A 227,196-nucleotide genomic window follows, 5' to 3' on the forward strand; every position below is an offset into this window, starting at 1 on the left:
GGAATTGCTGCATCATAGGGTAGGTATGTGTTTAGCTGGACTAGATAATGCTGAATACTTTTCTGAAGTGGTTCTACCAACTTACATTTCCACCTGCAATGTAGGAGAGTTTGTGCTCCACATCCTTGTCAGCACTCGGTATTGTTGATCTTTCTTAATTTTGACCATTCTGGTGGCACCCAGGAATTTGAATCCAAGGGTCTTGTCTTCATATCAGGGCTCCTCTTACTCTGAGCACCCCTGAGATCAGGTTTGAATTTCTGTAGGCTGGAATGTTCTCCATTGTGGCCCAAGACCCACAATACACAATCCAGAAGGTAAACATCAGAGGAAGTTCCTGCCCATGGTTCTGTGTCCAAGGGAGCTCTCACAGAGGGAAAGGCATCAGCCCTGGAGGGGCAGCCCAGTGCAGTGGCAAAGAACTCAGGCTCTGGAATGGGGCAGCCAAGGTTCAGACCCCAGCTCTGCCACTGCTGGGCTATGTGATCTTGGTTAGTTGATCTGTGCCTCAGGGTAAAACATTAGTACTTACCTACCTTATAGGGTTACTGAGAGAATTAAAAGAATAGGTACATATGAAACAATTACAGTGACACATGAGAGATGCTATGTAAATGATGACTACTGTTTCTGTCATTGGCCTGGGAAGGTAAGTCTATAGGCAGATGAAATCTGGCTCAGCCCCCTGTATTAAGGCTCAGTGATTTATGAAATGCCAGAACATAATTCAGTCTGATTGAGGGAGGAAAAAAGGCAACATGTTGACCAAAGGCAGTTCTTCCCTGGGCTCCAGCAAGAAGTCATCTTCCACTGATACGGAACTTCAACTTATCTCAGGCACCCCAGGTGCTGCAGCCAATGACACCTGAGGAGAAAATGAAATGGAATCGTGCAGGTAAAGCTCTTAGCTCAGAGCTGGACGCACAGCAAGTGTTGGCAAGCAACTGCCCCTCAATGCAGACACAGAACTGTGTATGTACCCATATAGCTGCCAGGAGGAATGTCATGGAGGACACTGGTCTGGGATTCTGGATCCCTGGGCATTGGCCTGAGACCTGTCACCAGCTTCATGTGACCTGAGGCCTAGGTATTTTCTTGTGAACTAGAAATTGGAAGAAATCACAGTTCTCAGCCAAAGTCCTAAAGAGGTGGTGATGGGCAGGGGTTCTTCCCAGAGATGGTAAAGAAGAAAGACCTTCCCTCATAGCAGCCCCTGTCAAATGAGCTGCTCCAACCCCTAACCAGGCCTTCTGATGGGTAGTCAATAGTGTCAAAAGAATAGGAAAAACAATTTCTCCCTCTCACCATCTGTCCACCTAACAACCTCACCTACTCTGCCCTGTGCCAAGCCCATACTACAGAGAGGGCAGACACGGCCCTGCTCTGGCACTCCCAGTCTCGTTGTCCTCCATTAATGCCACTTCATCCATCCAGGAGCTTCAAAACCCTGAAGAAACCTTATGGTTCTGTAAATGGGTCAACTCTATAGTGCAATGACCCCACCAGCCACCAGGTGGAGAAAGCTCCTTTTTTTGGTGGGACATAGTAAACCAGCCTCAGGACCCTACGATTTGTTTGTTTGTTTGTTTGTTTATTTTATTTTGGCTGCATTGAGTCTTTGTTGCTGCGCGCGGACTTTCTCTAGTTGCAGCGAGCGAGGGCTACTCTTCGTTGTGGGGCACCGGCTTCTCACTGTCGTGGCTTCTTTTTGTTGTGGTGCACGGGCTCTAGGCATGCAGGCTTCAGTAGTTGTGGCACGTGGGCTTAGTAGTTGTGGCTTGCGGGCTCTAGAGCTTAGGCTCAGTAGTTTTGGCACACGGGCTTAGTTGCTCCACGGCATGTGGGATCTTCCCGTACTAGGGCTCAAACCTGTGTCCCCTGCATTGGCAGGCGCATTCTTAAACATTGCACCACCAGGGAAGCCCCAGGACCTGCTGTTTGAATTAATGCCAAAGAGCATAGGATGACTTTTCCTGAGCCCCTGTATTTGATATTTCATTTAGCTCTCAAGACTACTTGGAAAGCTTCAATTTAACAGGAGAAACTCAGAGGCAAAGTCTTGCAAAGCTTACACAACTAAGACATAGCATGGCGAGATAATGACCCCCCATGCTCCTAAGTCTTAGCATAACTTACCAGGTGTCCCTCTGGAAGATACCTCTGAGGACTGTAATTTAGTCACCTGCCTGGGAGTACACCTGATGTCTAGCCAGCTTATCAGCATTTCTTTTACTCTTTTTGCTTGAGTAATATCTCTGCTCCATTCTTAGACCCTGTGGTTCTGAGAGACTAAAACTACTCCCTGTTTGCAGGGATGAACCTGTGGCCCAGACCTGGGCAATCAGAATCATAAGTCTGGAGCTGTTAGTAGCCATCTTTGCTAACACATAAGGATAGTCTGCCTGATAATTAAGTCAGCACAGAGGAAAACAGAGCTGAGAGATGAGAAGAGACTGATTTTTAATGAGCACCTGGATCCAACCATGCCTGAAGCTAATACTCTTGGGACTTTTTAGTTATGGGTCAGTCAGTTTAAATTGACTTTCTATCATTACAACCAAGAGTTCTGCCTAATATACGCTCAGCTCCCCTTATCAACCTAGAGATTTCTACTCATCCTGAGAAGCTTTTTCAACTCACCCCAAGGCTGAGTTGGCTGCCCTTCTGTGCTCCCAGATGCCCTGTGCCCCCTCTAGCATTACTTTTAATATTCTGTGTTATGATCTGTTTAATTCCCTGTCTCCTCTTTTAAACCAGAAACCCTCGGAGGTCAGGAACTGGGTCTTATGCATTACCCTGGGTCCCTGGTGCTCAGCATAGGACTGTGATTATCTTAATAACTGCTTGGTGATTGAGTAAATTAATGGATAAGTGAATAAAAGTGGATATGGGTTGGTGTGGACCATTGCTGGAATTTTCCACAAATTTTTTTTTTTTTTTTTTTTTGGCTGTGCTGGGTCTTGCTTGTGGCATGTGGTATCCAGTTCCCTGACCAGGGATCGAACCTGGGCCCCCTGCACTGGGAGCACAGAGACTTAGCTACTGGACACCAGGCAAGTCCCTACACAAAAACTTCTTGAAGGAGCTGAGTCTCTAGTGATTATCAGGGTCAAAGGAACCAGGCTGCTGGGTGGGAAGAAAGTGAAAGGACACAGAAGTTATGGGGTATAGTAGATTGTTTCAATAATGGTCTCTCATGATTCTTTGCCTCCCTGGGTCTGTGCCCTTTTGCAGTGTGACTTTGTCACTCTAGGCATCAACATGGGGAGTCCATTTCCCAACCCCTTGAATCTAAGCTGGCCTCGAGATTTGCTTTGCTCAGAGAATGCAGTAATGTGACATTGTGCAACTTTCAAGGCTAGGACTTCGGCCGTGCAGCTTCCACTCCTGCCACCGTGCAAAGAATTCTGGGCTAGACTGCATGGAAGTGAGAGACCACGTGGAGAGAGAAGCCAGCAGTCTGTTCCACATATATGAAGGAGACCATCTTAGACTGTCCAGTCTAAGTGGAGTCACCAGCATAGGCGATCTCAGGAGGTACCAGCAGAACTGCCAGGCTGAGCCCAGCTAATCCACAGAATCATGAGGAATAATAATGTTTTAAATCACTAAGTTTTGGGATGGTTTATTGCACAGTAAAGGATCACAGAATCACCAAGTATCCATACCTTGTTTTGCCCTCCTCTATCTATTTATCTGTCTTCCTATAATAGGATTTTCCTGGAGGAGCCTCACCCTCAGCTCCTGTGGTCTGGGTGGGGATGACCTCTACCCTCCTGGCTTCTGCTAGAAGCTTTGGGAAAAAGTTGCCAAATAGGAGGGTCTTGAGCCCAGAGCTGTTGGTAACCTTCTTTGTCACCTCTTGGGGAGCATCTGCTGGAGAAAGGAGCCCTCAGGGAGAAAAGAGAAGAGAGAATGAGTCATGATCTAGCTGTTCCTGAAGACTGTCCACCCCTGGACTTTAAAATGCAAAAGCCAATCAATTCACTGTTTTGCTTAAGCCCATTAGAGTTGGGATATCTGTAACTTGCACCTGAGGGCCAGGAAGTTGGATAGGAGCTGAGCAGTTCCTGGCAGAGGGCTGTTAGGGTAGGAGAGAGGTCTCTGGAGTGTATGGGAAAGGGAATTTATTTTTCCTCAGTGCCTACTATATGCCAGGATCCTGGAATGAGACACAATCCCTGTCCTAGAGGACCTAATGGGTACAAGTGACTCATTACAATTGTGATAAAATGCTGGGAAGGAAAATGCCCATACAGCCAGAGCATATAATAGGGGGACTGAGACTGAACTGGGGGTGGGGCAAGGGAGATCTCCCTAAGGAAGTGACATTCACGCTGAGACTGGAAGGTTTGAATAGGAATTAGGCTGTGGGTGACAGGGGAGAGGTGCCGGGGAGGGGTACGTGATGTGATGTTCCAGGCAGAGGGAACAGCATGTGCCAAGGCATTGAGGCAAGAAGATGCTTGTCACCTTGAAGGAGGGAGAGTGTGTCACCAGGTAAGGGGAGAGACTAGCAGGAGCCACGTCCCTGAGGATGTATCAAGATTTTCAGCAGAAAGCAGCAAAAATAAACTCTAGCTAGTTTAAGTTCAAGGAACTACCAAGAGCACTAAAGAACTGGGCTCAGGCTATATAGACAGCATCCTGCCCGTATCACATCACAGAACAGGTACAGAGAGGACAACGTTGTCCCCACCAGTACTAAGCACTGGACACTGCTGCCTGTGTCCCTAGTCCAGCTAGCTCAGACATGGGACAAGATTTCACTGCCCTGTGCCCAGGAGCTCAGTCTTGTCACCACAGCCCCCACCAGAGAACATTCCTCCTGGGGCTCCCAAGCCCCACTTGTGGGTATCACTGGCTCTCTGGAGTGGATGGCTCAAATTGGCAGAACGTGGGCCTTAGCTGGAAGAGAAACTGGGGGAATAGCTAGCATTTTCTGCTCCTGTTCTAAGAGGTGAACTCTGCCACAGAAAATGGAGGTATTGCCCAAACCTTAGAAAAGGGTTCAGATGACAAACACCAGAGTAAGATCTGATCTTATGGTGGTTCTAAAATATGTCCATGCTTTTTTTAAAATAGTCCTCTCTTCAGGAAGTCAAGTTTAATTTCCTCTCCCCCACCCCAAGTGGGCTATAATTAGTGACTAACTTCTGACAATTAGAATAACGTAGGAATGACGGAGTATGACTCTGAGAGTAAATCATAAAAGACATGCAGTCAGTCTTTCTTGGATCATCAGCTCTGAAGAAAAACAGCTGACATGTCCTGAGGACATGTCATGTCCTGAGGACTCAAGCAGCCCTGTGGAAAGGCTCACATGGAGAGAAGTGAAGGGCTCCTGCCAACAGTCAGCCAAATGTTTGTTATTTTAAGCCATTAAGTTTGGGGTTAATTTGTTATGCAGTCACAGATAATTAATACAGGTCTTCATTCTAAAAGTAATGGGAAACCATTGAAAGGTTTTAAACAAATTGGAGCAGTGACATGAATTTGCTGACATGTAAACAGATGAGTAGTATGGCCTAAGAGCCAACAGAGGATGGTGGAGACACAAAAGGGAGAGGAGAAATTTCTACTGAGGAGGATATTTATTAGGAACCTCTTATTTATAAAGAGTTTTGAGGAAAAAGAAGTCAAATTAGGGACAAATTAGGGACTGGTGGCACAGTGGTTAAGAATCACCTGCCAATGCAGGGGACGCGTGTTTGATCCCTGGTCCGGGAAGATCCTGCATGCAACAGAGCAACAAAGCCCATGCGCCCCAACTACTGAGTCCACGTGCCTCAACTACTGAAGCCCACATGCCTAGAGCCCATGCTCTGCAACAAGAGAAGTCACCACAATGAGAACCACGTGCACCACAACAAGGAGTAGCCCCTGCTTGCCACAACTAGAGAAAGCCTGTGTACAGTAACGAAGACCCAACACAGCCAAAAATAAATAAATAAAAGTAAATAAAATTTTTTTAAAAGTCAAATTAACTTAAGAAAAAAGTATTTGGCTCACATAAATGAAATGCTCAAAGAGGTAATGGCTTCAGGCATGGCTGGATCCAGGCATACTTCATCTTTTGGCCCTCTTGTTTCCTCTGTTGGCTTCACTCACAGGCAGGCTTACTCAAACAGCTCTAGGCTTCCATATTCATACTTCAGTAACCTCTGAGAGTGTTAGTTTCCCATTAGTTCCAATAAAAGGCCCAGATTGGCTCTTACTGGCCCTGTTTGAGTCGCATGCATGCTCACCCCAACCCAGTCACAATAGGCTGGGATGGAATATTCTCATTGTCCAGGTCCAGGGGCACATGCCCATCACAGGAGCCAGGAAGAAGTGTTGGCTCTACCCAAACATCTCATGAATTCAGAGTAAGAGAGGGCCAGGACCTCAAAGAAAATTAAGAGGCTGTTTCCAAAGAGAAGAAAAGGGTTTAAATGTCCAGATCAGCATGGTCAGGAAATGTCTCAGAGAAGAAGGAATGCTTGAGAGGAGTTCAGAAAGCTGAATGGCAGGCATCTGGTGGGATAGCTGGAGGGAGGGAAGGAGGGACAAGAAGGACTCAGGAAGGACAATCCCAGCAACAAGAACAGCAAGTGCAAAGGCACCAAGGTGTGAAAAATCGGACCTGTTCAAAAGGGCTTGCCTGGAGCTCAGTGCAGCTGGAAAACAGAGAGGGGAGATGGGACAGGAGAGAGCAGTAGACACCAGTTTTGAAGGGTCCTGAGTGCCAGGCTGAGGAGCTGGGGTTGCTAGTGGGTGTTGGGGAGAGAGTAGTTGAAGCTGAGGAGTGACTTGGTTAGGTCTGTGTTTTAAATAAGTCATTGTGGGGCTGATGAGGAAATTGGTGATACAGAGGCTATTATGTGCTTGCCCAATGCTCAGGCACTCCTTTTTAATAGACCCAGGTTTTGGGGGCTTCACTGGTGGTGCAGTGGTTAAGAATCGCCTGCCAATGCAGGGGACACAGGTTCGAGCCCTGGTCCGGGAAGATCGCACATGCCACGAAGTAACTAAGCCCATGCACCACAACTACTGAGCCCACGTGCCACAACTACTGAAGCTGGTGCACCTAGAGCCTGTGCTCCACAAGAAGAGAAGCCACCACAATGAGAAGCCCGCATACCGCAACAAAGAGTAGCCCCCACTCGCCGCAACTAGAGAAAGCCAGCGTGCAGCAATGAAGATCCAACGCAGCAAAAACTAAATAAAATAAAATTTTAAAAAAATATTTAAAAAATAAAATAGACCCAGGTTTTGTTAGGGGAGACAATGTGTCCACCAGAATGAATGTATGTACTTCCCAGCCTCCTTTGCAGCTAGGCATGGCCATGTGTCACTGTCTGGTCAAAGAGATAACATCAGAAGTTTCTTGGTGCAGATTCAACTCTTTGGGTCTTCTTCCTTCCTCCTGCCTGAACACAAATGTGATGGAAGGAGTTGAAGGTACCATTTTGCAACCATGAGGGAAAAGTCTAGAGAATTGAAGAGACCACAATCCTAATGACTTCAGAACCACCTTCACCCACCTCCAGACTTGGGGCTAAGTGGGGGATGAATAAACCCTCATTTTGTTTAAGCCCTTGTCATTTAGGTTTTCTATTATTTGCGTTGAAACAAAATCCTACACGGTCTAGGTAGTAATCAGGCAAGGTAGGAAAGGGTGAGGGTCCCTCTGGGACTTGTTTCCTAATTCCCTTCAGACCACCAACCCTCTAACCCTTCCTGCCCAGACTCTGCCACTTTCCAGCTATCCTGGCCTCCTCTTTTCTCCAAACAAATGTTCATTCCAAGACCTAGAGGGTGTACACCCAAGTCTATAAAGACCTGAGTCTGGCAAACCATGAAAACTCCCAGACATTCTGTGTCCTAATAAGCCAGGACACAGGCTCACAGTATCTGAGACCAGGAATGAGGGACCAGGGGTGCTGCTGAGATTCGGGGAAGTAGCAGGACTAGCCCAGAGAGAGCCTCAGATCCCTCGTAGCCCATTCCCCTCCATCGCACTTGGTCCAAGGGGGCCTTCCTGAGAGCACTCCCAGACTGCCAACATCAAGGGCAGGCTCCCTGCTTCCACCACCAAGGGCCTGGGCAGCCTGCAATTCCTGGCTTTGCTGTCACCAGAGTAGAAATTGGATGTAGATTCTCCCACTGGGTGGGGAATGAGGAGATATGAGGGCTGGAGGAGAGTCACAGTCCCTCCCTTTTGGTCACAGGAGTGTATTTCCCATACCTTGGAGCGGGTCCTATCTAGGCCCATAGTTGCTAGTATTAGTATTGGCTACTCTTTCCTGAATACGGGCTGTGTGCATGACAGTTTAGACACATCGTTATCACACTGAGTCCTCACAGAAGAGCTGTTACTCCCATTTTACGGAAAATGAAACTGAGGCTTAATGTTAAGTGACTTATCCAAGGTCACAAAGGTTTCAGCATTCAAACCCTCATCTGTCTGGCTCTAACACCCAGCCTTTCACCACTCAGTTTCTCTCAGTGTCACCTCCATTTTGCAAGCCACGCCAGACCTCCCCAGAGCCTGTGGGAGAAACCAGAAGAGAAAAGGGTTGGAAAAAATGGCAAAGTAATAATAACTGTCAATTCTGAGTAGCAACTGTATGCTATTACCCTGTGTGCTTTTTCTATGTTTTAAAACGTCCTCAAAATAAAAATTGTTTTAAAAGAAAGAAATGAAGGAAAGAAGCAGAAAGCGCAGGACTGGGTCAGAGGCTGGGGACAGGCCTGTGCTGGAGTGGAGCCTGGTCAGGGGCTCAGGGCAGCCCTTCTGCACAAGAGCCCCAGTGTTCACTGGGCCCGGCTGCCATCCAAGAACAACAAGGTCGGCACCAGGCAGTGTCTACCCCCTCCCCACGACTCTGCTCCCAGGCAGGTGGGGGGTAGGGCCTGGCCTCAGGAGTCCCTCCTAGCCCAGCCTTGCAATCCAAGATTCCAGAGCCTGCCAACCCCTGCCTTGTGCCTGGTACTTCATAAGTGCCCCATCAATACTTGACCAAATGGGCAGAGGGAGCAACACCCAGACCTATCACCCACAAACACACTCACCTTCAGGTGAATCTCCACCTTTCTGGGCCACAGTTAAGGATGGGGGCAGAAAGTAGGCTGATGTGTTAGCACCAACCAGCCCAGCTCTGCGGAGAGTCACCCTGAGCTCTCCCTCCCCTTTTTGTTCCCAAAAGAGGAGGGTTCAAGTCTCACTTCCATTGTTCACTTGCTATGTGACTTAGGGCAAGTCATTCCATCTGCCTGAGCTTCTGTTTTCTCACCAGCAAAAGGGAGCTAAGGATTCCTACCCCCATTTGGCTTGAGGGAAGAATCAAAGATACAATGAATGGATAACACCTAGCCTAGCCTGTTTCCTGGCATACAGTGGGAACTCAGCCAAGGTGAGGACTTCTTCCTTACTTCCTGTTCTGGTGAAACCCATTCTCTTAATTCATTCATTTCCTCCAAAACCCCTGAGGAAAAAGAAGTAGGGGGACTTCCCTGGTGGCGCAGTGGTTAAGAATCCGCCTGCCAATGCAGGGGACACGGTTCAAGCCTTGGTCCGGGAAGATCCCACATGCTGCAGAGCGAGTAAACCCGTGTGTCACAACTATTGAGCCTGTGCTCTAGAGCCCACGAGGCACAACTACTGAAGCCTGTGCACCTAGAGCCTGTGCTCCACAAGAAGTGAAGCCACCACAATGAGAAGCCCGCACACTGCAACAAAGAGTAGCCCCCACTTGTCACAACTAGAGAAAGCCTGTGCACAGCAACAAAGACCCAACACAGCCAAAAATAAATTAATTAATTTAAAAAAAGAGGAAGTAGGGGTGAGCCCAATTTTCTGGATAAAGAAACTGAGGCAGAGACAGTTAAAGACAGGATCACAGGATGGCAGGCTGCTGGGCCTCTGTTAGGAGTGTGGTGTGTGTGTGTGTGTGTGTGTGTGTGTGTGTGTGCTTGAAAGTCTTTGAGAGAGATTGCAAATGTAACTGGTGATAGATTGTTTGCAAGAGAGTGAGACCATGAAGGCAAGACAGGTTTGGATGTTTCTCCCAGACCCCCTCCGCATGTCTCCTTCTGTTCTCTGTTTACTTATCTATCTTTCCCCATTACAATGTCAGCCCCTTTATCCCGGAGACTTAGAACAGTGTATGCCGTATAATGAACCTTCAATAAACGTTTGGTAAATGAGTGAATGAATGAATGAACGACCTTGTGAGAGATGGTCAGACCCTGCAGAGGGTCAGAGTGAGAGGTTGTGTGTTTGGGAGGGGGGCTGGACAAATGTGTGCAGATGTGGGGGGTAGGGGCAGGATTGTCAGTCTGAAGGACTTGGGCATCTCAGGGGACAGAGATTGCACAACTTGGACTATGGAAGCCTTATTTTGCTTTTGGCTCAGGTAAACCTGGGAAGTGCCTGGAAGCTGAATGAAAGCTATGTGGCAGCTCACCCCACCCCACCAATAACCACATTCACTGAGGAGCCAGCAGAGGACCAGCGGTGGGGAGCTGAGTCTCTCCAGGAGTCCAGGAGGTCTGGTGAGGCCCTCTCTGGGCAGGAGGCTCCCACTTGCTGGGCATACCCAGTGCCAGGAGCCTCATCTTTCCAGGGTGCTCCAGTAAGGAAGGAGGGGAATCAGGACGTTTTTAAAAGATAACAAACTATTTTCTTGGAACTCTGCTCAGTATTCTGTAATAATCTAAATGGGAAAAAAAATTGAAAAAGAATCGATACATGTATATGTATAACTGAGTCACTTTGCTGTACACTTGAAACTAACACAACTTTGTTAATTAACTATGTTCCAATATAAAGTAAAAATAAATAAAATAAAATAAAAAATTGGGCTTCCCTGGTGGCGCAGTGGTTGAGAGTCCGCCTACCGATGCAGGGGACATGGGTTCATGCCCTAGTCCGGGAAGATCCCACATGCCGCGGAGCGGCTGGGCCCGTGAGCCATGGCCTCTGAGCCTGCGCGTCCAGAGTCTATGCTCCGCAACAGGAGAGGCCACAACAGTGAAAGGCCCGCGTACCGCAAAAAAATAAATAAATAAAATAAATAAATAAATAAAATAAAATAAAAAATAAAAAGATAACCAACTATTTTCTGATTTATCTTTGGGAGGAGACCATTCTTTTGTTTGAGAAGGAAAAGGAAAAATATAACTTTAATGGGCCTTTTAGTTATGCAAAGGAAAAGCCTCTATCTTATTGAGAGTAAGGGCAGAGAGGGCTAGACTTCTCCGCATAACAAAGGAAAAGGAAGCTGCTTCCCCTAGGGCAGTGTCTCCACCAGCCAGAGCACTGACCAGGAGGCGTGCAAGAGACCCCAGTTGAAGGGTTTCCTTTCTCCTCCAGAAGCCTTCAGAGGAGCACGGGGCTTGGACTTAATGTGAGGGTTGGGTAGAGGTCAAGGGTCGGCTAACCTAGGACATGCTCAGCAGAGCTGTGGGTGCAGGTGAGACAGACCTGAGCCTAGAGGAGCGTGGTAGAGCTATTCCGGGTGCACCTATTGTGTACCAGGCACTTGAGATATAATGGTATGGCCTGCAGGCAGTTCCTGCCTTCTATTTACAGAATTAACTGTTTAGTTACAATTTTGGAACATGTGATGAGGAATTAACAAGTCCTAAATAATCACAGCTAACATTACAAAGCAAGTGCTGTATGTCAGGTAGTGTTCTAAAGGCTTACACATAAGAACATATCTACTTTATTTTTTCTTTTTATTGAGGTATAGTTGCTATACAATCGAATATATATATATATGCCACATCTTTTTTATCCATTCATCTGTTGATGGACGATGCTTAGGTTGCTTCCATATCTTGGCAATTGTAAATAATGCTGCTATGAACATTGGGGTGCATGTACCTTTTCAAATTAGTATTTTCATTTTTTTCCATATACACCCAGGAGTAGAATTGCTGGGTCATATGGTAGTTCTATTTTTAGTTTTTTGAGAAATCTCCATACTGTTTTCCACAGTGGCTGCACCAATTTACATTCTCACCAACAGTGTGTGAGGGAAACATGTCTACTTTTTGCAACCACTTCTTGAGGATGATACTATCATTATACCTGTTTTACTGATGAGAAAACGAAGACACGGGGTTGGAGTAACTTGACAAGGCCACGTGTGATGGTGCTGAGATTTGAGTCCTGCAATTAGTGATCTGAATCACTTCACTCTCTGCTTCTTTCCCCATGCTCACAGGAGAGAAGACGTGTAAGAGGAACTGGCAAGTTAAGAGGGCTTCTCTGGGGACATGAGCTGAGACCTAAGATTGAGGTGGAACTATCCAGACCTAGAGCGGAAAGCTCATCCCAGGAAGTGGAACCACATGTGCAAGGCCCAGAGGTAGGGTGGGAGCAAGGAAGAAGTGAATGAAGGCTTCATCTGGAGGCGTGGGCGGGGCCAGGTCATGCTAAGAATCTCTATAGGAAACTATTGGGAAGTTTTAAAGAGATGGTTGTGGTCGGTACAGCCAGATTTGTATTTTAAATATCACTCTGAAGGTTGTGAGGAGAACGGATGGGGGTGGGGGCAGAGGGGGTGGTCTGTATGACGATTGCGCAGAAGACAGAGGAGCCAGGTTAAGCCAAGGTCTGTGGAGGTGGCAGCTCTGGACTGCTGGGTCTTGTTCCCTGGGAGGTGAAAAGCAGGGGATGGAGCGATGGACTAGAACTTGGAAGCCAGGCCTGGGTGGGGCAAAAGAGGCGGAGTCTGAAGGGGTGTGCCCAGCCGGGATTGGGCTGGCCTCCTAGGGTGCTCGGCGCATTTGGGTTTGAGGAGTGGCCTCCAGGTGAGCGAGACGCTGTGCCACCCGCTGTCAGGAGCTGGTCTAGGCCAGGCGGGACCAGAGATGGGCGGGGCGCTGGGCCTTTGCAGGCCAAGCAGCTGTCAGGATAGAGCTGGTCCAGGAGGGGCGGGGCCCGAAGTAGGTGAAACCCGAGGTGGGCGGGGCGTTGCACGCGGCTGTCGCGGGTGCTTTCCTGGCTCTCTGGCCGGGGGCTGAGCAGCTCCAGAGCGGAGTCTTCGGTCTCCCTGGGCGCGGGGGTAGGGGCTGGCGGGAGCTGGGACCGGGGCCACGGAGGACCCAGGTGAGTCGGAACCTTGTGCCGGGAGCGGGGCCATCTAGAGGTTCGAGGTGAGCTGGGACCCTGTGCAGGCCCAGGCCGCGCTCCCAGCCGCCAGGGGGCGAGCGGCGGCGGGGCTCCGGGAGCTGACCCCTCCCAGCACTGGGAACCTGGGCGTCCGCTCGGCGAGGGGGTGAAGGGGACGGTAAATCAGTAACCCGCAGCGCACACAAGGGCCTTTTGTCCCGCTCCGTCCAAAGAGCACCCTGGCCGCGGAGCTGGTTACTCATTGCCCACCGGGGCGGGGGCGGGCCAGCTGTCCCTGCAGCTCCCTTCAGGACCCGCTGACAGGCACTTCCCCTCAAGGTGGCCGGGTAGGGGTGGAGGAGGAACAGCGCGCTGGTCCCTCTGCTGCTGGACCGTGTGCGCGCCCCGAATAGAGATGAGCAAGTTGAGGCTCCGAGAGGTGCAGTCATTTGCCCAGGCTCCCCAAGCGCTTGAGTGCGAGAGGCTGGAGAACACAGGACTCCTTGATGCCAGAGTCAGGCCCTTCGACCCCACGTGCAGGGCAGTCAGTCGGTCAGCTGCGGGCAGGTGACCCGACTAAGGTTCTGAGGTCAGGGTAGCCTGGGGGTGGGAATAAAATCCCTGGGCCTCTCACTCCACTCCCAACCCAGAGAACTGCCCTCCCTGCAGAGCAGAGCAGAGTGAGGGGATTTCACAGAGACGGGGCAATGGAAACCGGGGGTGGGCACAGAGACAGTGGCATCTGAACCAGCTGGAGAAGTGGGGACAGAGAGGTATGGGCAAGAGAGAAGACATGCCCGGTTTGGAAAGCCAATGGCTTCCCAGTGCTGAAGAAGCTGACTGTGCAGCCAATGAGATTGACAAAGGCAGGGAGGGAGGCCTTGGATGCTGGATAAACAGTGTGGACTGGATCCTGCTGCACACAGGCAGCCATTAATGGCTTGTAAGCTGGTGGGTGTTGGGGGGTGGGGGGCGGAACATGGCAGACTTGTAATTTTTAAAACACTGCTGGAGAACCCAGGGAGACGTTTGCAAAGGCCCAAGCTAGAGATGACCATAGCGTGCTCTGGGTTCAGGCAGGGAAGGTGAGATGGACTAGAGGGGGATTGGACAGGTTGTGCTCCAGCTGTAGGGGCAACCCAGGGAAGAAGCAGTTCAAAGGGGGAGATAATGGCTTTGGCCAGGACAGGCTAAGTGTCCCCTGCCTCAGAACCAGAGCTGGACAGGGGGGCAGTGGCTGAGGAGAGAGTGTGCAGTGGAATTCCTGGGCAAGGTGGATCCAGAGACACCAGTGCCACCTGACTGTTACCCAGCCCCAGGTGACAGCCAGTAAGCCCCTGGGACTACACTAGTCACCCTCTTCCCCTGCCAGCTGAGGCTCAGTTTTGAGTGTTCCTTTCAGAGGATGGAGACATCGTTGGTGGCATTTGGAGGAGGGTAACTAGATGGGGTGGGAGTGTACATCACACCTGACAGGAACAGCACCCGCAGCGGAGGTGACTGGCCGAGAGCTGAACAAGGGTGACAGTCATGGGGACGGGGAAGGGGAAGAAAACATTCCAACATTCTGTGTGCCCAGCCCTACATACATTCTCTTTTCTCCTCAAAGCAGTCCTGTGAGGACAGCAGCCCAGAGAAGGACAGGGACTTGCAAGTTGGTAAGAGTCAGGATTTGAAGTTGACTCTGTCAGACACTGGAGTCTACATTCTTTACAAGAGCTTGTGTGCCTCTGACGGAGCTGTGGGGACACAAAAAAACAGAGGTAACCCCAGAATGCAATTCTGGTTCAGAATGAGGAAGAGCTTTTGCTTGCCGTAGAATGTACTGCCTTGTTAGTAGTGAGCACCCTGCCACTGCAGGTATCCAAAGCTGGTCATGGAAATGTCAGCAATGCTGTAAGGAGTGGGGGTCAGATCAGATAACATCCAGATGCTGAAGTTTGGCCTTGTATTATATTTCAGATTTTTTTCAGTAATAAATTCATTTATTCAGCAAAAAATAAATTATGTGTGCTGAGAGAGAGCAGAATACGTGTCTCCATTCTCTGCTTCCTTCCAAGGAAAGAATCCCAAGCCTGCCCTTTTTGTGAACTTGTGCTGGGGTCTCAGCAGGACCCAAGGAGAGCAGGAAGCCCAGCCCCAGCTCCGCACCACACAACCTACTGTGGGGAGGCCTTGGGCTCTGACAACAGCAGAGCTGGTTCTAGTCTCTGCCCTGACGCTGCCTAGCAGGGGCTTGAACAAGTCAGCATTTCTTGTCTCAGTTTCCTCATCTGCAAGATAGCGGCGTAGCGCCAACAAAGGTGCACGTCTAGCAGGAGTTCTTCGCCCTTTCTGTTTCAGGAAGGCAGTCAGTGGGAGGCCCAGCCTGGGTCCCTGCGAGCAGCAAGAAGGAGATGCGGCTGCTGTTGGCCCTGTTGGGGGTCCTGCTGGGGGCACCTGGGGCTCCAGCTTTGTCCCTTGAGGCCTCTGAGGAAGCGGAGCTGGGTATGGCCTCTAAGATGGGAGAGGGTGGCAGGGGTGGGAAGAGTGGGCATCAGGAGGGGGCTGCTGGCTGAGCAAGGCTGGAGAGGATCCTGGCCCAGGCTCTGAGGAGGTGGCAGCAGGGCAGGACCAACCACTGAGACTCAGTGTCTGGCTCCCAGCAAGCATCCACCTATCTCTGTGTCCACAAGAGAGACTGGACTTGCAGGGTGCAGGGCCCTGAGGTGGGCCGCAGAGCTGGTGGTGAGCCCCTTGGCTGTGTGTGTGTGTGTGTGTGTGTGTGTGTGTGTGTGTGTGTGTTCTGTGCACTGGGTGTGTGGCTTGGGAGGCCCAGCCAGCATGTGTGGTGTATGTACTGTGAGTGTGATATGCCCCAGAGGTGTAGGTGTGTGCCCTACATGTGGCACCTGTAGCATGTGCCTGTGTGTGTATGTGTTTCTTGGGACAGTGGCATGTCCTGTCCAGCATGTGTGCCATGCACCATGTGTGTGATATGCACCAGAGGCATGGCATTTGCCCTGCACATACCGTCTGTGGTTGTGCATGTAGTTCTGTGTATGTGGAAGAGCAGCGGTGTCCAGCATGTGTCGAGGGGTTGCTCCTGCCATGAGTGTGCAGCATGTTCTCTGTATGCAGGGGGCTGACTCAGCTCACTGACCTCTGCCCTCGGCCCACAGAGCCCTGCCTGGCCCCCAGCCCAGAGCAGCAAGAGCAGGAGCTGACTGTGGCGCTTGGGCAGCCTGTGCGGTTATGCTGTGGGTGGGCTGAGCGCAGTGGCCACTGGTACAAGGAGGGCAGTCGCCTGGCACCTGCTGGCCGGGTACGAGGCTGGAGAGGCCGCTTGGAGATCGCCAGCTTCCTACCCGAAGACGCTGGCCGATACCTCTGCCTGACACGAGGCTCCATGCTTGTCTTGCACAATGTCACCTTGGTTGTGGATGGTAAGGGGGTCTGGCAGTGGCTAAGGGGTCCCTGGGGAGAGAAACTCTGTCCTGGGCCTCAAATGCCTCCCTCTGTCCCTGACATAGACTCCATGACCTCCAGCAATGGTGATGAGGACCCCAAGACCCACAGAGGCCCCTCGAATGAGCACATTTACCCCCAGCAAGGTCAGTGTGACTCCTCAAGGACTCATTCCCCTGTCTTCCAGCTGGTCACTGAGAAGAGATCTGTGTGTAAACAGGTGGTCCTCCTGAGGGCACTGAGTTCTCCCTTCCCCTCCCCGCCAGCACCCTACTGGACACACCCCCAGCGCATGGAGAAGAAACTGCATGCAGTGCCTGCCGGGAACACCATCAAGTTCCGCTGTCCAGCTGCAGGCAACCCCATGCCCACCATCCGCTGGCTCAAGGATGGACAGGACTTCCATGGGGAGCATCGCATTGGAGGCATTCGGGTGAGTCTCCGGGTTCCCCCACCGGTCCCCTCAAGTCAAACCCACAGTACTTTCTCTACTGAGAAAGGCAGCTGCAGGGCCCCAGAAGGAGCACTAGACTGTGGACTTGGACAGCTCTGGTTCAAGTTCCCACTCTGGCACTCTCTGGCAAGTGACTTAACCTCTCGACCTTAGCAACTCCATGTGTAAAGTGGGAAGGATCACTGACCAGCAGGTATTAATATGTTTTAGCAGCTCATTCTCATAAGACCCTACAGGGTCAGTTCCAGGCTGTAGTCTCAGAGGAAGCTGAGACTCAGAGAGGGCAAAAACTGGTTCAAGGGGGCACAGCTCAGAAGAAGTAGAGCTAAAACTCAAGGACTCGAACTCACGGCTCAGATACTTCTTGGGGCCTTCTCCTTTGTTCCAAGGTCCCTAGCCTTGGCGTGGCCTCCCCAGGGCCTAGAGAGCTTGAGAAGACCCCTGCGGGCAGAATATAGCCTCCTCATGCTCTGGTCCCCTGGATGGGCATGGTTCGGTGGCCCCTCATGGACACTTCTCCTGCTCCCAGCTGCGCCACCAGCACTGGAGCCTGGTGATGGAAAGCGTGGTGCCCTCGGACCGTGGCACATACACCTGCCTTGTGGAGAACTCTTTGGGCAGCATCCGCTACAGCTATCTGCTGGACGTGCTGGGTGAGCGGGCGGGCGGGCGGGCGGGCAAGGCGGTGTCAGGGTGGGAGCCCTGACCCTGCCCTCAGGTGGGACCCAGTCTGGCAGGCAAGATGGACTTTTAGATGACTCACTCAAGCTACTCAAATTATCCAGGTGGGTCCAAGAGAAGCACAGGGGATAATGTGGGCTTGGAGGAGCAGGGTTGGGCTGAGGAGAAACATGGGAAAGACATCAAGGCAGAGGGCACAGGCTGAGTAAAGGCCCTAGGCATAAAGAACACAATGCATTTGTGGGGACGTGTATGCCTAGAGTGTGGCATTTAAGCAGAGAGCCAGGCCTGGAGGGTTTTTGAGTGCTAGGCTGAGAAGTTGTCCTTGACCCCAAAGGCAATGGGGAGCCATGGAAGGTTTAAACAGTGTAAGAAGGGGATGAACGAGGTCTGAGCTGAGTATCAGGAAGGTCCCTCCCTTGAGCTGGGGGGGAGGCTGGAGGCAGGTGACCAGGGTGCTTCTGTGGGTGCCTGGTCAGGGCTGACGGCCCGGCCCCGCCCCAGAGCGGTCCCCGCACCGGCCCATCCTGCAGGCGGGGCTCCCAGCCAACACCACAGCTGTAGTGGGCAGCGACGTGGAGCTGCTCTGCAAGGTGTACAGCGACGCCCAGCCCCACATCCAGTGGCTGAAGCACATTGTCATCAACGGCAGCAGCTTCGGTGCCGATGGCTTCCCCTATGTGCAAGTCTTAAAGGTCCAGTCCCTGCCAGCACCTGACTCTACCATTCTCCCACGGGTGGTAGGGAGTGGTCCCCAGCTCCCTTCCTGGCCGCAGTGTGGCCCCAGGCCCTTCTGTGACCCCTGAATGTGTCCCCCTTCCCCAGACAGCAGACATCAATAGCTCGGAGGTGGAGGTCCTATACCTTCGGAATGTGTCTGCTGAGGATGCAGGCGAGTACACCTGCCTGGCGGGCAATTCCATCGGCCTTTCCTACCAGTCAGCCTGGCTCACGGTGCTGACAGGTGAGCTCCTGAGGGGGCCAGGAGAGGCTGCGGGATTCTGCTGTGGTTCCACAGTGAGCTGTGACCTGTTGGGTAGATAGTCTTCCTTGGCCTGTGGGGTCTGGATTTGGGATGTGGTGTGTGGATTTGTGTGTTTGATTCTGCTTGTAGCAGTCCCTCTATGCGTGTCCACATGTGACTGTCCGTGTGACTCTCTGGGGTGTTGGTATGAGGGATGGGGTGTAAATGCAGTTTCCTTGGTGTGTGTCCCTATGTATGTTGGGAGCTATGAGGGCCTCAGTTAGAGGGAATGGGGCCAGCCATCTGATCACTGACTGGTCAGTTTCTGTCTGTCTGTATGTCTCCCTGTGGGCAGAGGAGGATCTCATGTGGTCGGCAACAGCGCCTGAGGCCAGGTACACGGACATCATCCTGTACACATCAGGCTCTCTGGCTTTGATGGTGCTCCTGCTTCTGGCCGGGCTGTATCGCAGGCAGGTGCTCCTCGGCCGGCACCCCCGGCAGCCTGCCACTGTGCAGAAATTGTCCCGCTTCCCTCTGGCCCGACAGGTACCAACCATGCTGTCCCCCACCTCTGTGTCCCCGTCGTGAGGCTCTGGGCCTGCTTTCCTGCCTCAGCTGGGCTTCAGCAGACAGACCAAGTCTCTCACTTTGCAGTTCTCCCTGGAGTCAGGCTCCTCAGCCAAGTCAAGCTCGTCCCTGGTGCGGGGTGTCCGTCTCTCCTCCAGCGGCCCCCCCTTGCTTGCGGGCCTCGTGAATCTAGACCTACCTCTTGACCCACTGTGGGAGTTCCCCCGGGACAGGTATGCGGTGCTGAGTGACGGTGGGGATCAGACTCTGGGCAGGAATGATGCCCTGACGGCTGAGGCCTCATCTCTCTCATCTCCAGGCTGGTCCTGGGAAAGCCCCTGGGCGAGGGCTGCTTCGGGCAGGTGGTGTGTGCAGAGGCCTTTGGTATGGACCCCATCCGGCCTGACCAAGCCAGCACTGTGGCCGTCAAGATGCTTAAGGGTGAGTGTGGCAGCCTGGGGGAGATCCAGTGGCCTTGGGAGTAACAGACGGGGCTCTCAGTGCTAGCGGGTGCGCACTGAGGGCCAAGAGAGGCCACCCAATCCCACCCGAGGGCCTGGGGCCCAACTCTGCTACTGACCCTGGCAAGTCATTTCTGAGCTTCAGTTTCCTTACGTGTCACGTGGAGTAAATAATAGTCCCTGCCTCCCAGCCCAAGGTTTGTGGGAAGTGCCTGGTGCCTAAAGTCTTAACCACTGGGATGATGATGACTACAAGGGTTTAGGGTGATGGGTTTGATACCCCGTGTCAGCCTTGGCCTCAAATAACCTTGTCAGCCTTGAAGGCCTCCACCTCATTCCCCCACGATTCCCCCACAAATTGCACCCTCAGCCTCCCCCGGGCCCTGTCGCCCTGTGTTCACCACTGTCTCAGAGAACAGCCCAGGCAGCAATCCCAAGGGGCTCAGAGCATACCTAGGACCCACCATCGGGGCCTCTTGCTGCTGTTCCCCAGCCCCCTCTTCAAGAGCAGCCCAAACCGCTGTTCTGCTCCCCCCGGCCCCTCCTCTCTGCACAGCTGGGGCCACCTGGCACTTTCTGGGAGGCAGGGATTGAGAAATGTGCATTGTGAGGTCTGGTGGGGAGGGTATGTCATTGGCCCAGGGCCACAGGTCAGCCCCAGGGGCTCAGCCCCTGGTCCTTAGCCTTCTCAAAAGAAGCTGGAGCAGTGTCTTCCTGGCCTCCCCGTCTGCACCCCCTGGCAGCTCCCTGAATTCCCAGGCCAGATGGACGCCAGGCCTTGGTCAGACAGACCTCAGGTCTCCAGCCCACTTCCCGCCCCCAGGAATTCTCACCCCATTCAGGGAGTAACACCAAGCCCTCCAGACAGAGCTTCCTTCCTGTTCAGAGCTCTTCCCTCTCTCTCCTGTTTCCTGGTCCCACTCACTGGCAGGCCTACGACTTTTTTTTTTTTTAATTAATTAATTTATTTATTTATTTTTGGCTGTGTTGGGTCTTCGTTTCTGTGCGAGGCCTCTCTCCAGTTGCGGCAAGCGGGGGCCACTGTTCATCGCAGTGCACGGGCCTCTCACTGTCGCGGCCTCTCCCGTTGCGGAGCACAGGCTCCAGACGCACAGGCTCAGTAGTTGTGGCTCACGGGCTTAGTTGCTTCGCGGCATGTGGGATCTTCCCAGACCAGAGCTCAAACCTGTGTCCCCTGCGTTGGCAGGCAGATTCCCAACCACTGCGCCACCAGGGAAGCCCAGGCCTACCACTTTTAGATCCTTGATCTTGTTGCATCCTTGCAACTGCTATGAGAGTAGGGCACGATCCATTGTCCCGTTTCATACAAGATAATCCTGAGGTTCAGAGAGGTTAAGAGATTGTTTCAAGGCCACACAGCCTAGCAGGAATTCAGGCCCAGACCTTCCTGACTCATGAGTCCAGGACTCCGTGTCCTGTCCCCAACCCAAAGTCTCGCTTATGTAGTCACCCTGGCTGTCATCCTTACAGACAATGCCTCCGACAAGGATTTGGCAGACCTGGTCTCTGAGATGGAGGTGATGAAGCTGATTGGCCGACACAAGAACATTATCAACCTGCTGGGTGTCTGCACCCAGGAAGGTGGGGTGGGGCAGGGCTAGGGACGGGGACGGTTGGGATGCAGAGCCACAGCCTCAGTAGCTTCCCTGTCCCCCCTCGCCTCTGTAGGGCCCCTGTACGTGATTGTGGAGTGTGCCGCCAAGGGAAACCTGCGGGAGTTCCTGCGGGCCCGCCGCCCCCCAGGCCCTGACCTCAGCCCTGACGGGCCTCGGAGCAGCGAGGGGCCACTCTCCTTCCCTGCCCTGGTCTCCTGTGCCTACCAGGTGGCCCGGGGCATGCAGTACCTGGAGTCGCGGAAGGTACAGGCAGCGGGCAGCACTCTGGACCACTCCAACTGCCCCATCCCCACACTTTCATGCCCTGCATTAAATGCCCCAACTTCTCCCTCCCCTTTTTCATTAGCCTGTGTCCCTCAGTCCTTCTGTACGCAGTTGAAACTGCATATCCCCATTCCTTCCTCACATACTCCCTACCACACAGGTAGGAAGAGGCAGTGCAGGAGAGAGGGTGTGGGCCCTGAAGTTAGTTGGCTTAGGTTTCCTCTCTGTGACTCTTGACTTCCTCTTCTGTAAAATGGGTGGATGATCCCTACCCCGAGGGTTACTGTGAGGTCCTGTGTGCCCAGCTTCCTGCTCTGTCCTCATAAACCCAAGACCCCTGCCCTGCCCCCAGTGCATCCACCGGGATCTGGCTGCCCGCAACGTGCTGGTGACCGAGGACAATGTGATGAAGATTGCTGACTTTGGGCTGGCCCGCGGCATCCACCACATTGACTACTACAAGAAAACTAGCAACGTAAGGGAGGCAGGGCAGAACTCAGTAGGGGCAGGGCACCGGGACCTGTGGGACTTAGCAGCAATGTGCCCTCTTCTCCCCTCCAGGGCCGCCTGCCTGTCAAGTGGATGGCACCTGAGGCCTTGTTTGACAGAGTCTACACACACCAGAGTGACGTGTGGGTCCTAGAAGCTGGGGCCCGGGGTGTCTGCAGGCGATCACAGAAAGGGCAAAGCTCTTGCCCAGGGTCGCACAGCCCTGGGACCTGAATGGGACTAGACTCTAAAAGAAACCCTAATCCTGACCCCCATGGTGGATCATAGCTGTGGGGTCCCCCGTCCTAGTCCCAGGGGTAGGGAGTGAAGCTGTGCCCTGCTGAGCCTGGGTTCTGCCTCCAGGTGGTCATTTGGGATCCTGCTGTGGGAGATCTTTACCCTCGGGGGCTCCCCATACCCTGGCATCCCAGTGGAGGAGCTGTTCTCGCTGCTACGAGAGGGGCATCGGATGGACCGGCCCCCACACTGCCCCCCAGAGCTGTGAGGCCTCACCCCACTCTCCCCCACTTTCCAGTCCTTACCCTCTGCCCTGACCTTGACCTCAGGGCCTGGCCATAGAGAGTGGTTAGCACTAACACTGTCACCACCTCCTCCTCAGCCCAGCAGGGAGGTCCTGGCCTGGTACCCTTCCACTGAATGGCCTCACTTACCCCACATCAAACCCTACCCCTTCCTCACACCCCCCACCCAGGGCCATGAGGTCCCTGCTCACCCAGGCCTGAGGCTCCTTCTGACCCTCCCCCACACTTCTCCCAGGTACGGGCTGATGCGTGAGTGCTGGCACGCAGCACCCTCTCAGAGGCCCACTTTCAAGCAGCTGGTAGAGGCACTGGACAAAGTCCTGCTGGCCGTCTCTGAGGAGGTACTGTGCCCCTATTGTCCCATGACCCCCCTGTGCCCACTGCCCTCTGGGCCTTGTCCCACCTGACCACCAGGGCTGACCAGCACTGTTCCCCATAGTACCTCGACCTCCGCCTAACCTTTGGACCCTACTCCCCTGCTGGCGGGGACGCCAGCAGCACCTGCTCCTCCAGCGACTCTGTCTTCAGCCACGACCCCCTGCCCCTGGGGCCCAGCCCCTTCTCCTTCCCTGGGGTGCAGACATGAGAGCGGCACAAAGTTGTATGGGCAGGCCGGCCATCAGCCTTGGGCCTCCTGGCTAAGCTGCAAGCTGGTGGTGCTTGACCTTGGCACCCCCAGGCCCTGACCTAAAGGTACTGTCCCAGATCTCTGGTTCTGCTTTGGGGAGGTCTGTCTTTGGTCCTGGGGTCCCCAGTTGAGACTCCTGCTCTGGCCTCTGGGTCTCAAGCCAGAGTTCAACCCCAGTCTCAAGGCCTTGCCCTTGCCTTGGAGTCATGGCCCCAGTGTTCTAATGGCTTGTTAAGGTTCTGCTTGGCCTCCTGGGCCTGGGCACTCGGTCCTTGTTCCAGGGCTTTGGTTGGTCCTGGCTGTAGGGCTGTCCTAAATCTCCCCACTTCCCTACACCAAGAAAGGTCTTGGGCCTCTGAACCCCATGTCCCCAGGCCTCCCCTGCCTCCCCTCTGCTGCTTATCCCAGCATCTCGGCGGAAGGAGCACTGGCCCCTTTGCTAGCTGAGAGGCTGGAAGCCTGCCAAAACACAGAAGCAAATGGCCTTTTATAAATTATTTTTTTTTGCAATAAACCACTGTGTGCCTGCCTGGTGTCTTCCCTGCAGCGGGTGGAGGGGGAACAGGGTGGAGAGATCCCCGCGCTGGGAGTTTTGCCTGGGTGACACAGACTGAGAGCTCCATGCCCAGCCCTGGGTTTACATCCACCTCCAGCTGCGTCAGGGTGGACCCAGGAGCCTGTGTGAACCTCTGTCTTAGTCTGTCTGTCTTACCAGCACCATCTTGTATATGTGAGAGTGTGAACGAGTGCTAACAGGCAGCAGAGTCCACACGGCACCATCCACTTGGCAGGACTCCTGTACCCTCTGCATATGCGTATGTGTGTGCGTACCCTGGGACTGTCCCCAAGGGAGCTGGCAGCACCCCTCCCCCATCTGCTCAGCATTAACCAAGCTGACCGTTAACACAGCGTGAAAGCCTGAAACTCAGCTTCGAGGCTGCTGCCCGCTCCCACGCTCTGCGGCTCAGGCTGGGGGCTTGTGGGGGCTGTGCCCGCCCCGCCCCACCCTGGCCAGTCTCCCAGGCAACAGCTGGTTGCCGCCTGGCTGGGCTGCAGCTGTCTCTGCCTGCCTGGTCCTTGCCTGGGGAGACCATCATGGCCCTGTTCTCAAACACCCTCTGGGGGGTGGAGGGATCAGCTTCCCAGGGCTCTGAGCCTGGAACCTTCTCCAGCCCCATCCCAGTGGTTACTGCTGCTCTTCAGCCCCTGAATCACAAGGAAGAGGTACCAGACCCAGTGCCTGGTGTTCTCTTCTGCCCTGCCCTGCTGGAACAGGGGTGCCCATCCAGGACACATCATTTGTGGAAGCTGCCTGGATTGCCCCCATGGCCTCTCAGCGGGTGGTGGCTGAAAATACATACAGAGTCAGAAGGGACTGGATATAAGGATTTGGGACTGGGGCCATCCTGGAATACTGAGCAGCAGCTCATGGCCATGCTTCTCTTCCTACTCCAGGTCTCCTGACACACCCATTGTGCCCTCTTTGCTTCACCGTGTCCCAAATTGAACTACTCATTTTCCCCCCAAAACTGTACCTCCTCCAGGACGCTCCATCTCAGAGGAAGCACCAGGCCTAAAACCAGGGAGTCATCCCTGACCACTTCCTTTCCTTTAAGAGCCCTGTTCCCTAATGGATGGAGAGAACACTGGACTTGGAGCCAGGAAGTTCAAAGCCTGCCACTTCCAGTGTCCCAAGGCCAGTGCTCTCACTTCTTTGATTGTCACTTTCTTTGCCTATATGAATGGGGTGCTCCTGCCTTGCCTACCTCCCAGGGCTTAGGGTTTAGGATGAAATAGGTCTTGGATGAGCACATGTTTAGGGAAGGACGCCCTGAAGAGTTCACATGGGTCATGCCAAGTGTTTCGCTAAGAACAGGTGCTTGGGGCTTCCCTGGTGGCGCAGTGGTTAAGAATCCGCCTGCCAATGCAGGGGACACGGGTCTGAGCCCTGGCCCGGGAAGATCCCACATGCCGCGGAGCAGCTAAGCCCGTGCACCACAACTACTGAAGACCGTGTGCCTAGAGCCCATGCTCTGCAACAAGAGAAGCCACCGCAATGAGAAGCCCGTGCACCGCAACGGAGACCCAACACAGCCAAAAATAAATAAATAAATTAATTAATTAATTAATTTTAAAAAACCAAACAGGTGCTTGGCCTTTGCGGCGGCCCTGAATGTCCCCCTCCCCGCCCAAGGTCTCCTCCATCCCCTTCCCTCCCATTCCCTTGCGGGTGGCTCTACAGGCAGCTTCCAAAAGCAGCTCTTGGCTTATGCTCCCCCTGCACTCAAGAACCCCCTCTGGCTCCCTGGAGTCCCCCAAACTTTCTGACTGAGCCCCAGTCCCCACTGGGGTCACTGGCCAGTGACTGTGTTCTTCACCAGCCTAGCCCATCACAGGAGAGGCAGATCCCTCACAGCCTGCCTGGGGAGGAAAAGGGTTGGGAGGCTAGAGCAGTGTGTAAGGACAAGAGGGTGACAAATGAGAACCCCCACTTTCCACTTTCCCACTGTGAGCCCACTGCTGTGCCAGGCTCAGCCACCCACCACTCTCCCTCACCACAGCCTCACCAGATAAAGATTTGTATCCCCAATTTAATGGTAGAGAAACAGGATGTGATGGGCACAGGGTCACAAGGGTTAGGGTCTAAGGAAGGAGATGAGTTGATCTCCCAACCCCAGGTTCCCGGCAGGTCCTGTATACATGGGAGATGCATCAGAGTGACAGGAGCAGCTGCCGCCTGGTAGATCCTGGGGTCCAAGAGGGGCTCAGCTGCCCACCCTGTGCCCCCTCCCTGCTAGCATCCCTGGCAGGCACGTGCTTACTGGGGCCTTTCCACATTCCTCACAGCTCATGTCAGAATGAGACAGATGCTACTAATTCCCCTGTGCAAGCTTTGCTGCTCCATCTCCCCTCCCCCAGGCCTGCTCTGGGCATCATGGCAGCATGTGGAGCCTGACCCCCTTGGTCTGCCTGGGTTCTGAGCAGCTTCCTAGCTAGTGTCACCCGCCTCAGGAGCCTTTCCGAAAAGCACTGGGTCACCTCCGGACTCTACCACTTGCTGGCTGCTTGTGTCACTCAAGGCTCTGGTGGGAGCAACAGATAGACAGCCACTCAGATGTCAGAAGCCAGAGCCAAGGGGCAAGAGGCTGCTGGGAGGGAATCAGCGCCTGGGAGGGAGGGGCAAGCTGGCCACAGTGTGTGTGTGTTGCTGTGACTGAAGTTACCCTCTCTGAGCCTGAAACACAGGAATGACAACATGCCTTGAGGAGTGGTTGTAAATGTTCAGTCAAAAATGGCTGTTGCATGGGGATTAGGAGGGAATGGCCCCCAGGCCTGGGTTGCCATGATCTCATGCCCTTTTCATGGTAGCACTTCCCAGGAAGGCATTCTTGTCCCCATTGCCCAGATGAGGACACTGAGGCTCAGGAGGAAGTGACTGGCCCAAGGTTACATGGGGGCAAATGGGAGAGTTGGTGCTTGGGACCAGGTGCCTATCCCACTGCGAGGATCATTCCCAGAGCCCTGGTGGCCCAGCCATTCTGAGGACCAGGAGAAGCTCTGGATTTCCATGAAGAAGAGGATACCTGTTGATGGAATATTCATGCACACTGGTGGATGGTCATTCGTGACACCCAAGCACAGAGTTGCTTGGTCCAGCACTTTGCACTCCAGCCCTATGGCCTCCATCCCTGCCACCTCAGGGGCCTCACATGGGCTGTTCCTTCTGGGGGACACTCCTCTTCACCCCCTCACCTGGCTAAGCCCCACGTGCCCTTTAGATCTCACTTAAACCTCATTTCTGGGGTCAGCCTCCCAAGGGCCCCTTCCAAGTTGGGCGCCCCCTTCATGCTGAGCCCTCCTATTCAGAGGCTCTCATTGCTATAGAGAAGGATGCCCACAAGAGTCTCCTCCCCACAAAGTGTGATCCCCAGGAAGCAACCACTGTTTTGGTAGTTTTTTTTGTTTTTGTGTTCTTAAAATAAATTTATTTACTTTATTTATTTTTGCCCACGTTGGGTCTTCGTTGCTGTGCACGGGCTTTCTCTAGTTGTGGCAAGCGGGGGCTACTCTTTGTTGCGGTGCCCAGGATTCCCATTGCAGTGGCTTCTCTTGTTGGGAGCACGGGCTCTAGGCGCGCGGGCTTCAGTAGTTGTGGTACGCAGGCTCAGTAGTGGTGCACAGACTTAGTTGCTCCGCAGCATGTCGGATCTGCCCGGACCAGGCCTCAAACCTGTGTCCCCTGCATTGACAGGCGATTCTTAACCACTGAACCACCAGGGAAGCCCGCTTTGGTAGTTTTTTAATCAGTAGTTCTAAAATTTTAGCATGTATCAGAATTACCTGTAGGGGTTGGATTGCTGGGTCCCACCCCAGAATTTTGTATTTGGTAGGTTTGAGGTAAAGCCTGGAAATCTGCATTTCTAGCAAGTTCCCCAGGGATGCAGATGCTGGGCTGGGGCCACACTTTGAGAACCACTTTTTTTTTTTTTTCGGTACACGGGCCTCTCACTGTTGTGGCCTCTCCCATTGCGGAGCACAGGCTCCGGACGCGCAGGCTCAGCGGCCATGGCTCATGGGCCCAGCCGCTCCGCGGCATGTGGGATCCTCCCAGACCAGGGCACGAACCCGTGTCCCCTGCATCGGCAGGCGGACTCTCAACCACTGCGCCACCAGGGAAGCCCTGAGAACCACTTTTTAAAGAGGCATTCCGTGTTCATGGTTTAAATAATTGAAACAAAAACTTCAATGGCACAAAAAGTTTTCAATGAAAAACTACCCCCTTGTACCTACTCTCTCTCTCTGCTCCCCAGGGAAAACTGCCCCCATTTTCCAAGTCGTCTTGCATTGCCCCCCTTCCCCTGCCCATGTTCATGTAGCCCTTGATCCAGGTTAGCGGTTACTGTCCTTGCCCTCCCAACTCCCACTCAGGGCAGCACCAGGCAGAAGTGAGGCAAAGTAAAGAGTTGAACAAAGGGAGGGATGGAGGAGACCCACTCTCAGGTACAGACACACTCAGGTGTGCGCTGCCACTGCCCGCCCCTTCCCACACTCCGGAACCCTAACTGGGAGCCCCCCTCCTACCCTGCCACCTGCTGTTGGATTTAGCCTAATCCCAGAGTATGTGTGTGAGGCAGCTGCAGCTCTCTCTGGGGGGAGAGGGCCCCCCTCCAGAGGAAATCTCCTTTTATTCTCTTGCTACCGAAATCTGACCTTCATCGGCACCTGGGCCCCAAGGCTGGGGCCTGTCCGCAAGAAGTGGCTAAGGAGATGGCGTGAAATTGCCAACAGCTGAACTCACCCTGCCTCTCCCTGCTTCCTCTCCTACCCAGTCGCAGCTCACATGCCACAGCACCAGCCCCTTCCAGGCCCCCTAGTGCCAACCTCATGTTCTTGTGCTGGTACTTGGGGCCCAGCCTGACCTGGCCCTACTGATCGCACCCGCTGACCCTGCGGCATATGGCTGTGGGCTTCTCGCAGCTTTTGAACCTCCAGACCATCCTTGTTCCCCTCAGGGCTTGGCTCAGCTATCACCTCCTCCAGGAAGCCCACGCTAATCTCACAGCACTGCCTAGGCATTCTGCCTCTATGCACAACTGGAATGACCCATTTATGGCTCTCTCTGTCTCACTCAGGGCAGGGGCCTCATGGGCTCCCCCTTTAAGTCAGGTCCAGTGCAGGGCAGGCCCACAAAGTTTTCTCAAACGACTGAATGACCTGGTAAGGGCGATGATAAGGCTCCTGGTCAGGGAGGTCCTTTCCTTTAACAGCTGAGACCCCTAGGAAATCAGGTCCCAGGAGAGGAGGGTTGGCTCAAAAGGCTGAGATGGCCAGACCCATATTGGACAGCACAGCTCTACAACCTTGTAAAAGGGGTAGCCCTTGGATCCTGGGGGACTGAGATTATTGTAATTGCTGGGGGACCCACTGCATGTGCTGAGGAAGGCTTCACCTCACATAGCTGAGCTTCTGCCTCTATGGTGTGGCCCCTTCCAAGCCACCCCCTGAAGGCAGACAGGCTAGAAATAAATGATGGATAACATGGAATTCTCTAGAGCAGCACTGTTCAGGAGAACCGTCTGCAGTGATGGAAATATCCTCTATCTGTGCTGTCCAATATGGTAGCCACTGGCCATGCATGGCTATTGAGCACTTGAAATGTGGCTTGTGTGACTGAGGGACACAAGCCATTATTGTAATTAATTTAAATATAAGTTTAAGGAGCTGTGTATTGACAGGACAGCTCTAGAGCCTTCACAAAGGGGCTCTAAGTGTTCTGATGGGGAATTTGCTCTGCGTTACACTACTGAGGGGAAAATTCAAGATGAAGCAGCACATGCGTGTCCCTGTGAAACATGTACCTGCAGTTGTAGGGATGCAATCGCTTGGGAAGGGTGGGCAGGTGGTCACCATGGCTGCTTCTGGGGAGGGGAACTAGGTGGCTGGGGTCAAGGAGGGAGGAGACCTTTGTTTCTTTTGATTTTTGTACCTGATACGTGTATTATTTATCTACAAAAATTGAAATTTGAAATTTTTTTGAAAAAAAAAAGAGGTAATTCCCTGGCAGTCCTGTGGTTAGGATTCTGTGCTTTCACTGCTGTGGGCCCAGTTTCGATCCCTGGTTGGGGAACTAAGATCCTGCAAGTTGCACGGCGTAGCCAAAAAAATTAATTAATTAAAAGAAAAGAAAAGAAAAAATACCAGAGAAGAAAAGTATCCCCTCTGAGTACACACCAGTTTCCAAGGCTGCCTGGCCCAAACCTCAGGCTGCCCCAGAGCCAGTTTCAGAGTTTCCAGGGCCCAGCACCCTCCTACACAGCCACACTGTCCTCCTGCCACTTCACACACCAGCCCAGGCTGAACCCAGGCCCACGGGACGAAGCCTGAACTGACCCCTGCCCACTCCCCAAACTCCTCGCATACCCCTCCCCCATCGATTCTCCACCTCCAGTGACCTTCTTTCTGTTTTTCCACCACCCCAAGTTCATGAGAATCTCCGGGCCTTTTACTTGCAGGTCTCTGCTTGGAATGCTAGTCCACTGGTGTTTCTGGCTAGCTGTCAGAACAAAGGTCATCAGGACTTCCCTGGTGGTCCAGTGGTAAAGAATCCGCCTTCCAATGCAGGGGACGCGGGTTTGATCCTTGGTCAGGAAACTAAGATCTCACATGCCATGGGGCAACTAAGCCTGCTCACCACAACTACTGAGCTCTTGAGCCTCAACTGGAGAGCCTGTGTGCCACAGCTACAGAGCCCACATGCCCTGGAGCCTGTGCACTACAGCTAAAGAAGAGAAAACCTGCATGCCACAACTAGAGAGTAGCCTGCATACCTCAACGAAGAGCTTGCACACCGCAACGAAATATTCCACATGCCTCATCGAAGATCCTGCGTGCCGCAACTAAGACCCGACACAGCCAAAAATAAATAAATAATAAATAATTTTTTTTTAAAAAGTCAAACACAAAAAAGTGATATAGGGCTTCCCTGGTGGCGCAGTGGTTGAGAATCCGCCTGCCAATGCAGGGGACACGGGTTTGAGCCCCGGTCCGGGAAGATCCCACATGCTGCAGAGCAACTAAGCCCGTGCACCACAACTACGGAGCCTGCGCTCTAGAGCCTGAGAGCCACAACTACTGAGCCCGCGTGCCGCAGCTACTGAAGCTTGCGTGCCTAGAGCTCGTGCTTCACAACAAGAGAAGCCACCGCAGTGAGAAGCCCGTACACTGCAACGAAGAGTAGCCCGGCTCGCCTCAACCAGAGGAAGCCCACGTGCAGCAACAAAGACCCAATGTAGCCAAAAATAAATATTTTTAAAAGTGATATAAATTATTAAAGAAAAAAAGAATGAAAGTCATCTCCTAAGAGTGGACTCTCCTGACCGCTCTGGCCAAAGTACCCCCCGCCCCCGTTATTCCATATTTTAGCCCCTTGTTTGTCTTCTTCTGTAATTATCTTATTTGCTCACTCTTTACTGGTTGCCACCTCACTAGAAGGCGGGCTCTGAGAAGCCGAGGGACTGTCCCATTCACAGTTGTACCTGAATGTCGACAACGGGGCCTGGCGCATGGTAAGTGCTCCCTAAATGTTCACAGAATGAATACGTGTTGAATGAATTTCTCAGATTCAAAATTTAAATTCCAGGCTGGTGAGCTGATCTCAAAGAGGCTTCCCAGCCCCTTTAGGAGCTAAGACAGTGCCCCCCAAAATACACACATAGTCTTGGACCACAGTGATGAGCCCTACAGTGTCCACCGAGGGATGGTCGACCCTCCTCTCACCCTCTGATGTGGGGCTGGGAACCCCAAGAGGGCTCAGGACCATCACTGCCCTTACAGCACCTAGGCGCCTACAGGGTGTCTGCCTATAAGCCAGCATTCTCCCACACTGTGTCAGGACAGCATGGGGCACCTAAGAAGGGCCTACAAATCCACAAGGAAAAGACACCTCAAAATACTACAGGGACTTCCCAGGTGATCCAGAGGTTAAGACTCTGTGCTTCCACTGACCGGGTTCGATCCCTGGTCAGAGAACTAAGATCCCAGCAGCTGCACGGTGTGGCCAAAAATTAAAAAAAAATTTTATGGTGAGGGTATGATGAGGTGATTGAATGACAAGGAAATCAGAGGTTAGCTAGCTTATGAAGAGACCCTGAAACTCAAGAATTATGCAAGAGATGCTCTCCTTTTTCACTTATCAGACTGGTAAAAGTTAGCAAGCTAGAGAATGCCAGGTGTTGACAGGGATATGGGGGGCCCACCTGGACTGTGGGTGCAGCTATCCCAGAGCCACCTGGGAGCTTTCAGCTAATTATATAAACGAATGTTCTATGATCTAGCAATTTTTCCCTGAATATATACCACCCCCTTTCCCAAATCCTCACACGGGACCACATGGGGAAGTTTGGAGGAGGGGTTGGAGGCAATCTGGAGTCCATCACTGGGAGATGGATGGACTACATATGCAGAAGACCCAGTGGATGCGCAGCCATGTGAAGGGACCTCAGAAGCCTAGTGCTGAGTGGAAAGGGTAAGAAATGTAGTGAGCTCAAAAGCATAAAGCCATTTGCACAAAAGAAATGATGACACAGAGAACACACATGTTACAAGAACACACACAAAACCATTAGCAAGGCTGCCTGGGGCGCAGGGAGATAAGAGTGGGGAATGAGGCCCAAAGGCAATTGAAAAGCAAACAAAGGAATGAAGCCCCGAAATGAAGCCCAGGAGCAATGTACACCCAGGGCAGGGGTCAGTGATGCTTTCCAGAGGAGGTGACGTGGGTGACCAAGCTGAAGAAGAAACCACAGAAGAGGGCTGGGAGGCACAGTAAATCAACAAACATTTATTGAGCACCTACTGTATACCAGGTGCCATTCTAGTCAGTGGTTATACCCTGTGATGAAGACAAGCCCCTGCCCTGAGGAGCTGGAAATCTAGAGGTGGGGACAGACATTAAATAAACACCCATGGGCTTCCCTGGTGGCACAGTGGTTGAGAGCCCGCCTGCCGATGCAGGGGACACGGGTTCGTGCCCCGGTCCGGGAAGATCCCACATGCCGCGGAGTGGCTAGGCCCGTAAGCCATGGCGGCTGAGCCTGTGTGTCCGGAGCCTGTGCTCCGCAACGGAAGAGGCCACAACAGTGAGAGGCCCGCGTACCGAAAAAAACAAAAAAAAAAAACACCCAGGAAAGCGTTGACTATAATTAACACAGACTCTGAAGATCGATTGGCTGCAGCTGTGAATGTCTACCATGGGGACTGATCCTGGTCCGACCCAGGGAAGGGCTCCATTAGGAAGTGATATGTGAGTTGAGGGAGGGGAGCATTTGGCCTTGTGATGACTGTACGGAAAAGCATTCCAGGCAGAGGGAACTGTCTGCACAGAGGTTTGGAGGCAGGCAGGAGTGGGGAGAATCTGAGCCACTCCAGTTCAGCCAGGGGACAGAGCACAGACAGAGTGAGGGAGGACATGCTGCCGGATGAGGCCACACCACAGAGTGCCTTGCAGGCTTCGGATTTCACTCCCAGAGGAGTGTAGAGACCAGAGAGTGAGGGGCTGCTAGCGCAGATGTGGGGAGATGGGCGAGTGGACTTTTAGTTCCTGGTTAGAGCTGGAAACTGGGACAGCACCCCCAAAGGACACACGTGGTCTCCCAAGGTGACGGAAGTAATGAGTCCCAGAGCATCCACAGAGGGACTGTCCATTTCCCCTCCCATCCTCTGGCCTGGGACCAGCACCATCCTGCACAGCCACATTGCAGGCCCCCATGGTGGCCAGGCGATGGAAAGAAGTGGAAATTGAAGGATGTCTTTAGAATAAGAGGGCTTGCTAACGGTGGCGGGGGGGAGAGGAAGGTGGTCAAGAACTTGGAGGTTCTTGGGCAATGGCCAGGAGCTGGGTGAACAGGCTGGGTCCCTGTGAGTGTTTCAGGGGCCTGACAATGGGCTGCATGGAGGAGGGTGAGGCACACAATGGTGAAAATCTAAGTCAGACTAATGTAACCTGCTTGACCCTGAAAAAAATCAAACGGGAGCCAGTACCACCCCAACTCTCCCGTCCTGTGACTTGCATCCCAACCACCCCTTGGGCCCTTGGCCTCCTCCTCTCCTTTCCTCACTCACCTCTTCTTTCCTCTTTGGTCTCTGCACCCTGGGAGGGGTCTCCAGAGCAGGGAACAGGGTGGAGGGGACACGCTGTGGTGATGGTGCCACCTCCTGGAAGCCACAAGAAGTGTAGCATCCCACTTCAGCCTCGTGTTCGGTGTGGCTGGGACCTTGGGCTGTACCCATAGAGGTTTCAGGTGGGAATCCTGTGAAGAGATGACTTTCCTTGCTGGTGATCACGTCATTCCTGGAGGACTGTTCAGTTCTGGGTGCTCCATTTTTCAGAGCGGTGCTGATATGCCCTCTCTACCCTACCCAGGGGAACCGCTGTAACCGCCCCTGCTCAAAACCCTCCCACTGCCCTCGGAACTGGGGTAAGGATTTGACCCTGGCCTTAGGCATGCCTTGTTCCTATTAGCTTCAATCCCTACCTGTTCCCCTCCCCCAACACATGCAGCTCCATCCCTTTACACAGGTTTGTTCTCTCTTCCCTACCGGTTTTCCAAACTCTACTCCTCTTTCAGGTCTCAAACTCTCCATTCCTCTCCCCACCCACTAGAACTTCCAGCACCTCCACATTAACTACGCAAAGAGAGGAGGGAAGAGTGTTTCAGTCTATGGGAACAGCATTTGCAAAGGTCTAAGGTGGCTTCAAGGAGATGGGAAGGGCCAGAGACCAGAGAAGGTGACAGAGCTGGTAGGGCTATAGCAACTGACCACACATGGCTCACGGGCAGTGGTGAGGGGCTGAGTCCCCAGCGAGCAGTGGGAGGACAAGATCTTCAGCAGCAAAGGACATGATCAGATGTGTGTTTGGAAAGGTCAACACGAGGTTGCCCAGTGAGAAAGGCACTGGAAAGGCTAGAGTGGGTGTTAGGAGAACAGGTAGGGGCTACATAGGTGATAGCTGATGGGAGCTTGGTCCCCTGAGCCCCTACTTTTTGCTGGCCGGGTCCTGAGCTGGGCCTCCCAGTCATTGATTCCAGCCTCCCTAATGGGACCCCGACTTACCCCAGTTGTGTTCCATACCAGCTCTGACTGCCAGCTGTGATACCCTCCCCACTTCTCATCCCTGGTGTTATGTCCCCAAACACTGCCTGTCCCCTGGAGCCAGCACCTGTGCCTTGTGGGGGCTGCCATCTCATTTAGAGGAAGACAGGATGCTTGAGCTCAAAGTTGGGGAGTCAGTAGTGAGCAACAGAGGTGGGATTTGAAGTGAGGTCTGTCTGCCTTCTCCACCATACTAGGTGTCCTAGCAGGGCTTTGTCACCTGATGGCTGTGTGACTTTGGGTGGATCACTTTACCTTTCTCTGCTTTGGTGTCCTCTTCTATAAAATAGGGGCAATCATAGCAAACTTCCCAACAGGATTTGTGAAGAGTATATGGAAAAAATGCCCATAAGGGGTCCAGCACCAGACACACAGTAGGTGATCAATACATGGTTGCTGTTCACGTGAATACAGTCCCAGGAACTTAACATGCTTACTGGGGAAATGTACTTCAGGGTCCCGAATCAGGGGGAGGACAAAGGGAGCTCAGGAGAGATGGGAAGGGAGGAGAAAACAGAGGGATCATCTGGAGCTAGATGGCCCTGATTTCCAAGCACAGAGCAGGTGTCAAGGGTACCAGCTCTGAAAAGGCTTGAATGACACAGCGCAGAACCACCAAAAGTTCTACAGTTAGAAAAGGCACAGCCAGTGTCCTAAACCTGGGTGGGATGATTTCTCCTCCACAGGTGATAGCACTGACACTGGAGGCCTGACGGAGCCTAGACAGCAGAGCACTGGCAGCAGGGAGCAAATTCTCAGGTTTCAGAAAGCCCAAGTCTAAGTAGCCCTTTTCAGGCCAAAGAATCTCCCTTATGTAATTTCCCATCTCGTCACACGGTGGCGATAGTGCACCACTGGGAAAATCATCTTTACCTGCTGTCTCTGGGCCAAAACAATAGCTAAGTACCAATGCCTGCTAGATGCCTCTAAGAGCTCTGGGAAAATCCCTACAAATCTCTATGAGGTAGAGTCTATTCATATCTCCAACTTACAGGTGGAAATGTAGGCTCACAGAAGTCCAGTAGGACCCATATGATCACCCGACCAGGATTTGAACTCTGGTCTGTATGTCTCCCAGTCTGCCTGCAGCAGTTGCCTGTCCTAGGATGGCAGCTCCTGGTTCTCTCTCCTGCCCCATCACTGAGCAGTGCTGCCTTTGTGGAGTAGACTGCCCTGGGAGTAGAATATTAGACAGGACAAGGAGGACTTTCACTTCAGCTATTTCTTGTTTACCTTGTTTACCTCACTTACGTAGCTTCTGCATTGAAGGTGAGGTGATGGGACAGTTCCCATCCCTGGCATAGAGAGGAGCTAGGCTGAGGGACGAGGCAACTAACACTGAGCACCTCCTCTGTGCCAGGCACTATGCCGACATTCATTCCTACATGAATTCAGCACACAGTAATGAAGAACCCACTGTGTGCTTGTCACAGGTGACACAGTACTCCCAAGCTTTTGGCACACAGCAGTAAATACTTACATATTTATTTTATATGTAAAGATATGTTTTTAAATATTTATACTGTAAATGAGCCCTCAGTTTAACAAATATTTATTGAATGAAACACCTGCCTTCAGCCTTAGGCACCAGTGAGACATTCAGGTAGCAAGTTTGGAGCTGAAGGACAAATCCAAGCTAGAGACTGAGGCTCAGAAATTACTGGCATTTAGGAGATGCCAGTGACCAGATGGGATCCCTCAGGGAGTCTGGGTAAACAATCAGCAAAGACAGGAAAAAGAGGAGGCATGCCCATGATGGGGCGGCACAGAGAAGGGCTTGGGAAAGAGGTAGGAAGGGACCAGACAAGAGTGGGAGCTCCAGGAAATCTTGTCGGTTCCAAAAGGGTCAACAGAGTCAAATGCTGCAAAGTGGAGCAACAAAGATTATGAAATACCACCGGTTTGGGCCAGAGTGGGACTGCTGGTGATCTGAAGCCAGACTTAAGTGGGATGAGGAGGGAGATGAGAAAGGGAGGCCAGGGTCAGTGGAGGCAAAAAAAAAGGCAGAGTCTGGCTGTAGAGGCGTTGAAATCTTTCTCTTAACAGGGGAAGAGACTACACGGTTTGTGGGCTGCCAGGAAGGAGCAAAAAGACAGGAAGGCTTGGAGCTCCAGGGGAGCAAAAGGAGAAAGATGCACAAAAGCGGGAGGAAGCATCAGGGCGGGACCCAAAGCCCAAGAGGAAGGCTGGTCCAGTCCTCTTTTCTATCTCTGAGCGATGGGGCAGGGCTAGGGGCAAATTCTGATAAATAGGCGTAAAAGGCAACCGCTGGCTGGAACTGGGTTATGCCAGACATTGAAAGCCTTTTCCCAGCGCGGCCCCACGCATAACACAACCTTTTCTGAGGCTCCACGCAGGCAGAGCAGATCGCCCAGCCCACCTCCTGGCCTCTGGTGATTGGCCCGCGGGAGACACCTGACCGAGCCGGCCAATCAGAGGCGCTCTCCCAGGAATGAGGTCCCACGTGTGGGGCAGAGCGGAAGATGAGCTGTTGTGGGACCCCGGGGCTGTGCGGGTGGCGTGGGTACAGCCATTCTCAGCCCCTGCGGAACTCAGAAGTTGAGGCCCGGCCTCCCCCAACTCCGCCCGGTTCCTGCCTATCCGACTGCTACGACCCCAAGTCCTTTTTGCTGAATCTCCTTCTCTCCTGCCAGCTACTGCGGCTAAGCCGCGGTATGGTCATCCCTGTACCACTGCCTTGACTGGTCCAAAGTGGTGATTTGGCGGAAGACAGACCCAAGTTCCAGTCATCGTGTGACCTACGACAGGTGTTTAACATTGCTGACGCTCATCTGTAGAATGGGATTCTTAATGCCTACTGAGGTGTTTTTGTGAGGATTGTAAAGCCCAGTGCCTGTACACCGTGAGCTCCCAAAAACATAGGTTATATTTTTTATGATTGTTGATATGCCTACCTTTCAGGAATTCACAATCCTCATTATTTTTTATTCCTCTTCTCTTATTAGAATGTAAACTGCTTGTCCATGGGAATGTGCCTGTATGCCTTTTTAGTCTTCCAACTCCATTATTCCTTCACTTGGTCTGACAAGGGTAAATTTAACCTACAGAAACAGTAGCGGGACAAAGTATACAAAATCATGGAATATATAGCACGGAAAATCTCAGCAGTTAGCTGGGGATATTCATAATGCAACAGTGATGTACTGGAAAAAAACATCTTAGAAAACTGCCAAGTACCAGCTCTGTGGGCTCAGGCAGATCTTGACCTCTCTGAGCCTCGTGAGAACAATAATCATGACTGTAACAACTGCAGGACTCGCCATGTGCTAGACACTATTTGAAGCTCATATTAACATTTCAACAACATCACTTGACAGAGGACACACAAGCACAGAGAGGTTCTATTACTTCCTTAAGTTCACACAGCTATTAAGCGGTAGAGCAGCGGTTCAAGTGAGGCTTCTGGGCCAGAGGCTGTACCCATAACTTCACTGTGTGCTACCTCTCAGGCACCAGCACAGGCAGCTGGCACACTGAAGACCCACTACACAGAACTATGGAGAGGGCTAGGGCTAACAGGGCAAAGTCTTCTGCATCCAGGAACCAAAGGAGGCCAGTATGGCTGAAGGGTGTAGAGGCAGGGGAACAGGGTAGACAATGAGCCTGGACTTGCAGGCAGGTTCACATCTTGCACGGTGTTCTAGGCCACAGTGAGGAGCTGGTGTCAGCACAGTGGAAGCATGTGACTAGGTGTTCCGAGGGCATTTCAGACCCCTTGTTGCCACAGACCTGAGATGCAGAAGGCAGCAAGGGCCTCTCTCTTACTGTTAGCTTCAGTCCCTGCCCAGCCTGGAGATCCAGGGCCTATCATATCCCTAAGTCACCTGGCTGTCCTCCAGGGTCCCCTCCCTGGGCAGGGCTAGAGATGCCACCACCTTGAGGCCCCCTCAACTCCTCCTCTCTGGTCTCTTGATTGCCTTAGGCTCATTAATATGACTAATTAGATAGGCCTTCTGAAATCACCTGCATCCTCCCATTGGCTACTATACAAACCCTGAGATGCCCTATTATTTAAGGCCTCTGCAAGTATCCCTGGGGCTTATTATGAACTCTAGACACATCAACTGACTCTCCAGGCAAGGGGCCCAGGATTTGTGGGAGCAGGGAAGCGCTTTTGTTGACTGTCATGCCTTAGTTGTTCATCTCATTGGTTCTGTCTTATCACTGACTCCTCTGGAAACTCCCTGGCATTCTCCTCAGGAAATGTTGCCTGTGGTCAGGGGCCCTGGGCTATGGCTTCCCTCCTGCCTCTGCCAGCCTGGGGCCCAAGGCCAACTTCACATGCACCCTCTCTAGCACTTCCCCCCTTGACCTTTCATCTGATAACCTTTTCACCCTAGAACCCTGGAGGGGATCCAATCATGAGTGGAGGGTGCCCACTGGTTAGGCCCAAGACTGGGCTCCAGCCCCACGGTCACTCAGCTGTCCTCAGCTTCCTTGAGCCTGCAGCCCCTCCCTTCCCCTTCACTTCCTATCTCTGGAGAAAACAGAGGTACTGGGTGGGACCTCTCTCAATTTCCTTCCCTTCCCACTTAAAACATAGCTGAGGCCCCTTGCCTTTCCCTACATGTCCTCTGCTCTGTGGTCCATCCATCCACCTATGACCCCATTCATACACCCTGCACCTCCTTGACCTCAGTGACTTCTCATTATTGTACCCTCAACTTTCCCCTCTCAACTGGCTTCTTCCCAAAAGCATTGTACTTATTCGAGGATTTATTCATTCAATCCACAAATACTTATCAAGCATCTACTCTGCACCAGTCCTTGTTCTGGGCATTGGGAACAGAGCAGTGAACAAGTCCTAACTTCTTGGTACTTCCATTCTAGACAGTGAGAAAGATGGAGGTGTGGACCAAAAAAAAAAATTAGGCAATTAAGACTTTGTAAGTTGGGGGGAGGGATATATTGGGGGTTTGGGATTGACATGTACACACTGCTATATTTAAAATAAAATGCCTCTCCATAAAAAAAAGAAGACTTTGTAGTACTGGCATAAAGATAGATCTATTGATCAATGGAATATATTGAGAAATGAAAAAGAAACCCATGCTTCTATGGTCAATTGATTTTTTGACAAGGGTGCCAAGACCATTATTCAAGAGGAAAAGATGGTCTCTTAAAAAAATGGTGCTGGAACAACTGGATATCCACATGCAAAAGAATGTGAAGTTTGATCCCTATCTCACACTATAGTAAAGTAACTCAAAATAGACCAAAGTCCTAAATATAAGGGCTAAAACTATAAAAGTTTAAGGAGAAAGCATAGGGATAAATTTTCATGACCTGGGTTAAGCAATGCTTTCTAAGATATTACCAAAAGCACAGCAACAAAAGAAAAAAATAGATAAATTGGACTTCTTCAAAATTAAAAGCCTTTGTATTTCAAAGGATACTATCAAGAAAGTGAAAACGGGGCTTCCCTGGTGGCGCAGTGGTTGGGGGTCCACCTGCCGATGCAGGGGACACGGGTTCGTGCCCTGGTCCGGGGGGATCCCACATGCCGCGGAGCGGCTGGGCTGGTGAGCCATGGCCGCTGCGCCTGCGCGTCCGGAGCCTGTGCTCCGCAACAGGAGAGGCCACAAACTGTGAGAGGCCCGCGTACCGCAAAAAAAAAGAAAAGAAAAGAAAGTGAAAACACAACCTACAGAATGGGAAAAAATATTTGTAAATCTTATATCCAAAAAGGACTTGTATCCAGAATACGTAAAGCATCCTTATAACTCAACAACTAAAAAAGACATTACCCAATTTAAAAAAATGTGCAAAGAGGGGACTTCCCTGGTGATCCAGTGGTTAAGAATCCGCCTTCCAGTGCGAGGGATGCGGGTTTGATCCCTAGTCAGGGAACTAAGATCCCACGTGCCGCAACTACTGAGCACACAGGCCACAACTAGAGAGAAGCCTGCACACCGCAATGAGGAGCCTGCGCTCCGCAGTGGAGGATCCCACAAGCCGCAAAAAAGATCCCGCATGCCGCAACCAAGACCCAACACAACCAAAAATTTTTTTAAATGGGTTCTCTTTAAAAAATAATAATAAAAGATCAAAAAATGTGCAAAGAATCTGGATAGACATGTCTTTTTAAAAAATAATTTATGTTTTTTGGCTGCGGTTGGGTCTTTACTGCTGCACGCGGGCTTTCTCTAGTTGCAGCAAGCAGGGGCTACTCTTCATTGCGGTGCACATGCTTCTCATTGTGGCAGCTTCTCTTGTTGTGGAGCTCTGGCTCTAGGTGCGCGGGCTTCAGTAGTTGTGATGCGTGGGCTCAGTAGTTGTGGCGCACCGGCTTAGTTGCTCAGCGGCATGTGGGATATTCCTGGACCGGGTCTTGATCCTGTGTCCCCTGCATGGGCAAGCAAATTCTTAACCACTGTGCCACCAAGGAAGTCCCTGGATAGACATGTCTTAAAAGAAGATATACAAATGGCCAATAAACACAAGAAAATGTGTTCAACATCACTAGTTGTTAGGGAAATGCACACTGACTGCTAATGGGTACAAGGGTTCTCTTTAAATGATGAAAATGCTCTGGAATTAGATAGTGGTGATGGCTGCACAACTTTGTGAGTATATTAGAAACCACTGGGGAATTCTCTGGCAGTCCAGTGGTTAGGACTCTGTCCATGAAAAAATTTGTACACAAATGTTCATAGCAACATTGTTCATAGTAGCCCCAAAGTGAAACCATCACTGATAAACGAAACATCAACTGATAAGTGAAATGTATATCCATAGAATACAGTATTATTCAGCGATAAAAAGGAATGCAGTACTGCTACATGCCACAACATGGATGAGTCTGGAAAACATCATGCTCAGTGAAAGAAACCAGACATAAAAGACCACATACTGTATGATTCCATGTATATGACATATCCAAAACAGGCAGATCTGTAGAGACAGAGAGTAGATGAGTGGTTGTCAGGGCCTGGGGGGAGGGAGGGAATGGGGAATGACCAACTGCTAATGGGTACAAGGTTTTTCTTTAAGTGATGCAAATGCTCTGGAATTAGATAGTGGTGATGGCTGCACAACTTTGTGAGTATATTAGAAACCACTGGGGAATTCCCTGGCGGTCCAATGGTTAGGACTCTGCCCTCTCACTGCTAAGGGGCTGGGATTTACTCCCTGGTCTGGGAACTAAGATCCCACAAATGCAAGGTGTGGCCAAAAAAAATTTTTTTTTTAGTTAATTAAAAAAAAAAGAAAGAAACCACTGGATTGTACATTTAATTTTATTTTTTAAATTTTATTTTTTGGCTGCGCCACATGGCTTGTGGGATCTTAGTTCCCTGACCAGGGATTGAACCCCGGCCCCCTGCAGTGGAAGCTCAGAGTCCTAACCACTGAATCGCCAGGGAATTCCCAGATTGTACACTTTAGAAGGGTGAAGTTCATGGTATATGAATTGTATCTCAATAAAAAGAAAATAAAGAAATAAGTGGGGAAAAATCAGATCATTTCAGAGAATGGTAATTGCTATAAGTTACCTCAACAGGAAGATGTAATAGAGTGACCTTGGGTCAATTAGGGGTCCTCAAGGTGAGGGAGAAGCCAAGTGAGCCTGTCTGAAGAGGGACTCTTGAACTGATAGATGGAAAGAGCCCTGGCAGAGCTGGGAGCGGAATCTTCCAGACATAGGAACACAGGCCCTGAGGTGGAATGGTTTACACAAGACCAAGTCCCTTCTGCCTTTAAAAAAAGCCCTCCCTCCTAGCCCCTCTCCAACAGTTGCTGCCTCCTGTTCTACACAGATACATGTTTTCCAGTCATGGTTTTTGCCTAAGGTCTTCACCTGGGGGATGTGAAGACTTTCCAGATTGTTCCGAGCATAGTTGGAGTTAAGGGTACAAATTCCCAGACCTTTAACTTGCATCTGAACTCCTTGATCTGCCTGAGAAAACACCTCTCTCTAGTTCTTTCAGATGGCTTCCCACTCATGAGAGAAAAGCCACATCTCACCCAGATGAATCTCCCTGAATGGGCACCTCTGGAGAGGAAGGTGCTGGAGAGCCCTCAGAGCTTCCCAAGGACTTACTTCACCCAGTAAACTCAGGGCAAGGCTTTGGCCTTGTCTGTCAGTCCTAGAATTAGAACCCAGCAGGGGGATGGTTGTCATGGGGAGACATATTAACATGCTGGTTTTAATTGAGAAGTGGAGTCAAATCTTTTCCGATTGAAAGTCAGTCTGAGTGCTGCTTCAGCAACACATATGCTAAAATTGGAACACCACAGAAAAGATTAGCACGGCCTTTGTGCAAGGATGATATGCAAATTCATAAAGCATTCCATATTCTTATATTAAAAAAAAAGTCAGTCAGTTGGCTGAGGGATTTGATGATGGGGCCTGGTTTTGGCATTTCAGACACATGAGAGACATTTTCTATAAATTGATAGAGTTGAATCTACAGCCCCAAGGTTTTGATTAAGATATATTTAAAGCACACATGTAGTACACCAAAATTTATATTATTTGCAATATATGACTTAAAATTAGATATCGACTTTCAAAGATGAGTGGGTATATACATATTCTCTTAAAATTATTTTCTTATAAGTTTATTTACTTATTTATTTTTGGCTGCATTTGGTCTCTGTTGCTGCGTGCAGGCTTTCTCTAGTTGCAGCGAGCGGGGGCTACTCTTCTGTGGGCTTCTCGTTGCAGTGTCTTCTCTTGTTGTGGAGCACGGGCTCTAAGCATGTGGGCTTCAGTGGTTGTGGCACATGGGTTCAGTAGTTGTGGCGCACGGGCTTAGTTGCTCCGTGGCATGTGGGATTTTCCCCGACCAGGGCTCGAACCCGTGTCCCCTGCATTGGCAGGCAGATTCTCAACCACTGTGCCACCAGGGAAGCCCCTCTTGAAATTCTTTAAAGGGGTACTTGATCAAAAAATTTGGAAGACTGGGCAGTCCAGTGGTTAAGACTCCGCACTTCCGCTGCAGGGGACCCAGGTTTGATCCCTGGTTGGGGAACTAAGATCCTTCATGCTGCTCCACATGGCCAAAAAAAAAAAAAAAAAGAAAAAAATTGGAAGACCATCCACTTTACTAAACCCTTACCCCAGAGTCTCATCCCTGCCTTTATATTACCTGAGCTCCTTTTAGTATTTATTGAATGACTACTGGGTATAAACTCTGAGCCACCCCATCACTTGCCAGAGCAGGACCTTTTATAAGCCACTGCTTCTTTCTCAACCTCTGTTTTCATCTGTAAAATAGGATAATATCCTCTTTTTGCAGGGAGAAGATGGGTGGTTGGGTGTAAAATGGTAACCCTTAGGCAGGCAGAAGGTAGAGCCACTCTCCTGGCCACAGGCTACAGACCTCCCCCTTCCTCTGACTGCATCCCCCCAGAACCCAGCATTCTTCAACTTCCCCTTCTTCCCCTGGGAATCAGTATGTTCAGAAGTGCTCCTCTGGAGGCTAAGGGTACATCTGAAAAATCAAGTGCCCAGAGAAGGAGAGGTTTGGGGTTGGGGAGGGAAGACTGACCTGTCGGGCTGGGAAGTCTGGTGGCATCTGAAGGAGGTGTCTTGTGAGCAGCTGCTCTGTGTAGGCCCTGCCTACATTCACATATTTAATCTGCACAACCACCCCATTTGTGAGGCTCAGGGAGAGGATGGGACTTGCTGGTAAGCGGCCCCGGCTGCAATTTGAACCGACATCTATCTAACTCCAGGTCCTATAGGCTCTCTTACACTTTCTGAAACTGTTGTCTGGCACAGAGACTTGTGTGTTCCTCAAACATCCCTGAATCCTTTTAGAGATGGTTTTACACAATCATTTAGTCCACAATTTGAGCTATAATTCTTCTGTCTTTTGGAGACACAGACTTAGAGAAGAGGGGAGGGGATAGATGAAGCATTAGGAAATGTTTCTCCAGCACTTACCCTGATCCTCACAGTCCTGGGCTTGGTCACTGGAGGTCAGAGAAGCATATGCGCTCTGTCTTGTATAAGGGGCTCACCAACTGGCTGGGACCAGAAATGTAAAGCCAATAGTTACTGCAGGGGCTCATTCAGGAAAAAATGACTGCCTGTAAGGGTGGAATCAGGGGAGACTGCCAGGAGGAGGAATCTTCTAAACTGGGCCCTGAAGGATGAGTAGGAGTTTGCATGACAGGGGAAAAGGCAGAGTGACCAGCATGAGTGCAGGCTGGATGGGATGTGGCCTGTCCTGGCACAGTGAGTATACTGGGCAGCTGGGGAAGTGATGAGGGCAGGAGGGCAGGGATTAGTGGCCACTACACACAGGGCTTTCAAAAAAGAATGTCTGAGAGACAGAACAGTTGAAGGTGAAAATTTGAGTCCCTGGGGTGGGGGCTAGGGCCGGGGCTAGAGGGTCAGATTAGCTGACATTTTGGGTAGGAAGGAAACTACTGGAGGGCTGCATGGCTTCAAATGTGGCCAAACCTTCCTCGATCTTAAGTTCCTGATCCAGTTCTGGGGAAACCACTCGGTGAGAGAGAAAGAAAACAATTCTTGGACCCATCACAGGGATGGTTGTGGTGTTTACCAGATTAGTTTGGGACTAATCACCAAAGGCCTCCAAACCTGGCTGTTTCATCAGAAAGCAGATGCTGCTCCTGTCCAGTGAGGATGAAGAGCTTGCACTGGGAGTTGGGGTTGGGAGTTTGACTTTGAATAGGTCACGTTTCCTATCTGGAATATGGGGCTAACAAGAGTGCCCATTTCAGGATTAAATGAGAGAGTGTCTTACAGAGTAGCTGGCACAGAAGAGAAGTCACACTGTTATTATAACCTAACAGTCCTAGCATATCCTAAGTTAAGGCCCTTGTGTTTCTAGAGGAGGTATCAATCTCTTCTGGACACTGCTGGCAGAGTGAGCTTTCAACTGCACAAGTGAGATTCTTAACCTGCTTCTTAACCTTCCATGGCTCCCTGCTGCCTTCCAGATAAAGCCTGAATTCTTTAACTTGACCAAGAAAGCCCTCCACTGTCAGGCCCCTGTGGCTTTCCCCATCTTCATCTGAGGCCTCTTATTGCACTCATCACCTCTACTGCTCCCGCCACGCACTACCCTCTGGTCACACTGAACTGTGGTCAATTCCTCCAAAGCAAGGTATTTCTCTGGGCTCTTCTGCTGGAATCTCTAGCTCATCCCCTTCTTTCCAAACTATTCCTGTGAGTCCTTCTGGACTCCCTCTGGATGTCACTTCTGTGGAAGCCCTTCCCTGACTGTCCCTGAGGCCACCCCAGCTCCCCCAGCAGCTCTCTGGTTTCTCTCTCAGTACTCAGCTCTCTACCTTGTTACTTATTCTCTGCCTTTCCCACAAGGCTCTGAGGGGGAGCTCAATAATTATCTGCTGAATTAATGAATGAAAGGGGGGGCAGTTGTAAGAAAAAAGAAGTACACTGGTGGAATGTCTCGACAGGTATCTCTTTCAGCAGGTTAGGAGTAACAGTAATTTACAGATGAAGAAACTGAGGCTAAGGTAATCTCACTTTGCCTGCCACTCAAATTCCTGAGCACCTGTGGGCAAGACACTGTGCTGGGCCTTCTCACAGACAGTATCTGGAAGGTGTGCTGGCTAAGAGCAAGGGATTTGAGGCTGATCACACCAGATGACAGGATGCTGAGACCTTGCAGAAGGGCTTAATCTTTTGGACCTCATTTCTTCACAGGGCTGCTAAAGGGTTAAAGGAACTCATGTGTGTCAAGTGCAAGTGCCCAGCATGGTGTCCAGTACACAGCATAGACTCAGAGAGTATTATTGATGCTAATCTCTGTCTTAAGGATGGGAGGCGCAGGCCCAGAAAATTTCCCTGTGCTGAGACAAGGAAGGCCAGCCACAGCCAGCCCTATCCCTTCTTCCCCCACTTCAGAAGCCAGTGTCCTTGTGAGAATATTAGGTCCTGTGGGTTCCCTCAGCCCAGATCTGGCACACATGAGGTGCTTGGCCAGTGCCTGCTGGATTGGGGAGGCTCCAGTAGGGGCTGCTGTGAATGAGACCTCTGCAGCCATATTCCACTCTAAGAGGCAGGAAGGGACACTTGAGTCATTCCAGGAAAGTCCAAGAGATTTTCTCTGGGATTCCAGTCTTTTCCCCGAGACCATCAGTAAGCTGTTCATCCCCAGCTGCCTGTCCCCCTTTAGCCCCTACTCCTATTCCGTGGGGCCTGGGAGGTTGGAGAGCAGGGTTCCTATATGGCAGGGATGTGTAGAGGTCAGCCCTGGGGGGAACCACTGTCCTGGCCCCTCTTCACACCTTAGCACCTTTATTTAACTGTTTCTTCCTAAGGCCTGGGGCTTCCTAAGGCAGGCATCTCATCCTTTGTTTACCCAGCACCCAGCAATACTGCCTGGAATGCAGGAAATGGTTACCGAATGAAGCGGTGAAACACATTTCAGCATTCATCAAGTGCTTAGTCTGTATAGGCCCCTAACACTTACTTTCACCTTGCAGGATCCTCACAGCCACCCTGTGCATTGGAAGCCATAGGTGAGGAAACTGAGGCCTGGGGCTGTTAATCGACTGGCTCAAGGCCATACAGTGGCAGCTCACAGGCCCTCAGGATGGTCGTGGGAAAGTAAAGTGTTGAGAGTAACCTTAATGAATTGGGGCAACTGGCAGGGGGTAACTGTCAGTCAGAAATGATTGGCTCAAATTATTAGGTGTGAAGAAGGAACCAGTCAGAGCTCCCCCACTGAACTGCCTAGAAGGGATTAGCAGGAGTCACTCCTTAGTAGAACAAAGGGCAGGTCCCTGTAGGGCAGTACCCTGGGGTGTAGACCCAGCTCTTCTCTGGCTGATCCTAGCACACAGAACACTGTCAACTTGATTTCGCACCTGGGAACAGTCAGGGTACCTCATCTCTTCAACAGAAGGAGGCCCTCTGGGGTCACAGTGCTCCCCTCATCACTCTGGTTCCAGGGGGCGCCTTCCTTCAAGACAGCCTGCTGCTCTCTTGACAGGAACTGCATCCCAGCACTTAGGTGTGGTAAGGACCTGTTGTGTATCTCCTTGGCTGGTCTGTGGGCCTTGGAGGACAGGAGGCTAAGGGTATCCTGAGCTCCAAGCCAACTGGGGCCAGTTTTGGGGTGAAGGTTGGAGAAGGCCGAAGGAAGAAATTTAGAGAGCTCCGCGCCAAAGCCAAAACCGCGCAGAGCAACGCCAAAAGTGGCCTTTCTCCCAGGTGGTCTCACGGTTAACAGATAGAAGGATGGCGGGTAAACACTCCACTGGGGCAATAATTATGCACATTTACTAAGCCCTGGGAGGAATGGTAGTCACGTGGCTCTCGAGGGCGCCGCCCTCAGCTTTGAGATGGAGTTAACTCTAATCACAGAAGGCTTTCTGGAGGAGGCGGAATTTTTATGGCGGTCGATTGTGGTTTTCTCTGAATAGCGAGGATGAGTTTAGCACTCTAGGGACCAGATAGGTCCCGAGGTGAGCTTTTTGTCGGGGAGCAAGCCTGGGGCGGGGGTCGGAGTTGGATCGGGTTAGGGGAAGGACCTGGGGGGGTCGGCGTCGCGGGGTCAGGTTGTTTGCGTTCCCCCGCTTGCCTTCACGTTGTCTTTTGTGATTGGACGCGCTGCAGCCGCGCTAGGCCGGTGCTACGGGGCCCCGGGCACTGGGTGCAGGCCTCGAGGTGCCTGGCGCCCGAGAGCAGAGCGCCCCAGGCCAGGGATTAGGCCAGCAGGCTTGGCGGGGCCAGCCCGGCGGTCCGCCCTCCCAGCGCTGTTCCGCCGGGGTCCCGATGCTCAGCCCGCGGGGGTGAGGCGCGCGCTCCCCGGGGAGCAGGGTTGCTGAGCAGGCGGCCTGCGCCGGGCGGAGGTGGCACGAGAGGGCCATCTGCCTGGGTGCAGAGAACTGCAGCGTCCGCGGTGCGAAGCGCGACCCCTCCGGGCCCCCAGCTCGCGTCCACTGCCCCGCGCGCACTCATCTACTGACGCCGGCCCGCGCCCCCGGCCCAAGTCCCAGTGCCAGGCCCAGACCCGGACTAGGCGCGGGAGGCGGTGCAGGGATTGATTAGTGGACCCCTCCCCCAGCACTCCCCTCGCCCCGCCCGAGGCTGCGAGGACCCCTGGGCCCGGGGGTGGTGAGGGAGCTTCGTCCCCGCGGTGCCCGGGCTGGGGACTCGATCTCACTGGGCGGGGGCCGCACCGCGGCAGGCCGAGGGGGGGGCGCGCTGTCAGAGCCCCCCCGGGCGGGGGGGGGGGGGGGGGGGGCGGTGGGCTCAGCGCGGGGGTCGCCCGGCCTCATCCCCCCTGCCGAGGCCACGGCTGGGCGGGCAGTGCCCGGGCCGGTAACCCGACCCGACCCAGCTCCCGGGAGCCGCTCACCCCGCACGGCCGGGCAGGGGGAGGGAGAGGAATGGGGGGGAGGGGGAAGGGAAGGGGTGGTGGGTGAGGGGCTGTGGGGACCGCAGGGCCGAGTCCCCGGCCTGTCTGCGCTGCTCTAGGGTGGCTGCCTTTGGTGCCTGGACGAGCCAGCCCCCTGCCTCGCGGGCGTCGGGCCTGCGGCAGAAAGGAGCCCTGGGGCTGTACAGGCTTGGCTCGGGGAGGCAGACCCGAGCTGCTGCCTCCATTTTGTTTCCTGCTCAGCTTGGTCTGTAGTGGTGGTGGTGTGGGCTTGGGGTGCGGCCGGGCAGGGGGTTCACCTGCGGCCGCGCCTGCTCGGGGTTTGAGGCCTCGAAGACCCCAGCCCCAGCCCCCAGGTGAGCCCCGCGGTAAGAGGGGGGTTGCCTTGGCCTCGGGCCGAGCGGAGCGGGCTGAGGGCAGGTGCCCAGTGGATGGGGAACCAGGGCTGTAACCTAAGATGGAGGCCGGGACTGACGCGGGCCCGAGCGGGGCTGGCGGGGCGGTCGGACAGGCCTCAGCCCGGCCAGGTGCCGCCGGGGCTGGGGCTCGAGACCGGTAGGGTGCTGGAACCGTGTGCAGCCCGGGGCCGGCGCAGCTCCCTGAGGTAGGTGAGGGGATCGGAGTGCCACCCACGACGCCCGCAGGCCCCGACACTCCGGCGAGGCGCGCGAGGCCCCTGGGGAGCCCGCCTCAGGCCCCGCCCGGGCAGCCGGGCCGGCCCGTAGGCCCGGGCCGCGAGCTGGCGCGCAGGGGGAGGAGAGGGGGCGGCAGCGGCGGCTCCGCTGATTGGGCGGCGCGCTCGCGAGCCCGACTTCACCCGCCCTGAACCCCGAAGAGTGAGGCAAAGGAGCGCGCGCCTTGGGGGAAGGGGTGCGCGCGCACTCGGGGCCCCAGCCGCACGCGGGCCGGCGCGAGGCGCTCGGTCGCTCGCGCCGCCGCGGGGGCGCGCGCGGTGGGGGTGTGAGGAGGAGGAGGCGGCGGCGGAATAGGCCGGGGCAGGTCGCATTCGCTGCCTTCTACCCTGAAGAGAGACGCGGGGGGAGGGGGGTGCGGTGAGCGGCTCCGCGCTCTCCCCACTGCTCCGCTCGCGCCCCAGTGTAATGAGGGTCACCCCCTCCCCCCAGCCGGCCCGGGAGGGGGCACGGGGCACGGTAACTAGTGCGCTGGGGTGGGCGGCGGGCAGGAGCGAGCGGTGGGGGGAGGCGGGCGGGCGGGGAAGATGGTGGTGGCCGTGAGGTGAGGGGCGCGGGGGAGGGCCGGGCGCGGCACAGGGTTGGTGGCCGGCGGCGTTGCAGCCGCAGGCCCCCTCCCCCTCCATCACTACCAGCCGGGCTCAGGCCTAGCCGGCCGGGACGCCGCGAACTTCCTCCCCGCGCGGCCAGTGCCCCGCCGGCCTCCCGCGCGCACCTCGGCCTCCGCCTCCCTTCAGGTAGCCGGCTGGGGGGCACGGGGCCGGCTGCCCTCCTGCAGCAAACTTTGCTTGTTGCTGAATATTGATGAGTGAGATCGGCTCGGCCAGGTGGTGCTGCCGGCGCTGCGGGAAGGAGCGCGGCCCGGGCAGGCGGCGGCGGCGTCGGCAGCAGCCATGTTTGTCAAGCTGTAGCAGCTGCTGCTGTCCTGACTCGGCTTCACTGGCTGCCTCCGTTTCTCCCCCTGCCGCGTTCCAGCCTCTGGGCCTTGCAGCCCTGGACCGAGCAGGCCTGCAGTCAGAAAGGCGAGCTTCGGGGTGCACCCGCTTCGGCCGACTCGCCTGCGGCCAGAGCACGGCCGCTGCAAAGGCTCCGGCGCCGGCTGGGGCGCAGGGTGCAGCGCTATTGTGACCGCTGCGCCCGAGCGAGCCAGAAAGGATGGGGGGGATAACCTTTTTGTGCAGCGTCCCGGAGCCCCCCTCGAACCCTACAGCCCCCTCCCTTCGGGAGATCCGGCCACAGGACCCCCAGCGGGGGAATGGAAGGACTATTGCTGTTTGAGATTTGGAAATTTCTACTGCCAAAGGGATTTTAATTTTAGATCAGCCCAACTGTCCACCAGTCTGCAGTGCAGAAAAAAGGGACGGCTGTTTCCATGTGGCAAGATCTGCCTATCTCCGGGAAGATGGAGTTTGCGGAGTCTCTCCGAGGCCATTTTTCCATCGTCAGCTGGGGAACTTTTTCCGCCCATGGAAGTGCAGTAGAACTAGGCTTCGAGGCCACTAGGCCTCTTGAAGTGGCTGCCATTTTGAAGATAAGAGCCAAATGGCCTATTAACTCAGATTAATTGCTGTGTTTTTGGATTCCAGGTTGATGCTGACCCAGGATGGATCAGACCTGTGAACTACCTAGAAGAAATTGTCTGCTGCCCTTTTCCAATCCAGTGAATTTAGATGCCCCTGAAGACAAGGACAGCCCTTTCGGTAATGGTCAATCCAATTTTTCTGAGCCACTTAATGGGTGTACTATGCAGTTATCGACTGCCAGTGGAACATCCCAAAATGCTTATGGACAAGATTCTCCATCTTGTTACATTCCACTGCGGAGACTACAGGATTTGGCCTCCATGATCAATGTAGAGTATTTAAATGGGTCTGCTGATGGATCAGAATCCTTTCAAGACCCTGAAAAAAGTGATTCAAGAGCTCAGTCGCCAGTTGTTTGCACTTCCTTGAGTCCTGGTGGTCCAACAGCACTTGCTATGAAACAGGAACCCTCTTGTAATAACTCCCCTGAACTCCAGGTAAAAGTAACAAAGACTATCAAGAATGGCTTTCTGCACTTTGAGAATTTTACTTGTGTGGACGATGCAGATGTAGATTCTGAAATGGACCCAGAACAGCCAGTCACAGAGGATGAGAGTATAGAGGAGATCTTTGAGGAAACTCAGACCAATGCCACCTGCAATTATGAGCCTAAATCAGAGAATGGTGTAGACGTGGCCATGGGAAATGAACAAGACAGCACACCAGACAGTAGACACGGTGCAGTCAAATCGCCATTCTTGCCATTAGCTCCTCAAACTGAAACACAGAAAAATAAGCAAAGAAATGAAGTGGACGGCAGCAATGAAAAAGCAGCCCTTCTCCCAGCCCCCCTTTCACTAGGAGATACAACCATTACCATAGAAGAGCAATTAAACTCGATAAATTTATCTTTTCAGGATGATCCAGACTCCAGTACCAGTACATTAGGAAACATGCTAGAATTACCTGGAACTTCATCATCATCTACTTCACAGGAATTGCCATTTGTAAGCAGTTTTTGGTACAACTTAAATATATACATAAATGTATATATACAGGCAACTTAAAGGGAAACTATAAAAACCAGTTATAACTAATTGGTTTTTTGTTGTTTATCAGTTCACAGATGAAAGCCTATTGCTAACGATAAGCTCTTTGGGGAAATTTTACTTTGATTTAAAAAATCATCTTCTATTATATGAGTTTGGTTCTTTTTTGATTTTTCCCAATTAACTCTCCATTGAGGACTGGCTAAGAGTTAAACTTTAAGGGCATTTGATTGAGTTCAGATTTAAATGTTCAAGGTGGAGGTATACATTTGTTTAGCTTTTTCTTTTTTAAGTGAGCCTGGCTTTGGCTTGCTGGTATCATGAGTACAGGTGAACCAGTTAATTACCTGGAGTCCTGTTTCTGCGTAAGGCATGGCTTATATTTTTAGTTGATGGGGTGACTTTTGCTGCAGGTCGAAGTGCATTTGGGGTAAACATTCAGAGTAGCTAAGATGAGAAGGCCTTCTTGGACATCAGTCAGAATTTAAATTGGGCTGATTTTCCTGAACTACCTGTTGTACAGCATCCTATGCTTCAGGTACCTGCCACCATTAAAACCTTTCCAAGTTTTAAATTTTGAAGTGTATAAAAATGTGTGGTATGGGTGTATGTGTATAGAAATGGAAAAAAATGTAATTTGAGTTACTCATTAGTGCTACATACTATTGTTAGATAGTGGTAAATGATAAAGTTTTTTTAAAAGTTTGATCTTACGCAGAATTTTTTGACTATTCCTAGTTAGCTAAATGATCAGTTGACTTCTCTTAGCTTCAGTTTAATTACCTTTAAAATCTGATTGTTTTAACTTGATTGTTAAAAGATTCCTTTCAGCTTTAAATATTTGATTCTGATTTTGTTTCTGTCCAGACACATTGTCATGGTCACCTGTAATGTCACCAAAGAGGATCCCATTTCCTCCCAACATACTGCTGAAATACTATGTAAAGATTTAATCAGAGAAAATTTTATGGTGTGTGATGATAGTTATGAGTGCATTAAACATTCATTTTACTGTATAGCCCTGCTGTTCTTTAAAGTTAGAGTGAGAATGTGGGTGTGTCACTTTTGTTTCTGTTGATTCATATCTTAAATATGCTTTAGTACTCCTTGATTTCTTAGCTTGCAGTTGCAGATTTAAAAAATTTGTTTTGGTAGTAATCTAGAGTCTGTAGTGTCCGAGGTATTTTTCAGGGTAGATAGGCTGTATTGGCAGCCTATTGGCAGCTCAGACAAATCCTTCTTCATGGGTTCATGTTGAAATTTATTTTACATGTATATAGTTTTGTCTTTTGAACTACATAAAAAAACTTAGATCTGAAGGTGGAGATACATATTTCTCTAGAAGCATACAAATATAAATCTATCAAAGAAATGTCAGTGGAGTATAGGTTCTATTAAAAACAGTTGAAAATACTGGAGCCTATAGAAAGTATGTTATGCATCTAAAATGAGAGTTAACAAACTTATATAAATGTAGAAAAACTTTTTTCAGGTAGAAAATCTAAATTGCTTAAAGATTATGGACTTGAAGAAGCAAGTATCTTTATTCTTTTTTTTGCCCCCCCCACCCAGCTCTGCTGCTCGTGGCTTGCGAGAGCTTAGTTCCCGGACTGGGGACTGAACCCGGGCCACGGCAGTGAAAGTGCCAAGTCCTAACCACTGGACCGCCAGGGAATTCCCATCTTTATTCTTTCATTCCGGTTGTAGATGAAATCTATTGCTTTGATTTTCGCTTTTGATGTGTGTATATATATATTTTTTGCCTTTGATATTTTTTAACTGAGGATTTAAAGCGAAATCAATCTCAAAATGCAGATGTAGTTGAACAATAAACCACACACTTGATGTTTTGAGACTATTCACAGTTGATTGGTTGATGTGGCAGGTACAGAGTGCTTACTCTGTATTAGATCCTGTGTTCAGGGCTAGAAATTAGAAAATCTTTTGCAAATGCTATTTGTCTTTTTTTCTGTCTGTAATATTGTGATAGAATGAGATTCTCCTGGCGAGATTAAGAGTAGTTATTAGGGTTTTAAGCCCTCTGTCTGGAATTAGGGAAAGACACATAGTTCAGCATCATATTGCCAGTTGTTTTGTACAACTAGCTATCAGCAGACTTTTCGCCTCCTGTCATAAACGAGCAGCCTCTTCAGTTTACCTTCATGTCCTTCAGTTTTTTCTGTGTACAGTGATGTGAAATGGTTGTCATTACAGTTAATAATCCTGACCTGGTGCTTTTATATTTAATTGTGTTGATACTGTCTAATTTCTGCCTATGTACATATACAATGTACAGTGCTTTGTACATTGTAGATACTTGGAAAAAATCTTCAAGGAAGGTTGGTCCCCAGAGCTCCAAGTTAAAGCAGTCAATAACTTACAGTTTATTAAGTGCTTTGGTCTGTGTTATCTTATTGGGTCTTCATAGCCTTGTAGTAAAAACAGATGTCATAGAAGACATAGATCAACCTTCAAGGCACTTGATGTTATTGGAGACAAGACTGAAACCCTTGAAACCGTAGAATTATCTGAGTACTCTTGGTTTTCTTTAGTGACTTTTGAAGGTCTCTGACACTCTTGCCTGGGCCTGAAGTGACTCATGGTTTTCTCACTAGGCTTATTGCAGCAGTTGTTTGTTTGCTACTCTTCCTCACTTAGATATTTTATGGAGATAAATATGAATAGAGTTAATTTATGCTATGGTGGTATTCATGAATTTGGGGATCCTCAAAGTTCTTAGGATGTAGCCAGCCTCCAGGATGGTCTGACATACATTTTATATTAGTGATCCTCTTTATCTAAAGACTGCTAAAAATGAATACACTCAAAATGAGGACTAAAATTTCATAAGTAAATAAGGAGAAAAAGGTTTATTTAGGATTTTATATTAAAAAGTAAAATTAAGAATTATAAAAGTAAGTTTTATTTATTTATTTTTGAAAAGACACATATATATATCTTTTAAATATTATTTTTTATTTATTTATTTTTGGCTGCCTTGGGTCTTCGTTGCTGCGCGCGGGCTTTCTCTAGTTGCCGTGAGTGGGGACTATTTTTGCGGTGTGCGGGCTTTTTGCGGTGGCTTCTCGTTGCGGAGCACAGGCTCTAGGCACGTGAGCTTCAGTAGTTGTGGCACATGGACTCAGTAGTTGTGGCTCGTGGGCTCTAGAGCGCAGGCTCAGTTGTGGTGCATGGGCTTAGTTTCTCCGCAGCATGTGGTATCTTCGTGGACCAGGGCTGGAACCCGTGTCCCCTGCATTGGTAGGCAGATTCCCAACCACTGCGCCACCAGGGAAGTCCTTAAAAGTAAGTTTTAAACCTTTATCAAAATTTTGATTATGGGACTTCCCAGGTGGTCCAGTGGCTAAGACTCCGTGCTCCCAATGCAGGGAGCCTGGGTTTGATCCCTGACTAGATCCCACATGCTGCAACTAAGAGCCCGCACACGGCAACGAAGATCCCACATGCCGCAACTTAAGACCTGGTGCAGCCAAATAAATAAATACTAAAAAAAAATTTTTTTTATTATGATGGCAACTATTTGTTATAATAAGGCAAGAATCAAATAGATTTTTAAAAATTTTGTCCAGCAAAATTGTACCATAGGAGATGGCATACTTTATTTTGCTTCATTTTCTCATTATGATCATAAGGAGGATAAATTTTTAAAAATATTTAAGGACTTAATCAGTTTTACTGAGGTTTTTGTTTTAAGAATATCCATTATGGAAAATTTCAGGTGTATACCGAAAAAGAGAAAATAGTTGAATTTCCATGTGCTCCTCACTTAGCTTCAAGAATTACTGATATTGGGACTTCCCTGGTGGATCAGTGGTTAAGACTCCGCGCTTCCGCTGCAGGGGGTACAGGTTCGATCCCTGGTTGAGGAAGTTCCACATCCCGCGAGGTGCAGCTACACCCCTCCCCCTGCAATAAAAAAGAATCACTGATATTTTGCCAGTCTTGTTCTATCCTCTCTCCACTGTGTCATTCACTAACATTTCTTAACCCTTTGATGTTCATATCACTCTTTGAAGCTCCTGTCCTGTATCCTTATCAGTTGTCACTTGTTTACTGGTTGACCTAGATCAACTTTTCCTTGCCTGTAATTGGGGTGATTCTTCTTTATTATTTACATTGACTTTAAGGAACACAGCATCCTTTTGCCAGATTTGTTTGCAATTTTACCTTGTAATTGACTTGCAATGTAATACTAGTTAGTGCTTCATTAGGTAGTGACAGACACTGTATCGTACATGGGATGGATGTTTGTATAGAGACTTTTTCTTGGCCACTTAAAAATAGATATCTTGGGACTTCCCTGGCGGTCCAGTGGTTAAGAATCCGAGCTTCCACTGTAGGGGGCATGGGTTTGATCCCTGGTTGGGGAACTGAGATCCCGCATGCTGCGTGGTGCGGCCAGAAAAAAAAAAGGTATCTTGGTGTTGTAACAATATCCACCCGGTACAATCTTGGAGATCCAGAAAATACTCAAAAACCACTCCGTGTACTAAGTTCTGTGCTATGGATGTTTACATGGTTAAGGAGATCAATGGAGAGATGAATGAAACTTAGAGCTTCAAGGAAGAAGTGGGACTTGAATTAGTCTTGACTGGGTTAGGTTTGGTTAGGTTTAGAAGGGTACTTCGGATAAAGAGAACTAAATTGAACATAGTATTTTCAGAAGGTTGGGTAGGATGGGTGTCCTCAGGTAATAAGGCCTAGAAATCCAGACTGTGGCATTTGGTATTGATGTGATAGGAACTGGGATCCAGTGAGCAATTTCAGCTGAGAAGTGATTCAATGAAATCTGTGTTTGGAAAACTTTGGCTAGTAGAGAGTAGAGGCAATGTTAGGATGTAGGAGTCTGTTGCAGTAGTAATTAAAAATTAGAATTGATCAGAGTCAATAGTAGAAAGAAAGGGGGTAAGTCCAAAAGATTATTTCAGAGAAGGGAAAATTGGCAGCCCTTTTAGGGTTGCCTGGATTGGAGGCAAAATTGGAGCCTGGATTTAAGGAATGAAGGAAAGAGATAAGTGCAGACGATGTCCACGGCTTGTCATGTTGGTGCCTGAGACAAAAATGATTCCTCAGGGGTTTTCTCCTCTTCCCTTCTCATCATCCCAGCAGTTCTCTACTCCCTGCTTTTCTGTCTCCACACGTCTCAGTTTCTGCTCCTTATCTGACTCTGTCCTTGCTGGAGGCCCTGGTTTTATTCATTACTCTTTCCTCTTTCCTTCTGGGATCTTTATTCTCAACCTTCACTGCATCACTTTTTCTGCCTAAAAACAGAATGACATCTTCCTATTCTAAAGGAATCTTCCTTTATCCTGTAACCTCTCCGATTATCTTTCCTCTTTACTGGTGAATTTCTTGAAAAAGTTGTCTACTTTGTTTACGTCTCCTTAAGCTCTGTGAATTGGCTTCTTTTTTTTTTTTTTTTTTTTTTTTTTGCTGTACGTAGGCCTCTCACTGTTGTGGCCCTCTCGCGTTGCGGAGCACAGGCTCCGGACGCGCAGGCTCAGCGGCCATGGCTCACGGGCCCAGCTGCTCCGCGGCACGTGGGATCTTCCCGGACCGGGGCACGAACCCGTGTCCCCTGCATCGGCAGGCGGACTCTCAACCACTGCGCCACCAGGGAAGCCCTGAATTGGCTTCTGTACTCTGTTGAAACTGTTCTTTTCAGAGTCACAAATGACACCTCCATACTTATCCTACTAGATGTGCAGCATTTTGACCACGACTCCTTTTATGACTGCTTGTTCTCTTTTCTTCCTCTTTCCTTCATTCTCTGCAGCCTCATCTGCTTTCATTGATTCACTTTACTGCTTCTCTACTGTGTGAAAACTCTCAATCTGACTTCTGAGCTTCAGACCAAGAAACTCAAACTGCCACCCGAGTTTCTCTTCCATCTGTATCATACTCACTTTTTTTTTAAAGCTTTTAAAAAAATTATTGACATTGCTTTTTTATTTTTATTTGTTTATTTATCTATTTATTTGGCTGCGTTGGGGCTTCTTTGCTGCGCGTGGGCTTTCTCCAGTTGTGGCGATCAGGGGCTCCTCTTTGTTGCGGTGCGTGGGCTTCTCGTTGCGGTGGCTTCTCTTGTTGTGGAGCACGGGTTCTGGGTGTGGGGGCTTCAGTAGTTGTGGCATGCGGGCTCTAGAGTGCAGGATGAGTAGTTGTGGCGCAGGGGCTTAGTTGCTTCGCGGCACGTGGGATCTTCCTGGACCAGGGCTCGAACCCATGTGCCCTGCATTGGCAGACGGATTCTTAACCACTGCGCCACCAGGGAAGTCCCCATACTTACTTACTTTTGACCCTATCTCTTTTATTGCCAAACATGCTTTTCCTTCTGTCTTAATGATGGCATCATCCTCCATTTCTTCTCGAGGCTGGAAACCTTGGAGTCACTTATTTGTTTATATGATTCATAATACATTTGAGTGCCTCCTCTGTGCTATGCACTGCTAGTATTAAAAAAGGGAAAGACGTAGACTTGCTTTTAAGGAACTTTACTGTGGAAAACAAGTGTAAACAATGACAATAACAGAATGCCACGTGGTCTGATAGGTGTTATAGGTACTATGGGAGTGTGGAGGAAGGCATGCCTGGAGTAATCTGGAAGAACTTCATAGAGGGTTATATATAATTTGAGCAGAGACATGCCAGTAAGTAAGAAGGAATAGCATATGCAAGTGGCAGGAAATTCTTTGATAGGAATCTGAGAGGAGTGGGGTTGTCAGGAGATGAAGTGTAAATATAGGCCTTGTATTCCATGCTGTAGGGTTGAATTTTTATGCTATTTCCATTCTACTATGATGTCTTTATTACTGGTCTTCATATAGTTTTTCTCTCCAGTCTGTCTGGAGAGACAGACAAAATTACCTCTGACCTCCAAAATGAGAAAACTAGGTCTCTGGTTAAAGCTTTATCTTCAGTGCCTCACTCCTCTCCCCATTTGCCTAACAAATAAGCCCAAATTCAGTGTCCTCTTTGATAGGACCTCATCCCGACTTTCCCAAATCTCATATGCTACACCCAGGGAATCCTGGCAGGGTTCAGCCAGGCTGAACTGTTAGCCTTTGTCTCCCTGATGTGATTCATCTTTTTGCATCTTAACGATGTGTAGCATGGTGCCTTCTTTGTAGTAGACACATATATTTATGGAGTAAAAGAATGAATGGTGGGGCTTGCCTGGTGGCGCAATGGTTGGGGGCCCGCCTGCCGATGCAGGGGACATGGGTTTGTGCCCTGGTCCGGGAGGATCCCACATGCCGCGAAGCGGCTGGGCCGGTGAGCCATGGCTGCTGAGCCTGCGCGTCCGGAGCCTGTGCTCCACAACTGGAGAGGCCACAGCAGTGAGAGGCCCGCGTACCGCAAAAAAAAAAAAAAAGGAATGAATGGTGCTATTCCAGAGATACAAGTTGGGAATGGGAGTAAATTTTAGGTAGGAAGGTGATGAGTAGACTGTGAATGCTCATCCTCAATGTACCAAATTTCAAAACTTCAGTGGTTTTTTTGACTTTATCTCCTCATGCATTTAATTTCTAAGGGCTTTGAATTTGTGCTCCCTGTATCTCAAGCATTCATTTTTCTCTCCATTCTCACATTTAGTCTCTTAATTAAGGATATTAAATCATAATAGTTTTCACTTGCATAGATCCCTTGAGAATGTACTGTGCTACCTGTTTAGTAGAAGTCCCTTTAATCTCTCTGAGGCCCAGTTCCTCATCTCTAAATTGGGCGAATACTGTGTAGCCTACACGTTTGAAAGGATGCAACAAGATAATTTATCTGAAGCAGCTAGCACAGTGCTAGTTCTGAAGTAGGTGCTCAGTAAGTGATGCCTATTATTATTATATGCCAAGAGCCAAATGGACATTTGGAAGAGTTAGTTGTGAATTTTGAGAAACGTATCTTTGCACTTTTGCTTTTTTCTCTATTCTTGTAAACTGTTCTTCCTTAATCGGTAAGATAAAGGCATTAAGTATTTTTTCTGTTTTTGTTTAATAATCAGGAGAATTTGATCCATTTTTTTGTTTGGTAATCAGGAGAATTTGATTTGGGCCATAGGATCAGTATCTCTCTGCACTCCAGCTATTAAGTAGTTTAACTTTATTACTTGTTGCTTTTTGCCGGTTTTCTTTTGTCATGGATATAAATGTTTCATTTCCACCCCCTGGTTTTCAGGAGAGACCACCTCTTTTCTGGTGGTGGGTTTGATTTTCACTGAATGATCATTTCTAAAACTTTTTTAATGATCTCAAAATGTAGCCTTTTGAAGAAATTGCTATGAATAGTTTTAGTTAGAAAAGTAATATAAATTCATGGTAAAAGTGAAAAATGGAACATTAAAACAAAAAGGAACTTTATTTCTGTCACCCTTCATATGCTCCCTCTTTTTTTTTTGGGCGGGGGGGCCCACACTGTGCAGTTTGTGGGATCCCAGTTCCCTGACCAGGGATTGAACCCCAGCCCTCTGCAGTGAAAGCACAGAGTCCTAACCACTGGACCACCGGGGAATTCCCAGTTGTCACTCATGTTCATTCTTTATATTTTATTAGAATTTTCTTTGTGTTTATGTACCTTTTTTATCTTTTGGTAACACGAATGGCCTGATAAACATATTTTTGAATACCTAATGCGTTGAGGATATCCATTCATATGAGCATGTAGGTAGATCTCCATTTTTTTATTATTGAAATTTTTATTGAAATCACTAAGTTCACATGCTGTTGTTAGTTGTTAGAAATAATACAGAGAGATCCCATGTATGTTTTGCTTGATTTTGCAATGATAATGTTTTGCAAAAACACCTAATATCACAACCAGGATATTGACATTGGTATAATCTACCAATCTTATTCAGGTGTCCCAGTTTATGTTTTTCATATTTTTTTTTAAAGAAAATTCTATAGTTCTATAAGGACATATTCCAGATGTCCCTGGTTTTACTTGTACTTGTTTGTGTGTATGTACTATGTTAAGTTCTCTGCATTTTTATTGCCTGCGTGGGTTTGTATGTGCACTACCACACTCAAGATGTTGAACACTTAATGCCACAAGGATATCTTCTGTGGTCCTTTTATATCACACCCATCTTCTTCCTGGCAGTTCCTCCTCCAACTTTTGCCAACTACTAACCTGTCCTTTGTTTCTAAAATTTTGTCATTTCAAAAATGTCCGTAAGTGGAATCATGCAGTATATATATAGCCTTTTGGGATTGGGTTTTTTTCATTTAAAATTCCCTGGAGAGTCATCCAAGTTATTGAGTATATCAATATTTTATACCTTTTTATTACTAAGTAGTATTCCGTGATACGTATCTACCACAGTTTGTTTAACCATTCACCTGTTGAAGGACATCTGGGTTTATTCTAGCTTTTGGCTATTAGAAGTAAAAGTGCTGTGAACATTCATATACAGGTTTTGTGTGAACATAAATTTTCATTTCTCTGGGATAAATGCCCAAGAGTACCATTGCTGAATCATATGGTACTGCATGTTTACTTTTATAAGAAACTGCCAAGCTGATTTCCAGAGTAACTGTACTATTTACATTCTCACCAGTAGTGTATGAGTGATCCAGTTTCTCTTCCTCCTCACCATCATTTAGTGTTTTCACTATTTGTTTTAACCTTTTTTTTTTTTTTTTCTTTGCGGTACGTGGGCCTCTCACTGCTATGGCCTCTCCCATTGCAGAGCACAGGCTCTGGACACGCAGGCCCAGCGGCCATGGCTCACGGGCCCAGCCGCTCCGCGGCATGTGGGATCTTCCCGGACCGGGGCACGAGTCCGTGTCCCCTGCATCGGCAGGCGGACTCTCAACCACTGCGCCACCAGAGAAGCCCTGTTTTAACCATTTTGATAGTTATGTAATGATATCTCATTATGGTTTTTGTTTTTAATTTATTTATTTTACTTTCTTTTTTGGCTGTGTTGGGTCTTCGTTGCTGCACACAGGCTTTCTTTAGTTGTAGTGAGCGGGGGCTACTCTTACTGCGGAACACAGGCTCTAGGCATGCGGGCTTCAGTAGTTGTGGCTTGCGGGCTCTAGAGCGCAGGCTCAGTAGTTGTGGTGCACAGGCTTAACTGCTCTGCGGCATGTGGGATCTTCCCGGACCAGGGCTCGAACCCATGTCCCCTGCATTGGCAGGCAGATTCTTAACCACTGTGCCACCAGGGAAGCCCTCATTATGGTTTTTATTTGCATTTCCCTGATAGCTAATGATGTTGAACATCTTTTGTTTGTTTGTTTGTTTTTGTTTTTGCTGTACACGGGCCTCTCGCTGTTGTGGCCTCTCCCATTGCGGAGCACAGGCTCCGGAAGCGCAGGCTCAGCGGACATGGCTCACAGGCCCAGCCGCTCCGTGGCATGTGGGATCTTCCCGGACCAGGGCACGGACCCCCGTGTCCCCTGCATTGGCAGGCGGACTCTCAACCACTGCGCCACCAGGGAAACCCTGAACATCTTTTTGTGTGTTTATTTCCCATCTGTATATCCTCTTTGGTGAAATATATTCATGTCTTTTGCCCATTTTCTAATTGGATTGTTTGATTTTAATTGTTGAGTTTTGAGAGTTCTTTATGGATTCTAGATGATCTACATTCTTTATAATACCTGTACACAAGTCATAATTTTTAAGTATTGTTTCTACTTTTAGATAACTTATTAAAGAAACAATAAAATCATACAGACTTGTGGGTTCCCCTTAATAAATTGGAACAGATTTTAGTGTTCGTTACTGTTCTTAGGTGAAATTACTTTATTAAGGCCTCTAAAGTTCTTTTTACATGTCCAGTGACCTTACATAAAATATCAATACCATAGTACTGTGTTAAAGATTGTTGGAAGGATAAAATCCATTTTGGAGGATGAACAATTATATTTACACATTAGATTAAATTAAAAATAATTACTGGTTATATGATGTCTCCCCATATACCAGGCAGAATCTGAAGGTAGTCTTTCTTTGTAAATTACTGAGGGTATATTCCTCTTGGCATCTCTAATTTCTCTTGATGCGGTAATTGGAGCTGTTGGGGATCCCTGGTGAAAGTCGGCAATGTTCAAGTTTTATCTATACCCAGTAAAAATAATAGACATCAATGCCATGCTAATTGTTATTGGATTATTATATCCAAAGGCATTTTTTTTTAACATTTCAGTTGGTTCAATGGACAATGTATTGAATCTAATCAGCATATGAAGAAAAAACACTTCCACCATGCCATGATCTGTAAAGAATTGCAGAGCAGTTGTTGAGAGGTAATACAGTTCTACATTTGAAGTGCTTCCTTTTTTTTTTTAAACATAGTAGAGCTTTGAGGCAGAAGTGTTATAGTGCAGGTAATTAAACCACTGAAATTAGTTCTTTGGTGGAGCAGATATTAGAGTTTTAAGTAAAGTCTTGGTAGGTACCTTATTAATTTCATAGTAATGTCTGTGGAATTATTTCCTAAGGATAAACTGCTGGTAGGGGAATTATCAGGGCAATGGGTTAAATGTTTTGTCTCAGATGTACCTACTTCTTTATGGCTTTCCAAAAGGAGTGTACCATTTCACACAGTTCTAAATAGTGTATATACGAGTACAGCATTTTCCTCCCTTTGATAGCATGCCAACTTTGATAGCATTGATGTTTTAAGTTTTTTACTTCATTAAGTAGGTGTATACTTCTACCGCAAGTTTGATTTTATTAATACAACTTTATTGTTGAAAATTATTTCTTTGTTTCTTGTTTGTGTTTCTCCTGTGGCCTTTGCTGTCCATATCCTTTGCTGACTTATCTGTCTGGATTGTAGTGTTTTATAGCCATTATCCTTTTATCTTACAGACATAAATATTTCTTCTCAGTCTGTTTTTCATTTTAGTTAATTTTCTATAGTTGTAGACTCGAAGTTTCATTTTTCATGTATCCAGATCTGTTTGGAGTAGTTTCTTTTATCGATTCGAAGCTTCTATATGTTTGATAAACCAACTTTACACACTTGTAAAAATTTGAAGAAATTCTGTCTGCTACAGCCTTAAATTGATCTAATAGGGATTTTATTTTAATATCCAGCACTGTGCTGATGATAATTTTTATAGTCTTTAATTTTCTTTTTGAAAACAAATTCATATAGCTGTGCAAGGAATGTTTCCCTTTGTATTAGTTATCTTTTAAAAAAAAATATTTATTTATTTGGCGGAGCTGGGTCTTAGTTGCGGCACGCAGGATTTTTCTAGTTGTGGCATGCAGGCTCTTAGTTGCAGCATGTGAGATCTAGTTCCCTGACCAGGGATCGAACCCAGCTCCCCTGCATTGGGAGTGCAGAGTCTTAACCACTGGACCACCAGGGAAATCCTGTATTAGTTATCTATTCTGCCTAACAAATTACCCTCAAACTGAGCAGTCTAAAACAATAAACATTTCTCTCACACAGGGTTAGGAATCAGGGAGTGGTTTAGCTGGATGGTTCTGGCTCAGTCTCTTACGAGATTACAAGCAAGATGTCCATCACTGCTGCAGTCATCTGAAGGCTGTAGGATCCTTGTCCAGTATGGCTCACTCATATGGCTGTTGGCTGAAGGAGGCCTCAGTTCCTTGCTATGTGTGCCTCTCCATAGGGCTGCTCACAGTATGTAGCTGGCTTCCCCCAGAGTGAGTTGTCCAAGAGAGGAGAGACCTAGCAAGGAGATCCAAGGAGATACAATGTGGTAGGGGAATACCCTGAAGTGTGGATCACTGGGGGCCATCTAGGGCAACTGGTTACCATGCCCACCCAATAAGAAATAAGTAGTTTTAATTAAAGGAGAAAGCTTAAGTATACAAAGTAGTGACACTTTAAAAAACATATTTATTTATTTATTTATTTTTGGCTGCTCTGGGTCTTAGTTGCGGCATACATGATCTTCGTTGTGGCATGCAGGAACTTTAGTTGTGGCATGAGGACTCTTACTTGCGGCATTCGAACTCTTAGTCGTGGAATGCATGTGGGATCTAGTTCCCTGACCAGGGATTGAACCTGGGTCCCTTGCATTGGGAGCATGGAATCTTACCCACTGGACCACCAGAGAAGCCCCATTAACTTTTTTTTTTTTGCGGTTCGCGGGCCTCTCACTGTTGTGGCCTCTCCCGTTGTGGAGCACAGGCTCCGGATGCGCAGGCTCAGCGGCCATGGCTCACGGGACTAGCCGCTTCGCGGCATGTGGGATCTTCCCGGACCGGGGCATGAACCCGTGTCCCCTGCATTGGCAGGCGGACTCTCAACCACTGTGCCACCAGGGAAGCCCGCCCCATTAACTTTTTATTTTTATTTTATTTTTTTAATAAACTTATTTATTTATTTTTTGGCTGCATTGGGTCTTCGTTGTTGTGTGCGGGCTTTCTCTAGTTGCAGTGAGTGGGGGCTACTCTTTGTTGCGGTGCACAGGCTTCTCATTGAAGTGGCTTCTCATTGCAGTGGCTTCTCCTGTTGTGGAGCACAGGCTCTAGGCGTGTGGGCTTCAGTAGTTGTGGCTCACGGGCTCTAGAGCTCAGGCTCAGTAGTTGTGGCTCATGGGCCTAGTTGCTCCGCGGCATGTGGGATCTTCCTGGACCAGGGCTCGAACCTGTGTCCCCTGCATTGGCAGGTGGATTCTTAATCACTGTGCCACCAGGGAAGTCCCCCCATTAACTTTTTTAAAAATTAATTAATTAATTAATTATTATTTTTTGGCTGCGTTGGGTCTTTGTTATTGTGCATGGGCTTTCTCTAGTTGTGGTGATCAGTGGCAGCTCTTCATGCAGTGTGCGGGCTTCTCATTACGGTGGCTTCTTTTGTTGCGGAGCATGTGCTCTAGGTGCCTGGACTTCAGTAGTTGTGGCACGCGGGCTCAGTAGTTGTGGTGCACAGGCTTAGTTGCTCCGCGGCATGTAGAATCTTCCATCCCCTGCATTGGCAGGCAGATTCTTAACCACTGCGCCACCAGGGAAGTCCTAGTTTTAATTTTTTTTTTTTTTTTTTTTGCGGTACGCGGGCCTCTCACTGTTGTGGCCTCTCCCGTTGCGGAGCGCAGGCTCTGGATGCGCAGGCTCAGCGGCCATGGCTCACGGGCCCAGCCGCTCCGCAGCATGTGGGATCTTCCCGGACTGGGGCACGAACCCATGTCCCCTGTATCGGCAGGCGGACTCTCAACCACTGCGCCACCAGGGAAGCCTCTATATTTAATTTTGATAAAATATACATAGCATAAAATTTACCATTCTGTTTTTTTTTTTTTTGGCCGTGCGATGTGGCTTGCGGGATCTCAGATCCCCGACCAGGGATTGAACCCAGGGCCGTGGCAGTGAAAGTCCGGCATCCTGACCACTAGGCCACCAGGGAACTCTCCATCCTAACTATTTTGATGTGTACAGTTAAATAACATTAAGTGTGTTCACATTTCGTGCAGCCATTCTCCAGAACTCTTTCCATCTTAGAAAACTTACCAATTGAACAACTTGCCACTTTCCCCTTCCTCCCAGCCCCTGGTAACCACCATTCTGCTTTCTGTATCTGAATTTGACTGCTCTGAATACCTCATGTAGAATTATACAGTATTTATCTTTTTTGTGATTGTCTTATTTTACTTAATGTAATGTCCTTAAGAGTTCACCCATGTTGTAGTCCGTGTCAGAATTTTCTTCCTTTTTAAAGATTTTCTGCTGTATACCACATTTTCTTTATCCATTTATCAGTCGATGGCCACCTTTTGGCTATTGTGAATAATGCTGATATGAACATAGGTGTACAAATACCTCTTCTGGATTCAGTGGGGATTCTTCTTTTTTTGGGGGGCGCATCATGCAGCTTGTGGGATCTTCGTTTCCCACCCAGGGATTGAGTCTGTGCCCTCAGCAGTGAAAGTGTGGAGTCCCAACCCCACGGGACTGTTTTAACATTTTGAGGAATGGCCAGACTGTTTTTGCACAGTGGCTGTACCATTTTACAGTTGTGATTTCTTCATATTCTTGCCAACATTTGCTTTTTTTTTTTTTTTTAAGCCATCCTGGTGAGTGTTACATGTTATCTCATTGTGGTTTTGATTTATATTTCCCTGATGATGTTGAGCATCCATTTATGTGCTTTTTGGACATTTGTATAGCTACTTTGGAGTCTGTGTTGTAAATCCTTTGCATATTTTTAAAAAATTGGGCTATTTTTATTGTTGAGTTGTAGTTCCTTATATATTCTGGATTAAGTCCCTTATCAGATATGATTTGCAAATATTTTCTTCCATTCTGTGGGTTTTTTCATTTTCTTGATGGTATCCTTGAAGCACAAAATTTTTTTTGTTTTCTTGTTTTTTAAATGTTTTTGTATTTGGCCATGCCGTGCAGCTTGTGGGATCCTAGTACCCTGTTCAGGGATCGAACCCTGGCCATCAGCAGTGAAAGCACAGAGTCCACTGGACCACCAGGGACATTCCAAAGGTTTTTAATCTTGATGAAGTCCAATATATCTATTTTTTTTCTTTGCCTTGTGGTGTCATATCTAAGAAACCATTGCCTAATTCAAGATGAAGAAGATTTACTCCTGTGTTTTCTGCTAAAAGTTATGTTCTTACGTCTTACACTTAGGTCTTTGATGCATTTTGAATTTTTGTACATGATGTGAGGTAGGGGCCAAACATCTTTTGCATGTGGGTACCCAGTTGTTCCAGCACCATTTGTTGAAAAGACTATTCTTTCCCTATTGAATGGTCTTGGCACCCTTGCTGAGAACAGATATAGATTTATCTCTGGGCTCTTAGTTCTGTTCTGTCGATTTATATGTCCTTTTTTTTTTAAGATTTATTTATTTATTTCGCTACATCAAGTCTTAGTTGTGGCACGTGAGATCTTTATTGTTGCGTGCAGAATCTTTTTTTTAAAATAAATATTTATTTATTTGTTTATTGTTGGCTGTGTTGGGTCTTCGTTGCTGCGTGCAGTCTTTCTCTAGTTGTGGCGAGCGGTGGCTTCTCTTGTTGTTGAGCACGGGCTCTAGGCATGCGGGTTTCAGTAGTTGTGGCACGTGGACTCAGTAGTTGTGGCTTGCAGGCTCTAGAGCGCAGGCTCAGTAGTTGGGGTGCACGGCCTTAGTTGCTCCATGGCATGTGGGATCTTCCCGGACCAGGGCTTGAACCCATGTCCCCTGCATTGGCAGGTGGATTCTTAACCACTGCGCCACCAGGGAAACCCTGGCAGGCGGATTCATAACCACTGTGCGATCAGGGAAGTCCCTGTCATTTTAATTATAATATGTCTTGGTATAGATTTGTTTGGGTTCATCTTGTTTGGGACCCTCTGTGTTTCTTGTACCTGGATATCTGTTTACTTCTTGAGGTTTGGGAAGTGTTCAGCCATAATGTCTTCAGATATACTTTTGTTCCCCTTTTCTCTTCTCTTTCTGGAATCTCTGTTATGTTTAGATTAGCACGCTTTATATTATCATAGGTTTCTTATATTGCTTTCAGTTTTTTTATCTGGCTTTCTGTCTGCTGTTCTGATTGGGTGATTTCCATTATTCCGTCTTCTGCATTATTCAGTCTGCAGTTTATTGTCTTTAGCTCAGGTTTTATCCAGCAAGTGAGTTTTCTAATTTTTCTTGGCTCCTCTTTATAGTTTCTAGTTCCTTTTTACAGTAATCTACATTTCTATTGATAGCCTTTCTTTTTTTACGGTAATCTACATTTCTATTGATAGCCTTTCTTTTTTTTTTTTTTTTCTGCGGTACGCAGGCCTCTCACTGTTGTGGCCTCTCCCGTTGTGGAGCACAGGCTCCGGACGCACAGGCTCAGCGGCCATGGCTCACGGGCCCAGCCGCTCTGTGGCATGTGGGATCTTCCCGGACCGGGGCACGAACCCGTGTTCCCTGCATTGGCAAGCGGACTCTCAAACCACTGTGCCACCAGGGAAGCCCTCATTACCTCTTTTTTGAACTCAGTGTCTATTAGACTGAAGAGATCTGTTTCATTGTTCCTTCTTTCAGGAGAATGCTCTTGATCTTTTAATTGGTAGTGGTTCTTTTGCTTCTCCATTTTACTTATATTTCTCTTACTCTATGAGTTTAGGAAAACAGTTGTCTGCTGTGGTCTTAGAGGGGTATTTTTATGTGGGAGTGTCCCTGTGTAGCCTGCATAGGTTTAGTATTTTTTGGTGTGAGGGCTGTTTTTAGTATGGATGCCTGCCACCTCTTTCCTCAATGTGTGCTGGCCGATATCCCCTTGATAGGGGGTGTAACTGGTGTTGTGGTGACCAGAGCCCACACTGGAAGTTGAGCGGGGCCTCCTCTTTGCTCTGTGGTTGTCACAGCCCTGTTAGGGGCAGAATCCGCTCCTTAGTTTTTGGAGTAGAAGGTCCCAGATCCGTTTCTAAGCTGCTGTGTGAGGTCGGCAGGATTGGAACGCTTCCACTGGGAGAGGAGCTACTGAGTATTCCTCCACTGGAGCTGTCCACCAGGGAGCGCGCTCTGTGGTGTCACCTGAAACCCATTGTGTGGGCTCACAAAGTACACTGTTGTTGGCACTGTCCTTGTTCCCTGCTCAACCTTAGGAATGCTGGCAATAGACCCTGGTGACCCTCAGGTGCTGTGTTTACAAAGCCACCAGCACAGATCCACCAGCTCAGATCCAGTGAAGTCAGGTACCAGGACTGGAGTAGTCACGCCATGTGAGCTATGGAAGCAGCCTGGACCCCGGCCCAGCCTCCGCGTGCATACTCCCGCACAGCCCACAGCTGCTAAGGCCAGACCTGTCCCAGCCTCAGGGGCACCCGTTGTCTACTCATGTCCCACAGTCCGAGTTTACAAAGCCAGCAGCCTTGCCCTTTTCTTTTTTTTTTAACATCTTTATTGGGGTATAATTGCTTTACAATGGTGTGTTAGTTTCTGCTTTATAACAAAGTGAATCCACTATACACATACATATATCCCCATATCTCCTCCCTCTTGCGTCTCCCTCCCATCCTCCCTATCCCACCCCTCTAGGTGGTCACAAAGCACTGCTATGATCTCCCTGTGCTATGTGGCTGCTTCCCACTAGCTAGCTATCCTTGCCCTTTTCTTTCTTTCTTTTTTAAAAATAAATTTATTTATTTATTTATTTTTGGCTGCGTTGGGTCTTTGTTGCTGCATGCGGGCTTTCTCTATTTGTGGTGAGCAGGGGCTACTCTTTGTTGTAGTGCATGGGCTTCTCATTGTGGTGGCTTCTCGTTGCAGAGCGCGGGCTCTAGGCGTGTGGGCTTAAGTAGTTACGGCATGCAGGCTCAGTAGTTGTGGCACATAGGCTCAGTAGTTGTGGCTCACAGGCTCTAGAGCACCTCAGTAGTTGTGGCGCACAGGCTTAGTAGCTCTGTGGCATGTGGGATCTTCCCGGACCAGGGCTCGAACCCGTGTCCCCTGCGTTGGCAGGCGGATTCTTAACGACTGCGCCACCGAGGAAGCTCCTCTTTGCCCTTTTCTTGATTAAGCATTTGCTTGGTTGTTCCAGACCTTTTTAGTAGTTTCCCCAGTTCTCATAGTTTTTTGTGTAGTTCTTTGTGATAGTTTTTCCCTTGTTCATCTGCTATTTTTGTGGAGGTACTGGCCCTTGAGGTTCCCTACTCCCTTATTTCTTCTGTTGTCACTCGAGACACGTTTGACTGTTAGAACCTTTCCTCAAATTATTTTTGGAGTTTATTTTTTGTAATAGTCTTCAGACCTTGTTTTTATTAGGGAAAATCAAGTAAGGATTGAATCTGGTGAAGAAGTTAAACTAATAGATCGCAGTTTAGGTTCTACATGTGGTTTGGAATTAACATGAAAGGTTTTTATCATGTAATATGTAGAATTGACTTGTTAATGGTAGTTTTTGACAAACTGCAGATAAATCTGGCCACCACCTGTGTTTGTAACAGCCCTTGAGCCAAGAACAGTTTTTATGTTTTTGAATGGATGAGACAAAATCAAAAGGAAGATATTTTATAACATGTTAAACTAATATGAAATTCAAATCTCAGTGACCATGTATGAAGGTCTGTTGGAATAGTTGGGAAAAAGACTATGAAATATTTACTGTTTGGCCCTTAACAGAAAAAGTTTATCGCTCTACTGTGTATATTATCCTAAGAGTTATTAAATGGTCTTGTAAGGACAATACTTGTTTACAAGTTCTGGTGTGTATGTCAAAATATTATTTTGTTCATAAGCACATCTCATATTTTAAGTTTTAATGAATGAAAACAGTAATTCATTAGTTAAATTAACTACAAATACAACTTTTCTGGTTAATCGGAAGGATGTTTATAGGTAGTCTGATATTCATATTGTCATTTGGTTAGTATTTCTTCTTACTCTCTTAATACTTTTCCTTGGTTTTCAGAAACGTGGATAAAAAGTTCTGTGTTCCCATAATACTGTTACAGCATTTTTCATAATATGTTTTGATTATTGTTCTGTCCTGTATCCCCGAGTAAACTTACAACTTCAAGCTTGGGATTGTGTTGTCTTTATTTTGTATCCTTGAGTCCTACTACAGTTTCTCATAAGTAGGTAAGCAGCAGATATTTTTAGGAGGAAAGAATTAGTATTGTTAGAGAAATATCTAGGTCATTTCTCATCTTGATCCTCCTGCAGAGAGGAAAGCTAGATTTATACTTTAGAGATATAAATTAAAATAAGTAGGGACTTTCCAGAGACTGAGTCAGTTGTAGGAAATTATTATACATTCAAGGCACCAATAGCCAAAATGGTTATTTGGTTTTTAACTTATCAGTGTATAGCTTGTACATATTTATTATTTTATTGATTTTGTTTTTGGGCTGTGTCATCAACTATATGGTCACAAAAGATTAAGATTAGTTTTCTGTGGTGAGTAGAAAGATAATTTGAATGCATGTATGTTATAGAAAGTAATAGCATTTAAAAAGTCTCATTCGGGGTAATTCTTGCAAGGGCAAATAATCTTAAAGCTTTGACAGTAATATGTAGTATATCATTTAAACCACGTGGAAAAGGATATTTTGTATGTCATTTAAAATAATAGGCAGGGTAAAGTTTTAAAAAATTAATCTCCAGAATGGCAAGTGATATATCCTGTCTGCATTTTACAGTAAAGCTTACTTGCGATGTGAACATTCAAATTAGAAAATTCTACTTTTTCTTCATTTCACTGTCTTCAAACTCAGTGTTTTGAAATTGAACTGTTAAAAACTATTCTTTCAGTTTTTATCATTGCAAATCCAGAACACTGTCTGCATTTACCTGAAATGTTTAAAATAGGTTTTATCATTACTTTTCCTGATTAGTACAGTATAAATCTAAAAGGATTGTCTTGGAAGAGCTTATAACAACTTAAAATTTTTTTTAAATGTTTATTTTGCAAAAAATCCTCTGGTGATGAGCTCAGGATTCTTTAACTCCAGAACTTAGTCCAGAGCCCAGGCCCAACTTTTTGCATAGAGCAAGATGATGGGTACCCAAACTTTGGGGATTAGTCAGAATTGAGCTTGACAATTAATGGTGTCACATTGGAAATTTGGTTTTGGGTTTCTCAGTAGTAAATGGAGGTAATACCCACCTATTAGCATTTATTGTAATTCCATTTATATTATATGTAAAAAGGCTTGGCACATGGTTGAAGGTTCTCAGAAATGTTTTTTTCCTGTAAACCTGAGATTCAACTTGGTCCCAATTTTTAAAATGTCAAGATTTTTCTTTAAAAATTCAAATACTGGCCCACAAACAATGGGTTTTCAAGTTATGAATGTTACGTATTAGCTCAACATACTTACTTGACTCAGTAGACCTAAGACCTTTGGGCTCTTCCTTCATCATTCAAATTGGTGTTTGAGCCTGTTTGTTCACCAGAAACTTTGGATACACAATTTCCATAAATCCAGCAGGTTTAGCTTTGAGAATCTAAGAAATGTGCATAAAGTGTGAGACTTGTTTTCTGTTCCCTTCATATTTGTATCAGGAGCCTCTTAGCAGATGCTATGGCTTTTCTTTTCTCAACTGCTCTTTGTATTTTGTTATTCCTATTTCTTTGTGGGAGTCAAACCATACACCACTGAAGGAGATTAGTTAAATTTCTGGAATATTCCTAGTAGACTACTGGCAACTGGAGGAGAAAGTGCACACTGGCTATGATTTTTAAATATGTGTGACACTTCAGCAGATGCTTTGCACCTTTGTGCATTCAGACTTTCCCTTTGCATTGCATGCTCTGTTTTCCCACCTACATATAATTACGACTTAAAGTTGCTTTATGTTGCAAGGACTGAAGTGGAAGATAAAAACTTTTACAGTATCTCATTATTTTTTAAATCTTTCATTTATTCGTTCATTATTCAACAAATGTTGAGCATTAACAGTGTGCCAGACAGTATTTTAAGCACTGGGAATAAAGTGACCCTCATGGATCTTCCGAGTCCTGTGGGGAAGACAAACAATTAATAAGATATTCCACAATACTTATGTAACAGCAGTTAAACTGAGGATTAGGAAGAAGAGAAGTAGGGAATTCCCTGGTGCTCCAGTGGTTAGGACTCCGAGTTTTCACTCCCAGGGGCCCTGGTTCGATCCCTGGTTGGGAAGCTAAGCTCCCTCAAGCCGCACCACAGGGGCGGGGGAGAGGAAGAGGAAAAGTGTAGGGAACTCGTAGCATGCATCCTGGGGAGACTTGATCTAGTTTGGTGCTCAGGGAGTCTTCCTTAAGAAAGTGATGTGGAGACTGGGAATCCAAAGTTAACTGGGACATAAAAGGGGCTGGGAGTGTGGTGATGAGAGTAGGAGAGAGGAATTTTTTTTCTTGGCATGTGCTAATATCTTTTTATTTTTTAAATTTTTATCGAAATATAGTTGATTTATAATGTGCTTCAGATGCACAGCAAAGTGATTCAGTTATACATGTATTCTTTTCCATTATAGATTATTACAAGATAGTTCCCTGTGCTTGTTGGTTATCTATTTTATATGTAGTAGTGTATGTATTTTAATTCCAAACTCCTAATTTATCCCCACCTCCCTTTCCCCTTTAGTAACCATAAGTTTGTTTTCTGTGTCTGAGTCTGTTTTGTAAATAAGTTCATTTATATCCTTTTTTTTTTTTTTTTTTAAGATTCCACATATACAGGACATCATATGATTGTCTTTCTCTGCCTGACTTCACTAGTATAATAATCTCTAGGTCCATCCATGTTGCTGCAAATGGCATTATCTCATTCTTTTTTATAGGGGAGAAAGGAATTGAAAGAGCATGTTAGGCAGAGGAACCAGCTTGAGTAAAGGCTACAGTAGTTTCAGTAATTGTGCGAAGTCTGTGAGCTTATGATCGAATCCTGGACATCCTGAGGGTCTGCCATTCAGGTTTCCTTTCTTTTTTTCTTCTTCTTCTTCTTTATTTAAATTCAGTATTAGATTGTGCATTCACACTGACTAGGGTGAGAGGAAACTCTTTATACGAATGCCCAGATTTTCCTCTCTGCTCTAATTATACTCTCTCAAGATGTCTTCCAAAGAAATATTTATTTCAGTTAAGATTTTAGAGTCATTCTTTTTTGTTTCCTGCTTGAAAATGGTATTACTTATTACATTTGTAACACTTACATGTTTTATTTTAAAAGATTTTAAAATTTTTATTTATTTATTTATTTTGTCTGCTCTGGGTCTTTGTGGCGGCACGTGGGATCTTTAGTTGCAACATGTGAACTCTTAGTTGCGGCATGTGGGATCTAGTTCCCTGACCAGGGGTCGAACTCAGGCCGCCTGCATTGGGAGTGCGGAGTCTTAGCCACTGGACCACCAGGGAAGTCCCTAAAGATTTTTTTTTTTTTGATGTGGACCATTTTTATAAATTTATTTATTTATTTATTTATTTGCGGTACGCGGGCCTCTCACTGTTGTGGCCTCTCCCGTTGAGGAGCACAGGCTCCGGATGCGCAGGCTCAGCGGCCATGGCTCACAGGCCCAGCTGCTCTGCGGCATGTGGGATCTTCCCGGACCGGGGCACTAACCCGTGTCCCCTGCATCGTCAGGCGGACTCTCAACCACTGCGCCACCAGGGAAGCCCTATAAATTTATTTTTATATATTTATTTTTGGCTGCATTGAGTCTTTGTTGCTGCACGCAGGCTTTCTCTAGCTGCGGCGAGTGGGGGCTACTCTTCGTTGCGGTGTGCAGGCTTCTTTATCCATTTGTCTGTTGTTGGGCGTTTAGGTTGCTTCCATGTAGTGGCTGTTGTAAATAGTGCTGCAATGAACATTTGGGTGCATGTGTCTTTTTTTTTTTTTTTCCATGTGTCATTTTGAATTATGGTTTTCTCTGGGTATATGCCCAGTAGTGGGATTGCTGGGTCATATGGTAATTCTATTTTTAGTTTTTTAAGGGACCTCCGTACTGTTCTCCTTAGTTGGCTGTATCAGTTTACATTCCCACCAGTACTACAAGAGAGTTCCCTTTTCTCCACACCCTCTCCAGCATTTGTTGTTTGTAGATTTTCTGATGATGCCCATTCTAACTGGTGTGAGGTGATACCTCATTGTAGTTTTGATTTGCATTTCTCTAATAATTAGTGATGTTGAGCAGCTTTTCATGTGCTTCTTGGCCATCTGTATGTCTTTGGATAAATGTCTATTTAGGTCTTCTGCCCATTTTTGGATTGGGTTGTTTGTTTTTTTAATATTGAGCTGCATGAGCTGATTTTATATTTTGGAGATTAATCCTTTGTCTGTTGATTCATTTGCAAATATTTTCTCCCATTCTGAGGGTTGTCATTTCTTCTTGTTTGTAGTTTCCTTTGCTTTGCAAAAGCTTTTAAGTTTCATTAGGTCCCATTTGTTTATTTTTGTTTTTATTTCCGTTACTCTAGGAGGTGGATCAAAAAAGATCTTGCTGTGATTTCCGTCAAAGAGAGTTTTTCTATGTTTTCCTCTAACAGTTTTATAGTGTCTGGTCTTACATTTAGGTCTCTAATCCATTTTGAGTTTATTTTTGTGTATGGTGTTAGGGAGTGTTCTAATTACATTCTTTTACATGTAGCTAGCTGTCCAGTTTTCCCAGCACCACTTATTGAAGAGACTGTCATTTCTCCATTGTATATCCTTGCCTCCTTTGTCATAGATTAGTTGACCATAGGTGCATGGGTTTATCTCTAGGCTTTCTATCCTGTTCCATTGATTTATATTTCTGTTTTTTTGCCAGTACCATATTGTTTTGACTACTGTAGCTTTGTAGTTATACTCTGAAGTCAGGGAGTCTGATTCCTCCAGCTCTGTTTTTTTTCCCTCAAGACTGCTTTGGCTATTTGGGGTCTTTTGTGTCTCCTACAAATTTTAAGCTTTTTTGTGCTAGTTGTGTATAAAATGCCATTGGTAATTTGATAGGAATTGCATTGAATCTGTAGATTGCTTTGGATAGTACAGTCATTTTCACAATATTGATTCTTCCAATCCAAGAACATGGTATATCTCTCCATCTGTTGGTATCATCTTTCATTTCTTTCATCAGTGTCTTTTTTTTTTTTTTAATTTTATTTATTTATTTATTTTTATTTTTGGCTGACTTGGGTCTTTTGTTGCTGCACGCAGGCTTTCTCTAGTTGCGGTGAGCAGGGGCCACTCTTCGTTGCAGTGCGCGGGCTTCTCATTGCGGTGGCTTTCTTGTTGTGGAGCATGGGCTCTAGGCACGTGGGCTTCAGTAGTTGAGGTGTGTGGGCTTCAGTAGTTGTGGCACTTGGGCTCAGTAGTTGTGGCTCGCAGGCTCAGTAGTTGTGGCGCATGGGCTTAGTTGCTCCACGGCATGTGGGATCTTCCCAGAGCAGGGCTCGAACCCATGTTCCCTGCATTGGCAAGCGGATTCTTAACCACCGCGCCACCAGGGAAGCCCTCATCAGTGTCTTATAGTTTTCTGCATACAGGTCTTTTGTCTCTCTAGGTAGGTTTATTCCTAGGTATTTTATTCTTTTTGTTGCAGTGGTAAATGGGAGTGTTTCCTTAATTTCTCTTTCAGATTTTTCATCATTAGTGTATAGGAATGCAAGAGATTTCTGAGCATTAATTTTGTATCCTGCAACTTTACCAAATTCATAGATTAGCTCTAGAAGTTTTCTGGTGGCATCTTCAGGATTCTCTATGTATGGTATCATGTCATCTGGAAACAGTGACAGTTTTACTTCTTCTTTTCCAATTTGTATTCCTTTTATTTCCTTTTCTTCTCTGAGTGCCGTGGCTAGGACTTCCAAAACTATGTTGAATAATAGTGACGAGAGTGGACATCCTTGTCTTGTTCCTGATCTTACAGGAAATGCTTTCAGTTTTTCACCATTGAGAATCATGTTTGCCGTGGGTTTGTCGTATATGGCCTTTATTATGTTGAGGTAGGTTCCCTCTTTGCTCAGTTTCTGGAGAGTTTTTATCATAAATGGGTGTTGAATTCTGTCAAAAGCTTTTTCTGCATCTATTTAGATGATCATACGGGTTTTATCCTTCAATTTGTTAATATGGTGTATCACATTGATTTATTTGCATATATTGAAGAATCCTTGCATCCCTGGGATAAATCCCACTTTATCATGGTGTTATGATCCTTTTAATGTGCTGTTGGATTCTGTTTGCTAGTATTTTGTTGAGGATTTTTGCATCTATATTCATCAGTGATATTGGTCTGTAATTTTCTTTTTTTGTAGTATCTTTGGTTTTGGTATCAAGGTGATGGTGGTCTCATAGAATGAGTTTGGGAGTGTTCCTTCCTCTACAATTGTTTGGAAGAGTTTGAGAAGGATGGGTGTTAGCTCTTCTCTAAATGTTTGATAGAATTCACCTGTGAAGCCATCTGGTCCTGGACTTTTGTTTGTTGGAAGATCTTTAATCACAGTTCCAATTTCAGTACTTGTGATTGGTCTGTTCATATTTTCTATTTCTTCGTGGTTCAGTCTGGAAAGTTATACCTTTCTAAGAACTTGTCCATTTCTTCCAGGTTGTCCATTTTATTGGCATAGAGTTGCTTGTAGTAGTCTCTTAGGATGCTTCGTATTTCTGCAGTGTCTGTTGTAACTTCTTTTTTTTAAAATTTATTTATTTTATTAATTTATTAATTTATTGTTTCTGACTGCATCGGGTCTTCATTGCCGTGTGCAGGCTTTTCTCTGGTTGTGGCGAGTGGGGGCTTCTCGTTGTGGTAGCTTCTCTTGTTGTGGAGCATGGGCTCTAAGTGCGTGGGCTTCAGTAGTTGTGGCTCGCGGGTTCTAGAGCACAGGCTCAGTAGTTGTGGCGCACAGGCTTAGTTGCTCCATGGCATGTGGGATCTTCCCGGACCAGAGCTTGAACCCGTGTCCCTTTCATTGGCAGGCAGATTCTTAACCACTGTGCCACCAGGGAATCCTGTAGCTTCTCCTTTTTCATTTCTAATTTTACTGATTTGAGTCCTCTCCCTCTTTTTCTTGATGATTCTGGCTAATGGTTTATCGGTTTTGTTTATCTTCTCAAAGAGCCAGCATTTCTTTTTATTGATTTTTGCTCTTGTTTTCTTTGTTTCTATTTCATTTATTTCTGCTCTGATCTTTATGATTTCTTTCCTTCTGCTAACTTTGGGTTTTGTTTGTTCTTCTTCCTCTAGTTCCTTTAGGTGTAATGTTAGATTGTTTATTTCAGATTTTTCTTGTTTCTTGAGGTAAGCTTGTATTGCTATAAACTTCTTCCCTCTTAGAACTGCTTTTGCTGCATCCCATAGGTTTTGGATCATCATGTCTTCGTTGTCATTTGTCTGTAGGTATTTTTTGATTTCCTCTTTGATTTCTTCAGTGATCTCTTGGTTATTTAGTAACGTATTGTTTAGTCTCCATGTGTTTGTGTTTTTTTTTCCTTTTAATTGACATCTAATCTCATAGTGTTGTGGTCTGAAAATATGCTTGATGTGATTTCAATTTTCTTAAATTTACTGAGGCTTGATTTGTGACCCAAGATATGATGTATCCTGGAGAATGTTCCATGTGCACTTGAGAAGAAAGTGTAGTCTGCTGTTTTTGGGTGGAATGTCCTATAAATATCAATTAAATCTATCTGGTCTATTGTGTCATTTAAAGCTTGTGTTTCCTTATTAATTTTCTGTTTGGGTGATCTGTCCACTGGTGTAAGTGAGGAGTTAAAGTCCCCCACTATTATTATGTTACTGTCGATTTCCTGTTTTATAGCTGTTAGCATTATGTATTGTGGTGCTCCTATGTTGGGTGCATGTATATTTGTAATTGTTATATCTTCTTCTTGGATTGATCCCTTGATCATTACGTAGTGTCCTTCCTTGTCTCTTGTAGCATTCTTTATTTTAAACTCTATTTTATCTGATATGAATATTGCTACTCAAGCTTTCTTTTGATTTCCATTTGCATGGAATATCTTTTTCCATCCTCTCACTTTCAGTCTGTGTGTCCCTACATCTGAAGTGGGTCTCTTGTAGACAGCATATATATGGGTCTTGTTTTTGTATCCATTATAGCAAGCCTGTGTCTTTTTTTTTTAAGCCTGTGTATTTTGGTTGGAGCATTTAATCCTTTCACATTTAAGATAATTATCAATGGGCTTCCCTGGTGGCGCAGTGGTTGAGAGTCCGCCTGCCGATGCAGGGGACGCGGGTTCGTGCCCCAGTCCAGGAAGATCCCACATGCCGCGGAGCGGCTGGGCCCGTGAGCCATGGCTGCTGAGCCTGCGCGTCCGGAGCCTGTGCTCCGCAACGGGAGAGGCCACAACAGTGAGAGGCCCACATACCGCAAAAAAAAAAAAAAAAAAAAAGATAATTATCAATATGTATGTTCCTATTACCATTTTCTTTATTGTTATGGGTTTGTTTTTTGTAGGTCCTTTTCTTCTCTTGTGTTTCCCACTTACAGAAGTTCCTTTAGCATTTGTTGTAGAGCTGGTTCGGTGGTGCTGAATTCTCTTAGCTTTTGCTTGTCTGTAAAGCTTTTGATTTCTCCGTCAAATCTGAATGAGATCCTTGCTGGGTAGAGTAATCTTGGTTGTAGGTTCTTCCCTTTCATCACTTTAAATAAATCATGCCACTACCTTCTGGCTTGTAGAGTTTCTGCTGAGAAATCAGGTGTTAACCTTATGGGAGTTTCTTTGTATGTTATTTGTCGTTTTTCCGTTGTTTCTTTCAATAATTTTTCTTTGTCTTTGATTTTTGTCAATTTGATTGCTATGTGTCTTGGCGTGTTTCTCCTTGTATTTATCCTGCCTCGGACTCTCTGTGCTTTCCTTTCCCATGTTAGGGAAGTTTTCGACTATAATCTGTTCAAATATTTTCTCTGGTCCTTTCTCTCTCTCTTCTCCTTCTGGGACCCCTATAATGTGAATGTTGTTGCGTTTAGGCTGTCTTCATTTCTTTTCATTCTTTTTTCTTTATTCTGTTCCATGGCAGAGAATTCCACCATTATGTCTTCCAGGTCACTTATCCTTTCTTCTGCCTCAGATATTCTGCTATTGATTCCTTCTAGTGTATTTTTCATTTCAGTTATTGTATTGTTCATCTGTTTGTTTCTTCTTTAATTCTTCTAGGTCTTTGTTAAACATTTCTTGCATCTTCTTGGTCTTTGCCTCCATTCTTTTTCCCAGGTCCTGGATCATCTTCACTATCATTATTCTGAATTCTTTTAGTGAAAGGTTTCCTATCTCCCCTTCATCTAGTTGTTTTCTGGGGTTTTATCTTGTTCCTTCATCTGGTACATAGCCCTCTGCCTTTTCATCTTGTCTGTCTTTCTGTGAATGTGGTTTTTGTTCCACAGGTTGCAGGACTGTAGTTCTTCTTTCTTCTGCTGTTTGCCCTCTGGTGGATGAGGCTATCTTAAGAGGCTTGTCCCCCTGCAGTTTTTTAATATAAAAAGATTTTAATAACTGGATTTAAAAAATTTTTATTTTATATTGGAGTGGAGTTGATAAACGATGTTGTGAGTCAGTTATACATATACATGTATCTATTCTTTTTCAAATTCTTTTCCCATTTAGGTTATTACAGAGCACTGAGCAGAGTTCCCTGTGCTATATAGTAGGTCCTTGTTGGTAATCTATTTCTTTTTTTTTCTTCTTTCTTTCTTTTTTTTTTTTGCTGCACTGCATGGCTTAGGGTATCTTAGATCCCAGACCAGGGATTGAACCTGGACCCTCAGCAGTGAGATCAGAGTTCTAACCACTGGACTGCCAGGGAATTCCCTATCTATTTTATTTTATTTTTTAAAAAATATTTATTTGGTTGCACCGGGTCTTAGTTGCGGCATGCGGGCTCTCTCGTTGAGCTCAGTAGTTGGGCTCAGTAGTTGCAGCACTCAGGCTTAGTTGCCCTGTGGCATGTGGGATCTTAGTTCCCTGACCAGGGCTCGAACCCACGTCCCCTGCATTGGAAGGCAGATTCTTTTTTTTTTTCTTTTTTGTGGTACGCGGGCCTCTCACTGTTGTGGCCTCTCCCGTTGCAGAGCGCAGGGTCAGCGGCCATGGCTCACAGGCCCAGCCGCTCCGCGGCATGTGGGATCTTCCCGGACTGGGGCACAAACCCGTGTCCCCTGCATCGGCAGGCGGACTCGCAACCACTGCACCACCAGGGAAGCCCGGAAGGCAGATTCTTTACCACTGGACCACCAAGGAAGTCCCTTGGACTTGGTTTTTTACTTTTAAGCTTCAAATGGAATCTCATACAGAACACCAGTATAGAACAGAAAAAAGATGGAGCTGCTTTAATTTGGGATAGAGAGCAGGCAGGTTTTCTTCTCACTCTCTTGGGCAGCACCTGAGGGGACTCTCCAGGACACTCTTTCTGAGGAACACAATGGAAACTACCTTTGGCATGGAGTTTCTTTCTTCTTCTTTTTAAAATATTTATTTATTTATTTATTTGGCGGTGTCCAGACTTAGTTGCAGCACATGGGGTCTTCGTTGCAGCGTGCAGGCTTCTCTCTAGTTGTGGCAGAGTGCATGGGCTCAGTAGTTGCGGCACGAGGGCTCTCTAGATGTGGTGTAAGGGCTTAGTTGCCCCCGCGGCATGTGCGATCTTAGTTCCCATACCATGGATTGAACCTGCGTCCCCTGCATTGGAAGGCAGATTCTTAACCCCTCGACCACCAGGGAAGTCCCTGGGATGGAGTTTGAAGAGAAGGATTTTCAGAAGTCCAGAGGGAGAGATCACCTAAACCAATAAATGTAAAATACATTGTTAGAGGGGGAGAAAAGTTGGTGTCACATGTGGAGGAGGCAAGGGGGAAGGAAGGCACTTACCTGTGTTTGGGCTGTCATGAAATTATTTCTGTTCTTTAGAATAGTCTAGTAGTAGATAATGTTAATTAAAAGTTTCTTTGGAGATACATACTGAAATATTATGAATGGTATCTAGGGATTTGCTTCAAAATAATCCAGGTATGAAGTCTGTAGGTCACCACAGCCTGTACCAAAATTCTTGCATCCTGGGCCTCTCCATTGTATGAGGGATGGGGTTGTATGATACTAAGACTGGAAAGACAGCATGGCTTTAGGGAAAAGACACTAGAATAGAAGGCCAGATGTTCTAGTCTTTTTGTTCTCTTGAGAAAATCACTTAGGTGTGGCAAAGAGCTGTTGTTTTTTTTTTTTTTTTGTAAGGTACATGTAAAGTTTAGAGTAAAAATTGTTCTTTTTTTAATTGCAAAAGATTATATACAAATTGTTTTACTGTGTTTTCTGAAAGTATCTGTGTTTTCCACATGAGCTAACTCTAGACTTAAGTTTAATATTATCCGTTGGTGACTTGCCTTTTAACAGCATTGATTAGTTTTGACCCAGGTAAAGAAGTACAGTAAGGAGCATAGATGTATGTGATGTGTCGGGTTTTTTTGAAGAGACAGGCATCTTCTGTTAATTGAATTATGCGGTAAAGGTGTTGTGAGGAACATTTGCCTCTTGAGAGTTTATGAGCAGAATTCCCTTATTGAATGAAGAGAGTAAGGTCACTAATTGTGTTGAGGTTAAGTATAGTTACCAATACTAAAGGCTGATGTTTTTATTTATTTTTCTGTGTTGTGACCTAGTGTAAAGAGCACAGGCGATTGAACAGAACACAGACATGGCTCTGTTTGGCATTTGGCCAGCTCACTTCCCATTTCTGAGCCTCAGATTCTACAGCTATAACAAGGAGATAGTAATTAATACCTGCCTCATTGTCAGTATGAGGTTTAAAAGAAAAACAAAATATATAAATATTCTTAGCAGTTTCTGGTACTTGGGGTATCAGATAAATGCTTCCTTTTTCCTGTGTGACTGTTGAAATTAGTCAGTTACCTCTTGCTTGTGTCAGGATACCTCTTTTTTTGTTATCCTGTCTTACCTCTTCTCCCCCCAAAAACAAACTCACTCAGACCTGTAATTACAATAAAATACTAACTAGCTATATGATGCATTTGTTTTCAACCCTGGCTGTTCATCAGAATCACCTGTGGAGCTTTTTAAAAAAATTGGATGCCAAGAGCCTCCCCCCATACATACTGAATCAGAATCTCCAGGCCTGTGGGTGGGTAGGAGGTTCTGTATTTTATAACTCCTCAGGTGATTCTGATGTACAGCCGGGGTTGAGAACCATTGATCTGCTTCCTCTAGCACTCAGAAACAAATCCCTGAAAGGCTCAGACTAAAGCAGAAGTCAGAGGAAAAATAAGCCCCAGGTCATACCCAACAGTGATATGATGTAATGATAAATGAGAATTGCTGGGTGCATAGTAGATTCTCAAACATTGAAAGAAAAATTTATGGCCAGAAAGACTATGCAGAGTAAAATTGATTTTTGTTGGAGTGATTTGGCACTATATTTTCTATTGTAGGGAAAATGCCTATGGTCATTGTTTTGAAATTCTCCAGATTAAGAGCCCAAGGATAGCCCCAAACTAATGTTTAAATCATTCAGTTCCAGTATAACATACAGGCATAGCTGCATACAACAGTTTCTTTTGTTGTGTCAGGCTGGAGAGTATAGCTCTCCTCCCTGCTTTAATTTAAGCCTTCTAGGGTTGTAGAGGGCTGCACCCTTTCAGGCCTGTGTTCTGCACTGTCACCAACCCTGTTTTATTGTGGGTCTGAAAATTCTTATGGCATAAAGCCAAAGGCCTGGGCTAGCAGGAAAGCCTTGGCCTGCATGTTTCTGTTCTACCTCTTGAGCAGGCTGCCCTCTGTGAGCAGCTTCATGCTACATACAGGCTGGGCTTTCACTAATAGTCTCCTTAGCCTCAACCTTACCGTGTGGTCCTCAGTACACCAGTTTCCATGACTAACCTAGCAGCTGCTCTGCTTTCCAGCTTTCATTGGACCAGTTCCCTGCTTTTACGCTGTCCTTTTCCAAGACTTCAGTGATTCCCTTTGATCTATTGTCCATGCTTTCTCTTTGATATATTGTTCCTGGATCTAGGCAATAAGCAAGGGTCATTTCTTACTCAGTAACAATTAAGTTTTACACAATAGTCTTTAGTCTTTTGATTTAGCCTGCTGCAGGCTAAAATTGTAATGCTGCCAGAAACCATTTATCTAACTACTTGTTGCTAGATTTTCTTACATCAGTCTCAGATCCCCCTTTCTTCTCAGTGCAAGTTAATAGACCTAGCTCTGACTCCCATCTACCAGGTAGAGAGGATTGGTGGGAGGAGACTTCAAGTACTCTAGTTCACTCTTTTGTTCTGTGGTTGGTGTGGTGGAGTAGGGATCAGAAGATGCTGGCCTCTAATCCCTGCCTTTTCTTGAAGGCTTCTAGACTTCTGACAGGGTCACTCTGAGCCTCTGTTTCCTTGTCTGCCATAAATATGGGATAATAAAATCTGTGCTGCCTACCTTACTTGGTTGTTTTTGAGATTCATATGATATAATGGATGTTAAAAGATCTTTGACAACTAGAATACACACATGTATTTATTAGGCTATGTGGCTGTGAGTGAGGTGGGAGTAATGCAAATGCTTAACATAGTATTTTACTTTTTATACTATTCTGGAGTTGAATATTTCCTTTGCAGTTTTGGTTTGAGACTGGGAAAGGAAATCACAATTCTTGTAAGGTAGAAGAATTGTAATCACTGACTAAAAATAGCTATCATTTATTTACTTAAAATATTTATTTATTTATTTATGGCTGTGTCAGGTCTTAGTTGCGGCACTCGGGATCTTTTGTTGTGGCACGCAGGCTTCTCTCTAGTTGAGGTACACGGGCTATGTAGCTGTGGCATGTGAGCTTGGTTGCCCTGTGGCATGTGGGGTCTTAGTTCCCCAACCAGGGGTTGAACCCGTGTCCCCTGCATTGGAAGGCAGATTCTTAGCCACTGGACCACCATAGCTATCATTTATTTTTGGTAACTTGTACTCAATTAAAAATAGAGTTGTTCAGTTGAAACAGCCTGCTACAAAATTGGAGGCATTATTATACTACTTTCACAAGCAAAGAAACAAGCTCAGAGAGGTAAAGTAACTGTCCAGAGTCTCACAGGTGGTTTAAGAGCATAGCAGAAATTAAGCCCATGCATTTCTCTATTCTGGCAGTGTGTATAATTCCTCATTTAATTGTAAGCAAATGTAATGTATATAAGGGATTAAGACTTTAAAGACTTAGTGAATTACAAATGCACAGAATAGTATAGATATTTATCTTCTTTTTTTTTTGCGGTACACGGGCCTCTCACTGCTATGGCCTCTCCTGCTGCGGAGCACAGGCTCCGGACGCGCAGGCTCAGCAGCCATGGCTCACGGGCCCAGCCGCTCCGCGGCATGTGGGATCTTCCCGGACCGGGGCACAAACCCACGTCCCCTGCATCGGCAGGCAGACTCAACCACTGCGCCACCAGGGAAGCCCAGATATTTATCTTCTTACCCTGCTTTATCTCATAGTCTTAGACAAGTCATTTGGTCCCTCTGTCTTTCATATTCTGTTTGGGAATAGTTTATCCCTCAGAGAGGACGTTCATTTTTAATGTTATAATACCATATAGATCATGTAACAGCATTGGAATTGTGTTACTACTTAAATATTTTTAGGTCAGTTATTTGGAAATTGAAATATTTTTGTAAACATAGTGTTAAATGGAGGTTAAGTGCCTATACTGCCATATTAATCCTTAAAGTAGTTTAAATGTACCTTTTCAAAGAAATACAGTGAATAATGTTACAGCAGCTGCTTTTTGAGTTGTAACTATGTGTTAGGCGCTTTATAACTTTATGAAGTATGATTTCAGAGAGCCTAGGTTTTTAACCATTACACTGTGCTCTTAAAATGATACCTTTATACTAATTAACATAAAAAATAAATAGAGCCCTTAAATGTTGCAACTTAGGGTAGAATCAGGTTTGAATAGAGGAGGAAGAACAAGTTTCTGATATCAGGGTTTTGAAGTAATGTAAGTTAACACCTATAGTGCTAACACATTACCAGCTACTGGTACTTAACATATTAATAATGTTTACATAGGAGGCTTCCCTGGTGGCACAGCGGTTGAGAGTCTGCCTGCCAATGCAGGGGACATGGGTTCGAGCCCTGGTCGGGGAGGATCCCACATGCCGCGGAGCAACTAAGCCCGTGTGCAACAACTGCTGAAGCCGGTGCGCCTAGAGCCTGTGCTCTGCAGCAACAGAAGCCACTGCAATGAGAGGCTCTTGCGGCACAGTGAGGAATGGCCCCCGCTCGCCGCAACTAGAGAAAGCCCATGCGCAACAACGAAGACGCAACGCAGCCAAAAATAAATAAATAAATAAATAAAATAATGTTTACATATTAGCTTATTCAATACTTCCGGTAGCCCTGTGAAGTAGGCATTATTAATTGTCCCCATTTTACAGATGATACAAATGAGGCACAGAGACAAAAGCACTTTCAGATATTTATCAAGGCAGGCAGTTCAGAGGATTATAATGCTTATTTCTTGGGCTTCCCTGGTGGCGCAGTGGTTGAGAGTCTGCTTGCCGATGCAGGGGACACGGATTTGTGCCTCGGTCTGGGAAGATCCCACATGCCGCGGAGCAGCTGGACCTGTGAGCCATGGCCGCTGAGCCTGCGCGTCCAGAGCCTGTGCTCCGCAACAGGAGAGGCCACAACAGTGAGAGGCCCGTGTACCGCAAAAAAAAAAAAAAAAAAGCTTATTTCTTTGGTGCACTTTTCTCACTGTGGTAGGAAATTCTGTCTTGCTGCATTTCTATACATTTTTATTTTTCCCTTCAAAGGAAATGTGTGTTAAAATTTACTTTAAAATAGTATGCAAGATATACTAAAAACCATGAAATTGGATACTTTAAAGTGGTTAAAAAGGTGGTTTTGTGATATGTGAGTTTTATCTCATTTTAAAAAAACTATGCACATAATACATGTTCAGTGTACAAAAATTAGAAAATGTAGATAAGCCAAAAATCACTTGACAGTATCCACAGATCCATTTATCATTCTGACCTCTGTCCTTCCAGACATTTTTTGTGTATGTTTGTGTATGAAAATGTATCTCTGTAAGATTTGAGATCATTGTATTACATGCCTTTTCCCTTAGTATATATGTATAAAATTTCTGTATAGCATTCAAATGTATAGGTGTTCTGTAATTAGCCAAGTCTGTGTCCAACATCTAGATTATTTTCGTTTCTTCCATCATTTAAAAAGTGAAGAGATTAAGTTACATTTAAAGTACAGTTTTTCTAAAGTATGCCATGTTCTCTCAAATCATTTCTGAGGTATTTTTTCTTTTCTTTTTTTTAAATTCAAGTATAGTTGCTTGTTTCTGAGATTTTAGTCACTGCCCTCCGTGGCTGAAAAAAAGGCTCTTGGCAAACCAGAAAATGTGTTGACAGCTGCAGAACAGCTACAGTGACTTTGCTTGTGTGAATAGACTTTTTAAAGTTAGTTAATGTGTGTGTGTGTGTTTTTTTTTTTCTTGGCCCCGCTGTGCAGCTTGTGGAATCTTACTAGTTCCCCGACTAGGGATTGAACCCGGGCCCTGGCAGTGACAGCCCCGAGTCCTAACCACTGGACCGCCGGGGAATTCTCTTAAGTTAGTTGTTCTTGATAGGGGAATATTGAATTTCCAAGATATTTGGGGGGATGTGAGTTATATTTAAATATTTTGGAAATTCATATGTAAAGTGTAGAATCCTGTGTAAAGAAAATTCTGGTTTATCTTCTGGGAATAGACTGGTGCAATGTTAAAAGCATTTTTTTTTTAATTTTAAGTTTTATTTATTTATTTTATTTTTGGCTGTGTTGGGTCTCCGTTTCTGTGCGAGGGCTTTCTCTAGTTGCAGCAAGTGGGGTCCACTCTTCATCGCGGTGCGTGGGCCTCTCACTATCGCGGCCTCTCTTGTTGTGGAGCACAGGCTCCAGATGCGCAGGCTCAGTAGTTGTGGCTCACGGGCCTAGTTGCTCCGTGGCACGTGGGATCTTCCCAGACCAGGGCTTGAACCCGTGTCCTGTGCATTGGCAGGCAGATTCTCAACCACTGCGCCACCAGGGAAGCCCTAAAAGCATTTTTATTGGAGTCAGGTTTGAATCCCTGCATTGATATTTTAGTACTAGTTTTGTGAACCTGGGCAAATGACTTAATTTCTGCCTCAGTTTTTGCATGCATGATATGGAGAAAAACACACTCCTACTTTATTCTTAGAAGCTACTGTGACATCAGAGATAATTCAGTATTAAGTGTTCAGCAGAGTGCCTGAGTTTTATTGTAACCAAATGTAGCTGGCTAGATCACTATACTTAGTAATTTTACTTAGCAGTTACTCAGTGTGTGATGTGGTTGAGATGCACTTTTAACCCTCTTCAATTCTGACTTGAATGAAATACTGTTGTGAGACTGGGTTGGAGAGTTATTTTGTTTTGTTTTTTTTTAAAACTATCTTTGAAGAGGGCTGGGGACCCTAGAATGATTTTGAGCACTCACACATGACTATGAATGCTTCAATCGAAAATAATTGAAAATAGCTGGGGGGGCTTCCCTGGTGGTGCAGTGGTTAAGAATCTGCCTGCCAATGCAAGGGACACAGGTTCAAGCCCTGGCCCGGGAAGGTCCCACATGCCGCGGAGCAACTAAGCCTGTGTACCACAACTACTGAGCCTGTGTTCAAGAGCCTGCAAGTCACAACTACTGAGCCCACGTGCCACAACTACTGAAGCCTGTGTGCCTAGAGCCTGTGCTCCGCAACAGGAGAAGCCACAACAATGAGAAGCCCGTGCACTGCAATGAAGAGTAGCCCGGGCTCACCACAACTAGAGAAAGCCCGTGCACAGCAACGAAGACCCAACACAGCCAAAAATAAAAACAAACAAACAAAAATTAAAAAAAATAAAACGAAAATGGCTGGGGATGTTTCTAACACACAGTAATAAAACATTAAAAGTGGGTTCCATTTTCACTTGTGCTTAGAAAGGTTGAAGGCAGAGCCAAGGGAGGCAGAGAGGAAGGTTGGTCTGTGACCCTTCCCTATAGGGTTAACTCCATAGCTTTCATGAAACCAAATTTGTTAGCGTACCCAGTTGCTGAATAGACTAACAGCAGTTCATGACACCATGACGGATAAATGTTGGAGAAAGAGACACTTCCATTGTACCAGAATATTTGTTTTGAATAGCCAAAGTGTGCCCCCTTTCCAAAATCTGGATATGTGGGAGATTAACTGGTAATCTGAAAGTTGCTTAGAGAACTATAGCTTTTTTTTTTTTTTTTAAGAACTATAGCTTTGAAATATAATACTCTGTGACTAAATTCTGATATGCTATCCTTGTCCCAAATTTAGTGCCCGTTCCCAAGCCAGGGAGTTTTGGGGAATATGTTGGCCAAGCAATTCTAGCAGAGCTTAAAAAGAATCCTTACCTGTTTCTACCCCTCAGGACTTAGTCCTCAGGCACCTTTCTCTACTATACTCACTTAAAAAAAAATTAATTAATTAATTTATATTTTTGGCTGCGTTAGGTCTTTATTGCTGTGCACAGGCTTTCTCTAGTTGTGGCGAGCCGGGGCTCCTCTTTGTTGCAGCGCACAGGCTTCTCGTTGCAGTGGCTTCCCTTGTTCTGGAGCACGGGCTCTAGGCACACAGGCTTCAGTAGTTGTGGAGCGCGGGCTGAGTAGTTGTGGTGCACGGGCTTAGTTGCTCCGCGGCATGTGGGATCTTCACAGACCAGGGATCGAACCTGTGTCCCCTGCACTGGCAGGTGGATTCTTAACCACTGCGCCACCAGGGAAGTCCCTGTACTCACTTTCTTGATGATCTTTTGTCATCAAGACTCCGCAAAGTTCTCTCTAGTCTGGATCTTCAGAACTCCAGAATCATATATACATTGGCTTTCTTGACTTTTTCATTAGGTTGTGAAATTGGAGTGTTATACTTGTTCAAAACCAGATTCCGGATGTACTTCCCCAAACCTGCTTTTCCTGTAGTCTTCTCTATTTTAATAAATGGGAACTCCATCATTGCAGTATTTAAGTTATAAAGGAATGATCCTTGATTTCTCTGTTTCTGTAGCATACACATCCAATCCATCAGCAACTTTCACTGGCTCTTCCTGCTTCGTGCCCCCCTCCCCCAATCCCAGCTAGGTTCACATAACTATTACATCTCATCTGGAGTGGTCGCTCTGCTTTTCACCCTAGCACCCTAAGGCTGTTTTTACCATGGCAGTCAGAGTGATCCTTTTAAAATATCAGCCCTTCAAAGACTTCTATCTCACTCACAGTAAAAGGGCATAATAGGATATGTCTTGGGCTTCCCTGGCGCAGTGGTTGAGAATCTGCCTGCTAATGCAGGGGACATGGGTTCGAGCCCTGGTCTGGGAAGATCCCACATGCCACGCAGCAACTAGGCCCGTGAGCCACAACTGCTGAGCCTGCGTGTCTGGAGCCTGTGCTCCACAACCAGAGAGGCTGCGATAGTGAAGAGGCCCGCGCACCGCGATGAAGAGTGGCCCCCGCTTGCCGCAACTAGAGAAAGCCCTCGCACAGAAATGAAGACCCAACACAGCCAAAAATAAAAATATAAATAAATAAGTAAATAAAAGATTACTATTAAAAAAAAAAAAAGACATGTCTTCCTCTCCCTGAATCATTTTTTTGACTTTATTTCTTCCTATTTTGTAGGTCACATTGACTTTCTTTTTTTTTATTATTAATTAATTAATTAATTATTGGCTGAGTTGGGTCTTTGTTGCTGGGTGTGGGCTTTCTCTTGTTGCGGCGAGTGGGGGCTACTCTTTGTTGCGGTGCACGGGCTTCTCATTGCAGTGGCTTCTCGTTGCAGAACACGGGCTCTAGGCGTGTGGGCTTCTGTAGTTGTGGCTCGCGGGCTCTAGAGTGCAGGCTCAGTTGTTGTGATGCACAGGCATAGTCGCTCCGCGGCATGTGGGGTCTTCTGGACCAGGGCTCAAACCCGTGTACCCTGCATTGACAGGTGGATTCTTAACCACTGCACCGCCAGGGAAGCCCGAGTCTTCATTATTGATTTATAGAAATTCAACTGATTTTTGTGTGTTGACTTTGTATCTTCATACTTTGCTGAATTCATACATTAGTTCTATAAGGTTTTTGTGTGTGTGTGTGTGTGTAATTTTTAGGATTTTCTACATATAAGACCTGTGAATAGAGATATTTTTACTTTTTCCTTTCCAATTTTGTTGCCTCTTATTTCTTGTGTAGTTGCTCTGGCTAGAACATCCAGTATTATGTTGAATAGAAGTGGAGAAAGCTGGCGTCCTTGCTGTGTTCCTGATCTTAGAGGGAAAACTTTCAGTCTTTCACCATTCAGCAGTATGCTCTCTGGATTTTTCATATGTGGCTTTTATTATGTTTAGGTTGTTTTCTTCTTCTTTTTTCCTTTTTTAAAATATTTATTTATTTATTTTTGGCTGCATTGGGTCTTCGTTGCTGTGCACGGGTTTTCTCTAGCTGCGGCGAGCGGCTGCTACTCTTTGTTGTGCTGCACAGGCTTCTCGTTGCGGAGCATGGGCTCCAGGCACTCAGGTATCAGTAGTTGGGGCAGGCGGGCTCAGTAGTTGCGGCTCGCAGGCTCTAGAGCGCAGGCTCAGTAGTTGTGGCACACGGGCTTAATTGCTCCGAGGCACATGGGATCTTCCTGGACCGGGGCTCAAACCCGTGTCCCCTGCATTGGCAGGCAGATTCTTAACCACTGCGCCACCAGAGAAGTCCCAGGTAGTTTTCTTCTAATCCTAGTTTGTTGAGTATTTTTTTTATCATGAATGAGCATTGAATTTTATTAAATGCCTTTTCTGCATCAGTGGTGATGATCATGTGATTTTTATCCTTCATTCTGTGAATGTGGTGTATTAAATTTATCTATTTTCATATGTTGAACAGTCCTGTGTTACAGTAATAAATCCCACTTGGTCATGGTGTTTTGTTTTGTTTTGGTTGTTTTTTATTAATTGAGATATAATGACATAATAGCATTATATTAGTTTCAGCTGTTCAGAACAATGATTGATACTTATATTATGGTTTTTTAATATGATGTTCAACTTGTTTTGCTGAATTTTGTTGAGGATTTTTGCATCAGTCTTTATAAAGGATATTGGTCTAGGACTTCCTTGGTGGCTCAGTGGTTAAGAATCTGCCTGCCAGTGCAGGGGACATGGGCTCGAGCCCCGGTCTGGGAAGATCCCACATGCCGCGGAACAGCTAAGCCAGTGTGCCTCAACTACTGAGCCTGCACTCCGGAGCCCGCAAGCTGCAACTACTGAAGCCTGAATGCCTGGAGCCTGTGCTCTGCAGCAAAGGCCACCGCAATGAGAAGCCTGCGCACTGCAACGAGCAGTAGCCCCCACTCACTGCAACTAGAGAAAGCCTGCGCGCAGCAATGAAGACCCAGCATAGCCAAAAATAAATAAATAAATAAAAATAACTTATAAAAAAGGATATTGGTCTGTAGCTTTTTCTTTGTCTGACTTTGGTATCAGTAATGCTGTCCTCAAACAGTAAGTTAGAGTTTATTCCTCTTTAGTTTTTTTCGAAAAGTTTGAGAAGGAGTGGTGTTAGTTCTTTAAATGTTTGGTACAATTTACCAGGGAAGCCACTGGGTCCAGGGCTTTTTTTTTTTTTTTGCCACGCCTCACGGTATGCGGGACCATAGTTTCCAGACGAGGGATTTAACCCGTGCCCCCTGCATTAGAAGTGCAGAACCTTAACCACTGGACCGCCAGGGAAGTCCCTACAGGGCTTTTCTTTGTGGGGAGATTTTTTGATTACTCACAACTGATTCAGTCTCCTTACTAGTTATAGGTCTATTCACATATTCTGTTTCTATGTCATTTAGTCTTGGTAGGTTTTGTGTTTTTAGGACTTCATCTGTTTCATCCGAGTTATCCTATTTGTTGGTGTACAACTGTTGCTACTGCTCTCATAATCCTTTTTATTTCTATAGGATCAGTACTTATATCCCCACTTTTGTTACTTCCTTCCGTGTGTTACTGTTGGCATGTTATTTCTTTTTCATCCTCTTTCAGTCCCTTTTTTGAATTTGATCTGAAGTGTGTCTTCTAGACAGTGTAGTTGTATAATATTTTTTAATCTCTTCTGTCAATTTCTGCCTTTGAATTTTAAATCCATATATATTTTATGTAAATAGTGATAAGGTAGGATTGATATCTGTCATTTTCCTCTTTGTTTTTTATGTCTTGTATTTTTGTTCCTCTAATCCTTTGTTACTGCCTTCTTTGGTGTTAAACATTTTCTAGTGTAACATTTTTTTTTAAATTTTGTATTTTTTTAAAATTTGGTTTTTGGCTACGCCCCGCAGACATACGGGATCTTAGTTCCCTGACCAGGGAATTAGCACCAATATGTTTCATCCAACTGGACATACAGAGATATTAGGGAAAGCTGTTCTGAAATGTGCCTATCCGGCCAGTCTAAGCTCACATTGACATTTGTTCACTCTAGTCTTCCCTGATATTCTCCAAGTGCCTTAAAACAGGAATTCATCTTTGTGTTTCTTGTTGAGCTTTGTATGCAGGTGTTTAGTTGAATTATGGGCTTTACAAGGAGTTATTTTGGAGTCTTTCTTTCCCATGTGAGATTTTTAAGCTCTTCTGAAGAGAAGAGTCATATTCCTTTTTTTTCCACCTTTAATTTTCCCTTGTTATTTTCTCTATTTTCATGTTTGGAAGCCTCACTTTGGTCTGGACTTCTTGCCTGTTTCTAATTTTTTATATACTAAAAAATTAGTATATAAATGGATGTTGCTGTTCATTAATAATATGTATTTGTATAGACATTTTTCCCCAATAAGTTTGTATATATTGTTTTATTTGGTCATCCTGGTAAATGAATTAAATAGTAAGGAGGAAATTAATGTCTCAGGTTTATGAAAATCTTTACCCATGATACCTTTAATTTAATGAAACTTTTATTTGTGTTTCTCAGTGACCTTTTTTAATCATAGTTTTGGCATAGTTTCTAAATAGTTGGTATATCATATGTGTGGCTGTGTATTACATTTTCAGTATTCCTTAACTTCATCTGCACTTTGCATATTTCATGGAGTTTTCAGCATAATTTGTTTAACAGGTCCCTTGTTGGATGTTAACTTTTTTAAAAAAATTGAAGTATAGGTGATTTACAACATTGTGTTTCTGGTGTACAGCGAAGTGATACAATTATACACAAACACATTCTTTTTCTGATTCTTTTCTAATTTAGTTTATTACAAGGTATTGAATATAGTTCCCTGTGCTATACAGTATGACCTTGTTTATCTATGTTATATACAGTAGTTTGTATCTGCTAATCACAAACTCCTAATTTATCCACCCCCCTTTCCCCTCTGGTAACTGTAAGTTTGTTTTCTATGTCTGTGAGTCTGTTTCTGTTTTGTAAATAAGTTCATTTGTATCATTTTTTAGATTCCACATATAAGTGATATCATATGATATTTGTCTTTCTCTGGGTCCATCCAGGTTGCTGCAAATGGCATTACTTCATTCTTTTTTATGGCTGCATGGAATTCCATTTTATATGTATACCGCATCTTTATCCGTTCATCTGTCGACGGACATTTAGGTTGCTTCCGTGTCTTGGCTATTGTAAATAGTGCTGCAGTGAACACTGAGGTGCATATATCTTTTGAAATTGGAGTTTTTTCTGGATATTTGCCCAGGAGTGGGATTGCTGGATCATATGGCAACTCTATTTTCAGTTTTTTGAGAAACCTTCATTGTGTTTTCCATAGTGGCTGTACCAATTTACATTCCCACCAACAGTGTAGGAGGGTTGTTCCCTTTTCTCCACACCTCTCCAGCATTCATTATTTGTAGACTATTTATTTATTTATTTATTTATGGCTACATTGGGCCTTTGTTGCTGCATGCAGGCTTTCTCTAGTTGCAATGAGTGGTGGCTACTCTTTGTTGCAGTGCATGGGCTTCTCATTGTGGTGGCTTCTCTTTGTTGTGGAGCACATGCTCTAGGTGCGTGAGCTTTAGTAGTTGTGGCTCCCGGGCTCTATAGCGCAGGCTCAGTAGTTGTGGCACATGGGCTTAGTTGCTCCGCGGCATGTGGGATCTTCCCGGACCAGGGCTTGAACCTGTGTCCCCTGCATTGGCAGGCGGATTATTATTATTATTATTATTTTTTATGTAGAATCTGATCCATTCTTTTTTTCTTCCAATTTTTATTTTTATTTATTTATTTTTGGTTGCATTGGGTCTTCATTGCTGTGTGTGGGCTTTCTCTACTTGTGGCAAGCAGGGGCTGCTCTTCCTTGTGGTACGCAGGCTTCTCGTTGCGGTGGCTATTCTTGTTGTGGAGGTGCAGAGCATGGGCCCTAGGCATGTGAGCTTCAGTAGTTGTGGCACGCGAGCTCAGTGGTTGTGGGTCGCGGGTTCTAGAGTGCAGGCTCAGTAGTTGTGGCACACGGGCTTAGTTGCTCTGCGGCATGTGGGATCTTCCCGGACCAGGGATCAAACCCTTGTCCCCTGCATTGGCAGGCGGATTGTTAACCATTGCGCCACCAGGGAAGTCCCTGTAGACTTTTTAATGATGGCCATTCTGACTGGTGTGAGATGGTACGTCATTGTAGTTTTGATTTGCATTTCTCTAATAATTAGTGATGTTCAGCATTTTTTCATGTGCCTGTTGGCCATCTGTATGTCTTTGGAGAAATGTCTGTTTAGATCTTCTGCCCATTTTTTGATTGGGTTGTTTGTTTTTTGTCATTGAGTTGTAGGAGCTGTTTGTATATTTTGTAATATAGAGTCACATTGTTTGCAAATATTTTCTCTCATTCCATAGGTTGTCTAGGATGTTAACTTTTTGTTGTCATAAATAACTGCTTTAGATATCTTTTTACAGTTCTTTTACTTTTTTGGATTATTTCCTTTGGGTTAAAATATTGGGAGTAGAATTAATAGTTATTTTCATTTTCATGGTTCGTGGTAGAGCAAGTGTTTCTTTCCTGGTTTTATTATGTCTTAGGGTGCTGATGCTGAATTAACTGACTTGTTTAAGGTGACACAATTTGTGATAGAGTCAGAAGACAGCTCATTACTGCTTTGTGTGATTCTGGCTTCTGGCTTTAAGCAGTACCACTCATGGTCTTTCTTATCCATCTGTTATTGAAGCCTTGTGTTTTATGGCTTTACTTCCTGATCACTGATATATTCCTGATATATTACTACTACAGTCACTTTGTAGTAGTAATATATGGCAAAGACAGAACCAGTATCATGTTATAGATTGATTATGGCTGAATTTGTCATAAAGCATGTAATAATCATGGGGTTTTATTGTTATTGGGATAGTAGTTGAGAGTTTGGGATCCTGAGTTGGACTGCCCAGGTTTGAATCCTGTCTCTGCTACCTACTACATAACTATATGACTATAGGCATATAGTAACATAGGAGTAATAATATAGTATCTACCTTAAGAGGATTAAAGGAGGAACAGTGCCTGGTATATAGCAGACATCAAGTAAATGGTAGTATATTTAAAGTCGTTTAGGACTCAGATAAATAAGCAAGTCCATATTTATCAATGATTGCCAAATAAATGATTACAAATCAGATTATATCCGAAATTTATGGGAACCTACTTAAATTGTAGTTTTCAGTACAGGGGCATGTAAAAGAGTTTTCTATTCCATCTTGGTATCATGGTTTTAAAGTTTCAAAGCCAACTAGCTCTGAAGTAATTTTTTTTTCTGACAACTTACAGAATGATAACAGGCAAAAATGGCCCTTGGGGCTTGCTTTTCAAAAAAAAATGTTTTAAAAGTTGTAGTTTCTGTCTCATTTCCGAGTAACTCTATATACATGAAGAACTAATGACACTATTTTCAATAAGGGTATTCTGTGAGATTTACTTCTCTCTGAATGCACAGTCTTAAAGTTGAATGGTAACTTACAAATCATTGAATTGAGCCCAATACTTTGATATCCTTGAGCCCCAGGTATTACTCATCATTTTTATTTGAATGATTTCAGTCAATTCATGCAGCATATTCTTTATTGGACACTTAATATGTACTAGGTGGGTACTGTTTTAGGCATTAAGGAGGGACGACTGAGTCTGAGGGAGGAACTCACCAAGCCTTTTTTAGGACATAGCATTTATAGAAAATCATAATATTTGTATGCCCCCTTGGAGTAAATGGAGTAGGTTGTCCTTTGTCCAAGTACCTTAGGTGCTGCTTTTAGCTACCCAGAAACAGCTCAGCACATGTGAACTCCTTTGTGTGGTTTATGGCTGCGGGGGGAGCTCAGTCCTACTAAACACAAAGCCATCTTCCTCTCAGAGGGCAGGAGACCTCCGTACTGTTGATGCGGTGTTAAAGGCATGGGTATAGGTTTAGAGCTGAGATGGAAGCATTTGGATTGCAGATTAATTAGGTATTATTTTTGGAGAAAAGATGCAGCCAGGGTCTCTGCATTGGATATGTCCAGGGAGCTTGATTCATATTGTGTTGTGCTTCAATGGTATCCCTTGGAGTTGGGCAGTGTACTGTTCTGGATGCAGCCTCTCTTGCATGTCCTGGGAAAAATATGTCAGTTGTGCTGACATTGCCAGAATCTAGCCTGTAGCTTTCAGGATTATTTCAGTAGGCCATTATTGTAAATTAATTAATAAGAATGTCTGTGTTTGAGAAGGATGTAGAGTATCACCTGCAGAAGGGACCACAGTCTCCCCTTCCCCCAGTTTACTGAGATAAAGTTGGCATATGTAGTGGTATCAGAGTCTCTTGACATTGTTAAATTTCTTCCACCCCCTACCCCCCACCCCTGTTGTGTTGTGATCCAAGGACTTGGGCAAAGATATCTTTTCCTTGGGATGATTCTGTTTATCTATTATTTCAGTTTTTAGCTCTTTAAAAATTTGAAATAGCTTATTTATTTTCCTAGAATGTAGGTAGTTTACTTATGTAAAGCAAATGTAAATTGAGAGCTACTACTGACTTTATAAAGCGCTGTGTTATAAATAGTTAAGACAGTAATTTTTAATTGTACTTATTTGTAATTGTGGTTAAGCTGGAGTGTTTTCATCTAGTATTCATTGGTAATGCTTTCTCAGAAGGCTAGTGGAAAGATGATATGTTGTTTCAAAAGGTTCTGATTTTTATTGATGCCCCATGTTTTGTCTGTTTCAAGTGTCAGCCCAAGAAAAAGGCTACGCCACTGAAGTATGAAGTTGGAGATCTCATCTGGGCAAAATTCAAGAGACGCCCTTGGTGGCCCTGCAGGATTTGTTCTGATCCGTTGATTAACACACACTCAAAAATGAAAGGTAATACTTGCAGTTGATTATACATGATAAAATACAGTATGGAATTGTCAACTTGCAGTTTCCGTTAGTAATAATTCATTCTTACCTTTGAGCATTTTGTTAATGAATTGTTATTATGTATTTTGTCTTTTCTGGATTTTTTTTTAAGGTTTGTTTTATTTTACTCTATGATTTAAAAATTCTCAATTATTCTATCTGTAGATGCCAGAAAATGTTAGGCTTATTAGCTAAAGTCTACATTGTCCAGAATCACTTTTCAGTATATTTATGTTTTTCTACTTCAGTCTTCAGGTTTGTATCATTTTTGTTAGTTTTAAAGCTGAAACAGTTATAAAGATTGCTTATAAGTCATTTTGAATTTTAAAGTCTTGATTTAGACTATTCTCTATAGTTACTAAAGTTTGTTACTTATTTGGTTGTTCTGTATGAATCTTACGTGTCTTAACTTTAAAATGGTATAAGGGGCTTCCCTGGTGGCGCGGTGGTTGAGAGTCCGCCTGCCGATGCAGGGGATGCGGGTTCGTACCCCGGTCCGGCAGGATCCCACACGCCGCGGAGCGGCTGGGCCCGTGAGCCATGGCCGCTGAGCCTGCGCATCCGGAGCCTGTGCTCCACAACGGGAGAGGCCGCAGCAGTGAGAGGCCCGCGTACCGCCAAAAAAAAAAATGGTATAAGATAAGGGCTCAAACTTCATTTTGAGCTCCCTCTTTCCTGTTAAGATAGTTTGTGATTTTATTGTAGTTTTAATATATGTGTTTTAGGTTTTAAATTGGTTATATACACACAAGATTAAAAAAATCTCTGGGCTGCCCCACTCTTTACCTCTCCTTTCAAAAAGTAACCAGCTGTTATTAATGTTTCTTTCTAGACTTTATGTAAATCCAACTATATAGTTTCATCTCCCTACCCCCTTTGATTTAATTTAACGTAAACATAGCATATTGTATGTATGTTCTACAGGGTTTTTTTGGGGGGGGGGGTTAAAAATTTTATTTATTTAATTAATTTTTATTTTTGGCTGTGTTGGCTCTGTTGCTGTGCACGGGCTTTCTCTAGTTGTGGTGGATGGGGGCTATTCTTTGTTGCGGTGTGCGGGCTTCTCATTGCGGTGGCTTCTATTGTTGCGGAGCACGGGCTCTAGGTGCGTGGGCTTAAGTAGTGGTGGCTGACGGGCTCTAGAGCACAGGCTCAGTAGTTGTGGCACGCGGGCTTAGTTGCTCCGCGGCATATAGGATCTTCCCGGACCAGGGCTCGAACCCGTGTCCCTTGCATTGGCAGGCGGATTCTTAACCACTGTGCCACCAGGGAAGCCCCTGTTCTACAGTTTTTTCACTTCTTGGAGATTTTTCCATTGAAAACTTTTTTTTTTTAAACAGCTCTATAATTTTCCTCTTTTTGAATATGGTGTACTTTATATAACCATTCCCCTGTTGATGGATATTTAGGTTGTTTCTAATCTTGTGTTAGAAAGATTACACATAAAATACATACGTATACACATACACATGTGTGTTTGTGTGCATACAAAACAGTGCTATAAATAATAACTGTGTTTCATGTATTCATGTCTGTTTATCTGTAGGATAACTTGCCTAAAGTAGTATGTTGGATTTTATTTTATATTTTGAATATTAATAGTGAAGTTCCCAAAGACCTTTATAGCTCACTGTTTAAAGAAAATGATATCAAACTTTGTGACCTGTTTGGACATTTAAATTCTACTGTAGAAAATTATTTTAGTCCTCCCCCTCTACCCTTCCTATGCCTGTGAGACTGATGGTTTCTTACTCATTGTGATATTCTTTATATGCACTAGTTGGGTCTATGCCATTTGTTCAACAAGTAATAAGTACATTCTATAGGTACTATGCTAGCTAGGTATTGGGATCCAGTAATTGGCAAAACATTTTGCTTCCCTTTGTGTATAATTAGAGTCCAGTTAAAGGGTGAAGGCACCAGCAAGTAATCAGACAAATAGATAGTTAACTGAGAGGTGTGTTCAAGGCAAAATATTGATGTACAGTCACTGTTATTAGTGGGGGTACCTAACCTGGACTTTTGGTTCAGGGGTAGTCAGGGCCAATTTTGCTAGTAAAGTTATCTTTGATCTGAGACCTGATAGGACAAGTAGGAATTAACCAGGGAAAAAAGATGGTTCCAAGCACAGAAAGTAGTATATGTTCAATCCCTGAAAGGGCTGCCGCCCATAGACTGATGGAAGGTGGTACAGTATGAGGCTGGAGAAATAGATATGGGTCAAATCATGCAACATTTTGTAGACTTCATTAACAATTTTGTATTTTTTCCTAAGAACAATAGGATACCATTAAAGAGCTATGAGCAGAGGGAGATGTGATCTGATTTGTGTTTTTTAAAGTTCACTCTGAGTGCAGTGTGGAAAATGATTTGGAGAGGGACACAAATCAGAGGAGATAATCAAAAGGGTCATTGCAGGGATTATGGTGAGATTATAGTTGTGAATAGGGAATGAAGAACTATTTAGGAGATAAAATCTATATGATTTGCTAATGGACAGATAATGGGGAGTGAGGGAGAATGAAGCCTAAGGTTTCTATACCTCAGGCAGGTTCCCAAGTTTTTAGCTTTACCAGTACATACATAGTGTCCTCATTTACTGAGAGCACTGGAACATCTATAACTTAGAGATGACATCTGCTTGTTGATATTAGTCAAAGCCATGGGTAGGGCATGGATGAGATGGCCTTGGGATAAAATATACGGTGAGATAAAAGGTGGCTCTGAGGAAGCCAACGTTTGCGGTCTGTAAGGAGGAGACTTCAGTGTGCAAAAGAGATGGGGGAAAATCAGAGATGGAAGAGAAATACCAGGAGAATATGTATTGATGGTGACTAGAGCGTTGCTGTTGTTGTTGTTTGCCGCTGCGTGAGGCATGTGGGATCTTAGTTCCCTGACCAGGGATGGAGCCCACGCCCCCTGCAGTGGCAGTGTGGTGTTTTAACCACTGGACAACCAGGGAGTTCCCTAATAATAGTTTTTAAAAAGATGTTTCTTAACTTGGTTTATTAGAGCATAGAATTAGTGTGGCTCTTTATAGTACTGAAGGGAACTAATATTTGAATAAACCTATTGTCCTAAAATTCCTACCCATGACTCTGTCTTCCTGACACCTTCCCTTCATAACCACTCTTGGAGGAATCATCAACTTTCTCCACTTCCAGATGGCCACTCGTTTCTGAACGCACTGAAATTTCTCATTCTCTCCTTTTATTCCACTAACCTTGTTCTAAGCAGAGTCATTAGTGACCTGGTAGTACAGTGGATACTAGTTTTTAATTTTTTGGTTGTCTGGTGCAGGAAAATTCTTCCTCGTAGTAACTATCTATCTTGTTCTTGACTTTCATGTTCTCTTCTCCTCCTTCTCCTTCTCCTTCTCCTTCTTTCCATCCTTATTAACTCTTGAGTTTTAACTGTCATCAGTAAACTGAATTCATATCCACAGTGCTAGTGTTTCCCCAGGCTTGAAATCTGCATCCCAACTCTATACTTGAAGCTTTCACCAGGAGGTCCTTTAGGCAGTTAAGGTCAGCTTGTTTAAAACTGACCTAATTATTTTCCTCCTCAAACCAGTACTTTCTGTTTCATTTCCTGCCTTAGTGAATAAATTACTGCCACTTAGTCACTTAAACCAAATACCAAGTAGTTACCCTTTCTTCCTTCTTGTGTCCTATACCATTAAGTCTTTTTCCTTTTTTTAAAACAACTTTATTGAGATGTAATTCATATAGCATACAATTCACCCCTTTAAAGTATACAATTAAGTGGTTTTGGTAAGTCACAGAGTTGTGTAACCAGTAAATTTTAGAACATTTTCACCACCCCAAAAAGAACCCCATGGGGACTTCCCTGGTGGTCCAGTGGGTAAGACTCCACACTCCCAATGCAGGGGGCTGGGATCGATCCCTGGTGGGGGAACTAGATCCCACATGCATGCCACAACTAAGAAGTCCGCGTGCCACAATTATGAGGTGCATACCACAATAAAGATGCTGAGTGCCGCAACTAAGACCCGGCGCAGCCAGATAAATAAATAAATATTTAAAATAAAAAAAAAAAAGAGGAGAAGGAAAAGAAAACCCATGTCCTTTACCTACCTTCCCCCTAATCTTTTTTACCTCCCGTACCCCTTTGCCCTAAGCGACCAGTAGTCGACTTTCTGTCTCTATAGATTTGCCTATTTTGGATATTTAATATAAATGGAATCATATAATATGTCCTTTGTGACTACTTTTTTTACTCAACATACATGTATCAGTGCTGCATTCCTTTTTTTTTTTTTTTTTTTTGGCTGCATTGGGTCTTATTTTCGGCACATGGGATCTTCCTTGAGGCACACGGGATCTGTTGTTGCAGCAGCGTGAGGGCTTCTCTCTAGTTGTGGCCTGCAGGTTTTTCTCTCTCTAGTTGTGGTGTGTGGGCTCCAGGGTGCATGAGCTCCGTAGCTGTGGTGCGCAGGGTACAGAGCACGTGGGCTCTCCATTGTATGAAATATTATACATATTTTATTTATAAATTTATCATTTGATGGGCATTTGGACTGTTTCCACCTTTTAGCTATTACGAACAGTGCTGCTGTGAGTATTCATGTATAAGTGTTTATGTGGACATATATTTCCTATCTTTTGGGTTTATACCCAGGAGTGGACTTGCTGGCTCTAATGGTTAACTCTGTTTGACTTTTTGAGGTACACGCACAGACACACAGACACACACACACACATACACTCACACTCTCTGCCTTGGCTGCACCAGCTTGTGGGATCTTACTTAGTTCCCCAACCAGGGGTGGAATCCGGACCCTGGCAGTGAGAGTGCCGAGTCCTAACCACTGGGCCACTAGGGAATTCCCTGACTTCTTTTTTTTTTAATTTTTATTTATTTATTTTTGGCTGTGTTGGGTCTTCGTTGCTGCACATAGGCTTTCTCTAGTTGTGGTGAGTGGGGGCTACTCTTCCTTGCGGTGCACAGGTTTCTCATTGCCATGGTTTCTCTTGTTGCAGAGCACGAGCTCTAGGCGCACAGGCTCCAGAGCGCAGGCTCAGTAGTCACGCAGGCACAATAGTTGTGGCTCACGGGCTCTAGAGCGCAGGCTCAGTAGTTGTGGTGCACGGCCTTAGTTGCTCCACGGCATGTAGGATCTTCCTGGACCAGGGCTCAAACCTGTGTCCCCTGCATTGGCAGGTGGATTCTTAACCACTGCGACACCAGGGAAGCCCCCTGACTTTTTTTTAATTTAAATTTTTTATATAAATTCAGGTGTACAGCACCACAAGTCTAATTACCATCCATCACCATACAGTCTCCCCCGTTCACCCATTTTGCCCATCCCCCTTCCCCTCTGGTAATCATTAATCTGATCTCTGTATATATGAGTTTTTGTTTTATTTTGTTTGTTCACTTGTTACGTTTTTTAGATACTACATATGAGTGAAAACCTATAGTATTTATCTTTTCTCTGTCTGATTTATTTCACTTGGCAAAATTCCTTCAAGGTCCATCAGTATCGCAAATGGCAGGATTTCATTCTTTTGTGGCTGAGTAATACTCCATTGTGTATATATACCATATCTTCTTTATCCGTTCATCCGTCAGTGGATACTTAGGTTGTTTCCATATCTTGGCTGTTATAAATAACGCTTCAGTGAACATAGGGGTGCATATATATATATATTTTTAATTAATTAATTAATTAATTTTGGGCTGTGTTGGGTCTTCGTTGCTGCACATGGGCTTTCTCTAGTTGTGGTGCACGGGCTTCTCATTGCAGTGGCTTCTTTTGTTGCAGAGCATGGGCTCTAGGCACATGGGCTTCAGTAGTTGTGGCGCATGGGCTCAGTAGTTGTGGCATGTGGGCTCTAGAGCGTAGGCTCAGTAGTTGTGGTGCATGGGCTTACTTGTTCCACGGCATGTGGGATCTTCCTGGACCAGGGCTTGAACCTGTGTCCCCTGCATTGGCAGGTGGATTCTTAACCACTGCACCACCAGGGAAGCTGACATATTATCTTTTTGAATTAGAGTTTTTGTGTTCTTCAGATAAATACCTGGGAGTGGAAGAGCTAGGTCTGCCAGACTGTTTTGAAAAGCTACTGTACCATTTTACATTCTCATCAGCACTGGATGAGGGTTTTAATCTCTCTATATCCTTACTACCAATTGTTATCTGATTTTTTTGGTGGTAAAAAATATATGTAACATAATTTTATCATTTTATCTATTTTTAAGTTTATAGTTTAGTGGCATTAAGTAAATTAACATTTTTGTGCAATTATTACCACTAGCCATCTCCAGAACTTTTTCATATTCCTAAACTGAAACTCTGTTAACAATTTAACAATAACCTTCAGTCCCTGGTAGATGTTGTATTACGTGTATCATTCATTTGCAAGGCTCAATAATTCCATTGATGTATAATGTTCAATAATGTTCCATTTTGTTCATGCTTTCATCCTTCAGTGGACATTTGGGTTGCTTTCACCTTTTGGCTATTGTGAATAATGCTGCTATAAACATTGGTGTTCAAGTATCTTTTCTATCTGACTTTTTTTTTTTTTACATTTAATTTAATTTAATTTAATTATTATTATTTTTAACATCTTTATTGGAATATAATTGCTCTACAAGGGTGTGCTGGTTTCTGTTTTATCACAAAGTGAATCAGCTACACATATACATATGTTTCCATATCTCTTCCCTCTTGGTTCACCCACCCTCCCTATCCCACCCCTCTAGGTGGTCACATTCTATCTGACTTTTAATTAATATCTAGTCCTTTTGATTTGTCTTCTTAAAAAAAATCTTTCATATTTTGTTCTTTTAATTCCCATTGCTACCACCTTAGTTTAGGTTTTAGTCATCTTGAGTATATACTATTTTGGTAATCTCTGGTCTCCTGAGTTTCCTGTTTCCTGTTAAATGTGTTATTCAGAGGTCAAGGAGATTTATCTTTTTAGGATGGAAAACTGAGCCTGTGGTTCCACAGTTTAAATGAGGTTCAGGGCCAACAGGATAATGGTCAAACTCTTAACATGGAGGGTCTTAGTGTGGCACATGGGATCTCAGTTCCCTGACCAGGGATTGAACCTGTGCCCCCTGTGTTGGAAGCGCAGAGTCTTTTTTTTTTTTTTTTTACATCTTTATTAGAGTATAATTGCTTTACAATGGTGTGCTAGTTTCTGCTTTATAACAAAGTGAATCAGTTATACATATGTTCCCATATCTCTTCCCTCTTGTGTCTAGAAGCGCAGTCTTAACCACTGACCACCAGGGAAGTCCCAGTGGTCAAACTCTTAACATGGTATCCAAGCTGTTCAGGTCTGGCCACTGCTTACCTGCTTAGTTTCCCTTTCCTTCCACTTTATGATTTAGTGTTCTGAACTACTTGCAGTTCCTGGCTATTTCATTCGTTTTATTCATTCATGTCTTTGAGGGTTCTGAGCCCTTATATAGGAATTCTCCCCTCAACAAACTGTTTACCTTTAAATTTTCTGCTCAGGTGTCCCATTTGTCCTCCAGTTAATGATTTTTCACTTTGAAAAAAGTGAGTGTTAACAACTAAGTGTCCATCGATAGATGAATAGGTAATGAAAATGTGGTATATATACATAATTGAATATTATTCAGCCATACAAAAGAACGAAACCTTGCTATTTGTGACAACGTGGATGTACCTGGTGGGCATTTTACTAAGTGAAATAAATCAGAGAGAGAAAATATAAATACTGTATGATCTTACTTATATGTGCAATCTAAAAAAACCAAAATTGAAAAAACAAAACCAAGTTCATGGATACTGAGAACAGACTGGAGGAGCAAAATGGGTGAAGGGGGTCAAAAGTTATAAACTTCCATTTATAAAAGAAATGTCACATGGATGTAATGTATAGCATGGCAACTATAGTTAATACTGTATTGTATATTTGAAAGTTGCTAAGAGAGTAGATCTTAAAAGATCTCATCACAAGAAAAAATCTTTTTATAACTACGTGTGGTGACGGATGTTGACTAGACATTGTGGGGGTCATTTTGCAATATATATAAATATCGAATCATTATGTTGTATACCTGAAACTAATGTTATTCGTCAGTTATATTTCAATTTTAAAAAATGCCATCACCAATAGATACTATCGAATAGTAAAATGTAGTGTACTCAAGACATACTTGAAAAATTAAAAAAAAAATGAATGTTCATGTTATTGCAATTAGCATGCTGTTTTACCATAATCTCTTTATACTGTATATCTCTTACCCACCAGGCAATGAGTTCTTTTCAGTCCTCTGTATAGTGCTGGGACGTCATGAATGTTCAGTCTGTGTTAGTTGAATTTACTTATTTATGGGAGAATGATGTACTTTTCAGACTGACTTTAAGAACCTGTGTGTGTGTGTGTATGTATGTGTATATATACACATACACACATTTAATCCCCCTTTATAGGTGGTTTCTATTGGTGTGTTTAACTTAGTAGGTAGAGACTAAGGAGTTCAGGTTTTTTTGTTTGTTATTTTTACAGAACTTGTTTTTAAAATGTACAATAAAACAAAATTTTACCAGGTTGTAATTCAGTGTGAGTTAAAGTGAATTTTTATATAAAATGATTTCCTTTTCTAAATAGAGACAAATCATTACACCTGTGTAGCCCTGACTATATTTCTTTTGTGACATTTTTTACTGGTATGAAAAATGCAAAGATGGTAAGTGTGTAGAAGATAACACATACTAGGTAAATTTGATTATAATCTTTTCTGGATGAGATTTGTATTTTTATTTTTGGTAATTGTATGCATAGAACTTTGGACAGCCAAGAAACTATAGAATAAGTGGATTTTTGGTGGGGAGGGGGCTGTTGAGATTTCCTTTTTTAAAAAAAAATTCTGTAGTTTGAAATATCAAGTTTCACTTTCTCTGCAAAACCAATGTTTCACTCTGAATTTTCCCTGTCTGAAGTCGTTGGATTTATTATTCTGTCTATAAAATGGAGATTATACTACTTATATTTTAGAGTTCATTGTTGTGAAGAATACATGCAAAGCACCTAGTATAGTACCTTGCCCAGAGTAGCTATGTCATAAATGTTAGCACATCATACGTGGCATGGTGTTGAAACATTTCTTCCTCCTTGTATTTTAGCATAATGTTTTAAGAGTTTATTTGGTGGTTAGTTCTTGTTGATTATTATATTTGTGATGCTGTGGCTTATCATATGCCTTTTGTGATTTCTGGTAATGAGGGTATAAAATTTTATAGATTGATGGTAGAAAAAACTTAGTTGTTATATTAATTTGTTATATGATTAGCTAATCATCCTCCAACTGGTTTGGAATATATAGCATATCATCAGACCAAACCATTAAATTCTTTCATTACACTCTTAACCATTTTCTTGTCACATAAATTGAAAATTAAAAATTTACCTTCTATCTGACCTACTTCAGAATTTCTTGTTCTGTAGGTTTTTTAGCTTGTTGAGTTTTTATTTTATTTTAGTTTTAAGTGAAAAGAGGCTTCTTTGGCCACTGCTATGTGGCTGTTCTCTTGATGATGAATATCAGTTTTTTAAAGCAATGACACTGTGGTTTTTATTTTTATCTAGTTTCTAACCGGAGGCCCTATCGACAGTACTACGTGGAGGCTTTTGGAGATCCTTCTGAGAGAGCCTGGGTGGCTGGAAAAGCAATCGTCATGTTTGAAGGCAGACATCAATTTGAAGAGCTACCTGTCCTTAGGAGAAGAGGGAAGCAGAAAGAAAAAGGATATAGGCATAAGGTATTTAAAAAAAAAAAAAGCCTCTCAAATTATCTTCTTGGGTGTAGGTAGGGAGGGTTTACAGGATCAATCAAAGGAAGAAGTATTATATTTTTGGAATATAAGTTATTTCCTTTGGTAGTAGGATGTTGGTGAGAAAAATTGGCAGAAAGCAAGTTTTTTTGCAGGGATGAGATGGGGCTAGCCTTCCAAATATTTATACTCAATTTTTTGAGAAATGATTTCAGTTAACTTCTGCCATGTCACTTAGATGTGATAGTAAAAAAAGGCATGATCAGTCATCTTTGGTTATATCTGATGTAAGAAGAAAATGATCATCAAAATGAAATATTCTACTTTTCACTCTCTGGATTAATTATTTCTCTTAAAAATGAGAAAGATAAGACTTTAAACATTTTTGTTTTGTTTGTTGTTTTGGTTTTTGCTTGTGGTTGTTAAGGCTTAAGCAGTTTCAAACCTGGTTATGTTTTAATAAAGAACGTGATGTTTTTGTTTCATTTGCTTGATGTGTTAAAGTTTTGGCTGTTTCTTTTGATACTCCTTTATAGTCTATTCTAGAAGAGGAAATAGTTCCTCTTAGATTTGTGTTTCAGACTTTTAGACTATTTTATAAGAATCACAGTTAGGATAATTTTTAGTCAGTATGCAGTCCCTGCTATTTACAACTGGAGTTCCTTCCTCTGTAAAGCTAATGTAATAATATGTACCTTGTCAAACTGTTGTGAGGATTAGAAATAAATATTTTATATGTCATACATCTGATGCTCTGAAACAACTAGTGTGTGCTATTGTTAGGATAGAATAGAAGAGGATAACTTTATCCTTTCTAATACTTTGGGTGGTTGGTGGTGGGGAGGTGTCAGAGTTTTTGTGTCAAGCCTTTAACTATGTAGATTAACCAACCCCCTTTTCAGAGGAGTTCTCTAGGGCTTTCAGGTTCTGGAAAATTGATTTATTATGGTCATAGTTAGAAAGTCAATGGGTGTGTGTTTGTGTGTAAAGTAAACCAGATGATCAGTTTATTGCTTTATAAGAGGAGGCTTCCTGTCTAGTGGCCTTAATTTTTACATGGTCAGCAGAACATGACCTTTCACAAGTATTAAAGTGTTTGTGAACACTAACTGATAGAACCTTGACTGACATTTATTGTATGAAGCCAGGGAGGGAAATAAGTGTCTTGAAAATTAAGTATATTTCACAGAGCCTCAATGTCCTTATGCTGTGAGGAATCAAGAAAAGAGCATATGTAACTTGTCATACATCCAGGGTGTATTGATGTCTCTGGACTACATGTTTAAGCCCAGGACACTGCTTGGATATAATCCAGATTTAAAAGAAAATTAATTAATTAATTTTTTTGCTGTGTTGGGTCTTTGTTGCTGTGCGCGGGCTTTCTCTAGTTGCGGCGAGTGGGGGCTCCTCTTCGTTGCGGTGTGCGGGCTTCTCATTGTGGTGGCTTCTTTTGTTGCAGAGCACAGGCTCTAGGTCCACGGGCTTCAGTAGTTGTGGCGTGCGGGCTTAGTAGTTGTGGCGCATGGGCTTAGTTGCTCCGCGGCATGGGGGATCTTCCAGGACCAGGGATCGAACTCCTATCCCCTGCATTGGCAGGCGGATTCTTAACCACTGCACCACCAGGGAAGTCCTTATAATCCAGATTGTATGTAACACGTATAGAAGAATCTTGATTAGCCAAGGGCCTGGTGATAACCAGAGTTCCAAATTTCATTTCTTCTAGGGCAGGTCTGCCTTACTCATTTCTCCAGTCCTAGTTTTTCCACATGCATCTCCTTTCTTTAGCCTTTTGCTTTCTCTTTTATGTAACTGAGCAAGTGCTTGGCCTTCATAAGTCAGGAGGGAAATCTTTATTCTAAGGTTGGAGAGGTAAGTAGGAGTGGTCTGGTTATTCCTTGATTTAGTAATATAATGTTGATTAGTAATGTAATGTTGTAGTCTAATTTATGGTGCACTCTTTTGTGCTTTTAATGGTAAGGGGAGTGGAGGGTTTATGGGATCAATCTTTCTCCAGTGATAGATCTTAGTGGTAGAACTAGTGTTGAGGAATCCCCATTAGCTAAGTTCTGGGTGAACTGTGGGTGTTAACCACCTGGCAGTCCCATAAAAGAGCCTTGAAGAAGCACAAGGCTTGGAAAAGCTTCTGATTTGAGAGGTGTTCACTGATCATCTGCCTGTTTCCCCTTCTATTTCTTAGACTAGTGATAATCTTTTTCTCTTTAAATTTAAGGTTCCTCAGAAAATTTTGAGTAAATGGGAAGCCAGTGTTGGTCTTGCTGAGCAGTATGATGTTCCCAAAGGGTCGAAGAACCGAAAATGTGTCACCAGTTCACTCAAGTTGGACAGTGAGGAGGATATGCCGTTTGAGGACTGTACAAATGACCCTGAATCAGAACATGACCTGTTGCTTAATGGCTGCTTGAAATCTCTGGCTTTTGACTCTGAACATTCTGCAGATGAGAAGGAAAAACCTTGTGCTAAGTCTCTAGCCAGAAAGAGCTCTGATAATCCAAAAAGGACTAGTGTGAAAAAGGGCCACATGCAATTTGAAGCACATAAGGAAGAACGGAGGGGAAAGATTCCAGAGAACCTTGGCCTAAACTTTATTTCTGGGGATGTATCTGATAAGCAGGCCTCTAATGAACTTTCCCGGATAGCAAACAGCCTCACAGGGCCCAGCTCTGCCCCAGGAAGTTTCCTATTTTCTTCTTGTGCAAAAAACACTGCAAAGAAAGAATTTGAGACTTCAAATTGTGACTCTTTACTGGGCTTGTCTGAGGGTGCCTTGCTCTCTAAACGTTCTGGGGAGAAGAAGAAACTCCAGCGAGGTCTGGTGTGTAGTTCAAAAGTGCAGCTCTGCTATATTGGAGCAGGTGATGAAGAAAAGCGAAGTGATTCCATTAGTATCTGTACCACTTCTGATGATGATGGAAGCAGTGATCTGGATCCCATAGATCATAGTTCAGAGTCTGATAATAGTGTCCTTGAAATTGCAGATGCTTTCGATAGAACAGAGAACATGTTACCTGTGCAGAAAAATGAAAAGGTAAAGTATTCTAGGTATCCTGCCACGAACACTAAGGTAAAAGCAAAGCAGAAGACCCTCATTACTAACTCACACACAGACCACTTGATGGATTGTACCAAGACAGTAGAGCCTGGAACTGAGACGTCTCAGGTTAATCTCTCTGATCTTAAAGTATCAACTCTTGTCCGAAAACCCCAATCAGATTTTAGAAATGATGGTCTTTCTCCAAAATTTAACACACCATCAAGCATTTCCAGTGAGAACTCAATAATAAAAGGTGGGGCTACAAATCAAGCTCTGTTACATTCGAAAAGCAAACAGCCCAAGATCCGAAGTATCAAGTGCAAACATAAAGAAAACCCAGTTGTAGTAGAACCGCCTGTTGCAGATGAGGACTGCAGTTTGAAATGCTGCTCTTCTGATACCAAAGGCTCTCCTTTGGCCAGCATTTCCAAAAGTGGGAAAGTGGATGGGCTAAAACTACTGAGCAACATGCATGAGAAAACCAGGGATTCGAGTGACATAGAAACAGCAGTGGTGAAACACGTTCTGTCAGAGTTGAAAGAACTCTCTTATAGATCCTTAAGTGAAGATGTCAGTGACTCCGGAATGTCAAAGCCATCAAAACCATTACTTTTTTCTTCTGCCTCTGGTCAGAATCATATACCTATTGAACCAGACTACAAATTCAGTACATTACTAATGATGTTGAAAGATATGCATGATAGTAAGACCAAGGAGCAACGGTTAATGACTGCTCAGAACTTGGTCTCTTATCGGAGTCCTGGTCTTGGGGACTGTTCTACCAGTAGTCCTGTGGGGGCTTCTAAGGTCTTGGTTTCAGGAGGTTCCACTCACAATTCAGAAAAAAATGGAGATGGCACTCAGGATCCAGTCCGTTCTAGCCCTAGTGGGGGTGACTCTGCACTGTCTGGGGAGCTATCTACCTCCCTACCTGGCTTGGTGTCCGATAAAAGAGACCTCCCTGCTTCTGGCAAAAATCGTTCAAACTGTATTACTAGGCGCAACTGTGGTCGATCAAAGCCATCCAAATTAAGAGATGGTTTTTCAACCCAGATGGGAAAGAACACAGTGAACCGTAAAGCCTTAAAGACAGAGCGCAAAAGAAAACTGAACCAGCTTCCAGCTGTGACTCTTGAGGCTGCACTGCAGGGAGACAGAGAGAGTAGGGGTTCAGAGAATAGCTCCTCCAGAGGTGAGGCAGAAGACCCTGGTAAAGAAGAACCCCTTCAATTAATGGGCCATTTAACAAGTGAAGATGGTACCCATTTTTCCAGTGTTAATTTTGATAATAAAGTCAACCAGTCTGACCCTGATAAAGTTCCTGAAAAAGACCCCTCTTTTGAAAACAGAAAAGGGACAGAGCTGGAGTCTGAAATCATTAGTGAGAATGATGAACCCACTAGTGTAAATCAAGTGGTGCCTAAAAAGCGGTGGCAGCGTTTAAACCAAAGGCGCACTAAACCTCGTAAGCGCACTAACAGATTTAGGGAGAAAGAAAACTCTGAGGGTGCCTTTGGGGTCTTGCTTCCCGCTGACCCTGTAAAGAAGGGAGATGAGTTCCCAGAACAGAGACCTCCTCCTTCGACGAACATACTAGAGGATGCACTGACAGATCCAAATCATGCCGACTGCTTAGATTCAGCTGGGCCACGGTTGAAAGTTTGTGATAAATCCAGTGCCAGCAATGAAGAGGTGGAAAAGGAGCCAGGAATTCCCAGTTTGACCCCTCAGCCTGAGCTCCCTGAACCAGGTAAGGACTCCTGACTGTGAAAGAAAGGGACTAGAGGAAGTGATGATAATGATACCCTTCTGAAGTTGGTCTGTTTTCATGGAAGGCCTAAGTGTAAGTTGGGAGGGAAGGATTATCACTTGAAGTGAAGAAAGGACTTTATGTAGAAGGATCTGAATTTTGAGGACCAGGTTTCCATATACTTTCAGAAATTGTTTTACCAAGAAGCTCTTTTTTCTTTTGCTTTTATTGAGTCTCAAGAACATTTTGTTCCTGCTCCCCATTTCCTACCTTTTTCAATCTGTGAACTTTTGGGGACTCAATTTGGTATTGTAAGTATTAAGGAAGGTCCTCCTGTTATGTAGACAAAGGGGACGTGCTTTTGAAAAAGTGTAAGTGTTCTGTAGTACTTATTTGAAGGCCTTAGATGTCTTGCATCCCTTCTGGAATGAGGTTTGAGAATAAATTTTTAAAAATATGAAGTACTAGGGTATCCTTCCTTAGCAGCAGAGGGAAAACAGCAGGAGTCTTTCAAAATATAATATTATACAATATTGTTATTGAGGATAAAACTGCCTTTCCTTAAACATAAGTTTTCAATGTTGTTTACCATAGTAGATTCTAACAGCTTTATTGAAACATAATTCACTGACCATAAAATTCACCTGTTGAAAGTTTATATACTTCAGTGGTTTTTTAGTATACTCAGAGACTTGTGCATCTATAAACATGATTAATTTTGGAACATTTGCATCACCCCAAAAAGAAACCTTGTACCCTTTCTCAATCTCCCTTCATTTCTCCCCAATCTATAGATTTGCCTGTTCTGTACATTTCATGTAAATGGAATCATACAATATGTGGTACTTTGTTTTTTTTACTTAGCATGTGTATCAACGCTTTATTTTTATTGTGGTAAAAAACACATGAATTCACCCTCTGAACAAGTTTAAAGTGTATATTACAGTATTAACTGTATGCACATTGTTGTATATAACACCATTTATTGAAGAGACTATCTTTTCCGCATTGTGAAGTCTTAGCACCCTTGTCAAAGATAATTTGACCATACATGTAAGGGCTTGTTTCTGGGCCCTCTATTTTGTTTCATTATCTATATGTTTGTCTTCATGGTAATATCGTATTTTTTTTTGTTTTTAATTACACTTATTTATTTAATATTTTTGGCTGTGTTGGGTCTCTGTTGCTGCGCGCAGGCTTTTCTCTAGTTGCGACGAGCAGGGGCTACTCTTCGTTGTGGTGCATGGGCTTCTCATTGGGTGGCTTCTCTTGTTGCAGAGCACGGGCTCTAGGCACATAGGCTTCAGTAGTTGTGGCACTTGGGCTCAGTAGTTGTGGCTCACAGACTCTAGAGCGCAGGCTCAGTAGTTGTGGCACACGGGCTTAGTTGCTCCATGGCATGTGGGATCTTCCCAGACCAGGGCTCGAACCTGTGTCCCCTGCATTGGCAGGTGGATTCTTAACCACTGCGCCACCAGGGAAGTCCTATCATATTGTTTTGATTACTGTGGCTTTGTAACATGTTTTGAAAACACAGTGTGTGAGTCCTCCATCTTTGTTCTTTGTCAAGATTATTTTGACTATTTGGGGTCCTTTGAGATTTCCTGTGAATTTTAGGATGTCTTTTTTCTATTTCTGCAAAAAATGCCATTGGGATTTTGATAGAGCAGTGAATCTGAAGATCGCTTGAGTAGTATGGACATTTTGTTAATGTTAAGTCTTTGAATCCATGAACACAGGATGTCTTTCCATTTATTTGTGTTTTTAATTTCTTCCAGCAATGTTTTATAGTTTAAGTGCCCAACTCTTTCACTTCCTTGGTTAAGTTTATTCCTAAGCGTTTTTATTCTTTTTTATGCTATTATAAGTGGGATTGTTTTCTTAATTTCCTTTTTGAATTGTTCATTATTAGTGTGTAGAAACAACTGATTTTTAAAATAAATAAATAAATAAATAAATTTATTTATTGATTTTTAAAATAAATTTATTTATTTATTTATTTATGGCTGCATTGGGTCTCCGTTGCTGTGTGTGGGCTGTCTCTAGTTGCGGTGAGCAGGGGCCACTCTTCATTGAGGTACGCGGGCTTCTCATTGCACTGGTTTCTCTTGTTGCGGAGCATGGGCTCTAGGTGCGTGGGCTTCAGTAGTTGTGACATGTGGGCTCAGTAGTTGTGGCTCATGGGTTCTAGAGTACATGCTCAGTAGTTGGGGAGGATGGGCTTAGTTGCTCCGCGGCATGTGGAATCTTTCCAGACCAGGGCTCAAACCTGTGTCCCCTGCATTGGCAGGCAGATTTTTAACCACTGTGGAAGTCCCACAAGTGATGTTTGAATGTTGATTTTTTTACTGAATCCATTTATTATTCTTACAGCTTTTTTGTGGAATCTTTAGGGTTTTCTTTACATTAGGTCATGCCATCTATGAACAGAGATCATTTTACTTTTCCCTTTCCAATTTGGATGCCTTTTATTTCTAATTCTTGCCTAATTGGACTTCTAGTATTGTGTTAAATAGAAGTGTCAAGAATGGGCATTCTTAGAGAAAAAGCTTTCAGTCTTTCACCATGGACTGTCGTGTTAGCTGTGGGATTTTCATAAATGACCTTTATTTTAGATTATTTCCTTCTGTTTCTAGTTGAGTGTTTTTTATCAGGAAAATGTGTTGAATTTAGTCAAGCCTTTCTGCATCAATTGAGATGGTCATGTGATTTTCTTCCTTCTTTTAATGTGTTGTATTACATTTATTGATTTTTGTATGTTGAACCATCCTTCCATCCCAGGAATGAGTCCCACTTGGTCATGGTGTATAATCCTTTTAAAGTGCTGCTGTTGAATTCAGTTTGCTAATTTGGTGAGAATTTTTGTGTAAGTGTTCATAAGGGATATTGGTATGTCTTTTTAAAAAAATTTTTTTTATTAACGTGTATTTGTCTGGCTCCCCCGTCTTCCATTTTTTGGAAGAGTTTGAGAAGGCTCGGCATTAATTCTTATTTAAATGCTTGGTAGAATTCTCTAGTGGAGGCATCTGATCCTGGGGCTCTTCTTTCTTGGGAAGTTTTTGATGACTGATTTAATCTCCTTACTATAGGTTTTCTATTTCTTCATGATTGAGTCTGGGTGGATTGCATGTTTCTAGAAATTTATCCAACTCTTGTAGGTTATCCAGTTTGTTAGCATATAATTGTTCATAGTAGTCTCTTAAAATTCTGTTTCTGTGGCTTCCATTGAAATGTCTTCTCTAATTTCTGGTTTTCATTATTTGTGTCTCCCTCGCTCTTTCCATCTAGCTAAAGGCTTGTCAATTTTGTTGATTTTTAAAAAACAAACTCTTAGTTTTGTTTGTATTTTTAAAAAATTCTCTATTTTGGTTATTTCTGCTGTAATATTTATTACTTCTTTCCCTTTGCAAATAAACTTTGTGCTTATTCTTTTTCTTATTCCTTGAGTGTAAAGTTAGGTTGTTGATTTGAGGTCTTTTTTCTTTATGTACGCACTTCGTGCTGTAAACTTCCCTTTTAGTACTTCTTTTTGCTACATCCCATAAGTTTTAGTATATTGTGTTATTGTTTCCATTTGTCTCAGAGTATGTTCTAATTTGAGGGAGGAGATTTCTTCTCTGACCAATTTATTGTTCAAGAGTGTTAATTTCCACATATTTGTGAATTTTTTATTTCCCAACTGCTCTTCATTTTTAATTTCATTCCATTGTGATTGGAAAAGATACTTGGTATGATTTCAGTATTTTTAAATTTGTTAAGACTTGTTTTGTGATCTATTATGTGATCTATCTTGGAAAATGTTTCCTGTGTGTTTGAGAAGAATGTGTATTCTGCTGCTATAAGGTTGAGTGTTCTGTATTTGCCTGTTAGGTCAGGTTGGTCTACAGTGATGTTCAAGTTCTCTGTTTTTCATATTGATCTTCTGTCTGGTTGTTCTCTTCATTATTGAAAGCAGAATATTAAACTCTTTTAAAAAATATTTATTTATTTTGGTTATGCCAGGTCTTAGTTGTGGCTCACGGGCTCCTTAGTTGTGGCATGGGAACTCTTAGGTGTGGCATGGGAACTCTTATTTGCAGCATGCATATGGGATCTAGTTCCCTGACCAGGGATCGAACCTGGGCCCCCTGTGTTGGGAGCGTGGAGTCTTAGCCACTGTTTCACCAGAGAAGTCCCTAAATTCTACTGTTATTGTTTTACTGTCTGTTTCTTCTTTCATTTCTGTTACTGTTTGCTTCATATATTTGTGTGTTCTGATGTTACATACATATTTATTTTTGATTGTTTATGATTGTTATCTTTTAAAATATGTTTATAATTGTTTATTTTCCAGGTAAATTGATTCTTTTATCATTATATAATGTCCTTATTTGCCTCTAGAGATAGTATTGGCTCAAGTCTATTTTTTCCATTTATGGCTACCTCTGTTCTCGTTTACATGTAATATCCTTCATCCTTTTGGTTTCAGTCTATATGTCTTTACATCTAAGGTGATGTTATCTTGTAGAAAGAATATAGTTGCATCTTGTTTTTTTCAGTCCATTTAGCCACGCTATGTCTTTTGATTGAGCATTTTAACCCATTTACATTCAAATTATTGACAGGGAAGGACTTATTGCCATTTTAATTGTTTTCTGTTTTGCAGCTAATCTGTCCCTCTATCTCTCTTGCAGCCCTCCTTTGTATTTCTTTGATTTTTTTATATTGATATACTTTGATTTCTTTCTGATTTTATCTTCTGTAGGCATTTTCTTTGTGGTTACCATGGGGCTTACATAAAACATTTTATAGTTATAGCAAACTGTTTGGAGCTGTTAACAATGTAACTTCAATTGTGTACAAAAACTCTACTCTTGGGGCTTCCCTGGTGGTGCAGTGGTTGAGAGTCCGCCTGCCGATGCAGGGGACGCGGGTTCATGTCCCTGTCTGGGAAGATCCCACATGCCGCGGAGCGGCTGGGCCCGTGATCCATGGCTGCTGAGCCTGCGTGTCCAGAGCTTGTGCTCCGCAACGGGAGAGGCCAGAACGGTGAGAGGCCCGTGTACCGCAAAAAAACAAAAAACTCTTTTACATCTTCCCATTCCCACTTTGTTATTGATGTCACAAATTACATGTATTCATTAACATAGTTTTATAATTATAGTTATTACTTGTTTTTGTCTTTTAAATTCAATACCAGACTTAAAAATGCTTTATATGCCACCATTATAGTATTAAAGTATTGTATTGGTCTATATATTTACCTTTATCAGCTATTTTTATTTTATATGCCTTGGTGTTGCTGCCTAATGGCCTTTTTTTGTGTGTGTCCACGTGGTTTGTGGGCCTCTCACTGCTGTGGCCTCTGCCATTGCGGAGCACAGGCTCCGGACATGCAGGCTCAGCGGCTATGGCCCATGGGCCCAGCCACTCCGCGCCATGTGGGATCCTCCCGGACCAGGGCACGAACCGGCGTCCCCTGCATCGGCAGGCGGACCCTCAACCACTGCGCCACCAGGGAAGCCGCCCCCCTAATGGCCTTTTGTTTCAACTTTTAGGACTCCCTTTAGCATTTTTTTGTAAAGCAGATCTAGTGGTTATGAACTCAGCTTTTGTTTTACATTTTAAAAAAATTTATTTAATTTATAGTTTTGGCTGTGTCAAGTCCTTTTTTAAAAAAAATAAATTTATTTATTTTATTTTTTGGCTGCTCTGGGTCTTTGTTGCGGCGAGCGGGGGCTACTCTTTGTTGCTGTGCGCAGACTTATTGCAGTGGTTTCTTGTTGCAGAGCATGGGCTCTAGGTATGCGGGCTTCAGTAGTTGTGGCATGTGGGCTCAGTAGTTGTGACACTTGGGCTCAGTAGTTGTGGCTCGCGGACTTAGTTGCTCCATGGCATGTGGGATCTTCCCGCACCAGGGCTCGAACCCATGTCCTGCATTGGCAGGTGGATTCTTAACCACTGCGCCACCAGGGAAGTTCATGTCAGGTCTTAGTTGTGCCATGCAGGGTCTTCGTTGAGGCGTGTGAGATCTTTAGTTGTGGCACGCAGGCTCTTCGTTGTGGCACCGGACTTCTCTCTAGTTGTGGTGTGTGGGTTTTCTCTCTCTAGTTGTGTGTGGGCTCTGTAGTTGCGGTACACGGGCTCTCTTGTTGAGGTGCTCGAGCTCAGCAGTTCTTATGTGTGGGCTTAGTTGCCCTGCAGTATGTGGGATCCTAGTTCCCTGACCAGGGATTGAACCTGTGTCCCTTGCATTGGAAGGCGGATTCTTTACCACTGGACCACCAGGGAAGTCCCGGCTTTTGTTTTAGAAAATTCATTTCATCTTCATTTTTGAAGGACAGTTTTCCAGATTATAGTAATCTTGGTTGGAAGTTTTTAAATTTTAGCACTTTGAATATATCATGCCACTCTCTTCTGGCCTGTAAGGTTTCCACTGATAATCTAATGTGAGTTCCCTTGTCCTTGACTAGTTGCTTTTCTCACTTCTTTCAAGATTCTCTCTTTGTCTTGGTCTTTTGATAGTTTGATTATAATGTGTCTCACTGTGGGCCTCTTTGAGTTCATTCTGGCTGGAGATCTTCAGCTTCTGATATGGGATGGCCCATTTCCTTTTTCAGATTTGGGAAAATTTTGACCATAATTTATTCAAATTCTCTCCTCCTTTTGGAACTCTCTTAATGTGTGTATTGGTTTGCTTCAATTTTTTTTCTTTTTTCTTCTCTGACTTGATAATTTCAAATGACTTGTGTTTGAGTTTGCTGATTCTGTCCTATGCTTAAGTCTGTTGTTTAATCTCTCTATTGAATTTTTCAATTCAGTTATTATGTCCTTAACTCCAGAATTTCTGTTTGGTTCCTTTTTATAGTTTCTGTCTTGTTGATACTCTCAGTTGTTCATGTTACTGTTTTCATGGTTTCTTTTAGTTTTCCGTGTTTTCTTGTAGATCATTGAGCTTCCTTAATACAATTATTTTGAATTCTTTCCCATAATTCATAGATCTCTGTTAGTTTCTGGAGATTTATTTTGATCCTTTGGGCCATGTTTCCTAGTTTCTTCATGTACTTCATGAGTTTTTTCCCCTGAGTTTTTTGGGTTTTGTCTTTGTTTTTGGCTGTGCCACGCAGCATGTAGGAATCTTAGTTCAACCAGGGATTGAACTCGTGCCCCCGTAGTAGAAGCTCGCAGTCTCAACCACTGGACCACCAGGGAAGTCCCCTTCCCCTGAGTTTTGTGAGTTTGACACTGGCTTCATACAGGGGAAGACTCACCAATCAGCTTGGCTAGAGATTCTGGGGACCTCTGGAACCTTTTTTGGAGGATGGGCTTCTCTGGGCCTGTGTGTGTAATTTCCTAATTAGAGAGGTTTGTCCATTTCTTTTTCAGGAGCTCGTAATCTCTTGCTTCTTCTAGTGTTTTTCTGCAGTACTGAAGGTTAGCCATTGCTACTGCAACAAGCTTTCTCACTCTCTTTAATTCTCAGTGGTGCCTAGGTATCTGAAGCATGTTGGCTCTCTGTCAGCTCCCAGAAGCAGGCAAAACAGATACTAGTCCCTTGGGCAGTTTTCTAAAAATCTGGATTGCCAAATGCTCCCTTCTTCTCCCTTTGTAGAGAGAAGCCAAGAGTTGAGTGCCTTCTCCCAATCTTACCAAGCCCTGCTGGCCTCCATCTGTGTCACTACAGGCCCTCTGGTTCCACAACATGCTGCCCAGTGTTTCATTTGTTTTCAGTGCCCCGGGGAGTCCAAACTGTGTGGCTTCTGTTTGTGCTCCCAGTCAGGTTAGACAGAAACTGGCCCCTTGGGAAGCCCTATGAAAAGCTGGAATTTTGAACATCCCCACCTCCATTCCCCAGCTTTGAGGGGGAGCTCAGCTGTGCTTGCTTTCTGAGTGGCAATCTCAGATAAAGTGAATTGGCTCTTGTAATCCATTTCAGTGCTATTGTTCTTGGCTTTGCACTTGCCCTGGGGTATTGTAACTTCTTAACTGATTTCTAGAGTACTCATAAAGGTATTTTGATGCATATATTGTTAGTTTGGTATCTCTGTGAGGGAAATAATGTGGGGACTTTCTATTCTGCCAGCTTGCTGTTGTCTGCTCTTGCTTCATGCCTTTTTAATGCCAAATAATATTCCAGTGTACAAATAAACCATGTTTTATTTATTGTTTCATCAACTGATCAACATTTGGATTGTTTTTACTTTTTGGCCTTTATGAATAATGCTGTTATGAACATTCGTGTGCAGTGTTTTGTGTGGAAGTGTTTTTATTTTTACTGTATACCTAGGAGTGGAATTCCTGGGTCATTTGGTAATTATATGTATAAGTTTTGAGGAACTGCCAGAATGTTCAGTAGTTGTGGCACGTGGGCTCAGTAGTTGTGGTGCTCGTGCTTAGTTGCTCCATGGCATGTGGTCTTCCCAGACCAGGGATCAAACCCGTGCCCCCTGCATTGGCAGGCGGACTCTCAACCACTGTGCCACCAGGGAAGCCCTGCTTGTTTTTTAATTGGGCTATTTGTCTTTTTATTATTGAATTGTAAGAATTCTTTACATGGTCTAGATATAAGTCCATTATTAGATATGATTTGCATATACTTTCTCCTGTGGGTTTACCTTTTATATTCTTGATTATATATTTTGAAGCACAGAAGTTCTTAATTTTGATGAAGTCTGGTTTGTCTGTTTTTTCTTTGATTCCTTGTGCTTTTGGTGTCATACCTAAGTACCCATTGCCTAATCCAGTTGTCTAAGCACCATTTGTAGAAAAGGGTATTCTTTCACCATTGAATGGTCATGGCACCCTATTTGAAAATCTTTTGACCATAAATGTGATGGTTTATTTCTGGGCTCTCAGTTATTTTTTATTGATATGTATGTGTGTCTTTATGCCAGTACCACAAAGTCTTAATCTTTGTAGTAATTAATTATTGTAGCTTTGAAATCAGAAAGTGCAAGTCCTCCAACTTTATCTTTTTTCAAGATTGTTTCGGCTTTGCATTTCTGTATTTATTTTAGGAGTTTCTTATCTTTTCTGCCAAAAAGCCAGCTGGAATTTAGATAGGGGTTGTGCTGAATCTGTAGGTCAGTTTGGGCAGTGTTGGCACTGTAACAATGTTAAATTTTCCAAACTATGAACAAGGGATGGCTCTTCATTAATTTAGGCTCTCTTTGTTCTCTTTCAACAATGTTTTGTACTTTTCAGTGTAGAAGTCTTGCACTTCTTTTGTTCATTTTATTCCTAAGTATTTTAACTTTTTTCAACGCTATTATAAATAAAATTGGTCTCTTAATTTCATTTTTGGATTTCCCATTGCTAGTATATGGAAATACAGTTGATTTTTATATATTGATCTTAGGTGTTGCAACCTTGCTGAACTCATATTTTAGCTCTAATCATTTTATTGTGAATTCCTTAGGATTTTCTATGTGCATGATCACGCCATCAGCCAAAAGAGATAGTTTTACTTCATCCTTTCTAATCTGGATGCCTTTTATTTCTTTTTCTTGCCTGATTGCCCTAGCTAGATCCTTCAGTGCATTGTTGAGGGTAAGTAGAGTGAACAGACATCCTTGTGTTGCTCCTGATCTTAGGGGGAAAGCAGCTGGTTTTTAACCATTTAACTATGATATTAACTGTGATTTTGATAGGTGGCCTTTCAGGTTGAGAAAGTTCCCTTCTGTACCTAGTTTGTTTAGTTTTTCAGATGTTTTTTCTATGCCTATTGAGATGATTATTCCTGTTTGTTCTGTTAACATGAATATATTAATTTACAGTTTTCTTTTGGGGGCTTGAATTTTCCTGGCCTATCAGACTGCAAATCCACAGGAGGACCAGTCACAATTTCTCAAGGACTTGTTCTCTCTCCTGCTCCCCTTTTACTTTGTGCTGAGGCACCTTTCCTTGTGGTCTCCTGGGGGTTGCGACATGGTTTACTTCTGTTTCACCGTAACTCTTCTGCCTCCTAACAGGATGGCCAAAAAGCCCTCAGGACAAAGTCAGTTTCAGGGCTCTCTACTAGTTTCCCTGGGTTATTACTTTCCATTAGTTTTTTTTTTTTTTTTTTTGCGGTTCGCGGGCCTCTCACCGTTGTGGCCTCTCCCGTTGTGGAGCACAGGCTCCGGGCGCGCAGGCTCAGCGGCCATGGCTCGTGGGCCCAGCCGCTCTGCGGCATGTGGGATCTTCCCGGACCGGGGCACGAACCTGCGTCCCCTGCATCGGCAGGCGGACTCTCAACCACTGCGCCACCAGGGGAGCCCTCCATTAGTTTTTGGTTTGTAGTTCTTTACAATTTTGTCAGTTTTTTGCTTCTTTTAAGGTGGTTTTTAATTTTTTTTAAATAAATAAATTTATTTATTTATTTATGGCTGCATTGGGTCTTTGTTGCTGCGCGCGGGCTTTCTCTAGTTGTGGTGAGCAGGGGCTAATATTCGTTGTGGTGTGCTGGCTTCTCATTGCAGTGGCTTCTCTTGTTGTGGAGCACGGGGCCTAGGTGCATGGGCTTCAGTAGTTGTGGCACATGGGCTCATTAGTTGTGGCTCACGGGCTCTAGAGCGCAGGCTCAGTAGTTGTGGTGCACGGGCTTAGTTGATCCACGGCATGTGAGATCTTCCTGGACCAGGGCTCGAACCCGTGTTCCCTGCATTGGCAGGCAGATTCTTAACCACTGCACCATGAGGAAGTCCCTAAGGTGGTTTTTTGAAGACTTTATACAGCATTTTTATTTGCTTTCAACAGGAAATTTGGGCTGAGTAACTTGCCATTATTATGAAGAATTGTTTGGGTTTTTGCCTTTTTTCCCCCCCTTAAGTTCTTTTGCCTCTGAGGTCCCAGAACTAGGGGAGTAGAGGTATGACAGGGGCTAATAAGATGTATGGGCAGAGTGATGTTGCTGTTAGTACTCTCGTTTTCTGGGAAACATCACTGTTTTGAAAAAAAGAAGAAAACTCACTCAAGGTATAATTTACATACCACAAAATTCACACACTTTAAGTGTTCAACAAATGGTTTTCAGTATATTTACTGAGTTCTGCATCCACCCCCATAAATCAGTTTTAGAATATTACACCACTCCCATAAGATTACGCTATCTCATTTATAGTTAGTCCCAGACAACCACTAGTCTACTCTCTCTCTCTGTAGATTTGCTTTTTCTGGGTGTTTCATATTAATGTAACCATACAATGTGTGATCTTTTGTGTCTTGGTCTTTTCAGTTAGCATAATATATCATGGCACGTGGCTGTATCTTGTTCTTTATGACCATGTGGCCAGCACCGTATGGTTTGGTACCCATGTCCCAGATGTCATACTTCTTATTCCCAGGGTGCTCCTCACTTTGCACATCCTACCTTGTATTTTGGGACTCGCATGCCTTGTGCCTTCGATACCCCATGTCCTGTGCATCCTGTGCCTGGGCACCCCCCCTTTCTCTGCACCCTGTGCCAGAAAATCCCACATCCAGGGTGCCACATGCCTAGAACACCCCACTTTCTGGCTCCCTTTGTCTTTGGGACCCTATATTTTCTGCACCTAGCACCTTGGGCACCCTGGCCTCAGACATGGATGGCTCTGCTTACCTGTCCCCTGCTCCCCAACCCTTGCCTGCCTTTAGTTGTGCCCAATGTCTTGGGCTCCCACGCTTTGACTACCCTGGGTGTGCACTCCTCCACCCTTAACTGTCCCCAATGCTCTGAGTCCTTTACCTCAGGCCTAGTGCCCTTGGTCCTGGGTATCCTGTGTCAGGCTGTTTAGTTCCTGTGTGCTGGGCCAGACCCTGTAACATACATGAGGTAAGGCAAGAACTAGGGGTGGGGAATTTTATTTTTATATATATATACACACATATGTGTGTGTGTGTGTGTGTGTGTGTGTGTGTAGAGGTGGGGAGAGGGAGAGAGAGAGGGAGTTTTTATTGTTGAATAGTATTCCAGTGTGTGGATATACCACATGTTACTTATCCACTTATCAGTTGGTGAACATTTGGGGTTGATTCAGCTTTTTGGATATTTTATTATTTTAACTGGTATGTGTCCACTCTAGTCTAAAGCTATTGCTAGACTTGTCCTATATGAACAATTCATCTCCATTCTGCACAGTAGGTCCTGGTTCTGTGCTTGGAATTGATGTGTATTTGCCAAGAAAGTTAGTGGTGGTGTATTTTAGCTCCTGTTCGGTTTCATGTTTGCTGCGTACTATGTATTGAGGTTTGAATGATCTGCTCCTCGTTCCATTGGCTTTTGCAATTTTCTAGCTTTTAATATTCCCTTCCAGTATCAAAAAGGCCATATTCTTCTTTTGTTTCTGATATTCCTTACCTTAGCTTGGCAACCACTTTATGTAGTCTCCATAGTTTTGCCTTTTCCAGAATGTCATATAGTTGGAATCCTACAGTATGTAAACTTTTAGATTGGCTTTCTTTTTTTTTTTTTTTTGCGGTATGCGGGCCTCTCACTGTTGTGGCCTCTCCCATTGCGGAGCACAGGCTCCGGACGCGCAGGCTCAGCGGCCATGGCTCACGGGCCCAGCCGCTCCGCAGCATGTGGGATCCTCCCGGACCGGGGCACGAACCTGCGTCTGCTGCATCGGCAGGCAGACCCCCAACCACTGCACCACCAGGGAAGCCCTAGATTGGCTTTTTACACTTGGTTATATGCATTTAAGTTTCCTTCATGTCTTTTCATGACTTGATAGCTCATTTCTTTTCAGTGCTGAATAATAATCTATTGTCTGAATGTACTGGAGTGTATTTATCCATTCACCTACATCTTGGTTGCTTCCAAGTTTTGACAGTTTTGAATAAAGCTGCTATAAAAATCCATGTTCAGGTTTTTATGTGGTTCTAAGTTTTCACCTTTTACATTAACTTGAAATAAACTAAATGATGTGTTACTACTGTTTACTAATGTGAAATTACAGCAGTTAGAATTAGTAAAAAATTCTTTTCCACATCTTGTCCTAATGAAGGCTTTATGGCTTGTTTCCATATGTGCTAGGGAGTAAGAGCCTTTGCCAAGCTTGCTGAGCCTGTTACCTTTCCTTTTTGGTCTCTACTTTTGTGTTTCTTTTATTGAGAGAACACCAGTGTTGCCACATTCAAATGAGGCAGGAATAGCTTTCTCTGAGGTCATCGTATGATGAAATACTGCCCTCTTGAGTAGATTGTATCCTGCGTTCTATAGGCATTAGGCTCTGTTCCCAAAGAGTTTACAGTATAGTAAAATGATTATAGCATGTTAAGTATATTAAAACTGGGATGAAGTTTTATAGGGAAATTAATAATAGATATTTGTTTCACCATTAATTCAAGGAAAAATGGCATGATACTTTGATATTTTGATCATAAAACATGACAAGAGTTGTTTTTTTGTTTGTTTTTTGTTGTTTTAAGAAAGTATCCAAAATTCTATACTCTTTTATCTTTTCTGTCTTTGGCATACATGGCATACATTTTTTTAATGTTATTGAGATAATGGTATACATATTATTAATTATATATTTTTGATGTTTCTAATGTGAAACTCACTATAACCATGATATAAAGTATATGTAAAATGCTTTTGAAATTCATGTGGTAGTGCTGATTAGGTAAATATTCTATCATCTATTCATCCAATATTCTGCATAGTCCAGAGAGATGTTATTTAAAATGTTAATTCATTGTGTTTTTTATGAATTTACCTGATTTAGAATCCATATTTTAATGTTAGCTTTGTAACTGTAGGACACTAGTTTCAGTTTAATTTCGTTAACATTGGATAGGCTGTGTGTGTGTGGATAGAGCAACAAAAGTCTCCTTTCTCCCAAATTTTGCATAGGATAAACCATAGCAAATAGCCATAGTGTTTTTGCGAGTTTCCTATTTCTGTACCTTTGGAAGCACAGAGATAGTTGCATGAAAACGTTGGGTTTCCCTCAAACTTTTTGGTTAATACTGAACTTGTTTCTCCTCTTTTAGCTGTGCGGTCAGAGAAGAAACGCCTTAGGAAGCCAAGCAAGTGGCTTCTGGAATATACAGAAGAATATGATCAGATATTTGCTCCTAAGAAAAAACAAAAGAAGGTACAGGAACAGGTGCACAAGGTACATTCCACCATTTCAACAACCTTTCATCAGTTCTTTTAGGATACTGCAATTTTCCCTTCAATATCATATTTTATCTTCATGGGACAATACTTTCCTTAACTGGGATCTTGTTTTTCAGGGTTTTTTTTCCAGCTTCTGGCACAGTACTTAGCCTGTACTAGTTATACAGGAAATGTATAAATGAGTTTATGTACTATGTGTGTATAGTGTGTGTATATATAGTATATTTTCCCCCTTTGCTTTCAAAATGTATTTGATTTAGGAATATTATTATGATAAAATGTTTAGTAAAAAATATAGGGTATTAAAAAGAATAGTATGATCCTAATTCTACAAACAAATGTTACAATACCTTATATGCTTTATTTTTAAATTCAATTTCTTTAAACTCAAAGTATTTTAGAGTAAGTTAGAGATATTTTGACTCCACGTCCCTAAATAACATGCACCTCTAAGAAACAACATTTTTCTTCACAACCAATTTATCATGGTCATATCTATTAAGGTCAGTTTATCTAATAACAAATCCATGTTCAGATTTCCCCAATTATTTCATAACCTTTACATTTAATTTATCCAAACCAAGATCCAGTCTAGGACTACACATTATATCTGGTTGTTACATTTCTTAAATCACCTTAAATCCAGGACAGTCCCCCCTTTTCATGACCGTATGTAAGCAATGAGAGCAACACATTTAGAGTATCTGCCTTCTTGATTTGTGTGATTGCGTCTATGTTCCCTTTTAGGTAGTAGTTAATAAGTAACAATTTGATACATTCAAGTTAAACATTTTTGGCTAGATTACATGGTAGGTTTCATATGTTGTATGACATTGGAAGGTATTTAACCTTCAATAGTTCACCACGGTGACCAACTGATTTCTCTTTTCAGTTATGTTTTACCTCTTTTGATCAAGCAGCAGTATATGTATAATTACTTCGGCTCCAAGAGAATGTCTTGTTCCCCATCAGCCATTTCCCTGATGTTTTTTAAAAAATATCAATTGTACATCCTTTTCTATATGAATAATTTCATTTGGGGTTACAAAATGAAGATTTTCAGATTTTATTATTTCTTCTACTTATATTATCTGTCAGTCTGTCATTTTATAGTACTGAAATACATGAAAGGCATGTATTGCTTTCCCGTTAATTTACCAACTCAACTTTGGAAGTTTATTATTAGCTGCTTTTATCGATGATATATTAGGGAATCTTTTTTTTTTCTTTTTTCTTTTATTTATTCATATTTTTTGCGGTACGTGGGCCTCTCACTGTTGTGGCCTCTCCCGCCGCGGAGCACAGGCTCCGGACACACAGGCTCAGCAGCCATGGCTCACGGGCCCAGCCGTTCCGCGGCATGTGGGATCTTCCCGGACTGAGGCACAAACCTGCATCCCCTGCATCGGCAGGCGGACCCCCAACCACTGCGCCACCAGGGAAGCCCTTTTTCTTTTTTTTAAGATTATCACTATGGCTTTAATGAATTTTTATAGCTTCAGTGTATCTCAATCCAATGACATTTTTACCCTTTAAAAAAATTATAGTGAAATATATATAAGATAAAATTTACAACTTTAGCCATTTTTTAGTGTACAGTTCTGTGGCATTCAGTACACCCACATCATTATGCAACCACTACCATTATCACCACTACCCATTATCTTCAGAAATTTTTCATGGCCCCACACTGAAACTGTGTCTATTAAAAAATAACTTCCCACTTCCCCATACCTTTAGCCCCTGACAACCACCATTCTGTTTTCTGTCTCTATGAATTTTACCATTCTAGGTACCTCATATAAGTGGAATCATACAATATTTGTCCTTTTTTGTCTGGCTTATTTCAGTTAGTGTAATGTTGTCTTCAAGTTTCATCCATTTGTAGCACGTGTCAGAATTTCATTCCTTTATAAGTACATTATTCTTTTTGACACTTAAATTATAATGACTTTGGCCTATGGATTCCACGTTTATTTTTTGCCCATAGGTAAGTTCCCGCCGTGAAGAGGAAAGCCTTTTAGCCCGGTGTCGATCTAGTGCTCAGAACAAACAGGTGGATGAGAATTCTTTGATATCAACCAAAGAAGAGCCTCCAGTTCTTGAAAGGGAGGCTCCGTTTTTGGAAGGGCCCTTGGCTCAGTCAGAACTTGGAGGTGGACATGCTGAGTTGCCACAGCTGACCTTGTCTGTGCCTGTGGCTCCGGAAGTCTCTCCACGGCCTGCCCTTGAGTCTGAGGAATTGCTAGTTAAAACACCAGGTAAGATGGGGATGGGTCTCAGTATATAAGTGGATATAATTAGAGGAAGCAGGAGATTTTAGTATGTTTTGATGGAAAGCCAGTAGTGTATTTCTGTACAGCAAACTACCCACTTTGATTCTGGGAAATCCCTAATACTGGCTAATTGGATATAGTTAATGACCATTAATTGGTGTACTGTCAGGAAGACATATTTTTTACAAACAACTTTCTTTCAGTGTTATTGCTCTTCATGATTATTGATCAACCACAGTGTGAATCAACACCCAGGGTAACAGGGTTTGGGGGAGGGGCACTGCATACTAGTGGAGTAAACACATAAAAATTATACTTCAGATACTGACTTTACCAATCTTTGTGTTATTTGGGAAGTTGTTTAACCTCTGAACTTGTTTCCTCGATGTATAAAATGGAGACTGTGATGCAATGTATAAAGAAATTTACCTGACACATAGCAAGCAGCTGAGTGTGAATACTCCCTTGAAGTTAATTACCAATTTCTTTTCACTTTATCATTCTGTATAAACATGTCACCTGGTGAGAATTGAATCTAAACAACATACTGTCTCTAATTCACCTTCTGACTTTTTTTTTTTTTTTTTTAATTGGAGTAACCTTCTGACTTGAGTATTGTAGTCAGCCAAGGAAAATTTTGGATGTAACTTTTTTTTTTTTTTGTGGTATGTGGGCCTCTCACTGTTGTGGCCTCTCCTGTTGCGGAGCACAGGCTCCGGACGCGCAGGCTCAGCGGACATGGCTCACTGGCCCAGCCGCTCCGCGGCATGTGGGATCTTCCCAGACCGGGGCACGAACCCGTGTCCCCTGCATTGGCAGGCAGACTCTCAACCACTGTGCCACCAGGGAAGCCCTGTATGTAACTTTTTTACATTCCCAACAGTAGCTTGTGATGTTATTCTTTAAAAAGGGATCCCAATTGTGCATAATCAAGTAAGGTGGAATCAAAAAGAATAATAAAGATAGTTACCACCTCATTGCCCATTATGTGCCAAACTGTATTATTAGGCTCTTTTATATAATTGCTAAGAGCAGTCCTACAAAGTAAACAAGTGTCTTTTACTTATTTAGGAACAGAACAAGAATTCTAATCCTGGTCTATTTATGCCCAGAATTCAGGCTCTACTTTACCTCACTTCTCCTTTTGTTCTTACCACCAGTTGATTGCTCTAAAGGGAGTTTTGCCCTTTTGATTTCTCCTTAGTTCATTTGTGATTTTTAAAAAATGTATCAACATATATGGTTTTTAGTAAGTGTGTATACATACACACACACACACTCTGACATAAGAACATCCTCACATTAGTTTGTGTCTGTATTGAGAAATATTTTCTTGTTTTATGTTAACTAGTATTTTAGAATAATGTTTACCTTGTCCCTCCCCACAAGATGATGAGAAAAATATTTTAAAATGACTAATTTTTTATATTTTTAGAAAAATATAAAAAAATGACTAATTATATATATATATAGGCTTTTAAAAAATTAGCTTGTGCCCAGTTTCTAAATCATCTAATGAAAAGATACATGCATTTCAGGAAATTATGAAAGTAAGCGTCAGAGAAAACCAACTAAGAAACTTCTTGAATCCAATGATTTAGACCCTGGATTTATGCCCAAGAAAGGGGAACTTGGCCTTACTAAAAAGGTATGTTATTTTAGTCAATTCTAAAATAGGGTTTAATCCAGGAAATAGGGGATTTTAAAAACAAATCTTTTAGTAATACTTACGACATCAGTGCACATATACATAGAAATTATAGAATGTCAGAGTACACTTGGTGATCTGAGAGATCCTACATTAAGAGGCTGTTTTGCATTTGTACGGAAAATGTGTATCACTTGATTTTAGATTTTCTTTTCAAGTGAAAATGAAAAAAGCTTTAAAGTTGAGTAAAGTTTGTGTTTGTTGTAATTTCTTTTCTGGGCTCGAAACCTCTTACCTGATTTCTACTTCACTTCTGTCTCTACAAGCCACTAACCTACTCTTATGCCATTGCCGTGTCTGCATAATACCTCAGAAAAGACCTAGCTCAGCTATAATCCAGGCAGAAACACTTGATCTTCAGTTTTGCAAACTTGGTTTCCATTAGCCAAGAAGGCATCATTAAATTGTAGTTGGAAATATGATTTTCTAATTCTATAATGGATGATAACTGGATATTGATTCCTTAGGATACATCCTGCTCTCTTTGTATTTGAGGAGTAACTCAGTGTATATGTTATAAATTCAGTTGTAAGTTGCACAGATTTCCTATTTTAAAAAATTCTTTTTCTTTAAAGAAAAAATGCAGATTGTAATCAAATCATAAATAGAGTTTTTGGAATTCTTTCCTTAGCTGTAGCAAACTTCTATCCTTTAATCCTATATTAAGGCTCCTAGTTTTTGTTAGTCACACATCTGTAAATGTAAAATTTAATTTATTTGTGTTTTTATACCTTATTTAAAGAGTCACATTATGTACTTTAGTTCCTTTGTTCTTCTCAAAGCAGTTTTATGACATGGACTTTTTGGTGGTTCTTAGACTCATCTCCTGCCCTCCGAACTCTCTCTGCAGTTTGTGCAACCTTCAGTGACAATGTGTCTCTAACTCACTATCCTTTCATTGTACCCCACACTCTAGTAAGGCTGTGGTCATCTTCTGCAGTGCTTTCTCTCCTGGATTTATATTATTCAAATCTTAGCCACTGCGCAAGATTGTTGGCAGAGGTAGATGGAAAGGGCCAGGGAAACTGGGATTCAGTTGCACGTTTTGAGTGTGGAAGTGACGTTTGCAATCAGGTGATAAATTTAATGGTATTTTACAGGGTGAGTCATGGGAGGCTGTTGTCTTACTGCTAGGGGTGAGGTGCTGCAAATGTCATTGAAAGTAAGAATTCAGACGAGTTAAGTGAATGACCCCCCCCCCCCCGCCTTTATGGAGCTATAATTGGCATATATAAGTTAATGATTTGAAGGAATAAGATGAATTTTGAATCCTCAATGTTTTTGAGACTGGATTACTTAAAAAATAGTGTTAATTTGTTTTTTAATAACTGTAAATGGAGTATAACCTTTAAAATTGTATAATTTGTATGACCTTGCTCTGCCAAGTGCAGTTTTCTAATCTGAAATTTAACTTGTCGTGTTTGTGGGTTAATTTTTTCCCTAAGGGGATAAAAAGCATGATTTAGTTGATAATTTTAATTTATATAGGCGAAAGTGTCCCAGAACTCTTTGAGATTTAATTTACACCAATAAAATGCACAGATCTTAATTGTTCTGTTTCATGGCTCTAGACAGTTGTATATACCATGTTAAGTACCACCCAAACTAAGTATGCTCTATATCTATCACCCCTGGAAGTTTTCTTGTTCCCCTTTTCACTCAACTCCCCATTCTCATCTCTTCAAGAGGCAAAATTTTCTAACTTCCGTTACTATAGATAAGTTTTGCTTGTTCGTGAATGTCATGTATGTTGTTTTGTTTTTGTTAACTGGCTTCTTTTATTCAACACATGTATTTGAGATACATCCACAAGGATGCTATTTCAGTAGTAGTTCAAGTACAATTTGCTTGTCCTTTCTCCTGTTGATGCACATTTGCATTTTTTCATTTGAGGGCTATTAATCATAAGGCTGGTATGAATATTCTGAGTCTGTTTGTGTACATATATTTTCATTTTTCTTGGTGGTGTAAATACTTAGGGGTGGGATACTTAGGTGGCTCATGAATATATCCCTTTTAAAGAAATTGCCAAACACTTCTCCAAAGTGGTTGTACAACTTCACGTTCCCGCCAGTGGTATATCAGAGTTCAGTTGCTCCACATCTTTAATAGCATTTGGATTGTCAGTCATTTTAAGTTTAACCATTCTAGTGGATATGAAATGATATCTAATCATGTTTTTAATTTGTATTTCCTAATGATTATTGATTTTGAGCCCCTTAGTATGTGCTTACTGGCCATTCCTATATCTTATCAAACGACTGTTCAAGCACACTTATATTTTTGATTGGGCTCTTCATTGTTTTTATGGTTGCTTTTTTAGGAGTGCCTTTATATTTGGGATACAAGTCTTTTGTCAGATATATGTGCTTTAAATATTTTTTCCCAGTCTGATGCTTGCGTATTCATTTCCTTAGTCTTTCATGAGAAAGAATTTTTAAAAGTTTGTTTTTTCTTTTATTTATATTTTGTGTCTATTTCAAGAAATCTTTGCCTACCACATCAACACAGAGATATACTTTCTGTGTTTTGTTTTAGGAGTTTTATGGTTTTGATTTATATACAGTTCTTCATTTTTTGAGATGGAGTTTTGAAGTGGATGTCCAATTGTTTTAGCACCATTAGTTAAAAATCTCTGTTAGCCATCCAGTTCTCTGTCTCTCATATTTTTGGTCTCTTTAAGCATTAGATATAATTAATAACTGTCACTGTTGAATTTCAGCTTTTCTTGGTAGGGAGATAGGCATCATATTTGGTGCTAGAACAAGAGAAAACCAGAGTTATTGGTGATGGCTAGACCTGGACCCTGGAGAAAAGTGACCTCTTTTCTGTTTTAGAAGTGAGTTCTGCTATCTGACCTAGTCAGCTTCACAGTTAAGGTCCTGCTTACTGTGAGGTATATTTTGCCATCAGGTTGAAACCATGATTCAGCTCCATCTTGGGACTACACCATGGGTTACCAGGCAGGCCACACCTTGTCTTTGGATGGATCAATCAGTGGGTTAGAGAAAGAGGGATTGTCTGTTGAGGTAGTGGTAACTTAAGAGTGCACAGACCTTTGTTATAAAGCAGAAACTAACACACCATTGTAAAGCAATTATACCCCAATAAAGATGTTAAAAAAAAAAAAAAAAGAGTGCACAGACTTAATGCATATCCTACCAGATTATGCATAAAGTAAGTTACTGGCATCTTTGACATGTCCTCCAAGGCACTTAGAGAGTTCTGTGGGTTTTTTTAAAAATATATTTTATTATTATTATTATCATTATTTTTCAGCCGTGCCTCGTGGCACACGGGATCTTAATAAAAGCACAGAGTCTTAATCACTGGACCACCAGGGAGGTCCCTTTTTTTATTCTAAGCAGAGCAGATGGAATTTTATTCATGTAGTGTAGTGTGTGGGGGGGTGTGTGCGTGCGTGCGTGTGCATGCTGTTATTTCTATTTTAACTTATAAAATTGTTGACATCAGAAATGAAAATTTTTTCTGTATCACTCTCTGTAGTTTTGGGAACATTCTGATTGTTTTTGCATCACAGCTTTTGGGTGAATGTTAAACAGTGAAGTATAAATTGCTTATCTAAGTAATGTAGATGGTAGTTTTCTTTAAATTATGCAGTCTATTTTGTGGGTTTGTCTACTAGTGTTTTGTTCCATTTAACTAGGTACCTAACATTTGCTCCTTCATTTTATTTGACTTCATAAGACTCTGATCTACACTGAACATGAGGAACATTCTTATGATTTATTAATGTGTATAATAAGTGTTCAGAAATTCACAGCTGCATTTTATCTTGTTTTAACCTCAGACTTGGGAACTTCATAGCAAGAATAGCATCCATTATACTGACTTTTGTGACCACTAAATTTTGTTTTACAGTCATGATGAAGAATATTATTCTTGTAGGAGAAGACATTTTCTTGGAATAGAACTAATTCATACAAGCATTAGTAGTAGGGGAATAAAATGTGTAGTGAGTTACTCTTGACGTTTAAGGTTTTTCTTGTTGTTTTTTTGTTTTTGTTTTTGGCCATGCCACGTGGCTTGTGGAATCCTAGTTAGTTCCCTGACCAGGGGCCCTTGGCAGTGAAAGCGTGGAGTCCCAACCGCTGGACCACCAGGGAATCCCCAATGTTAAGTGTTTTGTTTTTAGTTTCAGTGTTGCTTTAATTTATATTAATCTGCAGCAACTTAAATTAGAAAGACTTTCCATGATTCAGAGCTTTTTAATATTTAGAATTCATCAAGTAAATAAGTCTGTGTAAAATCCAGTGGCTGTAAGTATAACATTAAGAAGGAAGATTTTAAATACACCGTGGTGTGGAACAGAATTGAGCTGGTGGGTCTATAAGCACATACTTTTTCTCTTTCTCTCCCACTTCAATCAGAGCAGTGTTCTATATCTGCTTTATATATTGGGAGTCTCTGAGTAAGCCAGTCGTTGTCCGTAGTCCCTCCACTGGAGTATGTGGTTGGTGGTTTTGAGTTTTAGAGCATGAAAAAAACCCAAATCTCATGCTTTTCCCCACAAAGTTTCTGTTCAACCCGTTACTATTATATTGTTCCTTTAATTGTTAAAAACAGCCAAGATTCTGTATCTTTGGCAATAGACAGTTCAGCTTTTGGCACATAGTATAAAGGGTTTGTTTTCTATTCCTTTGTAAAACATGATGCATTTTACTTATTTGTAGTGTTATGAAGCTGGTCACTTGGAGAATGACATTACTGAATCATGTGCTGCATCTCGTTCTAAAGAGTTTGGTGGAGGTGAGTGTTTTTGAGATTTAAGAACTGTATTGCAAAAATAAGTGTGAAGTACCCTGTCAGTTAACGAGAAAAGTTACTAAGCAGGACTAGTAAGGTTGCAAGTTCTAAGACTTGTTTGCCCAATATATGCTTCCTAAAACTGCATATGACACTAGAAAATTGTATTGATTCATTTCCAACTTTATACTGAAGTTAGTTAAATGGAATTAGAATTAGTGTTAAGGAAATGTTGGGAACAATAAAGAAAGATCAGCTCCTTAATTTTCTTATTAGATAATTCTCCATACTGCATCATTACTTTCTTGGCTTTGATTCCTATAGGACAGAAAATAACAGAATTTGAGTTGAGGGGGAAATTGCAAATCGTCTTAAACAAGTCTTTCATAGTCTTACTTTCTTATATCACACCTGTGACCTTTGGTCAATGAACATATGCTTGAAAAAGAGAGCTTACATTTGAGCCTAGTCTATTATGGCTGCTTTCAAAGGCCTTGGGAATCTTCTAGATTAAATTGGAATCTGTTTCCTGGAACCTCTGCTTGGTCATCTTATTTCTGCCCACAGCAGGAATGGGCAGCCCTTCATTCAATAACAGATAAAATAATCATAGTTTAAGTATCTACTCTACCAGTTTCTTTGTGTAAGGACTGTTACCTCTGATGAATCTAAAGCATTACAACGAATTAGGATATTACTCATATTATCCCTGTCTTGTAGAATAAGCACGAAGATGAAAGAGGTTGGAAGGGTTGGGGAACTATATCCAGACATGACCAAATTTATTGCCACACTACTGTCTCATTATCCACCCTGTGTTTCTCCATACCAATTCTTCCTATCCCTTTGATCATTTTGTCTGCCTATGCCATTTATTGATTGGTGTCATTCCTGAAATATTAGCTTAGATTTGAGCACGCTGCATCAGATATGATCTATCAGCAAAGGATATTAGGGGAGATTATATTTTATGTGGTCTTAAATGTACACTTCTTTGAATGTGATCTGTGATTATTAAGTTTTTTAGCAAGTAAATTAAACGATATGTTAACTTATTTTAACCCTGTATGCAATTATAATATAGGTTGGTCAACTTGTTTGCTTGATTTAAAAAAAAAGAAAACTGCTTTCAAAATAATATCAGCTCTTTCCCTATACATTTGTACTTTAGTTTTCTGTAAAACCTACAACCTGCACTTTATCCTCTGTAAATTTCATCTAAATGTTTCAACTTGTGAGAATTTTGAAGCTTTATTCTGCCATCATATTAACTCTTCCCTTTTAGTCTTAGGCTGTCAGCAGCTTTGATAGCAGAGCTTCTCCATCTCGATCAGGCAGATCAAGAAGAGAGCCCTAAAGCAGTCTTCCAAAGTATTTGATACCTAGCTTAAATATCCTGGAACATTTTACAAAATATCTCTTTAAAGATTCCTCTTAATGTTTCTATAACAAAGAGTTGAAATACGTATAATAAAAAATGAGTGAGAGACTAAATTCCATTTTCTAAATATGTCAAGATTAGGCATTCATATTCAGGGTTATAGTACCGCTGCATGAATATCCCTTTTTTTAATTAAAAAAACCCCGTTTATTTGTTTATTTATTTTTGGCTGTGTTGGGTCTTCGTTGCTGCGCACGGGCTTTCTCTAGTTGTGGTAAGCGGGGGCTGTTCTTCCTTGTGGTGCGCAGGCTTCTCATCGCGGTGGCTTCTCTTGTTGCGGAGCATGGGCTCTAGGCGCATGGGTTCAGTAGTTGTGGCACACGGGCTCAGTAGTTGTGGCTCACAGGCTCAGTAGTTGTGGCTCATGGGCTCTACAGCACAGGCTCAGTAGTTGTGGCGCATGGGCTTAGTTGCTCCGCGGCATGTGGGATCTTCCTGGACCAGGGCTCAAGCCCATGTCCCCTGCATTTGCAGACAGATTCTTAAAACACTGCCCCACCAGGGAAGTCCCTGCATGAATATCCTTTTGGCCAAAAATGTATTGGTTGGAGGAGGGAGGTATTTTTCTCTCCTCGTATAAGTCAGATCTTATGTATTTCATGTTTTTGTCTTAATCCTTAAATCATAGAGTGATATAATTTATTGTCTTTAATCTTGGAGGCCAGGTTTTAGTATCTTTTCCTGACTACTAAATGCATTTCCTCTCCATCTGTAGGATATTAAAGTCCTTTGTGGAACTAGAAAGTCTTTCATTTCAATCATATAAAATGAAATTGCTTTAATAACCTGTATGTTTACTATTTAATCCATATGAGGCAGAATTTTTATATATGTAGCCATTTCCCCAACTAGTTATATACTAATGGGTAAGTCTTTTTTTTTTCCTCTGCCCTTGTTTTCCTCATCTACAAAGTTGGAGAATTAAAATTAAGGTTGGTGTTTACTCTAACATTCCATAATTCTGTGAGGTCCCTTTAGTTGAGGATAGGAGTTCTTGGACATGCATGTAATCAGCCAGCAGGTAACACCTGTTTTCCTGTCCTAGGCACCACCAAGCTGTTTGATAAACCAAGGAAGCGAAAACGACAGAGACATGCTACAGCCAAGGTGCATTGTAAAAAAGTGAAAAATGACAACTCATCAAAAGAAACTCCAAGCTCCGAGGTATTATGCAGTTCTTCATCTTTTGACCTTCCAAAGCGAAGCTGCTTTTCACAGTAGAGGCCACATCCCTTTTCCCTTTGAGTTTACCTAAAAATAGTATTCTGTTGAAACAGCTAGTAGTGATAAGGAATCCTGGAGAAAAAGATGAATCTGATTCTAGTAGAAATAAGTCAAAGCACTATGGCAACTGTAGGTGTGACCTTTTTAAAAGATCACACCCCATGCTCTAGGTGTCAGATGAAATACATAACTGTTTCATCATGAAGTAAACTTGTTCTAAAACCAGAGAGCACAATATCAAGTAACTATATAATCCAGATGAACTTGGTATTGCCCTTTAAAAGTTGAGACTGCAGTTAGGGGAAAAACTCATTTGCTTATTTATTGAGACCACCAACTGCTTAATTTTAGAGTAATGTTTGTAAACAGCGACTTTTAGGAAACAGAGGTTTAAAGCCATTTTCTTGGAAGAGCATCAGTGCAGCCATTGATGCTACCCCTAGCTTTCCAACTCAGGTTAAAAGAGAATTAGAACAAGTCAGGTCAGCATCACATATTTTGATGCAGAGTGTTTCTTTCCAGGATAATTTGAACAGAATGCCCAAGGGGGGCATTATTTAGGAAACACTGATCTTGGAAGGACAAATAAGTAATCAAATAAACTTAAGAATGTTTTCTCTCCCTTAGTGAAACCTTAAAATGGAACAGCTCAAAAAGTTCCAGTGGAACAGCCTCAGAGCAGTTAGTGGCAGGGCATGAGGCGCCCACTACCCGCCCAATCACAGCAGGGTTAGAACTAACATTGCATGCAGTCCGCCCACGTGATTGGCTGAACATCTGTAAGTGCTTAATGGCTAGACAAATAGCAGCCCAGAGGGAGGGGGTCAGATGGAGGAGACATCAATAATATAGATGTGGGGCGTTATTTTTTCTCTGCAAGGGAGAACTGATGACACACAGGACAGCTGCAAGCCCCAAGGAAACCATTGAGGAGGGTGTAGAAAATGACCACGGAATGCCTGTATCTAAAAAACTGCAGGGTGAACGAGGAGGAGGAGCTGCACTCAAGGAGAATGTTTGTCAGGTAGAGAATGTTTGCCCACTTGCATTTGAATTGCATGCTTATCTTTTAAGAGAAGTCCTCTCCAGTCTCTTGATGACCTAGTCATGGTTAGAGTAAAAATTCTCTTGGATGATTCCAGTGGAATCACTTACTTTAAGGATTTAACTCTTCTCTCTTCCCACAAAAAAAGAAGAGAAATATTTAGTGTTGCCCCTGGGTAGATGCCCTGAAGTAGGTCTGAGATGGAAGGGGTGAATCTGGGGTTGCTCAGCCAAAGATAATTTTCCTGCACCTCTCATGGTGTGAGAATGTTTGGGTTTCTAAGGAATTTTTCAAGGAGAATTTTCACATAGATTGTTGGGTTTGTGTGTGTGTGTGTGTGTGTGTGTGTTTTGTTTTTGTTGTTGTTTTTGTTTTTTTTTCTGCTTTAAAGTACTGACTTTAGAGAACCTACCACCTGTATTTTTCTATTTATTTAATAAACATTTATACAGTGTTTTTTTACTGTGTCAAGTGTTTTTCCATTCACTTTGTAAATATTATTACATCATTTAGTTATCATAACAATCTCATAAGATAGAGGATCATTATTATCCTTGTTTTATAGATAAGAAAATTGAGGTACAGGGAGGTTAAATAGCTTGCTTGTAGTCACTCAGTGAAGCCAGTATTCAAACCCAGGCAATCTGGGTTTTGAGTCTTAACCACTGTGTTGTCTTGCTTCTCGGTGAAATGTGCCTCCACTTTAATGTCAAATGCCTTTATCTTACTTGGGAGTAGAGTCAGTTAAATGGATGCATTGGTTATATTCTCTTTTCATGGTCTTGATTTAACCTTGTAAATACTTAAAAACTGGCATATAAAAAGTTGAAAATATTAGTGTTTTTTTTTTTCTAATTGAAACTGCTAAAAAATAAAATTTCCCCAGGCCTAGAATATTATTATGGTCAGTATAATTTCAACTCAGTTTCTTTGTCTGTTCATTTCACTGCTATATAAAGAAGGTTGATTATATTCAGACCTGCTCCCAAACAGTGTTACTCCTCAGAGACTGTTAAGCCCACAAAGATTGTCATATAAGAAGGTATTGTAACCCATGGTCCTGGTTTGTTTGGATCAGTCTTTGTTTAAATCTGTTGTGCTTGTATAATTTATTAATAGCACCTCCTTTCATGCTCAAGTGTCCTAGTTTGAAGGATGAATTACATGCTCATCCCAATTAAAGGGTTAGTCTGTAACATTTGGTTAATTTGAAAAATTTATTCCTCAGTACATACTGTAATTGAAGTTTTCCTGTTTAAGTGATGAAGGCGAATTTGTTTATCGTGCAGGAAAGCTGATGTTGCTGGCAGTCTGAATATACAAAACAAAACATTTATGGCATTTGTCAATTTTTGGTCATGAATAGTAGATCATGGGAGAGCCAAACATGAAAGACTAGCTCAGAATCCCTTGGGGTCCCCTCTTAATCCCTGGCTGCCTCTGGCGTTTTATTCCCAAAGCTCTCCTACTCGTTTGCTTATTTAAGCTTTGATGTTAAGTGGCCAAGACCTGTTCTGTTTCTTTGGGTTCTTGAGGATATTAGACTTGCCTGGCCATCCTTTCCCCCTTTCTTGTCTTACAGAATAAGTATAAGAGTTTTTTCATTTTTATCATTTTTCTGCTAATCACTCTGGGGAAACAAGTCAGGATATTAGAGGGGTGAAAAGTAACAAATGTTGGGAATGTGCAGAATTTTCATAAATCATACAACGTTTTCAAAAGCAACAGATCCCGATCTTTATTTCCTAAGGCTGTATCATCATTGACACCCTGTTTTAGTGAGATTGTCTCAGAAAGGTGATCTCTCTGATTTTAATATGGTTCTAGGTGTATCTCAGGGATTGTTCAAATCTTAATCAGGGCCCTTCTGGACTGTTACGACCCAAGTCCCAGCTGGCCAGTATCTCTTGCTTGAACCATTGCAGTAACCTGTTTGATTATCTCTGCTTTTCCTCTCACCTTTTTACTCTTGAAATTTTTCATGTAGCAGTCATAGGGATCTGTTTTTAGATGAATACCTGATTTCAGCCTTCCCTTGGTACAGCGCTCATTATAATGGCACACCTTTGCAATTAGAATAAAATCTGAAACTCTGTACCATAATCTGTAAGGCCACACAGTCAGGCCCTTGCTTGCCTTTTTCTTACTTCATTTCTACCACTTCTAACTTTTGTTCACTTTTGTCCAGTGACACTGGCTTTCATTGTGATTCATAGGAATGCCATGATTTTTCCTGTCTGTGGGCTTTCTGTACTTTCTGCCTTCTTGGTCCCTTCTTCAGATCATGTGGCTGACTTGTCATTCAGAGCCCAGTCTAAGAAGTCATTCCTAATCACCCAATCCAAAGTTGTTGTTTGAGGGCTCTACCCAAATACTTACATCTTCTGATATCTTTTGTTTGTTTAATTGTTTACTTATATCTTTGTATCCTTAGAGTATAAGAATGATGGGAGCCAGGGACCTGTGGTACCTGGCATAGAGGAGGTAATCATTAAATACTAGCTGAATGAATGGTGGGATTTTTTGTTTCTGGCAAAGCTGCTTCTTAACTTTTGCTTTAATGAAGACCTTCTGCTTGGGATTTTTAAAAATCTTTTTCTATAGACAGATCTGTTTTCTTTCTCTTAACAGAACTGTGAGAAACTGGGTGAGCTGCTATTATGTGAGGCTCAGTGCTGTGGGGCTTTCCACCTGGAGTGCCTTGGATTAACTGAAATGCCCAGAGGAAAATTTATCTGCAATGAATGTCGCACAGGTAAAGTAGTTAGAGAAAGGTCTTCTTCCAAGGAAGGTTTGAGTTTCAAGTTTTTTAGGAAAAAATCATTTATTGGAGACACTTTTTTTTGTGGCAATACTGGGCTAATTCCTACAGACATAGAGATAGGTGCTCTGTGGTCTTTGCCTTCAAAAAAACTCAAGTGAATAACGAATGTATAGTATAATACAGTGCAAAACGTGTTGTTGTGAATGTTAAAGTGCTGTGTGAATGAAGATGCACCAGTGCTACAGAGGAAGATATCTGAGTTTGGTTTTAAGAGAGAAATAGAAATTGGTGTGTGGAGGGGAAGGATAGAAGGTCTAATAAAGTAAGTATGAAATATTTGGGGAACAGGAAGCATATAGGTCAGTATGTTTGGAGTTTAAGATATTTTAAGATATTTTAGGGAAGAGGTGAGGCATAGGTAGTGACGAGGAGGACTTCTGGGTTACTGATGATATTTTATGTTTCTTGATCTGAGTGGTGATCAAGAAATATGTTCACTTCATGATTATTTGTGAACTTATAATGTGTGCACTTTTCTGTGTATATTATACATCAGTAAAACTGCTTAGCAAAAAGAAGAGAGCTATTTTGTGAGAGTTACAATATACGGATTGGGTCAGAAACTAGGAATGGTCAGATGAGACCAGCCTGTAAAGCACCTCACAGCTGTGCTCTCTCAAGGAGATTGCTCTTTTTTCAGCATTATGAATGGATGTTACAGTATGAAAGTAGTAAAGAAATTAGGGTTGACAGTAAAGATTTTATGCTCGTAAGTCATTAAAAACCATAGCATGATGCTGCCCAAAGAGAAAGCGTCTGTAGAGTGAGAAGAGGGCTAATGACACTACTGGGGGATATCCACTTAAAAGGGGCTACTGGAGGGTGAGGAGGAGCTACTCAAGAAGGAATGTCTGTGAAGCCATGGGGATGGGGTGTCATCAGCAGAGGCAGATGGGGCAAACAGACCAAGGAGGTTCTAGAGTGAAAAGGGGATCTATTGTATTTGGCAGTGAGAGAGTGCCTTACTAATCCAAACTGAAAGATGAATGGGTAGCAGTATACACTATTTCTTAAAGAAGCTTGACTTCAGTGGAAAAGGGAGCAGTAGCTGAAGGGAGGATATTAGAGGGTCAGGAGGAAGAACATCTTGAGTAGGATGAAGGTTAAGAATTGTGTAGGGAAATAAATTTCCGTAACAGGAGGGGGAATAATTGGAGTACAGTCACAGAGACAGGAGAGGATAATCTTGAAGAGATAAAAAGATTAAAAGGGAATGTACCATGTAATTGTGAGGGAGATGAACACTGAGGTTTTTCCTTGGCTTGGTGAGAATGGTGGAAAAAAATTGTTTATAACCTGAAGGGAAGAGTGTAGGCTTAGACTAGCCCCTGTGGGAAATAAGAGGTGAAATTAACTTGTGTCTGTAAATAGATGGCCATGTCAGATTGAGTTATTTCACCTTTCTGCTACCACTTTCAGCAGTGTAGGTACAAAAGCTGGAAGACAAGATAGTTGTGGGGTTATTTTGCCTTCTACACACGTTGGGCTTTTGATCATTATGTGCCATACGGTGTCCCGGCCCTGTAATTAAAATTTAGAAACAAATTTTAGATACGTGCATATCTCTATTGCCCTAATTTTCTTAGAAAGATCTTCTTCTTCTTTTTTTTTTAAATTTTTTTAACTTCTTATTTTATATTTGAGTATAGTTGATTAACAATGTTGTGTTGTATCAGTTGTACAGCAAAGTGATTCAGTTATACATATATCTATTCTTTTTCAAATTTTAAATATAGCAGTGAGTACAGTGTCAATCCCAAGCTCCCTAACTATCCCTCCCCGCAACTCTTCCCTCCTGGTAACCGTAAGTTCCTTCTCTAAGTCTGTTTCTGTTTTGTAAATAAGTTCATTTGTATCATTTTTTTTAGATTCCGCATATAAGCGATATCATATGATATTTGTCTTTCTCTGACTTACTTCACTCAGTATGACAATTTCTGGGTCCATCCATGTTGCTGCAAATGGCATTATTTCATTCTTTTTAATGGCTGAGTAATATTCCATTGTATATATGTACCACATCTTCTTTATCCATTCTTCTGTTGATGGACATTTAGGATGCTTCCATGTCTTGGCTATCACTGCTAGTGCTGCAGTGAAGATTGGGGTGCATGTATACTTTCAGACCATGTTTTCTCCAGACAAATGCCCAGGAGTGGGATTGCAGGATGATATGGTGGTTCTAGTTTTAGTTTTTAAGGAACCTTCGTACTGTTCTCCATACTGGCTGTACCAATTTACATTCCCACCAACAGTGTAGGAGGGTTCCCTTCTCTCCACACCCTCTCCAGTATTTATTGTTTGTGGATTTTTTGATGATAACCATTTAGAGAGATCTTCCTGCCTTTTGTACCAGTGATCCAGTTTTGCTAGTCTCATCTTTATTATGATGTGATATTCTCTGAACCAGGCTAATCTAAGGCAGAACTACTTTTTTAAAAAATCAACTTAATTGAAGAGTAATTTGCCTACTATAAATGTACCCCTTTTAATGTATGTTTTGATAGGTTTCGATAAAATGTATACACCCACACCAGAAAGTTCCTTTGTGATCAGACCCAGTCAGTCTTTTTTGCACCTCACCCCTTCACCCCCATCACCAATTTCAGGTTAAACAGTGACCTGCTTTCTGTTCAGAGCACATTAGATTTGCCTTTTTTTTAGAGTTTGTGTCTGGCTCAGCATGTTTTTGAGACTCATCTGTGTTGATGTGTGTATCAGTAATTCATTTTCTTTCTTAAAACAGCTTTATTGAGGTGTAATTGATGTACAGTAAACTACACAAAGTGTACACTGTGACGTTTTGGTGTGTGTTTGTGTACATACACCTTTGAAACCATCACTCAGCCTAGTTACTTTGAGATTAAACAACATTGTTGCAGGTATTGAGAATTCATTCTTTTTATTGCCAAGTGGTATTCCATTGTATGGATATAAGAGTTTGTTTATCCACTCATCTATTGATGTACATTTGGATAGTTCTCAGGTTTGGCTATTATAAATAAAGCACTGTGTATCCTTTGTATGGATACACTTTCTTTTCTGTTGTGTAAATATCTAACAGCAGAATGGCTGCATATGGTAGGCTTAACTTTTCAAGGAACATCCAAAGTGTTTGTACCATTTTATATTCCCATCGGTAGTCTGTGAGAGTTTTAATTCTGCCACATCTTCATCAACATTTGGTATTGTCAGTCTTTTTAATTTTAGCCATTCTGACAGATGTGTAGTGGTATTTTATTGTGGTTTTAATGTGTATTTCACTAATGATGAATGATGTTGCACATCTTTTTATGTGCTTATTTTTCTGTCTTCTTTGAGGAAGAGTGTTCAAAATTTTTTTTTAATTTGGGGTTTTTTTCTCCCTATAAATTTATTTATTTACGGCTGTGTTGGGTCTTCGTTGCTGTGCGTGGGCTTTCTCTAGTTGACGAGCGGGGGCTACTCACTCTTCATTGCAGTGTGCGGGCTTCTCATTGTGGTGTTTTCTCTTGTTGCGGAGCGCAAGCTCTAGGCGCGCGGGCTTCAGTAGTTGTGGCTCGCGGGCTCTAGAGTGTAGGCTCAGTAGTTTTGGTGCATGGGTTTAGTTGCTCCGCGGCATGTGGGATCTTCCCGGACCAGCGCTCGAACCCGTGTCCCCTGCAGTGGCAGGCGCCTTCTTAACCACTGCACCACCAGGGAAGTCCTGGGTTGTTCTCTTACTGTTGAGTTTTAAGAGTTCTTTATATGTATTCTGGCTACAAGTCCTTTATCAGATATATACTTTCCAAATTATTCTTCCAATCTGTGGCTTGTTTTCTAATTTTCTCAATGGTATCCTTTGAAGAGCAGAAGTTTTTAATTTTGAAGAAGTCTAGTTTATCAAATTTTTTTAATGGACTTTGGTTAAGAAATCTTGCTTAACCCAATGTCACGAAGATTTTGTTTTCTGCTGAAAATTTTTTAATTTTAGTTTCACATTTAGGTCTGTGATCTATATTGAATTAAGTTTTATATGTTATGTGAGGTGAAGAGAGGTTATTATTTTTGAGGGTAGAAAATTTTACCCTAGTTTTAGTAAAGATGTATAGAGTAAGAATAAAGGAGTCATTTACTAGTTCTTCTGGGTCACCCTGTTTTCCTATAGTAGGATGACCACACCATAATTTAGGCTACTCCAGTTAAGTATTGGCTGCCAGTTATTCAGTATCAGGCAGTAGATTGCTTCTTTTCAAATACTTATTTAAAATTTTTTTCTAAAATTATTATTAGTTGGTGATCTCACTGTTTATAAAGATGAGGTGGATTATTTTACTGTGTTCCTATTTCCAGCAGCTGCCAAAGGCAGGATTCGTGTTCAGGTCTGTCTGTCCCTCAAGCCTGGGCTCTTTCCCTTACATTGTTTTGCTTCCCAGCGAGAGGTAGAATTTTTTTTTTCTCTTAAACTTTTTATTACAGAAATCCTCAGACATATACAGAAGTAGAGAGAACAGTATAAAGAATCTCAACATATTCATCACTTAGCTTCAGTAGTTATCAACTTCTTGCCTCATTTTACTCATATAGTTCAAAATATATGTAACTAGCATATTTTTTTTAACATTTTAAAAATATATATCCATTGTATACAATGACTCCTATGTGTCATCAACTACCCAGTCCCACTTTCAAATTTTCCCACTTTGTCTCAAAATATATTGTTTTATAGTGTTTTGAATCAAGATCCAAATAATGTCCCTGTATTGTATTTTTTAATTAAAAAATTCATCTCTTAAACTTCTCTTAATCTACAACAGTACTATTCCCCTCACCCAATTATTTTTGTTTTTTACAACAAAAATATGTTTTATTTAACCCAATATATTCAAAATATGTCAGCATATAATTATTGTGAAAATGACTGAAATTTTTTACATTCTTTTTTATGTGCTAGGTCTTCAAACTCCAACGTGTATTGACACTGACTACACATCTCAATTTAGACTAGTGCCATTTTAAGTGCTCAGTATCCAAATGTGGTTTCCCTACTGGGCCTGTGCTAAATCAAACCTTACTTGTCACCCCTACATGACAAACCTCATTGCTGGATCCCAATAACTGCACATATTTGAGGGACCCCTCACCCAATTTTTTAATGTTCTTTATTTCTTGAGACAATGGTCATTTGTCTGCCAAGTTTTCTACATTCTAAATTTGGCTGATTGCATCCTTGAGGTGTCCCTTTTACTTGTTCCTCTGTCCTCCGTATTTTATGGAAACTTGTAGTTAGATCTAGAGGCTGGATCAGGTCAAATCAATTTTCCTTTGGCAAGAATCCTTTGTGGGGGATGTGTACTTCCTATAGCATCACATCAGCAAACATGTATTAAATTTTCCCCCTTAATAGTGGTATTAAGATTGTTCAGTAGGTTTGTGTTGTCATCCTGATCAGTCTATTATAATGTTCTTCACTATGATATTGTGATTTTTAATAAATACATATTTGGTCTTTGTCCAGTTTCTGGCACAGAGCTCCTGAAACCCTTGAAATTTCCTAAGTGATGAGGGCTATAAAGATGTATCTTTTTTTATGTTAATGAGAGATGACTTTTGGAACTAGCTAAGGATGGGAGCTGGTTGCCAGGAGAACCAACCACGTGATTAGAGGGTTCCATCTCCCCCTGACCTTTTTGGAGGGGAGAGTGCTGGAGGTTGGATTAGTCCTCAATTGCCAGTGATTTAATCAGTCGTGCCTATGTAATGTGGCCTCCATTAAAACCCAAAAGGATGGGGTTTGGAGAGTTTCTGGGTTGGTGAACACATGGAGATTAGGGGAGAGTGGCGTGCTTGGAGAGGCCCTGGAAGCTCTGAGCCCTTTCCCCATACCTTACTCTATGCATTTCTTTTAACTAGCTGTTCCTGAACTACATCATTTTTTAGTAAACTGATGATCTAGTAAGTAAAGTGTTTCTCTGAGTTCTGTGACCCACTCTTGCAAGTTAATTGAACCCAACCTCTGATTTATAGCCAGTTGGTCACAAGTACAGATGACAGCCTTGACTTAGAACTGGTAAGGGTTGGGGTGGGAGGCAGTCTTGTAGGACTGAACCCTTACTTAATCTGTGGGATCTGATATTATCTCCAAGTAGATGGTGTCAGAATTGAGTTGAATTGTAGGATACCAGATGGTATCAGAGAATTGCTTTGTGGTGTGGGCACCCTCCACCCCCACCCCATGTTGGAATTTGGTGCAGAATTGTGTACTCACTAACTTTTCATCTAATGGTTTAGCATTGAGTGAATTCTTGAGTTAGTATTAATTTGTTTCTTCCTGTTTCCTAGGAATACATACCTGTTTTGTATGCAAGCAGAGTGGGGAAGATGTTAAAAGGTGCCTTCTGCCCTTATGTGGAAAGTTTTACCATGAAGAGTGTGTCCAGAAATATCCACCCACTGTCTTGCAGAACAAGGGCTTCCGGTGTTCCCTCCACATATGTATAACCTGCCATGCTGCTAATCCAGCCAGTGTTTCTGCATCTAAAGGTATGGGTTTGTGTAGACCAATCTAATTATAGAACCTCAGTCTCATTGGCAATGGATGTTTCAGATGCTATCTGGCATATCTCTTCATAGCCTCTAGCTTTTGTCAGAGTACCAGCATTTTATGTGAGAGATAAAGAGAGTAATGGACAAATTTAGCAGTCACCACATTTTTACATGTGCTTTATGGAACCCCCGGCATTATGTGGTAGTTTTAAATATTTGGAATTCATGTGACATTTAGTTTGAAAAGGTGTTCTGCTGGACATCTTGTTTTGTTTTGTTCTGTTCTGCGCTGCGCCATGTGGCTTGTGTGATCTTAGTTCTCCAAACAGGGATTGAACCCACGCCCTCTGCAGTGAAAGCACAGCATCCTAACCACTGGACCACCAGGGACTTTCCTCTGCTGGATGTCTTCCTTCATCAGAATAAAGTGTATTCTTCTTCTGTGGGCCCTTATATGTATGGTTATCAGATGTGATATCATTCAGACATGCATATAGGGCAGAATTGAGGTTTTTGTTTTGTGCTGATTTGTTTTATTTTTTTAAATGGAAATTCCTATCCAGAAAATTTTTTCCTGCTTCATGGTTAGCTTGAGAGCTGAGGTTTCCAAAACTATTATGTGGGTGCAGATAAACTCAAGTTTCTAAATCCATTCCCAGTGGGAAAACAATCATTTCTTTCTTTTTTTTTTAAATAAATTTATTGATTTTTTTTTTTTTTTCCCCCCTGGATGCATTGGGTCTTTGTTGCTGCGTGCAGGCTTTCTCTAGTTGCTGCGAGCGGGGGCTACTCTTCCTTGCGGTGCGCAGGCTTCTCATTGCAGTGGCTTCTCTTGTGGAGCATGGGGTGTAGGCGCGTGGGCTAAGTAGTTGTGGCTCACGGGCTCTCGAGTGCAGGCTCAGTAGTTGTGTGCAGGGGCTTAGTTGCTCCGCAGCATGTGGGATCTTCCCGGACCAGGGTTCGAACCCGTGTCCCCTGCATTGGCAGGCGGATTCTATCTATCTATTTCTGCGTTGGGTCTTTGTTGCTGCGTGTGGGCTTTCTCTAATTGTGGCGAGCGGGCGCTGCTCTTCATTGTGGTGCAAGGGCGCTTCTCATTGCGGTGACTTCTCTTACTGTGGAGCACAGGCTCTAGGCGCATGCAGGCTTCAGTAGTTGTGGCACGCAGGCTCAGTAGTTGTGGCACGTGGACTCTAGAGAGCAGGCTCAGTAGTTGTGGCTCACAGGCTTAGTTGCTCTGCGGCAAGAGGGGTCTTCCCAGACCAAGGCTTGACCTCGTGTCCCCTGCATTGGCAGGCGGATTCTTAACCACTGTGCCACTAGGGAAGCCCCAATCATTTCTTTCTGCTCAGTACTAGTGGGTCTCTTACTGATTTCTCTGAAAGCCAAATATTGTATCTCTACTATTAAATGCTTGTAGGCCCAAAGAGCCCACTTCTCCCAAAGGGGATTTGGCAGGAAAAATGTGGCAGTGTTGACTTTTCTTTTAATCAGACTGGCGATATCTTCTGTAAGATGATTTCCTGGCACTATAGATCTTGTCAGTCCTAAGTACAGTAACATGCTTGATCAAAATTGCAGCTTAACCATCAGCTACCTTCTCCTTTTCAGCTGCTATTGTAGGTAGCATTGGGGTGGTTTGGGTAGTGGTTTTTAGTTTGTAAAGTATGTTAAAGGATATATCTCATGGGGGGGTGGAGGTAGAGAGGTTCATTCATTCACCTAAAAGGCTTTAAGAATCACAGAGTACCAGCCAAGGAAAGCAAGCATTAGTGTTTCTCCCATCTGGTCTTTTAATCTGATTGTACACACACACCAACCCCCACCGTTTCGTCTGCAGCTGATTCTGTTTTCCAGTCAGGACAGTGGTTTGAGTAGGGCTTATTCTTGTTGAGGTAGACTCACTTACTGTTGTGAGATTGGACTCCGTAAGGCCATTTATCATATAGTTCCCATCTGAGCTTTTCTTAGGGAATTGGGTGTTTAAGGTCTCTTGATTTAGTAGTGCTTCCATTTGTTTGTGGCATTTTCCCAGTGCTAGCAAATAAACTTGAATAACTCACATCGTTTTTATGTTTAATCCCTTTTTCTTTTGTCTCTCCCTGGTTTTTCTCTTATTTTTAGGTCGACTGATGCGCTGTGTCCGCTGCCCAGTGGCATACCATGCCAATGATTTTTGCCTGGCTGCTGGGTCAAAGATCCTTGCATCCAATAGCATCATCTGCCCCAATCACTTTACCCCCAGACGTGGCTGCCGAAATCATGAGCATGTTAATGTTAGCTGGTGTTTTGTATGCTCAGAAGGTAAGACATGACTTCCTGTTGTATGAATAGTCTAAAAAGAGATGAATGCAGTATTTTAATTGAAACAAAAGTATAGTTTTCTTCACATTGCCATTAGAAGAAATACTGGGAAGTGATGTCCTTAATTATTGATAACATAACAGTACAGTGGTTTTGTTCCCCAATAGAGAGGGTTTTATTTTTGTTATTTTGAATAATGACTTAATTTTAACAAAATGATAAACAATTGAAGCAACTTAAAGAAAAGAGAAAGGAAACAAAATTGTTTTTAGAAAATGGGGGAATGTGGTCAGAAGGTACAAACTTCCAGTTATAAGATGAATAAATTTGGGGGTGTAATACACAGCATGTGACTATAGTTAACAATACTGTATTGTATATTTGAAAGTTGCTGTGAGAGTAGATCTTCTAAGTTCTCTCTCTCTCTCTCTCTCTCTCTCTCTCTCTCTCTCCCTCCCTCCCTCTCCCTCCCTCTCCCTCCCTCCCTCCCTCTCCCTCTCTCTCTGTCTCTCTCACACACACACACACACACACACACCCCTTAAAATTTTAACTATGTGAGTTGTTGAATATGTTACCTAATCTTATTGTGGTGATCACTTCACGGTATATGCACATATCAAGTACATATATATTGTACACTTTAAGTCTACACAATATTATATGTTAATGATATCTCAATAAAGCTGGGGAAAAAAGTAAAAAAATAAACTGGAGGTAGGGCTTCCCTGGTGGCGCAGTGGTTGAGAGTCCGCCTGCTGATGGAGGGGACACGGGTTCGTGCCCCGGTCCAGGAAGATCCCACATGCTGCGGAGTGGCTGGGCCCGTGAGCCATGGCCGCTGAGCCTGTGCGTCCGGAGCCTGTGCTCCGCAACGGGAGAGGCCACAACAGTGAGAGGCCTGCGTACCGCAAAAAAAAATAAATAAATAAACTGGAGGTAAAAAAATAAAATAAGAAAGAAATTTTAAAAACCTTAGATAACCCCAAGTCCTACATCAGAAAAAACCATTGCTTAATATTAAGTGATAATACTCCAGACATATGTGCATATAAGCAGATAGAAGGGGTAGATATCTGGATAGGGACAAGTCTAGAAGATGCTGTTATCAGGTAATTGTGTGTGGTTTTTCTAAAATCAATTTTATATTAGTTTAAAGGGAATAAACAAGGTGAAAGTAAAAGAATTTATGAACTTCTGTTAAATATTTTCTCACTGTAAGGGATAATAGTTCCTACAAGGTCTTCAGTGGAGGACAAATAAATTTTATATCTTTATCTGTATCTCCCCCCTCTCCAACCCCTACTTAAAACATACTTCTCCTAATTCAGAGCAACGTCAATATTATCCTTCTTAAACATTTTCTTTCCTTTCCATTCCTCACAGCCTGATTTTTGCTATTTTGTTAAGTGGAGGATTTAGTACTCCACCAGTCTATTTACTGGGGTGCTTGTAGTTCTGAATTCCTTATTTAAATTTTTCTCTTGGTTGGCTGAACTTCTGAGAAACACCCACAGGTCCTACATTTCTCTGCTTGAGACGGTTCTTCATTTGCCTCTGTTCTAGAAGCACACATTGGGTTACTATAAGATCTTAGACGGCTTGTTCTTTTTCCAAAACTTTTGTGGACATTGCTCCCCTGTTTTCTAGTGTTGAGGGTGGCACCAGTTCTCTTATACAGTTTTTTCATTTCCTTTTCAAATTGACTAAATTTTGTTGATTAGTAATTTGGGGGAAACAATTTCCTTGATTTTTCTGTTTTTTAAGATCTACTTATTGGTGATACAATTTCACAAAAATTTGGCTGGTTATGAACATTCTGAAGGACTAATTTTAAAAAGAGTCAACATGTGTAATTGAATTAGCATCCCTTTTGAGAAATTGGGATATACTAAATAGTGCTAAAGCCATAAAAGAAGTTTTATGACTCCTTTATATGATTGAAAATGGTCAATAGGGACTTTTTTGTTGTTGCTGTTGTTGCTCTTAAGATTTATGTAACATGACTAGAGTTTGCATCAGGACATAGTTGTAATCCTCAAACTAGTTCTAATATAGAATAAATAAAATAGAGTATTAAGTGCAATCATGTGGGTGGAATTTTGATATAGTTAGGGATGTTTTAGTGCACAAAGTACTATGCTGTTTTTGGTTTTAGATATGTTAGCTTTGTGATTCTCCTGTATCATACATTCCTTTTTGCTTTTATAATATCTGTTCCTTATAAAACTGTGGTGAACACTGCTGCCTGTTTATCATTATACCACCTGTCTTTTGTTTAGAAGAAAGTTAAAGACAATTTTGATATTTAATAGCATTTAGATACAACATTCTATAATTCTGCTCTTAGAATGAAAATAGATGTCTGGGAGGCTGAAATGTAGGCTCTAAAAATTTTACATGTTTTGTGAAGATGGGGAGATGAAACAGTTTCAGCATTAGACTGTTTTTCATTCCATAGTGGAATGAAATGTTTTCAGAGTAGAGGTTCCTTTGTGTTGGCAGTCCTAACTTGTGGCATAATAATGGATACTCATAATGAAAACTTAGTCCCCAAGAAAACTTAGTAGCTGCAGCAGTGGCTCTCAGATCTTGATCTTTGGGAAGTGGAGAAGATCCAGAGACCCTTTCAGGAGCCTCCATGAGATCATAATTCTTTTCATAATAATACCAAGATGTTACTTGCCTTTTTTCTTTGTTGACATTTGCACAGATGGTGCAAAGCCAATAGTGAGTAAAACTGCTAGCACCTTAGTGCAAATCAGGGTGATGGCTCTAAACTGCACAAGTAATAGCAGTCATTGAATTCTGTGTCACCACACACTTGCAGTAAAAACTTGGACATTTCACATAACTATGTCCTCGATTTTAAAAAGTAAGTAAAATGTATTAAATCTCAACTGTCATGTGAACATTGTTTTAATATTCAGTGTGATAAAATGGGAAGTATACATCAAGCAGTTCTGTTGCATACTGGTGGTTATCTTAAGTTAAAGCACTCATGCAATTGAGTTGCAATCTGAACTGGCTGCCTTGTTCATGGAACACCATTTTTAGTCCTAACCATTACTAAAAATGTAAATCAACTATACTCCAATAAAAATAAATTAATTTTAAAAATTACTAAAAAACTATGGCTCTTCATACTTGGATATTTGTCAGACATTTCTTGAAAATGGATAAAAAGGAGCCTGTCAATTCAAGGAAAAACAACTGGCAAATTGTTGCCAATGATAAAATTTGAGTTCTTAAGTGAAAATTAGAATTTTGGAAAACTGTCATCTACCCACCCTGAGCTTAACTGCTTCCTAGTATTTACTGATGAAATCATGGGGATATTAATAAATGTGACATTTTAGTATTACATAACGAAATAGATCAACATTTGGAAGATTACCAGACTCAGCAAACCAATATTTTCCACATGAACAATGCATGATGTTAAAAACCATGCGTATGTAAAAGATCCATTCAAAGTGCAAGACAGATAAAAGAATTTTAATGTAATAGTTACATTATTAGCTATTAGTAACATATCAATAGTATATTGATACAGTTTCAGATTAGACACTGCAACTAAGGTTTACCCTGTGAAGTTTTAGTGTATAGTATCAAAGAATATGTAGTTATTGAACAGGTTATTAAAATACGCCATTTTCCACCTGTTTATCTGTGAGAGACCAGATTTTCTTCATATACATCAACCAGACAACATTTTACAACAGATTTAAGTAAAAATATCTGCAAAAAAATATGATCGTCACTGACACTGGTCAGAATGGCCATCATCAAAAAGTCTGCAAATAACAAGTGCTGAAGAGAGGGTGTGGAGAAAAGGGAACCCTCCTACACTGTTGGTAGAATGTAAATTGGTGCAGCCACTATGGAGAACAGTATGGAGGTTCCTTAAAAAAACTAAAAATAGGGCTTCCCTGGTGGCAGAGTGGTTGAGAGTCCGCCTGCCGATGCTGGGGAAGTGGGTTCGTGCCCCGGTCCGAGAGGATCCCACATGCCGTGGAGCGGCTGGGCCCGTGAGCCATGGCCGCCGAGCCTGTGCATCCAGGGCCTGTGCTCCACAACGGCAGAGGCCACAGCAGTGAGAGGCCTGTGTACCGCAAAAAAAAAAAAACTAAAAATAAAGTTACCATATGATCCAGCAATCCCACTCTTGGGCACATGTCTAAAAAAGATGAAAATTCTAATTCAAAAAGATACATGCACCCCAGTGTTCATAGCACCATTTACAATAGCCAAGATATGGGAGCAACTTAAGTGTCCATCGACAGATGAATGGAGAAGGAAGATGTGGTGTGTGTGTATATATATATATATACACACACACACATGCGCACGCACGCACACACACACAGTGGAATATTACTCAGCCATAAAAAAGAATGAATAATGCCATTTGCAGCAACATGGATAGACCTAGAGATAGATTATCATACTAAGTGAAGTCAGTCAGTCAGAGAAAGACAAATATCATATGATATCACTAATATGGAGAGTCTAAAAAAATGATACAAATGAGCCTATTTACAAAACAGAAATAGACTCACAGACATAGAAAACAATCTTATGGTTACCAAAGGGAAAAGGGAGGGAAGGGATAAATTGGGAATTTTGGATTAACACGTACACATATATGAAATAGATAAACAACAGGCTCCTACTGTATATCACAGGGAACTATATTCAGTATTTTGTAATAACCTGTAATGGAAAAGAATCTGAAAAAGAATACATATGTGTGTGTGTGTGTGTACGTATAAGTGAATCACTTTGCTGTATACCTGAAATACTCTAAACCAACTACACTTCAATTTAAAAGAAAGAACAAAAATAAAATGTAGAACACTGAGCTTATTAAAAATGTTCATTTTGGAAAATATAGTTATTCATAAAAATGTGATTTATGTTAACATAATAGATTTATTGTTACTTTTAAATGAATTAATCAGTATTTTTAGCCCATAAACACAAAAGCTCGGGGCTTACCTGGTGGCACAGTGATTGAGAGTCTGCCTGCCGATGCAGGGGACAAGGGTTCGTGCCCCGGTCCGGGAGGATCCCACGTGCCGCGGAGCGGCTGGGCCCGTGAGCCGTGGCCACTGAGCCTGCGCGTCCGGAGCCTGTGCTCTGCAGCGGGAGAGGCCACGGCAGTGAGAGGCCCGCGTACCGCAAAACAAAACAAAAAAAACCAAAAGCTCTCTGGGAATCTCCTTATTTTTCAAAACTATAAAGTGTTCGTGAGGCCAAAAAGCCTAAGAACTGTTGATCCCACTATCTAGGATTATCTTGCTGTTAGAAGACAAGGAAAGAGTAGAGTCTTGGGACATTTTGTTTGTTCATGTATAGGAGAAAACCGAAGGTGGTTATCAGAGTGTTATGGTAATAGTATGGTAAATCGCTAAATTGGAAATAATCATTTCCTAGAATTCAACAATATGTTTAAACTCTATTTTCTCTTACTGTCTTCTACCAAATATCACCTTTTCATCTTTTGGTTTCTTATGGTTCATGTGGTTTTCCCTCTTTTCGTCTTCCTGTCTTTCTCCTATATGTTTCCTTTACTCCTACCAGACAGACCCTCCTGCCTGCCTCCCACTCATCACCCAGACTAATCCTGTCAATTTCTTTCTTCATATTCTCCCTTAGCTCATCCCATTATGTCCTTCCCTGCAAAATTGTTGTGCTTGCCACCATTGACCGTTCTTCACTGGTTATTCTTCTGTCCAGATTTCTTTTCATGCCTTCTTTGAAGGCCTAATTCAAATGCCTTATTGTACATGACATATTTCTAGTTGTCATGAATGTCAGCTTAGTAAAAGGAAGATTTTTCTACCAAGGCCATGTAGTTGGCAAATTGTTATTAATCAAATTTTGAACTCAGCAGATAACTAAGCATAGAGAGGAATGTTGTAGAAGGTATCCCATTACTGGGGCAGTCACTTATGTGACTCTGTGTCACTCTGTGTCCCATGCAAAGATTGTTTACCTCATCCACAAAATGCACAAGAATAGCAAAATATGACTTTGAAAGCATAGAGTACAGGCTATATGTATTGAGTAAACAAGTTCTTGGAACTTGTAGCAACAGACCTTCTTCCCAAATGAAACCTCACTCTGAATCTGAGGTGTACAATCTCCAGCGTACAACACAGGTAAAAGGAGAGCTTCTCTAGTTGAAGCAGGAGTTGGGTCTCAAAAGCACATCCCTGTCCCCAACAAAACAAACACCGCAAAGCTTGTTTTAAGAGCCTGCTCTCGATTATTGAGAAAAAGAAAAGGCACGGTAGAAATCATTTAAGGATGGGGTGTCAGAAAATTAAGTTTTTCATAGGTTTTTATGAGGAAAGAGAAGCACAGTGAAACCAAGAAGATAGACATGAGTATATACCTTGCTTATGACTTTATCCCTCACTGTCTCTTCAGGATGAAACTTGGAATTACGTGCTTGAGTCTAGCATGTTTGAAGCATGCTCATTTCTGGCATAAGATAAATAAGGCATTTATTGAATTCCTTAAATGTGAAACCTCTTTACCTGAAATTCTTTATTATCTGCAACCATGAGGATTTCAGATTCAGATATGTAAAGTGAGGCACTTTGGGTAAAAATCTTTTAAGAAGTGGAAATTCATCATCACTGCAATATATGTAATTAATCTGGTATCCGAAAACTTGGATGGAGAGGGTAGATCTTATACCTAACTGAAGTTTAGGCTACAAAGAACATTAGTATCTGTGATTTTTGTCACCAGTGAATTTTGTTGTACATATCTTGAAGTCTTGTTTCCAGTCATTACTACTGCTACGTCTTCTTATTTGTGCATTACAAGGAAACATATATAACTCTAATCTCTCGTTCTAACATTCTGATCATTTTAATATAATCTATGTTCTTTTGTGTATTATGTTTATGCATTTATAAATGTTATTCTGCAGAGGGCCTTTAGGTGTTGTGAGAGTGCCAAACAAAAAAGATTAAAATGTAATTTAAAAAGAGGGAAGAAACTGGCCTTTTGGAGACTACTTACGTGTCAGACACTACTAGGCAATTTATTTAACTTATTTAGTTCTCAAACAGGTGTGATTATTTATTGTTCATTGTAGAAAATACCTTACCACTGAAGAAATTAAAACTCAGCAAAGAAAGAGAATTCCCCAAAGTCATATGATCTTAGAGCTCCAGTCTGACATCAGTTAAAGCTTGTGCTCTTTATACTCTGGCATTGTGTATCATTGATATTCTCTTTATAGTGTGTTGTCTCTTAATGAAGAGGAAGAAGTGTGTGTGGGGTGTGTGTGTGTGTACATATATGACTTTTAGAGGTTTACTTCTGCCCTCATTGCCCTAACCTAATTTTGCCAATAAGGGTAAAATCTGACAGACCCCCAGGGGTGTGGTTCAAGTACATTGGAGAAGGAATACTCTTGCAGAAAAGTCTTTCTGAATAATTAAATTACTAAGCCCTTGGCTGGGAGATAAATAATTGGTTAGGAGCTGAGCAAGAGCTGTTTCAGCTGGGTTGTTATATGCAGCCTTGTGATGCTAGTGCCAGATTTTTTGATTCCCACAGGAGGCAGCCTTCTGTGCTGTGATTCTTGCCCTGCTGCTTTTCATCGTGAATGCCTGAACATTGATATCCCTGAAGGAAACTGGTATTGCAATGACTGTAAGGCAGGCAAAAAGCCACATTACAGGGAAATTGTCTGGGTAAAAGTTGGACGATACAGGTAAGTAAGCATGAAGGAGACTGGCACTTAGTTCTTTTACCAGCCTCTGTTTCTTGTGCTTAACTTTTTTTAAAAAATGGTCTGATTAAACAAGGTTCACCCCCTCCCCCATTAATTTTCCATTATAGAAGAAAAAAACTTTGCTTTATGTTTTGCAATTATAGGAATATCCATTATAGAAGAAAAAGACTTTGTTTTATGCTTTGCAATTATAGGAATAATATATATCCTCTGTAGGAACTTTATAAATTAAAACAAACCCATAATCTCACAAACAAGGAAGAGACATCGCTAACATTTTGGCATATTTACTTGCAGACACACCAATACATGCACCTTCAACATAATTAATTAGCCTTATCGTTCTTTGTACCCAGTTTTGTTTCTTGCTTTTTCTTTTTAAAATTATTTTTATTGGATATGGAATGTACAAAAAATATTATAACGTGCTTGATTTTAAAGAAACACTTGTGTATGTACCTCCCAGTTAAAAAAAAAAGTACTTTACTGGCACCTTGTACTGCATTTTATGTTTTTTATTTCTTTGCCTGGTTATATAGGTTTACCACATGTGTGTTTTGTTCTGTATGTTTTAGATCTTTATATAAAGGAATTGTTGCTGTATTTTCCTGCAGCTTGCTTTTTTCATTCACTGTTACACTCCTGAGATATATTATGGTTAGTGCAGTGCTCTAGCTCATTCGTACTTCACTGTTCTACAGTGTTCCTTTATATAGTCATACAGTGTGGTGTAGTTATTTATCCATTCTCACATTCACGTTTGGACTATCAATATTTTATCAATGTTTCATGGTGTACATGCATGGGAGCTTCTCTAGGCCGTTCTCAGGATAGAATAGCAGGGTCAGGGTTTCCAGCTTTAATAGCTAATGCCAAATTGTCTTCCTAAAAGTCGTTGTAGTAGTTTCCTTCTCAAAGGCCAATTTGTATCTCATTGTATAGCATCTGTCGTTCCCTTAACTGTTGAACATTTAAAATTTTTCCAGGTTTTCATTCTTACAGACAATACTTCAATGGACATTATAGTCATAAAGTTTTGTTCATATCTCTAATTATTTCCTTTTATAGATTCCTTGAAGTAGAACAACGGTCTAAGGGAGTGTGTGTGTGTATATTTGAGCATGTGCGTGAGGGTGGGCATCTTCAGCCTTTTGGCACATACTGCTTGTTTCTTCTCTAGTTAGATTGTAAGAATGCTCTGGGTCGGACATTAATGTGGGTTAGAGAGACATTGCTTTTCCTTATTCCTGTCCCAAAAGTAGGATTCTTTTTCATTCCTTGCAGCCTTCTAGAGGTTTCCTTCCTTCTTTTCACCTTTCCCAGGTGGTGGCCAGCTGAGATCTGCCATCCTCGAGCTGTACCTTCCAATATTGACAAGATGAGACATGATGTGGGCGAGTTCCCTGTGCTCTTCTTTGGGTCTAATGACTATCTGTGGACTCACCAGGCCCGAGTCTTTCCCTACATGGAGGGGGATGTGAGCAGCAAGGATAAGATGGGCAAAGGAGTGGACGGTACATATAAAAAAGGTAACTTTATCTATCCTTTTTGTTTCTCAGGCCAACACAGACCTCTGTTGCCCACGTATCTGCTCTCTGTTAGAATTGTATGTTTTAGAATTCATATATGCTCTGTTAGCAGCTATGTTCTGCCTTCCGGGGCAGTATGTGGCTGTGGCTACAGGATTTTACAGAGAAATTGACCCATGTAGTTCATTAGTTTTGAACCTAACCTTTACTTAACTAGAATTTCCTTAAGGGAAGTTCCTTATCTTACCAATTCTGTTTTGTCAGTGTCTCATCAGGTAGGTACCAGAACTTTGAAACTGTTTTGTAGAATAAACACTACAGTTTGCAAGGCAAGGGCAAGAATATCTAGCAGAGCCACATTTGTTCCAAGGAGGTGTTTGTTTGTTTGTTTAGTTTGTTGAGAAGAAATAAAATTCACCCAAAATTATAGAGCAACGTAAGATGGTAAAGGCGCATAAATGTTCTAATCAAAGAGGTTTTTGTAAGCTGGCCTAACAGTGAAGGAGAGAGGGGGTATTTGAGGCCAGGAGGGGTTGACAGCATTCTCTCTGCCAATATAACGAGTAAGGGTTGCTTTGAGAATTCAATGAGATAATACAAAAATCATCCTGAAGGGCATATAGTTGGTATCCCATCAATGATAATTAGCTTCTTCCTTTAGCTGTTCTTTGAAAGGCAATACAGGTATCTCTTGTTATTTGAATATAACATTGAAGTATAAGATTTTGTTTGCATGGTGAGATGAAGAGGGGATTTTAAGCAAGTGAAACTTCCTGGTGAGGTGCCATAAAATTCTAAGCAGGTGAAACTTCCTGGATGGGGAATAAGAATGATGTCCATAAGGAAAAAGTTCAACAGAGGTTTTGTTGCCCTCATGTTATTTCAGGGGTCCTCACTTACCTGTTGACAGTGTGCTTTCTGTGCAGATAGGCACTATCAGTACTAATACTACAGGAGTTTGGGTCTTGAGTCTTATAGTCTCAGATGGTCAGGGACCAAATGACCAACATCTTTGCACAGAGCTGGCCACCGTCAAGGCTGGGGACGAAAGTGGAGTGTAGGCAATATCGCAAGTCTGAGCCTGCTGAAGCTCTGCAATTCTGCTCTTTCTGTACCTTGACCTTAGGCTGGCCTCTGCCTTCAAGGAACACACAGTTTTGTGGGGGAATTGGACACAGATACAGGTAGTCAAAATGCCATTCTTCGAGAGTGCTGTGGCAGAAGTGTGCATGGTATGCTGTGGGAGCAGACCAAGAGGAAGCAAAACAGTGCTGGGGATCAAGGTTTGGAAGTCATGGATGGCTTCTTTCTTAAGTGATACTTTGAAGAAGAACTATAATAACGGTTACCAGTTGTTGATTGCCAGGCCCCGTTCAAAGTGTGTTTTCTGCTTTAAGTCTTTGCAGCAACCCTATAAGTTAGATGCCATTATCTTTATCTCATAGGTGAGGAAATTGAGGCACATAAAAACTAAATTTGGGGAATTCCCTGGTGGTCCAGTGGTTAGGACTCCGTGCTTTCACTGCCAGGGCCCGGGTTCAGTCCCTAGTCAGGAAACTAAGATCCCGAAAGCTGCGTGGTGTGGCCAAAAAAAAAAAAAGGTTAAATTTGTTGCACAAGGTTCCAGTGCCAGTAAGTCATAGAGAAAGGTTTCAAACTCTAGTATAGTTGGGCTCCAGAATCCAAACTCTTAACCCCTACACTGACTGTGAGGAAGTTAACAACTTAAATGTTGTAACAAAAAGACAGCCTATGTGAAAGCACACATTGAGTCGAACGTGATGAGTTAGTGACCTCCAAGTATTTGCTGTGGTTTAAGCACGGGGTTGGGGGAACACTGGACTGCTTTACTGAAAAGGTGGCTAAGTTACATGGTCAGAGCAGATTTTAGAAATCTCAGTCTGACTAGAATGTCAGGACCGTAGAAAGTGAGAGGTTGTAGCCAGCAATGTCAGCGAGATGGCTGTTTTTAGTAATTTCAGGCAGAGATAATGAGACTGTCACAGAGAATAGCGCATGGAGTCGAGAGGATGATGGGTACTAGATAGACATTAAGTAGATAAACTAGGTAGGACGTGCTGAATAATAGGATGAATGAAGGAGGGAACAACTCCAGGCAACATCAAGTCTGCTAGATGGTGACAAGGAAATGGAGAAAGGGGTGTGGATTAGAGGGGAGATTTTCTTTAAAGAACTGGCAGAGCTTGGGGAAAACTACAGAGAGGAAAGTGGGAAAATTTGGAATTCTTTAAAGAGTTTTTAACCTGAGTCAAGAATAATGAATTAAAATTTTGTTTTAAGCGGAGAGGAATGAGATTAAGATTTTTTTCAGACTTTTCAGACACTACAATCTTTTAAACATATGAAAGTTCAGGACTTGTATGCAGATTAGCTGCAAAGATCTATCTTTGTATTAGGCTAATAACTGATATTTACAGAATGAGCTTTAGGAGAAGAGTAGGATAGGTGCTCCAGACAATAGGGAAGAAGGAAAGGAAAACTTCTAATTTTAATTTCTTCCAAAGGAACACAGCATGTTACCTGGACACCTAGGAGGCACATTATTTGTGGAAGCAGAAAACTCAAAACTGAGGAAAAAGGCTTAAAGGCAGTGACTTTGCTGAGCAGATGCAGTCTAGTTGTTGTTAGGAGATGTTATATGTGGGCTTTTTCAAATTATTTAGCTTTGTTTTTTGTTTTAAGTTTTCCTCTGACACTGGTAGTCTGTATAGTGCCATTTAATGATGGATTATGTTTTATTTTAATGCCATATATGAACACTCTGGGGACTGTAACTTACTAGAAAATAGAAATCATATATATGTCTTAGATTTTTGTCTAAAACGTGAATTTTCTCCAATTTAAAAGGGGGAAAAAGCGAAATAAGTAACACTACCCAGAGATTAAGTGACTGTGCTATATGTTTTCTTAGCTCTTCAGGAAGCTGCAGCAAGGTTTGAGGAGTTAAAGGCCCAAAAAGAGCTAAGACAGCTGCAGGAAGATCGAAAGAATGACAAGAAGCCACCGCCTTATAAACATATAAAGGTGAGAAAAGACCTCAGGAGAGACCCTGTAATAGCTTGCCTGCTTCCCGCTCTGTTCATGAGGAGAACTGGAAGCGCAAGCACAGTTGCTTTTAGGTAGAGGTATGAGCTTGAAAGAAGATAAGAAAAAAGTGCCAGAGCACCATTTCTAGCACATTGTGTGCACTTTATAAAATTAGTTGTGTGTTGATACAGTGTTGTTCCTGTTGCTTTCGAAAGTCTTTTCATAAAGTGGATTGGAATAGATTCTGTTCACAGTCAACGAACCTTGTGGTTTGAAAGGGAAAAAAGAGCCTTGATAAAAAATGATAAATGGCCCTGAGATAGTGTGAATAATACATATGGTAAGTCTTCTCGTAATGGCTAATAGTAAAGATATTTTAGGTGGCCAGTGTGACTAGGATTCCCAAGGTCACAAGAATACATGTTAAGTGTACCTGATGCTAGTGTACCTGGTAAAACAGTCATCATCATTTCTCATCTGGGTCCAGTAAACCCTTTATATTGTTAAGTCATTTTTATAAATACTTTACAGAAGTAAAAATAAAGGAATAGTGAGGAAAAAACTTATTAGGAATTTTAGTAAGTATTTACTGAAACCTCGTTTTTAAAAACCTTTTAATCAAGTTAGTTTTGGTGCTCAAATATCAGACCACATGAAAGAATACTATAAGCTCTATTAACAAAATGAGATTGCCCAAGTTCTTGTTGCAAGATATTTGTGATGATGTCATTCCTGGATGGGAAGACCATATATATATATATATATTTTGTCATTAGAGAAGCATTATTTGTGTACTCATTGATTTTTTTTTTCGAGTTTCTGAAGTCTGAGATTTTCACTTAGGGATCAATTTTTAGAGTCTAGTGTGTTAAGTATGTCCCAAGTATTCCATGGGACGTACTTAAACTAAAAATCAATTTGTTTTTTATCTGAAATTCAAATTCAGTTGGGTATCCTGGATTTTTACTTGCTAAATCTAGCAACCCTACTAAAAGTAGACTGAAAGATGTTATCTCCAGTCTTTTATACTTTCTGGAGAGAAGATGTAGTACTTTGGGTAATGCAGTGCAGAAACTAAACTGTGACTGTTTCACTGTTGCATCATGTTTTTATGATTCTGTCATTCCACTTATTATTTTTGTCTTTTTTAGCATAGTTGGCAATCATTGATGAGTAACAAAGAGTGATGATGAATTAGTAAAGAATTATGAGATATAGGAAAAGTAAGAACACTAAAACTCCATAATAAAGATTAGATTTATAAAAGTCTAATGGACCTGCCTAGTAGTTGCAATATAGAATGAGTTTTTTTAATAAGTAAAGTTTCTTCTTGATTTTTTGAAAGACCTCTGAGAAAGTGTCATAAAATATAAAATATGAATCCTTACGAATAGTTAAAACTGTTGGGAAAAAAACAAAACAAAACAAAACCTGAAATTGGGTCTAAATGGACCCTGATGGTAGAACTGAGAGTTAAATGGAGTTACTGTGCATGGAGACATAACACTGAGGTGTAGTTCATCCTCAGAAAAAGGGAAAGTAATTTGTTTCCACAGTCGTAGATGTCACATATAGCAGAAGTTAGGCCCTTCAGAGTAGCCCGTCAACCGTATTGAACCTGTATATTGAGAAACCAACTAACGTCCCATACATGATCTAATCACAGAATTTAGACACCAACTTCTTTCCTCCACCTTTAAAACAAAAACGTATTTCCAGGAAAAAGATTTAGAATAGGGGTTGGCAAACTATGGTCCATGGGCCAAATCTGGCCTACTATGTATGGTTGGGAAAATTTGTTTTTTACAGACTATTTCCTGACACATGAAGATTTTATAAAATTCAAATATTAGTGTCCATAATTAAAGCTTTATTGACACACAGCTATGCTTATTCATTTACATATTGTCTATTGCTGCTTTCGAGCTATAGTGGCAGAGTTGAGCAACATGCACCAGAGATCTATGGCTTGCAAAATATAAAATATTTACTGTCTGGCCCTTTACAGAAAAAGTTTGTCAATCCCTGATCTAGAGCAAGTGTAAATACTACAATTACATATCTGTATTGTTCTTAACTTAACCATGTGTGGGGTTTTGTTTTTGCTTTATGTTGTGTTAGGCAAGAAACTTATTTGGGATTAATAACAGGTTAGATCATATGTCAAGGAGGAATGATTGAAACATACCTTTATAGAGAGAAAAGGAGTAGGATGAAACTTTTTTTGGATGGCAGTGTGTCAGTCAGGTAAAGGTGTTCACCTTGAATCAGAGGTGAATATTCAGATGCCTTATGTAGGACCTGTAGTCTCAGGTGATTGAGCTCAGCCCTTGTTTATGCCTTAGAATTTGCCTTACTCAGTAGGTTTGTGACTTCCAGTTGCATATGGTGAGGGTGTTCCTCCATTAACAAGTTAATACTGTTTATCAGTATTTTAAAGAAGCTGGGAAGAGATCTGGCAGTGAGACTTACGTCATTTTAAGTTGTTCTGGAGAACGTTTGAGGGCAGTATACTTCTACAAACAGATTATTCCCCACAACAGTCTTGCAAGTAAAAGTGACTTGTCAAAATCATGCAGTTCCTGAGGAGTCAAATTTTATGTATAGGATGGGTTTTTGAAGACTCGTGGTTTGACTGTTCCCACTGAAATAATATCAATTAGGGGAGACTCATTTTTATTTTATTTTATTGAAGTATAGTTGATTTACAATGTTGTGTTAATTTCTGCCATACAGCAAAATGAGTCAGTTATACACATATATATATATTCTTTTTAATTATGGTTTTATCTCAGGATATTGAATACAGTTCCCTGTGCTATACAGTAGGACCTTGTTATTATCCACTCTATACATAATAGTTTGCATCTGCTAACCCCAAACTCCCACTCCCCAGTGCCCCCCACCCACCCCCTCCCTCCCTCCCTCCCTCCCTCTCTCTCTCTCTCTCCCCCTCTCCCTCCCTCCCTCCCTCCCTCCCTCCCTCCTTCTCTCTCCCTCTCTCTCTCCCCCTCTCCCTCCCTCCCCAATTAGGGGAGACCATTCTTATAGTGCACAAATCCATCTCTGTTGTGGAACATCCTTTTTTTTTTTTCTCCACATTGTTGTTAGTATTTGTGAAAATTCTAATGGCTTCAGAATCACAGAAATTGTTTGGCCTCTATGTTTTACCACACTGGATTTTCACGGTGGTTTTCAGTACTAGCACCACTAAAAATGAATGCCTGGGTGACATTGCTATAGTCTATTAAAAAGATTTCAAGTTATGATAGTCAATATTAAAATACATCTTCACAAACAGGACTCTGATTGCTCAGAGACCTTTTCATGTTAAATATCAGTTGAGAATGGTGATTTTTTTTTTTTAATGTAGCAGCTAAAGTGGCGCCACCATGTGGCAATAGCAGAAACTCATTTTACAATTTACTTGGCTTACCAGCCTTGAAATTATGATTTTTTTTAAGAGATGAATTTTTTAAATTTGTGGTATTTACATTTTGCGTATCAAGTGAGGCTTTATTTTTATGTCAAATTGCCTGAATCTTTATTTCCTCCAGGTTTTTTTTTTTTGGTTTTTGTTTTTTTGCTCTACGCGGGCCTCTCACTGTTGTGGCCTCTCCTGTTGCGGAGCACAGGCCCCGGACACACAGGCTCAGCGGCCCTGGCTCACGGGCCTAGCTGCTCCACGGCATGTGGGATCTTCCCAGACCAGGGCACGAACCCGTGTCCCCTGCATCAGCAGGCGAACTTTCAACCGCTGCGCCACCAGGGAAGCCCTCCTCCAGTTTTTTAATTGTGGTAAAATACAGATAACATAAAATTTTTGATCTTAACCATATTTAAGTATACAGTTCAGTGGTATTAAATGCATTTGTAACGTTTTGCAACCGTTGCCACCATCCATCTCTAGAACTCTACATTTTGTAAAACTGAAATCTATACCCCAGTAAACAGTAGCTTCCCATTTTCCCCTCCTCTCAGCCCCTGGCAACTATTATTCTACTTTCTGTCTCTTTGTATCTAAGTAGAATCAGTATTTGTCTGTTTTGACTGGCTTATTTCATTTAACATAATATCCTCCGGGTTCATCCATGTTGTATATCGTGTGTCAAAATTTCCTTCCTTTTTAGGCTGAATGAGATTATATTATTTTTACCACATTTTGCTTATTCATTCGTCGGTGGACACTTGTGTTGTTGCCACATTTAAGTTATTGTGAATAATTCTGCTAAATCTTGATAATTCAAAATCATGTAAAATGTGGCATGTGACTTTAAAGGAAAGAAATCTGCCTTTCATAGGTCCTAAATTGTCTTGTGTTGACTTGCCTGCTATACTATAGTATGTGTTTCTACTCCAGGTGAACCGTCCTATTGGCAGGGTACAGATCTTCACTGCAGACTTGTCTGAAATTCCCCGTTGCAACTGTAAAGCTACTGATGAGAACCCCTGTGGGATAGACTCCGAGTGCATCAACCGCATGCTGCTCTATGAGTGTCACCCCACAGTATGTCCTGCTGGAGGGCGCTGCCAAAACCAGTGCTTTACTAAGCGCCAGTATCCAGAGGTTGAAATTTTTCGCACATTACAGAGGGGCTGGGGTCTCCGGACAAAAACAGATATCAAAAAGGTGAAGAAACCTATTCTTAATTTTCAGATTTTTTTTCTTTGCAGTTGCTTAATATGAGTAATTGTTCTTGATGAATATGAGAAAATTGATCATGGAGGAAAATAATATTGTGTGAGGATTAACCTTATTTTTATATCTTGCCAATCCTTCCAGAAATTAGAGGCTTGAAAATAGATGGTCTCCTTTGTTTCTAAAGTTCAAGTATTGATCATGTTCACTATGTATGAGAATGATAAAAATGAGGGAAATTCAGAGAGATACTTGTTTGCTCGTTTGCGGAAATCCTGGAACCTGTAGTTAGGATAGTGAGAGCATGATACAGTGGTGTTAACCACCAACTAATAAAATAAAATCTATTTTTACTGAGAGAAAAATAGGTTTGGGTTCATGGAACATGCAGGAGAAGAGGATTAGGTCTTCTCTAATGAAAATGCAGTAACATCTTCAACTTGAAACTTGGAAGGACCTGCAGGTTTCTAATAAATAGATGGTATTGTACAGTCTTTGAGTAGAATAAATTATATTTGACATTTTAATAGAATAAACCTTACTCTGGTTATACCTTCTGAAGAATTTTATTGAAGTTTGTTTCTAGGAAAGGAAGTGAATATGGGGTGGTCTATTTTAGTCATTTGCTAAGTAACCATTATATATTGTCTGTGTGTCAGGCATGTTGCTGTGTGGTGCAGTGCTCAGTAAGAGAGACATGGTCCATGCTTTCATACAGTTTACATTCTAGATGCGGAGAGACACTGAACAAGTAATCACCCAATGTGGAAACACAAAGGGTTCTGGAGGCATGTGGCAAAGGGCCTGAAACTAGCTTGTCTCTGAGAATTTTAATTTTTTTTTTTTTGTTGTTGTTGTTGTTGTTGCGCTTAGTTGCAGCAGGCAGGCTCCTTAGTTACAGCTCAAGGGCTCCTTAGTTGTGTCACATGGGCTTCTTAGTTGTGGCATGTGAACTCTTAGTTGCGGCATGCATGTGGGATCTAGTTCCCTGACCAGGGATCGAACCCGGGCCCCCTGCATTGGGAGTGTGGAGTCTTAACCACTGCACCACCAGGGAAGTCCCTGAGAATGTTTTAAATTGAGGCTTGAAACATAAGTAATTGTTGGCTTAGGCTAGTTGAGTGTTCAAGCATTTCAGGTAGAGGGGACAGCATGAGAGAAAGCCAGTATGACTATTGTATAGTGAGTCAGGAGGACAGTGATGTGAAATGTGGTGGAAGGGCAGTAGGCAGGGCATGCTCCAAGGAAAAAGAGGATAGTTTAGCGAAATTGACTTTTAGGTTCTTGGACAGGTAAAGGGATCAACTATCCATATCACCATTATAGTGGAGCTTTAGTTTACTTACTTTTATTTTGGTTGATCTTAAGGTGTATCCCAAGTTTTCTGCTGTTGGCTGTGGTAGGAGTGGGGAGATGGTTCATATTTTCAAATAGTTGAAGTATCATATTTATATTATGTGGTTTCTTGAATAAACCTTTGTTAAAGTGACTAGTTAAATGTGCATGAATTGCTTTGGAGAATCTGTTGTTTTCATTAATTTTTTAAAATAAGGTATACCTGTGAACACAGTTATGCTTTTTGTCACTTAAGTCAAGAGCTATTTCTTGTTCCAGGGTGAATTTGTCAATGAATATGTGGGTGAGCTAATAGATGAAGAAGAGTGCAGAGCTCGAATCCGTTATGCCCAAGAACACGATATCACTAATTTCTATATGCTCACTTTAGACAAAGTAAGTAATGAAAAGTGTTATTGCCACTGTTATAAGATTGTGAATTAGTGTTGTCCCAGCTATAGTGTTCATAGGCATGTCATACACTGTCCAAAACAGTGTCTTTCCCCCATATTCATAGGGATTGCTTGATCAGGGTCCTGGAGTTAGGTAAGGTTGCTCATTTCTAGCTGTACATCCATGGCAAAAGGCAATACAGCTGCTTTTAGCATTATTTTTCAGTGTCCAATGTAAGTGATTATGTCTTTTAGTGTTTTTCCTATAAGATTAAAACTTGAAGCCAGAAAAATAATAATTCTTTTACTTTTTATTTTACAGATTGAGACACTGATTTGTTCGTATTTAATTAGTGCATTGAGAAGGTCATATAAATTGACTATAGAACTCAGCTTACAAACCCAAGTCAGCTCTCCAATTATTGGAATTTCTGATGAGTTACATTTCACTGGTGTCTAGAATTATATTTGGGATTTCTTTTTTTGTATGTGTGTGTTTCCAACATGTTTTATTTATTTATTTTAAATTTATTTTTTAATATTTTATAGAAGTATATTTCGTTTACAATGTTGTATTAATTTCTGCTGTATAGCAAAGTGATTCAGTTATACATATTCTTTTTCATATTCTTTTGCATTATGATTTATCACCAGATATTGAATATAGTTCCCTGTGCTATACAGTAGGACCTTGTTGTTTATGGGATTTATTTCTAATTCCAGCATCCTAATGTGTTTCGTTTCTGTGTATACTGAGATTCCTCTTTGTACCTGAGTATTATGTTCTGCTAGGTTCCTCTCCCCCACCCTCCTTTAACTTTTATAATAGACCTTTCTTGGTGTGAAACTTTGTATTTACCGAGTTGTACTTTTATGGATTGTGAGATTCTCACCTCAAGATACTCTTGATCTTCATTCGGGATGGGGCCTTGATGTCATTATTAAAATATTAGGTGATTTCTGATGTGTAGCCAGGGTTCAGGACTACCTAATTTAGAGAATGGAACAAGCTACTATTTCTAGGATGGTGGTCCTCAAACTTTAGCATATATCATAATCACCTAGTGGGCTTAACACAGATTGCTGGGCCTCAGAGTTTCTGCTTTAGTATATCTGGAGTGCAACCCAAGAATTTGCATTTCTAACGGATTCCGAGGTGGTGATACTAGTGCTGGTCAAGGGACTACACTCTGAGACCACCCCTCTGGAAGAATCAAACTTTACAAATAGAAACTCCAGCTTATTTATTATCACTCTAATTTTAATCAATAATAGTAGAGGTCTGCTGAACAGCATCTCTTGGAATTCTAGGATCGTATTATTGATGCTGGTCCCAAAGGAAACTATGCTCGATTCATGAATCATTGCTGCCAGCCCAACTGTGAAACACAGAAGTGGTCTGTGAATGGAGATACCCGTGTTGGCCTTTTTGCCTTGAGTGACATTAAAGCAGGTAAGAATTATTTAAGGATTCTGGAGCTAGGAATGGGATTTCAGTTTTTATTATCTAAAAATCCCATATGTTCTATAATCCAAAATGAGGTTGCAAATTCCCAAGGATACATAAAAGACTTTCCAGGTGGTACTTAGCACGTACCAGGAATTTTTTTTGTTGGTGGTGGTATGGTAAAATACACGTTACATAAAATTTACCATTTCAGCCATTTTTAAGTGTACGGTTCAGTGGCATTAAGTCCATTCACATTGTTGTGCAACCATCACCACCATCTATCTCCAGAACTTTTTATCTTCTCCAACTGAAGATACCCATTAACCAATAACTCCCTCATTTCCCCCCTCCCCGAGCCCCGGGCAACCACCATTTTATCTTCTGTCTCTGTGATTTTTTTAGCTACTCTGGGAATCTCATGTAAGTGCAGTCATACAATATTTGTTTTGTTGTGGCTAGCTCATTTTTACTTAGCATGATGTCTTCAAGGTTTGGGCATGGATGTTTGGGTTTTTTTTGTTTGTTTGTTTTTTTCTGGCCGTGCCACACGGCTTGTGGGATCTTAGTTCCCCGACCAGGGATTGAACCAGGGGCCACCACAGTGAAAGCACCAAGTCCTAACCACTGGACCACCAGGGAATTTCCTGGATGGTTTTAAAGGAATAAATTTCCAGACCTTTTCCATAGCCTTTATATGAACTCCTTAAAAATTGGTCTGCCTTAGGACTTTCCCTGGTGGCACAGTGGTTAAGAATTCGCCTGCCAATGCAGGGAACACGGGTTCGATCCCTGGTCCGGGAAGATCCCACATGCCGCGGAGCAACTAAGCCCGTGTGTCACAACTACTGAACCCGCATGCCACAACTACTGAAGCCCGCGCGCCTACAGCCTGTGCTCCGCAACAAGAGAAGCCACCGCAATGAGAAGCCCGTGCACTGCAACGAAGAGTAGCCCCCGCTCACCGCAACTAGAGGAAGCCCGTGCGCAGCAATGAAGACCCCACGCAGCCAGAAATAAATAAATTTATTTTTAAAAAAAATTGGTCTGCCTTAGTGTCAGCAGTCCAGGTCTCCTTTTACAGTTGCCCTTCATCCACTTTATAAACCAAATATCCACCTCTTACCCATCTGAATTTTATGGTTTATGAGCCCAAGGCTAAGAAAAACAAAAACCCTCACCTCTTGGGTCTCAAAGAACTGGACATTTGGAGAATGCACAGCTATGTTGTGGCCTGCCTAGATGCCTATTACGTCTCTGAGAATTCAGAGTGTAGAAGTGAGGTAGTTGTAATCAGCACAATATTAAGATGTTTATTTGAATTGAAAGTAAACCTGATAGGGCTAAGAGGTTTGAAAGTAAAGTTATATGATGGATATTTTCCATCAATTAAAGGAGCTTAAAATTTAGTGTCAGGGTTTTGATGAAAAAGTTGTAAGCATATCGTATATACATATACATATGACACCCTCTAAATTGCATGATTTTTTAAAATATTTAGACTTGTATAAGTTTGAATGTATAAGGATGTATATAATTTTTCAAAATAAGTTTTGCAGGAATACTAGCAAAGCATTTTCAGGATCACTCTCCTAACTCAAAATGAGATCAGACTGGCCTGGGTAGTTTGTAATTGACAGTAGCGTAGTCCAATGACTTTCAAAGCAGAAATCCCATATGAGCATTCTGCTTTGCCCAGTCAGTGTCGTTTACCTCAGCAAACACTAATCAAGATAAAGTAATTAAAGAGCAATTTTGTCAGCTTTTTATCTGTTGCCTTTTCTTTTTTTCAATCTGTGGATAACACCCAACACCCCCCCCCCCCCCCGATATATCTATTTCTCTATAATTTAAATATACTGCTGCCCAGGAGTCTTTTAGGCTCTTTAGAATTTTAAAGGCTCTGACAGTTTTCATATTTTAAAAATTGAGACACTGTTTTGCATTGCTTCACATAAAAGTATTTAATGATGAAAGTAACAATGCTTGAGCATCACTGTGCACTGTGCTCTATTGGACTAAATGATAGTGATTTTTAAAATCAGTAAGTTGTATCAAATTTTTGGAATGGATGGCTTCAGAGTAAATTGGGTAGATTTCTGCTTTGTAACAGGAATTATCAAGTGAGTGTGTAAGAGCTACCATTTATCCAATGCCAGACACTGTTCCAAGCATATTGTCTCATTTAATCCTTACAAAAGTACTGTAAAGTATTTGGTAGCATTATCTATGTTACTTGGATTCTTGGATCTGATATATCTCTCATTCTTTTCTCCATTTTTCTCTGTAACCACACTGGGGGAGGGAGGGGCAGTGTTTCTCTGTATTAATTACTTAAATGTTAGCCATGTGACTTCAGTTCTTATCTCTGTCCTGACTGCTTTTAGTACCACACTTCTACTTTGAACTTTAGTCTGTGTCCATGGGGATGGCCTCTTCTACCATATCTAGCCACAAATTTCTCTTCTCCCATATTCATTCAGCTCAGGTAGAATGGTGTGGGAATTGACAGACCTTATTTTTGTCCTCCCAGTCTGCAAGGGTGGGTGGGGGAATTGAGACAGAATGTGCTCATTGCCATGCAGAGTGCCCATAGGAGCTTCAGCCTTGCGAATGGAATCAGAACTTTAAGCTTGCTCTCCTCCTTACACATCCAACCTCATGGGCTCTTCACATACCTGTTAATTTCTGTCTTCAATGTGTCATACTCACTCCTTGTTTATCTCTTCTCCAGTGCCATTTGCCATCCCCCAGATTGCAGATTATTGTATTTTGGACTGTTTTCTAGAATGGCTTTCCTGTATGCACACTGATGATACCTTCTGATTTATCTCCTTGTGTGGTTTTGTTTACACAGTGGATGCTGAGTGAGCAGCAAGTTATGCCAAGTATCTTGCTATCTTGTGGTTGAGTTGCACTGTAAGCACATTAAATATATGAAAATTCAGCTATATGCTCATAAATTTTTAAATAAGATTAGTGTGAATAGAATTACCCATCATTCAGTACAATAAGTTCACAGTGGGGAGGGGAGATGTGACCCTGCTGTTACCTTGGTCAGTCTTGGTTCCTACAGGCTCCTCACAATGTGAGCCTCTTACCAGGCCACAAATGATTCTAGCATTTGTACCATATGAACTCCTAAATATAAGCCAGCTGCTTTATAATTTGCTCAACCAAATTAAAAAATAATTGTTTCCAATATTAGATGAAAAACTGTATATATTAATTAGTCTCACTGATAGAAGATTTGTCATTCTGCAAAGGGAAATCTTCCTAAGTTTTGACAATTTTGACTGAACAATTATCACTTTGTACATTAACGGTAAGCCATGACCCCCACCCAGAGATAACCTCTTTGTATGTCTGTATAAAATTCTTCTATTTGTTAGGCTTTCCCTAACATGCTTTGAGTTTGAATGTGTGATTTATTTGCTCTCAGTTTTGATGAAATGCACTTGTGACAGAAAGGGGACTTTTTTACCTTAAATTTGTACATCTCCTATTAAAGTTTACAAATTTCTGCTATGTACATTATGTCATTCTCAGTAAGCTTGTGAGATTGTTATCTGCATTTAATAAATGGACTCTTCGGCTCAAATCAGCCAGCTAGATTGTGGTGTAACTGGGATGTATAGCCAGGGCTTAGGTCTTGTGGTCTAGAGTTCTCTGGTATTATTCTGTATTGACATGTCTCTCTCCCTTAAGTGCTGCCTGGTAAGATGTACTCACCTTGGCACAGATGACAGGTTTCCTTCATACTTGCTTTCCCAGTGCCTGGCACATCAGTGCACAATAAATTGCTGTTTGTCTGTTTTTGGTAATGAAATAATATATTTTGAATCTGAATGGTTAGAAAAAAATAAAAAACAATTTGGGATTAACACATCTATAGTAAAAGTTATTTTAAATATTACTTGTTGGGACTTCCCTGGAGGTCCAGTGGTTAAGACTTCGCCTTCCAGTGCAGGGGGTGCATGTTTGATCCCTGGTCGGGGAGCTAAGATCCCACATGCCTCGCAGCCAGGAAACCAAAAGGTAAAACGGAAGCAATATTGTAACAAATTCAATAAAGACTTTAAAAATGGTCCACATCAAAAAAATCTTAAAAAAAAATTACTTGTTAAGTCATGTAAGTTTTTCTGTTATTAAGTTATATTAGCTCATTAATAATGTTATATGATTAGGATTTATTAGTATGTTAATAATACAGTGTGATTAGAGTTAATCCTTTTAATCCTCTTTTAAAAATTCATCTGTTCTCTTGGAAGTCTGCCTTTTGTGATTAATAGAGAAATAATGTAATTAAAGCCATAGATACTAATATTTTCATGGTCTTTTATGCAGGCACTGAACTTACCTTCAACTACAACCTAGAATGTCTTGGGAATGGAAAGACTGTTTGCAAATGTGGAGCTCCGAACTGCAGTGGCTTTTTGGGTGTAAGGCCAAAGGTACCTTTTAAACATAAAGCTGTAAAATAGGAACCTGTAGATTACTTCCCATGTCTTTTATTGGTCTTAGTTGATCTTACATTTCCTAAGAAAGATTCTCAGTCTCTGTGTCTCTTTTTGCCTTTTTAAAGATATCAAAGAATCTGATATTGAATTTAAGATTCTAAATGTACTATAAGACTGTAGATAAACATAGGACTTTTTTTTTTTTTAAGGACCCTTAATCTTAACCATGTACCAGTATAAACTTTGTTGTATCTTACTTCCTGGTTTTTTATGTGTACTTTAACTGAATTATAATTCTATAACTCCTAAGAATTGTTTATAATTCTTAAATATTATACATTTTTCCTTGCTGTTACATAATTTTCATAACCATCATTTTTAGTGACTGTTTAAATTTTTATATAATGGATGAACCATAATAGATGAACATCTGGATGCTTCCAGATTTCTCTATCGTAAGTAACAGCATGCTGAAAATTGAAATTTAATTTTGATGCAAAGTAGACTACACCGTGACTCCAATTGGGTATTTCCCATTATGCTTGTTTGATTGTGAAGTCAACATTAAGAACTGAAAAATGCAAATTAGCATGGAAACCACTAGCTAAAGAGGGTAATCATTTTGAGCTATAATAAATGAAGAACACCCAGTGATTATTCTTTTATTTATTAAATAAGAAAATTTATATTGGATTTTGTATTTTGTTTAGTTAGTTGGTTAAATGGTCTTGTTCCTTAAGATGTGCGGTTGACTTAGTCCCTATAAATTAAAATAGTAACAGAGTTTAATGGTGTTAGGTGCACTAGGGATGTCAGTTTCTATATCTTTAGGGTCTGTGTAGCATTTCACACATGAATCAGTGAAAGGGAAATTCGGGAGCAGAAGTTTAGAAATGGGAGGAGATCACTGTGGGCTGGCAATAAATTGGATTGGTCCTGGATGTTCCTAGGCTGAGATAAATAATGCGATGAAAACCATGCATTTTGATGACCAAGTGTGGTCTGCAGGGAGCACAGAGTAGACCTGTGGGCTGCACCAGGATCTATCTTGGGGAGTGGTGGACATGAACCTAAACTGACTTAGGTAAAGATGCATAGCTTGTCAAGAGCAAGGGCCACAAATTAGTTTTCTGTGTCTTCCTAGCACATGGCTCATACTAAGTGCTCAGTGAAGGTTTGTTGAATAAGTTAAGAAATGTGTGTAACACATACACCCAGAGAAGTCTTCCTTAGTTTTTGAAATTAGACAAACATAAGAATAAAAATAAAACTTACTGTTAAAGGATGATCTTTAATACCAGTCTTATGTATCAACAGAAAGCAGCACATTTCTCTCTTAATTCGCTCAAGTGGTAGGAGTAGTTGATACCAGATAAAACTCATGCTACCATTCATTGGGTACCTATGATATGCCCAGTGCTTTTCCTGCATTTTCTCTTAACTTCACAGTAGTCTATGAGGACTGTGTCTTCCCAGAGGAGAGTCTGAAGCTCAGAGAGGATAGTTAACCTGGTCAAGATCATACAACTAATGTGTCGACAATATTTGACCTCTAGAATCAACCCATTGCCACAGAGGAAAAGTCAAAGAAATTCAAGAAGAAGCAACAGGGGAAGCGCAGGACCCAGGGTGAAATCACAAAGGAGCGAGAGGATGAGTGTTTCAGCTGTGGGGATGCTGGCCAGCTCGTCTCCTGTAAGAAGCCAGGCTGCCCCAAAGTTTACCATGCAGACTGTCTCAATCTAACCAAGCGACCAGCAGGTTGGTGCCAAAATCCATTTAGAGTTCTCCTTGTTCTCTGCCAGAATTCTCAGAGCCCTTTGGTCTTCCCATGCATAGTATTGAGAGGTGTCAAAATAAATGACAACAAAGGCTTAGAATCCTAGGTTATAGAGAAGGGAACAGAAACTCACTCGCTCTGTCAAGCATTTTATGTTATTTTATCCTCCCAGCAACCCGTAGAGAGGGGTGGGAGTGACAGGAGTTTGTCCCCAAATTAGGTTTCCTTCAATATGTGGTTGCCAGGGTAATGAAATAATAGAAACTAAGGTAGTGTAGGGGCAAGGCCATAACACTGACCTCAGTGCCAGGAAATGGAAATGGGGAATTGTTTCAGAAGCAATTACTCAGGGCCGTAGCTGGCACAGGTTGTGATAGAACTGATCTTGCCAATGAGCCAGGAGTGAGCTCTAGCATAGTTTACTTGGAAGGAGCTGGGATGGAACACTGTCCATGGCAGAGATTCGGGTATCATGAAATGAGGGTAAAAGAGAGCAGCTTGGGTTGGCTTTGGGTCTTTCCTGCTGATTCTGTGTGGACAACACAGGTAAAGTTTGTGCTAGTTTCCAGACTTAACATTGAGCAAAGGTAAATCTGCTTCCATTTTTCACCTTTGTGTATCTGCTCCCTGTTGCTAGTAATAACCAAATAAGCAGTTTAATTGGCTGAGATTTTCCCCATAGGGTTGAATATTTAAAGGTTGTACAGGACAAATGGAGTTTGTAAAAATATGAAAGTAATATCTTCACATTCCATCTAAGGGGAGCTTTGGGTTTTGTTTTATTGTTGTTGCTTTTCTCCTTGTTGGAAATAGTTGTAGAAATCAGGGTTTACTCCTGCTTGGGTTCTTTTTGTTGTTTTTTACTCCTGCTTGGGTTTTAACTGATGCTCAGTTGCTACTTGATAGTTGGCTGTTATTTTTATGCATTTTGCAGAAAGTAAAGCTGAGATCCTGGGGGAGGGGAGGTGGGCAAGTGGCATGAGCTCTCTGCAGAAGGCAGCAGTTTGAAATCACTCCTTTGACTTAGTTCCAGAGCCATGACCCATCTCATATGCATGTCTTGTTTTCCTAAGCCTTTGTTTCACACCTGTGTTTTCAGGGAAATGGGAGTGTCCTTGGCATCAGTGTGACATCTGCGGAAAGGAAGCAGCCTCCTTCTGTGAGATGTGTCCCAGCTCCTTTTGTAAGCAGCATCGGGAAGGGATGCTCTTCATCTCCAAACTGGATGGGCGTCTGTCTTGTACTGAGCATGATCCCTGTGGGCCCAACCCTCTGGAACCTGGGGAGATCCGTGAGTATGTACCTCCTACAGTACCGCTGCCTCCAGGCCCAGGCACTCACCTGGCAGAGCAATCATCAGGAGTAGCTGCTCAGGGGCCCAAGATGTCGGACAAGCCATCTGCTGACACCAACCAGACGCTGTCGCTGTCCAGAAAAGCTCTGGCAGGGACTTGTCAGAGGCCACCGCTTCCTGAAAGGCCTCCTGATAGAACTGACTCCAGGCCCCAGCCTGTAGATAGGGTCAGGGACCTTGCTGGGTCAGGGACCAAACCCCAATCTTTGGTATCCAGCCAGAAGCCATTGGACAGGCCACCTGCAATGGCAGGACCAAGACCCCAACTATCTGACAAACCCTCTCCAGTGACCGGCCCAAGCTCCTCACCCTCAGTCAGGTCACAACCACTGGAAAGACCTCTGGGGACAGCTGACCCAAGGCTGGATAAATCCATAGGTGCTGCCAGCCCAAGGCCCCAGTCACTGGAGAAAACCCCTGTCCCTACTGGCCTGAGACTTCCGCAGCCAGACAAACTGCTAGTCACCAGCGGTCCCAAACCCCAGACTTCAGACAGGCCCTCTGAAAAATCCCATGCCTCTTTGTCCCAGAGACTCCCACCTCCTGACAAAGTACTATCAGCTGTGGTCCAGACCCTGGTAGCTAAAGAAAAAGCACTGAGGCCTGTGGACCAGAATACTCAGTCAAAAAATAGAGCTGCTTTGGTGATGGATCTCATAGACCTAACTCCTCGCCAGAAGGAACGGGGAGCTTCTCCCCATGAGATCACACCACAGGTTGATGAGAAGATGCCAGTGTTGGAGTCGAGCTCGTGGCCTGCCAGCAAAGGTCTGGGACAGATGTCACGAGCCATTGAGAGAGGCATTGTGTCAGATCCTGTCCTTCAGCCACCGGGCAAAGCAGCGGCCCCTTCAGAGCACTCCTGGCAAGCTGTTAAATCACTCACCCAGGCCAGACTTCTTTCTCAGCCCCCTGCCAAGGCTTTTTTGTATGAGCCAGCAACTCAGGCCTCAGGAAGAGCACCTGCAGGGGCTGAGCAGACCCCAGGGCCTCCCAGCCAAGCACCAGGCCTGGTGAAGCAGGTGAAGCAGATGGCCGGAGGCCAGCAACTACCTGGACTTGCTGCCAAGAGTGGGCAGTCCTTCAGGCCTCTTGGGAAGGCCCCATCCTCCCTCTCCACTGAAGAGAAGAAGTTGGCAACCACAGAGCAGAGTCCCTGGGCCTTGGGCAAGGCCTCACCAGGGCCAGGGCTCTGGCCCATGGTGGCTGGACAGACACTGGCACAGTCTTGCTGGTCCTCTGGGAGCACACAGACATTGGCACAGACTTGCTGGTCTCTTGGAAGAGGGCAAGACCCTAAATCAGAGCAAAATACCCTTCCAGCTCTTAACCAGGCTCCTTCCAGTCACAAGTGTGCAGAGTCAGAACAGAAATAATACCAGTAAATGCCACATGACCAGACCAGCTGCCCCCAGGGTTCTTGGGGAAGGGAAAAATCTTATTTTTCCCTCTTAAAAAACAGACCCCAACACTTTTCCACTGATATTCTCTCCTTATATCCCAACATTCAGAACTCTTGCTACATTAGCCAGTGGGGGCTTGTGGTTGTGTGAACCATGTATGGAAATCCAAGTGGGCCCCAGCCAAGGAGACAGACAGACTCGGGTCTCTTTCCCCCAACCGTTACTCATGGTGAACTTGAAATAAAAAGTCCACTCTGGAGTCAAGCATGGGATTCGATTCCACTGGTCAGGTTGAAGGTAGCGGGGCTCTCAAAGCTATTTCTCTAGCCCTACCAAGCCCCACTGAGGGTACCTGATGAACCCTTGGGAGGAACTGATACCCATTCAAATCGGTGGTGATTTCTTGAACATTCATGTGTGCTAGGCCTGGTGCTAGTCACTGGCAGGAGATACAGAGATAAATAAGACCTGATCCCTGTGAGCCTAACATGCTTGCCTGGGTTCCCAGGTTATTTTTAAAGAACCTTTGACCAGGAAATAACAGGAAGTTTGAGGGGCCTTGGGGCTCTGGGCTCATTTTGTCATGCCCTTTGTGGCCCCAGAAGTGGTTGTTTTGAGTGTCTCCTGGTCAGGTGTGCCTGTGTGTATGTGCATGCGTGTACACTCATGCGGAGGTCTCCTCTATAGGCAGGTAGGGCCTGTTGGCTGGGCAGCCTCTGCTGCTTCTGTCTGGGCTCTGGAGAGTCTAAAGATCTGTCCTTGGTGGAGCAGTTGGTTGGGGGGCTGGGCTCTGTGAGGACACAGCTTTCCCTCAGTGTAAGAAGGCAATTGGCAAGCTTACCTTTCTTTTCTACAGATTTTCCTCCTTTTACATCAACCCACCCCATGCCTGTCCCCCAAACACTCAGGTGCTTTCAGATTTCAGAGTCTCGGGCAGTAGACCTAGGGAATCTCTGGCAAGCTCTGGGCTAGATCCACCACCAGCTCAGGGAGAGTGCCAGATCCTGGCAAGAAATTACTTCTCTCCTGATCCTTTGCCCTCCTACCTGAATGGAGGGAGTCTTCTTCACTAGTGGATTCTACCACCCTCTTCCTGAGAAATGCTGTGCTCTGTATTGAGAACACCTGCCTGCTGACTTAGCTCAAAGGCAAGCCAGAACCCTTCCCCATGACTGGCAAGATGTGGCGTTTAGAGCAATGTCCAGTCCAAGAAATGACTCCTCATAACTGCTGATTATCTGTTACTGCTGCCCTGAGCTGGGGCCCAAGGGCTGGGAAATCTGTTGGTGCTACCCTGCCCTACCATTCACCCAGCTCACTGACTGCCAACAGGAATTGCTGTTTGGCCAGTTCCTTCCCATTCACCCACCCCCTCTTTGTCCCTAGACCAAACATGTTTACCTCTCTGCTTTGCCAACTTAGCCAGCAGCTTTAGCCAACAGGCCATCTCCTGGCCCCAAGGTCTCCTGGCCATTTCTGTCTCAGTTATGGCTTTTACACCCTCAACAGGATTCTGTATTTTGTCCCAATTTCCTCCTCCTGAGTTTCTATTGAGGTTACTCCCATACTTCTAAGGAGGGAACAACTGTTGTTATAGAAGCATTTGCGCTTTATATAAAGATTTAAAAAAGAATTTGCTTTTATTTCCCAAAGTCTGTCTCTGGGGTTGAGACATTTGAACTCAGGCAGAGGCATGAGGCTGGGCAGGGCTGCCCTGAGTTTAGGGGCCTATTCTTGCATCTCACTTAGACCTCGGACTCTCCTCTGTAAATTCCACCTGCCTAGTTCTCCCCTTTCATCCTGTCTCTCTTCCCACATCATCAGAGAGGAAAAGCTCTTTGTTTTAGAGGAAGAGAAAACAAAGCATCTTATTTTCTTTTAAAAAAATTTTAAACCATGGAAAAGATATTTTTAAAGAAATCCACCCAGAACATTAAAGTTCATTATATTAAGTATTTATCATGTGTGAGAATAATAAGTATATAACTGCAGCTAGTAGGTTCCTTTCCCTATTCTCTTAGGTTGTATGAGTAGGATTTGCTTGGTGCCAGTCCTGTGCCCTTTTTTTCTCCTGTCATCTGTAGTTGTGATCAGAAAAAGATATCCGCACTGCGCTGTCAGAATCTCTTTCCACTGTGTTGTGTGTTAAATTACCGTAGCTCTTTGTTTCATGAAATAAACTGTGAATTTTGTTGGGGGGTGGGGTGTGCAGGCTATGTAAAATTTTTAAGTGGAGAAGTTTGATCCTGAAGGAGCTTCTCTTATGTAGGCTTTGGTAGGTAATTGACTTGACAGCCACTCTAGATATGTCTCACAGGACAGGAAGGAGTGAGGGAAAGGTGGGCCACTTTGTGGTTTTGTTTCAGTTTTTTCCATTCTCCCATTCACTGGAAAGCTTCCTTCCAGACCTGCGTAGGAAACAACTTCTGAAGCTGTTTATTTAAATGGATGGACAGCCAGCCTGGCTTTCATGAGGGCCATTGTAAGACTCTCTTAGGTTGATTGGAAATTAGATGTTCAACTCTCAGGCCCACTGATAGCATTTGATACTAGATTGTTAACATCATGAAAGCAGTCACTATACAATTAGAAGCAGAGTCGGAAGGACTTTTGGGAAGTGAGACTCTTGCATGACCCTTTGCGGGGGGTGACCTTGCCATCCTTAGGGGATTCTCCTGGAACCTATACTGAGACCTTTTCTCCAGGGGGTGTGACTTGGCAGTTAAAAGGAAATCTTTACTCTTAGAAACTCCTGATCTTTGTGTAGGATGCTATTTTGGCATTTGGCCAAGTGCTTGTAAATCAGGATCTCAATAGAGCGTCTGCCTTTAAGCCAGTTCCCCAGGAAGCCTTTCTGAGGGGTAAGCCATAGCTTCCATAGGTAGTTAGAGAACTAATACCTGTCCTGGCCCTGTTAAGTCAGAAAAAATTATGGAAACTGTTGAAATTTGAATTCAAAGCCTCATTTGCTTCTCTACTGGAGCAAACCCATTCTAATAGCAAAATAGTTGTCACTGCTACAAAAGCATCCAAGTTTTTAAATGTCTGCTTCCCCCTGAAGTTACTGAGTTTGAAGTGATTTAAATCACTGTGTCGATCCTCTTCTGAACAACTACCAAATCTACATCTTTAGCATTGATGAAAATAATTATTCTATTCTTTACATCCTCCACCCCACACTACAGTCAGGGCATGAAGTGCATCAGCGATCCTTTTCCAGGCTTGGTAGCGTCTACTCACAGGAGCTGGACTCCCAGGTTGCCTCGTGAGAACAGAGTGGCAGGAAGGAAGGCTGGTCCTGGCAGCTTCCCCTGTGGAGAAGAATCAGGAGAGCACTAAATGTGGATGGATTTTTTTTTCCCCCCATCAGCTCCTATAAAGCAGGTTTTCTCCTAAGGCTTTTTTGGGGGACACTGTCATCCTCTTGGGGTCTGTCAGGAGGTCAGAGTAGCCCAGTGTCCTTACTTCTCTGAGATCATGGCAGGAAAGGAGCTGCCACAAGCCCCTTTTCCTGCTGAATAATGTTTGGGCTGTTCCATGTGTTAGACATTCCAGATCATTTAGAGCTGGGTAGCTGCTGCACGAGACTTTCCTTGGCTGTGGACAGTTAGCTCTCAGCTGAGCTTCCTAGAGTTAGTGCAGCAGGGCCAGAGGTTGCTGTAGTATAAATTGAAAAAAAGAATAGGTAATTGCTTTGTACACACACAAAAAATGCAATGATGGTGCTAATTTCCTGGTATAAATAAGCACTGCCAAGGGTTGAGGGACTGGTGACTTGAGAAACCCAGATTCCTGTTTGGGAAGAAGAGATCTTATGTAGTTTCCTTGAGGCTTTATTAGAGGAGGGGAAGGTAGAGCCTTGGTGAATCTTGCATCTGACCCTGAAATAGTCCAGTGCAGTCCAGAGGTGGAAGAGATGCTGTTTCCAGATGAGGGTGGCCATTGAGTTTCTCAGGGCTGGTGTCACCTTGTCCATAGCCTCTGTCCACACTGCCTGAACAGGTTGGTAGAGAGCTCCAAGTGTGGGGTCTCCCTCAGCTACCTTCTGCCCCTCTCTACCTCTTCCACTCTCATGGGAGCACCTCTATTGCTTATGAAGATTAAGGGTAATATTTCTTAAGGAAGTGGAAAGAGTTTATTTTAATTAGAAATCCACAGCCTGGGGAGAAATGTTTCCTATCAACATAAGCAAAAATAGCACATGTTAAACTCATATGGTCCCTTTTCTAGAGCTACTTTCCCATGACTCTCAAAACATCAGGCTGTTGAGGGCTTCAGGTGTAACACCCTGGAAATCGAGCAAAGCTTTTTGGACAGGAGGTGAGCCTAGGGAGTTAGGAGCAGAAATGAGTGGTTCTGGTGCTTTAGACTTCCAGGGTAGGGGCAGAGAACAGGTGGTCTCTAGGTCTGAGGTGGGTGCTGCCTGTGTGTGCATGTAGGTGAGAGTGTTGGAAGACGGGCGAGTGCAGCACACAGGAGCTCATGGAAGAGCAGCTAAGTCTTGGCAAAAAAACAAGCTGACAATAGAGATCTATCTTTATATTTTTAAGAAAGGGGCAGAGGGGGTGTCAGCTGAGGTCCATCACTTTTTTTGCCCCCCTTCACCCCAATAGATTGTCAGTGATAAGTGGAACTCTTAGTGAAAAAGAGGGGAGCCCTGTGCTAGGAGTCCCCATAAACATGTACTGTAATTCTTTGTATATAGAAAAAAATTACTGTAAAGTAAAGTTTAACTTTACTCTTATGGCCCTTGCCCTGTGTTTTGTTTTGTTGTCCGTGGGGAGATGTAGCCTAACAGGAGGGAGGATGGGTTTGGGGTGAGAGCAGAAGCCAGCCCCTGAGGTAGTTCCCAGGGACACGGAACTAAGCCCTTCCTCCAAGCACCTCATGGGAGTGGTGTGGGTTTCCTCCCAGTAGCCATAGCTGTCAGAATGTCTTTCTGCTGCTTTTGTGAGTGGCTGGCATCAGTTTCAGTCCCTACACAGGAAGCCTCCATCACCCACGAAGGAAGGGTATTTTGAGGTTTTTAAAAAGGAAGTGGAACCAAAGCACTTTCTGAGTGTGAGTCTAGACATTTTGGCCAAGTTTTTAGTTTTTTAGAGCAGGTGCTGGGCACTGCAGAGGACTCAGCCTAGGCCTAAAATGGTAAAGTGAGGCAAAGGGGCTGAGCATCCCATAACAGAAAAGGCTGCCATATGCTTCCTTTTGGTTGAAGGGTTGGTCCTGTCTACAGTAACATCTGATTCTTCAGAAATATCTGGACGTCCAAGGCCCAAAAATACACTTTCAGGAACCCCTGGGAATCTGCTTCCCTTCTGACTTAGTCCTGAACTTTCTACCCCAGGGAAGAGTGTGGGAAGACAAGCATTTAGTCCTACAGTTACTTTTCACTCATGATCTTCAAGTCCTGAACTGGGTAGTGGTCACTTCATTTTACGGATGAGAAACACAGGCCAAGTTTAAGTCCCTTTTCTGAGTAGCTGAGTTGGATCCCAATCTGGATCCATAAAACCTTTCTAAGTCTTGCAGAACCTATGATTTTTCTGTTAAGCCACATTATAGGGTGTTGCTAGGAAGCTTAGGATCTGAGCCACAGGCATGACTCATGGACTTAGACATGACAGAGGTGCAGTAGAGCCAACCAGTCTGAGGTAGAAGTGCTTGATCCTTTGATCTCTGGATACTACTTCAGTGCCTTCCTTGCTCTTAGCACCAAGAAGGAAGTGTGAGCTTTGCACTGCCCCAACCCCAGCTTCTCGCCCTACCTTTTCCCCCACTAAGGAATAGGAAAGGGCCCTTCTGCTTCTCCATTGTCTCAGCTGCAACCCTGGGGTGAAGCCAGTTGGTTTCCAAAGGAAAGTAAGAGCTAAGAGGAGCCTTGATATAGGAAGCGAGGGCCGCCAGGTGGCCCCAGAAAGTACTAGGTATCTTGACACCCAATCCACACAGCAGGGAAAGGGGTTGAGTGTGATTCACAGTGCATTGATTTTATTTACAAATCAGAAGCCACTTAAATAATTTGTAGACACAAGTGCTGTCCAGGGCAGAAGCCTGGGGTCCAAATCAGCCCTTACCCTCCTTGTGCCCATCAGTCAGCCCAAATGCTGCCTCCGTTCCATGGGCCAGCACAGGCAGGTGCCACCTCTGCCGCCATGGGGACCCAGGGTAGCTCAGACGTGTGATCACCCAAGCCCAGACAAAAGCTAGGTCCAGCCTCTCTGGGGGAATTCCTTTAATTCCCCCAGGCCAGGTGAGTGGTGACTCAGTGATGACAACAGCTGTAGAAGTAGGGGTTTGCCTTCTGGCCCAGGTCCACGCCCTTGTCCTCTGTCAGAGAGAGAGGTGGCAGCTCAGCATCATTCTATTGGGGGATCAGGTAACTCATGAAGGGGGCCAGATGCTGTGGGCCTAGAGGAAGTCTCCACAGGAGCTAGGGAAGGACACACCTGTCATCACCTGGAAGGCGGCCACACTGACGTAATCCTCTGCTACTTTCTGGAAGAGCTCATCTGGAAGGAAAAAGGGTGATAGGTGAGGATCAAATGCCAGTGGCCCTGGGATCACCCAAGTAACCAGCCCTCTAGGCTTTTCTCTGTCTCCCTTGTTGCCCTTGCGTGTTCTGCTGTGAGGCCCAGAACAGCACTCACCCACACTCTGGCCTGTCTTGCTGGATGTTTCAAAGAGCTGAGCTTTGATATCTGTAAAGAGAAGTGTCTAAAGCCTCATACCTGAGAATTAGGTGGACACAGACAAAGGGGAAGGCTAGCAGTACAGGGAATCTTCTGAACCCCACAGATTCAGGGAGGCCAGAGAAAGTCTTCCCATGGAGGATCTTGCCATGGTAGCCAAGGCAGTCCCTATTTTCTGTGACCCACCCAAGTAGCCACTTCCCTCCCCCAGCCCTAGGGAGCTAAGGAGCAGCTACTGTCTGCATAGTCCTGGACGTCGTGGAAGTCCACACGTCGGCGCCGCCTGTCCTCCTCCAGCAGGTCACTCTTGGTGCCACACAAGTAGATCTTACAGCCCTGGAGCAGAAGACAAGGTGAGGGTCACCCCCCTCGGACCACCAGATCCCCAGCCCGTCTCGTCTTTTGGTGAGGTCGGGCCACCTACCTCCTCTAGGTTGCGCAGTTCCTTCACCCAGAACTTTGCCCGTTCAAAGCTGCTGCTGTCCGTCAGGTCTTGGTGTGGGACACGCAGGAAACACAACCAAGGGTCAGAAGCTGTTCTGTAATGCCAGCCTGGCACCCTCCCCTTCTTGTTTGAGAAACAGGCCAAAACCATCCTTACCATAGCAAACGATGGCAGCCTTGGCGCCCCGATAGTAGATTCGGCTCATGGCCTCATAGCGCTCAGAGCCTGCTGTGTCCTGAAGGGCAGGGGGAGGCTCAGCCCTGGCCTGAGTTGCTGAGCTACTCCCCAAAACTGCAAACTAATGCCACGTTCTCCAGACCCCGTTTTTAAACTGTGGTCTAGAGAACAGAAATGGCCTGTGAGGCCACAAGTCAGCCAGTAATAGGCAGGACCTACGCCTCCTCAGGAATGGGTTTTCCCAGGACTTGCCCAGAGAACTTACCCAAATACCCAAAGTCACCGTCCGGTCTCCGACGGACATCACCTTGGCCACGAAGGCGGCCCCAATGGTCTGCAACCAAGGGGAAGCAATCAGGGCCTCGGATGCGGGTTAGCCCCCTCCCACCCGTGCTGGGCCGCGTCGGGCGCACTCACGTTCTGATAGGGCCCCACCAGGAAGCGATCGTGCACGTATCGCTCCACCAGGCTTGTCTTGCCCACGTACTCCTTGCCCAGCATCACCACCTTGACGTCCACACGCTGCCCGCTCATGCTCCCGGGGCTGCCTCACCCGCTTCAGGGTCCTGAGCGGGGGCGGGAGGCAAACCGGATCTCCACTACGAAAGGCAGCGCCCGAGCCTCAGTCCCCGACCCCAGCCGCCAATCTAAGGCTCCAGACGCCGCGACGATATTGAGCTACAGCAACGCCTCCGTCCGCCCCCGCTCTTCGGCCCCGGGTGCTGATCCTCCTTCTGAGAGCCCAGGACCCGGGGCGGCCTGGGAGCGTGCGGGGAAGTGCACTCAACGCCGGCGTCCGGGTCGCTAGCTCGCTCCGCTACTCGCTTGCCCGCCCGGCTTAGGGGCCGCTCCGGCACGGTTTCCCCACAGAGCCTGGGAAGGGTCCCTCCAACCTGGCTCCGGCCCGGAGCACCGCGACTCCCGCGTCGGGGGAGGAGGTAGAGGCTGGGGAGGCGGGGCCGCCCGGTCACTTGGGCAGGCGCCGGAAGAGGTGGGCAGTGCGCGGCTGCGCCGGAAGTGGCGCGCGGCCAGACAAATCCTCATGGCGGCGGTGGCGCCTCTTTGGGTGCGGCGCTGGAGTGACTGAGCTGCTAGCTTGGCGGCCGAGCGTCGAGCTCCAGCCCGGTCTCCGCGTGCCCCCCGGGCTCCGCACCCCTGATGTTGCGCGGGCACTGAGCCCGCCCGGCCTGGACAATGGTGAAGTATTTCCTGGGCCAGAGCGTGCTCCGGAGTTCCTGGGACCAAGTGTTCGCTGCCTTCTGGCAGCGGTACCCGAATCCCTATAGGTACGTGGCCCTGGAAAGAGCAACCCTCCCACCTCGCTGTTTGGAGATCGGAGTGTGGGGGCCGGGAAAGACTCGACCTCGAGTGGGGGGATCGCCGGAGCCGTGGCCACGTTTAGGACGAGAGGACCTATCGGGGAAGCGGCCAGGCTAGTACTGGAAGGAGGCTGGGTCTGGGCAGTAGTTTACTTGAGGCCCTAGTGAAAGGTTCTCTCATCTCAGGGTGGTGAGACAGGAAGAGGCGGCGGCACCGGAGCTGGGGAGGGATCTTGGGGTTGGAAATCCGGGCGCTTGTCTACTTCTCTGCCATGACGCTCTCCAGTGGTGCAATAAATCATGAGGTCCAGCCCTGCTGGAAGGCCTAGGAATCCAGGTCAGCGAGGAGGCGGGAGTTGGAATTTGCCCTGGGTTAGGCTCAAGGAACTCTAGTTCAGGTCTGAGCCACAACACAGATCACTCTGCAAGTTTGGGGAAAGTCATGGCCATTCTGGACCTGGAGGCTCCAGATGGGAACCCCAACAGGCAGTCTCTTAGGGCCAGGCTCCTGAGGGTCACCTTCACCCTGACACCTGCAGCAAACATGTCTTGACGGAAGACATAGTGCACCGGGAGGTGACCCCTGACCAGAAGCTCCTGTCCCGGCGACTCCTGACCAAGACGAACAGGATGCCCCGCTGGGCTGAGCGACTATTTCCTGCCAATGTTGCTCACTCAGTGTACATCCTGGAGGATTCTATTGTGGACCCACAGAACCAGACCATGACCACCTTCACCTGGAACATCAACCATGCGCGGCTGATGGTGAGACCCCTCCCTCTTGGTTCCCCCAGAACTAGAGAGCTCCAGGTACATGTGGCTAGGGAGCCATGAGGGAGCTTCTATGATCCAAGCAGATCTGAGGAGTGTTGGCGCTAGAGTACAAACTCAGATGATCTCTTCAGCTGGTCATCTTCTCTGGACCTGTGTTTTGACTCACTCATACAGTGGTGGAGGGGGTTACCTGTTTTACAGAGTCATTGTAAGTACTAAATGCAGAGCACTCACACTGTGCCTGGCATGTGTGCAGGTTGGGCCACAGGCATGATGCTGAGGGACGGAGGGAGGCAGTGGTTTTCAAACAGGAATCTGTCAAGCCATAAAGGGTACCTTGCATGTACCTTAGAGGGGGAGGATCTGGGCCCCTTGCACCAGTTTGACTAGAGTCTTTTATCTGTCTTATGTAGTGGATTTCTGCCTGAGATTTCAGGGGAAAAGGGTTGCATATACCTTTGCTTTAAAAAAAATTAAAAAGGCTTGAAAACCTGTGGTTTGGTTTAAGGAACATCCTACAGTATCTTCTCACCTGTGAGTACCCTAAAAGCTTCCAGAGAACTGTTATTTTCTTTCTCAGTTAATCTTCACAATAACACAGGGAGGTGGGTATTACTCTCTATTGTGCAAAGAGGAAAGTGAAGTCCAGAGAGGGGAAGTCACAGAGTGAGTAGGCAGCTTAATGCTCTGCCCCTGAGTTATCTGAGGGCCTCACAGCTGACTGCCCTGAGGGCACTACAACTGTGTTTTGTAAATTACAAAGAAAAGATCCAGCTCTAAGAAATGTCTTTCAGTCCAGCTGTGACAGGTGTCTTAAGTGTTTCTCTTGGAAGTGCAGGTCCACTTTCTCCTCTCTGATAATGAGCTGTGGTGGTTGCGGATTTTTCTTTTTTTTTTGGATTGTCAGGAGCTCAAGGGCCACAGTGGGTGGAAGCCAGGTTGAAAACACCACACATGTCTAGATGTAAAGGTACAAAACATCCAGGATGGAGCTGGAAGGCCCTCTGCTGATCTCAAGAGTCCATGTAGCTTTTCGTTTGAAGGGTCAGAAGAGAGGTTTTTAGAGAGCAAAATGACTTTTTTTCATCTTCTTACTCTCTTCCCAAAGTGCAGCTTGGGAATACAGTAAGGGAAAGGAATCGGTTTTCATTTTATTGCTTTCCCTAGTGAAAAGAGGCAGGGAATCAAATTTATGTGCAAGCTGGCAAAGTGAAGGACTCCCACATAATTGTGGTTGGCTTGACTGCCTGCACAGGTGGTAGAGGAACGATGTGTTTACCGTGTGAACTCTGATAACAGCGGCTGGACCGAAATCTGCCGGGAAGCCTGGGTCTCCTCTAGCTTGTTCGGCGTCTCCAGAGCTGTCCAGGTGAGCAGCGTTGTTGTGGTGCTGGGGCTCTGGGGCCCAGGGCATGTAACATAGAGTCCAGGCTGGGGTTCAGTGGGCAGCTCAGAATCCTTCCCCTTCTCATCTTTTGCCAGGAATTTGGTCTCGCCCGGTTCAAAAGCAACGTGACCAAGACTATGAAGGGTTTTGAATACATCTTGGCCAAGCTGCAAGGTGAGGGTTCTGCACACAGGCAGAGGCTGAGTCAAGTCCTAACTGCCCTGCCTGGGCTGGAGCCTGGAGCTGTCACCACCCTACTCTGAGCAACTCATCTGTACCCTGGGTATTTCCTTCAGGGCCTGGTGCACAGGAGATGAATGTCCTGGGAGGTGATTTAGGTGGGTCTTGGCATTCTTTGAAACCAGTCCCCACCCTTTGCTCCAGGTGAGGCCCCTCCCAAAACCCTTGTTGAAACAGCCAAGGAAGCCAAGGAGAAGGCCAAGGAAACGGCACTGGCAGCTACAGAGAAGGCCAAGGACCTTGCCAGCAAGGCAGCCACCAAGAAGCAGCAGCAGCAGCAGCAGTTTGTGTAGCCAGCCCAGGCCCTGGGGCCACAGCACAGCAGACCACTTGCTCCAGTCCCTGTGCTCTTTCCTCCTTGTACTTTATTATTAAAAGTCAGCTTCCAGCCCTGTCTACTGTCTGGGTGGTGGGCTGGGTGTGGGTGTGTTGTTTGGCCTCTCCAGCACACCAGGCCGTTACCCATGTCTGAGCTGGGCCTGCTTATTCCTGCATCAGGTGGCTGAAGATAGAGGTACAGTGACTTGCGCAGGGTCACGTCCAGGTGAAGTGGTCATAAACGCTAGACTGTAAGCTCCATGAGGGCAGGGACCTTTGTTTTATTTTCTGATGTGTCCCAAGTACCTGAAACAAAATCTTGCACATAACAGGCACTCAATAAATACTTGTTGAATTCAGTTGGCCCCAGCTCTGGAGTCAGAAAGCTTTGGTTCAAATCTTGACTCAACTGTTTCCTGGCTTTGGACCTCAGGCGGGTCACGTCACTCAGCCTCAGTCCCACTGTGACAGACAGGGACTGAGGCCTCCGAGTTGTGAGGAGTAAAGGGGCACTGCCCGGTGTGGACAGCAGTGTTTATGGTGGCTATGGATCTCATTTCCTCTTTTCCAGTTTGTGGCTGGGAGTTCCCCCATTCTCACCAGGCAAGACCATGGACAGGAAGTTAAGAAAGAGGCTTTTAATGAAAATATAGTATGTGGAGGGCAAAGGCCAGGGGCCCTTGTTTAGGAAGGAACATGAGGACCCAAGAGGCTTCCTGCCCCTGTGGACAGCAGAGCCAAGTGCTACAAAAAACGCCTGGAAGGGTGGCCTGGGCCCAAGCTGCCTGCCCTGCAGGGCTCAGGGGGGGCTCGGCGCCCCGTCCTAGGTGGGACTGCCAGCAGCCAGCAGCAAGGTACGGGGAGCACCTGTTCCCACACGGTCCTTTTAGTCCATTCCAGCAGTACTCTGAGCAGCCCTGGAGGCTTGGTGAGGGCTCCAGCCTGGCAGAGCAGAGGGTGGGCTGAGGGCAGAGGTCGCTCCAGGAGGTGAGGGTCATAGCCAGGTGCTGCTGCTGTGTGAGTAGCTGTGCTCCTGGCCCGCGCTGAAGCCCCGCAGCAGCTCAGCCTCGCCCCCGAACACCAGGCTCTCCACGTCCACCTCCAGCTCCTCTGCACGGGGAGCAGGCCAGTCAGGGGACTGGGCCACTCAGCCCACTCGACCCCTCCGCTTGAGGGCACTTACCTTGGTCTGAGTCGGAGCGCTCAGAGGAGAGGCCTGAGGAGTCCAGGCTGTCTGCTCGCAGCCGCTCGCGCTCGCCCGCCCCGGCCAGCCCCCGGAGCTGCTCCAGCTGCTGCCGCAGGCTCTGCTGCTTGCTGCGCAGCTTCTCCTTGAGCCGCCGGGCCCGCTGCTCCTGCTCCTCCAGCTTCTGCAGATCCGAGGGAGCAAGGGGCTGGGGTCAGCTACCTGGGGTCTCGAGCCTCAGCCCAACACCACTTAACGGCGAACCTTGGCCACGTGGTGACTGCTTGCTCCACACGGGCTCACTAGATCTGGGCCCCAGAGGGTCGCTCCCACATCCTACAGGAAGCTAGGCCCTCCTGCCCTTCTGTCCCATGTAAATGGCCCAGGAAGTCTGTCCAGATGGGTGGGGAAGGGAGGGCACCACAATCTCAAAGGCCCTCGGGGCCCAGTCAAGTGATGTGAATGAGTGGAGTGTCTGGTGTCAGGCAACAGGGACTGTGGGGGACTGGGGCACACCAGCGAGTGCATACTAAGGCTCAAGGCAGTGGCCCAGGCCAATTACTGCCACATGGAAACAGGCCCAGTGTTGCCAGATCGCCCAGTTTTTTAAAGAGAAGCAGGGAGATCACATTTTTTCATGTCAAATGTCCTTTTAAGTGCTGCCAACTAATTTAAATTTTTAGAAAACTACAGACCAAACAAAGGCTACCAGTTTGTAACTCCTCAAGACCCTCCCAGGAGTCCTAAGTCTTCAGCATTAGTCCCCTTCTGCTGCCCCCACGCAAGCTCTGCCAGCCCTGAGTTCCAGGGACTGGAGGACCAAGGGTTCTCCCATCAGGGTCCTCAATGGACGGAAGCCTGCATTCAGTCAGCAAGAAGGGGAGAATTGGGTGAGGGGGCATTTGGACTGGGAGTAGATGAATGAATAAGAGCTGCCCAGGCAAAGATAGGGGAGGAAGAAGCATCCAGGCAGAGAGAAAATGGGAAAAGCATGGAGAGTTCAGCTTTTTTGGTGCGGAATGGGGAAAGATGAGACCAGTGGCAAGGCCTGTGTTGTGAAGGGCCTTGAGTATCACAGGAAGAAAGAAACTGAAACTGTCCTTGTCAGGAGCCATGGAAGGTTTTCAGCAGGAGGCAGACCTGGACAGATCTATGTGGTACAAAGAACATTCTAGGGGGCTTCCCTGGTGGCGCAGTGGTTGAGAGTCCGCCTGCCGATGCAGGGGACACGGGTTCGTGACCCGGTCCGGGAAGATCCCACATGCCGCAGAGCGGCTGGGCCCTTGAGCCATGGCCACTGGGCCTGCACGTCCGGAGCCTGCGCTCCTCAACAGGAGAGGCCACAGCAGTGAGAGGTCCGCGTACCGCAAAAAAAAAGAGAACATTCTAGGGCAAGGTGGGGAGGGCAGCCAGGTGGAGGCAAAACAGGAAGCAGGGAGTCCAGGAGAGGGGTGATGGGGCTTCAAGGAAGGAGCAATCCCTAGGTCCTGCCCACGGGCCAGCCAGCACCCAAGGTCACACATCATCCCTCCAGGAACCAAATCAGCAACTCCATGTGAGAAACTGGAGCCGGCTATCTGGCCAGGGTGTTATTCAGCCACAATGAGGAGAATGCAGGCACCTTTGGGACAGTGCTGACAGTTTCCACACCACGATTTATTTGCTGCATGGCACCTCCATCTGTCTCTGCCACTGCCCCCTGTGCCCACAACAGGGCCTGGCAGAGCAGGTGCTCACTTGTTGAAGAAAAGAATGCAAGTCAGGAGACCTAGGCCTCGGTTCTGAATCTGCCTCTCATCAGCCGGCTCTGCCTCCATTTCTTCCTCTGTCAAAAGGGCCAGGAGAGCAGGAAGAGGCCTCTATTGTTTCCAAGTCCCTTCTAATCCCCACTCTGTGGAGCTGCCTTGTGCTTGAGTCAGCACACCCCACTCCCATCCATCAGGGGGCGCTGAGCTCAGCCCGGGCAGCAGCAAGAGCCCTGGGATGGTGGCTCACTGGCGTCCTCTTGGTACTTTCCCCCTCCTGGCCTCTGGAGCTGCCTCCCAAAGCAGCGTTGGGACACCCCCCCGCCCCTCACCCAACCGCCGAGAACAGGAGGCCTTCAAGGATGGGGGAGAGGAAGAGCAAGAAACAGCCCTCTCCAGTCCGAGGGACCCTTACACATGACCCCTCACAGAATGCCCCCCATACAGAGGAGGAAATGAAGTCCAGAGAGACTACATAACTCGCTCAGGGTCTCACAGTTGGGATCCAAGTAATAATTGCTGTAATAACAAGTGAACTTTTATTGGAGGAACTTGCTTAAAGCCTCAGAACAATCCTGAGTTATTTTCTGCTTTTCTTCCTACTTAACAAATTTGGAAACTAAAAGCACAGAGAACTATCCAATGTCAGGCAGTTGGGCTATCACCTCAGACCTCTCTCCCCAGTTCCACCCAGCCCCTCCCTACTACCCCTTTCCAAGCATCCTGGCAAGCTGGCCCTGGGGCGCCAGAGTAGCTTCTTACCTGGATGTGCATCCTGGCCCTGCGCAGAAGGCTCAGTGTGGTGTATCGGGCACAGTCAGCCCCCAGGGGCATCTGCTGCTTCAGCTGCTCCAGGCACCGCTTCAGCTGGGCCCTCCTGTGGGGGAAGGGGTCTAGAGGGCAGTGCCAGCCCAGGCTTGCTGGCCAGATGAGGGACGGCAGGGGAGGGAAGGCCAGAGGGAGGCAGTTCCTGGGGCCTGGTGCTATCAGGGCAGGGTTGGGACTCACCTGCGCTTCTCCAGCTCGTTGTGCACAGACCTGCCAATGCCAGGGAGGATGGGGTGAGGGGGTGTTAGCTACTGCCCACACCTTCAGTCCCAGGGCTCCCAGGGCCTCAAAATTCACTACAGATGTGTATCCCAAACTAGCCCACTGTGGGGACCTTGTGCTGGCCTCAGGCACCTGAGTCCCAGGCAGAGGCAGAGAGAGGAGGCCTGCCCAGGTGACTGTGGGGTCCAAAGGAGGCCCCTTAGCAACAATCAGGAAGGGCTTCCTGAACAGGTGACATGTGAGCTGAGCCCAGCAACACAAGTTGCCCAAAATGGGTAGTGGGGGGAGAGGCATTCAAATTGGGGGGAACAGTGTGCAAAGGGTTGAGAGTAGGAGAGAAAAGGAGAAAGCCTGTGGGGGAAAGCGAGTGGTTTGATATGTGGTGTATTAGGAGTGTGAGTGGAAGCAGGACCCAGAACTATTCACCGTTCCAAACACATCAGGGGTCCTCGAGAAATAGTCCTTGAACGAAGAGTGTGTGTTTGGGGGATGGGGAAACGGCAGGAGGTGTCTGAATGCCTTCAGAGCAGGGTACCTGGCCCAGAAGATGCGAGCAATAAGGAGGAAGGTGGCAGTGGAGGGGTCCGATGAAGGACGGCGTCCATCCCCCCCCCATTCCCCGCTGCCCCAGGCCCTCCTCACCGCCCACTGTCCAGCGCGCCAGGAGCTTGGGGAGACCGCTTCCTCCTCCTGTGGACTGGGCCCGGACTTCGGTGTGGGCACAGGGACGCATAGCCATGCTCTGCCTCTGCGAGAGACAGCCCCCGCCCACGTCAGGCTGGGGCTAGTTCCAGCGGGATCCCCTGGCACGGCACGGTCAGGGAGGGGCTTTTGGCTACAGGGCCATTTCTCCACCCCCTCCAGCCCCACTGCCCGCGGACCCCTAAATTGAGGGCGGGGGTGCCCCAGGACTACTGCCCTAAGGCCATGCATCCAAGTTGGGAGCCAAGTCCAGCCCAGGCCAGTGTCAGCGAGGTCGCCGCCTGGAGTCCGACCAAGGGTTCTTCCTCACCTCTCTCGCGGCGCTCCAGGAACTCCGCCGCCTGCAGCAAGACCTGGATGTTGCTGGCCACGGGTTCCATGTCGGCGACAGCTGGCTGCGGGCGGGCCTAGGATGCTGGCCGGAGCAGCGGCTGCACCACTTTTGTTACAATGTAACTGACACGGTGCAACAAACACAGACGCCCGGCCCGCCCCCGGAACGCCCCGCCCCGGGACAACCCAGCTCTTGGCCCCGCCCCTGGAGCGCGCCCGGGAACCGCAGCCCACCCTCCGCGAGCCCGCCCGCCCCCTAGGACTCCCGTAGGGCTTCTATGGGCGCCGGATCCAGGCCCGGCCCTTGGGCGAACTCCCGGGCTGGGGGTGGGGGTGGGGTTGTGCTGCGTCTTGCCGCTTCGCTCAGCGACCCAGCGCCGGTTACTTGGCTTTTCTGGGCCTCAGTCTCCAGCCCCGTGCTGGTGGCAAGAGGCCCGCACACTGAGTGGTGCTCTGGGAGCCAGTGGTCCCGGGGAGGCCCCTGGCTCCGCCGCTGCACGTGGGCGCCACGGAGGTGGGGCCGGCGGGCACCCTCGCCCATTTGCTCTTTGCCTCTTGAGGCTCGCGGACGTCACCTTGGGGGCGGGGCAGGGGGCCTCTCAGGCACTATTGGCTGCGTGCGGCTCCGCCCTCTCCCGCTGCTGGTCAACACGTTCGGGCGGGAAAAGGAGCAGGTTTCAAATTTGAAAACCCTGGCTATGGGGGCGGGGTTGAGCGGGGAACAGGGCCCAGTGCGCAAGCGCCGGGGGAGGGGGCGCGGACCTGGCTCCTGCGCTCCAGGGTCTGTGCCCTTGCCTGCTTGCCATCTGCCCCCGTAGCCCCCGCTGGGCTCCTCCTCCTCATCTGCAGGGAAGCTGTTGTTGCTACGAAAACGTCAGAAGGGTAGCAACTTGAGAACTGGCTTGCTTCAGAGTCCTGGGTTCTGGAGTCAACAGAGTTGAGTTCCTGTCCTGTCACCGCTACTTCTCAGCTGTGTGACTCGGGAAGTGCCCTCCCTCCCGTAAGCTGAAAGATCAGAGACCACGCCTATGCCGTGCATTTCCAAGGCCTGTTGCAACCTCACGCAGGCTTCCTCCCACAGAGCCCCTGGATGCCTTACTCAGTCCATGAGCTCTTCTTTTTTTTTTTTCAATATTTATTTGTTTATTTAGCTGCGCCGGGTCTTAGTTGCAGTGTGCGGGATCTCGCTCCCTGACCAGGGATGGAACCCGGGCCCCTTGCTTTGGGAGCGTGGAGTCTTAACCAGTGGACCACCAGGGAAGTCCCCATGAGCCCTTCTCTAACGTGACTTTCTAGCCTCCCAAAGAAGATGATGCGGTGATTTCTAGGGGCAGCACCAGTAGGTGTAGCCACACCTTCGGGGACAGTGACAGTCTAAGGGTGGAGACTGGAAGATAAAAGCAGCTGTTACGGGGTGGAGCATTACTGCCAGGCTGGGGCTGAATCTGTGACCTGGAAATGGAGAGGTGGGAGAAGGAGGAACTAGATTCTCTATAAAGAGACAGTCCTGGGTAAACACATGGCACATGGCAGTCAGTCCTCAGTTCCTTGGAAAAAAACCTTTGAGTTTCTCTAAGAGTCAATTCCAGAGGAGTCACTGACATGCCCAGCCAGAACTGCTGCCTGGGACTATCCACCCCTACACCCATCCATTCACTCATGAAATATTTGCTGAGCACTTGCTGGACCTTAGGCACTGTGCTGGGAGCTGGAGAATACAAGCGTGGGCAAAACCAGACAGGGTTCTCGCCTCTGCAGAGCTCTCAGGTGAGGGGCAGAGAGACCGACATAGTAATCACACAGTAGAGATATGCTCTGACAGGTCCTCACAGGAAAAGACACAATGTAAGGGCACGTCCTAAGGAGCATTTGACCTAATCAGGGAGGTCAAAGAAGGTTTTTCTGGGGAGGTGGATGAGTAGGTTTTATCTATGTATAGGAGGAATGTAGAATCCCAGTCACACTAACAGCAGGTGCAAAGTCCCTGAGGCTGAAAGGAATGTATGCAGATGGAAAGAGGCCAATGTGGCCAGCATAGAGAGATCAAAGAGCATGGAGCAGGCTGACACTGGAGAGGCTGGCAGGGCCCAGAACAGGCTGAAGTGTTCCCCAAACCCCCACCTGCAATTAGTTACGTCTGAAGAAAGGAGTCACAAGACTTGTGAATGAATTTCCAATTTCATTTCACTAAAGTCAGCACCCACACAGTGTAGGCACAAACCCACTAGTCAGATATCTGGGACCCAGGTGGCCCAGCCTTGGAGCAGGGGTAGGATTGGGGCAGGGTTGTGGGGGAGTGTCTGAAGGAGGAGAGCTCCCAGCAGAGGGAGGGAGCTCTTATAAAAAGAGTTAGGGCTGCTCCAGCTGGAGGCTGTGGAAGTGAGGCAGGGGCTGCAAGGGGAGCTGAAGTAACCGCATTGAGGAGTTTGGACTTCGTCCTAGGAGGGTAGGATTCGAGCTAGGGAACAACATGGCCTCAGGGCTCCCATGAATTGGGCCAGGGCCACTAGCCAGAGGAGCAGGAAGCAATCCTTCCCAGGGAGCAGGCAGGTGGAGAGGATGGGGTTCCTGCCCCAAGCCCTTGGATGCCCTTCTGGGCCCCTCTGAGAAAATGCTAGTGCTAGTGCCATCTGCACAGGGCTGGGCAGAGGCCTCCAAGGCTCTTGCCCCCTCAGCAGTGACTGGTCTTAGAACCTCTTCCCCAGACCCCCAGGTCCTGCATGGTCCACCCTGCACACTGCAGCCTGTGGCCTCCCTGCTGTCTCCCCACCCCTTGGCCCTTCCTGCCTACAGTAATTGTGGCTATGCTGCCTGCACTTCAGTGCAGGTTCTGTCAGAAACCAGTATCCTCTGGGCTCCAAGGGACAGTGTCTGCCTCTGTGCCCTGAGTGGGAGAGGAGAAGGAGACCCCTACCCTGCTGTCCTGCCCCAGTAGGACTCCTTGAAGAGGGCAGCTTGCAGGGCCTTGGCACCAGGCTCACCATCCTCTCCCACCCTAAGGACAGGATGCCTGAGGAGATGGCTCCTGCTGTTCCCCTAGAACCCTTTCACTTCCTTCCCCGCAGCTGAGAGTAACAGCAGGAGGGGAGGTGGGAGTTGGGGCAGTATTGGAGCTAGGGCCTGGCTCAGACCCCCGACCCTGCCCAGCCCCCTCACTATGCTCCCTGTCCCAGCCTCTCCCACTTCACTTATCCTCCCCTCTTCCCAGAGAGTAGCATTCCTTTGTCACTGAGCTAACCAGGTTGTACCCCTGCTGAAAGGCCCACCAGGAGTCCCTCGGCCCTCAGGACAAAGTTCAAGCTGGGCTGTGCCCCTCCTCCTGCCATGTCAGGCCACACACCCTGCCCCTGCCCATTTCCCTGCCTCTGCCAGCTTGGCTTAACTGTCACTTCCTCCAGGAAGTTCTCAGGCCTCCAGTTTTCAGAGCACCCTTCTGAAAGCAGCAGTGGCCCTGTGTCCCTCAGGGTCAGCCACCTCTGTCTGACTATAACCACTGTGGCTTCCAGTGATAAGAAAGGGGCCTGGCCAAGCTATAGTGGAGGAGCAGGGGGCTGTGGGCCTTGGTGGGCCTGGGTCTCTATGTGCATAAGAGGCTGGTGTTGTAGCAGTCAACAGGCCCCCAACTTGGAGGCCACAGTTGGAATGCCACACCCCCCAGGCATGTTGTCAGGAGCTGCACAACACAGTGATTGACAGAGTCAGGGAGGCTAGCTGCTCCCTCTTTAAGTGCAGCGGAATAGGCCATGAGGCCAGGCCTGGCTAGACTACAGTCCCAGTTACCCTGGATGAGGTCACCGGGAAAAGGCCTCTGTAGGACCTGTAGTATGTCCACTTTTTTATTCCTGATATAGGTAGTTTCTCTCTCTCTCCCCCGCCCGTCTTTCTGAGAGTTTATCAATTTTGTTAATTTGTTTAAAGAATCAACTTTGGATTTCTTTTGCTCCTTTGTTTCTTAAGATGGAAATGTACATAATTCACTTTATTCCTTTCTTCTTTTCTGCACATTGCTTTCACTGCATCCCAAAAACTTTGATGTGTTATAGTTTTGTTTTATTTTGTTTTTCATCCACATAGAGATATTTTCAGAATTTTTCTTTGACCTGAGACCTGTGGGTAATCTGAAGTGTTTTCCATAATGTCCAAATATTTGGGAATTTTCTAGATGTCTTTTTTTATTGGTTTGTAATTTAATTCTATGGTGGTTAGAGAATATACTCTTATGATTTTGATCATTTGAAATTTATCAAGGTTGTATGGTCCAGTACATGATCTATCTTGATGAAGGTTCATAGGCATGTAAAAATAACGTGCATCCTCCAGTTGTTATGTGTAGTGTTCTCAAAGTGTCAAATTAAGTTGGTTGGACTTCCCTGGTGGCACAGTGGTTAAGAATCCACCTGCCAGTGCAGGGGACACGGGTCCGATTCCTGGTCTGGGAAGATCCCACCTGCCGCAGAGCAACTAAGCCCATGCACCACAACTACTGAAGCCTGCGCGCCCTAAAGCCTGCGTCCCACAACTACTGAGCCCGTGTGCTGCAACTACTGAAGGCCGTGCGCCCTAGAGCCCATGCTCCGCAGCAAAAGAAGCCACCGCAATGAGAAGCCCGCGCACCGCAATGAAGCGTAGCCCCCGCTCGCCACAACTAGAGAAAGCCCACGCGCAGCAACAAAGACCCAACAAAACCAAAAAATTTAATTTAATTTAAAAAAATTAAGTTGGTTCATTGTGTTGCAAAAAAGAAAAAAAGTTTATATCCTTACTGATTTTGTTTTGTCTACTAGTTCTATCAAGTACTGAGAGATAAGGTTTTTCGTTTGTTTTGCGGTACGCGCGGGGCTCTCACTGTTGTGGCCTCTCCCGTTGCGGAGCACAGGCTCCGGACGCTCAGGTTCAGCGGCCATGGCTCACGGGCCCAGCCGCTCCGCGGCATGTGGGATCTTCCCGGACCGGGGCACGAACCCACGTCCCCTGCATCGGCAGGCGGACTCTCAACCACTGCGCCATCAGGGAAGCCCAAGAGATAAGTTTTAAAAATCTCCAAATTTAATTGTGGATTGTCTATTTATCTCTCTAGTTCTGTCACATTTTACTTTATATGTTGTGAAACTCTAGGTGCATTTATGATTGTTATATCTTCTTGTTGACCTAATTATTTTTGTATTCTGAAAAATCCCTCTTTATCTTTGGCAATCTTCTTTTCTTTAATACTATTTTGATATTAATATAGTCACAACAGCTTTTGATTAGTGTTCTTATAGTGTGTTTTTTCCCATCTTTTTACCCTTAACCTAACAGTGTCAGTATTTAATATGTTTATCTTGCAAATAGCATATGATTGGGGAGTTCACCCCCTGTGGTCTGATAATCTCTGCCTTTGAATTGTGCTTAATAAAATTATTTTGACATAGTTGATTTTAGGTCTATCATTTTGATTTTTATTTTGTATTTGTCCCATCTGTCCTTTTCCCCTTTTCCTTCCTTTTCTGACTGCTTTTGGATTATTTGTCTTTATCAGACTTCCATTGTGTATCTACGATTGGCTTCTTATCATTACCTCTTTCAAGTGGTCTTTCAAGTGTTCACTTTAACAACTATAATAATATATATCTGGGCTTCCCTGGTGGCACAGTGGTTGAGAGTCCGTCTGCCGATGCAGGGGACATGGGTTCATGCCCGGGTCCGGGAAGATCCCACATGCCGCGGAGCAGTTGGGCCCGTGAGCCATGGCCGCTGAGCCTGCGCGTCCGGAGCCTGTGCTCCGCAGCGGGAGAGGCCACAACAGTGAGAGAGGCCCGCATACCACAAAAAATTATATATATATATATATATATATATATATATATATATATCTTGGGACTTCCCTGGTGGTCCAGTGGGTAAGAGTCCGTGCTCCCAATGCAGGGGACCCGGGTTCGATCCCTGGTCAGGAAACTAGATTCCACATGCATGCCGCAACTAAAGATCCTGCACGCCACAGTGAAGATCCCGAGTGCTGCAACTAAGACATGGCACAGCCAAAATAAATTAATTTTTAAAAAAAGAACTATAATAATATATGTCTTTAAATTATCACAGTCTACCTTGAATTAATATTATACAATTTTAAACATAATGTAAGAAACATACCGTTATGCTCCCTTTTACTCTCTACCACCATTTTTACTACTGTTGTTATATATTTTATTTCTATATGTGTTAAAATTCCTAAAACATTGCTATAATCCTGCTTTAAACAGTCAATTGACTTTTTAAAAATTAAGAATAAGCAATCTTTTATATTTCATTACACTTTACCATTTCCAGCATTCTTCATTCTGTCCTGTAGAGCTGGGTTTAACCTGGTACCATTTTCCTTCAACCAAAGGAACTGCCTTTGGCGTTTCTTATAGTGTGGGACTTTTAACAACACATTCTACCAGCTTTTGTTGACTGAAAATGTATTATTTCATCTTCATTTTGGAAGCATATTTACACTACATATAAGATTCTAGGTTGACTGCCTTTCAGCACTTTAGTTATGTCACTCATTTGCCTTCTGACTAGTATTTCTTTTCCAAGTCAGCTGGAATTCTTATCGCTCTCCCCCCACATATGTAATGTGTCTTTTTCCTCTATTTCTTTTTTTTTTTTTGCAGATTCAAAGAGTATATTTTTATTTTACCATGTAAATAATTTTGGAAATATGACAGTACATTAAATATAAGCTTTTTTTTTTTTTTTTTTTGCGGTACGCGGGCCTCTCACTATTGTGGCCTCTCTCATTGTGGAGCACAGGCTCCGGACACGCAGGCTCAGCACCTATGGCTCACGGGCCTAGACGCTCCGAGGCATGTGAGATCTTCCCGGACTGGGGCACGAACCCGTGTCCCTTGCATCGGCAGGCGGACTCTCAACCACTGCGCCACCAGGAAAGTCCAATATAAGCAATTTAAATACTGCCGTCTTAGACGTGAGAGAGGCAGTAGAGAGAGGCAGTATCACGGATATTTTTTACTACAGAGAAATAGTTTACCACAGCCCTCAAGAAGGTACATGGGGGCTTCCCTGGTGGCGCAGTTGTTGAGAGTCCGCCTGCCGATGCAGGGGACATGGGTTCGTGCCCCGGTCCGGGAGGATCCCACATGCCGCGGGGCGGCTGAGCCCGTGAGCCATGGCCACTGAGCCTGTGTCTCCGGAGCCTGTACTCCGCAACGGGAGAGGCCACAGCAGTGAGAGGACCGCGTACCGCAAAAAAAAAAAAAAAAAAAAAAAGAAGGTACATGAGGAAAGAAGTTGGAAAAAAATATCATTCCTGCAGCTCTGAGAATCCTTGGGTGGGACCTGTGGAGGCAGGAGGTGCCTGTGGAGATGGACAGCAGACTGCAGAGGTGCACCATGGCCTGTTGCCGCCATCTTTCTTTGATCTTATATCCACATTGCCACCATCTCATACTATGATATTTGAGAACATCCCAAGATAAGAAGTGATAACCATTTAATATGTTCTTAAATGCTTTAGCTTCTTTCAGCTTCTCTAAGAGTTTCTGCTTGGTGCTTCTGTTACCTCCAGAGTTGAATGCCACTCCAAACTCACTGTCACATCCTCATCTGCATACTAGGGCCTCTTGTGGGTCATGTGCTGTCAGGGACCAGCGAGTCTGTAAAGATCTATTTTGTTTTAATATTTTCTCTTTATCTTTGATTTTCAGCTGTTGGATATGATACACCTGCGTGTGGTTTTCTTTGTGTTTGTCTTGCTTGGTGTGTTTTGAGCTTCTGGAACATTTTTCAATCTTTATTTCTTCAAATATTTTTTCCTCCCCTATTCTGTCTCTCATCTCTTTGACCTCAATTTCATGTATGTTTCCCAGTTTCATAGTATATCAAGGGTAATTGATGCTGTTAACGTATTTATGTGTTTTTTTACTCTCTGCTTCAATGTGGATAAGTTCTATTTACTTGTCTTCAAGTTTGCTCATTCTTTCTTCTGTAACATCCAATTTGGTGTTTAGCCCATCCATTGTGGTTTTTATTTCAGCTATCATATTTTTCAGATCTAGAATTTCCACTTAGTCATTTTCTGAAAGTTTTCTATCCATATCCCAGAATATCTCATTATCCCACGTGTTAATTTCCTAGGGCTTCCACAACAAAGTATTATAACTGAGTGGCTTACAAAAATAGCAATTTGTTTTCTCACAGTTCTGGAGAAGTCTAAACTCCAGGTGCCAGCAGGGTTGGTTCCCTCCTGAGGGAGCATCTGTCTCAGGCCTCTCTCCTCACCTCTGGGGCCGCCAGCAATTCTTGGTTTTCCTTGGCTTGCAGATGCATCACTTCAGTCTCTGCCTCCATCTTCACAAGGCATTCTCCCCTGTGTCTCTCTGTGTCCAAACTTCCCTCTTCTTTTTTTTTTTTTTTAAATATTTATTTATTTATTTATTTTGGCTGCACTGGGTCTTAGTTGCAGCACATGGGATCTTTAGTTGCGGCATGTGGGCTTCTTAGTGCGGCAATGCTGACTTCTTAGTTTCAGCATGCAAACTCAGTTGCGGCATGCATGCAGGATCTAGTTCCCCGAGCAGGGATCAAACCCAGGCCCCCTGCATTGGGAGCGTGAACTCTTACCCACTGGACCACCAGGGAAGTCCCAAACTTCCCTCTTCTTATAAGGACACCAGTCACTGGATTAGGGCCCAAGCTGACCTCATTTTATAACCATATCTGTAAGGACCCTATTTCCAAATTAGGTCACATTCAAAGGTTCTGGGTGAACATGAATTTTTGAGGGACACTATTCAACTCATTATTCCCCCTTCTCTAACCCAATTATTGTTCTTTTCCCATTAAGTATTTTATATATTTATAACAGTTGTTGTATGTCCTTGTCTGCTAATATCAATAACTTGGCATTTTGTTTTTTTTTTTTATGTGGAGGGGACTTCTATTGACTCTGTTTTCTCTTTAAAATTAAAGCACATTTTCTTGCTTCTTCTCATGTCTTATAATTTTTTACTGATTCTAGAATATAAAAGTGAGGGAAAATGTAATGGAGTATAACCATATTGAGGTATATATTGTTTTGCTTTGTTTTGGTTATTTTCTTAAGAGTGCAAGTCCTTACCTATCTGGCAGTCAGAGGGAGAGGCCCATCATTCAGATTCCTCTTGAGCTGAGCTTTGTGAGAAGTTTAGTGAACTGTACAGTTAGAAGGAACACACTCCACACAAGACCACCATCACTTCTGACCCTAACTGCAAGTTCAGGGGTTTCTCAAAACCACTGTTGGGGATGACAGTTTTCTGGGACTCACAGAACCCACTCAAAGCTATTATACTCACTATAAACACTGTATTATACAGTTTCTTACAGGGAAGGGATACAGATTAAGATTAGCCAAGGGAAGAAGCTCATGAGTCTGGGGAAGTATGAAATGTGGGACTTGGGACTTCCCTGGTGGCGCAGTGGTTAAGAATCCGCCTGCCAATGCAGGGGACACGGGTTCGAGCCCTGGTCCAGGAAGATCTCACATGCCGTGGAGCAACTAAGCCAGTGCACCACAACTACTGAGCCTGCACTCTAGAGCCCATAAGCCACAACTACTGAGCCCATGTGCCACAACTACTGAAGCCTGTGCACCTAGAGCCCATGCTCTGCAACAAGAGAAGCCACCGCAATGAGAAACCTGTGCACCACAATGAAGAGTAGCCCCCACTGTCCATAACTAGAGAGAGCCCGCACACAGCAATGATGACCCAATGCAACCAAAAAATAAATAAATAAAAATTAACTTAAGTTAAAAATAAAAAAAAAAGAAATGTGGGACTTCTGCTCCTGCTTTCTGTGTAGTCAGGACATATTACTTTCCCAGTATCAACATGTGACAATATACACAGACTACTGTGAACTAGGGAGGCTATTCTGAGCCTCAGTATTCAGTTTTAGGGGCTCCATTACTTAGGCGCGATTGATTGATTGGTTAATCTCAGTCTCCAGATCAACTGATACCATGTAACCCTAAATCACCTGTGTGGTCTTTCTGGTGTGACCTGTCCCCACCCTAAGGTGTAGTCAGCACCCACCCTAAATTATGCCTTGTTCTCTGGCTAGACCAAGGCCCCCAGAGAATAAGGCATAATTTAGGAGAAACAAAGATATCACCCAGAACCTGAGGGCAAAATCCAGACCTCTTCTGGGGCAAAGTTAAATTCTTTAGGACACAGGCCACCCCTTGCTTTTGGCCAAGACTCTTACAGCAAAATGATCCTATTGCCTAAGAGTTGGGGGGCCAGTGTTGGTATAGGGATAGACTTAAGAAAACAACTATCTGTCCTATAAAGCCAGTACATACATTTTCATATTTTTGTACTAATTCAATTATTAATTTCCCCCTTGTATCTTATGATAAACGTGTGCAGAACTATTTAGCATAGAAATTAGCTGATGATTAGGTAAATCCAGTCCTTCCTCAGGCCAGTCATTTTCCACCTGTTTTACTTCCTTAGGGGGCTTTAACTCAATTTCCCAATACATTTGACTATGAATATCAGTATCATAACAAGGCCAGTGTTATACCCTATCCTCAGTGTGGCAGCAGACGTGACCTGAAAAGCTCTGGCACATGACCAGAGTCCCACTCGGCCATTAACAATTAGTCCAGTTATAGAAATGTCTCCCAGAGTGATGGCTGTCATTCAGGTTTGCAGACTTCCATTCAATTATTTTAGGCTCCAAACGCAGGAGTGGTCTCAGCAACATGTCATCATCCTTTCAGGCATTCTGGTGTAATCGAGCTAAGAGACAATAACGTCTCACTCTGAGCCTCTCCCAAGGCACCAGTGTAATATTGGATTTCTCTCATTGCAAAAACCATTAAACTTTATGCTCGGCTACCATTCCTCCTCCTCCTCTCCATTCATACCCTAACTTTCCCACTTTGGGAGAGGGCGTTAGGGGTGGCCACTGTGCTGGTCCAGATTGTCAGCAGCAATACAAGTCTATGGGACTTCCCTGGTGGCACAGTGGTTGGGAGTCTGCCTGCCAATGCAGGGACAAGGGTTCGAACCCTGGTCTGTGAGGACCCCACATGCCGTGGAGCAACTAAGCCTGTGTGCCACAACTACTGAGCCTGCGTTCTGGAGCCCGTGAGCCACAACTGCTGAGCCCGCATGCCACAACTACTGAGCCTGCGCGCTGCAACTACTGGGGCCCACGCACCTGGAGCCCGTGCTCTGCAGCAAGGGAAGCCATTGCAATGAGAAGCCCGCACACCGTAACGAATAGTGGCCCCCACTCGCTGCAACTGGAGAAAGCCCGCACACAGCAGCGAAGACTCAATGCAGCCAAAAATAAATTAATTAATTAATTAAAAAAAAATACAAGTCTAGTCTAGCACTTGCCCTCCCACAGGCCACTCTCACTCCTGTGGGGTAGGGTTAAAAGGGTACAGAACTGGTGGGCCATCCCAATTACTAAGCAATATAGCTGCATTCACTCTCAGTGCCAATTTTGCCAGATGGGGTGAAGGCACAACCCACACCATCAGATCCTTAGGAATCTGACATAAAGGTTTAAAGGTATAGTGACAGTTTCTTAGGGATCATATCTGCTTCCAGCACCTGCAGTTGCAGCCCTTGCCCCGGGACCACTGCATCAGGTAGGACAAAAGAGGTTGAGGTGATGTGAGGAAAAAAGAAAAAAAGTATAGTTATACCAGTTATACCACCCTTCCCACCTCCTCTTCCCCAAGTACCACTCCCCCAAAAGCAGAGGATCTATCTAGTGGGGACTATCCCTTGCCCCCCCCATGCTGACTGTGAGTGCACACTCATAATGGTGTATAAACCAGCCCTTCATGCCTTTATTTCTCCGCGTTTTAGACAAAAAAAAAAAGTTTCACATTGCTAATTAGAGAAATGGAAATCAAAACTACAGTGAGGTATCACCTCACACCAGTCAGAATGTCCATCTCAAAAAGTCCACAAATAATAAATGTTGGAGAGGGTGTGGAAAAAAGAGAGCCCTCCTACACTGTTGGTGGGAATATAAATTGATACAGCCACTATGGAGAACAGTATAGAGGCCTTAAAAACTAAAAATAGAGTTATCATATGATCCAGCAATCCCACTCCTGGGCATACACCCAGAGAAAACTCTAATTTGAAAAGATACACACACCCCAATGTTCATAGTAGCATTATGTACAATAGCCAAGACATGGAAGCAACCTAACTGCCCACTGACAGATGAATGGATAAAGAAGATGTGGTACATATATACAGTGGAATATAGCCATAAAAAGAATGAAATATCGCCATTTGCAGCAACATGGTTAGACCTAGAGATTATCATACTAAGTGAAGTAAGCCAGAGGAAGACAAATACCATATGATATCACTTACATGTGGAATCTAAAACAGTGGTACAAATGAACGTATTTATGAAACACAAACAGACTCACAGACGTAGAAAACAAGTTTATGGTTACCAAAGAAGAAAGGGGGTGGGGAGGGATAAATTAAGAGTTTGGGATTAACAGATACATACTACTTTATATAAAATAGGTAAACAACAAGGTCCTACTGTATAGCACAGGGAATTGTATGCAATATCTTGTAATAACCTCTAATGGAAAATAACCTGAAAAGGAATATATATATATATATATATTCCTTTTCAGATTATTTTAGTTTTATATATGTATATATAAATGAATCACTTTTCTGTGCACCTGAAACTAACACAACATTGTAAATCAACTATACTTCAATTTAAAAAAGTTTGAATTGTCTGTTCACTTCTCCATAAAACTTACTCTGAGGATGACATCTCTGTCCACCCACTTCATGAACCCAGGCGGCCACCTCAAGTGAGCACCTCAGGAAACCTACTTGTTAATTCAAATCATCTTCCAAACCTGGAAGGGGTTCTTCTGATGGGCATCACATACTATTTTAATGCACCCCTCAAATTCCCATAATGGTTTCCACAGGGCTGTGCCCCATATGGTCATCCTGTTAATAGGTCAGTTTTGCATTGCCCTCTGCCTGACCATATGGTCAGGCCATTGGCCCCTGTCTGTGAGTCGGTAAAAACCCAAATATAAGGGCTTTTTACTATTATCCAATTCTTCCATCACTGCTAGGGAAAAAGCAATCTGGCTCCCTGAGTTGATTTGCTTTGATTTTCTTCTATCAAAGAAAGTCAAATTTTCTACCAAAGATGTTCTTCTATCTTCCTTCCAAACAGGAAGCTGTCCACTCACCATGGAACTACCATCCACAAACCAAGCAGCTCTTTGGTGGTCAGTGGAGGGCTGTTCATAGGGCACTGGCCAAGTAGCCCTGTGACCATAGGATCCAGCAGTTCCTCAGGTGGTTCCAGAGTCAGCACTGGAGGAAAAGAGTGAGTACACCCTTCCCTTCTCTGGTAGCACGTTCCTGTACCATTTCTATTGTATGATGCGACCCTCCTGGGCATTGCCCTCCCCATTAGAGCATCTCTCCAACATCACCCAAGGAATTGTGGGTGTTTCAGGTTTCAAGGTTATTTTATGTCCCTCAGTCACAGGGGAAATCTCAGAGTCCAAAAGCAAGCTAGTTAGTACTGATTTTCTCTCAAATGCAAATATTCTGGTCCCAAATCCCAGAAGTTGCCACTAGGTGGCACTCACAGGCTTTTGCTGTAAACTCCAGTCTGCACTCCACACCGGGCTTTGGTACAGCAAATTAACAACCTGTTGGGCTCTGGCAATCTCACTGGTTCCCACTGAGCGTGTTCAATCAATACTGGAGGAAGGGTAGATTTCCATGCCTTCTGATTTACAACGCTGGTAGGGGAAGCTTTCCGCAGTCAGACACAATATCCATCCCCATAATACATTCAGGTAAAGAAGATGCAACCACTTCACATAGTCTGTTCACACCTTCAATTTTCATCCAAACTTTCACCTTTATCCCATCAACCACTGCATTCCTATATCCTCACAATCTAGCTATAGCACTGTTAGGACTTCACATACAGATTTTGGAATCACAGTGCATGGGGGGGGGGTCCCATAACAAGGAGTCCCAGAAAAGTCTCTTCAGCATCCTCTGACCATTTTACTCACTCAAGTTCATATGGCTTTGGGCCTCCAGCAGGGGTCAGTCTTTATCTTGATTAAACTGCAGGACCATTGCCCCAGGTAATTGGAGGTCTCTAGCCATCTTTGCCTTCCAGCTTTTAAAATTCCTCCATACGAGGGTAAATAAAGCAGACTTATTTACGGCCCTTCATTATTGGAGCTCCTGCTCGCTTCAGCAGCACATATACTAAAATTGGAACGATACAGAGAAGATTGGCATGGTCCCTGCACAAGGATGACATGCAAATTTGTGAAGCATTCCATATTTAAATAAATAAATATATATATATCAGGGCTCTCATCAGTCCACAAAACTTCCAAGAGTGCTGGATTATGACCTTTGTTTTGACCCCCATAAAGGTCTGCCTTATTCATCCCATCACTAAATAATCATTGACAGATTTCCATGCTGCTAGGATGCGTCCCATGACCCTCCCTTTGTTTTTCCCCAGTCTCTCGTGACTCATTCCAACCATCTTCACTGTTTGTTGTTTCAGTATCATTTTTCCCTTCGATAGTGGCCCTAAGACTACTGTCTATAGCTCAGACCAACTGTAATCCAAGCTTGGTCCAGTCTCAGGATCTGCCTCAACACTCTCTTTTGCTTTCATTGTAGCTATTACAGATAACACAAGGCAGAGTGTAATTCACTTATTTCTTGTTACTTTGCATTTCCCTATGCATCCAGTGAACCAACTCCTTGGGAGTGGATTCTGTCATTTCTAACTCCCATTACTGACTTTTGCCTCCAGTAACTGATCACGGCATAGCTGCAGTTCTGTACCATGGTGAACACATGGCCCTCCAGGAATGAAAGCTTCATCATACCCCACCGTCTCTCCCAATTCCTAGAGACAGTGAGCGACTCATCTGCGAGTACACCTTTCATACTCAAACCAACCAATCTGGAGCCCACACCACCCCCCTTACACTCTGGGTCACCCTCCCCCTTCCCTGATCACCCCCCTCCCCTCCCCTGATCACCCCAGAGCCAGTTAACAGACAGCGCTGGACAGCCCACTGAAATTATTCAAATTAGCCAATTCTAAGCCTACTTACCCCACCTCACCCATTCCCTCCTGCAGAAACCGCAATACAGGCTTTTGCCCATATTTCCCCCTCTGCCTCCTGACCAAGGAGGGAATGCTTCCCAATCCATTTTAGGAGACTGAAACCACCTGAAGTTTAACCCCGTGTGGCCCTTCATGGCCTGGCATGCCTCCAGTTTCTAGGGACTCTGAGTATTAACTTATTCCTTCATGACGGTCATTTCCTGTCTGTGTGTCTTACAATACTTGATTAAAACAAATCCCAGGAACTCTAACAATTGGAGCAGGATAGTTACAAACTGCTCTTGGCTTACTAACTGGATCCAACAGGCAGCAGCAATTGCCAGGAAGGCACTGCTGGTTGTTGGTGTGCCTGCCTCTTGTTGGCTGTTGCACCATATTGGTTTTTGTGGGGTGCTGCTAAGGAATTCCAACCTAAATTGTGGATCATGAAAAGCTGAGTCCTCCCTGAGCTGCTGCATAGGCTACAGTGTCAAGTGTCTGAGACTGAGTGCCGAGGGGCATCTTTCTCCATGTAGGCAAAGCACCCAGGGTCCAGGACAGAGTGCCTGGGGGTGTACAGGTAACTGTATAGTTACCTATAACTATAGTCCCTACAAATCGTCCCTACAGAGGACAAGGAGTGACTTCACTCCTGGTGCCATGAGATAAGTCGGATCCACTGACCAGGCAGCAGACCATTGGTGGGGCTGACTGAGTCATTTATAGAAAGTGCCTAGTGTCTGGGATGTTATATGCTCCTGGGGCACTTGATAAACCACCACCCCTTTTCCCTTTGAGCTTTGCTGAGTCAAAATTCTGGCCTGTTCTGTGGAGTAGTGGGAGAGTACTCCACTACCTGCTCTCTCGTGTGTCACGGGCCATTCGTGGAGTCAGTGTGAGAGTATACTCCTCAAGGGACCATGGCACCCTACAAACGTCATTTTTCGGGTGGCAAACCTCTTTGCCGTTGTCTGCTTGTTACTGTCACCATTCGTCCCCTGACCCAGTGGGATGTCAGGGGCCATCCCTGGAGACCAGTGGCTCAACGTTTAATGAAACAGGAACATCTGGGTCTGGCTCTCCCCAAGCCCTTGAGAATGGAGTCCAATTACTGTTCACAGGCAGCAAGACTGGCCTGAGAAAGGTGTGATTATCAGGAATCCAGATCTCTCAGAAATGAGGGTTTGGGTTACATCACCAGATAAGCCACCAAGACCTGTTAAGGTGATAGCTGAGGATGAGGAAAACTTACAGTGGATACTGGAAGAAGGTGAGGATGGAAACTAGCTGCAGCCCTGACACCAACTGCAGGCAACGGTGAGTGTAGTTTGTCTCACTAACCTTCCTTTTCTAAGTTATCCTCCTGCAAGACAAGAGGCCAACAGGACCCATGGAGGAGGTCCTTCCTGAGCCTGGAGATCTGTGTGGTGCAACAAGTGGACTGTCGTGGCTGTGAGTGTATGCTGGTTGGAGAGTGTGAAAATGGTCCCTGCCTCTCGCTCTCTGGACCCACTGCCAAGCTTTCACTAGAGCCCCACATCCCCGAGCCAAAGCCTGACCACAAGTCTACCTTTGGGTAGAAAGGCAGACCCATTCAGGCAAGATGAGTCTCCCTTTGGGCTTGAGAACTCCTCTAATGCTTGACTGAATCTTTCTTGGAACCGTGCTGCAGTCTGAGACTTTCCCACCCGGCTCTTCATTCTTCCCTCTCTCTGTGCACAGGTGTCTGGCCTGCAACTTGGTCTGAAGGCTCTCCCCACCTTCTCCTGCTCCCTGCACTAAAAAGTCTCCAGCTCAGGCTTCCCTGGTGGCACAGTGGTTGAGAGTCCGCCTGCCGATGAAGGGGACACGGGTTCATGCCCTGATCCGGGAATATCCCACATGCCGCGGAGTGGCTGGGCCCGTGAGCCATGGCCGCTGAGCCTGCGTGTCTGGAGCCTGTGCTCCGTGACGGGAGAGGCCACAACAGTGAGAGGCCCGCATACCGCAAAAAAACAAAACAAAACAAAACAAAATGTTGCTCCCATTTGTCTTGCTTTGTATGATACTCCCAAGAAGTCTTTGTCTAACCCCAAAATCACAAAGATTTTCTTCTAGACATTTTATAGTTTTAGGTTTTACATTTAGGTTGATAATCCACATACAAAAGTATGTTTATATATGGATCATCAACCTAAATGTAAAACTGTGTGGACGTCCAGTTGTTCCAGCACCATTTTTAAAAAGACTATCCATTCTCCATTAAATTACTCTTGTACCTTTGTCAAAAATCAATTGATCACATATGTATGGATCTATTTCTAGATTCTATTGTCTTCCACTATATGTCCATCCTTTAGCCAATACCACAGTGTCTACTATGGCTACTACTATAGCTTTAGAATAAGTCTTGAAATCAGGGGCAATGAGTGCTCCAAATTTGTTCTCATTTTTCAAAATTGTTTGGGCTGTTCTAGGTCTTTACTGTTCCATTTCAATTTTAGAAGCAGCTTTTCAATTTCTACAAATAAAATTGCTGATTTTTTTGGTGAGATTGTATGCATCTATAGATCAATTTACAAAGAATTGAAATCTTAACAATATTGAGTTTTCTCATTCATGAATACTATATATCTCTTCATATATTGAGCATTTCTTTGATTAGTCCCACAGATATTTTGTAGTTTTCAGCATACAATTCTTACATATATTTTGATAGATTTTTTCCTAAATATCTTACAATTTTCAGCACTATTATAAACAGTACTGGTTTTTATTTTAAAATTCAATTTCCAAGTGTTTGTTGCTAGTGTGTACAAATACAACTGATTTTTTTTGTATTTTGACCGTGTAACCTGTAACTTTGCTAAACTCACATTGATTTTAGTAATTTTTTGTAGTCTTTAGGGTTTTCTAGGTAGGACTACAATCATGTAGTCTGTGTTTTGTATCTTTATAATCTATGTCAGCGGTCCCCAACCTTTTAGGCGCCAGGGGCCAGTTTCGCGGAAGACAGTTTTTCCATGTATGTGGTGGGCGGGCAGGGGGGAAAGGTGGGGATGGTTTGGTTCAGGTGGTAATGAGAGTGATAGGGAGCGGCAGATGAAGCTTCACTCATTGGCCAGCTGCTCACCTCCTGCTGTGCGGCCTGGTTCCTAACCTGCAGACCGGTAGCAGTCCGCGGCCTGGGGGTTGGGGACCCCTGATCTATATGACTTTATTTTTTCTTGCCTTATTACATTAGCTAGTACTCCCAGTACAGTGCTGAATAAAAGTCATGAGACTGGACATCCTTGCTTTGTCCCTGAACTTAGTAGAGAAGCATCCAGTCTTTCACCATTAAGAATGATGTAGCTGTAGAAATTTCACAGATTCCTTTATCAGGTTGAAGAAGATCTCTTGTTTCTAGTTTGCTTAGTTTTTTAATCATAAATGATAATGAATTTTGTCAAATGCATTTTCTGCAGCTTTTGACATGATCCTATGATTTTTATTCTTTGGTCTGTTGATATAGCAAATTACAGTAACTGATTTTATAATGTTGAACCAACCTTGCATTTTTGGGATAACTGCCTCCTTCCTTTGGTCATAATGTATTATCCTTTTTATACATTGCTGTATTTGTTATTTAGAAGCTTGCATGTTTATTCAGAAGTTTTTTTTAAATTTCCAAATATTGGGGAATTTTCCAGATATTTTTCTGTGAATTATTTCTAATTCAGTTCCTTTGTGGCCATAGACCATATTTTCATGATTTAAATTCTTTGTTTCACGGCCCAGCAGTCTATCTTGGTAAATGTTCCACATGTACCTGTTTTCAGAATATGCATTCTGCTGTTTTCAGGAAAGTGTCCTATAAATGTTAGGCCAAGTTGATAGTGTTGTTCAGGTCTTCTTTATTATTACTCTGGTTTTTTTCTGTTTAATTTGTAAAGAGTGTCTTCAAGTATAATTATGAATTTCTCTATTTCTCCTTTGAATTCTATCAGTTTTGCATCATGTGTTTTGAAGGTTCATGTACACATAGGATTGTTATGACTTCTTGATAAATTGATCACCTTATCACTGACCCTAATTATCCCCAGTAATAATCCTTAGAATGACATCTACTTGGTCTAATATTTATATATCCAATCCAATTTTTTTTTAACTGGAATATGGTTGATTTACAATGTTGTGTTAGTTTCAGGTGTACAGCCAAATGAATCAGTTATACATATACATATATCCACTCTTTTTTAGATTCTTTCCCCATATACGTCATTACAGAGTATTGAGTACAGTTCCCTGGGCTATGCAGTAGGTCATTATTAGTTATCTATTTTATATATAGTAGTGTGTATATGTCAATTCCAATCTCCCAGTTTATCCCCCCCCACCCTTTCCCCTCTGGTAACCAAATGTTTGTTTTCTACATCTGTGACTCTATTGTTGTTTTGTAAATAAGTTCATTTGTACCATATTTTTAGATTCCACATATAAGCCCAATATTCCCTTGATTAATGTTTCCATCCTCTTACTTTTAACCTACCTGTGTCTATATATTTAAAGTGTATTTCTTGAGAACTTCCTAGCGGTCCACTGGTTACGACTCAGTGCTTTCACTGCCAGGGTGAGGGTTTGATCCCTGGTAGGGGAACTAAGATCCTGCAAGCCACATGGTGCAGCCAAGAAAAAGAAAAAAAAAGTGCATTTCTTGTAGAAAGCAACTAGTTGGGTTTGCTTTTTTATCTAATCTAATAATTGGATACGTTTTGGGGCTAATAATTGTGTTGTTTAGACCATTCACATTTAATGTAATTAATAATATTGCTGGATTTAAAGCTACATCGTGAAAGTTGTTTTCTATTTGTTCCATCTGTACTTTTTGAATTAACTTCTGAGTTTTTAAAATGACTGTATTTAGTTTCATTATTGGCTTGCTATTATACTTAAAAAAATACTGGTTGCCTTAGGGTTTACAATATATATATTTTGACCTATCACAGTCTACCTTCAGATAATATTGTGTCACTTCACATACAGTGTAAGAAACTTACAAGAGTATACTTCCAGTTCCTTCCTTCCATCCTTTGTGCTATGGTTTTCATACATTTTACTTTTACATATGGTATCAACTCCAGAATATAGTGTTACTCTTTTTGCTTTGGATAGTTATTTACTTTCTAACATGATTAAAATGAGAAATATATATTTTCTACCTTTATTTATTTTTACCATTCTGGTACTCTTCATTTCTTTGGGTTGACCAATATTTCTTTCAGTTATCATAATCATATTCCTTCTGCCTGAAGAACTTCCTTTAATATTTCTTGTAATGCAGATGTGCTAGCAATGAATTCTCTCAGCTGTTGCTTGTCAGAAAAATTCTTTACTTTCACTTTTGAAAGATATTTATACTGGGTACAGCATTTGGGGTTGACAGCTTTTTATCTTTCAGTACTTCAAACGTGTTGCCCATTTTCTGGCCTACATAGTTTCTGATGAGAAATATGCTATAATTCTTATCTTTGTTCCTCTGTATGTAATGTGTCTCTCCCCAACCCACTGCTCTCCAGATTTTCTCCATCTTTGGTTTTCAGCAGATTTACTATGTTGTTTCTCTGTATTTGTTTTTTATTCTGAAGAGGAGAAGCCTTAGCCTGCTTGGGGTTCTCTGAAATTTATGGATATGTGGCTTGATGTCCCTCATCAGTTTTGGAAAATTCTCAGTCATTACCTCTTCAAATATTTCTTCTGCCACTTTTCTCTCTTCTCCTTCTGGAACTCCAGTTACACAATGTTAGACCACTTGATATTGTCTCATACTCATGGTTACTCTGTTCTGTTGTGATTTTTTTTCCTACCTTTTTTCTCTTTGAATTTCTGTTTGGATGCTTTCTATTGACCGATTTTCAAGTTCACTGAGTCAATCTGACTAGTGAATCCACTGAAGGAATTCTTCATCTCTGATTTCATGGTTTTTACTTCTAGTATTTCCATTTGACTTATCCTTTTGGTTCTGTCTCTTCTGAAGTTCCCCGTCTGTCCTTGCACGTTGTATAACATTTCCACTATATCTTTAACATACTAACCATAGTTAGAGTCCCCGTCATCTCTACGTCTGGTCTGTTCACAGCTTTATCTCTTAACGATGGATTGTTTTATTCTCACTTTTTATGTTTACTAATAATTTTCTCATTGAATAATAAGACATCAAGGGTAAAACAGAAGAAACTGCAGTAAATAGTTTTTATACCTGGAAATGGCCACACCTCTTCTTCAGTCAGGCTGTTAATATGATGACTTAAGTCCAGCTAGGCAGGAGTTGGGCTGAGATTGCATTTTACAGTTGCTCTTTTTACCTTAAGTGTACCACAGGTTTCAAATTCTTCTAGCAGAGGGCTGCTGGTGCCTAATGCTTAGGATAATGTTTGAAATGCCAGAGAGGTTTTTCTTAGTATTCCTTATTCCCCCTGAGCTTTCATCTTTTCCTACCCACCTGTGCCACAGAGATGGTCTCTCTTTATCCTCTTGCCCCTTCCTCAGTGATAGGCTGCTATTTCTCTGACTGGATGCTATGCTTGTGGTGGGGCAGGGAGCTCTACTGTTGTCCTGGTCCACATGCAGACTTAGGCAGGTCCTATCTGCTTGGGCCTTGGGGATGTAGCTTCTTTATTTTTTAAGTTTTTTTTTTTTGTCTGCATTGGGTCTTCATTGCTGTGTGCGGGCTTTCTCTAGTTGTGGTGAGTGGGGGCTACGCTTCATTGCGGTGCACGGGCTTCTCATTGCAGTGGCTTCTCTTGTTGTGGAGCATGGGCTCTAGGTGTGCGGGCTTCAGTAGTTGTGGCACTCAGGCTCAGTAGTTGTGGCTCGCGGGCCCTAGAGCGCAGGCTCAGTAGTTGTGGTACACGGGCTTAGTTGCTCTGCAGCATGTGGGATCTTCCTGGACCAGGGATCAAACCCGTGCATTGGCAGGAGGTTTCTTAACCACTGCACCACCAGGGAAGCCCAAGGATGCACCTTCTAAGCATCCCTGGCCCTTCTCCCTGTGGCACTCAGAATCTGCTTAATATTGTGGTTGTTCTTTGGAGGATTTTCCCGCCCCTCCCCCAGTGATAGTAGACCTCTGCTATCTCTTGGGATTATAAGCCCAAGAGAGTTGCTTGCCTGTATCAGTCAGGGTCTGGCCAGAAGACCAAAACCAAACAGGGAAATGTGAACAGAGAAAGTTTAATGTAAAGAATTATTAGCTATTTACAGGGAATTAACTACTAATAGAAAATAAAAGAGAATTCTAAAGAATACCCTAGGCTGAGAGAGAATACCTATGGATGGAACAAACTTAGTTGGGGGGATCCTTTATCAAAGGCTGGGATTTAGACATCCTTGGAGAGGGTGTGACTGCAGCTCACTCGATGGTGAAGAATTTTTATTGACCTGTCTCAGGCCACAGCTGGTCCACATCTGCTGGACCGAGGGTGGTAGGCAGGTAACTACTGGCCAGAACTAGCAAGCTGGAAGCCCATGCTCAGGTCCTGGTGGGCCACAGACGGTAGGCAGGGAACTGTGAGCTGTAACTTGCTACAAAATTTTCTGGAAGATGAGCACCCCTGAATGTCTTGCACACAAACTGCTGCACTGTTGCAGCAGAAGAAAAAAGACACATCTTGACCATGAAGAGAAGCCCCTTCCTCCCATAGTATCTGTCCAGCTCCTTCTACTGACAGAGCTTATTATCATGGCAGAGGGCAAAGAAAAATGTCTGCAGGGTCCAGCTCCAATATTCCAAGCAAGGCAGTGAAGGCTGGATTCGGAGCTAAGATGCAATAAATTGATAACTGACACAGTCTACCTCCTGGCTACTCAGCTTCCACAGGCAGCCTTCTATATAGATTAAACTTCTGTATGACAACAAATCAACTCTGCATTCCACCAACATACAGCTGTCCTTTCTACAAGGGAAGAAGTTATTATCACTCTTTCCTCAGCACAAGAAGAAGCACTGTCCCAACAATCACCATATCCATTACTGGCTATAGTAATTACTCCTCAAACTCAGGTCACAGCCCCACTGAATATTGTTACCTAAAAAGTAAATTGTAAACTTAATCTCCAACCATTTGGACATAATAATTGGAATAAAGAAAAACAAGAGGGACTTCCCTGGTGGCGCAATGGTTAAGAATCCGCCTGCCAATGCAGGGGGCACGGGCTCGAGCCCTGGTCCGGGAAGATCCCACATGCCGCAGAGCAGCTAAGCCCGTGAGCCACAACTACTAAGCCTGCGCTCTGGAGCCTGCGAGCCACAACTACTGAAGATCACGTGCTTAGAGCCCGTGCTCCACAACAAGAGAAGCCACTGCAGTAAGAAGCCTGGGCACCGCAACGAAGAGTAGCCCCTGCTTGCCACAACTAGAGAAAGCCCACGCACAGCAATGAAGACCCAACGCAGCCTAAATAAATAAATAAATAAATAAAACTTTCTAAAAAACTTAAAAAAAAAAAGAAAGTAGCATATACAAATAAACACTCACATATAGACATCAAAAAGAAGACTTGCAAAGCCACTATAGTCCTCATTATTGGGCATAATTATTGGTACAATCATGCCCCTTCCACACCTTGATTTTCAGACTCATAGCTCTGAGGGTAACAGCACCATATAATGGCCTCAGAATTCTGTATGACAGAACCCCATTCTTTTGCAGTGTTGTCTCCCAGAAGGTACCATAGCTAAGTCTTCAGAGAGCTATTCCACATTTCCACTGGGTCAGCCACTCCTGGGTGACAGAGTATGTGGTAAGGCTGTGACAGAGAAGAACAAACCTGACTGCATATTGGATCTATTCCTTTAGCTCTAACCTTTGTGCCCTGTTGCCTGTTGAAAGAGTGTTGCCTAGAGCCTGAAATATACATAATAAGCCTTTCTCAATGCTCTGCCTTCCAGGCTTGACCTTTAAAGGTATAACACTTTTCCATTCATATAGAGATAAAAAGTTGCAGAACAGAAAATAACAATTGTCTTGTTGGAGGTTTACAGGAACATTGTGACCAGACTTATGCTGAGAGCTGCAAGAACAAAGGATTAAGGGAATATGGCACCAAGAAGTGTACAACAACCAGTCACACACCCCTTCCCCTTTTAGAATAAAAGAAGCCTGAATTCTAACTCGGGTAAAATGGTCCTTTGGGACACTAGTCATCTTCTCAGTCTGCTGGCTTTCCGAATAAAGTTGCTATTCCTTGCACCAACACCTCCTCTCTCGACTTATTGGAGCTGTAGGAGCTTGGACTTGGTAACAAGACCAGTAGTGGGCCCAATGCTGCTTCTTTGCTGTGGAATTAATTCCTTGGTCAGAAGCAACGCTGTGCAGAGTACCATGACAGTGGGTAGATCACTGTGTGAGTCCAGAATAGTGGAGCTGAAAGAAGTATCAGGGGCAAGGAAGACACATCTAGTCTCAGATCTAGATTGAGGGTTTGTGTCTATTTCAGTAAGGGTGAATTTCTGTCCCCTCTGTGATAAGACGTACACTGTAATCAAATAGAAACCAGGTGGATGGCTACTCCTCCTTCATCAGGGACTCAGGGCTGGTCTCTGCAGTTGTCATATGGGTCACTCGGCGGCAGCATTACCCCAGTCAGGTATGGTCAGGGGAAGTCCATGGTACTGAACCCTGCCCAGGCTCCACTGCTGCCACTCTGGCCACTTTGCTCATGGATCCATTGAGCCTGCTATGGCTGGGAAAATGTTGATGGACACCCACAGAATGTCTCATTTTTTCCACCTGATTATGAAAGGCCTCCTCTGCACGGATGCCCTTTTGTGGGCATCCACACAGAACACAAAAACCTTTACAGTCTGTTCCCTTCCAAATGTCCATACATATACTTCTTCTCCAGACATCCTCATTATTAATTTTCCCATTCTGATCCTCTTAAGACCATGAGAATCCAGCCAAATCATTAGCCACTGCCCGTACATCAGGTTACACCCATTATTCTGGCCATTTCTCACTCCAGACAAAGTGCACAATCAGATGTGCTGCCCAGAGGATTTCTCTTCACCACTGATCCCAATTCAGAAGGGTCAGAGTCAAGAGAAAAACAGATTTGAAGATGTTATACTATTGGCTTTGAAGATGGAGGAAGAGGTTATAAGCCAAGTAATGCAGGTGGCTTCTAGAAGCTGGACAAGGCAAGGAAATGGATGACCCCTTAGAGTGTCTAGGAGAAACCCAGCCCTGCTGTCCCCTTGATTTAGCCAGTGAGATTTCTGACCTACAGTAGGGCTGTAGCACTGGAGCTGTCCACTTCTGGATGCCAAAAGCTTCTCATGCAGACCATCTGTAAACCAAGTTCTTTCTCCCTTGGTCAACTGGCCATGAAGAATTCCCATAAAGTCACAGGCCTGGACTGAGGGACAGGAGGCAACGCAGCAGGAGTTGGCAGTGAAGGAGTCCAAGCCACCTCCTTGTGTACCCTACATGTACCTTTGGACACGCCCAGGCTCACTCTCTAATTTGCCATTGCCACTGCTGCTCTATTGCTGCTGTGTGCACCCAACTTCACACATAAGGAAAACAATGCCAAGTATGTCATGGGAAACTCAGGCTGCATCATCACCTGATGTCCCATGGTTTGGCCTTTCTGACCCAAAGCCAGAAGCTGTTTCTCAAAAGGAGAATGGTTATATGAAAAGGAGGGGGTGAATTTGCTCTAAAATCCTGAGGTCTGTGCTATAATTGTCCTCTTGGTGCTTTCCAGAAGCTCCGCACAGCATTCCTATTTGCCACAGACATTGAAAGTGTCATTTGGTTCTGCTGGATCATGAGGCCCAAGTGTTGGAGCAGATTTTACTGCTGCACAGCCTGCCATTGCTCTGGTCTCCTCTCAAAACTGGGAGATTTCCAGGTGGCTCGCAGTTGGGCAAAGGATCACACACAAACATGGTGTGTGTTGTCTCCCCCGTCTGAAAAGACTCACCAAGAATTGTGCCTTTTTTTTTTTTTTTGGTGGTAGGTTGTGTAAGGTACATTTGTCTTTTATCTGAGAAGAGATATCTTGACATGCTCCAGATCATCAAAGCCCCCAAGTGAGGAAGTGGTGGACCCCTGAAATTGTATGAGGTTTATTGCTCAGCATATGATTTGTGTACATCTTATTAAGATATCTGAAGTATTTGCTGTTTCCTGTTCATCAGACCGATCAGCAGCATGCCAACGTAGAGGATCATTGTGATGTCTTATGGGATGTCAAGGTGGTCAAGCGGTCTATAGATCATATTATGGCAGAACAGGAGAGCTGACATAGCCCTGAGGCAAGACTGAAGGTGAGCTGTTGGTTGCAGCAGATGAAAAAAACTGCCTCTGGAGGTCCTTACAAATTGGTATAGAGAAAAAGGCATGAGCTAGATCAATAGCTACCAAGTGGCAGGAGCTGTGCTGACTTGCTCCAGTGAAGATACTACACCTGGGACAGCAGATGCAATCCGAGTCACCAATGGATTAAGTTTATGACAGGCCAGTCATTCTCCAAGTTCCATCTGACTTCTGCACCATCCAAACAGCTGAGTTAAATGGGGATGTGGCATTAACCTCTGCAATTACCCCTGGGATGCAGTATTGTTTCTGTGTTCTTATTTTGGTACAGAGGGGAAGTTTCTGGTGCTTACACTTAGTTCCCCACCATGGCAGCTTTCACTCCATGGGTCAGGGAGCCAACATCAACATTCTTCCAGTTGCCAGCTGTGTCTTTTCCAATTATACATTCAAGAATTGAAGAAGGGGCTTCCCTGGTGGCACAGTGGTTAAGAATCCACCTGCCAATGCCGGGGAAAGGGGTTCGAGCCCTGGCCCGGGAAGATCCCACATGCCACGGAGCAACTACGCCCGTGTGTCACAACTACTGAGCCTGTGCTCTAGAGCCCACAAGCCACAACTACTGAGCCTGTGCTCTAGAGCCCATGACCCACAACTACTGAGCCCATGTGCCACAACTACTGAGCCCACATGCTTAGAGCCCGTGCTCTAAGCCAAAAATAAATACATAAATAAATTTATGAAGAAAAAAAAGAATTGAAGAAATATCAATTGATTTTTAAAAATTTATTTATTTTATTTTTTGGCTGCATTGGGTGTTCATTGCTGCGCACGGGCTTTCTCTAGTTGTGGCGAGCGAGGGCTACTCTTTGTTGCGGTATGTGGGCCTCTCATTGCGGTGGCTTCTCTTGTTGTGGAGCCCGGGCTCTAGGCTCTTCCTTACACCATGCATAAAAATGAACTCAGAATGGATCATGGGCCTAGATGAAAAAAGTAACACTATAAAATTCTTAGAATGAAGTTAGGTTAGGCGAAGCCTCTTTAGATATGACACCAAAAGCACAAAAGAAAAAACAAATAAATTGAACTTCATAAAAATTTAAAACTTTGAGTGTACATCTAGTACTGAGATCTTGGTTTCAAATACCATTCTCCAGTAAAAGGAACCAGGGCTCCTTGGAGAAATGGCTGATTCTAGTACTACCAGGTAGAATTTATACAAGATGAGACTGAAACATCTTATAGTGCCAGAAAGTAAAGAAGTGACACACACACACACACACACACACACACACACACACAGAGTGATGGGAATAATGTCAAAGGAACCCAGGACCAACTCAAAGCAGAGCTGGAACAATCTGAGCAACAAAATAAATAAAGTTGTATTGGTGTATAAAAATAAATATTGATGTGTCTATACTGATATAAATAAATGATTGAATAAATAAATAAATGAGAAGAAGAGACAAGTCACCCATGCAGAAGCATTCTAAATAATTTATGTAGCTATTCTGCCCTCAAGGAGTTGGCATAACTCCACAGTCCTTAAATGTTGGCTGCACATAGTGATTTTTTTCCAAAGAGGACAGTATGGAAAGGGGGTGGGGGAGAGAGCAACTTTACCTGACAAACACTACCTCAGCCCAGTGGTCAAGTTCAACATCAACACTGATAAATCATGTTGAGAGTATGTACCCTTAATGCGATGTAACGAAAATGGCACTTTGCCTCTGTGGTCTTGCTCCAGAAAAACACTTAACTCCAGTCTAATTAAGAGAAATACATCAGATAAACCCAAACTAAGGGACATTTTAAAAAATACCTGACCAGTATTCCTCAAAATTGTCAAGGTCATCAAGAACAAGGAAAGTCTGAGAAATCGTCACAGCCCAGAGGAGCCTAAGGAGACACAATCACTAAATGTAACGTGGTGCCCTGGATGGGATCCTGGCACGGAAGCATGACACTAGGTAAAAACTAAAGAAATCTGAATAAAGCATCAATATTGGTTAATTAATTGTAACAAATGTACCATACCAATGTAAGATGTTAATAACACAGGAAACTGGGTGTAGCGTATATGGGAATTCTTTGTACTAGCTTTGCAAATTTTCTGTAAAACTGTTCTGAAATTAAAATTTTATTTTTAAAAAATGTAACACTTTTGTTCTTCAAAGGACATCATAAATAAAGTGAAAGGAAACTGAGAAGATTCAGTATTTTTTCTTGGAGAGAAAGGCCCAGAGAAGCAGGCAGGGCCAACGATGTTGAGTATTTTTCATGTACTTATTGGCCATCTGTATGTCTTCTTTTGTTAAGCATATGTTCAAATCTTTTGCACTTGTATTATTGGATCAACTGTCTTATTACTGCCTTTTGTGTGGAATTTTATTGGCTTAAAACAACACAAATTTATTATCTTATAGTTCTGTAGATCAGAAATCTCACTAGGCTAAAATCAAGGAGACAGCAGGGCTGGGTTCCCTCTACACACTCTAGAGGGTCATTCATTTCCTTGCCTTTTCCATCTTCTAAAGCCACCTGCGTTCCTTGGCTTGTAACCCATTCCTCCATCTTCAAAGCCAAAAATGTAACGTCTTCAAATCTGTTTTCCTCTGACTCTCACCCTCCTGCCTCCCTTTTCTAAGGTCACTGTGATTACATTGGGCCCAACCAGGTAACCTGGGACAGTTTTCCCATCCCCAAGATCCTTAATCACAACTGCAAAGTTCCTTTGCCATCTAAAGTAACATAGTCACAGGTTTTGGGGGATTAGGATGTGGACATCTTTGGGGAAGCCAATATTTAGCCTACAACACCCACAATCTATTTATTAAGTATAAAAACTAGCAATAGAACAATGCATGTAGATTCACCCCACTTATATAAAAAAACCACTATTATTATTGAGTGTTAAGAGCTCTTTATATGCTCTAGATCAAGTTCTTTGACACGTATCTGTGAAAACCATCTCCCAATCTGTGGCTGGTCTTTACATGTTGTTGCTAAGACACACAACAGCAGAGATGGATCTCAAAAACATTATTCTGAGTGAAAATGGCCTTACACAAAAAATTATACTGTATGATTCCATTGAGAAGAAGTTCTAAAGGGGGCAAGACTAGACTATGGTGGAAAAAAATCCAAACAGTAGGAAAGGCCCTGATATCTGTGCAGTTCAGACCCAGGGGAGCCTCTGCTCAGGGCAGCTACTCTGTGATCCTGGCTTCTGCCCTCCCAGCAGTTGTTGAATA

General features: G+C 44.1%; 5 protein-coding genes, 1 long non-coding RNA gene and 2 other non-coding genes across 18 annotated transcripts; 5 read left to right on the top strand and 3 right to left on the bottom strand.

Annotated features, from left to right (window-relative positions):
• Positions 1-13,068: 13,068 nt before the first annotated feature.
• On the top strand, positions 13,069-23,759 carry FGFR4 (fibroblast growth factor receptor 4). The gene is made up of 18 exons (XM_027098182.1): positions 13,069-14,871; positions 15,452-15,595; positions 16,270-16,533; positions 16,621-16,701; positions 16,822-16,988; positions 17,539-17,662; positions 18,195-18,385; positions 18,516-18,654; positions 19,010-19,203; positions 19,312-19,457; positions 19,544-19,665; positions 21,177-21,287; positions 21,375-21,565; positions 21,939-22,061; positions 22,148-22,218; positions 22,439-22,576; positions 22,853-22,958; positions 23,057-23,759. Exons 2-18 carry the CDS (start codon positions 15,505-15,507, stop codon positions 23,201-23,203), a joined length of 2,406 nt encoding a protein of 801 aa, XP_026953983.1. The 5' UTR covers positions 13,069-14,871; positions 15,452-15,504; the 3' UTR covers positions 23,204-23,759.
• Positions 23,760-43,113: 19,354 nt separating this feature from the next.
• LOC113615654 (U6 spliceosomal RNA) lies at positions 43,114-43,219 on the top strand. Its single transcript, XR_003431072.1, has one exon. It is a non-coding gene; the product is annotated as a U6 spliceosomal RNA (small nuclear RNA).
• A 6,266-nt stretch (positions 43,220-49,485) lies between these two features.
• NSD1 (nuclear receptor binding SET domain protein 1) lies at positions 49,486-185,883 on the top strand. Of its 7 annotated transcripts, none has more exons than XM_027098289.1 (24): positions 49,531-49,601; positions 51,524-51,637; positions 52,378-52,467; positions 99,078-99,213; positions 108,846-109,018; positions 111,261-113,832; positions 127,768-127,892; positions 129,888-130,158; positions 131,712-131,821; positions 136,576-136,651; positions 139,135-139,253; positions 140,194-140,337; positions 142,990-143,113; positions 149,483-149,683; positions 151,811-151,990; positions 159,575-159,731; positions 161,076-161,281; positions 164,214-164,326; positions 168,690-168,959; positions 170,583-170,699; positions 172,007-172,148; positions 176,490-176,596; positions 178,159-178,363; positions 179,482-185,883. In XM_027098289.1, exons 2-24 carry the CDS (start codon positions 51,608-51,610, stop codon positions 181,110-181,112), a joined length of 7,299 nt encoding a protein of 2,432 aa, XP_026954090.1. In that variant the 5' UTR covers positions 49,531-49,601; positions 51,524-51,607; the 3' UTR covers positions 181,113-185,883. The 7 variants fall into 7 exon arrangements, with proteins under 7 accessions (XP_026954087.1, XP_026954090.1, XP_026954091.1 ...); XM_027098287.1 differs by lacking the exon at positions 49,531-49,601 and adding an exon at positions 50,155-50,396 and having other exon boundaries at positions 179,482-182,602; XM_027098288.1 differs by lacking the exon at positions 49,531-49,601 and adding an exon at positions 50,552-50,674.
• LOC113615652 (uncharacterized) lies at positions 65,430-75,275 on the bottom strand. The gene is made up of 2 exons (XR_003431070.1): positions 75,236-75,275; positions 65,430-65,521 (listed from the first exon to the last, which is right to left on the bottom strand). It is a non-coding gene; the product is annotated as an uncharacterized LOC113615652 (long non-coding RNA).
• RAB24 (RAB24, member RAS oncogene family) lies at positions 184,262-189,483 on the bottom strand. Of its 2 annotated transcripts, none has more exons than XM_027098296.1 (8): positions 188,868-189,483; positions 188,716-188,784; positions 188,430-188,508; positions 188,253-188,320; positions 188,065-188,164; positions 187,787-187,837; positions 187,586-187,648; positions 184,262-184,450 (listed from the first exon to the last, which is right to left on the bottom strand). In XM_027098296.1, the coding sequence occupies exons 1-8, from the start codon at positions 188,982-188,984 to the stop codon at positions 184,293-184,295; spliced, it is 705 nt and encodes a 234-aa protein (XP_026954097.1). In that variant the 5' UTR covers positions 188,985-189,483; the 3' UTR covers positions 184,262-184,292. The 2 variants fall into 2 exon arrangements, with proteins under 2 accessions (XP_026954097.1, XP_026954098.1); XM_027098297.1 differs by lacking the exon at positions 184,262-184,450 and adding an exon at positions 187,106-187,466.
• PRELID1 (PRELI domain containing 1) lies at positions 189,450-192,857 on the top strand. The gene is made up of 5 exons (XM_027098298.1): positions 189,450-189,736; positions 190,309-190,534; positions 191,799-191,912; positions 192,026-192,104; positions 192,315-192,857. Exons 1-5 carry the CDS (start codon positions 189,645-189,647, stop codon positions 192,461-192,463), a joined length of 660 nt encoding a protein of 219 aa, XP_026954099.1. The 5' UTR covers positions 189,450-189,644; the 3' UTR covers positions 192,464-192,857.
• A 249-nt stretch (positions 192,858-193,106) lies between these two features.
• Positions 193,107-197,654, bottom strand: MXD3 (MAX dimerization protein 3). 4 transcript variants are annotated; one of them, XM_027098293.1, is made up of 6 exons: positions 197,479-197,652; positions 197,109-197,214; positions 196,425-196,454; positions 196,179-196,293; positions 193,672-193,855; positions 193,107-193,598 (listed from the first exon to the last, which is right to left on the bottom strand). In XM_027098293.1, the coding sequence occupies exons 1-6, from the start codon at positions 197,546-197,548 to the stop codon at positions 193,483-193,485; spliced, it is 621 nt and encodes a 206-aa protein (XP_026954094.1). In that variant the 5' UTR covers positions 197,549-197,652; the 3' UTR covers positions 193,107-193,482. The 4 variants fall into 4 exon arrangements, with proteins under 4 accessions (XP_026954094.1, XP_026954095.1, XP_026954092.1 ...); XM_027098294.1 differs by lacking the exon at positions 196,425-196,454 and having other exon boundaries at positions 193,112-193,598; positions 197,479-197,654; XM_027098291.1 differs by lacking the exons at positions 197,109-197,214; positions 197,479-197,652 and having other exon boundaries at positions 193,112-193,598; positions 196,179-197,099.
• Positions 197,655-211,768: 14,114 nt separating this feature from the next.
• On the top strand, positions 211,769-211,875 carry LOC113615653 (U6 spliceosomal RNA). Its single transcript, XR_003431071.1, has one exon. It is a non-coding gene; the product is annotated as a U6 spliceosomal RNA (small nuclear RNA).
• Positions 211,876-227,196: the final 15,321 nt, after the last annotated feature.

Source organism: Aethalodelphis obliquidens, unplaced genomic scaffold (assembly GCF_003676395.1).
Source record: "Aethalodelphis obliquidens isolate GAN/ISIS:26980383/991018 unplaced genomic scaffold, ASM367639v1 scaffold121, whole genome shotgun sequence".
In the NCBI taxonomy this organism is placed as follows: domain Eukaryota; kingdom Metazoa; phylum Chordata; class Mammalia; order Artiodactyla; family Delphinidae; genus Aethalodelphis; species Aethalodelphis obliquidens.

What these genes read in the sequence shown, in the direction of transcription:
- FGFR4 (XM_027098182.1), top strand. Translation starts at nt 15,505, where the DNA reads ATGCGGCTGCTGTTGGCCCTGTTGGGGGTCCTGCTGGGGGCACCTGGG. An exon ending in CTATCTGCTGGACGTGCTGG is followed by an intron (nt 17,663 to 18,194) that starts GTGAGCGGGCGG and finishes GCCCCGCCCCAG; the next exon opens with AGCGGTCCCCGCACCGGCCC. An exon ending in AGTACCTGGAGTCGCGGAAG is followed by an intron (nt 21,566 to 21,938) that starts GTACAGGCAGCG and finishes CCCTGCCCCCAG; the next exon opens with TGCATCCACCGGGATCTGGC.
- NSD1 (XM_027098286.1), top strand. Translation starts at nt 51,541, where the DNA reads ATGGATCAGACCTGTGAACTACCTAGAAGAAATTGTCTGCTGCCCTTT. An exon ending in AACTTGGCCTTACTAAAAAG is followed by an intron (nt 131,822 to 136,575) that starts GTATGTTATTTT and finishes ACTTATTTGTAG; the next exon opens with TGTTATGAAGCTGGTCACTT. An exon ending in ATATGCTCACTTTAGACAAA is followed by an intron (nt 170,700 to 172,006) that starts GTAAGTAATGAA and finishes TTGGAATTCTAG; the next exon opens with GATCGTATTATTGATGCTGG.
- RAB24 (XM_027098296.1), bottom strand. Translation starts at nt 188,984, where the DNA reads ATGAGCGGGCAGCGTGTGGACGTCAAGGTGGTGATGCTGGGCAAGGAG. An exon ending in GGCTGCCATCGTTTGCTATG is followed by an intron (nt 188,321 to 188,429) that starts GTAAGGATGGTT and finishes TCCCACACCAAG; the next exon opens with ACCTGACGGACAGCAGCAGC. An exon ending in CGCCTTCCAGGTGATGACAG is followed by an intron (nt 184,451 to 187,585) that starts GTGTGTCCTTCC and finishes TCTTCTCCACAG; the next exon opens with GGGAAGCTGCCAGGACCAGC.
- PRELID1 (XM_027098298.1), top strand. Translation starts at nt 189,645, where the DNA reads ATGGTGAAGTATTTCCTGGGCCAGAGCGTGCTCCGGAGTTCCTGGGAC. An exon ending in CGGTACCCGAATCCCTATAG is followed by an intron (nt 189,737 to 190,308) that starts GTACGTGGCCCT and finishes TGACACCTGCAG; the next exon opens with CAAACATGTCTTGACGGAAG. An exon ending in GCGTCTCCAGAGCTGTCCAG is followed by an intron (nt 191,913 to 192,025) that starts GTGAGCAGCGTT and finishes ATCTTTTGCCAG; the next exon opens with GAATTTGGTCTCGCCCGGTT.
- MXD3 (XM_027098291.1), bottom strand. Translation starts at nt 196,760, where the DNA reads ATGCCTCTCCCCCCACTACCCATTTTGGGCAACTTGTGTTGCTGGGCT. An exon ending in GGGCCAGGATGCACATCCAG is followed by an intron (nt 193,856 to 196,178) that starts GTAAGAAGCTAC and finishes TCGGATCTGCAG; the next exon opens with AAGCTGGAGGAGCAGGAGCA. An exon ending in GCGCTCCGACTCAGACCAAG is followed by an intron (nt 193,599 to 193,671) that starts GTAAGTGCCCTC and finishes CTCCCCGTGCAG; the next exon opens with AGGAGCTGGAGGTGGACGTG.